Source organism: Cnephaeus nilssonii, assembly GCF_951640355.1.
Source record: "Cnephaeus nilssonii genome assembly, chromosome: 2".
NCBI classification, from domain to species: Eukaryota; Metazoa; Chordata; class Mammalia; order Chiroptera; family Vespertilionidae; genus Cnephaeus; species Cnephaeus nilssonii.
Window position 1 is genome coordinate 81,551,158 of NC_137073.1, and position 276,877 is coordinate 81,828,034.

The 276,877-nt window shown below is 38.6% G+C and overlaps 3 protein-coding genes and 1 pseudogene across 4 annotated transcripts; 1 reads left to right on the forward strand and 3 right to left on the reverse strand.

The window, feature by feature from the left end:
- Positions 1-9,395: 9,395 nt before the first annotated feature.
- Positions 9,396-177,240, reverse strand: CWC27 (CWC27 spliceosome associated cyclophilin). Its single transcript, XM_079784692.1, has 14 exons — positions 177,009-177,240; positions 171,601-171,697; positions 164,344-164,456; positions 162,021-162,164; positions 160,507-160,605; positions 159,281-159,384; positions 157,181-157,250; positions 150,161-150,240; positions 149,130-149,163; positions 146,757-146,914; positions 83,135-83,238; positions 38,711-38,820; positions 33,957-34,060; positions 9,396-11,604 (listed from the first exon to the last, which is right to left on the reverse strand). Exons 1-14 carry the CDS (start codon positions 177,048-177,050, stop codon positions 11,442-11,444), a joined length of 1,422 nt encoding a protein of 473 aa, XP_079640818.1. The 5' UTR covers positions 177,051-177,240; the 3' UTR covers positions 9,396-11,441.
- Positions 177,241-177,515: 275 nt separating this feature from the next.
- On the forward strand, positions 177,516-215,170 carry SREK1IP1 (SREK1 interacting protein 1). Its single transcript, XM_079794014.1, has 5 exons — positions 177,516-177,682; positions 186,997-187,044; positions 193,118-193,261; positions 205,619-205,691; positions 210,426-215,170. Exons 1-5 carry the CDS (start codon positions 177,670-177,672, stop codon positions 210,613-210,615), a joined length of 468 nt encoding a protein of 155 aa, XP_079650140.1. The 5' UTR covers positions 177,516-177,669; the 3' UTR covers positions 210,616-215,170.
- Positions 215,171-217,150: 1,980 nt separating this feature from the next.
- Positions 217,151-236,875, reverse strand: SHISAL2B (shisa like 2B; the record flags this gene model as incomplete). The annotated part of the gene is made up of 3 exons (XM_079798663.1): positions 217,151-217,287; positions 229,550-229,707; positions 236,685-236,875. The coding sequence occupies 3 exons, from the start codon at positions 236,873-236,875 to the stop codon at positions 217,151-217,153; spliced, it is 486 nt and encodes a 161-aa protein (XP_079654789.1).
- Positions 234,648-235,593, reverse strand: LOC307109921 (COMM domain-containing protein 8-like; annotated as a pseudogene). Its single transcript has 2 exons — positions 235,400-235,593; positions 234,648-234,967 (listed from the first exon to the last, which is right to left on the reverse strand). The product of its transcript is annotated as a COMM domain-containing protein 8-like (transcript).
- Positions 236,876-276,877: the final 40,002 nt, after the last annotated feature.

Genomic DNA, 276,877 nt, shown 5'->3' on the forward strand with positions numbered 1-276,877 from the left:
ATTGACTCACACTAGGGCAAGAGACCATTTCTGGTGGTTGCCAGATGGGATTTGAAAGTGGCAGGAGAATGGTTAAGTGGGAAGGAATCACTACTCAAGCCCAAACCACTAGGCTTACATGTGAAATTCTTGATGTGTTTCCAAAGCATCATTCAAAGTCCATTGAAAGTCCATTTGTCTTTCAATAGTGTCACCTTAAGTCATGAAGGGCCTCAATAAAACACTTCCAAGCTATTTCCTTTCCTATGTCCTTGGGAAAAGATTTAGAATAAGTTGAGTTTAAGGCAAATGGAACCACAGTACCAGAAAAAAAAAAAAAAAGCTATTCATCTGTCTTGTAGTATAGTTTGTGCTGCCAAAAAAAAAAAAAAAAAAAAAAAAAGACACCCAAAAGATTATGTGTAAAGAACAAAGACTCTAATCTTGATGCTATGATTGGGGACATTTCACTGATTAACTTTTTGAATAACTAGTTTGCTATCTACTTACTCACTTTGAGGTATTTCTTATAAAAATGCTGGCTGTGGGAAGGTTATATTTAAACACCTGGATAAATCACCCATTGTTTTAGTGAACCCAACTGTTTTTTTCCTATCTGATAAATAAGTGACTCACTTAGCCTTGGAGAACCAGAAAGACTTACAAAGATCATTAATTACATTTCCCCATCATGCAAACACTGTGTTCAGGAAGGGCTACAGGGAGCAGAGCTATGAGTTGAGGACGGACAGGCTGTCCTACTTGTCTTCTGGGTTTTTCAGCTTGATTGCAAAGGTGTACACGACTTTATGCAGTTTCTGCGAAAAATTCTGCCTTTTAAAGGTCATTGTGAATTTACCTAATATCTTATTACATAAAGGAATAATTAAGGGATGTGATTCTTGGGTAACAACAAAAAAATTTAAAGCTATTTTACCATTTTAGATTTTGTATGTCCAATAGATGTTTTTCACTCTCTAGTATTTTGCTTCAGGGCAGCATTTGCCTAAGTTTGGTTTTCAGAAAATAGGCATCAAAATTAGTTGAAGGAGCTTGTTAAAAATAAAACAAAAACAACAGATTTGTGGGCTCCCACTCCAGATCGATGGACTTGTCATTTCTGAGGCCTGGGAAACTGATTTGAACATGTTTCTGACCCTGCCACTTTCCCATGGTGATTTTGAAACACATAAATATATTTATGATCTCACATTCTGTGTTCCTCCTCTGGTGGGGTGAGGGGGAAGGAGGAAGAGACAGAGAGACTGATTCTCAATTTTGCACCAAACCACGAACAAAGAGAGGTAAAACTGTTGAAGTTCTTTCTCTGAACAAGGACGTCATTGGAGAAAACCTGGTCTGTTTGTAAAGCGCACACAGCTGGCTGTGTGGGCTGAAAACATTTGAAACTGCAGATTTGTAAAACCATGAATTGCATGGATATTTAGAGTATATTTTTAAAATATACAACTATCATAGTTTGAATCCTAATGAATTCCAACTATAAAGATAAGCTTGACTCTTATCAAATATGATATTTGGAATTTTTAAAAAATCCTGCAAAATATCTACATCAAGGGTTAGCATTCCAAGGTTTCATAAACTAAGGATTTAAAATATCCTATATAATAAAGGTGTAATATGCAAATGGTCGTTACACTGTGAAGCATAACGACCGGATCACAGATCAGCAGGAGGATGGGGCAGCGGGCGGAGAGCTACTGGAGGGTGGCAGCAAGCTACTGGCGAGCTACTGGTGCACGGATTTGTGTGCAGGGCTACTAGTATATAATAAATTCTTGGATTTGGCCATCAGTTTTTGCATTAACAGGCTTTTAGAATGCTAATCTGTCAAGTATTATAGGTATTGTGTAGTTTCTTGTAATCTCATTTCATCTAATTCACTCATACCCCTGTACATCTGTTTGCATTATATGCTGTATAAAAGCAAATGTCATTAAAATATTTATTTTGCCTCTTTAGACTGTTCACTAAAGTTATGTATACCTGACCATCTGAATCTAGTATTCTCAATCCTTTCATGAAACCAGACTTGAAGGGAAATCAAGTTAGGTGCCTCTACAATGGTTAGAGAACCTTAGCATGAGAGCTGTGTTTGTGGTCTCCAGGTTCCCTCCGCTGTGGGCCTGGCTGTGGCCTCTGGATCCGAGGCTGAGAGGAGGTGTCCCTTGGGGATCCCGTCTCGGTGTCCTACCGTGGTGAGGCTGACGGCAGCTGCTTTCCCAGGCCCGCACCCTTCCAACCTTGGGGTGATGTGCAGTTTCACTCCCTTGTCCAGCCCATCGTGGCTTCCTGTCCTTTTTCTATAATGTTTTTCAGATCCGCTCCTTCCTGCTGCTTTCCCAAGCCTGACTCTGGTCTGGGCTCTAATTACCTCACACACACCTGCACTCTCCTAACATCCTCTTTCCTGTCTACAACTTTTCCTCTCACCACTTTTTCCCCTTCAGTTGTTAGAATCCTCTTCCTTAAGCATCATTTACACCACACGCCTCCTCCAGCAGCTCCCAATTGCATCAAATCCAAGCCCCAGTCCTCTGCTCCCAACCCGCCCCCCCCGCCCCCCCTCGTTGCTGAGCCGTTATCTCCTCTACAGCTGGATTCTACTCGGGCCAAGTGAACGTCCTGACACAGTGTCTATGCAACGCTATAACATCTGGTTAATCCAGTCAACGATGTCAAATCTTCAGTTAATCATCTGGATGTTTTGTCTACAAGACGCCAAACATCTGGATTGACTGAAGAAATTCACTACATTGATGGAGGGTTTTTTAAAAACGGAATTGACCAGATGTTTTGGCATCACGTAGACACATGGCTGTCTCCTACATTTGTCTTAATAGCTTGTCTGCACAACGTTCTCTCCACCTGGAACGTGGCCTGTCTCCTTAATGCCACATTCTCCCTTCCTTCCAAATTATGCTCAAAATTCCCTCTGCCACGAGGCAGATTAATCCCACTAAACCGGTCTCTTGGTTTACTCTAGCATTCATTTAGTTTTCACATATATAATTCTTTTCAACTGAAATCCCTGTTTTGTGTTTTTTGGGGGTGCTGTCACCCCCTCGACTCCACTAGATTATAAACGCTGTAGGTAAATGTAAGCTGTCCCATGAAACAATCTGGCTCGTGGAGTGAGAATGGCATGGTGGCCTCTGAGGTCAAGGGCAGAAACTCAGAAAGTCACAAATCCCAGCTCCTCTACTTACTGTGTGACCTGGACAAATTACTTTACTTCTCTGAGCCTAAAGTCTCCATCTCATTTGTAAAATGGAGCTAATAATAGAGCCTACCCCAGAGAGTTGTTTATATGGATTAAAAGAGTTAGATAGTTTAATAGATTAAGTGCTTAGAAGAGGGTCTGGCATAAAGGAAGTATCCATCAAATGTTAGCTCTTATCATTACATGCTTTGTAAAAGCTTGGTTTTCTGGTCTATTCTTTCTTTGGACTGTGATGGCTAGGTAGGTAAGGCAGCTGCTGTGACTCCCACGCCAGTGAGGAGAAAGATATTAACTCAGTTGGAGGCCTAAAGCCTGATAGCCTTGCTTTCTACACATTACATGTTGGCCCTGAGTTCTTCCTAGGCTCAAGAATTAGAATATTGCTGTTTATAATGAGCATGTATTTAAGGAAGTGATATAGGTAGAAATGTGTTTTCCCACAAGCAGGCAGTTCCCCAGAACTGGTCTATGGGTTTGTGCCCATCTGTGACACAGTGTCTTATGTTAAAATGAGAAAAAGTAATGTAGTGAGGTTTTTCTAAAGTTAAATTTATTCAAATGTTAGAGCTGTCCCAGAACTGATGTTCTATTCTCCTTTCATTTTTTTTTTTTTTAGTGTACAAATGTCCCAATTTCTTGAAATGATGGTGATATTATATTATAAAACATGGAATACCTTCTATTGGGTATCATTTTTTTTTATGCACTGGTTTGTTTATTCAACAAATATTTATGAAGTGTCTACTATTTGTTAGGCATGGTTCTAGGCCCTGGAACAATAATAAGCAAAATTGGCAAAAATCTTTGTCCTCATGGAGGACACTGGAGATGGATGGTAAACAATAAAGAAGTAATTAACCTCCCCCTAACCAGTTTGGCTCAGTGGATAGAGCGTCGGCCTGCAGACACAAGGGTCCCAGGTTCGATTCCAGTCAATGGCATGTACCTTGGTTGCTGGCACATCCCCAGTAGGGGGTGTGCAGGAGGCAGCTGATTGATGTTTCTCTCTCATCAATATTTCTAACTCTCTATCCCTCTCCCTTCCTCTCTGTAAAAAATCAATAAAATATATTTTTTTTAAAAAAGAAGTAATTAACCTCTCTAAGGCTGCTTCCTCCTCTATAAAATGATGACAAGAGCCCCTATTGCCTGATTGTTTGCTAGAGTGAAGAAGGCAAAGTGCTTAGGTGTTTATAGTGCTGTTGAATATAACCAGAGAGGGAGGTTGAGAGGGATTGAGCATGTTGGGAGCAGGGAGGGGGGGGGTTGCAATAATAAAGGAGAGAGGTTATTGTAGGCCTCATTGAGCTGAGGAAGCCCGCCATTCGGATGAGGGTTCCAGGTGAGGGACAGTCCAGTGTGAAGCACTTGAGATGGACCACACCTGGCTCATCTGATGGAGTGCAGGAAGGAGGGATGGGGTGAGCGACGGGGAGGGTAGTAGGGAGGAGGTCAGGGATTGGAGCTGGGGGATAGTGGTTATCTAGATAGAGCCTTCTAGGCTATTGCATGGGTGTGGGCTTTTATTCTGAATAAAATGGGGAGCCCCTTAAGTGTTTTGAGCAGAGGAGTATAGCAGTGTGGCTTATTTTTAAAAGGTTTTGCTTGGCTGTTGAGTTGGTAATAAAAAATAGGGAAACAAGGGTGAAAGCAGGAAGACTGGCGATGCTGCTGCCACGGTCCACATGAAAGTTGATGGTCCCTTTGACCAGGGTGATAGCAGTGGGTAGTGGTAAATAATGGTGAAATTCTAGATATATTTTGAAGGTAGAGCCAACAGAATATCATAACAGACTGGATGTGGGGTGTGAGATAAAGACAGGAATCCAAACTATTTGGCCTGAGCTACTGGAAAACGGCATTGCCAGTAATAGAGTTGGGGAAAAGTGCCGATGAAGCAAGTCTGGTGGAGGCAGTGCTGGGAAGTGTAGGATTGATGGGACATGGTATGCACATGATGAGCATTATTTAATTTCACTCTGAAATGGACCTCATATAATATCATATCTAACTTTAAATTAAACTATCACTTGTTGAATTCTTTAATTGCTTGGGAAGATAGTATCCATTCTTGGTCATTTACACCAACAATATAGTATAATTTTAGAACACAGATAAAATGATCACATTCCTCTTATCCTATATAATAAAAGCCTACTATGCAAATTGTCCCCTTGACCAGGAGTTTGATTGGGAGTTCAACTGCTCGTTATGATGTATGCTCGTTATGATGTATACCATCAGGGGCGGTGCAGAACATGGCAGGCGATGACTCAGGCAGAGGGGGGAGCGTGGGGACCCAGAGGCCCAGGTGCTGCCCAGGGCCCAGAGGTCAGCTGGGACCTGCCCTTCCACATCAGATGCGCGCGCTTCCATCGCCAGCCAGGCCTAGGGACTGCACTGTGCACGAATTTCATGCACTGGGCCTCTAGTCCTAAGTAAAATGTTTCCTCAAAAATGGCAACTTTTCCCGGCCAGTGTGGCTCAATGGTTGAGCATCGACCTATGAACCAGGTCACAGTTAGAATCCAGGTCAGGGCACATGCCTGGGTTGCAGGCTTAATCCCCAGTGGGGGGCATGCAGGAGGAAGCCTATCAATGATTCTCTCTCATCATTGATGCTTCTATTTCTCCCTCTCCCTTCCTTTCTGAAATCAATAAAAATATATTTAAAAAATTGCAACTTAGCCCTGGCTGGGTGGCTCAGTTGGTTGGAGCGTCCTCCTGCACACCAAAGAGTTGTGGGTTTGATTCCAGGTCAGGGCACATACTTAGGTTGAGGGTTTGAGCCTCAGTCAGGGCACTTATGGGAGGCAACCAATCAATGTTTCTCTTTCACATAGATGTTTCTCTCTCTCCCGTTCTTCCTAAAAATCAATAAAAAGCATATCCTTGGGTGAGGATACAAAAATTGCAGATTAAAGAATGATTTATACATATCACACAAACAAGAGGAAATTCACAAATTGTTAAGATTCCTCATAACTGTTGAGAACTAACCATGGACTATATATTACTTTAAAGTAGTCATTAACTTTCTATATATGATACCCTTCATTTCAAATACATTGTTATTATTAGATACAGAGAACAAACTGATGGTTGCAAGTGGGGAGTTGGGTGAAAAGGGTGAAGGAATTAAGCACAAATTGGCAGTTACAAAATAGTCATGGGGATGTAAGTACAGCACAATAGTCAATAATATTGTAATAACATGTATAGTGTCAGGTGGGCACTAGATTTGGGGGGTATCACTTCATAAGTTATATAAATGTCTAACCACTATGCTGTACACCTAAAACTAACATAATATTGAATATCAACTGTAATTGAAAATCATTAAAAACTTTAAAAGACAAATATATTGTTACTCAACTGTTTGAATATTACAATAAAACTCCAACCAGATTTATTCTGAAAATACTAGTAAACGGGAAAGTCACCTAAGAGTTTTCTGCTCTCAAAATCATCTTGATTATTAAAAAGTGTGAAAACTTTAGCAACAATATCATTTTTGGCATATAAGGATGAAAAAAATTCTAAAGAAACAAGAACACCTTTTTTTTGACTAGTGCTGTGAAGAAAGCCTCCAAAAGATGTTCTTACTGATCAAGTAACATGAATATTAATACATTAAGGAAAAACTTCCCAGCAGATGGGAAGAAAAAAAAAAAAAGCCTGCATTTCATTTAGAAGTCAGTCTTCTCTCCAGGTAAGACTCTCCATTCCTCACCCCAAGTACCTTTAAAGAAAAAAACACGTAAATGATGAATTTGCACATTATATTTCAAGGAACTATAATTACATTTCTTGCCTTCCTCCCCCCTCCTTTTTTTTGTTTCCTATGAGATTTGCTTGCTTCTTGAGTTGGACATATGACCAAAGCAGAAAAGACTAGCAGAGAGAAAAATTCATGTGAGCCAGTAGCTTTGAAAATGGCATCAACAGAGAATCTGAAGATACAAATTAGTCTATAAACATAGGGTGCAGATGTTGCCAGAACTTGACCAAATTGTGTGAAGTATTCACAAAAAGTGGAAATATATGTGAAGATTGTGGTCTTGGATCAAGGTTAAAATCCTCTGTGAGCTCTTTAGTGAGCACAGAAGTCACTATGTAAGCTTTAGCTAAGCAACGAAACCCCAGGAAATAACCAGTTGCATACTGGGGCTTCCTTGGGTGGCTTGAAATCAGCCATGGTGAGTATTTACACCACGGAAATTGGCAAATGCTGCAAATCAGGGCTCCCCTCTTTTTTTTTAGGGGGCTAATTTACAATTTAACTACTGAAAACAGCTCTCCATGGGGGTTAACAAAACCCTGAGCACCTGTGACATATTCATATAGCTTTGGTGAGGAGGGCTTTGGAGAATAAATGATTATTCTTTCAAAAGCAGGGGACTTCTAATCCTCATCTTAGTCAGACTCAGTGTTTTATTATTTCTCTTGGATTTCAAATATCTTCAAATCCTTATTAGAAAGGATTTCTCTAAAAAATGGTCCCTGCCTCACTTCTCTTCATTAAAAGCCGAAAGAAGAAAGAGGTAAAATATATAGGGGACAGGAAACCTGCTTTCTAGGAAGCAGAGTGATGTCACCTGATAAACTATGTGAAGTCCCTGAACCTGGGTCAAAGCCATGGAGAAACCAGACCTGCTTTGTGTGTGTGTGTGTGTGTGTGTGTGTGTGTGTGTGTGTGAATGACAGTGTTAAAGAATGTAACCCCTCTTAACTTCTCTACACCCCGTACATACAAATTGCTTATACTGATACAACCCTTAGTGGCAACTCACTTCACACCTCCATTTTCTCCCTCGCTATCACCAAGATTAAGCAGCATGTTTGGGCAATATTCTGCATTTATCTGACCTTTTCCATACAGGCCACACTGACACAACAGACACAACACAACAGGTTTATGTACCTCACACGTTGGATCCTATCAAGAAACGTGGTCGTGACAGTTTGATAAGAACACCATAGCTTATTGAACTTGTTCTAAAAACAACAGCAGCAAACCACTCATCTCCTCACACTTTTTAATGACCTTGTTCTATGATGTCCCCATTTTTAGCTGCAGCAGATGCATTGCTGTGTGGCCTCAGAGCATACTGGGAGCTGAGGGCATGTGACAATATGTGTTTTGATATTACACCATTAAAAATTCTAGAGAGATCCGCATTCACTTCAGTTACCTGATGAGAAAAGAGGTCTAGTGTTGCCAACAGGTTCAACCAAAGTGAAAAAATGGCTTGTCAGAAAATGAGAAAAAAAATTTCCAGGAGTTGTCCTGGCTGGGTGGCTTAGTCTGTTGGACTGTTGTCCCATACACCAAAAGGTTGTGGGTTTGATTCCCAGTCAGAGCACATACCTAGGTTGCAGGTTCAATCCCCAGTCAGGGTGCATGTACAGGAGGCAATTGATCAATGTTTCTCTCTCACATATATGTTTCTCTTTTTCTCCCCCGTTCCTCTCTCTCTCTCTCAAAAAAAAAAATTAATAGAAAACATATCCTCAGGTGAGGATTTAAAAAAAAAAGTTGCAGGAGTTGATTTTTTCTGCTCTCCAGAATGTCTAGCATTGCCACAGACAATGAACAAGAATGCTAACAGACTTCACTGTTTCAGGAAAACACCATATGGCAAGACAGAAAAGAAAAATAAGCCCAAATAAATGTAAAATTAGAATGAACTTAAAAAGGCTAACTTCTTACATGTTTTCATGCTTGTTTTTTGTCTTTGAACTGATTTTTTTGTTTTGTTTTGTTTTTTTGCAATTCATATGGCCCAAACACGCTGCTGTGACATTTCCAAAGACTTTACTATAAGCACATTTAATATCATACAGGGTGGGGCAAAAGTAGGTTTATAGTTGTTGGTATGGAAAACAATACTATAATTAATAAACAATAATACAAGAATAAATTGCATTTCGCATACGCACAACTACCTTTGCCTAGACCTACCTTTGCCCCACCTTGTATTTAACAGATAATTAATTATATTCTTAAAAAATTGTTATTGCTATAATTCAGTTAAGTTTAAAGTGAATTTTATTATCATGGTGAAATTCTGCTGATCAGATTCTAATATCTGTGGAATTTCAGAACTTTCTGGTCTTTGTGAATAAATCAGGATAAGACACACTTAACCAACCTGCGGGTTTAATTCGTCTATTCTTGGGACAATCCCACACTGGTTATGGTGGTGGACACATTTGAGGAAGAATGACACAGAAACTTGTAGGTACTTCAATATAAACAAATCAAGTGGTAAATACATTTAATAATAACTGACAGAGACTTAGATAAGTTTAGAAAACGAAGTTTTGCTTTGTGAATACCTGTAATAACCAAGGTTACAACTTTGTGATGAGAAGACAGGTCACACTTCTAAACACTGGCTTACTGTTTGGTGGCTTTGAGATTAGTCGCCCCACATTTAAGAGGGCTGGCATTTCCCACTACCCTGTCCCCCTCCTCCTCTTTGAAACTTTCTGCTTCCTGAAGAGAACAAAGGGTTCTTGTTAGTATTGGGAGTCCTGTCTTCTCACCTCAGGTTCTAGATATGATCAAAAAGAAAAAAAAAGAAATATTTCAGGCATACCAACATGTATAGAGAACACTACAATGAGGACTGAGTACCCACCCTCTACCTTAAGAAATAAAACACTACAGACACAAGCAAGGCTCTCTGTATATTCCTTCTGCCTCCTCAGAGGTAACCACTATTTCCATACCTGGTTTATATTTCTGCTACACATGTGTATATCCATAAACAATATATAATGGTGTGTTGTTTTAAATTTTTGTACAGATGGTCTCCTTTTTTTCATATTATGTTTAAGATAAGCTAATACATATAGCTGGTTTATTGATCTTCATCACTACAAAGTATTTGATAGTATGGATATACAACAATTCATTTATCAATTCTTTGGTTGATGCTTCAGTGTATACTCAGTACAGGTCTCCTTGAGCAATGCGTGGGGATTTCTTTAAGGCACAGACCTAGGATTAAATTTTTTGAATCACGGGTAGGCACAGCTTTAAGGTTAGTAGGTACTGCCAATTCCAAGGACTGAATCACCTGCAGTGAGGCCAGGAGTCTCTTTAACAAGCCCTCTGGGTTCAAAGTTTCGGCTTCCTTCCTCTGGAAGTGGGGAGGAGCGGGGGAAGGGCAGTGCAGCAAGAATCTGCATCTCTAACATGTCCCCATGTGATGCTGCTGCTGCTGTAATGTCTGGGACTGTATTTTGGGAACTAGTGTTCTTAGAAAAAGCCTATTGGATGACATTTTGAGAGAGAGCTGATGAGACACTATCTGAAAAGATGTTGCTGGTGAGGTTTTATGAGGTAATTGAAAGTTAGCCTGTGGTATAATTTTAGCATTCCGATTCTAGGAATAAAAACCTGACTAAATATAGATAATACGTAGTAAATAACCCATGTGAGTGATTGCCATCAAAGGCTAAATTCTCAATGAGCTGCTCTGCCAGAATGGGGCCCCTGCATGTCTCCTGCAGCTGCTGTGTGAGAAGGGCGAGTGGGCAGGTGGCCCGGGTCAGGCCGCCCAGGGTCAGGCCAGGGTGTGCAGTGAGCTGGGCTGACAGTAGCCGGTATCTTGACTGCATCAATAAAACCCAGGCGTTAGCCTCAATGCAGATGTGAATATTCATGTGGGTGTTCCTCATAATTTAAGGTATGGGCTACTGAGTCCTACTGATTTGGCTATTTTGAGATATTTATGTGGAAAAAAAAATCAATCTTTATAATATATATATATATATTTTTTATTATAGTTCAAAGTTAGTATCCTGATGACAGAAAGCCAAAGAGGTTTTCCTCAAATATTCTTTTTGCAGGAATTTCTTAGAAAAAAATCTCGAAAATGAAGCCTTCACATATTTTAGGGTGAAAAAGCACAAGTAGGCTTGCACGGTCTGCAAATGGTTAACATGAAAACTGGAAGGAAAGTGATTTCCTTTCACATTTAACAATATAAAAGGTCAATGCAGAGTAAAAGTGTGTTCCAGTAACCCGGAGCATGTGTTTGTGTCAGTCCACAATTGACATAACAAGATAACTGGTTTTCAAAACCAGACAGAGTTTCAAAAAGACTTCTTTCCGTGCCTAGTGGTGCTGCTGGGAGCAATGACTGCCAGGAGGCCATGCACTGCAGGCACACTTTCACTTGTTCTGGTTGCCAGTCCTCTCCTTCTATCTTCTTTCCTTTTTCTCTCTCATCAGCTTTTTGCTTTCTTCCCTTCTTCTTTTATTCACTGGATTCCGAGGATCATAGATTTCAAACGTGTCTGAGTCCTGCATGCTTGCATCTTTCACTTTTCTGCTTTTATCCTCAAACTGAAGCACATGTGACATCCTAAAGAGGGAGAGAGATGGTTCAGTGATTGTAGCGTGGAAATTGAAAGTAGAAATTCTATACTTCCCCATCCTTGGCAAAATGAACTATAAGGGTACAGAACACAAAGATGGGTTTATTGTTTATTAGTGCTTGTGCCACACGGAAACCAACTTCTCAGAAAACACTTGAATTTGAAAACCATGTGTGGAGTTTGTTCTGCTGGCTTGTATTTCTAGTAGTGATGCCTCAGTTTTCACTTGAGGTTCTTTTCCTGATGGGAGGTTAAAGACTTCTACACACAGTGTTCCTTAAACTAAACTCCCAGAACATTCTGCCAGCTGCCTTTAAAGAGCTTACTTTCTTAGCTAGAGAGAGCCTGGCTGCAGAGCAAAACTCCTAACTCCTGACAATAAGCCACTCCTATCTGATTTTTGTTTCATTTTGTTTTGAGTAGTTAAATGGATCAAGAGTAGGTAATGTGTTAAGAAAGTTCTGGTTCAAATGGCATTATGACTCCCTTTTCTGTGGATAGCTGAGTTAAAGAAATATACATATTTTTCATACAAACAGAAACTAAGCTTTTGGCACAGCTCCGTGGACTAATTTCCTCCTCCTACTGTTGATTATAACAAATCTAACCACCCTGCTTTCCTACTTTATCAAATGCTTACTGGTCTTAAGGTATCAACATGTGCTTGACTCATAAGTGGTCATAAGCAGGCTATCCTTAGCAGCAGGGAAACATGTAAGCGATTAGCTCTGTCCCCATTAGGAGGTGTCAGGAATAAATGGGGAAGTCAAAAGACTAGGTTTCAGGGCAGTTGAAGGAATTTGGAAAGAGGAAAGTTCAATTTTTATATATAAACAAAACTACTAAGGCTTTCCCACTAGTTAGTTAAGCAATTTTTAAAATAGGCAGACAAAGCACTTTCCTTTATCATAGAAGATAGGGCCAAATTGCCTATAGGATTAACACTCTGCATACACCAGCTGAAACTTTCAGATGAAACCCAAATATGACATTAGCTTCTTTCCCCCTGCAGTAGCACACATGCTGAGTGAAGTTTACTTATGTGACAAACTCCTAAGGATATACCCAGATTTTAAAGAATCCTAACAAGATTTTGGGAGGAAAGTAAAAGGTTACAGTAGTAGTGATGCTACAATTACTCAGGATTCAGTAGCTACAGTTCACCAGGGCTGACATGTGGGGTCTTACTACCATTCCCACCCCTTTCCACCCAGATAAAGCTGACTGGAATGCAGGTGAGGATGTGTAATAATAATGACTTAGAGTTTCCTTTATCTTACTAACTGAGGTAACTCACATTTCTATAATTTATTATTAAAATACATTATTTGCATCAAATTCATAATTGATCTCAATAATATAGGGTGTCCCCAAAATGTACACATACTTTGAATAAAGGCAGTGCTTATTAAAATACATTCCATTTTCAAAACTGAGCTATTAGCGGTTAAAGTGCATACATTTTGAGGAGCTCCCTGTATATGAACACGCCATCTCACATGGGAGAACTCCTGAGTTTTTATACTTCCTGTTGCTTTAGCAAGCACCTGATTTAGAAAAACGCATCATAGGGTCATTGCTTATTTAGAGGGTTTCCTCAGAGTCTGATTTTCTTGTGTCTTCAATTTCTTACAGTTTAAGCATTAGCTTATGAGAATAAAATAATCTCCAACTCCTAGAAAAAGGCTAGTTGTTCCACAATGACCACTAGAACCTATTTGAAACATAATTACACCGGATTTAATCAATTAATGATGACTTGCCTAGGCCTAAATGCACCGCGGTAAATACTTCAGTAAACACTCCTCCGAAAGCCAACTAATCAGTGACAGCCCAATGCTTCTGAAAGCTGGCCAATCAGTGGCGGACTCACTCCAGTGAACATGCTTCAGAAAGCCAGCCAATCACGGACAATCTCTCCTGAATAAGAGCTTCTGAGGCTGATGTCCACTCCTAAACAATCCCCAACCCAAAAATCTATATAAGGATTTGCAACCAGCTTTTCTCAGAGAGACTGTACCTCAAAGCACAGCTCTTTCTTGCTTCAGTAAGTAGTAAACTCAGCCCTTTGTTTCACTATTAAGAGGTGGTCTTTTCCTCTGACACTTCTTACAATCTGTGCTGCATTCCCCACAAAGCGCACTGTTGAGGACCAGGTTTAGGAGAGTGGCAAGATGGTCCTATTAAAGGTCCCTGACCACGCGTCAGGGGAACCCAGCCCACATTGCATTTCTGGAAGTGGTGAGCGCTTTCCAAATGACTCTTGTGCAGACGCCTAAGCCACCACCAGGAAGTAGCTGGAATCATATGCCCTTTAAAATATTTTATTCAATACTCCTCTCCTATATAATAAAGAGGTAATATGCAAATTGACCCTTACAACCTCACAAGATGGCCGCCCCACGTCGTAACAAGATGGCTTCCCCCACATTGTCACAAGATGGCCAGCAGGGGAGGGCAGTTGGGGGGGACCAGGCCTGCAGGGGAGGGCAGTTGGGGGGGACCAGGCCTGCAGGGGAGGGCAGTTGGGGGCAACCAGGCCTGCAGGGGAGGGCAGTTGGGGGCAATCGGGCCAGCAGGGGAGGGCAATTGGGGGTGATCGGGCCGACAGGGGAGCGGTTAGGGGACAATCAGGCTGGTAGGAAGAAGTGGTTAGGTGCAATCAGGCAGGCAGGCAGGCAAGCGGTTAGGAGCCAGCAGTCCTGGATTGTGAGAGGGATGTCGACTGCTGGTTTAGGCCCGATCCCTCAGGGACATCCCCCAAGGGGTCCCAGATTGGAGAGGGTGCAGGCTGGGCTGAGGGACACCCCCTTCCAGTGCACGAATTTCGTGCACCAGGCCCCTAGTATTGATATAAAACATCAAAAGCCACTGTCTTAGTTAACTTATTAATACCTCTCCATATATGCATTCTTCTATTTAAAAAATTATCGCTTTTTCTGCTCCCCAATACATATGGGTTTTGTGTAATATCCACTTCTAGTAGGGACTGTCCATGTTTCAAAAATGACTTTGCCAGAATTTGTCAATTAAAACCAAAATAAGGCACCTTCCTCCTTTCTATGCCATAAGAGAATCGTGCAACTATTGGACTGCGTTGGCTCTGGTCTAAGAAATGACATCTAGACATGAGAACACAGCACAAAGCCCAGACAGAGAAACAGATTTGCCTACAAATCTGGAAAAACAGAAAGCCGTAAATTAAAGTAGCTGTCTTTTTCAACTGTTTGTTTCAGACACCACTGCACTAAACAGGTCCAACGTTTTGATTAATAACAAACCTAAACCCAGAGGAAAGAAGGGGCTATCGGCTTACACACTACTTCAGCTTTAATATCATAATACTTAGCAGGGCTGGTTACTCAGCAATAATATTTAATCTTTAATAGAAATAAAAGCATAATCAAAAATGTTTCACCCATTTATCTTTCAACATGCTTCAATCACTTGATTCTCGAGAGCAAACAAAACAGTTATTATGATTTTCAGCATAATAAACTCCTGACCTGTGTGCCTCCATAAATCACAGACTGCACGGACTGAAAGCATGCCCACATTTTACAGCCTCCGGTGAGAATACACATGCAGACTTATAACACAGACCCAATTCCAGTGCATAGGGTCTGGTAGTTTACAGTCTTGTATGTATCGACAACTCAATACTATCCACTCTGTGGCTGGTCATGGCATTGGCCCAACAAGAGCAGTGAGTTTATTGGAATTACACACTGATCATTTACATATGAAAATTTTAAAACTTGTTCACTTGAAGGCAAAGACAGAAATTTAGTTCTTATTAATAAAAAGTTTTACATAAGCTCAGATTCTCAATAAGAACACTGACTTGAGTGTGTTATAGAAATATGGAGGGTTACCATTGTCACAGAGGCTGTGTTGAACAGGTAAGTATTTTTGGTCAGAGACTGTGTGGGCTTACAGACAAAAATTAAACAGCTGATTCTCTTAAAAGAACCCAGACCTTTACTAACCTCAGGAATTTGACAACCAGTTTTTAAACTTCTCACATAGTTGTGAAATAGATTAAGATATTACAGCAATTAATAATGGGAAATGCATTCTCAGATGTATAGTAAATCATTCAAAATAGAATTCCAATATTAACAATTCACTTCTGACTGAAATGTATTTAAATTATTTATGCTTCTATAATGAAAACGGCTATGTTTTTCACTGGGAAGTCTATAAACCACTCCTTTCCATTTCCAAGTCTCCCTAATTTAGGAACTTAGCACCCAACCCTTAAGAGTGTTGCAGGTGTCCTAACTGTTCTGCATCTGCACTATTTCTCCTTTTTATCATCTTCCAAAGGTTCCAAAATAACCTTTCCTACACGTTTCTTTTACAGTGTTCTTTTGAGCAGGAATTATTAGCTATCGTATTGACTGAAATCTCAGCCTGACCCTTAAAACCTTCTAACAATGGGATCTTCCTGTCTCACCAACCTCTTTTCCTTTCTTTCATCAGCTCTCACCGTTCTGTTATTGCCTGTTTACTTAATTTTGAACAGACTGTCAGTTATTCGAGACACTCTGAATCTTGTTCACAGCTGTATTCCCAGTGCCAAGAATGGTGATTGGTGTGAATCAAAGCCTTCAGAACCTTTGTGTCGGCCAGGCCTGCTGGCTGGTACTCACTGGTTTGCTAAACTAACACCTGACCCTCCTTTTGTGGGCAGAGACTGTCTTTTATTTCTCTGACACACTTCTAAAATGTCTCACAGGCTCTGCAGAAAGTCCCATGCGCAGCACAAGCCCACCTTTCCATGATTTAATCCCAGCTCAGCACACAGACTGCTGCTTTCCCAATGCACCCCATTAGTGAGTGCTGGTTTTTATTCCCTGAAGACTGAAGTGGGAACAGGCCTTACGTCTTTTCCATTTCCTAGGGCACTAATGTAGAACTAGGTAGGCAATTTCTTTAAAGCAATGTTTCGCAAAGTCTAATCTTAGAGCCCTCCCTACCTCAATGCAGGTTGTACATTGGAATCAACTGGATGCCAGGCCTGGCCTTCACCTCCAGAGGTACTGAATCAATTGTTGTGGTTGGGATGGGGACCCAAGCATCAGTAATTGAAAATGTTTTCCTGGTGATTTTAAAATACAGCCAAAGTTAAGATCGCAGCACTAGGGTTTAAGAACCTTTACACTTTCAGCCCAGCTGGCATGGCTCAATGGTTGAGCGTCGACCTATGAACCAGGAGGTCACGGTTTGATTCCTCGCCAGGGCGCATGCCCAGGTTGCAGGCTCAATCCCCAGTGTGGGGTGTGCAGGAGGCAGCCAATCAATGATTCTCTCTCATCATTGATGTTTCTATCTCTCCCTTCCTCTCTGAAATCAATATATATTTAATTGAAAGAACCATTATACTTTCAGAATGATAGATTTCATCAGCCAGTGGTCTGGACCCTTCAGAGATGAGAACAGATGCTTCCCAGTGACAAACTGCTCACCTACTTTTAGAAGTTACATGGCCTCTGAGCCTATTACTTTAACTGAAGATATCAAGTGTATTTCCAGGTCTTATAAATGGTTTGAGGATAAGGCAAGGAGCTAGATTCAATTATTCATTCAACAAACACCAGAGTGCTGTTTATGTGTGAGACCCAATGTCAGACTCCAGGGACACAAAGCCAAATATGACCCAAGCCCTGCTCTCCTGAAGTGAACAGTCTATTAGGGGATGAACACACAGAAAGACTCCAGGACAAATGCATATTTTGGAACTGCCTGCCAAGTGTGAGGCAATAACAGTGAAAGCATCCACTGACATAGTACTGCACATGCTGTCTGGTATTATCTTCAAAAAAGCTATACGGGGTAGACAGGAAAGATGTTATTATCACCCTCACTTCACACGCAATTTGTGAGGTTCATGGTCAAGAAACTTATAGCTGGCTGGTAATGTCTTCAGAGGTAAACTTTCATCTTGTGAAATGGATTTAACTTTAGGAATAAATTAGTGTTAACTTTAGGAATAAATTAGTGTTAACTCAGTGCTAAATCCTAATGAGAAGGATAAATAAGTCAGATTGGGTAGTTGGTGCTTATTTTAGGATACAAAAATTTAAAAATGCAACTATAGAGACTAGAATGATTATTTGTGTGGCTCCCAAGCTGGTATTTAAAGGAATTCCAAAAAAGCAGTTCCAAAAATGCCTTGAGCAGTGTGGAAGCATCTTTTAGAAAAAGGTGCCTCTCTTTAATTATTTTTTAAAAAATACATTTTTATTGATTTCAGAGAGGAAGGGAGAGGGAGCGAGGGATCGAAACATCAATGATGAGAGAGAACCATTAATTGGCTGCCTCCTGCATGCCCTCGACTTGGGATCAAGCCAGCAACCCGGGCATGTATCCTGACCAGGAATCCAACCATGACCTCCTGGTTCATAGGCCAACGCTCAACCACTGAGCCACACTGGCCAGCAGGAGCCTCTCTTTTAGGTGGACACTTGCTTAAAAACAGGGAAGCATTAATTTTCACTGTAAATATTTTATCCCTCACTGCCTTTAATTTTTGCTCTCTGAAATCTCAGTCCCAGTTTCTCCTAACCTTTCTAAAATGGGGGTACTAGGTAGGGACACCCATTCAGCTGGAGGTCTCAGTGGGGCAGAGCCAAGGCCCATGGCCTGGACCCGTAAGGGTGGAAGTCTGGCAATCTCTCTCAGGCATCAAATTACTAAGGAGTGCCTTGCAGTTAATGATGATATCCAGGTCTTTTTTATTGTATATATCTATTTCAAAAATGCAAATCTAGCCATGAAAACTGTCCTGTTTTAAATCCTTCAGTGTTTCCTCATTGTCTACATAATGAAACTCAAGTTGCTTATGTGGCCTCTATGATTTGGCTTTTGATCCCCTCTTTAAGCTCCCATTGTCACCTTCCCCCATCACTTTTCATGCATTAGACCAGCGGTCGCCAACCGGTGGTCCGTGGACCACTGGTGGTCCGTGAGGTCCGAAAGGTTGGCGACCGCTGCTCTACACATCCTGAACGATTTGTAGTTTCCTGAACAAAACCTGCTCTCCTGCCTCCTGGCTGCCTCTTCAGGGTGATACACTTCTCTTCCTATTAGCTGAGGTTGTCATCCCCTCTGGGAACCAGTCTCTTTCCTCTCCTGGCCTGGCCTGCTCTTTTTCCTGCTCTTTTTCCAGGGTCAGGGCACTCTTCTGTCAGCTCTCTTTCTCCCTCACTAGATTGCAGTTGGCTCTGTTTCACTGGCCTTTGTACCAGTCCTGGTCACAATGCTGGGCAAGAAAAATGCCCTCAATAAATGTTGGCTGAATAAACAGATGTTTCTGGGTAGCCAGTCACCTCTACAACCTTTGGCTAGAATCCTGGTTTTGTTCATCTTTCTCCTTGGTAGTATTAATACATAATTCCAAATTATTTAGCAGTAATGTTTGAGTTTTCCAGGTTAGTAACTCTCCTTTTAAACTCTACAGCAGAGAAAAGTTAATACTGTACTCAAAACACTAAAACAAAGCATTTTCACCACCGCTAACTTATGCTATGAAAATCTAACACTTAACTTTCTCAAATGTGCCAGTTAAACTGCCTAATGATTGACATTTGTGATTGACGTTTGCCTTCTGTACACTAACTCCCTGTGAGGGATGAGGCGGGGGAGAAACACACACATTGTCCTCAGCCTTCCTCTACACGGTTTGTAAGGCCTTGCCATTCTTTATGAAACTGGCATCCACATAATTTGTGTTTAGTGTACTGTTCTGATAGCTTCTCACTTCTCTATTCAGTTAGAATTCTTAAGAAACCAAATGAAATAACTCCTGCCTATTACTTAAGTTTATCGTTCTATGGGACTATGGGTTAGAAACTTAAATGATCTGATTTAATTATTTTTTTGGGGGGGTGGAGCTTGGAAGGAGACATATTTTAGAAGCAAAACAGTCCTTTTTGTTTTTTAAAAAAATTCAGCAAGACAAAACAATTTTCAGTTTTGCCCACATTTGACTCTGAAGGACCGCACCTGCTCTGTACCAGAGATGGGCTGCAGTACACTCTGGTGCTTCTGTCCTTATCATAGAGTAAGTACATAAGAACTTACTCTATGATAAAGGACACATTTAGTATTTCTTTGTTATTCCTCATGCTACTTATTTTCCACATGTGATCTTTTCCACCTCCTTCCCATGGTCTGTGTCCCCTCTCCATTCAGAGCCTAGGTTAATTTCCACTTTCTCCTGACTGCCCTGGGCCTCAGGACCTGCTCTCGCCTTTGATACTATGGAAACTTTTGTGGACTGCAGTCAGAAGGCCTGGGTTTGTGGTACAACTCAGCCGCTAAGTGTTTCCGTAGGAGAGTCACACTGCTTTTCAGGCTTCTCTGCCTCCTTATCTGTGATGAGGGGATGGTAATAGGCACCCTATTTACCTCACAGAGTGAGGTTCAAACATCATGCCTGAAAAAGTGTGGTCCAAACACTGACTATCATTTCAGCTCATTTTGCACTTTGTGTGAGTGCGTATTACATATAAACTATGCTTGTATAACTATTGATCATCTTTATAATACTCTACTAATTGCATTGCCTTTTTCAAAGTGTTTTCATGTACATCATCATACACACATGACATACTTCATCCTACCTAACTTTTGAGGCTTATACCTATATTTTAAAATATGTCCCATCTATACTAGACCATAAACCATAGTGCAGAAACTGTTTATAGTATCAAAGAATTATAAAAATTTTATTTTTCCAACTTTACTAGTATTGTATAACATATTCACTGTTGTGGAAACTTTTTCTTTGTGCAAAATACAACAATCCTGAGAGGCAAAAACATAAAACAACAACAACAAAATTACTTGAAACTCCATAGCTCATCAATAACTAACTACCATAAACATATAGACACATCACTTCATGCACGTTTTCCTATGTATGTCTATGTATATATACAAATACACACATGTATTTGTATATATATATATTTTTTTGAAGGCATCATGATGTATATATTTTATAATTGTTTTCCACACACCACAAACATCTTTTACATGAATAACTATACTTCAACATTGCTTTATCCACTGTGTAGTATTTGATCCTATAATTTACAATCAGCCCCATATTATAATTCTTGGGCACAGGACAGAGATGACTGAGAAACAGAAGAGGCTAAAGAGAAGAAAGAAACTAAGGAGGAAAAGTAAAGAAGAAATAAGACTCAAGATAGAAAACAGAAACAGTTTCTTAAAGGAAGCAAACAAAAAAATAAAAAATAGCAGACAAAAATGGCGAAAACTCAGAAGAAATATTTAAAATTTACAAGAAAAATAGGAACAAATTTTAAAAATATTTGAACAAACAGAAATAAGTATAGGGATATAGAGCATTAGGTAAACCAAACAGAAAGGAAAATGGCCACTGGCCTTTGAAAGAACAGAAGATGAAAACTGGAAGATTTTCACCATTCACAAGGGAAAACCTCCTTGGTTCTGAACTTTGAACAAATGTTAGTATTTTCCTCTCAGTTTGGGGTTTTGAAAAGCAAACTCTTCAAAATGACTTGTTTTCCTCAGTTAAAAAGAAAAAAGAAGCCCTCCTATTATAGAGTGTCTTTAATAAATGCTGAGTATTGTTGGAGTAAATGTGAAAGATGAAATTTTCAAAATATCTTCAGCAACATGGGAATGCAGTTTCTCTGCTTTCTTGCCTATCTAACATACTGACAGTCAGCAGGACACAGTTGGAAAGGCTTAAGAGCCTTTCCAGAATAAACGAGCAATATGCATTCTTACACCTGCCCTTGGTTTAAACAACTGCTCAGCCAATAACATAAGCTATGGCCAGTGCACTAACAAAAGCACATAGGGAAGGTAGGGTGCCCAATCAAACAGGCCTGGTAAGCAGCAGGGGGACATGGCTACCTGCCTGTCTCTGAAACAAATCCCCTAATGTAACAGAAACTTATTTCAGGGCACACTAAATGAAAGCAGAGTCAATACAGAAGAGTTTTCTTCATCCAGAAGAAAAATGGCAGAAAAAGAGGCAACGTCAGGGATTGAATGGAGGGCTTAGAATAAAAATAATCACCTTTCCAGGATCAGCAACTCTGACAAGATTTACTTATGAAAGAACCACATTGGTCTTCCGCAGCATTTTATACTCCTTTATAAAATGAACACACCAACTAGGATATCTGGTAGATAATCACATGCCTTCTTGCTTCATTTTATCACTACCTTAGTACTTGGCTCAGAGAGAGGAATAGAAGTAAAACATAGATATTATGCTGAGCTTATAATTCTATGCTCTTCGAAGTAATATTATTTTGCTTTCTATTTAAATTATATTTACAATTGATGTCTACACCCCTTTTCATTTAGTTCTAGCTTCAAGAAAAAAAAACAACAACCAATTTCAATAATGAGGAATTACTGTTCACTGTAAAAGTCTCAAATCTCAAATTTATTATATTTCAGAATGTTAGGAATTATGATAGAAACTTAGGTTAACCATTGCAAGGTATTATGGGTTAATTATGAAAAGGTAAAAAACAAACAAAAACAAACAAAACAAAAACAATTATAGAAATAGTGGAAACTCATCACTGTGATGGAGCTACTGATAGTAGTCAAATCCAGAGGAATAAATTCTTAAAAATATCAATGACAACCTTGTAGACAAGAACAACAAAACACTGAGCACTGATTGTTCCAGACACTCTGCTAAATCCTTTAAAAATAGCATCTCATTTAATCCACAAACTAACCCAGCAGGGAGGTACTATTATTATCCCCAGTTTACAAATTAATGAGCAGGGTTAGAAAGGTTATATAATTTGCCTGAGATCACACAAGACAGTAAATTTCCAAGCTGGGATTCAGATTCAGGCCTGACTCCAAATCCCATACTCATAACTACTCTACTATTTATATTACTATGAAAAATGATGGGTAAATGTGGCAGGAACTTCTTGTTCAAGTTAAGCAAACTTTTAATAACTTTTATTTTTATTCTTCAAATAATACAAGGATTATAATATTAGGGATATAGACTTAACATCTTCCATGATTTAAAGAGGGCTAGACAATTTTTTACCAAGAGTTTGACCAAGTCCTGAAGTCACTTGTCTGGCATTATTAAAAACAACAACACTACTTTATTTGAAAATATGAAAAATATACAGGCTAGCTCAGGTAGAGAAACTGGTGCAATATAAAATCACAAGCGATAATGTCGTCAAAAACAAACAGAATTAAACTGTTCAGCCAAGAATAATTGACTATTTCTGAATTCTACAACTTCCTAGCTATGAGGCCATGACCTTAACCTTTAGTTACTTAACATTTCTGTGACTCAGATTCTTCCCATATCATTTGGGCATCAGAACAATATCTAGCTTATAGTTTAAAAAAGATTAATTGGTGTTTCTTAAATGTTCCCTAAAAGTTGGCTTCTTACTATAACTTTTATTTCTACTAAAAAAAGCGCTCAAGCCCAATATTTTACCTATCATAATCAACTGACTTATCTGCACATAAGGAATAGAACAATATTATTACATGTCATGTATTATCTGCATTAATACAGGAAGGAGAAGGGATAATAACAATTCAAAATAGCGGGCAGTAGAAAGATTATTAATGAATGTCTTTGGAAAAGGATTTTGTGGTTTGTATTTATATGTGGCCATCCTAGGTGTCCTGGAATCCACACCATAAAACATAAAAGTTAAGAGGTTGCCTTTACTCTACGACTTTGTTAATCCTTTGTGTTTTGGTTCAGTACCAGAGAGAAGGGGAAAAAAATCTGATCAAATGACTCATAAAAACATTTATATACCTCTAGCCGAAATGGCAATCAAATCCTAGATTTTGTTCTTTGTTATTCCTCATGCTACTTATTTTCCACATGTGATCTTTTCCATCACTTTGAAGGTAGGGCATTTGTCTAAAGAGTGATTATTTCCTTTTTGGCACTAGGGCTGTAATTCAGGTAGTGGCCACCTGTTCAATAATGGGGCCTTTTTATTGATTCCATGGTCAATTGTCTAAGCTTTTTCCAGGTGTGGTTAACTAACACAAAATAATTATAGCACATTATTCAGCCAATTAAGTTTTTAAAGTAAAAATATGTGTTGAACAATAAAGGTCCAACTTGCTCACCAGATATTATGTAGTATTATATTGCTACAATAATTTAGCAGTGAGGTATTGACACAGGGATAGACAGAAGAATTCATGTAGGGTAATAAAACTGAGAAATATACATAAGAACTTACTCTATGATAAAGGACACATTTAGTATCAGTGGGGAAACTCAAGATTATTCAATTATGGTTGTTAGCGATTTAGAAAAAATAGAGTTATAATATTAATCTAATGTAATAACACCAAATCAATTCCATGTGGATTAAAAATGTCAAAATAAAGTAAAAACAAAACCATAAAAATACTAGAGAATACTATAGGTATTTACATAATTCTGGGATTAAGAAGAGGTAGAGAATGGCACTGGGCAGAAAACATGAAGAAAAAGATTGCCAGATTTGGCAATGCAGATTTAAAATTCCATGTTAAACACAAAACAAAACAATAACCTCTATAAAGAAATTGTAAGGCAATGACAAACTTGTAAAAATATTAAAAAAAGATATCCTTAATATTTAAGCTTTTATAAATCAAGAGATATATAATCACATTAGACTATACAATTAACAATCACAACAATAATAAAATATAAATCGTCAATTAAAACATTTTTAAAGTTCAACTTTACTGGTAAACAAAGCAATACAAAATGATATATGGTAGAAGCTGGCAAAGATTAGTATATCTATATCGGTTATCTGTGATATGACACATACATGCTCACATAATACCTAGAGTAAGGAGAAATCAGTAACTTCATTTGTTGCTGGTACAGGTAAAAGGGATTCAACTTCTGGAATGCAATCTAGCAAAAATGTCATCAAAAGCATACTTGAGGTAACAGAGGTTGGAGTGGCTGAGGGAGGGGGCTAGCTGAAGGGAACCCTCTGGGTGATGAAGAAGTTCTAGATCTTGGTTTGGTGGTGTTTACATGGGTATATATAATTGTCAAAACTCATCAAGATAAACAGGTACAAATTATGTATTTTCTTTTTTGTTTTTAAATATATTTTTATTGATTTCAGAGAGGAAGGGAGAGAGAAACATTAATGATGAGAATCATTGGTCTGCCTCCTGCACGCCCCCTACTGGGGATCGAGCCCACAACCTGGGCATGTGCCCTTGACTGGAATCGAACCCATGACCCTTCAGTCCACAGGCCAACGCTCTATCCACTGAGCCAAACCAGCTAGGGCCAAACTATGTATTTTCTTATAATTAAGTTATACTTAAAAAACAAAAACAAAAATGAGCACACACTTGACTCAGCAGTTTTACTTTCTTTAGCCTAAGGAAATAATAGTGAATCTGCAAAAATATATAACTAATGGATTATTCACTGATGAAGGCTTGTAATAAAAAATTGGATAAATTTTTCCATTCTTGGAAAAAGTGTAAATATAAATATATGACGATGGATTAAAAAAACATTAATCATGATTATGTGTGGTATATAAAATTACTAGTGATTTTTTCCTGTCCCTTTATGTTTTATATATTGAACATGTATTATGAACACAACTTAGGTTATTTGAAAAATCAATATGACATTTAGTATTAATTTCATCTAATAATTCTATAAAAGAAAATGATACATTGTTTAAAACTGCCTTTAGCCCAGCCAGTGTGGCTCAGTCGTTCAGCGTCAACCTACGAACCAGGAAGTCATAGCTTCATTTCAGGTCAGGGCACATGCCTGGGTTCTGGGCTCTATCCCCAGTAGGGGACGTGCAGGGGGCAGTCGATCAATGATTCTCTCTAATCATTGATGTTTCTCTCTCTCTCCCCCTCTCCCCTTCCTCTCTGAAATCAATAAAAGTGTACTTAAACAAACAAACAAAAAACTGCCTTTAAAGAGATACAAATAACTGCATAGAAGTTATGCATCTCTGTTCACTAAATTTCACCTGGAATCTTACTACTTTGTTTTCTATCATGTTTGAAGCATCAATTAACTTGCGGAGATGGTTAAAGTGCCAGAGTGCTTATTGATAACATCTTAATTGCCTGTGCACAATGGCAACTTCCATCCTGTACTTACAGGCTTTGCTGTTATCTGGAACAATCATTGTGAAACGACTTTTACTATATCGTGCTAATCCCCAGAACCCTTGCTCTTTAAACTTTCTTTCCAATAGAAATAAACCACTTATGCCTAGGTAGCTTTTATCTGTTCCAAAAATGATTGCTAAATTTATATTCACTAAACTCTGAGCCTCAGCATTTTATTATCTCAATTCAGCTAAACATCATGCCTTACTTTACTTTTCTCTTTTTCTCAACAGATTTTAAAATAGAACCATCGAGCCCTAGCAAATTTAATGAATATACTTACATTCCTTCTAGGTCACAGATAACCTTATCTGAATTAACATTCACCTTTTCTTTATGTATTTTTCTTTGAGGTTTTTACAAGAGGACTGTATAACAATTTAATTTAGAATGTTTAGTTTGTGTTGCTTGAGTAATTTGTCAAGCCTTAATACTACCCTAGTCCCACACACCCACCTCCCTCTCTCACACCTAATATTTCCTGAGCATTTCCTTAGAGTCAGGCACTATGTTGACTACATTACATGAATTATCTCACTTAGTTCTAATAATAATTCTGATATAGGTGTTGTTATCTCCACTTTACAGGTGAAGAAATGGAATCTTACAAGAGAGGTTGCTTGCTCAGGTCATTCAGCAATCATTGTCGGAGCAGGGATTTGAACCCAGGAAGTCTGGTTTGCCAGCCCACTTTATAATTAGGAGATAATTCAGTATGTGGGATTACAGAGAGCCCCCAGGATAGTGCATTTCTTTAAAGGAATGTGGAAAGTATCCCAGAGATAAGAACGGTGATATATTCTGTAACCAGTTCCAGAAGATAGATATTGTTTAGAATTAAAGGTCTCTAAAAGTCAAGTTGAGTTTTTCTTCTTATCTCATTGATTATTACTTCATAGTGAAATACTGTTGGTAGAGCTGGTGTTCTGGAAGCAGCATGAGCTCTTGAGTGTGACCCATAATCACCACTTACTATTGTGTAGTCTTAGGCAAGTAACCTAATTTATTTGAGCCTCAGTTTCCTCATTTATAGCATGGGAATAATACTAACTATCTGATGGAGTTGTAAGAAACAAATCTACCACAACTGGTCCCTACCCTATGAGCCCCATGAGGCTCTTAGGAGGGTTAATGAGAGAAGATAGCATAAAGGTCCTAGCAGATGCCCGCAATACAGTTGACCCTTGGACAATACTGAGGGGGGTGGTCAGGGGTGCCAACACCACACAGTTCAAAATCTGTATAACTTCTGGTTCCCCCTAAAACTTAACTGCAGTTGGTCCCTTGCACCTGAGAATTCAACCAACCTCAGAGCAAAAGCAGTATTTTTGATTCATGGTTGAGAAACTGTGGTTTGCAATGCAAAAATACTGACTGATTGAATCTGAGGATGCGGATGAAAAGGGCCGACTGTATTTATTTTTTAAAAATCTGTGTATAAGTGGACTCTTGCAGTTCAAACCCAAGTTGTTCAAAGGTCAACTGTATAGCATATGCAAATATTTGCTTCAAGAATGAATTGGTGGGATTCAGAACCACCTTCATCTCCTATGCCAGTAGAAGAATAAGAGTAAAAGAGGCATAAAAGAATGAATATTTAAAGTATGAGTGACTTCTACTCACTTATTTTATATAATTTTATTAATAATATGAATAACTTATAATTGGCTAAAAATATACTTAACCAGTGGTTTTAAAAGAAACAATGAGAAATCACATTAAAGTACCTCTGTAGACATGTCCAAACAAAAAATTCTGTGAAAATAGAAATGTTTCCCAAATAAAATAAATTAAACTAGACAAAGTCCTAAGACCCTTCAGAAAATTAGCTTAAAGTGGATCATAGACCTAAATGTAAAATGCAAAAGTATAAAGTTGCTAGAAGATAACATAAGAGAAAAGCTACATGACTGCATGATGATGACTTTTTTGATAACATCAAAGGGGTGATCCATGAATGAAATAATGGATAAGCTGAACTTCATTAAAATTAAAAATTTCTGCTCTGTGAAAAACAATGCTAGAGGCGAGGAGGGATGTTAAGGGACTAGGTGAAAAGGTGAAGGGATTAATTGGGGGGGGTGGAAAGAGTGGCCGGGGAGGGGCCGATGGGGGAAAAAGGAGACATATGTACATATGTAATACTTTAAACAATAATAAAAAAAGAAGTACAAATTGATAGTTACAAAATAGTCTTGGGGATGTAAAGTACAGCATAGGGAATATAGTCAATAATATTGTAATAACTATCTATGGTGCCAGGTGGGTACTGGAAATATCGGGGGGGGGGGGGGATATTTTGTAAAGTCTAACCACTAAGCTGTACATCTGAAACTAAAACAAAGTAATTTTGAAAAAAATAATAAATCAAGAATAAAAAAATAAGAAAAAGAAAGAAAGAAAAAACAATGTCAAGAGAATAAGATGATCAACATCAGAGGTCACCAGGAAACTGCAAATTAAAACAACAATAAGATACCATTACACATCTAGTAATAGATTACTTGAAGGGCTGAAATCCATAACACTGACAACACCAAATGCCAGTGAGGATGTGGAGCAACAGGGACTCTCATTCATTGCTGATGGAGATATAAAATAGTATAGCTATTCTGGAAGGCAGTTCGGTAGTTTCTTACAAAACTAAACATATGATACAACAATCATGCTCCTTGGTATTTATAAAAAAACTTATGTCCACACAAAAAACTACATATGGATGTTCATAGCAGCTTTATTCACAATTGCCAAAACTTGGAGGCAACCAAGATATCCTTCAGTAGGCACATGGATAAACTCTGGTGCACCTAGACGAGGGAATATTATTCAGTGTTAGAAAGAAATGAGCTACGAAGTCATGAGAAGACATCCAAAACTTAAATGCTTATTATTAAAAGAAAGAGGACAATCTTAAGAGGCTACAAAGTATATGATTCCAACTACATGACATTCTGGAAAAGGCAAAACTATAGACACAGTGAAAAGATCAGTGGTTGCCAGGGTTAGGGGGAGAAGGAGGGATGAATAGTCAGAGCATAGAGAAACTTTAGGGTGGTGAAACTATTCTGTATAGTACTGTAATGGTGGATAATCTCATTTTATATTTGTCCAAACCCACAGAATATTCAACACCAAGAGTGAAGTCTAGTGTGTGGACTTTGAGTGATAATGATGTGCAAATGCAGGTTCATCAATTGGAACAAACATACCTCTCTGGTGAAGGAAGTTGATAGTTGGGATGACTGTGGGGGTGGAGGGAGGGGAAGGGAGAATATGAGAACTCCCTGTATTTTCTCTCAATTTTGCTGTGAACCTAAAACTGCACTAAAAATATAAAAGTCTATTAAAATTTTTCTGAAAAAGTAATCTCCATATTCATCTGGTTTCACTGGCAAATTGCACCAAATATTTAAAGAAGAAATAACACCAATTTTATGTAATCTTTTTTCAGAAAATAGAAGAGGAGGAAACATTTTTCTCATTTTATGAGGCCAGTATTACCCCGATACCCCTACCAGACAAAAACAGCAGAAAAGTATAGAGCAGTATTCCTCATGAACACAGACACAGACATCATCAACAATGTATTAGTAAGTTTGATTCAGCAAATTAAAAAGGGAAACACATCATGACCAAGTGTGGTTTATTACATGACTGCAAGGCCATTTATGATTTGAAAATCAATGAGTGTAATTTATTCTATTAATAGTCAAACAAGAAAAACCCCATGATCATATCAATTAATACACAAAAATATTTGACAAAATTCAACATCATTCATGTTAAAAACTCTCAGCATATTAGAAGTTGAAGGGAACTTCCTCAGTATAATGAAAGGCACCTACAAAAAACCTGTAGGATTATCTTAGAAGGAGAGTTTTTCAGAACCAAGAACAAGATTATTCAGAGCTAAGTATCTCAAGAAGCTAAGTACATTGAAATTTGTACCAGCTTTTTTTTTGTACCAGAAGGAAATTAGACTTTGTATTTTTAAAAAGTTTTCAAAGGCAAAGCATTTCTCTGAAAATATTACTCTTTCACTAAGCACTGCAAAGTACCTTACTTAAGTCTTGAGAAACTAACAGCCCTAAAAGCAAGTCATAGAAATGATATTTACTTGGGAATACTCATTGGAATGTCATTTTGGGAGGGCCATTTGAAAATACTTTGCAGAAGCCTAACATGCATACTCACTAAGAATTTCAGTTTTAGAAATTTATCCTGAAGAAATTGGCAATGACAAAGATAGGAGGATGTTTATTACAATGTTGTGTACAATAAAAAAAGAAAAAAACTGGAAAGAGCCTAAATATCCAACAACATGAAGCTGATCAAGCAAATTGTGGTTCATCATATTTTGGAATACTAGATGGCCATAAAAACAAAATATTAAAATTATATCATAAAATTATATATGGCAAGGAAAAGTATTCACTATATATTGCTGAGGGGAAAAGCAAGTTATAAAGTTGTAGTATTATATGATCACGTTTCTGCTTAAAATATGTCTCCGCATAAAAATATCTGGAGGGGTATATACATGTATAAATTAAAGGTATTTATTATTGAGTTTTACATCACATGTGACTTTTGTTTACTTTTTTGGGGGAGGAGTCTGGTTTTTCTACAGTAAACATATTTTCCTTATATAATAAAAAGATTAAAATGTTTACTGGAGGCAACCATGCAATTGATTGTTAGTGCTTTTCTGACTCTTACAATGCTGAATACTATAGATGCTATGGGAAAGTGGTGAGGGCAGATGGAGAAAGAGGAGGCAGACAGACCTCCCTTGTGCATTGTTTTTCATGTCCATTTGTTGTAAAGCTTTAGGTTACTCTTAGACTTAACTATCTGGAAAGAATTTTTAATGGAACATAGTAGTGAGTAGTTAAGACTCACAGGATCCCAATATCCTCTCATAGATTTAATTTTTCTCCTCTTCCTGGAATGCTGATTTTGTTGCGTAAGGAGCAGGTGGCTTTCTTTTTTATAAGTCTCTTGACTGCCTTGTCAGACACAGCTCTCTCAAAACTTTTTTGGGAGCTGACCAAGCTTTATCTAAACAAACCCAAAATGACATATGGACCTCATCCACATGGTCATATGAATCCTTTGGCTGATGACTCCAGACATGTATCTAATCGGTTTTATAAAATCCATGCTTGGAGAAGGATTCTATATGAAAGTGCAACACCGTGAGGAGAAGGAATGTAGTGGCAAACAGGCCCTTGCTGCTACCCTGGTATCTGGTGCCCATCACTGCCACCAAGTATTGGCAATATATATCCCAACAAAGAGAAGCATCCTAATAATTTTGAGTGAAAACTTTCTATCATGCATTTCAGCTTAGTTCTACTAATAACACTTCTTTAAATGCCTTGCTAGACAGTGAAATCTGGGAATAATTATCAAACACCATATATAGTGTTTACAATAGAATCATATTTCTTTTCTTTCTCTCCCTCTCCTACTTTTTTTTTTTTTTCATAAAAAATAGAATGCTGCTGAATGGTACCCAAATGTCTGTTGTATACTATGCCAATACAGCAGCCCAGCCAAAAATGCAAATAGAACAGTTTGCCAAGTAAAAGAAAACATAACAAATTGGTAATGGTTTCTATCTTGACAGAAAATGAAAATGATCCCTCAATGTGTGGTCACTCATGCGGACACATAAAAATGTCTCAGAAGCAATCATTTTACCTCAGATAACAGACCCTGACAGTGCTACAGCACTGGCTGACTTTCACTTCTGAGAAAAGCGGCAACCGTGACCTACAAAATACTCTGGGAGCTGTGTAATTTATGCATAACACACAGGCACATGCCATATACTCCTAATATTTGCTATAAATCACTGTGAATACAAGACTTCTTTTCTGAGTGCAATATACTTTACGAGAGATGATCTAAATCACCAGAGACTTGATAAAGCCGAACTGGTTTATTTATGAACAGAAATGATGTTGTTGCTTATCAGGCTACAAAATTTCAATAGTCTATATTTCAATAAGAGGGCATTATATAGGGGACCCAGGCATTATATATGATTCCGTATAGTGCCTTGAATACTAAAGGCATTTTATTCAATATTAGAGAAAGCAAATACAAAAAAAAAAATGTGCAGGTACATAGTGCACAGTACTGATTTTCTGTTTAGGAGGCTGCAATTATAAGCATAAATGAACCCCGGAAGACATGGTAATGGCTCCTTTAACATGTTTGCTTTCCCTTTGCCACTTATTTTTGTTCTCTGAGAACTGGCCAACATCATTGACCAGTGATTTCCCCCTATCTAGTGAAGTTTCCCCATTTGTTTAATTTTCTAATGAGCATGTTAGAACAGTGGTTGTATTGTGAAAGCACATAAAAAACAATAATGACACTTAAAAACACTAATTGATATCTGAGGCTAATGAGGAATTAAAAATGAGAAAATACTGCACCAAAGGGGCGAGGGAGAACCTTGGGAAGTTAAATGGTCTTGCCAAGTTGAAAGTAAATTTGAATCCTGTGGGTTATGAGTTTCAAATGGAACTTCTGGGTTTAAATTTGTTGGTGACTTTCCTGTTCAATAAAAAAGGACTTAAATGGCTTATAAAAAGTTTTAAAAAAACTTATTGGGCATCAAACTGCTCTTACAAAACACCCTCTTGATGAGTTAAGTGTAAATGAATCAGAAACACATGGATCATATTTCCTTAAAAAATGCATATGGATTCAAAAATAAGGGGAAGAGGACTTGGCAAAAACATTTTTTGTGTGTGGTGACTGAACCCAAAACATTTGAAAGATATTTTGAGACATTCATGGAATCCAAAATAGAACTAAACCTGTCCAGTCATATAAAGAACAGAAAGTTCTACGCTATGCAATGTGCATTTATCTCTATGGGTTAATCAACACTCATTGAACCCTCGCCTCTGGCACAGAATTATGGGAGGAGCCAGCTTCTGTCTTTAAGCAACTTAGAATTTAAGTATAAACAAATATGTAAGTAATACAAACCTATTAAGAGAGACCTAGGGCTTAAAAAAAAAATTTGGCACCACAACTCAGATCATACAGAAACCATATATAGAGAAATACACAAGTACTTTCAGGGTCGTGGGGTAGCTAGGATTCATTGCATTCAAATCATCATCCCCTCAGCCCTTTTGACTCAAGTTATATATAGCTGCTGAGTCTTATTTGCTTAAATGTTTTCTTAATGAGTGTTTTTATGTCTTTTTTAATGTGTGTCCCAGCCTCTTTCCTCCACCCTCTAGATTTGTGAGTGCGCCACAAATCTTGCTGACTGGTTTCCTGGAGGATGGGAGTGCTGAACAGAGTTTTGAAATAGGGGAGAGATGCTGTTTGGCAGAGAGGAGTGTGGCTACGATTCTGGGTTGGGGTAATGGCACATGTGACAGTTCAGAGGCTCCAGCGATGAATCATGTGTGGGGGTGACCTGCTGGCTTGCACGCAGCAAATGTGCCTGAGCCAGGGTGCAGTGGGAGATGGAGGCAGTAGGTGTGGGGAGGCTAATATACTACATGTGAAGTCAACTGAAGGGCAGAGGAGTGTGATAAGGGAAAACACAATTCTTATTCTTTTTTTTCTTTCTTTTTGCCAGTATAGGATAAAGTGCTAAGCATAGGACGCATATAAGTCATTAATTCCTTTATTTCTTATCAGTGTCTTAAACAGCTGAAAAATATCCAAAGAAAAAAATAAGTTAACTATGCATGTATTGCTAGGATTCTGTAGGCAATAAATTAAGAGGAACTTGTAGGATTATGAAATGGATTAGTGATTTCTAAAATGTTTGTGGGAAAGTGTAAAAACATTAATGATTTAGAATCTTCTAAGGCTGTTTTTTTAGTTGTTTAACGTGAGTCTTATCAATAGTAGATAATGTAGGGCAGGGATAGGGTCCTATACATCTTGTGTATTTTGCACTGGTTAGCACAAAGCTGGGACCACAGCAGGCACTCAATAAATGCTTAGCAAAGTGAAATGAAGTAAAGGGTGATGAAGCCCTACAACAATGAGGGTATGATTAAAGGCAAAGTCTGAAAGCAAAGGGATGATGTAGTGGAAGTGTCTCTGCTCTGAGCCTCTTTGTTCCTGGTGAACAAAAAGAAATCAAAGCCCTTACCATCCTTCATCATCTTCTACTTCCATTTCAGAAACGTCGTTTTCAGGAGTTTCAGCAATTGCTTGCGTGAGTTTAGATTTAAACTGGTTTAGCAGCGCAAGGGTCTGAAATAAGAATACATTTTTTGATAAGAATAAATATGACTTCAGAAAAGACTCATATTTGTTAGAAAAAATATCCTACCAGGATGTAAACTTTACTTTTGAAGGAAAATAACAAAACTGCCTTCCTGCTGCAACAGTGATTGATATTCACAATCCCTGACATTACCCTATTTGCATCTGCACTGACATTTTACCTCAGATACATGATTATTTTCTTACTTGGAGAACATAAATTTGCTTATATAGAAGATACTTAAATTTTCACATGCATGCTTATTACTAATAGTTAACTTTTTACTGTCCACAAGACAGGTAGGTACTTCATTAACATATCTATAATAATAAAAGTGTAATATGCTAATTAGACCGGACAGCCGGACATCCTTCCGGACGACATTCTGGACAACCTCCTGGACAAAGCTGGGGCTGCGAGGGCCAAGGCAAGTCGCTGTGGCTGCGAGGTCCAAGCCCCTTGCACGAATTTTATGCACCGGGCCTCTAGTGTAAAATAATAAACAAAACACTAACAAATAGTATTTTTCATTGAACAATTTCCTAAAAATGTAAAAAAAAGTACCAATACTGGAGAAGGTGAAATAAACGGACACATTAACTTTGGGAAGATGGATACACTGGAGATATCTTTAGAAACTATTGTTATGTACTAGAAACTTTAAGATGATCATTCCCTTTGATTTAATAATTCCAACCCTGAGAATACATGGAGAAAAAATACTCTGAGACACAGAAAATAGCTTATGTGAAGGATGTGCATTCCAGCAACAGTCACCCAAGTGGGAAAATGGAAATTTTAAATGTCTATCAATAAAGAACTAGATAAATTTGGTAAAAAGCAATGACTATGCTATTAAATTCTATACATGAAGCATTTCATTCTATTGTTAAGTGAAAGAAGTAGGATACAAATATCACGTGTAGTATGATTTTTTAAAAAAGGGATCATTCCTTTGATTATCGTTTGGCTCCCTTGCCCTTTGTGGATGAGCAGAAATAAGTGCTTACAATTTGATAATTCCATTGTCTCCGGGCTGTACTTTAACAGTCTACTCCAGAATTTGAGCAGAGAAAAGAAGTTAGGAAAAAGTTTTTTATTCCACAGTTTAAAAAAGAATATAATTAGAAAACAGGATAAAGTGTTATCCATATTAAAAAATCAAGTATCTAATTAAAATATTGATACATGGAATTCAGTACCAAAATACATTTCATAAGGAAAAAGTTATATGATAGTTCAATATGTGAATAACAGGTATAGTAAGGAGTCACAGTAAATTGTAAGGCTCCAGAATTTATCTGCCAAATATCACCAACACCACAGTTCATGAAAAAATTAAATTGGTTTTACTGATCTAGAATCTAAGCTTAATGAAGACAGGTGGTGACAAAATAAAAGCAAAGGCAGTATTGCTAAAAAATGATAGTGAAATGTGCTTTATATGTTTCACAAAATTTAATGCTCACATAAACAACAGCTGAAAATATACACATCACCATCATTGCTGAATGACATGATTTTGAGAGAAAAACTATAAAGTCCTGTAGAATAGCCTCATGGGCATTCTGAGGGCTGCCTGGTGGGTTAGGGTTTAGATATTTTATCCATCTCTAGAGTAATAATTATAGGACTAAGCTCTTTTTAAAAAAATATATTTTTATTGATTTCAGAGAAGAAGGGAGAGGTGAGAGAGATAGAAACATAAATGACGAAAATCATTGATTGGCTGCCTCCTGTATGCCCCCTACTGGGGATCAAGCCCACAACCCAGGCATGTGCCCTTGGCCGAAATAGAACCTGGGACCCTTCAGTCCGCAGGCCGACGCCTTATCTCCTGAGACAAACCAGCTAGGCAGGACTAAATTCTTCAAACGTTAACAGATAAAGAAAGCATCCCTTGTTTTTAAACCTTATTTATTAAAATAAATCTACTTTTGTTGTATTTTGTTTACTGTAAAAATGTTAGAAAATAAAGAGTAGCAAAACAAAAATATTATACAAGTACTCAGAATAACCACTGCTGACATTTTGGTATACATTCTTCAAGGCTTTTTATGTGTTTCTGTGGGTATATGTGCTTAAATACCTATATCTATCTATACTAATAAAAGGGTAATATGCAAATTGGTCAGGATGCCCTCACAGTAATGACCAAACAACAGGCTGTGTGGGGCGACCAGGCTGGCAGGGGGGTTAGTGAGGGATGACTAAATGACCAAACAGCAGGCTGCATGGGGTGACCAGGCCAGCTGGGGGGACAGGCCGGCAGAGGGGGGCAGTGAGGCTGCATGGGGCGATGGAAAAGCAGGCTCCGTGGGGTGACCAGGCCAGCTGAGGGGTGACCAGGCCGGTAGAGGGGGGCAGTTAGGGGTGACCCGGCCAGCATGGGGGGCCATGAGGGGCAACCAGGCTGGTGGGGAGGGGCAGTTGGGGGCAACCAGGCCAGCAGGGGGGGCAGTTGGGGGTGACCAGGCCAGCAGGGGGGGCAGTTGGGGGCGACTAGGCCAGCATAAAGGGGCAGTGAGGGGCGACCAGGCTGGCAGGGGGGGGCAGTAAGGGGTGACCAGGCTGGTTGGGGGGCAGTTGGGGGCGATCAGGCAGGCAGGCAGGTGAACAGTTAGGAGCCAGCAGTCCCAGATTGTGAGAGGGATGTCCAACTGCCGGTTTAGGCCCAATCCCCGGGATCAGGCCTAAATTGGCAGTCAGACATCCCCTGAAGGGTCCCGGATTGGAGAGGGTGCCGGCTGGGCTGAGGGAACCCTCCCCCTGCACAAATTTCATGCACTGGGCCTCTAGTATTATATAAATATCTATCTTCATGTCTATCTATCTATCTATCTATCTATCTATCTATCTACCTACCTACCTACCTACCTATCTATCTGTCTATCATCAATCACTTATAAAGTAAATCCCATCAATTTGTAATGGTGGACGTTTGTACACTTGGGAAAGGCTTTTCTGAGGGCATAAAGAAACATGAAAACAAAGAATACTTCTTAGTGAAATGAAATTTTAAAACTCCATAGCAAATTACACTAGACCTGGATCTTTTTCCTTGAGTCGAAAGTGGCAAGGCAGTCTGTTTTCAGAGCCAGTTAATGTGCTACTGGCATTTCCTCAAAGAAGGGGGACTATGACCAACAAAAAACATCCTCTTGGCCTGGCTTAGCTTCCCCTATTTAAGACTGGGCTTTCTCTAGCTGCATTCTAAATGCAAGAGAAGACACTAGGCAGAAAAGCAAACATCACAAAAGTAACAGGGTACAACATAGGGTGAAGAAGATAGGATCTGCATGGAGGTATTTCTGTTTGCTATCTACAGGGGAACTGGTCTGGCTTTTGCCAAAGGATGAATGGTCAACCACCTGCAGCACAGCTAGAGCCTTCCCAGCACAGAGAAACTGCTCTGAAAGGTCCCCGCCTTGGGGAACTGTGCATGCATATCTACACATAAGGTCACTCAGCTGGCCTCTGTGTCTCCAGTCCTGCCCCGGTTCAGTCTATTCTCCTTACTACAGCCAGGGTGAAGTGATCTTTCCAAACTGCAAATGAAATCATAATACTTCCTCCATTTGATGGCTACCCATTGCCCTTGGGGTAAATCTAAACTCCTTATTAAGGCTCAAAAATACCTTCCTTGAATGAGCTGGCTTCTGCTTACCTCTCCAGTATCATCTCTCTCCTTCTCATTTATGTTCCAGTCATACTTATTAGTTATTTGCAATTATAATTTCCTATACTTCTTGTTAAACTTTTCCTACGATTATTTTCATGCTAAGTAATGATGCATGCTCCTTCGTTATTGGGAATTAGGTGTCATTTATAGCATAGTTCCTGATAGATTTATCTATCCAAATAGTCTTGAGCTTTTTAATTTACTTTTATTTTGCCTATTTTATTTATACACCTGAAATGGTGTGTTCTCACATACATATATATGGCAGCATCAAAAAGAAAAGATTTTCGTCTGCCCCTTAGCTTTTCAACATGAAGGGCTGCTGAGGGAGATTTATTTTACTGAGGGACAAGTGCTGCATGGTGTGTATGGTGGACTCCCAAATTGTTGAGCTGATTTCCTATCTCTTTTTATTCTGACTTCTGGCAATCTTCCTATATTACTAGTTAAAGAAACAGGAATACTCGCAATGAGCAGAATTTTGCAATACTACTTACAGTAGAAGTCAACTAGTAGAACAAATGCCTTCTTTGCAGGCAACCTGCAGTTTCAAGTGGATCTGGCTAGTGAGCTTATAAGATGCTGGGCCCGAAGAGCCCTTCATCGTTTATAGTCACCACTTCTCTACTTTATAATAAGTCACTTAGCCAGAGGTTCCACCCGAGAAACTGGTAATACGTGGCTTTATGAGGTTCCTGTGCTTGATATGGGAGTACAGATTTAAAACTTGAAAGTTTAGGCTTTGCATCTACAATGTGTGGAAAGAACTCTATCCTCTGGACTTTCGCATGAGGGGCCAAGGTCCTTGTCACCCCACCCTGTATAAACACGTGCTTTTTCACTGCTAAGAGATAGTGCTTCCCCTGATGTATAATCAAATTAGGTTCCATTAACAATACTTGAAGACAGTTAAAAGGCAATACATTACGAAAAAAAATTTAGTTTGTGAAATTACCTGGTCTTCCCGGGAAGTTCCCTTCTTGGGCTGCTGCTTCCTCAGAGCTTCATACTTTTGCTTTTCTCTTCTGTATTCTGCAACAGCACCACCTAGGGCAGCCTCATCCTCTGCAGAATAATAGACTATTCTTAGAATAAACCGAAAAAAGGCTCTGTGGATTCATATTAAATCTATGTTCTTATCACTGAAGAGGAGGTCAGAACCTGGGGCTGGTGTTCCTCCATTTAATTAAAAAACCAAACCAATACATTCCACTAGCTCAACAACTATTTCCTAGATTAGAAAACGACTGATGTTAATTTACCAACCAATTTTGTACACATCTTTATTATATACTGTACTATTGCAGTTGTTCTCTATTATATTTGAGTATAAAATCACCTATCTCATTTTTAGAATAATTAAGATTTTCCTGAAATTCAGTAATACTATTTTATAATATTCCCTTGCCTTATAAGATACGCTCTTTCAAAATTGGTTGATTTTTTCCAATTACCTGCTACTTTTTTCCCCGCAGTGAAAAACAATAATAATAAGAATAATAGCAACAAACAACTTCACTTTGATGGCATTATAATATGTAAATATATCTAGCAAATAAGTCAGTTAGGACAATTACCAAAAGCAGGCAAAAATAATTTTTACTAAATTACAAATTAGAAAACAAATGTATGCATTTGATCCTGCAATAATTCCACATGAAGATTAGTTAACATCCAGAGTTATAGAATACAGTTTTGTTTCAAAGAAACAAGTACTGTACTAACATTTTTTTTAAAATGTTTTTACTGATTTCAGAGAGAAAAGCAGAGGGAGAGAGAGACAGAAACATCAATGATTAGAGAGAATCATTAATTGGCTGCCTCCTGCACACCCCCTATTAGAGATCCAACCGGCAACCCGGGCATGTACCCTTGATCAGAATCGAACCTGGGACCCTTTAGTCCGCAGGCCGACGCTCTATCCACTGAGCCAAACCAGCTAGGGCTGTACTAACATTTACAATACTTTACATGTATACATATTAATGAAAATTTGTGACTGAAAAAACAACAACAACCTGTCTCTTGTCTTGGTAAACCAAGAGGAGCCAGATGTAATCAAGAATGCTACTGGTCCTGGCTGGGTAGCTCAGGTGGTTAGATCATTGTTCTGATACACCAAGGTTGCAGTTTGTTCTCTAGTCGGGGCACATACAAGAAGCAATCAATGAACTTATCAGTAAGTGGAACAACAAATCAGTGTTTCTTTCTTTCTCCCTTCCCCCCTCTCTCAAATCAATTAAAAAAAAAAAGAATACCAGTAGAATCTTTCTACTCAAGCCTGGGTTTGTTTGCCTCTTTGTTACCCATTTTAAAGAGTATTATTAATGTGCACTGTATTAACAATGAGTCATTTTGTTCAAGAGATTTTCTAGTTAAAAAAAATGTGTAAACCAAGAAACACATTTTAATGGTCACCTACTAGGATTTTGATGTTGGTCAAAGGGTACAAAGGTGTAATTATGTGTGATAGATAAGTTCTGGAGATTTAATGTACAGCATGGTGACTATAGATAATAATACAGTATTATATAGTTGAAATTTGCTAACAGAGTTGATGTTAAGTCTTCTCATCATATACACATGCACACACACACAAACAAATTGTAACTACATGAGGTGATATATTAATTAGCTTGATTGTGGTGATCATTTCACAATGGCTTCTCTAGTTCTTGGTCTTCTGAGATACTGTATTTAATTGCCTGGCTTAAGGATATCTTTTCCCACCTCCTCTTTTAATTTCTAGCCCAAAAGTACAGGCAAACAGCTTGACAAAAGTTGTAAGGTTGTTGGTCTTTTATTATACACGTTTGTGGTGCTAGGATTAAGCCTGCTAAGGTTCCACATGGACTTCATCGAAACTAACCCAAACACTTTTACACAGCACACACAGCCAAATGAAATAATATATGTTGCACAAATCCTAGTGTGTGAAAAATCTGGTCCATTCTTCTATTTTTTAATGGATCTATCATACTAATATAAAGTCCTTCTATTTATAATGTGATCAACTATAAATGATCATAATACATTCACTTTTCATGTTTCGCTTTCTCAGCAGTATACTCTGAGCTAATTTCCTTAGTTCTATATTTCAGTTCACTAACTCTCTGTTTACTTGTATCTAACCAGTTTTTGAAACACAAACTAAGTCTTTGATAGTGATAATTATGTTTTATTAAATTTTTAGATATTCTATTTGATTCTTTTTAAAATTCACCTACTCTTTTTGATAGCCTTAGTCTTTTAATATAATTTTTATTCCTTAAAAATCTCTATTTGAAACACACTTGTTAAGTTATATCTTTCATGTTGTTCTTGGGGATCCTTCTGTTATGACTTCTGACTCTCTCCCTAGAGTAGACATTTCTCTATATGTTTTCTAATTTTTAATTGTGAGTTTATCTTCAGCTAGAGCTGCATCTGCACATGCTCCATAGGAATCCTAGGCACCCAGGACTGTGTAAAAATTTCTACAGAGAACTTTTGCATTTGTTTCTACCAGGCAATTAAGGGGTTCCACTGGTTCAGAACCATTTTTTTTCTAAGTTAATTTCTTGGCTTAGGATTCTTGTACCATATAGGTAGTGTACAGTAAGACTTTATAGCCACGGCTGGTAGAAGTTTAGAGTTTTGATTTTGATTTTTTATGACAGACTTTTCCCCCCTTCCCCACACAAAACTCTGAAAAATGGCAAGCTTCTCTGTGGCCTTCCTGACCAGGTGGGCAGTTTTTGTAGTTTCCACCTCTCTTGACCCAAGGCCACATCTCTGCCAAGTGTGAGATTAAAACCCCAGCTTCTAGCTATTAGAGCCTATATCTGGTTCCAATAGACCCCTGGGCAACTCTAGTGTCAGCTTGTCCACTCAAGCTCTGGTTATGCTTCCCCTTTTTTGGTACCTAGGACTTCCCTGTCCCCTTTCTCCTTTTCTCTCCTCCCTCCCTCCCTCCCTCCCTCCCTCCCTCCCTCCCTCCCTCCCTCCCTCCCTCCCTCCCTTACAATCTCTCTCTCTTTCTCTCTGTAGCTTAGCTAAGTATTTAAATTGGGCTGAATCATATTTTATCCAGCATTTCTATATATCTGTAGGAGAAGGAAGTTCTGTGTTAACTCAGTCCATGTTGCCAGAACAGGATGTAGCATATTTATTTCTTATGTACTTGAATCCCCCTGAATAAACAAGAATTGAATAAGCAACTAGATTTTAGTAACATAAAAGTGGCTAATAAAATACACAAGGAGTCGGAAAAATTCAGTTTCTCTAAGTACATCGTGCTCTCAATATACAATGGATAATTTATAAATAATAATGATGCAGCATGATGACTATTTGTCATTATCTGAAATTTCTATAAAACATATGCTAAATAAATACCAATGAAGAATCGTGAAAAAATTTACCAAGGACCTAGTATATGTTAGGCACCAGGCAAAGGTGCTTTTATTATCCATGAAGAAAGGATCTATAAATCTATTTTACAAATGAAGAAACAGAATCTATACTAATAAAAGGATAATATGCTAATTAGACTTAATAAACCGAACATCTTCCAGACGTCATTCCAGTTGTCCTTCCTGACAAAGCCATGGGCGTGGCCAACTTGCAAACTGCCCATGGCCCCTTGCCCCAGCCGGCCCCGACCCACAGCAGGGACCCCCACCCCAATTGGGGTGTGGCCGGCCTGCAAACTGCCAGCAGCCTCTCGCCAAGGCTGGCCCCACCCCTCAGTAGGCACCCCCCTACCCCAATCCGGGGGCCCCTTCAGGGCAGGCCAGCTGGCCCCCACCTGTGCACCAGGCCTCTATCCTATATAAGAAAAGGGTAATATGCAAATTGACCCTAATGGCAGAATGACCGCTGGACCAGTCACTATGAGGTGCACTGACCACCTCTTGGTCCCTTCCCCTGGCTGTCAGGCACCAATCACCTGATGGCGAACGGGGAACTGGGGGTGGATGGTGGCGGGGGGCAGGGCCAGCTGCGGGCACCTGGGGAAGATGGCCTTGATCGCAGGCTAGGCCTAGGGACCGTACCTGTGCATGAATTTCACGTGCTGGGCCTCTAGTTGGATCATAATTAGAATATAGTAAAGTTGGGATTTCGGCCCAGGTCTGTATGGTATTAAAGACTCACACTGTTTCTTACTGTCTTCAATTACAACTTCAATTCAGATAGCAAAATTTACTAAGTGTTCCCCATATGCCTGGCACTCCAAGAAATGCTATGAAAGATAGCTAAAACATTTTTAAAACCCTTTGCACTCGCTTGCTTTTTTCTCGATTCCTTTATTCTAATGCTAACCGTGTCGAGTCACACTCGACATCCGAGTACAAAAGGTTAATATTGGCTTTTTATTCTAGAAATTAATCTAAAGGGTAAAATGAACATAACATACGTGAACATAGTTAAGAAATCAGCCATTGATTGTAAGTGTCAAATTGTGGATTAATGGGTAGAATACCAGCCTTCTAGGGGCTTGAAGCTTCCCTACATTTTAGTACTGGAATACAAGTTTAAAAATATCTTGGCTTTTTTTGAGATAAAATTAGGTGATATATATAAAAAGGCCCAATGAAGACAATGTTCAACATCACTACACCATTAATTCACTACTAGAGTGTCAGTTTACTAGAGCACCGGAGCTAAAAATTATTTTGAGGATCTTCTAATCTAACTTCTCAATTTATAGGTAAGCTAGCCAAAGAGTAAATGAGGTTACTTAGCTAGTGTCCCATGTGGATTAGAAGCAGCACTTGGGATAAAACATGTGTTCTGATTCTTACTTTAGGAGATAATCTGTAGCAAATATTCAGGACTGCACTTTTAGCCCTGCATGTTATAAAGAATGTCTCTAACCCTCCCCTAAGAGCTAGTCGGAAACTTAACATTGGCCCCACTTGAATCTCTTCATTCTGCAACCTTTTTGTCCTGAGCATAAAGGGGTGATGACTACTCAATTATTGTTACTTAGTTAATAACCAATGGTTTCCATCTACAAGTCTCACTTCATAGATAAAAGGGCTTATACCCTCTACTGTCTCAGTACAAGAGCACAAGAAGCTAACAAGTCCAAGTAGCTACACATTTATTCATTTTTAAGAAAAAGGTTGTTGAGTGATTATTATGTATCAGAAACTGTTAGTAAGGCTGCTCATAAATGATTTTATAAAAATCTGGAATCACTATTTCAAGGAATTTTTTTAAAAATTCCCATAATAAATGAAAACTTTTATATAAATAAAAGTGATGTGTTACTGATGAAAGTAAACAGCATTTGAAAGCAAAAGGGATAGACTTTAAAGGATATAGAAAACTATCTAGTCGTATCTCATCATCCTTTCTGGAAGCTACAAAGTATGCTTTTATGAAATTTTATATACATGAGATCTTAAATTAATTCCAGGAAAAGTACCAGATTTGAAAATAGCTAACATGCTACCTAACATTTCAAATACTCACTATGTGCCAGATACTAGCACCTTCATTACTTGTTTAATCCTCATAAGCAACAACCCTATGAGGAATGCATATTACTAGCCCCATTTTGCATTAGAAACTAAGGCAGTAGAGGTTAAATAATTTATCTCAGGGATTATAAACATGGGACTATAAACCCGTGCAGTCTGGTTCAAAAGTATAATCTTTTAACCAGCTTGGTTTTTTCTTCTTCATGTCTGAGTCGCAAGAAAACTCAGAAGTAAATATTCAAATTTGACATAAAAAGGCATCAGGTCACCAACTGGATGTATCCTGATGAAATAATACCCTAACAAAAAAGGTCCAAAATTCCTCCCAGACCATAATAAACGGGAAGTTCAGTCTGCCAAACCGTGGATTTACATGAACAATTTCCACCTAGGAAGAATCCTTTATGCTTTTTCTTGATTCTCCTTAATTATGCACATTTTCCCCTTATTTGAACCTTTAAACACTCTAGCTCCTAAGCACACTACATTATAACTGCCTCTTTGTCTGTACTGCCTCCTATGCTATAAACTCATACAGCAGGGACTGGCCCCTGTTTGTGGCCAAGCATATGCCTTCCATATAGTGTATACTCGATAAACAGTAGCTGAATGGACAAATGATAAGACTGATCATTTTTGGGGTCTTAGATTACAGTAATATCCACAGTGCCTTACTGTGCTTGCTAGATGGAGTGGCTTCTTGAGGATTTAACAGGGGTTTCAGGCCTCTAGCATACAAATACGTTTTCAATTGATAGTTGCCTAATTAAGTTGAATTGTAAGGAATTAAATAATTTCTGGCACTTATTAAATAGAGGTGAGAGAAGTAGGAGAAGTCAACTTTAAGGCAGTGGCCCCTGATTAAAGCCCCTGAGCACTGAGCTTTCGGGGTGGAGTTCCTGTAAGAGTGGCAGCCATTCACTGAGGCGTTACCTCTCCTTGAGGAGCTTCTGGGGGGAAACTTCATATCCTGTTCACTGGTTTGTTTTATTAAGAAAACACTTTATGGAAATGATAATAATGAGAATATCCTGTGACACTGAAATGAGGGCCTTCATGGAATATACTCTTTACTATCATTCCTTTGTAATTATAATCAATTATATTTAATGAGTGACTAGAGGTTGAATCTGTACTAATTATGTTTTAAAGATAATTGAAAGTTGCTTAGATGATATCTTTAAAAAGTAGAAAGAAGAAAACCGGTCTCTCGAGCCAATGAAAGAGTCAAAATGCAAGCTTATTCATAATAAAGAAATTACTTAATGAAGGTGTCTCTATGACATTTACAAAGACTATGCAGAAATTTAGGCAAAGACTAGGCTACATTTTTTTTTCTGTACTATGAACTAAAATAAGAACTCTACAATTTATTCATTTTATTTCATCAATTTCTATTTTCAGCATAATTTTTATTCTACAAATTGAATAATACTGGCTCCATCTGGTGGTCAAAATAAGCCTCTAGATTCATGAAAATTAGTCAAAAGTGGTTAAATGATTTAGAGACTACCTGAAACATGCTTGCACACTAAACATTAAATATTAGAGTATGCTCAACACTCACATTGATTAGATGGAATTCAGTCTACATTTACATGAAGTTTTTATTATTCTTTCCCTGTTGTTCATCCTAGCTTCAATACTTTTAGGGCTTAAAAATTCTCAAAATAAGGTAGCAGAACATTTTCCTCTGTCTTTCTCTACTAGCTGATTTGAAAATGTGAAGGTAACAAGTTATAATACAATTAAATTTATCCATATTTTCAAATTGTATTCCATTTTGGAATATAAACTATAAAAATACTCACTGATTTTCAGCTGTATTTTCTGTGACACTTCCAGAGAGGTGGCTTGGGACTATATGAGAGTTCATATCTAAGAGTTTTGTATATTTATAGTCTACTAATTACTTAATCTTAATTTTTAAATTCAGTGTAAAAAAAGTATGTCCAGAATCACAACACAGAATATTAGTCTAAGAAGTTATTAGGCAGCAATGACCTGCTATTTTACAGATGAAAAAACAGGTTCAGAGATGCTAGATGATTGTGCTAAGCTGGGAATATAGGAACCCAGATTTTCTGACGACCCAATATTGTTTCCTCTCTACATGCACTATTATGTGTACCTTCTCTTTGTAGTGCATAATCACTACAGGTATATTTCATTACAATCTAATAATCACTTTGAAGTTATATAGATTTATAGTATAGTGTGACTATTTATAAAATGGCAATGAAGCCCCAATATAGATTTAATTCTCTAATTAGGAATTTTCTTAATTTTTACTTTTGTTATTTTTCCTTAAGATATAAGAAATTTTAAAAAAACGTTTTAAAAGTTTTTAAAGTCCCACTCCTATCTAAATACAAAACTTTTATCTTTTTTTCAGAGTTATATTGTTTTGTTGAGTTTATTATTCAAATAGCAGTCATGTTGGTAATATCTTACTGTCATAAAAGCACATAAGTCAGTTACCACAAAGTATTATACTAAAAACTAATTCAAATGAATTTAAGTGAACTTATCAAAAAAATTGAGAGATGAAGAGAACTTAGATCAGTAAAGACAGGTTCTGAATACTAAACATTAAATTGGTTTAAATTAGGATCCTCTTATCTTTTAATATAATATTTATCTATATAATAAATTACGTAGACTCTATTCGCTAAGCTTTTGGTAACATACTTCTCTATTCGGCTTAACAGTGATTATGAAAAATAATTACAATATATAAATGATTATTACAGATTATTACGGGACACGAGTAGCTTTTCTTCTTGGGGACCCCGCTTCCACCTGTCAGCTGCAGTGTGTCGCTCCATTCAAATGTACCTCATGCTTCCTCACAGACCTCAGCACCAGCACAAAGGCTGATTGATGTTGCCCTCAGGTCCTCCACAGAGCACACTCTGTACTTCTCCAGATGGTGTGACCCACAGTGCTTGGAGTTTGATGGGCACTTTGACAACACCCCTATGCTGTCCTGTCATTCTAAATGTGACAACTACAAATTATATACTCTGTGTTGTAGCAATAAGAAAAGAAATATAAAATTCATCAAGATAAAAAGATTTCATAAAACCAATATGGGAAAATATTAAAGAAATAACTGCTACCTAAAATTGCCAATGGCTATGATAACTCTAGCAAATTTTAAACACTGCAGAATATCTGCCATCCTAATAGTACTAAGGTGGGTTCTACTGTTTTGTGGTAAACTCATAGGTGCTTTTCTTACAAACTGGTTCAAAACAGTTCTTATATATTTACATGTGTGGTATGGCAGAGTATTCTTTATGTCTCCTATATGGCTGAGGAAAGTAAAGCAATACAGTGGCTTTACTTTTATAAATGGTCACACTATACTATAAATCTATATAATTTCAAAGTGATTATTAGAAGTAAAAGTATGACCACTACTACCAGCACCAGCACCACTTTCCAGAACCTAGATAAGAACTCTACCTGCTTTCTCACTAAATTTTGTCAGGACAGAAGGGGTATTGTCATCTCTGCATTATGAATGAGAAAACAGAGGTTCAGAGAGGTTAAGTATCTTGCCCAAGGTTATATGGCTAATAAATGATAGAGCAAGGACTTGAAATCAAGCTGTCAGACTTCAAAGCCCATGCCATTTCTATTCTGTTCCACTGCAAACAGTCATGAAGGAGAGGGGCTCTATTATGTATGGCAGCGAGGAAAACAGACAGTTCCCAACGTAAAGGAGCGTAATGGCTGGAAAAGCGTTAAGGCATACTCTTTAACCATGTGGTGGTACAACTAACATAAGAGAGGCCCTGATAAAGAACTTATGAAACTCACACAGAGGAAGGAGAGGGAAAGCTGGGTGGAGGTAGTGGCAGTAAGTATAACTGGGCCTTGATGGGGAAAAATTTAGCCATAACAGTAGGAGAGACAGTATAACTAACCAAAGCTTGGAGGCAACGAAGTGCAGGATGCACGTGAGGGAGGAAAACTGTTTTGTGAAAATGAAGGGTGAGTAAGTAAGATGGGAGATAAGGAAAATAAGATAAAATCTGATTGTGAAAATCCCCGAGGGCCAGATCAAGGAATTTGAACTTTATTTTGGGAAGCAATGAGCAGCCACAATTTATATCTTAGACTTTTATAAAACTAAATGAAGTGAGTTGAACCAACCTAGACTGTTGTCTTGTTTGAATTCATTTCTTAAGAATTTTTTAAAAGGGTATTTTCTCATGGTACTAGCTGGAGTTAATTGATAAAACAGGGGATAAAGTTCCATGTTTCCTGATGCGCACACTTCTCTCAATGCAAACAGTACATGCCTAAGTTCAGTGAACAAGAGAGCACAGGTGGGTAGGAAAAGAGAGACAGAGAGTGAGTCTGAGTCCCCAAATCTTGTTGAGATTTTCCCAGTTACTTTAGGATGAAACTGAAAAATACCCTGGTAAATTATTTTTCCACATCTAACAGAATATTCTAATTTAAAGGTGAAAAAATACGCAATTATTTGAAAGCACCATGTCTGTTTTTTTCCTGGTCTGTTCACCATCTCAGAATTTTTTACCTGCCTAGATCATGTTCTCTATTATAGGTACAAAAATTCGGGCTCACCCCTCTTCCCCAACCTCATATTTAATGATATCTCTAGCAAGCTAAATTCTGAGATGATGTGAAGGTAGGGAAAAAAGTCATCAAACCATGCTTTATCTGGAGTTGACCTGTGTTCAAATGTGTTTTGGGAGCCTGGGGTTGGAGGGCGAGTTGGATGGGTGTTACGTACTCAATCTTAGTGGTGTTGCTGAAGATTGCAGGCCAGAATCTGTCTGCTGATTCTGGCTTGCAGCTAACAGGTCATATTGCTTGTGGCTTATTTTATTTTATTTTTTAAGGAAACAATGGTTTGCAGTTTTATAGTGGAAAGAATATTGGACAGAAGAACTGATTCCTCAAATCTACTGTGTAAGTTAGTGTGAGAACTAAGTATCTTTAATGCTTTGGTTTCTTCATTTGCAAAATGGAAACTATAATACTTGTTTAATCTACTTCTCAGGACTGTTATAGAAGTAACTGTAATGAGGCATGTGACAGGACTTTGTAAGTTGTTCATGTTATATAAATATGAGGTATTATTATTTGGCAGTGACTACAGTGCACCGTATTTTATGTCTGTAAGCTACTTTATAGTCATGGTTCCTTCAGATGATTAAATCTCATCTGAAGAAGCAAGTAGATATAATATTTTCATTTTATTAACATACTTGTTTGGATAAAAATTATTTCTGTATATTAAATCATGTTTTCAAAGCACCAATAAAACTTGTCATTGGAATGTAGAAAATACTTTTTTGAAGTGAACTTTCAAAATTTAACTTATATTTCTATATATCTGGATATTCAAATGTAGCATTGTTATCATAAAGCTTAGCTATAATTCAGAACTTGCTTAAGAAGAAGCAGTATCTGCTGGCATACTGATAGGATAGAAAAGGCTTTGCTATCCTGTCTGTTGCTCATAGCTGACCCTGGTACAGTGCTTTCTATATGCCAGTAAGCATTCTAACTGTCTTATGCATAGTGACTCATTTAAATACTCCAAATAATAAGAGTGTGAATAACAGAAAAATAAGCAAGTCAACATTGAGAAATATTTCTGAGAAACTGATTGGATTTTATCCCAAAGTCTGTCTAGCATCTTCACAAGATACCAAGACTAGTAACGTCTTTGGCTATAGTAGAGTAAATATTGTATTTGGAAATCTATCCTTTTGGAAAAAGCTGAAAACAAAACAAAAATATATCTGATGAGTGAATGTGAGCGAGCTCTGGTGAGAAGGCACCAAAGTTGGACACAAGAATGTGAGTTCCTTGCGGGCAGGGACTTTTCTGCTTTATTTGCCATTTTATATCCAGAACCTAGAATAGTATTTGAATGAATTAATTTTTTTAAAAGGAAAGTGATTTTGTTCAGAGGAAAACATTCCTAGAGAAATTAATTGAAAAAGAGGGAGAAATGGTAGGGATAAAGCAGAACAGGCTAAATAATTGGCCTTCCTTGCCCCAAACCTTGAAGAACTGCAATCATCAGGTGCCATCTTAGTCTTAATGTCTCTGAAGTGTTACACAGCCAAACAGGATAGGAAACAACACAAATACAATACTTGTCAAAGGGATTTATGAACTAACGTCTCTGAACTCTATATCACAAAAACACATTTGCTGAGGAAAGTAAAAATAATTATTTTTAAAGAGTCTCAGTTTTGAAATGACATGAACTAATCCTTTAATGAAGAAGGAGGTTATTTGGGTTTGTTTGAATAATTTCATAAACTGAAATTGTTACTAAAGCAATCTTGCACTTTTTTCTTGGTGAAGTGGAAAATTTCTCACCCTCTTATTTTGGATTAGAACATAATTACAGACACATTCTTACTGATTAATTTTTGAAAAATCTTTGGCTTGGTCACAAAACAAAGTCAACACATTGAATGGCCTGGTTTCAATATTTCGAATTAGCAACTTCAAATCTATTCCCAGCTCTGTCATTCACGGGAGTAAAGGCTTATGAGGTCGACCCCACAAATGCTATGTTTCTGTTTTCTTAGATGGTAAATTCAGTGCTAATTACTACCACCTTTAAGGTATGTAATGGAGTAAATGAATGTGTGATATACTGTTAAAAATACCCAGAATAACAAGAGTGTGAATAACAGAAAAATAAGCAAGCCGATATTGAGAAATATTTCTGAGAAACTGATTGGATTTTATCCCAAAGTCTGCCTAGCATCTTCACACGATACCAAGACTAGTAACATCTTTGGCTGTAGTAGAGTAAATATTATGACCACTGTCTCTTCAACCACAACCAAATTGGTAAGAATAAACATTACTATTCTTCTATACAAGCCTCACATGGAAAGTCAGCACAATATACACTGAGTGGCCAGATTATTATGACTACCCCATCAATACTTCGTTGGGCCACCTTTTGCCTTAAATACTGCGGCGATTCTTCTTGGCATTGACTCCACGAGATGTTGAAAGGTGATGCGAGGAATCTGACACCATGCCTGATGAATAGCACTGTGCAGTTCTGTGAGATTTGATGGTTGTGGAACCAGCTGCCTGATGGCTCTTTTAACTTCGTCCCACAAATGCTCAATTGGATTGAGATCTGGTGATTGTAGGGGCCACCTAAGCAAGGTAAAGTCTCCCTCATGTTCTTGAAACCACTCCTGCACAATACAAGCACCGTGGCATGGGCATTGTCTTGTTGGAAGAAGCCATCTCCATTGGGATACGCCACCAACATGATAGGATGAACTTGATCAGCAATGATACTTATGTATGTTGTGCTATTCAGACATTGTTCCACACGAATTAAAGGGCCCAAATCATGCCAGGAAAACATGCCCCAAACCATAACACTGCCCTCATCAGCTTGAAGGGTTGTACTCATGCATGTGGGGTGCATGCTTTCATGCTGTTTCCGCGAAATTCTCACTCTGCCATGTGCATGATGCAACTGGAAACGTGATTCATCGGACCACAGGACTTTTTTCCAATGCTCGACTGTCCAATCCTTGTGTTCTGTGTGAACTGGAGACGTTTTATCTTGGTAACTGCAGACAGCAAAGGTGTTCGAACAGGCCTTCGGCTTCCATATCCCATATGATGCAGTGTATGGCTAATTTGCCTACAAATGTCAGGTGGTCATAATAATCTGGCCACTCAGTGTAGAATAAAGTGTAAGGGACTTCTCCATCGGTTTTGTAGAAGGAAAAGTACAAAGGACTCATTTTTGATGTTGATTTTCTACAGCAGAGAGCCACTTTCCTTAACGTCACAGACAACACTGCAATAAAATGTTTAGAAGTAAACCAGAAAAGAGTGCTATGAGGAAATTAAAGCTGCTAATCTCGGTTGGGATTATTTGAAAGAAGCCCAAACTGTAAGGTTGTTTCCAGAGAGAAAGGTTTAGCAATACAGTGTCTAATATACACTGCCAAATAATAATAGTAAATCTATAGAATTGAGGGAGAGGATATAATGACTGTATGAAAAATTCCACATCCCTTTCACTCTGTGTTCCAGACACACAACTTGCAAGATAAAAAAAGGTATCATGCTTTCTCTTATCTCCATGCATTTGCATACATTGTATCCTTTGTCCAGAATACCTTTATTCAACTAACTTACTCACCTAAACAACTAACATAAAAAATCTGTAAAAGTGAGAGATGTCTAGAGTACAAAGTGACCCATTGAGAGGTGAAAAGAGAATGCTAGATTCCTACTTATATTTTGTTGTAGCTTTGAAACTATTTTTTTTGGGGGGGGATGTGTGTTATAAATAGTATACAATACATTTGTTCAGTAGTACCTATGCATGAATTATAAACACATTTTAAAAATACATATGGCCCTAGCTGGTTTGGCTCAGGGGATACAGCGTCGGCCTGTGGACTGAAGGGTCCCAGGTTTGGTTCCGTTCAAAGGCACCAAAGAAAAATCATTGATCGGCTGCCTCCTGCACGCCCTTCCTGGGGATCGAGCCCCAGGAAGGGCGTGCAGGAGGCAGCCGATCAATGATTCTCTCTCAATCATTGATGTTTCTATCTCTTTCTCCCTTTCCCTTCATCTCTGCAATCAATATATATACACACACACATATGTTGGAAGTGTTCACAATTTATTTTACAACCCAAATGTCCATCAACTAATAACAAAATGTGGTATAGCCATAAAATGAAATAGTATTGAACTATAAAGGGGAATGAGCACTTGATATATCCTACAACATAGAGGAGCCTTAAAAACATTATGCTAAGTGAAAGAAGCCATACACAAAGGCCACATGTTACATGATTCTGTCCAGATGAAATATCTAGCACAGAGAAATCTACAGAGTCAGGAAGTGGATGAGTGGTTGTCTAGGGCTGGGGGAGGGGAGGTTGAGGCTGCAGTAGGAGATGGTAAAGGGTACAGGGTTTCTTTTTGAGATCATGAAACTTTTCTAAAATTTACTGTGGTGATGGTTGAAGATACCTATAATATACTAAAAACCACTGAACTGCACACTATAAATGGGTGAACTGTATGATATATGAATTATATCTCAATAAAACCATTAAAAATAAGATAAAAAACAAAAGCTTCATTCTAGAGGTATAATAAAACATATTTGGAGACTATCCATTTCTATAACAGATGATTCCATTTGGGTTGTGTATCTAGAAATGTATGTTGCTATCTAGATTTAATTGCCTTTCCTTTGCTCCCTCAAACCTTCATGAGAATACACACCATGCTGTATTAATACCTGGTAGTTTGCCTCTTTCATCTGCTAAACTACAAACCTTATATCCTCACCCACATCATAGATTAAAATAATTATCATGTGGCTTACACAATTAAAAGTACAATAATAATAAAATAACTTGAGGAAGATATCGATGAATGTCTGAACCATCTTGGCTAGATACCTGGGAAGCTTCAAAAAGTACTGACACCTGGATCTCACTTTCTGAGCTTTGGAATTTCCAAGAGATTCTAATATACAGAAAAGTTTGAGACCCATTGGTCTAGTGCTGAGGGAGAGGTCAGGAATGAGATCTTAGAGAAATGATCTCAAACAACAACTTGAATATCGAGGCAGTATTCATTACATACAGAAGCATCCCAGGAAGAGGGAGTTGTGCCACGAAAGGCTGAGATGGGAAACAGGCTGGTGTGTAGAAAAATTTAGCCGTCATGGAGCATACGATCCATAGTGAGAGATGATACTAGTGAGGCAGGTAAAGTTCAGGCCCTATAGGGCCCCGTATGGCATGCAGAGGATTTTATCCTGTAGGAAATGAGACGCCATTAAAGAATTTTATGAAGGGGATTGACACATGATCAAGTTTGTGTTTAAGAAAAGCCACACACAGAATGTATTGGCAGGATCTAAGATTAGGAACAGAGATCTGTTGGCAGCCTGTTAGCAGGTTGTTAAAACAGCCCAACAGAAAAAAATTGTGGCTAAAATGGTCACGGTAGTACATTAGGCACAAACTAGAAACCTGTACGGAAGGGGTGGAGTTTGCGAGAGAAATGTACAAAGAACAGATTTGTTTTGAGGATATTGCAGGACTTTGAAATCTGAATCTAATTCTATTCATTAAAAATATATGCAAATGCTAATCCCTCATTGACACATGATGAATTATGTTTTTCTCTTAAAATACCTCTATGTATCTGCACAATAACTTTACAAAATAATTATCCTGGAGGTCTTGGATTTCACATTCATTTTAAGAAAGATTAACTTTTTAAGTAAAATAATAAATTTCCTTAAGGTTATAATTTTCCACATTTCCCAGGGTTCTTAAAAGAAAAATCAAATCTAAAAAGATCCCCCAAAATACCAACTAAGTAAAATTAAAGCTGTCTTGTAAGGTGCCATAAACTCTAACATGAGATTTCAAAAGTCTTCCAAAACAATAGGTTCTTGACCACATTAAAATTAGTGCTTTTCAAAGTAAAACTGTTTTCTGATCCTAATTCATCAAAAGAATGTATTATTAATGATTTCTTCCCTATATAAGCTACTCGTTCTATGGAATCAAGGTTCTGTAAACTGTTGAGCTCATGTTTCAGAAATGTCCATGTTTCAGACCCATTTCTTCATACCTCCCTTGACGAGGAAGCTTTTCTTCACTAAAGGAGTTCTCACTGCTCTGAATATCATGTTCATCTGCACACAAAATGCAGCACTTGAAATGTCTACTGATTGTGAAAATGGTTTTATTCTGACTGTTGATTATTAATACTGGTTGATTATCCTACCTAATAAAAGAGTAATATGCAAATTGACCCTAACTCCACTACACCCACAAGCCACACCCACCAGCCATGCCCCCCAGCCAATCAGGAGCAAATATGCAAATAAACCCAACCAAGATGGCTACAACCACAGAGAGCAGGAGGGAGGCTTGGGTTTCCCCGGTAACAAAGGAAGCCAAACTTTCTGCCTGCCATTGCTGGCCTAAGCCTCCACTCCAGGCTACAAAGTTTCAATTATAGAAGGTACACAAACCCCAAAAGAAATGGCTGCCGGCCACAGAGTGAGCAGGAGGCTTGGCTCCTCTCCAGGCTACAAAGTTTCAATTGTAGAAGATACATAAATCCCAGATACCAGGGCCTCTGCTTGGGTCACCAGGGGGCGTGGCCGGCCTGCAAACCACCACAGGTCTTTTACCCAGGCTGCTCCACACCTCAAGGGAACACCCACCCTTGAGTGCCCTGATCCAGGATACCCTTCAGGGCAAACCAGCTGGCCCCCACCCATGCACCAGGCCTCTATCCTATCTAATAAAAGAGTGATAGGCAGATTGACCATCACTCCAACACACAAGATGGCTGCCCCCATGTGGTCAAAGATCCTGCCCCCATGTGGACCCATGATAGCCGGCACAAGATGGCCAGCAGGGGAGGGCACTTAGGAGGGACCAGGCCTGCAAGGGAGGGCAGTTGGGGGCAATCAAGCCTGCAGGGGAGGGCAGTTGGGGGGGACCCAGGCCAGCAGAGGAGGGAAGTTGGGGGTGACCGGGTCTGCAAGGAAGGGCAGTTGGGTGGGACCCAGGCCTGCAGGGGAGAGAAGCTGGGGGGGACCAGGCCTGCAGGGGAGGGCAGTTAGGGGTGACCAGGACTAAAGGGGAGGGCAGTTAGGGGCAAACACGCTGGCAGGGGAGCAGTTAGGCATCAATCAGGCTGGCAGGCAGAGGCGGTTAGGAGCAATCAGTAAGGCAGGCAGGCAAGCAGTTGGGAGCCAACAGTCCTGGATTGTGAGAGGGATGTCCGTCTGCCCGTTTAGGCCCGATCCCACCAGGATCGGGCCTAAACGGGCAGTCGGACATCCCTCGAGGAGTCCCAGATTGGAGAGGGTGCAGGCTGGCCTGAGGGACACCCTCCACCCCCCCACCCCCCACCCTCCCACCCCTGTGCACAAATTTCGTGCACCGGGCCTCTAGTTAATTATAAAATATCTGTTTCCCAAAATTAGTCTTGTTCTATGCAGTTGAGGCTAGCTACTTTAGCAGTAGGGGGAAGTGTTCTGTGGGAATTTTCTGAGTTTAGCACATGCTATTAGACATTTATTCTAACCTAGTGGCTTCTGAGCTCTTTGGATCATAATCTATTGTAAAGAGTATATATTTTCATCTGAACTCTATACATATATTTGTTTGACATATAGCTAATAAATAAAACTATATATAAGATTGAAATTACAGACATTCCTTCTATTGTTTTGTTTATCTACAATACAGCAGTTTCATATTGCTCAACCAAATATAATAAAATCAAAATTTCATAAAACACTCTTTACTCTTACTACACATGATACACTCTGATGTTTTCTTGTCTACGCCATTCCAGTCAATAAAAAATATTTACCTCCATTATTGACTTCATAATCCACCAGTGAATTACTGGCTACAATTTGGAAAACCCCACTCTAGCCTCTAATTTATGATCTAGGCTTGCCTCTAGGGGAACCCAATAAGAGGATTCTGAGAGACTCACAAGTGGACCACGACAGCAGGGTAAAGATGAAGCAAGTAATAAAGGTGGCATAATTGTCTAAAAACTCTCTGTACACTTTTCAGTGGCAAGGATATACTAAATGAAAAGAATTCTGATACTGGATTCTGACTAAATCTTTTCTGAATTGAGACTGAACTGATCACATAGGATAGAATGTGACTCAGTGTGGTCGACTGACTGGTTGACTGGTAATGTTCAAAATGAGGGTCATCCCTTGGGACACACTGATATGTTTTATAAGGCTCTCTGCAAAGTCCTTTCTGATTCTAAAAAACTCTACATACAATGCCAGATTGCTTTCCATAAAGAGGGGAAGCCTACAGGGGATATATCTGTCTGACAGTTCTTGTCTTGCTTTCTAGAAGATCATTAGGCTACATGAACTGTATAACATTTCCATGCTGTCTAACATTTTCTAAAAGTGGAACTTACACAGTTCTGTTAATAACTAGTGAAACAGTACAGGTGAGAACAGATACAGAAGTACTTCTTACCTTCTGATTGGACTTTTAGCTTGTTAAAAATGATGTTTATATAAAGATCTTGTACAGATGCTTAATTATTAACCATTGTGTCAATGAAAACCAGTAAACACAAGTTCTTATCCAAGTGACTCAGCTGTTATCAGACAGATGCTGATTACCCATGGGTGAGTGCCACTATTAGCCCCGAGGCACAGCCAAATTAGAGGAAGGAGGCTTCAAGCAAGAACACAGGCACACAGGCTGCATGGGAGCAGGGAGAGCGCGGGTAGCCCGCTCACTGGGGCTTACATCACGTGTATGCATACCACCGCCTCGCATCCTTCATGTTCCAGCAGTTTTATCTGATGGAACAGTGTTGACAGAACTTGAACTGGTGCCAGCTCTACTGATGAGGAACAAGGTGGAACACTTGCTGGCTGGAGGGAATGTTTCCTTTTTAGGAAGTAGCAGTGAGATGATATATAAAAAGCTGGTTGGAATGGACTGTCACAGGTTGCTGATATAAGAAATGTTGTTAGTTTTTAGAAAACTGTAGATCAAAGACAGTCAAGTAAATGGCTCATATATACAAGAAGGCACTCAGACACTGAGACGAAAAAAATAATTACAACTTAGTATCTGGCCTTACAGATATGCATACTAGCAACTGAACTGAGTTTTAGTTGATGCAAGATTATGTTTGGCCTTTTACATCAGCAGGTTAAGCATGAGAAGAATAGCAATGCAGGAATGATGAGTCCTAGCAGCTGAGAGGCCCGACTACTCACCATTCCAACCCAAAATGACAGATAACTTATGATGCCGATATAAAAATGAAATGGAAAAGAAATTTCTTGTGTAACTGCAGGAAAGAAATAAAACTTGAGTCAGGTTAAGTTTTGTAACTGTAAAAGCTAGTAACGGCAAAGGACAACAATAGTTTTATTAATAAACTAGAAGCCCGGTGCACGAAATTCGTGCACGGCGGGGGGTTGTCCCTCAGACCAGCCTGTACCCTCTCCAATCTGGGACATCCCTCTCACAATCCAGGACTGCTGGCTCCCAACTGCTTACCTGCCTGCCTTCCTGATTTCCCCTAACCGCTTCTGCCTGTCAGCCTGATCACCCCCTAACCACTCCTCTGCCAGCCTGGTTGATGCTTAACTGCTCCCCTGCCAGCCTGTTTGCCCCCAACTTCCCTCCTCTGCCAGCCTGGTCAGCCCTAACTGCCCTCTCCTGCAGGGTTGATCACCTCCAACTGCCCTCCCTTGCAAGCCTGGTCCCTCTCAACTGCCCTCCCTTGCAGGCCGGGTGCCTCACAACTGCCTTCTCCTGCTGGCCATCTTGTGGTGGCCATCTTGTGTCCATATGGGGGCAGGATCTTTGACCACATGGGGGCAGCTATATTGTGTGTTGCAGTGATGATCAATCTGTATATTACTCTTTTATTAGATAGGATAGAGGCCTGGTGCACGGGTGGGGCCAGCTGGTTTGCCCTGAAGGGTGTCCCGGATCAGGGTGGGGTTCCCTTGGGTCGTGGGGCAGCCTGAGCGAGGGGCCTGTGGTGGTTTGCAGGCCGGCCACGCCCCCTGGCAACCCAAGGGGAGGCCCTGGTATCTGGAATTTATTTTCCTTCTACAATTGAAACTTTGTAGCCTGGAGCGGAGCCAAGCCTGCTGCTCCCTCCGGGGCGGCAGCCATTTCTGTGGCAGTTAATTCACCTTCTACAATTGAAACTTTGTAGCCTTAAGCGGGTGAGCCCGGCCAGGGTGTGCGGAAAGCTTTGCTTCCCCTGTTGCCGGCGGCAACCCTGGCCTGCTCTCTCAAGCTCCATTCTGCCACCATTTGTTTGAATTTGTTTACCTTCTATAATTGAAACTTTGTAGCTTGAGTGGAGGCTTAGGCCTGCAACGGCTATGGAAAGCTTGGCTTGCTCTGTTACCTGGGAAACCTTGCCCACTGTGGCTGTAGCCATCTTGGATTGGGGTTAATTTGCATACTCACCCTGATTGGCTGGTGGGCGTGGCTTATGTAGCGGAGTGATGGTTAATTTGCATATTACCATTTTATTAGAGAGGATATCTTCCTTACACTTAGCATAGAGGTATTCATTCTCAAGTCCAACACTAATATAGGCCATTGCCTTCATCTGCTCCATCATCTAATCTCATTTTAAAACATAAGGGCAGTCACTGTGTCTTCTTCGCTGAATAGCGAACCTGAATGTTCTTCACTCCATTCTCCACATTTTGTGAAACTGAATATTTGTTTATCCACAATGCAAATGATAAATGATTTCCCTGATACCTACCAAAAAAAGCCACAAAATCCAGAAATGCATTTTGAAATGTGAAAGAGGAAATAAATCATATTCAAGATAGTTTCAGTGCTATATATTTTATCATATGCATTACACATGTACACATTTATGGTATGTGTCTACATAAATACATTTATACTAGTAGACAGCTAGTATACTAGTACTAGTACCTAAGCATGCTTGAATATCTCAAATAATTCCTTCTAGGTAAAAGAGTTTACACTTATCTTTTTTTCTACCTGTCACAGAAACAGGTGACAACTATGTTTGCTCACTTACTTGACTGATTGAAAATAACAATTTTATGTAGCATTTGGAATATTGTTACTGTGGTTCTGGAAGCTATAATTTCTTGTTGAGAAGACTGGAAATGATGTGGGTCAAATATGGAGGAATGTGATGACAAATCAACATATTTTGCATTCCGTTGTGTAAAAAGTACATCATGGCTGTAAACAAGATATTGGTAACTAATTTATCAATTATTATGAAAGTACTTTCATCCAAGATATATGAAATAGAATCTTAAATATGCAGTGTTTCCTTTTTCATTTTGAGATGCCAGGCAAAAACAAACAAACAAACAAACAAACAAACAACCAGCAGATTCATAATCACTTTTTTGGAGCTGAAGGCTCTCATAGCTCACATGGAGAGTTATATAGTATCCCACAAAATACTGTACTAGACACTATGAAAAAGAGGACTGCCGTTGCTATTAGGAAATGTCAGCCCAACTAGCTGTGTTGATGCTCTTCGGGGCGAAAAAAAAATCAATTAATTTATCTGAGCCACAATTTCCTTGTGTAAAATACCACCTGTTCTGCCTTCCAATGATAGGTTAAGGAAAGTCTGATGTGGTAGTGGTTTCTGGGAAAGATTTTATTTCCTATAAAGAGAAAGGTCCAAGAGGAGAAAGACCTTTTGCAACCATTTTCCTTCCTGCTTTGGATGCTATTCTATGAAGAAGACATGAAGCTCACAGCTGCTGTAGACATCTTATGACCAAGAGGGAAATCTATAATATTCCAGTAAGTTTGCAAATATGGGTGGAATGTAAGGTCCATTAGGATAGAAGTGTTTTTCCCCCCAGTTTTATTGAGCTTTAATTGACAAGTTGTAAGCTATTTCAAGTGTACATTTAATGACTTGAAATACGTATACATTGTGAAAGGATTCAGAAGTCTTTATTTTGTTCCCTGGTATACCCAAAGTGTCCAAAGAGTGGCTGGAACATAGTGTATTCTCAGTAAATAATCCTGGAATAAATGAACTATGATCAGAATGGGCCATGTTTTTAAAATACGTTTATAGTTGTGCGTATGTGAAACAGAGTTTATTCTTGTATTATTATTTATTAATTACAGTATTATTTTCCATATGAACAACTGTAAACCTACTTTTGCTCCACCCTCTATACACGAGCAAATCAAGAGATAATTACACTTCCATGCTCCAAGTGTGCTAAGAAGCTGAGGCAGGATTAGCTAATCTTGACTCAGAAATGAAATGGACTTCTTCATGGACCGTGAAAATCAGCTCATCACTGTTTGAATGTAAACTCTAAAATGATTTTTGTGTGTGTGTGTGTCCCATATCAATATTTTCTTGCAAGTTCTTCAATTTTTTATAAAAATAAATATATTTTACATAATCCTTATATTTTTCCCTGGTAAGACAAAATACGACCATGATCTTGGATAACATTTGTTTTATTCATTAACTTCATTTCCCCCTCTTGTCTCCATCTTTTTTTGACCTAGGATTACACTAATACTGATGAAACATTTTACCACAGCTATCACCAGTTTTTATTGAAAAGTATACAGGATGCCCTGTTTTAGACATTTAAGAGTTTCAATGTCTGTTATTTTCTTTAGAAGAGTTACATTTCTGTGTTCCATGCCAGCATGCATTTTCTTCTTTTCATTTTAGCAGATACCATTATCTTTTTTCCCCCCCGGGATCATTTTTGTATACCTGAGTACAATGAGTTCCTTCACTATACAACAGGAGATAAAGTATTTACAATTTTATTATAAGAGCACACATGTGGCATTCTATGCACAGGAATAAAATCAAAGCTGAAGTATCCAATGCCTGGTCTAAAACCATATTTATGTTGCTGAAGGCAAGAAAAATTATTTAGTCTACAGTAACAAGTAAGTAGCAGCAAAACAAATATTTGGTTGACTGTGGAAAGTCAATGCTTTCATTACTCGTTATGAGCATATAAGCTAAAAACAGGCTAACCAAGCACATGCTGACAGTAAATAACACATCTATTTATCAATCTTTTGGTGTATATAAAACTGTGATTCTTAATTTATGGATTTATATGTAAAGGGTATAAACAACTCTGCCTTAAATATATCATAAGCTATTACGAATATGCTGGTACATTCATATTGTCCATTTATTTTAAAAAGCACACTTGTAAACTTTTTCTTTAGTAGTATAAGATTCAATACTCCCTGCCCTTTAAAGTGCTTTAATCTAGTGTAATATACTCAGCATACTAACAAACTTATTAATGAACTATTTGTCTACACATGTAAATAAGTGCTTTGGTAATGTGCAGAATGGTTAATGTGCTGAATGCTTCCTAAACTAAGAGGTCTGTGATTGGTGATATATATATATTATTTAGTATCTTACATCAAATTTATTTATTATTACTCTGATCTTACAGATAAGGAAACTGAGGCTCAGAAATGATTTGTCCAAGATTGCCCATCCCCCACTCAGAGTGAGTAATGAAGCCTACATCTGTCTGACATAATGTCTATAAAATCATACTCCTGACAGTGTGGCAGAGAAGCTAAAATGTTTCACAAAGGTAAGATTTTTTTATTTAGCTATTTAATTGTCAATCCTATTTTTAAAATGAAATTATAAATATATATTATCTCTTTATTTATATACATATTTGTACAGGAAAAGAGAATAGAAATGTATATTGCAGTGGCTATTTCTGGGTGAGAAATATGGTGATTTCATTTTCTTTGTTTTGTTTTATGGTAGAAATTTTCTGCAATAAATATTTTAAATAGCATATTTAAAATACTTAAATAGTATATCCGCCTAGCAAAGAAACAAAGATTCTTGCTCCTGAAGAACATGGTTACAAATATGGCAGAGTGGGAAGACAAGAATATACCCTGTGGTGTGGGACTGTAATTAGATTATCAGAATATCTCCCAAGTCTATTAGCTAAGAGAGCCTAGAAGCAACAGGACCCCAGCACCCAGTATTGATTTCTAAATATTCTTCTCCACTACAAGAAACCAGAGCACCTTAGGAAAAAGAATGATTTCAGGATGGGGCAAGGGAAGTATAAGTCTAGAACATCTTGTTCAGTCAGAAAATAAAGAAGTGCTCAAATAATGGGAAAACATCAAACAGGAGCTAGTTTGAAGGCACTACCACTGACTAAATCAAAATAAAAAATATTTATTTTGAGCATCAAAAGCAGTAACGATTAAAAACATACTATAACCCGTGAAATGAGATTCTACAAGTTTATATTGATATGCATAAGTAAACGGGGAAGAAAGGACAGCTCTTTTATAATGGAATGCAAACTATAAATATAAAAGGTATGATGGAGTTAGAAAATCACCAGTGAATACTAAAACTAATGGTGAAAGTTTGATAATTTCACTACAGCTAAATATTATTGATGCATTATCTTGGATTGGTTCCTGGACTGGGGGTGGTTGTGGAGAACAGCTCTAAAGGACATTATTAGGACAAATGACAAAATATTAACTTTGACTGCAAATTAGACACTACTTAAGGTTTGTGAGCAAAGAAATAATAAGTATTACACCAATATTAAATTTTCTGATTTTGATAATTATATTGCTTATATAAAAGTCCTTGTTTTGTCTTAGTCAGTTTGGCTCAGTGGATAAAGAGCATTGGCCCAGAGACTGAAGGGTCCTGGGTTCGATTCTGGTCAAGGGCACGAACCTCGGTTGCAGGCTCGATCCCTGGTCCTGGTCAGGGAGTGTGCTGGGGGCAACCAATCGATGGGTCTCTCTCACATTGATGTTTCTCTCTCTCTGTCTCTTCCCCTTCCTTCCACTCTCTCTAAAAATCAATGGAAAAATACCCTCGGGTGAGGATTAACAAAAAAATTAAAAATAAAAGTCCTTGTTTTTAGGAAACAGATTCTTAACTATTTAGAGGAAAGACCTGACATCACTAAAGTACACTCAAATAGTTCAAGAAAAACACATTATCTAGATACACAGACATTGCATACATGAAGCACTTGCAAATGTAAAAAAAGATGTAAACCACTGGCAAATCAAGGTGAAAGCTATATGTTGTTCATTCATTGCACTGTTCTTGTAAGTTTTCTGTAAGTTAAAACTATTTTCAACACAAGTAACCATCTCTTATGATTTGAATGCTTAGTCCCTGGGACCTAAGGAAAATCAGCTTGTCTAGGCCTTAAGAAAGACATTCCATTCTGTTCAACATTGAGACACCATGCCAGGCCCTACAGACTAGCTAGAGGAGTGGCTCTGAGTGTGGTGCCCAGACTGCACCTGTAGCACCAGCTTCACCTGAAAACTTGATAGAAATGCAAATTCTCCAGCTCATCCCAGACCTATCCATGCCATACTGATAGAACATAGCACAGTAAGAGGGTGTAAGATAGTAAATCACTTGAAAACAAGATTATGGAGAACAATGATAGATGATTTCTATAGTTAATATGGTATACAATAAGACACTACTAAAGGTTTGTGAGCAAAGGGATAATATAATAATTATATTAAGAAGATCACTCTAGTAGTAGTATGTAAAATGGATTTCTGGGAGATTTTAGAGGAAAAAAAACAGTTTACGTTTCCTTAGAGTAGTGCTAAGAAAAATATGTTAAGAACCTGAAGTAGCCTAGGGAAGTAGAACAGGACAGATAAGAGATTCCACAATGGATGGTACAGGCACAGGGATAAGAACATGGGAAGAGGTGAAGAAGAGACAAAAGCAATAAAGGTTACTGAGAATTCCAGGCTGGGTGGTTGAGAGAACAATTTGAATTCAGGTTAATTCAAGAGGACTTCCTATAGCTGGGCCTTTTAAAGGCTCAGGATCCCAGCCTTGTAATCCTATAAAAGCATGTTCTTCTAAACAGTGTCAAGTAAGGAAGCAGTAATTCCGGCCTTATGATTCTATAAAGCATGTTCGTCTAAACAGTGTCATGAAAGGAAGTGGTTTTCAGACTTGCAGACTTTGGAGACCTGTAAACATTCCAAACAAACTTTAATAGATGAGATGCTTTTTAATTTTGTAAATTGAGAACTTTAAAAAACACTTCTATTAGCTGTTGAGAGGATAAATTGGTAAAACTACTTTGGAAAAAAATGGCATTATCTCGAGGAGCTGAAAGTGTACCTACTCCACAGAATATGGGTTTTGCATAGTGTAGTTGCTAAGAACACATCAGTTGAATCAGGGCTCTGATGCTGCCGACCTGATGGATTTTGGACAAATTACTTACCCACTCAACTTCTTGATCTGTGAAATGTGGGTAATAATAGTATCTACTATAGTTCTGAGGATTAAATAAACATACAGGGTACTTAGAAGAGCTCCTGGCACATAGAAGTGGTAAACATCACCTACCATATGATCATGATGATGACGGCAATGTGCACCCAGCAATGCCATTTCAAGACAAGCCCTAGAGAAACTCTTGCTAATGTACACAGGAGAAATGTACAAGGATGCTGTCCCCAAATGCTTAAAATAAAACCTATATGGAAAGAATCGCAAAGTCTGTGAACAGGAGAAAAATAAACTGGCATAAGCATTCAGTGACTATATCATTTAAAAGGAATAAACATGTACTGCACATAAAAACATGGGTAAGTGGGGAAAGAATAATGTTAAGCGAAAAAACAAGGTGCAACTGGATGCATACTATTTGATGCTACTTATATGAAGTGGCATACCAACAATATTATTACTTTTAATGGCTACATACAAGCACACGATGTAGTAAAAGGTTAAAAACATGCACAGGAGGGAAACACATTCACTTCTTAGTAGTGGCTAATTTTGGGGAGGAGAGGAATAAAACTGAAGTGTATATGGAGGACGTAAATGGCGTTTGAAAAGCTTATATTTGAGAAAAAGAATCTAAAACAAATATGAAAAAAATTATGATTAGTTGGGTAAAAAATCAGTTAAATCCTTGTACTTTTCTGTATGTTTAAAATACCTTACAAAGTAAAAAAAGGAAAAAATGAGTCCATCAATTTGGGTATATTTTTAAAATAGACTACATTTTAATATTTTTAGTTTGAAATAATTTTAAACTTACAGAAAAGTGGAAGAGTAATATAAAATTCATATATTTTATGCAAAATCACCAATTTTTAACATTTTGCCACACGTCTTTTCCTCTCTCTGTTTAGTTTATTTTGGTATATAAAAATAACTACTATTTATTGAGCGCTGTGCTAAGTGCTTCACATAAAATTGCTATAGATGCCAATCATTACCAGCTTGTCCATAGCCACTTCTAATAGAATCTTTCTTGGCTACAACTGCTGCTCTCTCTATTAGCCTCAGAAGCTGGGGCCAGGAGTGATATGAACCATGCATGCTCATGAGGGTTTATGACTTATGTAGCTAATCAAAATATCACTTAGACCAATCAGATTCCTTTTTTGGAAATATGGTGAGACTGAGCCTTTTGGTGCTATGTAAAAAGATGTGCACATTCAGAGTGAGGGTGGTTATTTGAGACCATGTGTAATACAAAGAAGTTCTAAAGGAGAATAAAAGATATTGCACAGAAAGAAGAGGACAGGGCAGATGTAGAAAGAGAAGCAGAGATACAGGGAGAAGCAGATCACACAGCTCTGGAAGGAAAACAGCCTCAGTTTCTGATCACATTCTCTATCTACTCTTTGGTTCTGTCTTTGGGTCCTCACGAGATTCCACTGTATGCTTACAAAAATCTCCTTTACTAGCTAGCTAAATGGTTCTTGGACAATGACCCAATAAAGTACAGACTAGAACAATACATCATCTTAGTGGGTTACTACAGTGAATTAACCCATGAGATAGTTATCTTCAAGAAGAAGTAACTGAGAAATGGAGAGTTTAAGTAAATTTCCTAAGGAAAACGACATAAGGTGAAACTAAGATTAAAGCCCATATGTCAACTCTGCAACTCTAGGACTAACTGGAATGAGGAACACCAGAGATAAGGAAAACAATTAGGAATTAGCTATGCTATTTTAGGAGGAGGTAGTGAGAGACACACCTAGAGGAATGAATGAGGTAACAGACAGGAAATGACAAGTGAAAAATGTATAGGGTTGTCTATGGGGTTAGGGATAACGGGTGGGTAAAGAAGCAAAAGAAGCCAAACGTGATACCAAACTATTTTAGCTTGGCTCATTGGAAGAACCATGGTGCCATTAATAATAGCAGTAGGAAAATTAGGTCTGGGGCATGTTTTTGTGGGTGAAAAATACACTTAATTTTGGTCACCATTAGTTTTAAGTAAACTTACTTAAAAGGGAGTTGGAAATGTGGGCCTGAAGCTTAGAGGTAGAAAAAGGATTTGGGAATTATTTTAAATAAGTGACTTCACTGAAGTTTTTATAAAACTCACAAATTCACTAATATATACAGGGGTAATTCCAGTATTGCACAAGTTACAAAGCTTTAAATTAAGAAAAAAAAGATTATTTTTAATTCTAAAAAGAGACTGCTTTAGATTTCTAATTTTATACTAACCAGTATTTATGGTAACAAATTTACTGGACTTAAATGATAAAATGAAGCAACAAAATCTATTTATTTAGTTCTATTCAGTTAGCGACACACACACACACACACACACACACAAACTCTTATATCTTTAAAGGATATTATAATGCGTTGAGTTGTATAGCAAAAATACATGCATATAACACATAAAAGGACTTGTTTTTATGCCCTGCATTTCTCCATGGAACTTAAAATTCTTTAACAGACATTATCTCATTGTTTTAAGAACTGTTATGAAACAATCTGACATTTATATAACACCATTCATTTTCAATAATCCCAAAGGGCTTTCCAAACCCTGGAAGAATGACTTTGCTAATGTTCAACATGCAACCACTGAGGGATGGAGGTGGGCTGGGTGGGCAGAGAGGTGAACAGGACTGTGGTAGATATTCTGTGGAACACAGCAGTAACATTATACAACCATTTACAAAAGGAAGTGGAAGACATTAAACTGAAACCATGAAGAAACAAGCAGAAAAGATCCAAGGTAAGCTTGCATTACGCTTGTTAAATTTGAGAAAAATATTAATACCATGGGGCTTATTCCCATTCTTGTGGTTTATTCAAATAATATGTAGATACTTTCAAGATTTAAAAACAGTATCATTTGCTAAATCAAGAATTCCATTTTCTATTGTGTTTTTTGTGTGGGTAGTGGTCTGTTTTGCAACTGTCAACCACATTCAGGATGCTGAATTATTACTAATTATGTCAACTGGGAAAATTAAATTTTTGTGTGTTCTGTTTTGTCCTTAACTTATTGGGTGTATTAGTCAGGGTTCTCCAGAGAATCAGGACGAATAGATGCATATATAAGCAGAAAGAGATTTATGAAAATACTCTATACTTTACATGCTTAAACCTTACAACAAACAAATAAACATACCCATTTCACAGATGAGAAAACTGAAGCCAAATGTTGTAGGTATGTTTTTGTCTGCGTAGTGTGCTTTTTGATGCATTCTTCTGGTAACAAATCCTGTCTCTATGCCAAAGTGATATATGGTCAGTCAATGAGTTGTCTGTCTCCTGGGAGCTGGGTGCTCAAGGCTAGAAAGACGCTAGGGTGAGTGTCTGATGATAGATCCTAGAAAGAGTCCAAGAGCTTCTGCACCCAAGACTCTGTAGTGGCCTCTGGTCTTCCTGCCCTTCTGAAGCTTAGCTATTCGGTGCTTTGTTCCATTTTGTGGGCTATCTCAGTATCCTATCCTGTGGCTTAAATTGTAGTTGGTTGCAACCAAGAACCTTAAGAAATATATAGATACATTATATAATACACAGAAGCAGAGAGATATCAATAAAGATACAAACGTAGATTTTTCTGACTTCAAAGGCTGTGTTCTTAACCATGACATCTCAATGGTTTTTGAAAACTGGGATCCTGCAACGTTATCTGCCATCAAAAGAAATGATAATGTTCTCCTGATTTTATATCTTGGCCTCTTAGTAAACTGTTTGAAAGTAGTTAAGCTAACATGGAAAATCTTGTAAAATTAATCTATAAATATAACTTCTTGGTTGAAAGGGAAAACCTTTATTGGGCATATCTGATATTTGGATATTATATAAAAAGGACTGCCAAAGGTATACGAAAATGACACTCGAGCTGCACTCTTTCTCAGTCAGTGAGAGGAAAGGAGACAATGCCTTCGGAGAAGAGGCTGGAGAGTGAGAAGAGCACTGACTTTCTGTCGCAGGTTAATACAATGGAAAGACCCACACACTGAGATTCTTCTAGCTCCACAGTTGTGTGAAATGGGCTCAATAAACTCTCTGGGTTTCCGTTTCCCTCTCTGTAAAATGGGGACGGTAATGTCTATCTCCATATGATCACGGTGAGAATTAAATCGCAGTCGGTCCTCCATATCTGCGGGTTTCACGCCTGCAGATTTAACTAACTGCGGATTGAAGATACTTAAGAAAAAACCCTCAGAGAGTTCCAGAAGGCAAAATTTGAATTTGCCATGCACTGAGCACTACGCTGAATCCACGTGAATGAAGTAATGTGTACGCATACCCTGGTGCAGCCTTCATGCAAATATAGGTTCTGTGCAAATACTATCATCCTATCTAATAAAGAAGGAATATGCTAATTGACCCTCATACCGTCACAAGGATGGCGGTGCCCACAGCCAATAAGGAGGGAATATGCTAATTGACTGCCATACCCTCAAAGATGGTGGCGCCCACAGCCACAAGATGGTGGCGCCCAGTCCCCTCAGCCCTGCCGGAGCAGCAGGCATGTGGCAAGGCTGGGCCCACTTGCCGCGTGCCTGCCTCAAGAGTCACCCAGTCCTCTAAGCCCCCCAGACGCCCAGGGCCATCCCAAGGTGCAGACAAGCCTTGGATAGCAGCTGCCCAGCTGCCCAGGGCCGTCCGAGGCTCAGGTAACCAGGGCCGGCCGAGGCTTGCGCGGCCGGCAGTGGCAGCAGCAGAGGTGTGATGGGGTGTCGCCTTCCACTGATCGCCAGATTGCCTCCCGCCCCTGAGGGCTCCCGGACTGTGAGAGGGGGTAGGTTGGGCTAAGGGAACCCCCTCCAGTGCATGAATTTTCATGCACCGGGCCTCTAGTGTTTTATATAAGGAACTTGAGCATCCACAGATTTTGGTATTTGTGGGGGTCCTGGAACAAATCCCCTACTGATACCAAGAAAAGGCTGTAAATAACAAATATAAAGCTTATAGTATAGATCCTGGCACATAGTAAGCATTTATGAAATGGTAGTTGCTGTTATTGTTATAGTCATTCAACTGAGTCCGGTAACAATGGTTGACAGGAGAAGGCTGCTGAGAAGAGTCTGGGAATACACAAAATTGGAAACTCAAAGGATAAAAGTATCTAATGGATAGATATTTTTAATTTTTGTTAGGATCTCCACCTGTGTGTGTGTGTGTGTGTGTGTGTGTGTGTGTGTGTGTGTGTGTGTGTTTAATCTTGTATTTACTGTGACAGGTAATACACACACTGAAAAAGTGCACAGATTTAAAATGTAGAGCTCAAGGATTTAGCACAAAGTGAACACCCGTCAGGAGGTCAAACCCTGCTGGCTCTGCAGAAGCACTCCTGTTGCTCACCCCAGCTACTGATGAGTCTCTCTCTCCCCTGCAAAAGCAATCCCTACCCGCCCTTTGTGATGATCACATCCTTTCTTCATAATTTTACCACTTTAGCATGTGTTCCTAAACACTAAATTGTGCCTATTTTTCCCCATTTTATATAAATGGAATCACATCACCTGTTTCTTGTGTCTAGCGTCTTTGGCTCAACACTGTATTTGTGAGATTTATCCATATTGCTGTGTATAGCTATAGGTCATTGATTTTCATTGGTATATAGTATTCTATTGTATGAATCTACCACAGTTTTTAACCATCCCATTGGTGATGGATGTTTGTGCTGTTTCTTCTTTTTGGTTGTTACAGATAATGCAATCATGAAAATCTTGTATGTGTGCATACATTTCTGATGATTATATACCTAACAGTAGAATCAGTGAATCACAGAGTATGTATAATTTTAACTTTGGCAAAAAATGCCTATTGTTTTGCGAAATGGTTGTATCAATTTACACTCCCAATTCCAGAGGACAAGAGTCCCAATATCCCACATTCTCAGTAGCAATTAATATTCTCACTCTTCTGGTGGGTGTGTAGTATTGGCTTCAATTTGCGTTTTCCTGGAAATTTTCTTAGGATTATTGGATATTGAATATATTCCTCTGTGAAATAGCTATTAGTTTTTTCCCCCCATTTTTCTTTGAGTCATCTTTCTCATCAATTAAAAATAGTTCTTTAGTATTCTGGCTATGTTGTAAATATCCACTATTCTGTAGTGTGTCTTTTCACTTACTTCAGGGTCTTTTGATGAACAGAGGATTTTAATATAGGAAAACTTAGCAAACAATTTTTTTATAATTAGTTCTTTTTGTGTTCTAGTCCTTAAATCTCTACATCAAGGTCATAATGACATTCTCCAAAAATGTTTTCCAGAAGTTTTATTACTATGTCTTTCATATTAAATCTATAGTCTACCTGGAATTGATTTTCATGTATGGTGTGAGTTAGGGGTCAAATATTTTTCTGTCCTCAAGTTAATCACCTAATAGTTCTAGCCTCATCACTTGAAAAGACTCCCTTTTTCCCCATTGATTTTCAGGGCCACCTTCGTAGGCTCCCTGTTCTATTGGATATATCTATCTGTCCGTCACTGTGCCAGTCACACACTATTATAATTACTTAACTTTATAATAATATCAGATAGAATGATTACTGTATTCATCCCCTTTATGAGTGTCTTAGCTACTTGGATTTCCATATAAATTTTAAAATCAGCTCATCAGATTCTACAAAAGTGTTAAATTTAATTAAAACTGCATTGAAACTTAAAGAAAAGTCTAGGAAAATCAGCATAGTACAGTTCTGAATTATCCAATCCATAAATTTGGTACATCTCTCCACTTCTTAAGATAATTTTTAATGTCATTCTGTGAAGTTTTCTGTGTCTTGCAAATCTGTGTGATATTTTTTCCAATGTCTCTCACATTTTCTTATGCTAATGTAGATGGGATCTCTTTTTAAATTTCATTTTCTAAATTTTGTTGCTATGACAATGCAGTTGGTTTTTGTATACTATATTTATATACAGTTATCTTGTAAACTCACTTATTAATTTTAATAATTTACCCATAGATTTCTTTGGATCGTGTATGCAGATAATTGTACCAGAGATAAAAAACAGTTCTTTGTTTTTTTAAACTGTTTAATTTCGAATTCTTGCCTTGTTCAGCAGCTAGGACCTACAGTACATCTTTTCAAATGTAATAATGTTGAATAAAAGAGATTATAGTGTGCATCATTCACTCATTCTGGATATCACCACACCATGTGCATGTTATCTGCTGTCTGTTTCCTATGGTACCCTTTACAACAGTTCAGGCCTATTTCTAGTGTGCTAGAATGTTTTACTAAAATCATGAACACATGTTGAATTTTATTAAATGCTCTTTCTCCTTCTATCAAAATGATAAAATGGTTTTTCTCTTCATTCTAATACTGTGGTAAATTATATTGGTTGCTTTTGCATATAAAGCCAAACTTGCATTCTTGAAATAAATCCAAATTTGTCAGGATGTATTATGTATTGAAAATATTGCCTCACTTGATATATTAGTATTTTGTTTAGAATTTAAGGAGGTTGGTTTATGATTTTCTTTTCTTGCAATGTCTTTACCAGGTTTTATTATCAAGGTTATACTGGCTTCATAAATCGAAGAGTAAAAGTGTTCCCTCTTTTTATATTCTCTGGAAGAGTTTCTTTAAGATTGGTGTTATTTGTGTAAGTCTTAAGTTACAGATATGATTTCTCTAATAAGAGTGATATTCAGAATCCTACTTCTTCCTAGATTAGTCTTGGTAAGGTGCAATATTTTTTAGTTGCACACGGTTTTTATAATATCATCTTGAAAACATTTTAGTGTTGGTAGGATCTGTAATTATGTCTTTTTAAAAATCGTTGGTGATTATTTACACTTTCTTTTTCATACAGTTTCACTAAAATTTTATCAATGTGATTTAATCTTTTAAAAGAATTGGTCTCTGTAATTCTTATACTTTATGTATGTTTTCTAGTACATTAATTTCTGCTCTTATTTTTAATTATCTCCTTCTTTCTTTGGATTTAATTTGCTGTTCTCTTTTCCAACTTCTTAGGATTGTCTTTGAATTTCAAGAACAAAGTACGGATATTTATTTTAAAGACTGTTTCTGATCATTTCAATATCTGGAGTCCCTCTAGGACTCTATTTGTTGTTTCTGCTGGGTTTTAGTTGCTGATAATATCTCTTTGTGTGCCTGGCTATTTTTTATTGTATGCCAGGTCATCTATTTGCTAAATTGTTTGTAAAAAAGTAACATTTAAAATGGTATTTTCCTCCACTGATGATTTACACTGGCTTCTGCCAGTGCCCAAAGGCTCTAGCAATTCAGGATCACCTTAATCTACTTCAGGCACCGCGAAGATTAGAAGCTGTACCTACACAGGCCTGTCCACTTCCAGCTGACCTGCACTAATAGAGAAAAGCCTTGAGGCAGCCAGACCCAACGCGAGAGGTAGTCACAAACATCTACTTCCAGGCCCGGCACCCATTTCCCCAACCCTTCCCCTAAGAGGCTGCTAAAAGCACGGCACTGCCTTTCAGCCCCACCCCTGTAGCCCATGAATTCAGCAAATTTTCCTAAGGGGAAGAGTTGCCCAAAACCCCGGACCTCCATTCTTCACTGGCTCTTAGCCTTGAAATTCTTCACTTCCTTTTAGTTCTCCAATGTCTTAAAAGATTTTTCAAAAAGATTTCTAATGCTCTTTTTAGCAGTCTAATTTGCTATAAAACCTATTGAGTTTTTAATATCAACTATTATTTTTTATTTCTAAATTTCCTTTGTTTTAAAATCTGCTTGTTCTTTTTATTTTTAAATATATTTCTTGAAATATATTATACATACTTTTTTTAAGATTCAAGTGTCTAAATAAAATCTTGAGAACGTGTGCATCTGATTTTGTAGTCTGTTGCTTCTAATAGTTTTTGTCAGGGTGTCTAAACTGAATGTGTGTGTGTGTGTGTGTGTGTGTGTGTGTGCGCGCGCGCGCTCATTCTGAGCTACTCATTTTCTTTTGTACTTTCTTCAAGGACAGGGAATAAAAGTGGGTTCCTCCTGAAAGGATTTATGTTTCCTTGTATCAGACTTCTGGGGGCACTAAGAATCCAGGATCATTTCCAACTAAATTCTTGGCTGGAGAATTTTGAGGCCACCCAGGCTCAGTGAATTGGGGCTCCAAACTGATGGGAAGGCTGCCTTGTGGCTACAGTCCCTAGGACATGCTCTTGCCCTAAAATATTCTGTGCCATAATTCAAGATAGGCAGTTTTCCTGCAGTCCTCTGATGACAGTGAGGTGGCTGCTAATTGCTAATTCTCCCTGCCACTAAGAGTGAAATCTCTGGGTCCCCAACTAAATAGGAGAGTCTTTTATTAGACAACTACTACCTTGGGAAGCCTTAGGCTTTATATTCCCTCATTGTGAGACTTCAAAAAAGTGCCCCAGTTCACCCAGTTTATCAATTGTCATTAGAGTTAAAGCTACATCTAGTCCTCCACTTACTTCTCTTCCTTCATATATTTACTTATTCCCTGGTCTGAGTATTCCTTGTTTTGTTTTTATTTTTATTTCAAGTTCATAGGAACATATGAGAAGATATTTTCATGTTATATCCAACATTTTTAGTTGTTTTCAGTGGGAGGATCGGTTTGGACTCTTAGGCTGTCATGTTGCCAGAAAATGATTTTCTATAACATTTAAATTTTGTCATCCATTCCAAAATTATGTTTAGTTTTTGAAAAGGCACAATAAGCATGATAATATTGTGCTCTTTAAAGGACTTTAGGTTTACTAAGGGGTTTCAAAAACAAGTATTCTCACCAAAACCAAAGTGAAGTTTAATAAATACCAATTAAAACTTTATAAACTGTATCTACTTGAGGTTGGATCAGATTGAGGAATGGAGTCATGGAAGATCACTGGACTGGAAGCCAGGGGACCTGAGTTCTAGTCCTAGTAATCTGCTGTGTGCTTCTGGGTAAGTCCCTTCATTGGCTGGCCTTTGGTTTCCCATGTATACAATCGAAGGGAAGGGCTGGATGTTCCACTTAGAACCCACACTGTAACAACTGCACAGAAGTATTCAATGTAAATAGAGCATACTCAAGATCCGAGTTTTGATGCACAAGGTATTTCTTAAAGCGAGCCTACTTTCACATTTTAAACATACTGCAGCACAGTATTTTAAATAAGCTTACACTTGGGTGTGGCCACTTTAAAAAAACAATATAAACTACTTTTGTACTTCCAAATAGATGTTTAATGATTCTTAATATTTTGACATCATCTTAGTTCTGAGAAATCTATTATTCTCTTTGTTCTTTCTGGCATTTCAAATTCTTTAATGTAGCTATTAGTATAATTTAGGGATTATCTGCCTTTTGCATGAGAAATTACTAATATTCAAGAGCTGCATCTGTACCATGTGCCAGGAGTTGATGTGAAGAATTCTAAAACTATAACCATCTAAAACTGTCAGCATATTGCATTAATCATTTAAAAAAATCAATCTAATGCCACACAGATTAACCTGTCCAAAGTAAGTTTTAATGCAACATATTCACAGGTTTACACTATAAAGCTGTGAAAAGAGTATCTTTTTCAAATTTGATTAAGTGCTGCAAGATGCTGAAGAAAGTCAGCACTCAAATGAATTATATGTTTGATGTCATTTTTGGCAAAACCTCAGAAAATGTCACATAAAAGAAAAACATCATACTTAAAATAAGGTCTTGACAGCAGTCTGGAATAGTTAAGAACTCCATTCCTAAATGGGAATGCTGGTTGTAATCAAACTTTTAATGACGAGAGTAGTCCCCTTGCTATGAGACAATTTAAATACCAAGACAAAATAAAAAACACCACATGCTCTCTCTCTCTCTCTCTCTCTCTCTCTCTCTCTCTCTCTCTCTCTCTCTCTCTCACACACACACACACACAGCCCTCACCTCATTTACTTTCTAAAATGGACAAATTTGTAATTATGTCAGTTCAGGCTCCAAATATCTAATGCAATTTATAAAATTTCCTTGCAGATTTATCAGTGGCCACTTGAGATGTGAGGAGGTGGCAAGCTACCAGGCAGTGTCAGCAGGTTTCTTTTTTTTTTTTTTTTTTAAATATATTTTATTGATTTTTTACAGAGAGGAAGAGAGAGGGATAGAGAGTTAGAAACATCGATCAGCCGCCTCCTGCACACCCCCCACTGGGGATGTGCCCGCAACCAAGGTACATGCCCCTGACCGGAATCGAACCCGGGACCCTTGAGTCCGCAGGCCGACGCTCTATCCACTGAGCCAAACCGGTTTCGGCAGTGTCAGCAGGTTTCTGCTTGTTGTTTTGTTTTAATTTATGAGCATTCTAAATAACTCCCATCGTAATGAGATGAAGTCCCTGGGTGCCAGTACCCTCACATCTTCTAAACCTAGAGCTGAAGATGGTAGGAATTTTTCATCTCTTCACCACATTCATGTCTTCTCTATCTTACTCTGTCTGATATGATAGAATTAAGAGGAACAAATACCCCTAAAAGCAGGTTATACGGTACATTTAAGAATTACTGGCCAATTTCACTTGAAAGTTTTTTTAAAAAAAGGTGTATGACAAACAAGATTATAATAAAATATTATGGCAAAGAATACAAATGTATATTTCTGGCATAAAGATTAAAAAGCCAAGAAAAATAAATATCACAAAGTTAACTGGCCGTCTTTGGAAGAAGTATTACAAGATGATCTTTCTTTTTATCTATATGCTTTTCTATATTTCTGATACTTTTTGCAAAGGACATATGTTACTTTCATAATTGGAAGAAATAATATAGCTTTTATTAACAATTACCACCAAATATTAATGCTTAGCTGTATCAATGAGCAAACTTAATTTTACTAGATTAGGAATGGCATCGATATTAATAATAAGACAAACTAGAGTTATGACAAATATAGCTAAAGGCTCTTGTTAAATTTCCTACATTGGAATTACGTCAATCACCAGGCAGAAAGAATGCTAATTAAAAAAAACTATATAGAGATAGTGAAGGGCTGCAGAGAGATACCCTTAACATAGGTTCCTAGAGATGAGTCCTAAGTTACCATTAGGAGGTCTGCAGGATGGTATAGAATTCAAGAAATAGAAAAATATATAAACTAGTTAGAGTTTATTTTTCAATGCACATAAAAATTAAATATGCTCATAATGTATGGTTCTAAAATAAATTTCAACAAGACTTGCTCTTGATGTCTAGATATCCAAAAAAGAACAAAGTGCTTTATGGACTCTCAAATTAAAGATGATCATCTCATATTCACTATACCAAGAGATTAGATTCTTTGTCTAATTGTGAGGCTATGTGCATCTTTACACTAGCTATATACCTTTAAAAGTCTTTATTATTTAAATAATTATATGACTGTAAGACATATGGCTAGAAATGTGCTTTTTGGCTCATGAAGGTAATAACATGTATGCATTAAAATTTCACCGGGGAGACTGGTGGTCCTGACTACAAAGGGAAGCTTTATTTTTCAAAGACTTCCAGGGAATAGGATGCTCTGCACAACTGAATATTTCAGATAAGAGAATCTTATCTTTAATTTGCTAAAATGACTATTTTTTTTGTCAATTAGGTTAGAATCATTGCCCATTCTCTATCTTATTAAGCAATAATAAATACCAGCTAAACTTTTCTTAATGAATCAAGATTATTATAATGAGCATCTGACATGTTCTCTAAGAATAAATGAAGTATCATCTACAGCAAAGGTTTCCATAATAATCCACTCCTATGCTCCTGTGTTTCCTTACTTACCTAGTGTCAGGTGGTCAGCTTCCACCTCTTGCTGCCATCAAAATAGATGTCCTTACCTATGTCTTTCTCTCTCACTTTTTTAGCCCAGTAATATAGTTGGCTAGAGAGATCCACAGGCCAGTCCCTGCCCTTGCTTTTCTTTTGCTTGTTCATTTATTTACTAGAGGCCCGGTGCATGAAATTCATGCACTGGGGGGGGGGGGGGGGGGCGAAGAACCTCAGCCCAGGCCTAAGCTGGCAGGTGGATATCCCTCTTGCAGTCTGGGAGCCCTCGCTCCTTACCACCCCCCTGCTCACTGCTCCTTACCGCTCGGCTTGCTGCTCCTTAGCACTGCTGTGGAGGTGGGAGAGGCTTCCGCCATCACCGCTGCGCTCACCAGCTGTGAGCCTGGATTCTGGCTGAGCGGTGCTCCCCCTGTGGGAGCGCACTGACCACCAGGGGGCAGCTCCTGCGTTGAGCGTCTGCCCCCTGGTGATCAGTGTGCATCATAGTGACTGGTGGTTCTGGTTGTTCCACTGTAATGGTTGCTTAGGTTTTTATTATATAGATTGTTTAATTCTTAAGATATATAGCTAATATAGTTATAAATTTTATGAATTTGCCCTCTTAAAGGGTACTCTCCCTGACTTTTATTATTCTTTAGTCTATTTTGAACTTAGAACCAGATAATCAATTTGTTAGCACCCTGACCAAAGTAAGAAACAAAGAGTATTACTGTTGGTAATACTGGTCCAAGAGGCTTTCTACGAATCAAGGGCATATACTTTCACTTTTCTACATAAATGACATTAAAAGTTAGTACATAGATTAAAAGTAGACTATAGTAAAAATAGGTCTCATACTTCTGGACCCCAATAAAAATAATTCAAGAGTACCTGAAGAAAGTGAACTACTTAGAAAAAAGGATTTTTGCTTAGTTTGCTCAAAAAGAGGAATTAATTCTACACGGTATCAGACACAGCACAAAGCTAACATTCCAAAGGAATTTCTGTTTCTTATAAAAACCAAGATTAAGCTAGTTTAACATTATAGGTTAGATAGATGAAAAGTAGTAAAAAACTATAGATACACTTTCACAACCTATCAAACCTGAGGGGCCCTAGTCTGACTTAATCCAGAATTAAAAAGTTAGTTTGAAGAAACCTGAAATGGACCAGTGCAATTTGAGAGGAACTAAGCACCTCAGGGATGTGCTTCATGAAGAGGCTTTAAAATTCTTTCTTGATTTACAAGCTCCGGTTGCCCCTTCCTCCTCCAATTTCTGGCACTAGCCATAGAGCAGGTATTGTGTGCTTAGAACTTTGAAAAGAGGATCTGACACCTTATCTCCCTAAAGCTGATTAGAGAATATGTCCAAACCTATATCTCTAAGTGACTATGTGCAGTTTGGTACTAGTTTGATATGATGAAAATTAAAAAAACCTGGGAAGTACTTAGAAACACAATTTAATGAAAAGGATTATATAGTTTATTAAAGTACTAGACAGAGCCAACACAGGAAACTAACTCTGTCTCCAATTAACTACCAATCTTATTTAAAATTTATTACCCCCCACAAACGTCCTTTACAGGCCTGGGTGATTTACAGGGGGACTAACGAGACTCCTGGGCTGCAAACAGAACTGTCCTGCAGCACATCTCTCCTGACAATGCTGTCTCTAAGTAAAACTTCTTATTTACCCACATTGGGGTGTTACAGCCTACTGCAACTCTGCATTCAACAAAGATATGTAACTCCTTAGAATTTTAAGTTCAATTTCATGCTACTATAAAAATTCTAATTATCTACACTAATAAAAAAGTAAGATGCAAATTGACCATACCTTCGTGATGCCCACCAGCCAATCAGGAGTGAGTATGCAAATTAATCCAACAAAGATGGTGGGTTAATTTGCATATGCAGGCACCGAGTGGCTGGGGGCGGGGTGGGACCCTTGTGTCGTCGCCATGGTGCTGACGCAGGTGTTCCGCCCCGCCCCTGGCTGCTCCGGGCCTCTGGGCAGCGTGGGAAGGCGGAATGGCAGCTCTAGGCCAGAGCGAAAAGGCGGGTCCGGCTGGAGTGAAGGTGGTGCCGGCAGCCAGGGGAAGGAAGGCCCATTCTTACACAAATCTTTGTGCATCGGGCCTCTAGTATGACTATAATAATGATTTTATCCCTTGACATTCTGTTTCTTTCATTTACTAAAGACTTCTTTTATAGATTATCTAAAGCTTTTAAAAAGTAAATAGATGGCAAACCAATGGCAAAAGTGAACAGGTTATGTTTAGATAATGCTCTTCTTATACAGATATATAATTATATCCATTATTTGACAATATCCTCATGATATAAGGAATATCAGATCTTGAGCTTTACTAGGAAGACTGAAAATGCATGGTCTTAGTACTTTCCTGTTTATTTTTTTAATTTAAATTCTTTATTGTTTAAAGTATTACATCTCCTTTTCCCCCCATTGACCTCTCCCCAGCTGCCCCCAACCCCCAGCATATGCTCTCACCCCCCTATTGTCTGTGTCCATTGGTTATGCCTATATGCTTGCATACAAGTCCTTTGGTTAATCTCTTACCTCCCCCTCCCCCCCCCCCCCCCCCCCCCCCGCCCACACACACACCTTCCCCTTCCTTCCCTCTGAGGTTTGACGGTCTGTTCGATGCTTCTGTGTCTCTGGATCTATTTTTGTTCATCAGTTTATGTTGGTCATTATATTTCACAAATGAGTGAGATCACGTGATATTTACCTTTCTCCGACTGGATTATTTCACTTAGCACAGTTTGCCGCTCTGTCGACTGAGTTTGCCGACCACTGTCATATACTACCCTTTACCTCTTTGCACACAACATGCCACAATTGCCTAATCCTCACAGCTTCCAATTACATGGTAACATTTAGTCTAGCAGTGGTTGGCAAACTCATTAGTCAACAGAGTGACAAATGGCGGCTGCAGTTTGCTGACCACTGGCTTAGCATAATGCTCTCCAGGTCCATCCATGTTGTTGCAAAATGGTAAGAGTTCTTTCTTTTTTACATCAGCACAGTATTCTATTGTGTAGATGTCTCACAGTTTTTTAATCTACTCATCTGCTGATGGGCACTTAGGCTGTTTCCAAATCTTGGTTATTGCAAATTGTGGTGCTATGAACATAGGGTGCATATATCCTTTCTGACTGGTGTTTCTGATTTCCTGGGATATATTCCTAGAAGTGGGATTACTGGGTCAAGTGGGAGTTTTATTTCCTGTTTATTTTTTGAGAAATAATAATATTCCAAAGAATTCTTATAATTATTAGTGTTACATATAATGAGCACTGAATGTTACTGTCAAAATTACTATGAAAAATAAAATTAATGTATTTTTAGTCCCTTCAGATTAGGAGATGTAGTCTATGCATCCAGATAAAAATTCCTGGGAAAGGTAGGTCTATCTTACACAATTTACTACACACCAAAATATCTACATGGTTCTTTTTAAATATTGATTATCTACTTCTAAGATAGTTGGCAAATTAAATTGCTAGATATAAACAAACAAACAGGAAAGTACTAATTCAAGGCATTTTCAGTCTTTTCATATCATGTTCAAAAGACCAAATCATACAGAGTTGCTATAATACTAAAATAATTTAGTCTTGGACTAAAAGGAAGTGGCTTACAAAAGCCTGATATGTAGCCATATAGCTCAAACAAGAAATCTTTCCTGAATGTATTCAGGAGGGTATTCAGCTCAACTGATGCATGACGTTATAAAGTCATGGTCAAATAACACTTTCCTACTTCTTTTTATGTGATAATCTTACCATGCAAATGCATATGAGAACCTCTGGATCTGTTCCCAGAGTTTACATAGTCCTAAACTTGGAGCATCTGTTGGCTGGGAAGATAGGTTAAGTTCTACATACGTTCAAGGATGCCTAAAATTCTACTTTGTTTCCACAATGCTTTGCAGTGAGATGGCTCATGGTATCATTTTCAATCCTGGGGAAGAAAGACTACTAGACTTAAAAACTGCTAAGAAACATGTATATATCAAATAAAATATAATGTTTACTGAAATTCATAAATCTTTCGTACTAAATAATTTTCTATCATCTTATCAGCAACACTTGTCAATTTTAAAAGATCAAAATAAGTTTAGAGGAAATATAATCCTAAGAAAAAAGTAATCCATAATGTATTACAGATAGGGGCTAAATATGAATTTTGTTAAGCATTCTAAGAAGATAGTGACAATACAGTATTGCTCCTAGTAACACTCTTAAAAATAATAGAATCAAAATAAAATGACCAACTTAGTGTTCACATTTTGTTTTCTAAATACAAACTCCAGTAAGAGAAACTGGAGTTCCTTGGAGAAGTGCTTGAGTCCAGGTGTGCAGAAGGCAAAACACAAGATCAATCAGGAGCATCTTGTCAGAAAGTAAGAAAGAACGCAAAGGATGGGGGCAGGATGAAAGGACAGAGGCCAGCCAGAAAGGGGCGAATGCTGGTATTATTTGAACAACAAAATAAATAATGACAGTTTGGGATTAAAACACAGAATAAAATAAATGCGTATAAGCCATACGGACATAAATAAGTAAATAAATAAATAACAGAAGAGAGACCTCTCTCTTACAGAAGAATTCCAAGTAATAAAAGTAACAGGGACCAGGGACATACAAACTCACCATTACAACACCACAGTAATAACTGTTGTCTACAGACAACACCCACCCATGGAGGCTAAAATTAGTGGGGGAAGCTTGAAAAGAAACCGAATATTTATATAGTCTTAAAGTATCTTCCCCAAATACTTATAATCTCAAAGGGAAAAAGAGTAATTTTATAGTGTAGCAGCTCAGCAAACACCACTTTAACCATGTGATCATGGTAATATCACCAGTAAAAAGACAACAGACATCCTGTTACCTCTGATATAATGCACTGGGAAGGACATATCACTTACGTGGCAATCTTGCCCCCAAATGCATAATCTCAATATTAACATGAGAAAACACCCGACAAACGCAAGGTGAGACATTCTACAAAATATCTAAGTGAGAATCAGGAGACATGATGGAACTCTGGATGTAATCATAAAACAAAAATGACATTAATGGGAAAACTGTGAATTCCAATTCTAATAAGGTAATTCTAATAAGGTTTACAGTTAGTTACTAGTGCTGTATCAACATTAATTGCTTGGTTTTGACCATTGTAGTATGATTATACAAGACCTTAACAGTGAAGGTATAAGGAAAGAAGAAGTACCAAGTTAAAATATAAGCAAATACCCTTACCTTCACTTGATTTTTCTGCTTGTTTTGCTGCATTTTCTACTTTTTTTTGTTTTGCTGCTAAGAGTTCCCGCTTTAATTGTCTTGCTTCTTTTCTGAGTTCTTCACTATAAAGCAAAAACAATCATATAAGTATAAAATATACTGAGAGAAAGTTGTTTAGCAAAAACAAGTAATTCATTAAATCTCTAAAAAACACACAACTTGTAATGTAATTCATTTTGTTTATGTGTATGTGTACTTGTGATACGTAAATATACTTAAAGGATATTTTTAAGTTATGATAGCAATCGATCTATATATATATATATAAAAGGCTAAGCAACCAGCTGACCGGCGACTGGCTGACCGGCTGGTAGGTATGACGTGCACTGACCACCAGGGGGCAGACGCTCAACATAGGAGCTGCCAAGCGACAGCAACTTTGCAGAGTGCCCTCTCGCACTCCAGGACCCTTTGGAGTATGTCGGACTGCTGGTTTCGGCCTGATTCCCGCAGGCCAGGCTGAGGGACCCCACCTGCTGGAGGGACCCCGCTCACTCTGCAGATACTCTTCGAGCCCCGGTGCCACCCCAGGTGTGGCCTGCCGGGGAGGGACCTCAGGAGGTTGGCTCCAGGGCATGACCGGCCGTCTTGCCCAGTCCTGCTCCGCCAGCCACCTTCTAATGAATTTCCTTTCAATGTGCACTAATCCGTGCACTGGGCCTCTAGTATAATATGAATTATTATAAAATATACCCCCTTTCAAGTATATCAAACAGAATTAGGTAAGTGACAAATGACCCATTGTTTTCCCTCTAATTTACTTGCAAATTTAACATCCTAGTTTCAGTTTAATAATTTGTGGAGAGCCAAATCAAAGTAAAATTTTTAATATAAGTACTATTAACTAAACCTGGGCATACCCAAAAAGACTTGGCTATAAAACTTACTGAATTCCTGAACTGGCACAAATAACTACCATTTATTAAGCAATTATTACAAGTTAGCTGCAGTGCTAAAATTTTTATAAACTCAATAAAAATTTTAATACCTTTTAATACCCACTTAATACCACAATTTGGCAAATAATTTCCTCTTCTGTGAAAACTACCAGACCAGTGTATTCTGATGATGAATACAATCATATATTAAAGGCAAAATGAAATGTAAATGGTGACTTCACTGTAAGCCACTAGTTAAATGACTAGTTTCAACAAGCCAGTTTTAGTACAGGAGATTCAAATTCATGCCTTGGAAAAACTTATTAACTTGTGATGAACCCTTAGGGTCACTTATGAATAATCAAAACTATGCATTTTATATCTGTGAATGTTAAACATCCACTCTATTTTCAACTAAAGCTACAGTGGATCACAAAGACTGAGACAGACACCCATGCGAAGGTTTAGTGGAATCTTAAGTCTGAATAATTCTATACTGATTCAACCTTTATTTCTTCTTCCTAATCTCTAAATCTAACATATATATTTTACCACTGTCCTATAATAGTTACCAAACTGATGGGTCTTACAATGTCAGTGACTCAGTTCTCTTTTTACCTCTTTCCCACATCAGACACACACAGCCATATTGTGTATCTGCTTGGCCTCCAAGATCCTGAATTCTGAAACTTCCCTTCTGATTAACATCTATTAGTGTATGTGTATATATATATATATATATATATATATATATATATATATATATATATATTATTGATTTTTTACAGAGAGGAAGGGAGAGGGATAGAGAGTTAGAAACATCGATGAGAGAGAAACATCGATCAGCTGCCTCCTGCACACCCCATACTGGGGATGTGCCTGCAACCAAGGTACATGCCCTTGACTGGAATCGAACCTGGGACCCTTGAGTCCGCAGGCCGACACTCTATCCACTGAGCCAAACTGGTTAGGGCTCTATTAGCTTTTTTTTAAAAAAAAATTTCTTATTGACTTCAGAAAGGAAGGGAGAGGGAGTGATAGAAATATCAATGATCAGAGAGAATCACTGACTAGCTGCCTCCAGCATGAGCCCTACTGGGGATCAAGCCCACAGCCCAGCATGTGCCCTGACCAGGAACCAAACCTGTGACCTCCTGGTTCACGAGTTGATGCTCAACCACTGAGCCATGCTGACAGGGCAACCTTTTTAGCTTTCTTGGTCGTTCATTTGTCTGAACCTGTGCTTACTCTTCTAATAACAAAAGCCAAATCCTTAACAGTAGTTCATGGTCTACTGGTCTTATCCTAAGCCCAATTGACTCTCCATCCATTCTGGATGATTTGTTCAGCCATTTCACTGATGTGCTCAATTGCACCTTTAATTTTCTTAACTTGTTTGTCCTTATGGATACATCATAATCACCTAGAAAAGCTTGTTAAAACAACTCCCAGAAGACAAACCTCTAGAGAATATGATCTCTTTAGATATTGGATGTTGCCTGGGAATTTGCTTTTGTGACAAGGTCCCCAGGTGATTCCATTATGCACACAGGTTTGGGACCCAATGCATTAGGACCTTACTATAGAAATTATCTCTCTTTCTTACAACTTCAAGCACTCCTACTTCAAAGATCCTTTTATTCAGCCAACAAACATGATCACATTTCCTTGGACTGCGCTCCAATCAAGTGATTATTATCTTCCCAAGTGGATTCCTTGCCTGAAAGAATAGTTTGTATACACAGCCTACTGCATCAACCTCTAACTTCTTAATCTCTTGCAATCAATCCTTTTTATACTCTATTGAAACTGCTTCTGTATCAACCAAATTCAATGGCCTTTGTTCAATCCTCCTCTTCCTCTTTGGCCTATCATGCAATGATATTAACCACTCCTTCCTTCTTGAAATTCTATCCTAATCAGACTTATCTACCACTTAAGAGTCTTGATTCGCCAATTCTCCTTCTCCTAGTTACTCTTTCTCTTCTCATCCTATAATTGTTGGCATTTTTCCCATTTCCATACCCTGTACACTGGCATTTTTATCTAATCATCACATAACATCAAGTATCACCTTTACATAGGTTATTTCCAAATCTAAATGTTTTGCCCTGATTTTGGTCCTGCATTTGTAACTATCTATTACAAATCTCCATGTATATTAGTACTGTCCAACAGAAATGTAAGATACATACATTTCCTAGCAGCCACATTAAACAAATGGTAAAACAACAACAACAACAAAAACAGGTTAAATTAATATCCAAAATATTTTTCAACATGTAACCAATATAAAAATATTACTTTGATATTTTACATTCTTTTTTAGTGCTATATCTCCTAAATCTGGTGTATACTTTATACATCTCAATTCAAATTAGCCACATTTCAAGGGTCCAGATCTAGAGGAATAGCAGAGGCTACATGTCACAATAATTACAGAAGCTGTATGTCCAAACTTGAAGTCATCTCCTTCCTGCCCTAACCTGTTCCTTCTTCTGAAGTCCCTAGTTGATTGTGGAAGCACTTTCTGTTATGACCAGACTTTAAACTTCCACTGGGACTGTCCCTGCTCCCTTCCCCTGAATCACTGTTGAAGTAAGTCATTTTCCAACCTCTCTCACATATAAATTCTCTTCTTGACTTTCACCATCAATGCCTAGTTTAGGCTCTCATTATGTATTTCTTAGATAGATGTAATTACTTCCTATTTCTTGAAGTTATATAAACACAGGGAATAGCAACCACATCTTTGCTCTGTCCACTAAATACCCTTATCTTTTTATTATAATGATTTAAAATATTTTCACTTTGGTAAGTAATTCAGAAATGTAGATAATGTTTTCTGATGACTAAGATTATTCTGCAGGTTAAAGAGGAAATGCTGCATGGTGGGTGAATAAACATTATAAGAGTAATTTGAAGTATGCAGAGAATGAGAGGCAATGAAAGCATATACCTTAGTACTATTATAGAAGCAGTAGAGCACAGGGGATTCAGAAAATCCCTTCCTCTCTGAAAAACTCAAAAAAGACAAAGTGAGATAAAAAAGTAAGTCTATAGAGATTATTAAAATATGCTTCATTATGCTGAATTTTTCATGTGATGTGTTTACAATATTGTCACAATCTTTCAGACTATTCAAACAACACCATTTGTTAGTACTTGTGGGATCCATGATTCTTAGAATGAAGTGCAAATTTCTAGTCTAGTCTTTAGATTTCAGTCTGATATTAGGGTTCCCAATCTTTTTTTTTTTTTTAATTTCTTTATTGATTAAGGGTTCCTAATCTTATATTCTCTGGACTATAAGCCTATCCTTGGGCACTAGAATATATTGAAATCTGATATAATGGGAATGAAAATTGTAAGCCTGGAGAATACTGCTTACAAAGCAAGCACATAAACTATAGGCTGGCTTTTGAGTCCAGACAGCATTTATTTGGCTCCCTCAGAGCCTAATTTCTGCTTGTATGGCAAAAGAAATGGCTTCTATATTGGGTGGGGGTAAGGGGAAGAGATCAACCAAAGGACTGTATGCATGCATATAAACCTAACCAATGGACACAGACAACGGGGAGGGGGGGTGAGGGAATGAGTGGGGGGTTAGGAGGGTAAGGGGGGGATGAGGACACATATGTAATACCTTAATCAATAAAGAAATTTAAAAAAAGAAATGGCTTCTATAAACTATTAACTCTAAGCTAATTAATTTTTTTTCTAATAGTGTGTTTCTAATTTGAATTCATTTGAATTTTAATGTGATTTGTATGACATCACCATTATCCACCAAATAATTCTGCATTGTATATATACATATAAATTTTGGAAAATACAAAAGAGTATTAAAATGAACTAAAAGAGTTCACAAGTTCACAGATTTATTTTGGAGCTTATAAAGAAGTGAACATCTTACCCAACACTCTAGCCCCATTTCCTAGAGGTAATTACTATCAATAGTGTGTGAGGATAACATTCTAAATTATGTTTACGAAAACACACATACATGCATACATAAACATTTATACATATACGCATATATTATTAAACTTTTTTTTCAACAAAAACAAAACCATGCTATTTAATTTTCTATAACATGCTTTTACTCTCTTAATATATTTGGGGCCCAGCCAGTATAGCTCAGTGGTTGAGTGATGACCTATGAACCAGGAGGTCACGGTTCGATTCCCAGTCAGGGCACATGCCCAGGTTGCGGGCTCAATCCCCAATAGGGGGTGTGCAGGAGGCTGCCAATCAATGATTCTCTCTCATCATTGATATTGCTATCCACCTCTCCCTTCCTCTCTGAAATCAATAAAAATATAAAATGTATACATATTTGTGGACATACACTCAAAATCAGTATATACAGATCTCTTATTTCTTTAGTGAACATGCCTTAATTTATTTAACCCATGCCAATATTGATGAACATTTAGGTTTCTTGTGATTTTTTGCTATTACAATGAGCTTGCTGAAAGCATTTTGAACATTAGTTTTGACTCATGCTCTTATACTGTAGGGTAGCTCTTGGGATTATAAGTACTTTATATTAGGGTATACTAGTATGCAGCTTATTACTAGATGGAGAGTCCAGATTACGCTTCAAGAAGGTTGAACCTATTTACTCTCTAACAACAACAGAATGTATCTTTCATATCTATCTTTCGCTTTGCACTCATAATTTCTATTTCCTTGAGGTTTTCCTATTTATGTGATAATTCTTCCTCTGAGCTTCAAGATACTTAATTCAGTTTTCAACAATGTTTTTGAGTTCCAAAATCTCTTTATTTTTCTGATTGCTTTTTAGTAATGATTTCTCTAGTCTCCCTATGAATTTACATTATTTTCTTTTAGAGATATTTTTATTTCTTCCTTTAAGGATACAAGAGTCATCCGTTCTGATTGTTGTTTTATAATTTTTTTTAATCTGATAAATATTTTTAATGTAATATGCTCTGCTCCAAGGACAGAAAAAATTCCTTTTAAAAATCAGTCCAATAAAATATCAGCAGTCTAGAAATTATAGTAGCTTTTATACATTTAATAATAACAAAGAAACTACTAATTCATTCAACAATTTCTGAAGCATTTCATATTCATTTGGTACCATTCTGAGTGATAGCACAGAAATCAAGATGAATATGGAGGGGAAGAAACCTAACTTCAATAGATTGTTTAAACCCGTTTCTTCCCTCACCACTTACTCTTCTTAATAACCTGTGATCTAAGCATTTTAAGGGTAAGAAGGCTGAGGCTTACAGAGATTAAATACTTAGCCTGAAGTCACACAATCAGTAAAGGGTAGAGTTAGAAACTAAAAATGAGATTGACTGATTTCTATGCTCTTTCCATTATAGTACACTGATACTTTGAGAAAGTCTCCAAGGGAGTCTAAATTCCAAGGAGGGACAGACATAGGCCAAATACATAAAGAATAACAACAGTACATAATAAAAAGCGGTAACTGCCATGACAAAGAAATGACTAAAGCATTTTGAAATTCAGAGAAGGGAAGATTAGCACAGGCTAAATAAGGGATGGCTTCGCAGAGTAGGCATGTGAACTGGGCTGTGAGAGATGAGTAGGCGTGAGTCATATGGAGATCCAGTGAAGAAGATCCAGTGTGCCAAAACCAAGACAGAGAGGTGGGAAAACGCAGGTGCATGTTAGAACATTATGCTAAAGCATAAATGTTTTAAAGGAGTTAGGGGGATGGTAACAAAAGATAGAGCTAGGATGAGAATCTGGGGCAAAGTCTAAATACTAAGCATTTGTGAGTGGCCAGGTGAGAATATTTTCCTTCAATTTTTCCACAACTTTGAGCTTCCATATATATATGTTTTACAACCAGTTTCTTAACGGCTCTTTTTGTCTTCATTTTACCCACTCTCCACCTATTTTAATACCTTACTATAACCCATACACTCCTTAGATTGCTGTCTTCTAAGAAGTAACTTACGACCTCCTAATCAAAAATTTCAACAGCTTCCCTTTAGTGGTAACGTAGACCTTAAGAGAATCTGACTTTGTTGACCATCTTACCTCAGACCCTTTGCTATCCCCAGAGATACCAGATCTCCTCGTCCCCTGTTGATATTCTTTCTGTTTCCAGTGGTTTTACTCTTCTATCTCCTGCTCCTCAAATTTAGGTGCTTCTCAGTTGCCTAGTCTTAACCCTCTTCTTTTTCTTTTCTCTCTTCTTTAGAAATTTCATCCACGTTTAGTACTTCAATTCCATCTATCTCAATGCAGTCATTGTATAAAATCAAGATCGTCGGCCTGATGTTCTTGACACATTTCACTTTTAAGCTTAAGTTCATACTTCTAAATGCCAGATGGATACCTCTATTTAGATATCCCATAAATGCATCAATTTTATCATTTTAAAAGTCAGATTGATCATTTCAGCTCTTCAAAACCCACCACCTTATTTCTATCTTTCCGATTTTTTATAAAATCACCAGAATGCTGGCTGTGAGGCCCACCTTCGGGTACTCCCTTACTTTCTACAGCTGATAAGTAATCACCCTTCTTCCTTTACAAAGTCTCTTCTTTTCTGTGATTAGTGACAGCGGTCTGGGCTTTCATGACCTAACTATTACAGTGTTTCCTATTTGGTCTACGTGCTTCTGTTCTGATGTTTCTTCCATTCATTTTGCACATTTATGCCAAGTCCTAGTCCTACAATTCTACTCCTCTGATCTTCAGATCTCCCTAAATCCTGCTGAATTTTGCACTAATTACTTTTCCGAGCATTTAATTCCCTCTCATGAGCTACCTTCAAACTACTTTTTCAACTTTATCTCTCACATATCTTATATAGTTATAATAAATTTCAGCCAAAATATACTAGTCATAATTACTTTGGCAAACTTTAGGCTTCAGCACACCTTGGCAAACTCTGAACTAGAGCACACATACCCCTTTGTTCATACCATTTCCATGACCTAAAATGGTCTTTCTTCCTATTTCTGCCTACTAAAATCTTCCTCATCTTTCAAGGTTTCCTGGAGAACGTGGCACTAAAGCATAGCCTTCGAGCAAAGTTGCCAATCTCATTGGGTGTCAGTTCTTTCATCTATAAATTGTGGCTATATTCACTACATGTATTATAGTAAGACTAATGCAAATATTAAGGATTAATATTAGTAAGAACACTATCTGGTGCTTAGGAGGCGGTTTTTTAATGATAAAATACAACCAACTCATAACTGTAAAATTACAAAAGCAACCCTATGTAATAAAGAGGGAATATGATAATTGACCAGCACATCCTTACAAAGATGGTGGCACCCACAGCCAATAAGGAGGGAATATGCTAATTGACTGCCACGCCCTCAAATATGGCGGTGCGTACAGCCACAAGATGGTGGTGCCCAGTCTCCTCAGCCACGCCAAGCGGCAGATGCGTGGTACGGCTGGGCCCACCCCAGCTGCTCTGCGTACCTGCCTCCGGAGTCCCGCAGTCCCCTCAGCCCCCCAGCCACCCAAGGCACAGGCAAGCCTTGGATGTTGGCTGCCCAGCCACCCAGGGCCGCCTGAGGTGCAGGCAAGCCTCAGATGGCAGCTGCCCAGCTGCCCAGGGCCGCCCAAGGCTCAGGTAACCAGGGCCGGCCGAGGCTTGCACTGACAGCAGTGGCAGCAGCAGAGGTGTGATGGGGGCGTCACCATCCCGCCCCTGAGGGTTCCTGGACTGTGAGAGGGGGCAGGCCGGGCTCAGGGACCCCCCTCCAGTGCATGAATTTTCATGCACCGGGCCTCTAGTTAAATAAATAAAAATGATTTCAAGTAAAAATTGATGATAGAATGATACTAATTACTAATGCACTGAAGATGTCTACTCTAATGTTATTGATCGATTTTGTTTTCTTTTAAAAACATCCATTACAAAATATTAAACAAAACATTTGGGTAAAAAAAAAAATGTTGCCCGCCTGGTGTGGCTTAATGGTTGAGCATTGCCCCAAGAACCAGGAGGTCACTGGTTTGATTCCCGGTCAGGGCACATGCCCGGTTGTGGGCTCAATCCCCAGTATGGGGTATGCAGGAGGCAGCTGATCAATGATTCTCTCTCATCATTGCTATTTCTATCTCTCTCTTCCTTCCTGAAATCAATAAAAAAAATATAAAAAATCCTGGGGATCTTTAACATCCCATAAAAAAAGAGATGTTAATGAGAAGATCTACACCCAGCATCATTATGTGGCCATAAAAAAGCAATTAATCCTTCTTTGCCTCTGTTTTATCATCAACTAAGAAGAGTCTGAGGAAGGTGTAAATTAATATTTCTGAAATGCATAATCATAATCTACACTAATGAGAGAAAGATTCGAATTGACCGTACCTCCGCAACGCCCACCAGCCAATCAGGAGTGAGTATGCAAATTAACCTCATCGCCTCTGTGGAGACTGACAGCAGGGAGGAGGCAGCTCCCAGCACGGCCTGCTTGGCTGTTGCTGCAGCAACCCGGGAGCAAGGAAGGGCGGCCCACAGGCGGCTCCCAGCACGACCTGCTTGGTCGTTGCTGTGGCGACCCGGGAGCAGGCAAGCGTGGCCCACAGGCAGCTCCCAGCACGGCCTGCTTGGCCATCGCCGTGGCAACCTGGGAGCAGGCAAGTTGGTCCGCAGGCAGCTCCCAGCACAGCCTCAGCGACCCAGGAGCAGTGAAGTGCAGCCTGCAGGCAGCACCCAGCACAGCCTGCTTGGCAGTCACCGCAGTGTGGAGCAGGCAGGCCCCGCAGAGAGCAGAGAACCACAGGGAGCAGGCCTAAGCCATCAGTAGGACATCCCCTGAAAGCTCCTGGATTGGAGAGGATGCAGATCAGGCTGAGGGACACCCTCTGTCCCATGCACGAATTTCGTGCACTGGGCCTCTAGTTATAATATAAATGTGAAAAGTGATTATACTCTGTAGATCATTTTATTTCAATTACTTTGGATTTAGGATCTTAAAGTCCATTATCTTAGGAAATGGTGAGATGTAGAATATAGTTATCTTCATCTTAGATACAAAGAAGTAGAGTGTAGAGATAGTGAGAGATTTTTTTCAATATTGCTCACATCAGTAATGGAACGGTGAACCTGATACAGACCTCCTAATTCATTATGCAGTTTTTCACTTAATCTGCTAACTACCCACTGAGAGAAAAGTATATTTAAACTTGAGTACCTTATTTTTAAGCTAAATATTTTTTATGCAACAGAAGACACTATGAATAAGTGACTACATGGAAAAGTTTTTATAACTACAGTATGTTTATAATTTATCAGACTATTTATATTACTTTATAAAAGAGTTTGATAATCTTGCAATTTTTTTTAATCATGCAGCTTTTCAATTTGAAATTGAAGACTTAAAATGACAATGGCATAATTTTCAGTCTGTTGTTATTTTTTCCCAGGTGTTTTTCTAATTTTCTTTAGTTTCTAGGAATGTGCCTTAGGAAAATTTTGAGTTATATCTGTTCTTTGTTCTTATGTCATAAGAAATATCTTAATATAAGGGTGGTAAGCTCAAATACTGACCTTCTCTAACATACACCTTAAAAAGAAAAGGTAAAGTTGTCAAGACTTAGCGTTTGATAAGTTTTTGAAGAGAACTTTAATCTACAAAAATGAATGAAATGTGTATAAATTTCTTTTATAAGACAGTAAACGAATTTGCTTAGAGACCTTGTTAAGCAAGCTGACAGATAAACACATGTCCATTACACTGTTTTTTGGATCATGGATGTAACACTTGCAGTTAGCTTAAGCTTGCAATTTCCCAACATCTGATAATAATTCATAACACATGAAAATGATTGAAAACCAAACAGTACGCCCTTCCTGGTTTTTAGTCTATTGCTTTAATAACAAAGGTATCAAATCTGTTTTTAATGAAACAACAATTTGGCTGCTGATGAAATAATGAAATAGCCGTAAAAAAGGCCATTATAGGTATTAGAACTATAGATGTAAGACATAACTTTTAGACTTTGGTATCATCAGCAGTAGCAGAAATGCATATTTACCATATATCAGAAAGTACCAGAATATGCTATAGTTTCTACATAAATTTTGAAAATATATACACATATCCAGGAAATATCTAACCAAATTAAATCAGGGAACTCCCTGTGTGTCCAAAGCTCTGTTCTACGTATTATTGGCAGTATGGCTTTAGACAACTAAGTTAATCAATGTTAAGTCTCAGTTTTCTTATCTGGAAATGAAAATAAGAGTAAGGCTGGAAGAAAACAATATGATTCCATGGAAATAACTTAGCATTTTTAATATGGTGCTTGGCCCAGAATATATACTTAACATCTGTTAGCTTCTATTATTACCATTATTGTTCTCACTTCTACCATCAACACTACTTTTATTCTTACTGTTTAAAAACTCAGTTACCAACAAAATGAGACCTCAGGCTAATTAAAGAGATTAAAAAGGCAAATCCTTCTATTTTTCTCATGGGTGCATAGATTTAAAAGCTTACTGATAGGTTTCTGCCATTGATGTACTGCTTGGATTAAAAACCATATGCTATGAAAATGGGAAATGTAACATTTAAAAAAATTAAAAATTATAAAATTCTCATATCCTAATTCTGGTCAGTAACACTTGGAACTGAATTGCTTATATTATTTCATTATGATCTATTTGAAAGATAAAAATTAAACATGACAACAAAGAAATCTTTCTCTATATATATTTACATATATATGTTCACTAATTCTATGAGAGAGGCTAACAGAACCTACATTATTTTATTCTAAGTGATCCTGGAAAGCTTCTATCAGAAGATAGCATTTAATCTGAGAGATAATGTTCTACAGGCCCTTTGTAATCTGTTAGACCAATATGTAGGAATTGAAAAACTACATACCTATCAGTAAGTACACTGCAATTTGGAAAGGAGAAATCTAACTGTACCCATATAACACCTGTAGACTTATAATCTTATTCCTTTCATTTGAAAGATCACATTTTTTTAAATAAAAAGTTTGACATCAGATGTAGATTGTCATTAATCTTTGTAAGATCTCTTTCAAATCTTAACAAATGGTATCATCTTTTCCAAAACAGACTAAACATTGCATAAAATCATAAAATGTCCATGACAATAGTAGATGATACTGTTATTCTGTCTAAATACCAAGTAAGGAGTTCAGAATCAAACATATTATTTCACAGCAAGAACTTGGTTTAGCCCATATTTCACAGAAGTGGAGCAAATTTGTGGTGGCAGAAATTCGGTCTTTATCCATGTGTCTGCTCCTCAATCCAACTTTACAAATGATATTAACTCAATAGGAAAAACAAATGAGATTTCCATTTCCAGTAAGGCAGCATACTAGTAACCTGAAAACTCTCTTGCCATCAAATACCTAGAAATGTTGAATAAGTACATTAAAAAATACCTTTAAATGCATATCTTACTTAGCTCACTAAAAACGAAGGTGTTGAAAAATAAGGAAAGGACTGCAAACCAGAGTGAAAGCATCAGACCTGTTATTGGTACACTATGAGTTACTAGTCTCAGTAACCTAGGAAGGCTGAGTTTTAACGTGGGGTTTTAACAATCAGGATACAATTGCTATTCCTACACACAAAGTAAGGATTTTTCACTCATTGGAAGGATGGGAATAAACACATGTACTAAAAAAGCTTGTCTGTCTCAGGTTCATGCAGGTAAGCAGGCTTTCAAGCTAATGAATATTCTCACGATACTATATAAGGAATATTTTTCATTAAAATCACCAGTGATAGTACTCTAATGCACCCCCTAGAACCAAAGGTAAATGCTATCTGAAGGAAGGAATTCCCAATCCAGATTTTACAAACTCTAAAGAGTTCTAAAATAAAATAGCTCCTATAAAAAATATTTCATAATATACAATGAAACAGGGGAACAACAGATAACAGAGCCTGACCCTCAAATCTTCAGACAATGAGCATGCTTATTATATGGAGAGAATTAAAGAAAATAAAAAATTGAATGTAAGTCTACAACAATAACTGGAAAAAGAATCAAAACAATTTTTAGAAGGGATAAATAGAATAACTAAAATTAAACTCAATGAAAAGTTGAATAGCTGAAAAAGAGAGAGTGAATTAAGAGATATATGGAAAGCATGCATAACTTTGAGTGAAAAAAATCAACTCTAGGTTAAAAGATATGGAAGACAGAGTGAGAAGTCCACTACATGTATAAGTGGAACTGCAGAAAGAGAAAATAAAGAGGCTAAGAGTGAGACAATAATATCTGAGAATTATCAAAAATTGATGAAAAACTTCAGTCTTCAGGTTCAGTAAGCTCAATGAATTCAAGCAGGATAAATAAAAAGAAAATTCAAATGTAAGCATATCATAGTCAAGATGCAGAACACATAGACAAAGTGATCTTAAAACAATCAGCATAAATCAATAAAGATAAATCATGTAAAATGAAGTTTACTTTTTTCTTTGACATGATGTAGACTGACATATCACGAGAAGAAAGCAGTTATGGACTTATGCAACATAAGACATAAATGATGTCTTTCATTACAGCCATTAAAGTGAAGAACAAATAATGGCTGGATGCTTAAACAAAAATGATTACAAATTAATCCTAACTAGCTTAACTATTCCAAGAGGTCAAAGTTAAGCTTTATCAGTGACATTTACTGTGAGAACCTCATTGAGCTCTGCAAGGTAAATCTCAATATTGTTGACGCCCCCCTGTGACTCGGTTCCCCCTGGAGTTTTAACTCTCAGATCTGTCCACACTGTGCCTCCAGCAATTCATCAGTTACAGTTCAAATTTTCTATCCCAACGCAGTTCCCATGGTGGGTTCACTTGTGCTCAGGTATGCTGCAACTCTGTGTATTTGTCTGCTTCTCTCCAAACTAGAGGGCAGGGATATGCCCAGTGTCCTCATCTCCCTTAGTGAGCCAAGAAGAGGAAAAAGCAAGGTTAAATAATTTTATTAAAGAGCATATTATATTTTATTTTATTTGAATGTAACATAAAATTATTAATTGGAAGTGAGACTAAAGAAATTTGTAAATTGTATGTAAATGTTTCTTTGTCTCAAAGAGATTTCCTACGAAATTCTTCCATTTCATAACATTTCAAAAGATGTTATGAAAATGTTAAGAAATTGGAGTTGTTAAAAAATTTTCATGATTCAATTTTATGCTGTACTGATTAACTTCCTGCCCTAAAGGTTGAGGAAATTAGTATATGTAACATTCCCCCCCCCCCCCACATTTTCCAATTTGGTTAGTTATATTATTATTTTGTTCATAGCATTTATTTGCAGGATTTTCAGAGCTGTATAGTCTTACTTTTTTATTTAAGTGGATAATTGTTTATCACTATCTCCCCAGCCCCGCACCTCTAGTCCTGAGTTCAAGCGCCATCTGGAATGATGCTCACTTACTGTCAATGACAGTTATTTCTGGATGTTTTTAGGTGTGTTGTTTTAGGTTTCCTATTTTATTCTCTCTCTGATACATTGCCTTAATTTTTTATGAGTAGGCATCATTTTTACAAGAAACTAAAGTCACTTAGAAAAAAATATTTAATGAGCTACATTCATCACAGTATCTAACACAGTGATTCAATATGTAGTACATGTTAAATAAGTACAGGCATAAACTAAAGGAGAAATGGTATCAGAACACCAATCCTGTAAAGCATCAGAGGTATGGGGGCTAGGGAAGAATTTTATGAGAAGATAGACATCTCAAACGTTAGCACACAGAATAAAAATCACTAAGAAACTGATTTGTCTAACTAAAAAGGATGAGGTCATTTTTGTGAAGGTCATACTTGCTTGGTGACAGCATTATGTAAATTATCTATGAAAGATTTCCCATTTCCCACAGTGTCCTTGGCTTACTAAGTTTGCTTTCCTGACATCAAAATGCTTTCAACGTTATATAAAAGATTGAAAATGTGAACAAATAAATTTTTTAATCCTCACCCAAGGATATATATTTTTTAAATTATTGATTTTAGAGAGAGGAGAAGGGAGTGAGAGAGAAAGAGAGAAACATCAATGTGAGAGAGAAACATTGATTGGTTGCCTCCTGTACACACCCCAACTGCAGATCCAACCAGCAACCCTTCAGTGTATGGTAGACACTCCAACCAACTGAGCCACACAAACCAGGGCTAAACAAGTACCGGTAATTTTTAAATACAATATATGGTATGGATTGAATAGGGGGAAAATGAGGCAGAAGTTTTTCTGGCATTCAGCTAGACTTTCGTCAGTGTAAATTAGGATTATACAAATTGGCTTCTAGAAGATCATAAAGTTTTACCAGTATTACGCCCAAGAATGAGTCACTGTTTTGGGTCTATATTTAAGAATACCTAAGTGTAGTCTTTCTCATAATAGCTACAAGAGGATGATGGTGATGATAATAATAATATTATTATACCTTGTTTTTCTAATTCTAATTTTAGATGAGAGTGGGTGGATAGGTAGCAGTTCCCATGTCCCCTGGGAAATAGTTTTCTTGCCTTTCAAGAAGAGCCCTGAGATAAATGGTGCTTTTGCTTACCTGACTTTGAAAATTGCCCTTCCTTACTGCTTTGTCTAATTAAGCTTGGACTCTTGGTACAGATGCCTTCCCAAATCAAGTTTGCCACAAATGTTTGACCTTGGGACTCTGTGATTTGCTTGCCTTCAAGTTACTCCTCAAATTAGAAGTAGGGTAATTTTTTTAAGCTCAAATTTGATCTCATTGCTTCATTATTACAGCACCCTTAATTCTCTGAATCCATACTCAGGAACTCGACTACAAGGTTCTCCATGGTCTCAGCTCTACTTTATTCTCTAGCTCTGTCTCCGGTGGGTGCCTCACCCCTCGCATGCATTCCACACATTCTAAAATCATATTAATTCTCAGAATGCATCATAACCTCTGACACCTAATCCTCATGGCCTAAAACACGCCTCTCTTCTCCTCATAAATCACACTTATTCTTCAGATCTTGGCTTCCAGGCCACTTTCTCTAAAAGACTTCTGAATTTCCGATACTGGTATACAAACTCTCTATATTTATCCTTACGGTCATACTTACCCTATCATATTTTAACTGCCTGTTACTTCTTTGTAATTTCCATTAGTCCAATAAAACTGAGTCATTTTACTTTTGCAACCCTCATAACTAGCATGGACTCTGACACATAAGCAGTACTCAGCACTCAGTAAATATATCAAATCAAACTAAACTGCTGGTAGCAATTTTTCTTTTAGACTGCTTAGTGTGGCAACTTTTCATCATTTTGGTAGGTAAAAGAGTACATTTAACACTAAAAAAAATAATTCATTTCTCTTAAGCACTGACAAAATGCCTCAATGCTAAAAAGTGTATCCTTCAACTCAGCAATTCCAGGCATGCATCCTAAGGACTTGGAGGTGTGCAACTACCTGGACAAATGCAAGTGAAGAATGTTCTGGCTGTTCATTACAACATTGTTTATAACGGGAAGTGTCTTTTTAAAATAATCAGATTACATAATATAGATTACATATAGACACAAAGTATTATTTGACTTAAATAAAATCATGTTTATGAGTGTGTATGTATGCCAACATACAAAAAAATAGAGAAAGATCTGAAAGGTCTATCAAAATAAAAACTAGTTAGTTCTGTAGAGTGCAATACCATGTGACAACTTTATAAAGTCATAATTTCCATTATAAAGATAAATCTACTTCTGTTTAGAAAGAGAACAGTTTCTTTTCTAGGTGGAATATTTCAAATTATTTTCCCTGAATATCTGCAGTAGGTATTATGATTCATTGTTCCTTCTGAGCCCTTCTCTAAAATTAAAAAAAAAGAACTACAACTAAGAAGTTAAATCCAATCAACTGAACATAATCTAATGTCCAGGACACTTATTTGCATCATTTTTACCAATTTAAGAATCTAGTTGTTAAAATTTTTTTATTTCCACAATGTTCTCACTGCATAACCTCAAATACTTTAGACTATTTTTCTTTAACAGAGTGATTAAGTTGAGAAGGGTGTGGCATAATTGAATGAGTGCTTATACAATGCTCATATTTTTCTATTTATAAGACAAATTAATTTTATCATAGGGTATATTCGAATTTGTTACTAATTAATAAGTCTGTTACTATAATGACAGTATTGAAACTTTAAGCAAGTTTCTAAAAATTTCCATTGTAATTGTATTATCCATCACTATGGATACATAAATTCACGGTATGACTTTGATAAAATTACAAGCCCAAGTCGCTCAAAAAACATGTTCAAATTTGATCTCACATCTCAAAACAACACATTTTGGGAACTATGCTGATATATGCTTCTGTTGTATGGCCACTATGCCACTAGAAGGTGTTTTGGAGAGTGAATAAAACCTTTACACTTTTTAAAGCTCTTTCCTATTCTAAGAGCCATGGGGGGCAGGAGATAAGGGGAAGACTTCAGCAAGTATACAAGGCAGTAAGAAGAGAAAAGAATAAAAGAAAGATTTTACCTTTTTTTTTCAACAGTAAACAGTAAAGCTCCACAACATACAGAATACAGTAAAAAAGTATTATGGACACAATAGGCTCTAAGCCACAGCAGGGGCCATGAAGTGTGCATCCTGACTTTTGTAAAAAATTTTACTTACCAGTACATTGTGGTTTAAAGATATGCTCTAAATTAATCTGTAGATTCTCTACTGCTAGAACTCTGGCTGGCTTTTAGCTAAAAACAAGTTGCATCCTCAGAGACATTGGTGACTGGATGCAGAGCTGACTAATGCCCAGGCTATTGCTGTAGGGAAGGCCAGTTTTTCTTTTCCGTAAGTCTATGCAGACTTAACCTTTCTGTGGGCTTCCTATTCTGTTACCACCTGGCAGACCAACAGGACCAAGAATTTTGCTTGAACTGTGCTAACCAACCCTTCAAGAAAATAAGGACAAGATGTGAGCCAGGAAAAGCACTTTGGAAACTACTTGCACCTAATAAAAACATATTTTTAATTTAGCTAATGTGAAATCCAAACTAGTTCAGTCCAATTGGAAAAGATGCTTTATTTATATTTATATGAGTTCTTAATTTAGGCTTGATTCATGCTTCATGAACAAGAGCTACCATTTCATAGAATAAGGTGCTCATTTGGCCTTCATGAACTTCTACTGCTTTTTTGTTGATATGTGACAAGATTCAATATTTGCCCTTCATTCTGTCAATAAACTAAAATTTTCTTTAATGGAGTAAATTCATTAAAAAATTATTATCAATAAAGTAATATGACTGGAATTTCACAAGGTTACTTTTTATCTTTTTCTCTATTCAAGAAAATGTTCCAAGTACTGTGCTTTTAAGCACATCTCTATATGTTATCTCATTTTGTCCTCACAACAAACTTTAAAAGGTTTTTATTTTTATAAGTGGGGATTGGACAGAGGAAATGGCATATGCAAATATAATGGCACAAGAAACAGCAAAGCACATGAGGTAACACTTTAGCTTACCTGGTGGGTAGTGTACAATAACTAGAACTGCAAAGTATAAACCCAGGAGAATAAAATTGATGTATTTTACACATACTACACCCTCAGCACCAAAACAAAAGAGTTTAACTGGACATATGAACTTAAAGACCCCTTAGAAAACAGTGAAAAGTGTTTTCAATGGAATATAGTTTAAACAGTAGTTCTAAAACTTGAGCACATATCACAATCACCAGAGAGCTTGAAAAAACACAAATTGCCATGCAAAAACTTTTAGTTTGATAAATTCCTATTTGCTTAAAATTTCTTTTGTTTCCTTTGCCTGGGGAGACATACCCAAAAAATATTGCTAAGAGTGATGTCAAATAGTTTACTTCCTAGTTTGCTTCTAGGAGTTATATGGTTTCAGGTCTTACAATTAAGTCTTTAATCCATTTTGAGTTTATAGGTATAAGATAGTGGTCTAGTTTCATTTCTTTTTTGCATGTATCTATCTGTTCAGTTTTCCAACACCATTTATTAAAGACTGTCTTTATCCCACTGTACATTCTTGTCTCTTTTGTCAAAGATTAGTTGGCCACATAGCTGTGAGTTTATGTTTGGGCTCTCTACTGTTTTCTATTGATCTATGGGTCCATTTTTGTGCCAGTACCATCTTGTTTTGATTACTGTAGCCTTTTGTATAGTTTGATATCAGGTAGCGTGATACCCCAACTTATGTTATTCTTTCTCAATATTGCTTTGGCTGTCCTGGGTCTCTTGTAGTTTCATTTAACTTTCATGATTATTGATTCTAATTCTGTAAAAATTTGATAGAAATTCCATGAAATCTGTAGAATGCATACAAAACTCTAATTTGAAAAGATAGATGCATCCCTATGTTCATTGAAGCATTATTTACAATAGCCAAGATATGAAAGCAACCTAAGTATTCACTGATAGATTAATGGATAAAGATATATATATATATATATATGATATATAGCTGATATATATCATATATCTGATATATATATGTATAGTGGATATATTACTCAGTCATAAAAATAATGAAATCTTACCATTCACGACAACACTATAGGATGAACCTAGAGAGTATTATGCTAAGAAAACTAAGTCAGACAGAATAAAACAAATACCATATGATTTCACATATATGTGGAATCTAAAAAAGAAGTAAATAAACAAAACAAAAACAGATTCATAGATATAGAGAACAAATTGGTGGCTGATAGATGGAAGGGATTTTAGGGGGGTGGGTGAAAAAGGTGAAAGGAATTAAGAAGTACAAATTGCCAGCTATTAAAAAAGTCACAGGGATATAAAGTAGAGCACAGGAAATATAGTCAATAACATTGTAATAACTATGTATGGTGTCAGAAGGGTACTAGACTTCTTGGGATTATCACTTTGTAAGGTATATAAATGAAACTAATATAATATTGTATGTGGAATGTAATAAAAAAGAAATTAAAAAACATTTTAAATAAAATAAAACATACTGTTATATATTTTAAATACCCACTCAAAATTTTTATGGGAAATTTTAAGCCAGAAAAGATTAATGCTGTTATATTAACAACATTAAAAACCAAAACATCCCAATGAGCTGTGTTGAACAGCTATCCATCATAAAACAGTCAAAACACCTAAAGAAAAATGTGAAAATCAAGCCTGATGACATCTGTCATAGAGGGTGGTATGCTTTGAAATCACATGTAGGGAAGTTCATGGGTTATAAAGGACTTGGCTCAGCAGCCTAGGCAGACAAAAGCTATTGTTACACAGATGTAGATTTTTGATGTTTTATTTACTACATATGCTAAGACTTCTGCATTTTATTCACATTAAAGGTTTAAATAAATTTTAAAATCTAGTGTCATCATGTTAAATATTCTAATTCTTCTAGGCACCCGGGATCCAGGCTTCCCTCACAGCCCCAGCTTCGTCCGGAAGGTCGTCCAGAAGGACGTCCAGTCTAATTAGCATATTATGCTTTTATTATTATAGACTAGGGGCTCAGTGCACGAATTTGTGCACCTTGGAAAAAACTGTGGGTCGTGAGGCTGTGGTAGGCACAGGGGCAGGTCTCGGCCCATCCTCTGCACCCCTGACCGGACCCTCCCGCCGCGGCCCCCATCCCATCTGCCGGCAGCCCCGCTCCTGCTGCTCCCACATGCTGATGGCGCCAGCCCCACTCGCACCCGCTGAAGGTGCGGAGAGATTGGGGCTGGTGTCAGCAGCGGTGCGAGTGGGGCCAGCACCATCAGTGGGTGAGAGTGGCAGCTGCTGCCCCGATTGCCCCTCAGGAGCAGGGGGAGGTGGAGAAGCCCTCACGGGTGTCAGGCTTCTTTCCCTCGCACCCACCCCCGCTGACAGCACTGAGCAATTGGGACCGGCATCAGGCACTTGCAGCGGGTGCGAGCGGTGGCTCCGGTGCTGGCTGCAGGTGTGACCGGGGCCAACGCTGGCAGTGGGTACAAGCGGTGGCTCCAGCGCCAAAAGTGGGTGGGAGCGGGGCTGTTGCTGGCAGCGAGTACGAGCAGTGGCTGTTGGCCCCGATCTCCCCTCAGGAGCAGGGGGAGGTGGAGAAGCCCTGAGGGGCAATCGGGGCCAGCAGCCGCCGCTCACACCCACTGAGAGCGCCGAGAGATCGCCAGCAGTGGGTGTGAGTGGCGGCTCTGGCACCAGCAGTGGGTGTGAGCAGGGCTGGCGCCAGCAGCAGGTACAAGCGCCAGGCGGCACTGCGGTGCGTGGGAGCAAAGAATTTTCAGTTACCACCAGAGGCTTGTCCCAATGACAGCGACCGGCACCCCGCCTTGGTCTGGCGTCCCCGCTCACCTGCTCCACCATCCCACTGCGGCTGACGCCTGCCATGTTCCACACACACGCCCTGGTGGTCAATGCATGTCATAGCGACCGGTTGTTCGGTTGTTCCGCCATTTGGTCTATTTGCATATTAGCCTTTTATTATATAGGATTATTTGTACATTTTTACTTTAACAACAATAAAATGCTGGTATTACAGTTCAAAAGTCAAAATAAATGAACAATCACATTTTAAATTTTCACACTCTATGGAAAAGGTCTCACTAAGAATAAGAAAATCAACATAAAGGACTCAGTACAGTCCCTGGGACATAATAAATGCTCATAATCCTACCTAATAAAATGGTAATATGTAAATTACCATCACTCCGCTACGCCCACGATTGGGCCAGTGGCGGCGCGAGCTCAGCGGCTGCGCCATGGCTGTGCTGCGGAACAGAAGGGGCCTCTGGGGCAGCGAGCTCACGTCCCGGCGCGGACCATCAAAAGCGGGGGAGCTGGGTGCCTGTCTGCTCTGGCACCAGGCCTTTCAGAAGTCTCCGCCGAGCCTGGTGTACCAGTGGACAGGCACCCAGCTCCACCGCGAGCGAAAGCGAAAGTGTGTAGGGGACCCTACACATGCATGATTGAATCATGCACTGGGCCTCTAGTAATAATAGAATCTTACTAGAAAAAGATAAGAAATCATCTGATTCTACTTCCAGAATGTTGCCTTCTTAATGTTTGTATACACAGTACTTTCCTTAGAAAAACTTTTATATAAATGGTCAATTTTCTTTTTAACAATATTCTCAAACCACTCTAGTAATTTTACCATTCCCGATAGGCCTACTTCCTAGTAATGTTTGCCATTCTCCTCTGAATTCTAATCAGGTCTTCCTATATTTTAAGTTTTTCTTTCTTTTCTTGAAGATACACTGCAATTTAGATGCAACTTAAGTATAACTTATGTGTAAATGAGTTTTGACAGATGTATACGCCTGTGTACCCCAAACTCCTAGAATGTTTCCATCATCTCAGAAAGTTCCTTGTACTCCTTTGCACATCATCTCTGCCATGCCTGCCACCTCCCCATACCCTGCCCACAAACTGTTCTGTTTTCTCTCACTGTAGATTAGGTCTGCATGCTTTAACAATTCATATTGAATGGAATCAGACAGTATGTTCTCTTTGGTGTCAGGCTTCTTTCCCTCAGCACAAAGTGTTTTTCAAGACCCACAGAAAGTACTATAGTATCAGTAGTTGTTTCTTTTTATTGCTGACTACTATTCTATAATATGGATACATTGGATGTCCCAAAAAATGGATACACACACTTGAAATCATTATAAAGTGTTTATTAATATACATTTCATTTTCAAAATTCAGCTATTAGCTATTTTTCTACCAATCTGTGGCCACCTATTTACTTTTATAAATGATGTCTTTTAATAAGCTGAAAATTTTACTTTTGTAAAAGTCCTTATTATCCCTTTAAGGTACAATTGACACTGAAATGATGTAAAGTGCAATCAAAATTCTAATAATCATTTATCAAGCCCAGAAGAACACACGATGAGGCCCAAATGAGTTTTCAATGAAGACCTAGATCTGTCACTGACTTCTGATGCAGAGTTTCTTCCTCTTCTGATTCATATGACCTGACTAAATGACTTTCCATTTTTAAGTCTTCCCCCGACCCCTGACTTTTAAGACCATTTTGAATGATTCCTTGACTTGTAGTATTTCAGTAATGCCATCTTATCTATGCAACTACATTGAGTATTATCTTGACTCCTCTTTCAAAGTCAACAAATTGGGTATTAACATGGAACAGGCACTTAATATACCCTCCAGGGTGCCAAAAGGTGCTAACAGGTCCTTTGTGGATACGATTCTTAACTTTCTAACAGTAGGTCTTTGTCAGAGGTTCTACTTTTATAGGCCTGCATTACTGGATTTCTGAAACCTGGTAGCCATCAGTTACAATCCTGACTGAGCATATTCTGCCCACACATAAGCATCAGTCTTTGTCTATTTTTTGGATCGTGGTGGAACACCAGTCAGTGAGTAAATGTGGTGGAAAGGAAGTACAGTCTTTATTAGGCAGTGATAAATGAACTGAATACTGAAATTTAAACCGGTAATAAATGGTGCTGCCTAGACTTTATTATTTAAAACAATACATCGCCCAGCTGTTAACTTACTCAAACCTTAAATCAAGCAGGAGCTTACAACATCTTTAAAATGGTACCTTCTCAGGGAGAACAGACTGGAAAATGCATTGTCAACTGACACTTTCCTCTCTGCTACTAAAATACCACTGATCTTTATGGGATTCTACACACCTATAGATTTTTATCAACATACTTATATTTTCAAACTGGGCTAGCAACATCTGGCTCCTCACAGTGTTATTCTATGAAGATCACTTACAGAAATAATAAAACTTAATGTAGATTTGATTTTCAGAATTATAAGAAGTGGAATTTATTATACAGAAAGGCTGTGAAAAGACAACTAAGAATAATTCAATTCTATTGCCTCTAAATATTCCTTCTAATGCTTATTTTGAACTCAATTTCTATTCCTTAAAATTACGACCTATTTAACATGATCTTCTTTTCTTCTAATGGACATGATATTCTAGAATGATCCAAGTCCCCAAATTTTTCCTGGGATTACTTTTTGCAACTAGAGCAATAAGAGAACTTCAAAAATTTCTTATCCCAAGTGTTACCAATAAAAAACAAAAACGTTTTGAAAAGCTTAACAATTAAAAGTTTAGATTAAAATCTAGGAATCTCTCATATATATCCCAAATTTCTTTAAGATAAGCATGGAAGTGGCATAACAGCTCTCAAAATATACAGAACATAGTTTTGAGAAAAATTTTAAAAAACGAACTATATCAGTTCTACAGTAAATGCTTTATAAGGTTTCTGCTAATTAGAAAAAGTATTTGCATTCACTTTTGAAAATATATTCTAAGCTTTGTGCAGTGGCAGTATCGTAGCCACTGACGTTTATCTGAGGCGCAATTATTGCTAATATATATATACTAGAGGCCCAGTGCATGATTAAATCATGCACGTGTAGGGTCCCCTACACGTTTTCGCTTTCGATTGCGGGGGAGCTGGGTGCCTGTCCGCTGGTGCACCAGGCCTTTCGGAAGCCTCCGGCAGCTCCCACGCTTTCGCTTTCGATCGCGGGGGAGCTGGGTGCCTGTCCACTGGTGCATCAGGCCTTTCAGAAGCCTCCGCCGAGCCAGAGGCTTCTGAAAGGCCTGGTGCCGGAGCAGACAGGCACCCAGCTCCCCGGCTTTTGATGGTCCGCGGCGGGACGTGAGCTCGCTGCCCCAGAGGCCCCTTCTGTTCCGCAGCACAGCCATGGCTCAGCGTCCTGCCGGCCCAATCAGCTACCCCGGCCACCCCAAGTCCCGCCCCCTGCGCCTCCCTCTGGCCCAATCGTGGGCATAGCGGAGTGATGGTAATTTACATATTACCATTTTATTAGGTAGGATATGTGTATATATATATATTCTATAAAAGCTTTGATTAAAGCATAAATATTTTAATATTTTCAAAACTGAGACAATTAGAACAAATCAATTGTGTCCATAAGTATTTACGTGGTGAGTGCTAGATATGGGATTGGTCCACCAAAGGACCCTTTTCTTTCTTTTTTACAAGAATGTGAGGTATCTGCTAAAAAGAATCATTAATGTTGAAGATTCCAGTTATCTTAAAAAAAAAAAAAAGCACAAAATTTGCATCCAAAAGAATGATCTATAAGCTTTTGGAGTAAAGAGGATAGTGACATTAATAATTCCTCCTAAGCCAGTCTTCCTTTTGATAGCTGAATTTACGTTCGACCGGCCCCTATTATAGATTTTTTTACAAACAGCTATTTTCTTTCTTTGCTTATCCCTCGGAGGCCTAAAGCAAGACTGCATTAAATCAAGAAAGAGTTATATTTTATAAAAGCAAGTGTCTAAAGTGTCAGGAAAAATGTCTGAATAAAAAAGGTTACTTCCATGTGTTCAATCTGATAGCTATTCATGTTTCCATACCCTCATCTGTCTTGTCCTATTAAGTAAAAAGGCAAACCTGAAGAAGCTTTCTTTTTGTATTCAACCAAATATTATTTGTGAAATGGTCATGATGGGGCATAATTTAAGTAGGTGTAGTGTTAACAGATTATGCCTAACTGCTCACTGTGCAGGTTTGCCTTGGTCATCTATTATAATAAATGCATAATATGCTAATTAGACCAGACATCCTTCTGGACGTTCTTCTGGACGACCTTCTGGACGAAGCCAGGGCTGCAAGGGAAGCCCGGGTACCAGATGCCTGCTGGCAGCTGGAGGGAAGCCCAGGTCCCAGGTGCCAGAGGGAAGCTGGTGCCGGCAGCCGGAGGAAGGAGGGACTACTCTTGCATGAATTTCGTGCATCAGGCCTCTAGTCCTATATAATAAAAGCCTAATATGCAAACTGTTCTACCGGGAGTTCGACTGCTCGCTATGACGTGCGCTGAACACCAGGAGGCGGTGTGGAACATTGCGGGCATTGGCGATGCAGCACTGGCAGCAGGCAGCAATGGAGGCGCTGCCGGCCCCAATGAGAGCAGGACCACGGCGGGATGGTGGAGCAGGTGAGTGGGCAGTGCCAGGCCAAGGCAGGTGCAAGTGGGGGCCTGATCACTCCGCTGATCGCCCTGCAGATGGCAACCAGCGGTGGCGGCGAGGGGCAAGGTTGCCACTTGGCTCCCAGGTGCTGAGGGAGCTGAGCAAAGAGTCCGGCCCTGGTCAATTGCCCTGCAGGCGGGATGGTAGAGCAGGTGAGGGGGCGGCACCAGGCCACAGCAAGGTGACAGGTAGGGCTGTGAGGCGGGGGTTGTGAGCTGGAGCCCGATCCCCACAGGCCAGCCCAAGGGACCCCACCTGTGCAAGAATTTATGCACTGAGCCTCTAGTTATTTAATAAACACTTATCTCTGTAAGATTAAAAGGTGTTTTACTTGTTTGAGCCTCATAGCATTTGGTTTTTGCTCATAAACAGAGTATAATTATACCTTACACATTTATTATATTGCTCTCAAAGAAGCATTAAATTAATTGAAACCTCATTTTAAACACAGAAGGGAGCTCTGCTCTATATCAACACTAGACAAAGTGAAACAGCTACAAAGCACCTGCAGTTACACCAACATGTTCAGAGGCAGATCTATATTATCAAGTTGTAAGCACAAAGTCTCTGAGAATGTTGATTTCTCTCATAGCTAATAAAAAACTACTTAAAACATAATTACTTAGGAGTGAAAACTTTCTGCTCTTACTTTCTTATTTATTCCTAGTTCATTTTTTCCAAATATGACAACAATAAATCTCTTTTCCAAAGGCCAAGAATTACTAATTGTTAGACCATTAATATTAAAGTTACCAAGCATTTAGTCAAGATACCAAAAATTTAAACATGTCCACACTAACTATAAACTTGGCTCAGAGCACCAGTGATCTCATATCAGCCTGTAGGCACCGCAGGGGAGAAAAGGAGAAGAGAAAGACTAAACATTACAACTCTAAATGTAGTAAACTAGATTCTATTTTGACAAGATTCTTAAAAACAAAACAAAACAACCCCCCCCCCCCAAGGTACACTACATAGTTTAATTCCTAGGTACACTACCTAGTTTTCTTATAGAGGAATCAGCAAGTTTCTCTTTCACAAGTGTTATACAAATTGCTGGAATTGAAGAGAGAAGCACACTATGAAAGCCATGGATAGTTTATGACCCTAAGCTAGGACAGTGATGGGTATTTATGAGAATAGCGCATAAAAGTCAGCATTGGTGCTGAAAATTGGAATATTAATAGAGCAACAACCATAAGAAGAGCTATTTCTAAATTGTGTCTTTATTTTATCCTAAAGCACAGAACATTGACTCCGTTAAGAATCTTTATCCAAGATCAACTTTATAAGGCAAACACTGTATGAAATATAACGTAAAGTTGTAGGGCATCTCCACCACAAGGTCTATAAATCAGCTGCTATGCGTAGGGTTTGTACAAGGCACTAGAGTCAAAATTATGTCAGTACTCCTCACACCCACTCTGATGGCTACTAGCAAAACAAGCAAACAAACAGAAAAGAGCAAGTGTTAGCAAGGATGCAGAGAAATCAGCACCCTGTGCACTATTGGTGGGAATGTAAAATGGTGCAGCTCTATAAAAAATGGTATGCAGTTCCTCAAAAAATTAAAAGTAGAATTACCTTATGGCCTAGTAATGCCATTTGTGGGTAACTGTCCCAAAGAACTGAACAGGATCTCAAAGAGATATTTGCACCCTCCTGTTCATAACAGCATTATTCACAATAGCTAAAGGTGGAAATAACCCAAGTGTCCATCAATGAATGAATGGATAAACAAAATATGGTACATAAATATGATAAAATATCACTTTTCTTAAAAAAAGAAGGAAACTTTGACACACACTATAACATGGATGAACCCTAAGGCATGATACTAAATGAAATAAACAAAATACTGTATGATTCTCCTTATATAAAGTATCTAGAGTAATCCGATTTGTAAGAAACACAAAGAATAGTGGTTGCTTAGAATTTGAAAAGAAGGAAAAATGGGGAGCTGTTTAAAGGGTGTAAAGTTTCAGATTTGCAAAATTAAAAAGTTCTGAAGACTGGTTGTACAACATGAGTATACCTAATACTACTGACATATAATTAAAATGGTTAGGATAATACATTTTGTGTTATTTGTACTTTACCACTATTAAAATTTTTAAAAATTTATGAAGTGAAATCTGGGTGCAGGGGAAGGAAGCAGAAAGTATGTTACAATTTTGCATATGAGAGTACTCAATACATATTAAATAAACTAAGTTCTTGATGATATGCTGAAAAAAGGTCCAGAAGTTTTACACAGCTCCCTTAGAGAAAAGCAGGGGTTCATCGTTCAAGTCGAAAGGAGCCTGCCCCGCTGGTGTGGCTCACTGGTTGAGCACCGACCTATGAACCAGGAGGTCATGATTTGATTCCCAGTCGGGCACATGCCCGGGTTGTGGGCTTGATCCCCAGTAGGGGGAGGTGCAGGAGGCAGCTGATTAATGATTCTCTCTCATCACTGGTGTTTCTATCCCTCTCTCCCTCTCCCTTCCTCCCTGAAATCAATAAAAATATATTTAAATTCAAAAAAAGAAAAGGAGGCTTAAAGTTAATTTCTTATAATCCTATATAATAAAAGGCTAATATGCAAATTGACTGAACGGTGGAACGACCGGTTGCTATGACACACTGACCACCAGGGGGCAGATGTTTAACACAGGAGCTGCCCCCTGGTGGTCAGTGGGCTCCCACAGGGGGAGCACTGCTCAGCCAGAAGCCAGGCTCACAGCTGTGAGTGAAGCGGCGGTGATGGGAGCCTTTCCTGCCTCCGCGGCAGTGCTAAGGATGTCTGACTGCCAGCTTGGGCCTAAGCCGTCTGTCTGACATCCCCTGAGGGCTCCTGGACTGTGAGAGGGTGCAGGCTGGGCTGAGGGACCCCCCCCCCCCTCGAGTGCACTAATTTCATGCACCGGGCCTCTAGCCAGAAATAAAAAGCCCACTCTCTTAGCACCTCAGGCCAAGGGCCACTAATTCATTGAACATTTGTACTTCTTAGTAAAGTAGATTTGTACTCCTTCCATTTTGGGCCTGGCCTACCTGTCAGAAAGTTTTTCCTTATTGTAGAACCCAAAGATGCCTCCTAGTAATTTTCATTCATTGATCCAAGTTCTGCCCTTAGGAGCTCAGAGAGGACAGACATAACCTAGCACTTCTTTCATATGAATGCCTTTCAGTATAAAGGGGTTAAGGGGACAATGTCATGATACCATAGTCTCTGGTTTCTTTGCCAGCAACTCTAATTCATTGCCCTGAAGGATGGGCAATAGGACCCATATAATTTTAAGTCATTTTCTCTTAAAATACAGTTTAAAATGTTCTGATTGGAAGTTTTCAAAGGAATGATAATTCATTTAAAAATCACTTATAATTTTAAGTTTTCTTTCTATTTGAAAATGCAAGACTTCAACTTAATAACTGAAAGGGTTTTACTTCTTGAATCACTGCAGCCAGATGCTGAAATTCCATTTGGCTCTTTTGCCCTTTCCCCCAAGTAGCTCTCAGACATCTAATAAATGCAATTAGCATGTATCTTATTAGCTCTTCATTTCATTTTAATTAGTGTTGGAAATTTTAGCTGTTCAGCACTTACACAATCTAAAGCAATTAAAATGTTTTTAGTCACTGTGATCACTGCATTCACTTGAGCACATATAAACATGAACTAGTAGTAGGCATTAGTTAGCAGCAGAAACAAAATTACTGAAGCACTCTATGTTTTCATATCTAGGGGTATCTCTTGTGCATAAGTATTGGTGAAATATTATTTCAGAAAATAAGGAAAGTAATTTAGGTAGCAATATCAAGTTTTAAAAATTATACCATTAGGCTATGCTCTCTAAATTATATTGATAGGCTATGTTCTACATTGAAATAATTGTAAACTTTTTTGAAAAGTCTGGTTTCAAGTATTGAATTGAAATATTTATTAGCTTCTAAAAGAGTTGGCATTCACCTGAAAAGGGAAAAAAATGAGTAAGGTAAATTAAATGTGCGCAAGTTTTCGATAAAATATAAACTAAATGAGTATCTAACTGCCTTACACTTAGTAAGTGTTCAATAAATCCAGAATTGAAATGAGCAAATATTTTTTTTATCTCTGTATCTTTTGTTTAGCATTCAAATGAAATCATACAACTAAGTTTGATATTTCTCAAAAAAATTCCAGTACATTTTTTATTTTTATTAGATTCAGTTATGCAATTATTTTTACCTCAATTTAACAGATCAGCAATAATTAAGGTGCCTTTAAGGGATTTTTTTTATCATTAACATTCAATGATTTTTTTTAAACAAAAAGAGGAACACTTATTTAACATTTCCCCCAGCGTTTAGAAAAGGTAAATATTATTCCTCAAATACAGCTATAGTATTTAAACAGATGTTCATTTTTGGTATTAGGTAAACTGCAATGTAGTAGAATTACCATTAACCTTTTAGTTTGTTTCTTTTAGTTTTGCATGATTTTCATTTTATTTTTTATTGAATTCGTTGGTGTGGCATTGGTTAATAAAATTATATGTTTCAGGTGTAAATTCTATAATACATCATCTATATATACTATTGTGTGTCCACCACTCCAAGTCAATTCTCCTTCCATAACCATTTCCCAGTACATTATATTTAAAAAAAGAAAAATCTATGTAGCTACTTGAATGGCTACAACTACATTTCCATTTAGATTTATCAATACTATAAAATGTTACTTTTCAGAAAGAGATAAAGTACCTGTTGATCTTCACCAAATTGATCTATCAATTCCTTTCACTTTCAAACTAGAAAATAAGGTTCTTTTTCTGTTAGAGTTATCCTTTCTATCATATGCAATACAACCAAACATTTACATAGCACTAAGTTTTATAGGGAAGGAGGGTGATTTCTGGATACTGTCAATCTCTCCTGGGAATTGTCATTAATGAAGTTTGTTTGAGATTAAACTTGCAAATGAAATGCCTTAACACTATAGATATATATTATTTAATTGGAATTGGGATGCTAAAATGAATACTCTCTCATATATGTTTTGATTCTATTCTCTCTTACATAGAAAACTATCTTTAACTTTTCCATTGTAGTGAATATTTAAGTCCATATAAGACTCTTTGAGTTCATGATAATGTACAGTAATGGTCTTTTCAGAATCACAAAATAAAGGAAAATAGCAGAAGTGTTAAAATCTTAGCAAGCCTCAGAGTTCTTGCTGAACAAGTAAAGCTAATATCTGGCAATAATATTTACTCTCTTCCTTTTTATTAACATATACAACTGACAACAAATGGCCAGGGTTTTCCAAGAAATCACTCATAAAATTACAGATTTATCAGAGAATCCCTATACCACACCTTGAAAAACTAAACTTCATAATATGTTTAAACATTAAATGGAGGTTGCACTTATGTAAATAATCCCTTTAAGTGAGCCATTTGTAGACTGAAGAAGAATTGGGATTTGAAAAACTACACTAGAATACATCACCTGTAATAAATGCTAAGTAGTTGTAGATTAAATTCTGTTGGCTGTTGGGAATTATCAAAGAAATATGAGTAAGGGGGATGAACATGAACAGACAGTGTTTTAGGAAAATCACTCCATCAACATAGTAAAGGCCAGATTGAGAACAGAAAGAGGGGAAACCAATTATATTACAACATTATAAGCAAGATTTCTATAGAGGACAATATGGTAAATATTTAGGCTTTGTAGGCACATGGTCAGGATCACAACTACTCAACTCTACCACTTTGGTATAAAAACAATAGACAAAATGTAAACAAATGAGCTTTGCTAAGTTCTATTGAAACTTTCACAAATAGGTGATTCCAAAAACAGGGGCAGGATGGATTTGGTCTATAGATTGTAGTTCACCAACCCACAGGTCAAAATGAAAACCAGAACTTGGCAACTATAGAGACATTGAAGATACAAAGAAATTGATCTTAAAGTTTCAAGTAAAAGATATGGTAGGTTTGGTGACTGACTAGATGGAGAGGTACTTACGTAAGAAATAACAGTCTAGGTTGACTTGCAAATTTCTAGCTTGCGCAACTAAGTGGGCAAGAACATAGGCCCTGAGAGCGGGAATTTAGGATGGGGAGTAATTTTGGTAAGAATGTTGGTAATTTCTGTTTTGGACATGTTGAATCTGAAGTTCCTGTGGGGCATCTAATTGAGATAGTTTTAAAGTGAGGGGATGTAATAAAGCAGAAACAGGAAAGAATAGCATGCTTCTCCATCTCCCTACCTTTTCAAGCACTACATCCTGCTAATTTTTCTTTATAAAACTCTCAAATTCCTTCCCTTCTTCCCAATGCCTTGGTTAGCCCCTTATGACGTGGGCATCAAGCCTTGGGCCCTCTAATACATCGTCTACACAATAGCCAAATGAACCATTCCAAAGTGTAACTCTGATCATGCCCCCACCCCACCCCAGGCATAAAACTCTCCAACAGCTCTCTAACAACACATAAGCCCTTTTATGATCTAACTTCTACTTGCTGTTGACAAGTAGTAACGAGCAATCATAGTAGGTCTCTTTCACCTTTACTACATGGTGCACACGGTTACCTTCAGCTGAAAAATCCTGCTTCAGAGAAAAACTTGTAGAAACTATACCAAAATATTAACAGCTCTATATAGGCTGTGAAGACTTTTCTCCCCCACTTTTTACCTGTCTTCTAGAATGTCCTTAATGAGTACGTATTACTTTTTCTGAATGAAAAGGGAGATAATTAAAACACACAGAAGAACAACAAGCTCCTTTTTCTGCCAACTCCTCTGATCAGTTCTTGGGAAGGCTTTGTCCTTATCTCTATTATCCCTTGAGGACACTACTTGGGTGCAGCAGTCACTCTCCTCTGACTGAGCAACTTGCAGAGCTCACTTCTCTGCCTGACACACTTAGCCACTTGCTCCCACCACAATGACTCCCAGACACAGAGCTGGAGGTTTGGCTATGTCCCTGGCAGGGAGCTCATCTGCAGTAGTTTCCTCCCAAAGAGAGCCCTGAAAATTAGGTCTAAGGGAGTTTATAATTTGCAGTCTTCTGGCTATAGATGGTCTTGCTTAGGCAGTTAGCATGCTCCTTATAAGAAGTGTCAGGAATCCTCTCCGATTCCACCTTCTTTGGACACTCAATCAAGTTGCCATTTTTTCTTTCACAACCAACTTTCCCCCATCTTCTCTTTTCCATGTTCTTTTCAAGTGCTTTAATCTCTCCCTGTATAACTGCCCCAGATTCCTAACTGATCTTCCTCCATTGTAATCCATCTTATTAATGGGGTTCTCACGAACCTTAAATAGATCTCGGAAGAAAGCTGTAACGGTCTGCCTCAAGATCCCCACACTCCAGCCCAACAGTTCTTTTCCCAGTATTTGCCTATGGAGATAGTTGGGCCTTTCCCAGTTCTCTCACCAGGTCTTACGTTTTCTGGTGTCTAGGTAGTTTTTCAAATTCTTTTCAAATTCTGCCTGTCTTTATCCCACTCAGTTTTTAAGGCCTACCTTAAATGCTGCCTACTCTGTCAAGCTTTCCTTGTTCATAAAAGTCAACTTGAATTCCTTTAACAGTGCCTATGTCATATATACATGCTCCTCAATTTCTGTCCCCTACCCCATCCCATGATTCCCTGTATTACAGCTTTTGTACCATCATTTCATCATTATTGGAATCTTCACAGAGACCACCGTAATTCAATGTACAGCAGGTGAATACTGAATAAATGTTTCTTCTGAACACAAATATTTTAAAAAGCAAGACTATTCTCATATCTCTGGGCACCTAATATATTTAAGGGCCTAATGAAACTAGTTAATATATACAAGTACTTTACTTATTACTAGTTAATACATACAAGTACTTTACTTATTACTCACATAATAAACATTTCTTGAGCACCTAGTATATGTCAGGCACAGAAGTTAGGAATTCACAAAGAGGGCTGAATTAAAATTATAAAAATGGTCTGCGACATAAGAAAAAAAAAAAAAGGTCTATGCCCCTGGTTCCTGACACAGAGCTTCTAAAATCCTAGTAAGTTCCTGAATTATGGGGTGATAGGAGCACCTTACACATAGCTCCTAAATCCCTTGGAATATCCTGGGTGGTAGAAGCATCTTCTGTTCTAATGAGGCGATTCTTGGTGGGCTAAACAGCTTCAGAATGGAGGCTGGTCACCAGAGGACCAAGCGATGGAGAAGCTTGGAACTTTCAGGCCCTCCCCCCATTCTCTGGGCGTGAGAGGAGCTGGAGACTGGGTTACTAATCAACCATGACTATGTAATGAAGCCTCCATGGAAATCCCTAAACTATGGGGTTTGAGAGCTTCTGGGTGGTGAAACATCCATGTGCTGGGTAGATGGTGTACCCTAAACTCCAAGGGGAAAGGAGCTCCAGTGCTTGGCATCCTTGCAGATCTAATGCTATGTACCTTGTCATCATCATATGGTTATTCATTTGTATCCCTTATAAATTTATTTAAAATAAACCAGTAAACAAAAGTGTTTCCCTGAGTTCCTGAGCCGTTATGGCAAATTATTGAAACTGAGAGGGGGGTTGTAGGAATCCCAGATTTGTAGCCGAGTTGGATACAAGTGTGGGTAACCTGGGACCCCCCTACATACTTGCAATTGGCATGTGAAGTGAGGGGACAGTCTTGTGGGACTTCAGGGTGAAAAAGCTACAGTATAGGAAGTATGGGATCAGGCAGGGGATAGAAGTTAGGGAGTAAATTATGTATGAAACCTATGAGGTGTGCACTAACTCTAGGTAGTAAGTATCAGATTTAAATTAAATTGCACAACACCTGGTTGTGTCCGTGCAGAATGGCTTGGTTTAGAAAACCCACACATTTGTTGTCAAAAGTGTTGTGAGTAGACAAATATTTTTTTCTTTTATGGCCAGCCAGAAAGGTTTTGAAAGATTCTTTTCCTATTAAAGAAGAGATAGACTAGATAGCTTCTCAGTTCCTCTCGAGTCAATATGACTCATTATTTTTCACAAATACCCTAAGCTTATATGACCACATTCAAACCCGAGTATAAAAATCATTCTAAATCCAAACATCATAAACAATTTTACAAATTTGGTCAATTTAGATTACCATACTTCTGTTCCTTTTTTTTTTTTTAAGGCAAAAACCAAGAGCTTACTTGGTTATTTTAAGATTCAAAGTTATAGACGACAGCTTTAATACTTATGGGGAAATGGGCTTTCCAGACCACTTGCAAGCTAAGAGGCAGAGGACACCTGGGGATTAACTCTGCTTTCTCCCTCTGGATGAGAAAGTGTCCTTGCTGACACTGAGTTGGGTTTAAGAACCAGAAAAGTCTAGTAATTATAAACATTCCCGTAAAAGGAAGCCCACAGATTGTTACTCCACATTCTTCTGGAATAGTTATGAAAATTGAATAGCCCACGGATTGTTATTTCTTTTAAAAGATTGAAGTAAAAGGGTGGTGACATGGCAAGAAATAAACTTTCCTGATTCAGGGACCCTATCGTGCATGCATATTATTATTAGCAACTGCTGATCCCCACTAGGGACCACGGTGGCTAAGAAAAGCTATGCTGAGATTATAGTGTATCTGTGTCCGCCCTGAATTCACTTCTTTTTTTTTTTTTTTTAATGTTTTTATTGATTTTAGAGAGGAGAGAGAGATAGAAACATCAGTGATGAGAGAGAATTGGTTGCCTCCTGCACACCCCCTACTGGGGATCAAGCCCGCAACCCAGGCATGTGCCCAGACCAGGAATCGAATCACAACCTCCTGGTTCATAGGTCAACACTCAACCACTGAGCCACACCGGCTGGACCTGGCTTTACTTCTAATAAAACACTGGATCTTTGGTTAATGAAACTGGAAACTAAAGCTAAAAGGCACACATGTGTATGTATGTATGTTTTTATGTTCTCCTCTTGTCATTCTATCAGGCAGCCAAAACAGTGTACTTGACTTAGAGAAAAACTAAGATAGCAGAGGCAATCTAAACACTTTAAGTAATTCTAATTACTGAAGAATAAGTTGATTGTGTGATCAATACTATTTGTGCAGAATGCTCATTTGATTAATCGAAGTCACTCTTAAGTAAGGAGAGGTCTTGATCAGGAAGCAATATTTAGATAATTCAAGAATCTCTAGGAAAAATGCAGTGTTAGTAAGGTGCTTTTAAGAGATACTTCAACATTTTAGAAATGATAATTCAAAAGACAGAAAAGGTTAAATCACACGCTAAATGAATGGTTTGTAAAATTGTAGAACTCTAAATAATAAAGATCCATGAGAGCTGTTTTTGTTCTGTTTGTTTGCTTGCTTTTTAAGTCAAAAAGAAAAGAAAAGAAAAGAAAAAAGTGGTAAGAGGGATTTCATTAAACCTGGACTTCTTGCTGGCTTAAGGACAAACCATTTTGCCATTTAATTAGAGATAACACTAATCCTAAATACTAAACACTACCTTCACTGAAATCTTTCTGGTTGCCTTATGAGAGAGACTGATTTAACTTCTCATGAGTTTTGACACCAAATTTAGCACTTTAGTAGCCAAAGTAAGCAATGGAGTCACATTAAAAATGTATCAGTGTACAAAGGTCTTTTTAAAAGTCAACTAGCATAAAGTAAGCTATTAAAGATTTTAACATCTTTAAGTCCCAATCCCCAAAACCAAAAATGTAGTTACATATGATAAAGGTTACAATAGTGCCATTTCACACCAAAGGTGTTAGAATTCCTATCTGAAATAAAGTGAGCCTCTCATCTATCTACTTTTAGGCAAAACATAAATTTGTAAACCTTAAAAGCTACACCTCATTCCAGAAATGCAGAAAGAGGGCTAATCTTCTGAGGGTTTCCCATGAGTACCTGGAAAACTCCTGAGCTTGAGGACTTGTGAAGCACAGTTACGCACATCCACAAATGGGCTACTGCAGACATGAGTATTTGTTTGTAACATTTGGTGGGTTTGAAGTGGCAAGCACAAAAGCCATCCTTTTGAAACTTTTCCTGGTGTATGGAAAATCTTAGTTTCTCATTTATGTAAACCAGTCCTGTAACTCAGATAAATACAACATTTTTAGAATAGAAACATTACAGCAGCCTTGCTTTTCCTCAGCTACACTTAGAGCGTTCAATGATGGGCACCCTTTCTGGGCCCCACCTTCTGCAAACAAATTTAAAAGTGCTGAAAAGCAACCAAGGCTTTACATCACAGAATAACAGATTTAGGAATGAAGACTGGAGAAATGTTACAAACAGTACTGTTACCCTGTTAGGTGATTTAAACAGTAAGATTTATTGTCTACTCTGGTCTAAATTTTAAACCATGGATTCTGTCAAAGGTTAGTACTAACTCACATCAAATTAAGCTTGATGTGAATGGGCCAACGCACTCCTAACCACATACTAAAAGTAGGAAAATGATTTGCCTTTTTTTTCTTTAAAGGTCACATGCCTGGGACCTCAGCAAACAGCATCATTATTAAAAGGAAAAACTCCATGTGGTTCCTAGAATGGCAAAAACATCTTCACAGAGGAAATTCTTGATTAGTAATTGAATGAAAGTAAAAACGTAACAGTTAAGTGAAATCTAAAAATAGAACATATCACATAAGGTTCTGAAAAGTCACAGCAAATACTCAGTGCTATTGGTGCCCGATTTCTTGAAATTCATCTCTTCTCTTTCCTGTTCATTGTCTTCTAGAAGCAAGGAATGAATAGGACTTAGAAACACTTGGAAAAAGTGGGGCCTCAGCAGTATTGGAATCTAACTGCAAGCCATTTGCTGAAGGTTCATTAGATACCATTATTATTTATAAACTAGAGGCCCATTGCATGATTAAATCATGCATGTGTAGGGTCCCCTACACGCTTTCGCTTTCGATCACGGGGGAGCTGGGTGCCTGTCCGCTGGTGCACCAGCAGACAGGCACCCAGCTCCCTCGCTTTTGATGGTCCGCGGCGGGACATGAGCTCGCTGCCCCAGAGGCCCCTTCTGTGCCGCAGCTCAGCATCCCGCCAGCCCAATCAGCCACCCCGGCCACCCGAGTCCCGCCCTCCCGTGCCTCCTGGCCAATCGTTGGCATAGCGAAGGTACGGTCAATTTGCATATTTGTCTATTATTAGGTAGGATTGACTAGTGACCAAGTGCATGGATTCACGCACATTGAAAGGAAATTAATTAGAAGGTGGCCAGCGGGGCAGGACTGGGCGAGAAGGGCCAGACATGCCCTGGAGCCAACCTCCTGTGGTCCCTCCCCCACGTCTGTGGAGTGAGCAGGGTTCCCCTGTAAGGTGGGGTCCCTTGGCCTGGCCTGTGGGTATTGGGCTGAAACCAGCTCTCCAACATCCCCCAAGGGGTCCCGGAGTGCGAGAGGGCACTCTGCAAAGTTGCTGTCGTATAGGGTGTGGAACACAAACACAAGTGTGCAGTAAGCCAGATTGGGGGCTGACAATGCCTCAGCAACAACATAACCCACTGCCAAAGGTGGAATCACAAGGCCCCATGAGAAATCGGGCTCCCTCCTCTCTGGTTTCGGAATGCATCACCCTAGAACCACCACTGCCAAGTTAGTGCAGTTCGGCAGTTCCTGCGTTGAGCATCTGCCCCTTGGTGGTCAGTGAGTGTCATAGCGACCGGTTGGATGGTCGGACACTTAGCATATTAGCCTTTTATATATATATATAGAATACATATAGATAAGAATAACATAGTCTCAGCCAAGTGCCTTAAGTGTGATAATTAAATACTTATTGGAATAGAGTATTTAAATATTTGTTAAACTGGATGTGGGATAAAATTTGAAGAGTAGTTTACTTCTTAATTAAATATTTTATTTTTAGTTAAGCAACTGAATGTCTATTTTATCATTAAAATTACACTAGGAAGTTTTAAATCTTTGTTTGGGCTTGACTGCCCACATTTCAACAGTCCCCCAAATTAAGATGGGCTCACAAAGAAACAAGAGATATGGAAGCAACATATATCATGGCAGAACAAGTCTTGTTTCCTTTGGCAAGGAAAAAGAGGTCTCCCTCATAAAGATAAACAAACAAAAAACCCTCATAATATAAATATATCCTATTAAAACAAGTCACCAGAGAAGTCTGATTAATTTTGCTGCAGGCTATAACTCCATGGGTCTTGAGAGAAAAAGATTATTGGAAGATACTGGATCTTCCAGACAATGAAAACATATTAATATAAAATGTAAGTTACACAAAAATTTGACTATCAATTCGTGGCATATTATTCCTTTTAACAGAAACGAATCGGCATTACCTGTATTTAGCAAGATATCATAGAGAAATATACAGCTATTTCCACTACTAATTTATATAATGGAAAGTGGAAAGTTTGCTGTTTCCACATCCCAAGCCAAAGCATATAATTATTTTGGCCAAATGCTCAGCAATCTACAGTTTGAATGCGTGAGATATCCACGGGCAGGACTGCCTTCTGTTCTATGGATGTGCATGTAATGGGAATGAGGAACACAGATTTAGCCTATAACCCTCTAAACATGCAATTTAGACTTTCACTTTACAGAGAAAGTAATTGTTCATTTATTTAGTAACTTCTGAAAAGAAATTTTCCAGGTATAATGTTGGGAGATGTTTACTATTTAAAGACTATTTTAATACATAGAAGAAGTTGAGATATCCTATTGTTAGAAAAGTTACTAATATGTGCCTGAAAGTGTAGCTTTTTATTTATCAAATAAAATTATGCTTATGAACCTAAAAACCACAAGAAAAGTACACATTTATTATAATGTTCCCCACTTCTGTCTGTTAATCCAGATTTTAAAAGACATGTCTCTGTACTCTTAGGCGGGGGACATTTGCAGGCTCCAGAAACCTTCAGTTATTTTGGAGGTGGAAGCCAGGGAACTCCCAGCATTGCAAACTCTTTTCCTGTTCTATAACTGAATCCAAGGACAATCTTTAGAAACAATTCTTGCTTCACCAAATATGAAACTTTCTTTTGGAGATGGCTCAGGGGAAAGGATTAAGAGCTTAGGTGTACACAAGTCTAAACAGCACAATAGAAGCACATGAATGGGAAACTTTTGGGCCCTAGGTAGAGAATACATATGTGTCCTTGGAGTTTACAAAGAAACACTTTAGTTTCAATCAAAACAAACAGCAGAAAATACAAGGAAAGAGATACATCAGTAAAAATAAAGTTAAGATAAATGTGTGGAAATCTTCATCTTTCTTGTGAGTGTGTCACTGAACTGACCATTACCTTTTGGCCAGGCTGAGAAGAGTGATTAACATCTAGTCTAATTTAGAGTGAAAGGCATTTCATAGAGCTCCAAAAACCCAATTATAAACATGAAGTTTAAACAAAATATGAAATTATTCCAGATCTTTGTAGGGTCCTAGCAAATTACATTAAAGTTCTCTTTGTTAAAAAAAGGAAAAAAAAAAGCAAGCTCCTTTTTTGCTTAAGCTATGTAGAAGAATACTGACTTAGCATGAGGAGACAGGGAAGAGTTCACTTAAAGTTCGAATCAGAAAAGAGCAGAGTTTGTTGCTTGTTACAAAGATGACAATAAGAATTTTCCATATTAACTTTTTATGTGAACATATGTAATTCAATAAATGTTGAAATTTTTCAAAGAATTAATTTGGTTTTACTTTCTTTAGAATGTACAATTTGAATATTAATGATGCAACATGATTTATTTTTTTCAAAGAGGGGGCAAATTTTGAGGATGCTTCAAAAAAATTCACAATTGTTTTCCCCATCTCATGTTTAGTAATACTGTACAATTCGAGGTAATTGTTATTTACTATTCTAACAGAATAATTTTATTCAATGTGATTGATCAATAGCATAAAGGCTCCTGTTGGCCCCCAAAGTACAGTTAAGCTACTTTTACTTTCAATCAAAAGTTCTGGCAACTTTATTCAAAAAAGATAGAAGTTATCAATAGCTTGTGTGTTTGGGATAAATGATGGATTTACTCACTTTCCTCCTACACTTCGTGGGCAAAGATGGTAACTAACCTCTTAGAACAAAGCTCTGGACGAAGACCATAGGAAAAAGAGAATCAAAATTAGAGTTTATCACAGAGCTAACAACTTTCAAGTAAATCCAGGTTGCAAAGAACATATGAACTGAAAGCAATTTATCCACAGAAAGCAATACCAAGACTAGACAAGTTGTGCCATCATTCACCACCAAATCAATCCAACAACCCCTTAACACTGAAAACATCTCTCAAGGCCATTTAAACTGCAGAAGGAATCATCATAAAAGCACACACGGTCACTAAGAGAATCCAGTTGTAGAACTAGAGGGAAGCATCACTGCTGGCAAAGCAATTCAAAGTGCACTCTGAAACCCTAAAGTGGTGTAAACAAGGTATTGTATACAAAAGCTATCTCTGAGAATCTTCACAACTGAAATGTGTCAGCTATTTGGTCTTGTGTAAATATGAGCTGATTTGAAAGTGGTGAGATGAACTTGAATGGAGTTTTCAAATATCCAGAATTAATCTGTATAGTACAAAATAATCTGCAAACAGATAAGCTTACTCTATGGGAGGTACAGGTCTAAGAGGTTACCTAGTGTAACTCATACCCTCACATGAATCTTATATACAGTACTGTTATATGCTCAGTACACAAAGAAAGCTGAAGGAATTAGACTCTAGATCTCACAACCAGGCAGAGCCAGATCATTTAGTTGTAGAGGTTGTGATATCTGCTCTTAAATCACTGCACAAGCAGATCCCAAAGTTCTATGCTTGGTGGACCCTGGAGGACCCTGAAACCATTTCAAGAGAGTCCATGAGGTGAACACAATTTTAGCAATAATATTAAGATGAGATTTCCTCTTTTCACTGTTTACACATTTTATACTGATGGTAGAGAGCAACAGCCGGTAAAACTGTAGCAGAGGCAGCACTCTGTGCTAGAAGTCATTGTATTTGTACTGCCAGGCGCTCACAGTAGAGAGAAAAAAATTTAAAGCAAGTTTCACTTAATAATACCCTTGATGAAGCAGTAAAAACTATTAATTTTATGAAATTTCAACCCTGAGCACAATATTTTTGTTACAAAATAGCCCCTGGCTGCTCCCACAGTTATTACCCATCTTTTGGAGCTCGGCTTGCTTCTGACGTGGGATTCCCTGTTTCCCTATTAAGAAGGGCATATACTGACACAGATGTGAAAATTAGCTTGGCAATTATAATTCTATAATGCAAGAACCTGGTATTTAGCATCTTTTAAAACTATTATTTTGACTAAGCGGAAAATAATAAAAAATTAGAAAGCTCTGAGGATCAAATGACCAGCAAACCTATTTGAGTACTCCTGAATGTTTGAAGAACACAAAAGTAAATGTATGATTCACAAACAGATAGTATTTAAAATATAAAGCAAATACTGATATAAGCACAAGATAATATAATATATACCATCCATTTAAATCTTATTCATCCTTAAAAGATCCAGTTGAGACAGAAACTTCTTAAAATATGCCATAATCACACAGCAGATGCTCAATAAATGTTCACTGTTAACTAGAAAACTGAGTGAATAGACTGATTTAAATGATTTTCCTTCCTCAGACTTGTCATTGAAAATATTGTTAGGATAACTTCTATAATAATGCAAGTGTGACCTATGTGTGGTTCTAATGGTATTCCATAGATTTATACACATGCACACATACTTTTGTGTATGTATACAAATATAGGTTACATATTTATTTCTTGATACCATTTTTTTTCCTAGTGGTGTTCCAATAGATCCCAAATTAAATTTCCCAAACTGGGAAAAAAGCAATTATCAAATACAGCCTATTTCCATAGGAAAATTTTCTTCCATTTTAAATAACATACAAATAAAATTACAAATATGATCCATTTATACTATGAGTCAGTAAGTGCCCTGACATTGAGCCAATAATGCTAAAATTGGAAACTGACTAAATTTCCTGGTCCTAACACATAATCTAACAATAAAATAATAAAACATATGAGTCTTAAAAGGTATAGATAAGGCCTGATTTCAGAAAGCCCAAATCAAGAAAAATCATTTTATGAGAACTGACATTCATAGCCTAATTACTCTTTTGTAATCAAATTTGTCTTAAATAAATGGAAAAATACTAAAAATCACACTTTCATTTTGCACAATCACTGGCATAATTATTTGTATGAATCATAGATTCAACATTCACTCACTCATTCCTCTCACAATGGTTGGGTATTTACCATATATCAGATGACCATTGGCTAGACAGCTTCCTGGCCTTTTACTTGCACATATCCTTTTTATTAACTATTTAGTGAGTAGAGGAAAAGTAATGTGAAGTTAATAGCTACTTACATAATTTAATATGTTATTATAAACTGACGAATGTTAGAAGGAAGTATAGGAAAAAGTATGCCAGATTCACATTCAGACTCAATGAAACTACCTAGGTTGACGGTAACAAGATGATTTTGATCAAGTCACTTAACCTCTAAAAGTTCTGTCTGTAAAATGAAGAAACTGAGACACAGTTTATATGAATTGTCTAACTTTATACTTTCATAATTCTATTTAGCTGCTGTGAATATTTGGCATAGGAAGATTAAGTAGGGCAGAAGATTAAATGCTACTTGATGGGGAAATGAAAGTAATCTAAATGACTCATCCTAGATGTTTAAAAAATGTATTATAGGCCCTGGCCAGGTAGCTTAGTTGGTTAGAGCACTGACCCTGTACACCAAGACTGCAGGTTCGACTGTAGTGTTGGCACATACAAAGAAGCAACCAATGAATGCATAAATCAGTGGAACAACAAATCAATGTCTCTACCCCCCAACCCCACCTCTCTCTAAAATCAATCAATAACATTTGTAATGTATTATACATTAATTATTTTTCTTAAATTAAGAAACTCAAAGAGTAAAGTAAACAGTATTCAGAAAGAATCCCTTGAAAGATTCTGAAAATATGTTAGAGAATAATATTATAAGTACATAGTATCTTGAAAACAGAAAAAAGAAAATGTAACTGATGAGATTTTAATAACTATGATTTATGGAATGATACTAACTCATCATACAATAATCTGATAAAATAAGTATTTTTATTCTTATTTTTAAATGAAGAAGCCAAGGCGCAGATTAAATAATTCATCCAAAGGCCTTAAATTTAAAAATGGCACAGCTGGTATTCCAAACTGGGTCTATTTGACTCCAAAGCGATACTTTTTCTACTATCACAACACAATACATTTTTATTCTTACAAATGAGTTTTCTTTTTTACTGTCAAGTTTCAATTACTAAGGGTAATGGGAAAAGGAACAACACGGAAAAATAAATCCCAGACAAAGATGGTATAACAGCTTATAACATGGAATAAATTCCAGGAAAATGAGTTCTGGGACTTGGTGAGATTCTATCTTAGATTGCTTCTCAGGCACCATCCAAGTCTCAAATGTAAGGAATATTCTCAATTCATTAAAGCTTAAACAGGTCATCTAATCTATTTCCCACTCATTATAGAAATTTATAGCATATATTACATAAATTATAGACTACTCACAAATAATAAGCATATGATTTAAAGGAATAATGTGGGGAGTCTTCTAAGAAAAGGATCCAAAGACTTGCCTTTATTTACTTGCTGTTCTTTCACTGGGTTTAAAAAAACACACAACACACTTTGAAAATTCAAAAGGCCATTTTAACCCTGACTAATAATGCTTTCTTAGAGATGGGAAAAACTTATTCCAAAGAAGAATATACTGATTTGATTTTTCATTTCCTTGTACTTTATCTATTCTTAGGCCGAGAAAACAAAACAAAAGTGCCACACAGATCCATGCAAAGTTTTCTGAAAAAAATTAAGTAGGACACATCCAAAAAGTTTACAACTAAAAATTTATTCTTGGATAATCAGCAGAAAACTGAGAAACATTTCTAAGTATTATATAGGATAAAACTAAAAGCAAAAGACATGAACTAACAGTTGTCATATACTATATGACCTATTGCAAATAACCAAATAGCAAGAAAAGAATTAAAAATAACTGTTAACTTACTAATTGAAATAATTAATCAAGTCAGAGCTTACTGCTTGGTCTTTTAGATATTCAGAAGTGAGTTCATTTCAAAAAATCAGATCAATCAAGGAAATGTGTAAGCTACCAGGTACAATTTAAGCATTAAAATGCAAGTCTAAGGTGCCATAAAAAATATTGGGGTCATTTTTAGAACATTCCAAACAACCACAGCAGAATACACATTCTTTTCAAATGCACATGGAACATGCACCAAGATAAGCCACATCCTGGGCCAAAAAACAAGTCTCAATAAATGTAAAATAACTGAAATCATACAGAATATGTCCTCTGACCACAATAAAATTAATTTAGACATCAGTAACAGAAAAATATCTGGGAAATTCCCCAATATTTGGAAAATAAACAGCATAATTCTAAATGACCCAAGGGTCAAAAAAGAAGACACAAGGGAAACTTACAATATAACCCCATTTCTATCAGTCCAGGTTCAACCAGAGAAACAGGACTAGTAGAATATATATATATAACCAGTAAATAGTAAATCCCAAAGATCTGGACCAAGAATTTGCGCATGTGGGACATCAAGAAGGGCAAGCTGGAAGTCTCCCCCATAGCACAACTTCAAACTGCTGTGGATGACTGTGACTGGAATTTCTTCTTCAGGGAAGCCTCAGCTCTGCTTCTCGGTCTTTTAACTGATGGAATCAGACCCTAGATTCTAGGGCCTAGAATATCTTAGATAATCTCCTTTAAATAAAGTCACTGATTATGGGCTTTAATCACATCTATAGAATATCTTCAGAGCAACAACTATATTAGTGTTTGACTGAACAACTAGGGTCTATAGCTTAGGCATATGACACATAAAATAGACTGTTATACAACACTAGAGGCCCAGTGCATGAAATTCGTACACGGGGGCAGGGGGGTGGCCCTCAGCCCAGCCTGCACCCTCTCCAATCCGGGCCCCTCGGGGGATGTCCGACTGCCAGTATGGGGCCTAAACTGGCAGTCGGACATCCCTCTCACAAACCCGGACCGCTGGCTCCTAATCGCTCACCTGCCTGCCTGCCTGGTTGCCCCTCACCTGCCTGCCTGCCTGATTGCCCCCCCCCAGCCTGATTGCCCCCAACTGCCCCCCCTGCCAGCCTGGTCACCCCCAACTGCTCCCCCCCCCCCCCCGCTGCTGGCCTGGTTGCCCCTCACAGCCCCCCTGCTGGCCTGGTCGCCCCACTCAGCCTGCTGTTTAGTCGTTTGGTCATCCCTCACTAACCCCCCTGCCGGCCTGGTCTCCCCACACAGCCTGCTTGTTCAGTCGTTTGGTTGTCCCTCACTAACCCCCCTGCTGGCCTGGTTATAGGCAGCCATCTTGTGAGGGTGTGAGGGTCAATTTGCATATTACCTCTTTATTATATAGGATATTAAAATTGGTTAAATGCAGAGAAAGCAGTGCTCAGAGAGAAATTTAGAGCTTTAAATGCTTCTAGTAGAAAAGAAGAAAGTCTAGAATCAACTATCTAAGCTTCCAACAAAAGAAGCTAAAAAATAAAACAACAGTACCAACAAATCAGACTAGAAGAAGAGGGAGAAGAGGAGAAGGAGAAGAGGCAAATTAAACAGAAAGTAAGTAGACAGAAGGACTACTTGATTTCAAGACTTACTATTATAGATCACTTAAATAGAAATCTCAAGGTCTTTTAATGACATGAAAGATGTGCTATTTTGGAAAATTTCCAGCTGCAACTTCTCGCTGCTTACCATGCTCTGGATAAAATTTCCCATACAAGTTGTGCTGGATGTAACCTTAAAGGTGGAAGGTAGTTCAAACCTTTCATTTTCAAAAAAGAACACCCAAGGCCGAACAGCTGGGAAAATAAACCTGTACAAGGACTAGAACCCTGGCTTTTAAAACCCCTTCCCAGAGCTCTTCCTACTGCAATACATTGTCTCTAAGTTGTCTTATGTCACTAAAACCTGCCACACCTAGGCCTTTGTGCCACAGTAACCACTGACAAACAGACCACCATATCTACCTGCTCATTATCTTTTACTTCTAAATTTATCCACAGGCTTAGCACATGAAGTGCCTTTATGTGAACTAGAAAACGGCACCCCCTCTGTGGGAAACTCCAAGAATATAAATACATTTTTTCTTGGCTGAAAGATTAGAAAAAGGCACCCATTCCTTGAGGCTAATGAGGCCCTTCACCAACACATTTGGCTTGGAGTGGAACTACAGGTCACACTTTCTGGCTAAGCCCCCTTTTTCTGGTCATAATCTACACAACTGTTTTCAGTAGCCTTGTTCATCAATCATCTCATCAAATGCAGAAAATCAACTCATGTCAATCCATAAAACTACTCCGTTTATCGAGTAAACTTTGGGGGGAAAAAAAACCTTTAAAAAAACCTATCTTAAAACACTTAAGCTGTATCTCAAAACTCTTGGCATACCAAAATTCTAATATTGTAAATATTCAAGCAGAATCACAATGCTAAGAGTAGACAGGAAAACTTTATTACTAGTACTTCATTTTAAAAAGTGACATTTTATGTTTGTTTTGTTTAGTAAGATTTTAAGTGCTATATTAAAAAAACACATAGAAGGAAAAAATAAAACAACATGCTTTCCTAAGCAATAAATGTCATCAGTGAATTTTCAGCAGGACATTTATCTTTCTAAAATAAAACAGTTGCCTACACTAGCTAAAGTTAGAAATTTATCTTTTAAATTTGTTTCCTTAAATGAGCATGTCCATAATCACATTTGTAGACACATGCTATTTTTGTTTTATGAAGTTATGTTTTTGTTATAAACAGGATGTTCCAAAAAATAATGTTTCCATTTTTATAAATATTCAAAATGAAATAAAAAGCTAATTAACAATTTAATTAAAATACAACAAATTAGCATACCTATTAATTTAGAAAAGACCATTTCTTTTACTAGCAAAATCTCTTGTAATCTACTTATTCCACTTGAGGTTCTGGCTGTTGGCAGAATAAACCTGCCTTAACACACACCTTCAGGAATACCAATTAACCTCATTTGACTTAACAACATTTTACTTGGAATTTCCTATGTATTTAGAGTACTCAGTCTGTCTATGCCATTTGGAACTTTTTAATGTATTACTGTCTTAAGTAATTTCATGTGTTCATGTTTTATAGGAGCATGATTTTAGCAATATTCACATCTATACAAAGCACGTTCTCTGTATTCAAGAGAGGGATGTAGGAGGTGAGAGAACCAGAATGTTTATGAAGGACAGCAGTGACTACTTTTCTTTCTAGGTGAGTTTGGCTCATCTCCAAAATGTCCCTATGTATGGAGTTCATCTCTTCTGCTTCAATGGTATCATATCCCTTAAATACATACATCCCCTTAAAGACTACTCTGGTTGCCATAAATCCTATTGATAATAATTATTGTCAATTTCCTGACAAATTAATTTTTCATTTTATTTTGAAATTAGAGGCCCGGTGCACAGATTTGTGCACATTGAAAAGAAATTAATTAGAAGGTGGCTGGTGGGGCGGGACTGGGAGAGATGAGCCGGACACGCCCTGGAGCCAACCTCCCTCGGTCCCTCTCTGGCTGGCTGCACCTGGGGCAGCGCCAGGGCTTGAAGGGCGTCTGCGGAGTGAGCGGGGTCCCTCTGGCAGGTGGGGTCCCTTGGCCTGGCCTGCAGGGATTGGGTCGAAACTGGCTCTCCAACATCCCCTGAGGGGTCCCGGGGTGGGAGAGGACACTGCAAAGTTGCTGTAGCTCGGCAGCTCCTGAGTTGAGCATCTGTCCTCTGGTGGTCATTGCTCAGTCATAGCTACTGGCTGGTCGGCTGGTCACTTAGGCTTGTATATATATAGATATGCCATTGTTGAAAGGGAGTATCAAAAAGTGAGTTCGTCTATGGTTGTTAGAGGGTTGCATTGTGCAGCATCAAAGGTTTTAAACTCTATAATCATAGGCCATCAATGGCATCATGTTTTAAAAGTAGTCTCACATACATTATGGTATTTCATTTAGCCTGACCACATCCCTATTGAGACGAGGAAACAGGTTCAGAAACGCTGATTTGTTCAGATCTCATTTAGAGTAAATGATGCTGGGATCAGAATCTAAGTCTTCATAGATCACAGTTGTCATTAAATTTGAGTAAGATTCATTACACAGCCTGGCTGGAGTGGCTCAGTGGTTGAGTGTCGACCTATGAACCAGGAGGACCAGGATTCTGGGTCAGGGCACATGCCCGGGTTATGGGCTCAATCCCCAGTAGGAAGCGTGCTGGAGAAAGTTGATCAATGACTTTCTCTCATCATTGATGTTTCTACCTCTCTCTCTCTCTCTCTCTCCCTTCTTCTCAGAAGTAAATAAAAATATATTTTTTAAATGATTCATTATACAAATAACACTTTCAGCATAGTGCTAGAAATAAAATTTGTTTTCATCTTGCCACTAGGTAGATTCATTCCTCTCCCTAAACTACCACCTTATTTACTATAGGGATTTGGTATTCATTTTCAAATGATAAAAAGTAAAATAAACATAATCATCTAATATAGTAATCTCACCAAACCTTTCTACTTGTATTACTCCCCTCCAAAAATGTAGAAATACAATATTCACACAACCTTGAATCTTTCAAATTTACTCTAATTGAAAAAAGCAGTTGATCTATGTTTAGCTGTACACTTGAATTAACACATAAATCAAGCAAAATGAGTTATATTTGCCTTCAGTATTCTGATAGGTACCTCATGATCTGGTTCCAGCTTTATTTCCAACTATATCCTCTCTTCTGGTCATAACAGATTGTTCTTCAAATACACGCTGCACTTTTCTCAGTTTCCTCTACTGGAAATTCCCTTTCCCACCCATTTCCTCTTATTTAAACTCTAACTCTTCTTCAAGGCCTAGTACTAATGCTATCTAGTATGCATACATGCAGACTTCCTGATCCCTAAATTCAAAATTAATCTCTCTCTCCTCCAGAAGTTGCTATATTTTCTCTGAACCTCCATTCTATATAGAGTTCATTGTGAATACAGATGGCTATCTGCCTCAGCTGAGAGCTTTTTTGTGGGCAAGAGTAGTATCTTTCTTTATCTCTATACTAGAGGCCCGGTGCACGAATTCATGCATGGGTGGGGTCCGGCCAGCCAGCCCCGATTGGGCCGATCAGCCTGGTCAGCCAGGGGGAGGGGCCGTGGGCGGTTGGCCAACCAGCCCCGCCCCCTGGTTGAACTACCGGTCGAACTCCTGGTCAAGGGAACAATTTGCATATTAGCCTTTTATTATGTAGGATTTACTACATGCATATTGTAGATGTTTGAAAAAAAGTGTTTTCTGAATGCAAATTACCCAAGAAACAAAACACTGTCTTAATAGAGGCTTTCATCGTATCTTGTTTGGACTTGGACCATTAAAGCAATCTCCTAGTTAGTCTCCTCAACCTATAGTCTTGGCTACCTCCAATTTATTTTCCACATTACTACCACAGTGAGCCCTCTTAGACAAAAACCTAATCATGTCACTTTCCAATTTTAAACCTTTATATTGTTCTCCACCATCTGAACGTCAAAGTCCAGTTTCTCAATATGCCAATCCAAGGCCCATCTTGATCTGGCCCCAGTCTACTTTTCTAATATTTCATATCATAATTCCTACAAATGTGTGTCCATATGTACACAAGTTTCCTCAGGATATCAAACTCTCACCTATCTGCATCCTTGGTCTATTATTCTAATATCTCATTCTTTACGCCGCATCTCAGGGGAGGTATAATATGGCAGGTAAGTCAAATGTATCTGAGCTTAAATCTTAGACTGTCCATTACTTGAAGAGTAATCCTGAGTAAGTCAAACTTTGCAAGTACAATTAAGGGAAGACTGGAACGCTCTCTAGCTTCACCATTCTTCCCTTACTCTTGCAATGCTACTCTTCTCCTATGCTTTAGTAGGCAACTTCAGGATTTTATGTAAAATACAAAACTAAGAGCCAGCATTAGAAACTAAGCTCTATGTTCCCTACATGTAGAAATAATTAAATTACAGATTTAAAAAGAAATAAGGTTTTACTTTTTTTTCTCTAGCTCCTTATTCACTACATGTATTGTGAAGTAACAACACAAAGAAATTTTTAAGTCCCTTTTTGCTTATAATAGTCATCCATCTCAGAATATACATATAAAATATTTTCATATATTGTTTGCCTTATATATACCTTTGGTGAAATACATGTTCAGATCTTTTGTCTAATTTTTTTTAAATATATTTTTTATTGATTTCAGAGAGGAAGGGAGAGGGAGAGAGAAACATCAATAATGAGAATCATTGATTGGCTGCCTCCTGCATGCCCCTTCCTGGGGATCCAGCCAGCAACCCGGGTATGTGCTCTTGACCGGAATCCAACCCAGGACCCTTCAGTCCACAAGCTGATGATCTTTCCACTAAGCCAAACCAGCTAGGGCCTTTTGTCCAATTTTTAAACTGGTTTGTTTGTTATATTGCTAAGTTTTAAACAATAGAGTCCTTTATATATTCTGGGTACAAGTTTTTTATCAGATGTGTGATTGGCAAATAACGCTTCCGAGTCTACAGCTTGTCTTTTCATCCCTTTAACAGCATCTTTTGCAGAGCCAAAGTTTTTCAATTTTTTTTTTTTTAATCCTCACTGGAGGAGATGTTTCTATTGATTTTTAGAAAGCGAGAAAGGGAGAAGGAAAGAAGCATCAATCAGTTGCCACCCATGCGTGCCTGATGGGAATTGAACCTCAACCTAAGTATTGCCCTGACCAGGAATTGAACCCACAACCTTGTTTGTGTACAGACGATGCTCTAACCAACTGAGCCACCAGGCCAGGGCAAAATTTTGATGAAGTCCAATTTACCAGTGACTTTCATTTTGTGTGTGTGTGTGTATCTACAAATTCTATAAAACATTGGTCCATACAGATTTTCTCATGTGTTTTCTTTCAGAAGCTTAGTAGTTTTTGACTTAATTTTTGTATAAAGTCAGAGGTATGTGTTAAGGTTCATTTTGTTGTGTTTTTTTGTTTTTTGCATAAAGACCTCCAATTGTTCTAGCACCATTTTTTAAGTGAGTATCATTTCTCAATCAAATTGTGTTTTCACTTTTATCAAAAATTAGCTGATGATATTTGTGTGATTCTATTTCTGGGCTCTGTATTCTGTTCCATTATCTCTATTCTTTAGCCATCTTTTTTTTTTCTGTTTAAGATTTAATAAGCATGTAATCTCTAGATTTTGGTAAACAATATATACTTAAATAACCCCTCTAGTTGAAGGTATCATACATACCATAGAAGGGTATGTAACAACAGAAAGGTTAACTTAAGCAGAACTTGGCTAATGTGAAGCATGCAATAATACACTAAGGCGAGGCGACTGCTCTGCCAGGGAACTGGGAGCTTTTCACCTTAAAGAGCCAGATGAGGTGAATACCTTTGGTATACTCTACTTCCAAGTCAGATTTATAGCTTCATAGGAGGTTTTAATGTTTGCATTTTGTTTTAACCTGGTTAAGGTGCCAGGTGTTGATTAATACTAAACCTCAGCAGTTACAGTGTTTTTAAAAAGAATAATTCAAAGATAACATACAATATACAATATGAACTTACATTCTTAAAATGTTTTTAAAACTTTTAAAAAGAACAAGCAAATTAATTTTCTCACACACAAGTGATTTTTATGCTTTTTTGTTGGAATAAACAGTATTTAATCAGTGTTTTATGGAAAGTACTTTGATGAGTAGGAGCTCCTGGACATCATAAAAGGCTCCATCTAATTCCATGAATTAAGGTAGTTCAAACCTCCTTCCATATTATGGCCATAACATAAAAAACTCAAAACAGTGAAGCTGCAATTCAACCATCCTTAGGCTATTAACCCATCTCAGGGTCATAGGTGCTTAATTTTTGTTGCAGGCTGTGCTTAAGTACTATAACAAGTGTTAAGTGAAAGTCCCTTTCTTCCTACTGAAAATTGTTGGCTAGTGTGGCCAAGAGAAGGGACCCTCTCACTTGACTTCCCTAGAGTAGGGTAACCACTGTCTTCTGCAACAATTAAGTAATGGGTATTTTCATCACTAATTAATTTGCTACTAAAACTATGTGCAAAGGCCTTTCGATATCTACTAAAATGCAAACACATGTTGTTCCAACATTCTTTCTATCCTACATAGCATAGTATAAAACAATAAAAGAAATAAAACATGTTTTTTAAAACTTCACTGGCATACTGATAAATCCTGATAATAATGAGCATAAAGCCAAATAATTAAGGGTGGTGAATAACTTTGCTATGTTATCCGAGCCTTCAATCTCTAGGCTCCTCTCCAGCAGCATCAGGGTTAGACATTCCCACCTCCTATCACACCAAATGTACTCTCACAGGTCAGCCACAAATCTCTCTTTCTGGGGACCGGGCAAGTACATACAACCTGCACCTAAAACGGGTTTTACCGAATAGCAGCAGGATATAAAATACAACTGCAACACTCGTCTTTGATGCCTACAAGATATCTTTCTAAACTGTTTGAAGCCAAGCCAAGGGTTTTCTTTTTAACGCCCTTAAACAACCCTCTCTTTAAGGAATTTCAAGTTACTGTCAATATTGTGAACAAATAAGCATATCTGAAAATTTTCTATTAATTTGTAATGATTAATAAAACTAAAAAGATAAAATCTGAAAAGAAGAAATTGCCATGAAGTCATTATGTAACTTACAAAGTTAAGAAAACATTCTTTTTCATAGAATCAAGAAAATCAAATATACATTAGAGAATAATTCTAACTTCCTATTTGTTGAGTACATATATACCTTTGATCTAATGAATTTCTAGAACAAATTGAAAATACAAATTAAAAAAAAATTCAGTACTTAAACTCATATGCCAATTAATATCTGCCTTTGACCATAAGAAAAATGCTTTTCAGTAGGCACAGAAACCTACCCATTATATAATAAATATGAGACTGTTTAAACAAGACAGTTCTTTAAAGAAGCAGCTAAATCAATATCATAAAATTTAAAACAGAAATCAGAGTAAGTTGCCGTAACAACATTGGTAATTAGCAGTACCAGGAAAATGTATTAAGGATCTTTTTTTTAAAAAAAATTAAGTGAGTAGAAGAAAATTAAATATAAAATTACATTAAAAGTCTAGGAAGCTAAGGATATACTTCAAAGTATAATGGAAATCGTATTTAAGACTTAACACTCTCGTAAGTGTAATTAAATAGTAAACACATTGAAATCAATATAAATGTAAAATATATTGAATAAATCGATATACATGATATAGCTAAATAATAAAGACTAAGGAGTGAGAAGAGATCAAATATTACTAACATATCAAAATTCGCAAAAAGGTAGGAAAGAACTTTAATGAATTCTATGAGATTCCTCTTCAAAGTAAGTCATTACTGAATAGTTTATATATTGTGTCCACTTTTTAAAAGACAAGCTTAAATAAAGACAAAGATTCAGTAAGGCTAACAAAATAGAACAAAAGCACATAAACTGATGAACAAAAATAGACCAAGAGACATAGAAGCATCAAACAGACTGTCAAGCCTCAGAGGGAAGGCAGGGGAGGGGTGGGAGGGGGGTAAGGGTGGGCAGAAATCAACCAGTGAACTCATATGCATATATGCATAACCCATGGACACAGACAATAGGGTGGTGAAGGCCTAGGGAGGGGGGCAGGGGCAGGGTGGGAGAGGTCAAATGGAGAAAAAGGGGACATATGTAATACTTCCAACAATAAAGATTTAAAAACTAAGTTAAAAAATAAAAAATAAAATAAAATGAGAATATTACCCCCCCTACAAAAAGCCACTCATTTAGAAGATTAATCTTGATAATCTAGATCCAAACTTGCTTTTTAACCTTGTTTCCCTCTATTCACTTACGTTCCCAATATATAAGAAAAAGTTAAATAACGTAATTTTATCACTAATTAATTTGCTACAAAAAAAATGAGCAAATCACATGTTAGACATACTAAATGAGATTTTTTTTTGTTTGTTTGTCTGAGGGGAATGGGTCCTAAGATATGCATTTTGTAAAAGTCAAACAAAATTTTTCAATCTGTCTCTAGGTCATTTGGATAGTTCTTGTTTTATAGAGTGTGGCCTGTGTAATTTCATGTGCTTTTAACTTAGTGCTAAACAAAGAACTTTGTGCCTTGGGTGGCCCTTCTCTTCTTCATTTTATCCAACATATACCTGCTCATTTAATCTACAGGTGAATTAATTCATTAGGAAGTCTAGGAAGGCAGAAAAGCAATGAACATTTCAAAACATTCCAACGTGATTATATATGTTCCAGGGTAGAGAGAAAACACTTCCTCAAATGCTGAATATTTAAATAATGTTTTTCTGCACATAATCTCAATACTGCATGTCAAAGGTACAATTCCATTTCCTATAAACAAATGATACTGAAGGGTAACACAAATCAACACATTCTAAAGAGATGCAAGTACCCCTTTTCACTGGGACAGGAGAATCTCCCCACATGTGCATTTCACTACATCCTGTCTGCCCTACAAAATCTAATTGGAAAAACAGTAGGGTTGTCATATTTCTGAAGCATACACAGTAACTGAAATTCAAGAATTTTTTTGTTTTGTTTTATTTTGAAGGTGATTCCTTGGATATGGATTAAGGTTCTCAATGAATTAACTGGACATTTTTAAAGTGGTATTTTATTTCAAACAGCCTAAGGCATGGTTTTGTCCAGAGTATCCAAAATTCTTGCTATGAAGATCCAAACAGAAGGAAATGAGAGCTTGCCAGAAATGCCAAATGATGGTATGGTTTATATTATAATAGCTACTATTCCAAAATTTTACACATAACAGGTAAAAGTAATAAAACAACCATTAATCTATATTTGGAGATTATGCAACATTAAAGGATTTAATTTAATGCTAAAATGTTATTTCTTTTAAAGAGTGGCTCCAAAAAAAGTGTTTATCTTACTAGCATTGGGGTGAAACTTACAAAATTGCTGATATTTTACTTTTTTTGACCTACAAAAATGGCAATTTTATATTCAACCTGGTATTTTGAGTTTTTCCTGAAATATATATTGTCTACTTAGATTCCATAATTCTTTGCACACATTTTGAATTGTAGTTAATTGTTTATTAGTTCTTACTCTTACACTGTATTATGAAAGTTTGCAGACAGAAGCCCTTTCTCCTTTATTTTCATGTCCCTGGAGCCTAGTACTGTCTGGCACACAGCAGTTCCTGCACAATGACTCACAACAAGAGTAACATATGTTTGAGAATAGAATGATTGGACAGGAAAGAACATATGAAAACTGAAAACCAAGTTCTACTAAGTACAAGTTTGATTAAAATTAGGACTGCTCCAAAGCTTCAGATCTACTGTTAAACCCAAATATGTCATGAAAATACAACATCTGGACCACTACTACTCCATACCAAAGGAATAATTAATGCAATTTTCTTTATTCAGAGACCAATCACCTAGTATGTAGATTGCTGTTTCTTTTCCTTACTCCCCTTTACTGTTTGCTTAAGTACACCTGAGGCAAAGAAGGCGAAAGAAAGCAGAAATGCTCTAGCTGTTCAATTTCACTCCTTGTGAATGTTCTGATGAGATGAAGAGGGGGACTTCTTAGAGATAAAGATTCCAATGGTTTTAATAGGGTTGTTAGAATGTTTGTGGATTTCCATCCTGGTTATCATAATCTTTTAGAATTTTTAAAATTCTTTATTGTTTAAAGTATTACATGAGTCTCCTTTTTCCCCCCATTGACCTCTCCCCCACTACCTCCTCCCTCAAGAACAAGCCCTCACCCCCCTACTGTCTGTGTCCATTGGTTCTTTTAGAATTTTTACTATCATTATAAAATGTGTACTATCTTTAAATTTCTGAAATTTAAATGTTGTACTATCTTTTTGAATTTGCTAAAGCAAACAGAGTTTATGTACAAAGACAACTCTGTACTTCCTAAGTCTAATCATTAAGTAAGAGAAACCAGAACACGAAGTATATTAAAACTCAAAAATTCCCAAAAGCAAAGAGATAGGTTATTAATGTTTTTGAGAAGGCTAGAAATACTGGGGGGAAGCGGCGGGGGGGGGGGGGGGGGGGGCGGGGGGGTTGTTGTCACAGTTCCATAAGAAATCCTAACAAATGGAGATGTGAGAGACTAAAATTAGCAACAGCTCATCTGGGTGTTCACCCAGGCCTCTGGAGGTATTTATGACTCTTAGCCCTCGCTCCATAATTTAAAGTTCACTCCAACTCATTAGATCTTCAACCTCAACTGAAATATTCATATCTAAATTCCTGATGCTTTCATTACAGTAAGATATTTCATATTCAGTCAACCTAATACAGCTCATGAGTAAAACATAAATTCTACTTAACTTTACCAAATAAGAGAGCTGGTTTATGAAAAAGGAATAGTGCCACAGTAACTGTTTCAACTCTAAAACTAATACCACTCTAATTAGCCCTGAACAATTACTATCAAATCTTTAATAACTGAGATATGATGGTATGTGTCAAGATTTCTTTGATTTATATTTCAATTTGATGAAAATAATTTATAAGAGAAATCACAATAAAATTACCAATGACAGAAATAATACAATAAAAGAGAATTTCCATAATGACTGTAAAAATCACAACAAACCACTGATTTCTGACTGTCTGGTCCCTTGCTACATCTGATTTCACTGGTCATTTATTTTATTTTTAAAAATATATTCTTATTGATTTCAGAGAAGAAGGGAGAGGGAGAGAGAGAGAGAAACATCAATGATGAGATGTTTCTCCCCACCTGGTCCAGCACACAACCCAGGCATGTGCCCTGACCAGGAATCAAACCGTGACCTGGTTCATAGGTCGATGCTCAACCACCTGAGCCATGCCAGCCAGGCTCACTGGCCAATTATTATGAATCAATACACAGATGCAAAAAACAAGTAGGGCAGACAATTCAATTTGGTTTACATGATTAACTTGCAGCAGCTGAGCTCCACCTACAGGCAAGAAAAGGATTCTTTATACTAAGTTTAAAATAGGACTTTCCAAATCTTAGCTATGGTAAATTGTGCCGCTATGAACATAGGGGTGCATATATCCTTTCTCATTGGTGTTTCTAGTTTCTAGGGATAAGACACCAGGGGAGTGAGGGCATGAATGGGGGTGGGGGGCGCAGTGAGGGGATAAGGACACATATGTAGTAAGTTAATCGATAAAAAAATATGAAAAAAATAGGACTTTCCAAATACAAACTCTAATTTCCCTCAACTTTCAATTAACCTAGAGTGCACATCAGAATAACTTGAGTTCTTTTTAAAAAGTCTATGATCCCACACCAAAAATTCTGATCACTTGTTCTCAAGTAATCCAAATATACAGAAAAGGTTCAAGGAGACTGATTTAAATCCTTACCAGTACACACCTTTTAAAAACATTAGGAATACTCAAATATCATATTTTCCTTCTTCTAAAGTTACTTAATTTCCACTATACTGACCCTTATCTTTTTCAAAGATCGAAACTCACTTTAGTTGATATAAATGTCTTATCCTTGTTAGACTACAAAAACGATCTGAGGTAACACTAGAATTTTTAAAATCTCCTTCTATGTTATTCTATGCCTCAGAAATAACCAAGGGAGTGTGTGTTTGGTAGGGACTAGGTTTCTAACTGTGGGTACACAGTAGACTATCTGGAGTGCTTTTATAAAGAATTATTGTCCTAAATTAATGTATGTTTTTAGAAGTTAGAAAAGTGTTTACTATTAGAATATGAGGGAGGAAGTAACCAGAACAGAGCAAGAGTGAGACTTCCAGGTAATAGCAGTTTTGCTTCTTGATCTGGGTGGGTATATGGGTGTATTTGGCTTATAAAAATTCAGCAAGCTGTATAAGCTTATGATATATGCACTATGAAATATAATTTATACAGATATATTCCGTATGTATACGATACTTCAATTAAAAGTTAAAAAGTAAAAAAAAAAAAAAAAAAGATGTGCCCAGGCTTCACTGCAGATAAAATGGCAGAATCTGTGCGAGTGAGGCCAGGCATCCAATGTGAACCTAATATGAATCTAATGTCCAGTCAGGAGTGAAATCTAGTGAATCTAATGTGCAGTGGACAGTGAAGACCATTCCTCTAATGAATCACAACTATATTCATTCATTTGCATCCACTCATTACACACAATTTAATGACCAATTACTATATGCACATGACTCAGAGGATGTAAAGATAAATAAGACTCTTTGAAGGAGCTCAGTCTCAGCCAAGGGATAGGCAAACCAACAAATCCCATGTGATAAATACATGCAAGTTACTTACAAGATCTGGAGGAGAAACTGATTTGTCAATAAAGGATTCACTCATGTTTTGTTCATTCATTCATACAAATATTTAGGTACCTATGATGTTTGACCACAGAGATAAAACATAAAGGGACACAAGCGCTGCCTTCAAGAAAATTCAGTACAGGTACAGAAAGAGGGAGGAAATGTAAACTAATGTCATACTAACTATCACAGAAGTGGAGAAAGGTGCAATAGAGATGCCCTGGGAGTCAGAGAATGTGCCTACAAGTTGCTGACCTTGGAGTCAAGATTTTATAAACTTGAATCAGTCTAGTAGTCTAGTAGCAGCAGGTATAAAAATTAGTGTTAGAGGAGTGCTCTCAAACTTTAATAGACACACAAGGGGATCCTGTTAAAATGCAAATTCTGATTTGGAAAGTGTGGGCTGGGGCCTGTGACTCAACATTTCTAAAATCTCCCCAAGTGATATTAATACTATTGGCCCACAGATTACATTTTAAGAATCCGGTTCTTGAGGAAGATTGGTTTTGAGAGGACAGATTTAAAAATGTCAAATCCACAGCACAGACACCAAGAAAAACGAAAACTGGAAAGTAGCCATTACATTTGTCAGATAGGTGGCCTTAGTGAGAGGAGTTTTAGTGGAGTGATGAGGGGAATGCTCGATGATATGTATTTAGAAATAAGTGCAAAGTAAGGAGGTGGGAACAGGACATAAAATGGAATGGTTTTGTTTTTACTCTTGAATGCTGGAAGTTGCTTAATCACAAGCCTAAGGAAAGGAACCAGGGAAGAGAGAAAACTGAAGCCAAAGGAAAGAGAATGGGATCATTTTGAAAGGATAAAGGGATTCCTCTCCCTTTAAAGCGTAAAGTCTGAAAAGCATAAGGGTTTTAAGAGAAAAGAATAAGAGTTGAAGAAGGTACTCCTAGTTCACAGAACAGGCTGCCAGGTGACCTGATGAGAGTGAGACTGGGGTTGAAGTAAACACCATGGGAAGTGGGGAATAAAGAGGCATTGCAAGCACAGCTAAGGCTGGGCTTGTACTTGGCTGTGTGATTTTGCTCATCAACATCCAGTACTCAAGATATAGGCTTAGAGAAGGTGGGCTGAATAAGAAAGAGAGTGAGACTGATGCATTTAGAAAAGGGAGGAGGCAAGGGACCAAAATCCTAAAGAAGTCAGAATAAATATAATGAGAAAAAAGAAAGGAGAGAAGATAGAAAGAGCTTTGGACTTATTTCTCTTGAACTCCTGAGTACTTTTCAATGGAACAACTGGAGACATTGCTGAGAATAGATTATTAAGGAAAGATTGTACTCTATATAAATTTGTTGAAAACTATCTTCTTAAGTACCATTCCCCAGCTTAAATACTTAAGTACTTAGGTACTCAGCAAACTTGCTGTAGGTTTAACATACAAAGTGATAAGCAGCTTTAACAGATTCCAGATGTTTCTTTACCAGTAAAAGCAATACCAAGTGGCTCCTTGCCGAAAGCGCTGGTAGATTAGTCTAGTCCCTGGTCCCTCCTGCTTGAAAAAGAAACTGACCAAAGGATAATGGACTACTTCAGGCACATCCAGATGGAAAGTGTGTATATAGCAAAATCACTGAGTTTTAAATCTAGCTTATCTAATAAAGAGGGAATATGCTAATTGACCCTCACGCCGTCGCAAAAGATGTTGGCGTCCACGGCCAATAAGGAGTGAATATGCTAATTGACTGTCCTGCCCTCAAAGATGGTGGCACCCACAGCCAATAAGGAGGGAATATGCTAATTGACTGCCCCACCTAAAAGATGGTGGCATCCACAGCCAATAGGAGGGAATATGTTAATTGACTGTCTGGCCCTCAAAGATGGTGGCGCCACAGACAATAAGAAGGGAATATGCTAATTGACTACCCCACCCTCAAAGATGGTGGCGCCCATAGCCAATAAGGAATATGCTAATTGACTGTCATGCCCTCAAAGATGGCGGCACCCACAGCCCCGCCACATGCCTGCCTCCAGAGTCCCCCAGTCCTCTCAGCCCCACAGCCGCCCAGGGCCAGCCCAAGGTGCAGGCAAGCCTCAGATGGCAGCTGCCCAGCCACCCAGGGCCGCCCAAGGCTCAGGTAACCAGGGCCGGCCAAGGCTTGCACTGCCGGCAGTGGCAGCAGCAGAGGTGTGATGGGGCGTCGCCTTCCCCTAATCGCCGGGTCGCCACCTGCCCCTAAGGGCTCCCAGACTGTGAGAAGGGGCAGGCCAGGTTGAGGGACCCCCCCCACTCCAGTGCATGAATTTTCATGCACCGGGCCCCTAGTCTATATATATATATAAAAGCCCAGCAACCGAATGGCGAAACGACCAGAACAACCAGTCAACCAGTCACTATGACGCGCACTGACCACTAGGGGGCATATGCTCAACGCAGGAGCTGCCCCCTGGTGGTCAGTGCACTCCCACAGTGGGAGTGCTGCTCGGCTGACTGGGATGAGCAATGCTCCCACAGAGGCTGATCCCCACAGGTCACGCCCCCCCACCAGTGCGTGAATCCGTGCACCAGGCATCTAGTAGATAATAATTTTACACTAATGTCCTAGCTGGCTGGCAGCTATTTCCATTAAAATTCAACTTAGACTGAACAGTGATTTTCCTTTAAATAAAAATATCCTTTTCACCACCTTACAATTTTTTAAGATTCTTAAAGGTTTCCTGTTTTTTTAACATAAAACTCACTTGAGACTTAAACTATAGTGAAGCTAGTATAACTGACCAAAAGCAGTAATCATTTTGGAAATTTTTTGTTCTTAAAATAAATGGCAATTAGACACTCATGGAAACATTTATAAATAAGAGTGAAAAACTGTGTTTTCCCTAAGAAGTTAGTACATTCTCCTGATCTTATTTTTCTTTTATTTTCCTTTGTAGGTGGGAGAGAAACAGATGAAGGAGAGAGAGAAAAAGATATGAATATTGAAAATTTTGGAAAGAGAACACTTACAAATAGATGTTTGGTGTTTATTAAGGCCAATTTTGCTAAATAAGCTTTCTTTAGTTCTTACAGAAACTTCAACTTTGCTAAATTATAAGTTCTATTAATTAGAGGGTACATAAGTATTTGACATTGTATTAAGGCCAACAAGATAAAGTTGAGGACTTAAGGAAACATTTAAACAGAAAATATGTTTTATTTATTAAAATTAAAAATGTATTTTTTCACATTATAAACCTAGCTCATAGTTCTTAAAATGCAGAAAATCTGTTTTGAATGAGAGAGAAAAGAAGGATTCTTCACTATATTCATGATTTGACTAAGAGTTAGAAAGGTGATGAGAGGCTCATCAACTCCATTTATGAATAAGCATATACATAATCACCAAAATCTTCACTTACTAGTGGCCCAAAGTTAATATACTATATTAAATTACTCAACAGTGATTACCTGTCAGGTGAATGTTGCTGGAAAAAGAAAAGATATTTAAAGTAACTTCTAAGTACCATTTTTGGATGCAAAAGGTTATAACATCAGTGAAAATTTTTGAAAATTACTTTTCTAGTTACACAAAGGAAAAAATTAAGGGAGCTAAGCAATGACAACATGGGAATATTTTTTAAAGTTTTTTTTTTATAAGAGGTTGAGAAACAACAGCAAAAAATGTTGTTCATATGTAGTTAAATCTATCTTATCCCCAAATGTAAGCCATCCAAAGAAAACAAATAGTATTATTTTTTAAAGCAACATTATTTAAAACACATACCATGAATTTATAATAATACAATCACAAAGGAGAATTTTTCAATTAAGTTGAATTTCAGGGGAATAAAATGTTGAGTCACAAAGTTCAACAACTCTTTATCAGGCATTTGCTGAAATTTCTTTTATAGTACCATTGAGATTAGGAGGGGTATATGGTATAAATCAAACTTGAAAAGGTATTTAAAAATGCTTTCATGCCCACACATTTTCTTTAACCAGTTTTGACAAATTTTACTCACCTGAATCTGAAGACATCTCTTTTCATTCTACACAATTATTCTGCTGCTCTCATTGATATTAAACAAACACAACCTTCCCCATCTAGCTAATATATTGCTTGCTCATATATAACAAATTATATAGAGGATTTTAAAGATGAGATCAGAGAAAAATGAAGTGGAATTTGATTCATTGCTGTAATTACTTTAAAACTGGCCTATTTTCTTTTAGGTTTCCAAATGGGCTAATTTAGCACAACTAGTACATATACCAAGCATTATGAAAATAGTATTTTAAACAGTAAGTTGAACAGAGGACTCAATCTTAATTTAAAATGAAGTATAAAAAGACAAATACTCTGATACCTAGAAGCACAATAAGCAACTTACCTGCGGCTAACTGATTTCTTCTCCCCTTCTCCCTCTCCAGCTGATTTAACACTTGCACTTGGGTCCTTTTTTAACTTTTTTGCAATTCTTTCTCTCATCAGGTTCTTCTCATCACCATCAATGCTTTCATCATTCTCTGCACCTTCAAATTCTTCATCCTGTAGAAATTGAAATGGAGTATGTGCTGGGCATTCCATCTCCCCTTTCACTTCCAGACTCCTCATTGCATCTTAAGCCAGGTTTGTTTTTCTTTTTGTTGGGTTTTGAATTAGCAAAGGCTGAATGAAGAATCTGCTACAGGGGGGAATACCCCTGAGGTCTGCTCTGGGTGAACTATGTAAGTGTGAGATAACCCAGTCAGGGCTGTTTGCTCAATTCACACCCAGCCCCTCTGTGCAGTAAACTGTGCTCCTGTATCACCAGCATGCTGACCTCAACCAGGAATCAAGTAGAAGAGGTGGAGATGGGACAGCTGAGATTTCTTCCTATAATCTGTCACAGCAATTACTCCTCTTCTCACAACCCTTCAGTGGATCTCCAACTCACTCAAGACCCTACTCAATCTGTACCTCCCTGACATGATGTCACACAGCTCCACCTCAGCAACACTAGCCAACTATGGAGTTGTTATTCTCTCCGGCCTGAAACATTCTTATTCCATTTATCCGCATTGCTTGCTCTTTCATCTCAGATCTCTGCTCATATGTTACCCTCTCGGTGACACTTATTTTGGTCACCCTATTAAAATGGAAGAATCACCCACCCACCTCCAGCACTCTATTCTCCTTCCCTGTTTTCCCCCCAAAGCATTTATCACCCATCTGACCTATATTTTAATTAGTTATGTGTTTATTGTCTTGCTCCCATAATTAGAGGAAGCATTCCATGAGAGCTAATATTCTGGACCATTTTGCCTACTGCTGTATATTCAACTGCTAGAATAGTTCCCAGCACCAACAGAGAGAGGAGTGGAGAGAAAAAGGAGGAGGAAGGGAGGGAGGGGAGAAGGGAGGCTAAGAAAGATGCTATTTCAAGGGGATCTTTTTCTATTCTGTCTTTGACCAGCTGAGTCACAGTGAGGCAAGATTCTTAACTTGAGGTTGTGGACCCTTAGAGCAATGGTCCTCAAAGTTTGGTCCTCAGACCACACAACCTGGATTGTTTGTTAAAAAATATAAAATCCTAGCCCTTACCCCAGTCTTTCCAAACCAAATCTTGAAGAACAGAAATTGTGAATGTTTTCAGTAAGATGTTTAAGACATTCTTTAGCCCTAAAAGTTGATAACCATTGACCGAGGTCTTCCATACCAAACTCTCTCCTGCTTCAGAGCCTTTTGTATGTGTAGTTTCTTCTACCTTCAACACTCTTCCTCCCTACTCCTTACATAAGGCCAGTTCTTTCTCAAACTTTAACCTCAGCTTCTGCTTCCTATATAAGATATAATCTCTCCTTGTCACCGGGCTTTAGCATATGCTATTCTCCGAGCGAGAGGAACCTTCACCACCTTTTTTGATCTAGTTAACTCCTAATTCTTCTATAAGACACAACACAATCATCTCTTCCAGGAAGATTTTCTTGAACAGGTTAGATATTCATTCTTTCTCTTCCCTCCATAATCAGAAAGAACCCTCTTTTTTGACTGTGGCAATAGTATTCATGCATAGAAAGCTATGTACTTCCTACTGAATTATACGATGCACAGATCAATGGGTTTTACATAAAGTGACAAATAGATGACTTGAAAAACTTGATCTCTTATATATAAAGGAAACTGCCTTCTCTTTTATCAGCTTTAAGCAGTATAACTAAAAAGGTAACTACAGTCATGAAATAGAATCTTCTGAAATGTGTGTATAAAGAAGGAATACTACTATAAATAACTGATCCAAGTATTTCCCATACATCATATAAGATACCCATGCATCAACATTTCAACTTTTAACATAATAAAATAAAATAACATCTGAATTTTGATTATTCAAGTAATGTTATATCATAGGGAGAAAAAACAGGCTAGAAATTAATATATAAGATTCCACACACGTAGACATACACTTGGAAGAAAATATTATAATAGCAAAAATACTATATATTTTTAAATCTTTCATATTTTTTCAAAATTTGATATGCATAATTATAAAAGTAATATACAGAGTGTCCCCAGAAATATATACACATTTTAAATAATTATTAGTTCTAATGGGTTAAATCTGAAAAGTAAGGAACATCAATTGAGCTATCAGTTGTTAAAGTGTGTATACATTTGTTTTGGACACCCTGTATATAACCGTTTAAGAAAAACAATTAAATTTTTTTAAAATTTTTGAATTTTCTGTAAATTGTTCAAACTATATTTATACTAAAATACTCACATCATCTAAATCTCCTGCTGCATCATCCTTTTCACTACAAAAAAATAAGGAAAACAAGTAAATTTTAGCTTCAAAATGGAAGTAATAAAATTATTCAATAACCCAAAAATTTAGAATATTTTGTTGGATTAATACTTCAAAAACTTATTTCAACATAGAAATTTCAGAATGGCATTCTAGAGTAAGTGGAAACATCCTAAAAATGAGTCATTTTTTAATAAATAGAATAAGAGGTATGCTCCATCAGCACATACACAAAATCAATAGAATTAAAAGAAAAATTGCAAAGAAAAAATCAACAATGCTATTTTTATGAACAAAGAGCTGCAGAAAACAATTTCTTCCATTGGCTTGATGTATTCTGGTTCATGAAATCAAATCTTTCAAATACAATGATATTAAGAAAAGACTGTTTTGAAGCAGAATTTTTGAAACTCAGCTAAACTTGGTATAGTAGTATTTTAGTCCCCCTTTAAGACACTGGCCCAATATTTCACATGCAATTATATGTAACAGTAATATATCTTCCCTTCTCAAAGAGAAGCAACAAAGATAGTAAGATAATTTTCTGTTAACTCCTTTAATATATAAGAAATAATACTCAATGGATTGGCCCCAAATGTGGTGACTTTCACAAAACTCTTCAATTCTGATTTTTTTACCCAACATACCAACTGAGACAAAAATGCTCCAAGGAAAAAGTTAGCAAAGCAAATTTGAATTAAACATAAAAATGTTAAAGCAAACAGTTTCCCTAGTCTTCAAACTATCCCAAGATTTAAAAGTTTAACAATTTTAAATTTAATGAGTTCAACTGAAGTAGATAGCAAGAAGAGTGAAAGTGACTACAGTGCTTCTCTCCATATGTTAGAAGCTCTACTACCTCCATTGTCAAAATGCTTTAGCTTTTTGGATGGGTTGAAAAAAATTTGACATATGAGGAACAACTGCTTACTCACGAAGGAAGCTATAAATTATCTACTAGTAAGCCAGAAAATGAGAACTTAGAATCACACTAGCACCATACCAACCTCTCGACAACTGGAACAGAACTGAGGTGTGGATCATCCTTAAGCAAGTCGTGACTACTTTTGCTTTTCCCCTTCATGCTCTAGAAAGGAATGCATGATAAAATCATGAGTGGGGGGGGAAAGAGTCTTCCAAAAGGACAAGTGAACAAATTTACATAAAATCTAGTACATTAGCAAAAGAAATGTGTTCCTGAAAATTTCAGTATAAACTCAAGCTTTATAAATGAGAACCTTACTGAATTGGCTGAAAATATTATTTTAGAAACATCTTTTCTTTCAAAAGGTGACGTATCCTTGAAAATAAGTTTATTCATTATTATTTCCAAACACTGAACCCTCTTAAGATTTACATACAGCTAAACTAATTAATTTGACCCCGATATTAAAACTTAGAAGATAAATCATGAGTAATTTGAAATAAATGTACACTATTATCCTCCAAATGCATTCTTTACATTGCACAGAATCACTTTTTAAATGTGCCCAAGCAACCAGATGAGTGCACCTATGAGATGCTATTCACAAGCAGAAAACACAGAAGGGAAGAGCCTCTCAAGTATGACAACATTCATCAATGACCAAATGCTTAATAAATGCTTTACTTTCAAAGCTCATGTGCTCAGTAAATTTGTATTTTAGTAGAGAAACAAGTCATAGGAAGATATAAGTACAACTGTAAAATAGCAACTACTCCTACTACTAAGTATATACTTTGTGCCAGGCACTGTGCTACAGTACACTATTCCTACTCCTCGTTTCCTCCCCTCCCTTCTGAAAGATATTTCGCTATCAATATAACTTTTTCTGGGTGAGAAAAAAAAAAAAGCCTTTTTACAACTGCATTTAGAGTAAAATGTGAACATCTTGAAGTAAAAGAAGTATTATATGTATCACTATTGTAAATGTGGTACAATTTAATCACTATTTTAAAATCTAGTTATTGAGATTCTTTTATAATGAAATCTATCATTTAACTTGCCTCATAAAAACTACTTGGCTGATTATAACCTTTCATGTGAAAATATTTTATGACATTTGAATTTAAATTTTACACAAAGATTCAAGAATAAACTTTAAACCAATACAGACAACTGAATAAAGCTATTATTTAAGAAAGCAATAAGAAGGGAGGGATCTGCCAAAAACCTTTCAAATATGTGAAGCCTAGGATTACATTTTCACTTAGTTTTTACTTCTCCAAAGTCTATCGCATTCCTCAAGCAGTCCCTATGTGAGATGGGTTCTGGTATTATCCCCATCCTCCTCACAACCCTCCCAGCCTCTGGATGCAGCTAGTTTGTCAATATCCTTCTTAAATGTGTTCAGAACTGAACAAAATGCTGCAAATGTGAGCAAAAATGCAAAGAATGTTAATTTCCTTATTCCAGAGACCTTACTCTCTTAATAATTCAACCAGGGCTTACAGGCTATTAAGTCTTATACCTATTCAGCTGATTTCATTAAACTCAAGTATAGAATTTACATGTGCTCCTATTACATTTCAACTGACTAGTTCAAATAATCAGGCACAGATTGACAACAAAGCACTCTTTGGGCAGAAGTATTCAATCAGCTATAAATCCATCTAACTGTACTATCTCCCGGATCACATTTCCTCATGCTGTCCACAAGAATATGAGAGACTCTGACAATGTGCTTTCCTGAACTCAAGATGTGTCATTATGGCACCCCCCCTATCATGCAATCCTATCAAAAAGGAAATGAGTCAGTCTGGAAAGTCATTTAACCAGAGTCTTAGTTTCCCCATCTATAAAGAAAGGAAGTTGGACTAGATCCCTTTGAGCTATAAAATTCTATTATTCTAAAAGAGATTTTTATCAGGTAGTAGAAAGATACTGAAATAAATAATGAAGGAAAGTGAACCCACGTGGGAGAGGCGCCTTGTCACGAATAAATGAGTGGGGTGAAGCGGTGTCTGTAATCCCACACTGATAATCCATAAACCAGGGGGGACTCTATCTTATTTCTCCTTTCACATAAAGTAAAGCCTCAGTTCAGACTTCACCAATTATTAACTTGTGATGTTAGACTGGTTCTGGAATAAAGCTTAACACTGTGGAGTCACTGACAAAAGAAACTTGATAAGCAAATGAATAATGAAACAATTATTTTCAAGTCCTCTAGAAATATTTAATTTCATGCAACTACTAAAACTGCACATTGTTCTTAGTCATTGTAAAAGACACTTGACTCTGTTTCTGGTTATTATATACATTTTAAAACAGTAAGGCTAAATTTTAAAATATAGGTATTCTATAGGTCATTCAACATTCAAGCTAGCCTCCTCTCCCCCCCCCCCTTTTTTTCCTAAGGGTTCATTTTACCCATAAGGTAAAATGTATTTGAATGGTGCTCATAGTCTAAAGAATAGTTCAAAAGCAAAATAAACCAAATACACTTCCATTTTGAATCTCTTTTGAATTTATCTCGTGCCCTGTAGAGAAATTTTCTTTCCTCTATGCCAGTAAATTTCAACAATTTTTGTTGTTGTTCTATTTTCTCAAGATGAATTTAACAAAGACTCCATCATATAAACAGACAAAACAGCTGAATTCTGTAGGCCAAAGACTCTGCACAGCATGCCAAGACACACTTCCATGTGGAGAACAGGCTGTGGGTGGGTCATGCTGTACAGGTGTCCACTTGTGCTCTCCAGGCTGCTCAAGCTAGTGTCCAGGACCCTCTGGGAGGGCTCTGGAAGGGCACTAGGCTAGTTATACCCCGCATATGGCTTCCTACCCCAGAAAGCTGAACTGCTGGGGAAGTTTCTCCCCACCCTCTAGATTGCTTGAGCATGAGGGTGGCAGCTTCTGCGTAACAGTTATGGTCATATTAGAGATTGTTTAATAATTTTTAGCTCTCTGAGAATAAAATACAAATTATAACAGAGTATATTGTTTAAGACATTTAACATTCAAAAACATTTCCAAGATTGTATAATATATCAATGTAAGGATATACATAGCCTAATTTCACTACTCTAAATGGTACATATTATTTCCATGTTACAAAGAGAAAAATTGAGGCTCAGAGAGACTGTTATCCAAGATCACCAAGTACCGGTGGAAAGTGAAGTGCCAACGTAAGTTTGTATGACCTCAAATCCATGCTATTTCTACTCCAACACACTCTCACTCAAAGATGACACAAAGTTTACCATCAAGGAGCTCACAGCCTGGAACTCCACACAATAAGGCAGAAAGAAAAGGGGAAAATGTTTCAGTAGTATACAATGAGAACAAAGTCAGGGTTCTTATACAATAAAGCAAAAAGAATATTTTTAAAAAGAAAACGTAAGGATCACAAGGCAAAGGTTAGACCAGAAAAAGAAAAGACATTTAGAAAAGACGGTATTTTAGGTTATGAAAATAAATATGACTTTGATACCCAGAAGGGGGATAGGACACTTCAGGCAGGGAGAAGAACACAAAGACACAAACACAAAAGGGAAAATACCAGGCATTTATGTAAAACTAGAAGCCCGATGCACGAAAATCATGCAAGAGGCTCGGTCCCTGCGACCGCCTCTGCCTCAGCCCTCACGTCCGGTCTAACTAGCATATTAGGCTTTTATTATATAGGATAGCAAACAGTTCAGATCTGCTGATGCAGTGTTTCCTACATTTCCCTGATAAGAATTACAGGGAATTAACAAAAGTACAGCTTCCCAGGCCTCTCCTCCCTTGTTGATTCTGATTCAGTAGGTCTGAGATCTAGGAATCTACTTTTTAAAAAAGTACTATCAGTGATTTTTACCAGCAGGGAAATTTAAGAAGTATGAGGCTAAAAGACAGAGTTGGCAAAGAGGAGTCAGGAACGCAGAGGCTTGAAGTAACAGGCCAAAGAATTTGGCCTTATTTCTACAGTCAGCAGAGAGCAACTATACATTTTAATGAGGCTTCAGAAAAAATATTCTGAGAGTAATGAATGGAAGGGGAAGAAGAGAAGGGAGATGGGAGACCAGTCTGTAGACTACGTAGCAGCTGAGGCTAGAGATAATGAAGGCCTAAAAAAAGGTAGCAGCAATATAAATTAAAAGGAAAAAATAGATTTGAGATACAGTATGAATGAAAAACTGGTAAAACAATACAACTGGTTATGCAGAGTAAAATTAAGAAAAAAGTCAAAACTGAATCTAAAATGTTTTAGAGGACACCAATGCCAGGGAATAGAAAGAAAAGTCACAGGACACAGAGAAGTTTGAGAAGAAAATATAACAAATTAAGCCTTGGCTAGGACTTGGATAACTAGCAGGATATTCAAATAGGGAGATATCCAGTAGGCAGCTAAAGGAAAAAAGAGTAAGCCAGCTGAGAGATATAGATTTGAAAGTCAAAAATAAAAATGTGATAATTTTATCACATAGCCCAACCTATTTAAGAGTCAGATGAGAGAAATATGATGACACAATGCTACAGTTATACTACTCATTTGCTAATGGACTGTAGGTTGCAATTTTCTTGACAAAGAGGAAAGCATTTACCTAGTCTTTCTAATGTTTGAAGTATTTTTCAGATTTAAGGACAAACATAAAGAACCAGCTGACATTATCTATGGTGGTATCCCTCCACATAACAACCTCGTAGCAAGCTCAAAGTGCTTTTGGAATATCAAATTTACTATATTCAGTATAAGTTAAACATTTAACATATGCTGCTGTTACAAATAGAAAAACTTTAAACTAATTTCCTAGTAAAGTCAATCTCCCAGTAACTGTGAACAAAACTTACTTTTAACCAGATATTTAACTCAACAAAATTAAATATTTAATTCAAGATTGTCAGGAAAAACTCCTTTGTCCTACTCTTGATCTCCAAAGGCTGCTCAACCTAGAATCCAGGACCCTACGGGAGATAGGGAACGGCACAAGCAAATTGCACTAGGCTGCCTTCCATCCCAGAATGCTGTGCTCCCAGTGAAATTTCTGGCCAGCCTTTTAAATGGCTTATGTTTGAACTAGGCAGCTTCTGCAGCATTCAAAATCATATTAGAGACTTAAATAGCTACAGAAACCTAACTTCAAATTTCTGATTCCACCATCTTGTAATTACACAGTTTTGGAAAAGCTACATATCCTGAGTATTGGTTTCTTCATTCACAAAATTTACATGATATATGGTTGTGATAAAGATTATATAAAATAAGTATTTGGCACAGTCAAATATTTATTAAATCAATACAATGCAGTATAATAGGTGCTTCGGAAGGCCAGAGGCAGGTTACCACTGAAAGAAATTAAGTTCAGCCTGGGCAGGAGTTGGGTAGGGGAGGGAGGTAGAGGTAGTCAGGAGTTGATAGTGGAGCTAAATCTTAAAGAAAAAACAACAATTAGCCACATAAAGGAGAGAGCATGCTTCGAGCAAAAGGGAAAATGGGTAGGAAGACTGTGGGGAAGGCATGAGTATACAAGGAAACTTAACATCTTTAGACAACATCAATGAAAGGGAATCCTGGCAATTCCTAGATCTAACATTTGTGGTTTTGTCCATTTACAAATATACCCATAGGATCATGACATAATAAATCTTTCATGTTAATGAGACACACATTTGAATCACGAATAGTGCAAGACTAGTGCACTGACATCTAATGAAGATGATTTTATTGGGGTGACAGACATATCAGTGATATTGATAAGAAATGGGGAAAGGAAGTTCTCATGTAAAGAGGAATTTAATTTTGACACCTGAAGTAGAGATGCTTCCTCAAGGCACTCAGAATGAGGAAGAGCCAGAAGAAATATTCAGTCTTATCTCCTTGTTCAGAATATTAGTTTATAGGTGATAATTGAATCACAGTAGCAAATAGATCACTCAAGAATACTGTAGTGAGAGAAAAAATTATGACCAAAATATTTCTAATATGTGCCCACGTTAATTCAGTTTTAACGCAAGGGGTATAAGCAGTGTGCTTACTGTATGCTCAATATTAGCCCACCAAAACTATGCTCAATGGTTAGGGGAGCAAATACATGGATAAAGAAGTAAAGACCAGGGTAACAATAATGTGCTTTTAAGTCAATGCTAGTGTTAGTGTTGGTAAGAAATAGGTGACTAAGTTAAGCAAGTAAGGCAGTGTTAGGTTATAGAGTTTTAATTACTACAGTAAAGACTTTGAACCTAATCCTTAGATCTCAGTGTTCGCGAACTTTCCAAAAAGGAAGACATATCAGAATATCTGGGAGTGAAAACACTTTAGATGATTTTCTTGAAGTGTACTTATTAGAATCACTGCTCTGAACAATGGCAGGGCACTGTAAGGAGTACTGTGGGGAAAGTGAGACTGAGGAACACCACACTAGAAGGCATATGGGACGTATTGTGAGGTAAAAGGCCCACAGGCGATATATAATCCAAAGACATGGATTTTATAGTGAGATAGATGTAGGTTCAAATCCCAGGTCTTGATAACTTACTGCTTCTGTGACTTTGAGCAAATTATAACCTATCTATACCTTAATAGAATCATGGGTAAAATGGGGATATTAATAATACCTATCTTAAAGGGCTGTGATGAGAACTGATAAAATGAATAAATATATATAAATATTTAAATGAATATAAGAGTTTTTGGTCTATCACTGTTTATAATACTAACAATAATCATTATCATCTAGCAAACCCATTAAACAAATAGCAATTAAAATCTGAATCATAAAGTTCTTTAACTTTAGTTCTAACTGACTGGAAAAATAATCCCAGGTTTAAAAAAACTGTCAATTATTTTCTTTTTTTCCATCACCATTTATCCCCCCATACCTTCTTCCACCTCCCCCACCTGCCCCATGCTATCACCACTGTTGTCCGTGTCCATGAGTTCTTTTTAAGAGGGCAAATCTTCTCAGAAGATGCAAATATTACTGACCATAAATCATTTTACAAATTAGTTCCATGAACGTTTACTGAATGTGCTCTGTGTACAGCAGGAAATACAAAAATGAGTAAGATATAATCCTTAATTTTTTTACAATTCAGAAAAAAGGGCAAATTACGGTTTTACCTGACTAACTCGATTTACTTCCTCCTCTTCTTCCTCAGCTTCCTCTCCAAATGAAAGCAAACTAAAATTTCTAATTAAAAAAAGGGAAAAAGAATGAAAGAAAATTAGAAAGAAAAAGTTAAACAAAACTTATAAATATCCTATTCCCCCCCGCCAAAAAAAGAGTAGAACTTACAAGAAGAAACACTTTCTGTTTAACAGTAGACAATATTACTTAATATTCAGTAGAAATATACTAACGACCTATATTTTCAGCATAATGTTATGGTTTTAGCCTCAGACCACATATGATTCATATACTAGACTAAACTAATGACCAAAAATCCATTCTGAGCACTACCATTAAATATACTAAGTCAAACAGGACAGAAATAATTAAGCTTTTTATATTTATCAAAATTGGTTATCAATTGAGAATTCTGAAAAACTAATAAATATATAGACCTGAGAGCACTACAAATGGGAAGCAATTAATCTAGTGTCTGCCAAAATATGGCTTAATATTTTAAAATTAATAAGTTAAACAAAACTGTCAAATAAAATAGTCTATGGGGAGAAAAATAAATAAATCTCTTCTTTGAGCCTTCAAACCAAAGATTTCCCAAGAAAAATAAATAATTTGTTATTAAAACTCTTCTTCAAGCCCTAGCTGATTTGGCTCAATGGATAGAGTGTCGGCCTGCAGACTGAAGGGATCCAGGTTCAATTCCAGTCAAGGGCACATGCCTGGGTTGTAGGCTCAATCCCCAGTAGGGGGAGTGCAGGAGGTAGCTGATCAATGATTCATTCTCATCATTGATGTTTCTATCTCTCTCTCCCTCTCCCTTCCTCTCTGAAATCAATAAAAAATAAATAAATAAGTAAAAAAAAAAACTCTTCCTCAAATATTATAAAAATAAAAGATTTGGTAACAAAAGAGAAACTTTTATTTCAAAACCTAGATGCAATCAATGAATACCACATAATTCCCAATATATTTACTATGAATTAAAAACAAAAATAAAAACACCCAACTTCAGAGCTTGTTGTCAAGATAAACTATAGAAAAAAAAATATTGTATCAGAACACAGTGAGAGTGACCTTTCACCCAAAGATAAATTAGTCAAACTAAATAAATAAAAAAGTAAAAGGAAACTAAATACAAAGCTCTATATGAAGTTATTTTGCCATAAGACATCAACTGCTTATTAAAATGTCTGCCTCATATATGAGAGTTTAAACAACTTACCTTACTTATATTATAGGTTATCAAGGAAAGAAATGAATATGTATTAAATGCCTGTACTACTGGGCATTTTCAAATTCCCCTTCTCATTTAATCTTCATAACAACCAGGTGTTGTATTTATTATAATCTCCATTTTATAAGATGGGGAAACTAAAGGCCAAAAAGATTAATAAAGTTTGGTTTTTTATTTACTGGGTTAGGCAGGATTATATTTAGAACTGTTTGAACCTAACACTTTAAGTACAATAAAATCCCTAATATGGATTCCATAATTCAATAAAAGAATGAACTGAAATCTAACTCTCAGATATCTATTTTAATAAAACAGACTAATAATGTAAAGAATACTGTTCAAAAAATACTGGAACTTATTAAAAAAATAAATTTCTATTTTTTGAAAACTATTCTAAGGAAATATCTAGAATACAGAAACAGCTTTATACTTAAAAATATTTATAAACACCAAAAAAGGAGTGAAAAGTTATATAAACATTGTCATATACTTCATATTCTACTTTCCAAGTTCTTTATACTGAGCATATATTAATTGAAAAACAAGTAAAAAACAGAATTCTCAATAACTCATTTATATAAGTAATTGCTATAGTAATCCCTACTTATTTATATTAACACAGATTTTATATGGACATCGGAGGCAATACTTCTTTAGCTTAAGTTTAAGTTATATACTGTCTTTGAATACAAGAAATGCCCATGCAGAATAGAACACACACGCTCGTAATTCAGTTATCTCCCTGGTCCAAACTGGCCTACCTCTCACTAGTAAACTGTGTTTACAAAAGGAAATGAAGTGAACTATATGAATCAGTGTTGCTTTTCAAGCTGAAGAAAAATCTTACTACTATGATTACTTTGTGCCTTTGGGTTTCAATGTCTTTACTTTCTCCTCTGGTTTCTCTTTTTTCAGCTTTTTAATTTCCCTTGGAATGATGTCATCAAAAGGATTAAACAAAACCTATGAAAAGAAACATTTTTAAAATTAAAAACAATTTTTAATTGTATTGACATTAGTGTCTATAATTTTTCCTCACAAAAACATTGTAAGTATAGTGAAACATATACTACATGTTGCTTCCACTTACATGGCCTCAATATATTCTCCCAAAAATCCTATGTGCTATTAAGTAAAGGATAGCTTATTCTTATTTTACAAAGGGAAAAAATATTCAAGAAAACTTAATATATAGTATGAGAAACAAAATCAGGTCTCTTCTGATTTTGACTCCAAATCAAATGTTCTTAAAGATCACCCTCAATGGCTCCCTCAATGAAGGATCACTCTTAAGTTACCAATGAAGTCACTTCATTGGATTAAATAAACCTAATTCCTCTAACTTTCCATTCTACTTTGAGCTTTTCATTCATTAGATTATCATCTAAAATTTCATCTTAGAATTCAAAACTTTCAATTTAAAAAAAGTCTTAATCAGAAATTGTTCCTAGCCCTGATCATGTTATTCAATGGTTAATGCTGATCCACACACCACTGAAGGGTCTCGGATTTGATTCCCAGTCAAATATCTGGGTTGCAGGTTTGACCCCTGGCCCTGTCAGAGAACATGCAGGAGGCAACCAATTGATGTGTCTCTCTTACATTGATGTTTCTCTCTCTTCTCTCTCTCTACTTTCTTTCCCCTCCCCTCTCCCTTCCACTCTTTCTGAAAATCAATGGAAAAAATATCCTCGAGCGAGGATTAAAGAAAAAATAAAAAAAAGAAAATGTACCTAAATTACACAAATAAAATCTGAGTTGTGACTTAATTTAGTATAAAGACTTCATCTGATAGTTTAAAAATAGTAACAATCAGCCCTGGCTGGTGTAGCTCAGTTGGTTGCCAAAAGGTTGCCAGTTCGATTCCCAGTCAGAGCGCACATGCCAGGGTTGTAGGTTTGACCCCAGTAGGGGGCATGCTGGAGGAAGCCGATTGATGTTAGGCTCTCACATCGATTGTTTCTCTCTCCCTCTCCCTGCCTCTCTCTTTAAAAAACAATCAATAAACTATTCTCTTTTAAAAAAAACTGACAATTTCTTATATGACCATTTAAGTGCTATATCTTATACTAATCATGCTCCTACCTCACAACTTTTTATTCTGTGTGGATTAAGTGGTCTTTCTTCATTATCAGTGTCTACTTCTGCCAGTCGCAGCATGTTATATATTGTATCCCCTGTAATCTATTAAATAAAAACAAAAATTTAATTGCAAATTATTACATTCATTCTTTGAAATAAGGGAACACTTTTGAAAATAAATTTTAAATAATTAAAAGGGAATTTCATATTATTATATAAGAGTACATGCATTAAATAATGCAAACAAAGCAACTTCATCTTAAGAGGAAAAAGCATAGATGAAGGAAACCCCTCAATAAAATTTTTGTGAAATTTCCAATATATAATTTTATTAAAAACTAAAATATGATGCCAAATAACTGAATGACAACTTTTCATTCAAACATCAGAAACAAATGTAGACTTTATAATAGGGTAGAACAAGCAAATAACAATGTGGTAATTGCTTTGCAGTTATTATCTCATTTAATCCTCACAAATATCCTAAAAGTAGCTACTAATATTATCTTCCTTCTCCAGATAAGAAAACCGAAGTTCAAAGAAGTTATAGAGCCCACGGTGATGGCCTTTCAGAATTCTAACCATTGTTAGTTATATTATGTGTAGATTATATAACATCAACTGTAAACAATGGTGCAGAATGGCAACCTAAATCTCATCTTATTAAACACTTTTTATTTTTTTAAATAGTAGAAATAAAATCTATGAACATCAGCAACCTGTGTCAGAGTGGCTCAACTGTGCCAACGTATACTTCTTAACCCACGTTAAGTATTAAGCAACAATATTGTATTGCATGTTTTTAACGGGACTCCTTTCATTCAACATTTATCATGTTTTAAAATAATACCAATTTTATATTTGTGCTAAGTTTGTTTTTTCCCTTTCATCCTCCCAACATCCAGTTTTGCCTAGGATATGGAGAAACCATTCTTACCAAACCAGTAGAGGGAGCTGATACACTAGTGATGTCTATCATGCCTAAGACAAAACATATAGGAATGTAGTATTTATGAGAAGGGAGAAGAGTAAGAAAAGAAAACCTTCAGAAACCTTTTTAAGGGAAACTGTTAAAAATTCTATGGAAATGACATTCCCTGATATGATGCTGATTGTGTGCAGGATTAAATAGTTATTACTGAAAGTAGTATTTCAGGTAAACACTTTTAATGTTTATATAACTTCCACTTTAAACTTATGGGAATTCATCATTAACAAAATAAACATTAAACTGCTAGTAAGTTTTATTTCCTAGGTATCTTTCAAAAAACATAAAAAATGGTATCAGCTGAATGGCATAGTAGCTAATACGGTTAGTATGATTTTAGAAAAAGAAAGTTTAAAGTCACAACCAATGTCTTATTTGAAACACACACAAAACTTCATAGTTCATTATAACAGGAATATAGTCCATCATTTTTGAAAATAAATAAATATCCCAGGGAATAATTTATGAAGGCAGCTCATAGATAAGTTGATCATATGTATCACAGAAGCCTAATATAATGGACACAAACCTTTCCAAAGATGGTGTGCTTATTGTTAAGTTCATCTGCTCGACCCAGTGTAAAAAAAAACTGGCTGCCATTATCATGAGGACCAGCATTTGCCATGGCAACCAGTCCTCGCCGATTAAAACGCAACCGTGAGTGGAATTCATCCTGAAGCATAAAAAGAAAAGATTTAGTGAATGACCTCAGTGATAAGGCCCTTCATATTCAGCTAACCAACAAAGTTCCATAAAGCTTCTAATAAAAAATGCTGAAGTTGTATTTAACTGTTTTTCAAGTATAATCATATCCAATATTTACTATTCCTTCAATGCTATTAAACTTGACTTCAGTAGCCTGTATCTTCTGAATATAATCAGCTACAAATTTAGCCTATTTCGTGGAAATCTGCCTGCCTACCTACACAGAGAAAGGGTACTTGAAGAGGAATGGATTTCTAAGAGTCATTCCCCTATTTTCCCATCCTTCAAAGTCATCTAAGCTTTTAGAACCTTCTATTTTTTTTTCACAAGAAAATTACCTTTGAATTACTGCAGAGTCTTCAACTATTGACCCCCTTCCACAACCCATTCTAAGCCAGGAAACAATTGCTTTCTCCTTGTTTTTTAATTCAAGAAATCTACTATGATTATGTTATGTGCTTTACTGTGTTTTTTAGAGTCCTAAATTGAATTTTTAAAAGGGCAGTAGCAAGCCTTTTTAAGGTGGTTTCCTTGCCATGGTCAGGCTACATAACATAAACATTAGTCTCTTAGTTAATAGAATTTCTGTCCAGGCCCCATTCTAGACTCATTTATAATATAGTTGTTATATAATCAATACTTTTCAGAAAGGAGGTTATTTTCCCTTAACGAATAATTTTCAAGAGATTTAAACTCAAAGGATCATAACTCTACATACTGTATTAAAAATGACGTAATTGAAAAACTTACCAAGATAACTCATTAACTGAACATGATTAGCAAAAAATCTCAATTTATAAATAAACTGTCAAAAAGAGCTATTCTGTTTCACAAGATAATAAAGAAATGATTCTTACTAGGTCGAGGCTGTTAAACTGTAAGATATCTCAATTTGGTAAAATATAAATATGTGAGAAACTTTTATAACCATCCCACATTTTCTAAAAATATCATCATCTGGAAATTAAAGCAAACAAAAATAGTTCAAGTATTTTTTGCAAGAATCACACAGTGACCCAGTTAAATATTAAAGGAAACTCCAGGTACTCTATCCCATTTGTATAAAGACAAAGTCTTCAAAAACACCCATATTTTAAGAGCTGTTAAAGTTTACTCATTCAAAGAACATGATATTGGTACTATCAGATTAACAAATAACTTAACTTTCAGCTTTTACCTGAACCCATGTTATTCTTAAGAATAACATCAACTCTTTTTTCTTTTTAGATCTATGTTGGTAATTAACAAACGACTGACCTATTCTTTATTAATACTCACTCCTTTTGCTAACAATTTTATGTTTCTTCTTTCTTCTTTTCCACTGAGTTCCTGTTATGGCATGTGTTTTGTGCTACAGAGTTCTATCTATTGTATAAAATTTAGAATTACATCTGTTATGGACTGAATTGTGCTCCCCCAAATTCCTGTTTTGAATCTCTAACCCCAATGTGACTATATCTGACATAGGGCCTGTGAAGAAGATCCTAAGGGTTAAAGGAGGTCATAAGAATGAAGCCCAAATCCAGTAGGGCTGGTGCCCTTATAAGAAGAGGAGAGACACCAGAGCTAGCGTGCGCACGTTCTCTCTCTCTCTCTCTCTCTCTCTCTCTCTCTCTCTCTCTCTCTCTCCAGGGAGAGAACCTTCACCAGGAACCCACATCGTGATCTTGGACTTCCTAGCTTCAAGAATTGTAGAAAATAAATTGCTGTTGTTTAAGACATCCAGTCAATGGTACTTTGTTATAGAGGTCCAAGCAGATTGATACAAAGTTCATATAGTATTAAATAAAATGTTTCAAAATGGAATAGCATATGCAATGTTCTAAAAATGTTTTACATTTACAGAGTTGCAGAATCAAATATAGGCAAATATCAGGAAATATGTTATATCAGGTTTTTCTATTTTTCACTCACCGTTATCTCCACCTGAATTCAATCTAGCATAAAAGTTTGTGATAAGACAACTTAGAAAGAATTCTTGATAGGGTAAGTGCTGTTATTATACCTGTGTAATTATAATTATGTGATAGACACCTGATTTTGTGCACTAATGTGAAATACATTCTCTTCTTGTGGGGCATAATTCTTTTCAATTAAGAAATCCAAGCTGATTTGCAAATAAGTAGTAATAATAAATTAGGTCTCACCTTGAATGGGGCTCCATAGATAGACTCTCCACCAGTTCCTGTGCCAGTAGGATCTCCCCCTTGGACTATAAAACCAGGTACAACTCTATGAAAAATGGTCTTGTCATAATATGCTGAAAGAAAGAAAAAATAATTTATCAAAGTCTAAAACCAAGCGTACCTGGTATCTGTAGTTACCAGAATTACTACAACTAGAGTCATAAGGTTCCCCCTCCCCTGAATGTTAAGTAGGTTCCTAAACCAAAACCTTTTCTTCCCTACTTATTATAAAACTAGAGGCCCGGTGCACAAAATTCATGCATGGGGAGGTGGGGTGGGGGGGAGTTCCCTCAGCCCAGCCTGCACCCTCTCCAATCGGGGACCCCTTGGGGGATGTCCGACTGCCGGGGTTTAGGTCACAACTGGGACCGCTGGCTCCTAATTGCTCACCTGCCTGTCTGCCTGATTGCCCCTAACCACTCTGTCTGCCTGCCTGATTGGCCCTAACCCCTCTGCCTGCCTGACTGATGGCCCCTAACCTCTCTGCCTGCCTGCCTGCCTGATCACACCTAACTGCCCCCAACTGCCCCCTCCTGCAGGCTTGATCGACCCTAACTGCCCTCCCCTGCCGGCCTGATTGCCCCTAACCCTGTGCTAGCCTGATCTCACTCCCAACTGCCCTCTCCTGCAGGCCTGATCACCCCTAGCTGCCTCTACCTCGGCCCCCACCACCATGGCTTTGTCCAGAAGGAAGTCAGACGTCCGGAAGATGGTCGGTCAACCAGGTCTAATTAGCATATTACCCTTATAGTAGTATAGATTATATAGGATAGGATTGCTTAAATGGGGGTGGGGAGCCTTTTTCAGCAGGAGGAGATGCTCTTGGCAGACAAAAATATGTAATCCCTATATCTGGACTGATAGCCAGGCATATGCACTATACTGCCAAACCGGTCATTAAAAAATTGAACCGCTTTCTTACACCTTACACCAAACAGCGTTGCCCTTAAAACCCCTCCTCAGCCCCCACCTTAGGTTCTGCCTTCGCAGTTCACCCAGATTAGGTTCTGATTGGTCGGTTTCTATGCCAGTCAGTGTCAAAAGCTCCTAGGCAGCCATTGGCTCCTCGCAGTTCACCCAGATTTGGTTCTGATTGGTCAGTTTCTATGCCAGTCAGCATCTCTGGGCCTCTCCCCGGGCCTGATCTGCAGCCATCGTGCCCACCTCGACCACCCGGCTGCCGGCCGCCAGCCTTGCTGTGATAGGAGCCTGTGGGCCACGGGGGAGGGACCAAGAGGTGCTCCATGCAGTTCCTGGTGACCAGTCGTATGCCTGGTTGTTTAGGTCGTGACGGCCCCTGGCCTTTTATAATGTATATACTTCTCAAAACAGCACAATTTCCACAGAAACCATGGTGGTGGTGGTTTTTTAAAAATTATTTTAAGAATTCTCTCAAACTCTGGATTACAGTTTTCAAAATAAAAATTTGAGAGTTTTGGTATAGATCCATGGTTCTCAGCTGGGGGAGGGTGTGCTAAGAAAAAAAGCCCCACACAATTTTGTTCCCTAGGGGATATTTGTCAATATCTAGAAGTATATGATTGTCACATGTGGGAGATGCTACTGGCATTTAGTGGGTAGAGGCCAGGAATACTCATAAACATCCTATAAAACACAGGACGTCACCAAATAATTACTGGCCCAAAATGTCAACAGTGCTGAGATTCAGAAATCGTAGTGGAGATCAATGCCTTCTTTCTTACTCTCCCCCTAGAAAATTAATTTACACAAACAATATACAAACCCAAAATATATCAAAAGTACTCACTGATTATAGGTCTACTATCAATGCACCACCCCCACCCCCAGAGAAGTTTTCAATAATCAACACAATATATAACTGAGTCCAATTAAATTCTCAATAAGCTTGCTAAATGATTGAAAGAAATTATTAATATATAACTAGTATATGTATATATATTATTTGGAAGCCATCAACATACAAGATGATCATATATGATCTCCTAAAAGTTACTATCTGGAACCTAGGATCATTTTGGAGACTTACTTCACAGAGGAGAAAGAATATGGCAGAATCATGACAGCTAAATGAGGTAAAGCATAAGCAAAGAATCTGGTGGGGGTGGAAAGGAAAGAATTAGGGCTTGACTGAATCATAGAATTTATATTAGTAAGTAGCAACAAGGGCCAATATGCATAAGAAAAAATTCTCAACATCTTTAGTCATTAGTCAATGCATAGCAAAACTACAGAGAAATACTACTTTATACCCACTAGAATGGCTATCAATAAAAAAAAAAAAAAGGGAAAACAAGTGTTAATGAGGAGATAGAGAAACTGGAACCCTCTTACATTGCTAGTTGGGTTGTAAAATGGTATAGTTACTATGGAAGAATGGAACTGACATAATTACACAGATTTAATTACTGATATATGTAATAGGTACTTTGTGATACTTTATGGGTTAAAACATGACTATGGTCTATCATAATTCATAAAGTACTATGATATAGGGGCTGGCTTGCTGACTTACATTTATAAGTTACCAATGGATATAAAATCCGTATTTCAAAAAATGTATTCTGTAATCTAACTACTTTATCCAGTACATAGGATGGATTTGAAGAAGTTGAAAGAAAGACCACTAACTTTTTTCAATCCCTTCTCCCAGTGAAGAGCTGTTGGGCTATATTCACAAGAGCTCCCCAGTAGAGACAAGTTCTCCCTAGTAATAAATAGAAACTGTAAAAACCAAGAGGGGTAAAAGTATCTCTCCTGTATCCCTAAGTAACCATTTACTTGGACGAACACTGTATGCAGAAGTCAGGAATTCCTGAGTTTTGCTTCCAATTCAGGTATACAACATAATGATTGGAAACTTATTCAACATTGTGAAATGATCCTTAATGACAATGTCTAGTTAACATCTGTCACATAGTTACATTTTTTTTTCTTGTGATGAGAATTTTTAAGATCTATTCTTTAGCAACTTCCAAAAATTCAATATCGTATTATCTATAGTCACCATGCTGTACATGTAATGTTCTCATTATAAAACTAAAAACATAGATGAACTCACATAGTTGCTCTAAACATTAAATAAGGTAATATAGAGGCAACCTATAAGCTTTCAAGTTCAACACAAATATGATGTCAAACTTTAATACTTTTACAAAAATATTCTACAAATTCCTTTTCAAATCTGAATATAAAACAAACCCCAGTCTATATCAGAAAATGAAAATAATCCCTCAGGGCAGAGGAAGGGAGGGGAGTAAGAGAAAGAGGGAGAGAAAAAAAACTACTGTTGTCCTAAGAGTCAAAACATTCTTGAAATGAACAGACCCAAGAATTCTCTGGGAAGCAGATTGTTAAGACTCAGAGAGATTTATTAGATGTAAGGGAAGGGGGACATGAAAGAGGTCTTTGTTAATTATGCTTTCAAATTTTAAAATTACCTATCCTTTTCTTTTCTATTTCTTACGAAGCCTTTCAGAGATGTTGCTTTTTACTTTATGCTTTTCTTTTTTACTTTCCCTAATTATATTATTGTTGAATGACTAAAACTACACACACATTGAGTAGGAATTTTCCAGTTTCTCTACACCATAATCTTGTATTCATGGCTAGAATTTCAAATTTCCACAAAATTTTCATGTCCACCATTTTTATTTCCTTGCAATTTATTAATGACTAGCGGTCCGGTGCATGAATTCGTGCACCAATGGGGTCCCTTGGCCTGGCCTGTGGGATTGGGCCAAAACTGGCTCTCCGACATCCCCTGAGGGGTCCCGGATTGCAAGAGGGCACAGGCCAGGCCAAGGGACCACACTGGTGCACGATCGGGGCATGATCAGGGCCGGGGAGGGACGCAGGAGGTTGGCCAGCTGCGGAGGGACTGCAGGAGGGCTCTAGGGCATGTCTGGCCCATCTTGCTCAGTCCCAAGGCAAGGCCGGACCCCAGCAGCAAGCTAACCTACCAGAGCATTGGCCCCCAGGTTGTCAGTACATGTCATAGCAAGTGGTGGAGTGACCTTAGCATATCATTAGCATACTAGAAGCCCGATGCATGAAAATTCATGCACTGGAGGGGGGTCCCTCAGCCCGTCCTGCCCCCTCTCACAGTCCAGGAGCCCTCAGGGGCGGGAGGCGACCCGGCGATCAGGGGAAGGCAACACTCCATCACACCTCTGCTGCTGCCACTGCCAGCAGTGCAATTCTCGGCCAGCCCTGGTTACCTGAGCCTCGCGCCGGCCCTGGGTAGCTGGGTAGCCACCATCCGAGGCTTGCATGCACCTCGGGCCGGTCCTGGGCGGCTGGGCAGCCGACATCCGAGGCTTGCCTGCGCTTTGGGCCGGCCCTGGGCGGCTGGGGGGCTGAGGGAACTGGGATACTCTGAAGGCAGGCACGCGTAGCGGCCGGGCTCACCTCGGGGATGAGCCCAGCTTTACCACGCACCTGCTGCCCTGGCGGGGCTGAGGGGACTTGGAACCGCCATCTTTAAGGGTGTGGCAGTCAATTAGCATATTCCCTCCTTATTGGCTGTGGGCGTTGCCATATTTGAGGTTGGGGCAGTCAATTAGCATATTCCCTCCTTATTGGCTGTGGGTGTCACCATCTTTGCGACAGTGTGAGGGTCAATTAGCATATTCCCTCTTTATTAGATAGGATTACGCTTTGGTTGAACGGCTAACCAGACAACCGGACACTTAGCATATTAGGCTTTTATTATATAGAATCACTGTTGAACTATGCATTTCTAGCTGAGGCTGTGCTTCCCCTTCCTCGTTTTCATTCATTTACTTCTAATTATGGAAACCATGTTTAAAATATATATATAAGAACATTACAAGGTCTAGAAATATGATGACTTGTTAATAAATCATAAATAAATAAATCACGGAAAGAGAATTAAAATGGGGTTCTCGCCCAGCTGGCGTGGCTCAGTGGTTGACTGTCCACCTAAGAACCAGGAGGTCAGGGTTTGATTCCCGGTCAGGGCACATGCCTGGGTTGCGGGCTTGTTCCCCGGTAGGCGGTGTGCAGGAGGCAGCCAATCGATGATTCTCTCATTGATGTTTCTCTCGCTCTCTCTTCTTCTCCCTTCCTCTCTGAAATCAATAAAAATATATTTAAAAAAAAATTTTTAAATGGTGTTCTCTGAATCATATTTTTAAAACCCTGACTTTATTCATTTATGAGTATCTTCATTTAAATTAGTCTGCTCGGGTTTCTTGTTATCCTTTGCAATGATAATTCTATCTCTCATCTGTTCAATTAAGATAACTGCTCTAGTTATTTTTTCTATTCTTTCTTTCTTCTTATACTCTTAGAAATAGAGGAATGAGTTCTTATTGTTGCAATTAAGTTTCATCATTACCTAACTTAAGTAACTTCTTTCTTCTTCATTGTCATATTATATCCAGATGTTCCCTGCTTCTTTCATTTGCCTGATCATAGACTGTAATCTACTATTCATTCTTTCTAATGTTTTTCTACTGTAAAATTTGAGCTTTCAATTCTTCAAAACTTCTTTCCAGAAACAAGTCTGACTCTTCTACTGTGTTGACTATGTTGACAGTTATTTGATGCTTCTCTAACTGAACTACCTGTCTGACTCAATTTCCTTCCTGCCTGCCATAGCAATTATTAATAATGGCCTTTGCAGGCGTCTTTTTTTCTATCTTTCTTTCTTTCTTTTTTTGGTCTGAGTATGTTTATTCCTTAGATCTTCCCTGGTATTATCTATTGTTCTAATTATCTATTGAAAGAGCTCTGTCTGTGCCCTCCTATTGGATATTTTGGATTCTCTTTCACACCTTGCTCTGGACTCAAAATGCTGTTTTCTGAACCTTGATTAACCTTGTCTGTCTCTAAAAATCCGATATAACTTAGGACAATGATTTATAATAACTGGAGATATTCAAATCCATATGCAATGTATTCTAAATGCCAAGAAGTTACCAAAATGTATGAAATATTTTAGTTCTGTAAGGAAATATTCTGAAGGGGTAAACACTCAAGTGAATGTATAATTCTGTAAAGTTTGTTAAAAAGAAAAATATTGCCTGGCTCTCGGGTGGTTGGAGTTTCATCCCATGCACCAAAATGGTTGCAAGTTTGATCACTGGTTGGGGCGAGTATGGGAGGCAACTGATTGATGTTTTTCTCTCATACCAATGTTTCTCTCTCTCTCTCTCTCTCTCTCTCTCTCTCTCTCTCTCAAATCAATAAACATATCCTTGGGTGAGGATTAAACAGAAAAAGAAAAATAGTCACTTTATGACTCAAATCTAAAAAAATACTACAGGCATTGAATGCTAAATGGAAAGCTTCATAGAGAAAGTGGAATTTTGAACAGACATTAAAAAGTAGGTTGACTTAAGCAGAAAAAAAGGAAGAGAAAGTATTCCAAAAAGGAAACTGAAGATATGAAGAAACTGAGGATTTGAAGCAGGTATGCATCTATGGTCATACCACCCTGAATGTGCCCGATCTCATCTTGTCTGAATGAGGTCTGAGGATATGTGTGAAAGTGGGAATGAGAATAAACTGCTTCAGGAGGTAAAGATGATCAACTAACACCATGGGGTTATTGAGTGCAATAAAAATAAAGTTGAAAAGCTAGGAAGCCATGCTGCCTGAAGATTCAACTACCAGACGAATAAAGAAGAGGGTAAAGATACTAAAGGTGAGTTGGAGGAAGACCAGGTAAAAGGCAATTACAATCATATAGGTGAAAGTCAAGGCAGACTGGGGAAGAACCTGGTAAATTTGGTTTTACACTGGTTTTAGTTATAATTGACACTGGAAGATTTGAAGACAAAAGTCCACTCGGCAATTTGATACGTAAATTAGCACTAAGACGAGAAGAAATGGCTGGAATTCTAAATTTAATAGTCATTTGGATGAAGTAGCAACTCAAGAGTAAAGGCAATAGAGAACTAGAGGCAATCTTAGGGAATGCCCATATTTAGAGGATGAAAGAAAGAAATGGAAAATAGCCACGGACACCAAAAAGTATCAAAGTATCGTATGGTGAGTAAATTTCTCTGTTAAAGATGCAGAGATTTATTTATTAATTTTTATCTCCTCTATTTCCTGAAACATAGCTCAACACCTTATCACTTCTTTTAACTCCTATCATTCATTACTATTTAACACCAGTCTTCAATGTTGTAGAAAAACACACTGCAGTTTATTTGTGTATTTTTACAAAATTTATCCTACAGAATAAAGCTCAAGAATTATGATTACCTTCCAAACAAAGCTGAATGAAATTTCTGCAAGCTTTAGGTGCTTCTTTTGACCACAACTCTATATCAATATCTCCAGCTGTAGTTTTCAATAAAACCTGTAGAAAGAATAGAACCTCATTATATCAAATTATCATTTTGCTTGATAACCAGTTGAATGACCTATCAACTTTGAAGCATTCTCTAATGAGTTTTCAGTTTTAAAATAAAAATTAGAAACTTTGCTTGGCTTGTGTTGTTATACTCATAAAAATTTCAACTATTCATACAAGTCACTGTACATTTGTAGCTTTCAAATATCATTTCCAGAACTAGTTTAGGATTTAAGAAAAATAGCATACACCTTGTTCAATCAAAGAAAAAAGCTCATTCACTTAAAAATCAATAATTTAAACTTATTTTAATCAGGACAGTTTCCCACAGCATTTCTTCTAATAAAATTGGTGTAGCAAATTAAGAAATTAAAGAACTATAAACACATGAAATTGTGAAACTATAAGACAATTTTACAATTACCCTTTTACATATAAACACTCTACTTTCTCATTCAAACTCATGAATGAGAAAGTTTATAAAGGAATAGTCTTAATCTTATTCTGGGTTGTATATTATTAAAATGCTATGCCTAAAAATCACCATCTACAGTAAATGGAATCTTTTGATAACCTCCTTTCTAACAACTCATAAAGGCAGTTATTCCTTGGTGCAACCAGCCATCTTTTAACAATCAGAACCCCTACTGACCCCAGAGGAAGAAACAGCTGTTAACCATTTTATTAATAAACTAGAGGCCCGGTGCACAAAATTCATGCATGGGGAGGGGGGGTCCCTCAGCACGGCCTGCCCCCTCTCACAGTCCAGGAGCCCTCAGGGGATGTCCTACTGATGGCTTAGGCCCGCTCCCCGGCAGTCTGGCCTCCCTCTGCAGGAGACGACTGAACAATCAGGGGAAGGCACTGGCCCCATCACCCCGCCACTGCTGCCGCTTTCAGCTGCCGTGGTTGCCTGCCCACGGCCCTCACAGCCGGCGCAGCTTTGTCCAGAAGGACATCTGGAAGGACGTTTGGCTGTCTGGTCTAATTAGCATATTATGTTTTTATTATTATAGAGGATAACCAAAAAGAAGGTCAGACTCTAAATTTGACTATTGTGGCACATTGGGAATCCAACTTCTCTAGGATCACTTTTTCTCCCCCAATGTACCAATATAGATCAGTATCAATCAATGACCAATGGTCAATGATTTGTGACCAGCACCAACATTTAGAATGTTTTTACAAATAAAGCGCATGCAGTGTGATTATGTATTTAAAAACATGAAACTGATTTCTCACGGGATGTCAGTATCAATGAGATCAGTCATACTTTTTATTTTCTAAAACTCCTTTACTAATTTCCACAAATTTTTTTAAACTGGAAAGAATTTAGAAGTCATTCAGCTAAGCCCCACCACCCAATCCATTATACAGATGCCTCAAAGAAACTGTAAATTGCCCAGAATCTGAGAGCTTGTTAATAGCAAAGCAGGAATAGCATTTCTCTCACTCCTTCCTCATCCAGTGTATTTTCGCTCAGTTGTCTTTCAATTTGTTTCAGAAGTCCAGATATTACCATAATTTATATGACATTAATGATTTTATTATATGCTTTTGGGCCTTTACTAGCTTCATAGTTCTTTTATACATATTCTTTAATGACCATGGGGGTGGAGAGGTGGAAATATCTATATTACTAGAAGCCCGGTGCACGAAATTCGTGCACGGCGGGGGGTTGTCCCTCAGCCCAGCCTGTACCCTCTCCAATCTGGGACTCCTGGAGGGATGTCCGACTGCCCGTTTAGGCCCGATCCTGGGATCGGGCCTAAACGGGCAGTCGGACATACCTCTCACAATCCAGGACTGCTGGCTCCCAACTGCTTGCCTGCCTGCCTTGCTGATTGCCCCTAACCGCTTCTGCCTGCCAGCCTGATCACCCCCTAACCACTCCGCTGCCAGCCTGTTTGCCCCCAACTTCCCTCTTCTGCCGGGCTGGTCACCCCTAACTGCCCTCTCCTGCAGGGTTGATCACCTCCAACTGCCCTCCCTTGCAAGCCTGGTCCCTCTCAACTGCCCTCCCTTGCAGGCCTGGTCCCTCACAACTTCCCTCCCTTGCAGGCCGGGTGCCTCCCAACTGCTCTCTCCTGCTGGCCATCTTGTAGTGGCCATCTTGTGTCCACATGGGGGCAGGATCTTTGATCACATGGGGGCAGCTATATTGTGTGTTGCAGTGATGATCAATCTGTATATTACTCTTTTATTAGATAGGATAGAGGCCTGGTGCACAGGTGTGGGCCAGCTGGTTTGCCCTGAAGGGTGTCACAGATAAGGGTCGGGGTTCCCTTGGGGTGTGGGGCGGCCAGAGCGAGGGGCCTGTGGTGGTTTGCAGGCCAGCCACGCCCCCTGGCAACCCAAGGGGAGGCCCTGGTATCTGGAATTTATTTTCCTTCTACAATTAAAACTTTGTAGCCTGGGGTGGCAGCCATTTCTGGGGCAGTTAATTCACCTTCTACAATTGAAACTTTGTAGCCTTAAGCGGGTGAGCCGGGCCAGGGTGTACGGAAACCTTTGCTTCCCCTGTTGCCGCCGGCAACCCTGGCCTGCTCTCTCAAGCTCCATTCTGCCGCCATTTGTTTGAATTTGTTTACCTTCTATAATTGAAACTTTGTAGCTTGAGTGGAGGCTTAGGCCTGCAACAGCTATGGAAAGCTTGGCTTTCTCTGTTGCCTGGGAAACCTTGCTCTCTGTGGCTGTAGCCATCTTGGATTGGGGTTAATTTGCATACTTGCCCTGATTGGCTGGTGGGCGTGGCTTGACTGGTGGGTGTGGCTTATGTAGCGGAGTGATGGTTAATTTGCATATTACCATTTTATTAGAGAGGATGGTAGTTTTTATTTTAAAAATATATTATTATATTATTATATTATTGATTTCAGAGAAGAAAGGAGAGGGAGAGAGATAGAAACATCAATGATGAGAGAGAATCATCGATCAGATGCCTCCTTACACACCCCAACTGGGGAGAGAACCCACAACCTTTTGGTGCACAGGACAATGCTCAAAAACTGACCCACACTGGCCAGGGTGAGTAAGTGACCTTATATGTTCCTTTTATATATTAAATACTGCATTTAAACAAGTAAAGGACAAAATAAATATGAAGAGAAGTATGTCGATTTTCTCCCTGTATCTCATGGATGATTTTCCACACCCCTGGAGTGTGTACTCACTGGTTTAGAACCCACTGCTCTAAAAAACAATCTAATGCACATCACCCCCATCCCTTTACAGGCTCGAGTCAGGCTGCCCAAATTCAAATACTGACCCATGCACTGATAAAGGGTAAGGTAGCTTCCTTACCTTGGGCATGATGTCTAACATTCCTGTGACTCAATTTCCTAATCTAAAACTAAGAATAAGAATAATCTCGTAGCTTTGTTGTGATGACGAAATGAGTTATTATACATAGACTGCTTAGAACAGCACCTGACAAAATAGTAAATGCTCAAAAAATGGTAGCTATTATTGTTGTCATTATTTTCATACAATTTTTTTTGACACATACCACTTACATCTTGTAAAAAGAATGCATAAAAGTAAGGTTGGGTCACCTTGCTTACCAGGGTTTCTTAATCTTCACTGATAAGCTACTGAATTAAAAAAGAAGACACCTGGCTCCCTCCTCCTTTGGCCATACATACATTCCTATTGGCCATTACATTTTGTCAGGCATCAGTAGCTTCCTTTCTTTTTTGTTAATATTCACATGAGAATACTTTTTCCATTGCTTTTTTTAGAGAGAATGAAAGGGAAGGGGAAGGAGAGAAACATCAATGTGAGAGGGACACCTGCAAGGTTTCCTCTCTCATGTGTCCCAATCAGGGTGGGGAACAAACCTGAAACCCAGGTTTGGATCGGGCCAAAACCAGCTCTTCGACATCTCCCGAGGGGTCCCGGATTGTGAGAGGGTGCAGGCCAGGCCGAGGGACCCCACTGATGCACGAATCAGTGCACCGGGCCTCTAGTAAACAATAGAAAAAACCACAAAGGTTAAGGGGACCAGGGAATGCTGGGATGCAGAACATAAATGAGGTTTGCTATTTTATAAAAGAGTAGATAGGAAAGGCCTCTGTTAAAGTGACATTTGCCCAGGCTAAAGAGTATACTACTATTAGAGAAAGGAACCACAAGTGTAAAGACCCTGCCTAGCAGTATAGGCAATGTATTCAATCCCTACCAGTATTTATCAACTGGGGAGGATTATCACCCTAAAAAAAGAAAAACATTTGGAAATAAAAAGAGGTAGCTATTCTGGGTTTTCACAGTGATATGGGGGAGGGGTGAAGAGTAAAGAAAAGTTCAAACACCCAAGAATTAAAATAATTGCTTTGCCCAAAATACCTACTAAAATTTTTGCTGGGGCTATCAGTTACAAAACTTCCATTTTCAAATTGCCCTCATTATATTACCAAATGTCAATCAACAAAAGATTGCATAAGTAACATGATATAGACATGCAACAGAATTATATCTGATATAAATTTAGTTCACCCTAATTCAGTCCCATTGTTTTCTACATTTTGCCGTTTCATATGTGATGATAAAGACTAGGTCTTAGATCAGGTGATATTTATTACTTTACTGACTCCTCTACTTCATACTGCATATGAACACCTTGGAAGAGAACTGAGACCCCTTGACTCGCAAATCAATCAGAAAATTATTCCCCCATTCCAATGTGGGAACATTTCCCATGCCCCCCTTTCTATGACTGACAATGATCTCATGTTTTAAGACCAGCAATACCTCATCCATGAAGCTTTCCCCTACTTTCCCAGTTGCTCACTTCTCAGTACTACCATAAGCAACATGCTTCTCTCTCATAAGCATGCCTACTAGACATGTCCTAAGATTTTTCTTTACCTGTCTGCCTCCAAACTAAACCATAAGCTCGTCCAGGGCAACAACTAGACCTTATCCATCCGTCTTTGTATCCCCAGCACCTAGTTCAGTATCAGGTGCCTAGTTCAATGGTTGTAGAATGAATGGAGAAAGAGCAAGTGAGTAAGAAAAAAACAAAAAACAGTAAGTCAAATGTGTTAATGTATTTAGGTTTTTACCCAAGACCCTCGCCTGCATGAGTTAGGCTGAAGCAAGAAACAGGACCACAGGCTGGTAGATGGAGAAATCTCCACCTGGGGACTTTTTCGAAGTGTGCCTATGCTGGGAGGTGCCAATAGGTGGTTTTCGATGCCATCCTGATCAGAGGCCGGAGGAAGGACAAGCCTCCTGGTGATCCTTTCCAACCCTAGAACTACCTTAATCGGTGAGGTATCACTTTGGGGGACCCAGGTATCCTAGGTGGGGATCTCACCTTCCCGTTCGTGGGAGGCTCCTGAATGTAGATATTGCTCATGCTGGTCAATGCTCAGGACTCTGCTCCTAATTGAGGAGGAGCGCGGGTGGCCGGTCACTAAAGTTATCCACGTATCACGCTTCCTTTCGTCGTTCGGTCGCGGAAAGCTCCAGTCTGTCAATATCCCGAAAGAAAACGTCAACAAACACTATCTTTGCCCGTAGCTAGCCTCTCACGGACGCCGCCATGTTGCTCCGGGATTCGAGCACCGCTAATCCTGAGAAGGGGGGATTCTAATGTCCTCCAGGGGAAGAGAAAAAGCATTAAGCTCCTATATAGATAACTTTAATTTTTATTACAACTTTTTAAATACCTATTCCTAATTCTTGGTGGAGTTTACTTCTCTACATGTGTAGGCAGGTATCCTTGCTTCCCCGAAACTGGCAGGAATGGTACGGCCCGTGTGCCCTGCAATAGGACTCCCCCGGAAACCGCACCGGCGGCTACTTGGTTCCTCTCTGCTAGAGTCTTAGAGGGCCTCCCCGGACTGTCGCCGAGGCGCCGCGGCGCGGGGGCAAAGAAGCCGCCACCCGTGCAGCGCGTTGTCCTCGCAGCCGGCGGCGGGAAGCGAGCGTGCCCTCCGAAGCCTAGGGCTCCTGCGATCCCTTTCACCCGCGCCATGGCAGTCCCAGGTGAAGAGCGAACAGCAGGCCCCCTGGGTTTGAGGGTGGGGGGAAGGAAGCGGGGAGGGTAGGTTGGGGTGCGCAGGGTGGGGAGTAGCGCCCATGGGGCTTTAGGCGGAGGCTTTCAAATGAGCAGGTTCGTTTGGCTTACGTGAAAAAGTTTACCCTCCAAAAATAAACTCAGATGGAAAGTAGGAAAGAAAGAAACTGTCTACCCCGCCCCAGCCAAGCTCCAAGTGCATTGGATGGTCCCAGGGAAAGGCGGGGGCGGGGGGGGGGAGGCAGTCCGTAGGCCTGGCTGGCGGGTGGCCCAGAGGAGCTGACCTTCCTCTGTTGTGGCTTGAAAATAAAACCTATGGGGTGGGGACGCTTGGCGTGCCCCGCTAGCCGGAGGCATTGTCGGTGGTGGAAGTCGCAGGGACAGGGACGGAACGGGCGTCGGGGGTTCTGCTCTTCCTGTTTGTGGTGCGTAGTGGCTCGGTGGCCGCGCACCAGTCGCTTTGCCCTAATGGGCCTCCGTTTCTGCACCTGTAGATCTATGTCTGTGCTTACCAACAGCCCTCAGATTCTGGGTCCAGTGGGTGCCGACCCCAACACAGCGAACGCTGCGAAATAAGTGCTTCAGAGACTTCCCGTCCACAACTACCAACTTACTTGGACGTTCTAGTAGGGGAGGCATCTCCCGAACCCAGCTTTGCCAGGATGTTTTTAGGGAACACTGCTGGCAGGAGATACTGATACTTTGAAAAACGTACTCCCCTTTCTCCCTGCCTCCCCCCCCCTCTAACCACACCCCCCCCACACACACACACACCACACACACACACACACACACACACACGTGCACACACACACACGGGGACCTTGGAGATTGGCAGTGCACTTTAGCATAGAAAAGCCTGGGAAATAATGTGGTTCAAAAGTTACAACTTTGTTTCAACCTACCCTTCCCAGTATTGTGTGACCACGTTTGTTCTGCACCTTATTTTACGGAGAGCTGCTATGGGAGAGTTGTGCTTGTCCACCAACTGTAGTTTGGGGAAGAACGCAGAGGGGACTGTGAGAGAGGAAAAGTACCCTCATTCATACACATAATTTTTTCTTAAGTGCCTACTGCGTGCTAGGCGCTGTCTTTGCCAAGCATTGGGAATACAATGGTGAGCAAGACAGTTATTCTTCTAACTGAACTTACTAAATAGCTGTAAAGAGTGAAAAGGTAGCAGAAACTCAGACCAGTGTATGGCAGGGGATATACAGAACCTCCAGGAGCACATAGTCAGGCCACCTAACAGGAGCCAGGAGGAGCCAGAAGGCCTTTCCAGAGGATGTGGCACCTGGGATGAGACCTGAAGAGGTGCGGGAGCGGGTGGGGTGGTGGGAGGGGCAGTTGCAGTCAGAGGGACTGGGTTAGGGAACACAGAAGAGGAAATGTGTGAGAGGAGGAAATGAAAGATGTTCACTATGGATGGGGCTCAATATAAATGGAAGAGAATTGAGAAATTAACTAGAGAGATAACAGCAGCTAGTGTTTATGACGCTTTTGCTACGCGTCAGACACTGTGTCACACATCGGGTTTTATCTCGTTTTAACATTCACACAGTGAAATAGATATTAGCATTTCCACTTTACATATGAGGACACCGAGGGACAGAGAAATCAAGTAACTTGCCTATTTTGAGTCAGCTAGTGAGTGACAGGTCAGTCTGGCTCCTGAGACCCTGTGTGCTTTATACATTTTGCCATGTTACAGTATAAATTACACGGTAGTTTCCAGCTCTGAAAGGGTCTTGTACGCGTGACAGAGTTTGAATGTTAACCTGAGGAGGATAGGAAGCCTTTTAAAGGTTTAAAACAGATGCACATTTTGGAAAGATCATTCTGACTGCATATTGGATTGGAGGGGAGCCATTTTGAAAGCAAAGTCACCAGTTAGAAGTAATTCTGGTATGTTATGATGATGCCTCAGGTGTGGTCTCAGTAGGAAAGGAGAGAAGCAGATAGATTAGAGATATACTTTTGGTAGTAGAATTACTGGGAATTACCAACGCAGGTGTGTAAGAGAAGAAATGAGGTATACCTGAGTTTCCCTGTTAGGTAATTGGGAGGGCATAGTTACTAAAATAGACAACCCCGGAGAAGGAGCAGGTTTTGGGGTATGATGATGACCAGTTTGGAGCCTTTGCTGAGGTGTCGTCAGCCATAGGAATGGCAATATCTAATAACTGATAAAATTTGTAGCTTAGGAAAGAAGCCAGAGTCAACAATAATGTCATCCACACGTGTAATAACTAAGGCCAAGCAAGTGGATGCCTTTGCTCAGGTGGAGAGTGGAGAGTGCGAAGGGAAGGTCTGTAGCTGAAGCCTGGAGAAGATCAACATGCGAGGGGCCATCAGAGAGAAGCCAGTGTGCATAGTAGATTACCTAAGCATCCTGGCAGGCCAAGTCAGCCCTGGGCATCTTTGCATCACAGAGCTGCATCCAAAGTTGGCCTGCTGTCACTGTCCGTTTCATTACTTAAGCAAATATTTTGAGCACCTACATGGTATAGGCACTCTAAGGGACAGTGTCACAGTCTCTGCCCTCATAAAACTTACCTAGTAATGAAAATATACTGCTTAAGGAAGAGGACAGAAGTGATTTTTTTTTAAGTCCTTATTGAAATTCCCTTTAACCTAGACCACAGGTATAGATATGTTAACTTTCTTTCAATTCAAAATAATAGGTTAAAGTGTAATAATCTTAAATGGTGCCATTAAGCTAGATCAGTGGTCAGCAAACTCATTAGTCAACAGAGCCAAATATCAACAGTACAACGATTGAAATTTCTTTTGAGAACCAAATTTTTTAAACTTAAACTTCTTCTAACACCACTTCTTCAAAATAGACTCGCCCAGGCCGTGGTATTTTGTGGAAGAGCCACACTCAAGGGGCCAAAGAGCCGCATGTGGCTCATGAGCCGCAGTTTGCCGACCACTGAGCTAGATGGTAAGACAGATAAACTGTTTAAACCAAGCAAGTCAAACTCGTGGCCCATAATGAATATTTTTGGGGCCCAGCCAATATAACGGTATGTAAGAAACGTTTTAATAAAAATTTTGTAACTTAATTTTTACAATATCCTGTTATACATAATTATTAATAACGAACTACAATGTTCGCTAATGACTGATTACTATAATCGTGTTGCATTCATTTCCCTTATGCGCCTTATGCACAGGTGCACCATTTCTCTCCACTAATACTAGCAGCGAATATTTTAGCAGCCGATGGCCATGTCATTAGTCTTGGACTGACTTGGTTGGTGTGCGCAACAGGAAATATTTCGCTTTCGGAGAACAAAAAAAATAGGTTTATTTGCATTATGCTTATTAATTTATGCAGTTATTCAGTGTCTGGCAAGTTAATGTTCAAGAAAAAATATTAATTTTTATTTAAATGTTCTATTATTTTATGTTAATGATTACTCATTTATTTCAGTCCTTTGTATTCAGCATGTCTCTATTGAAATAAACCTATGTTTCTATGAAAATTGAAGCTTTTTTTTTTGTGGCCCACATAAACTTAAACCTTGTTTATTTGGCCTGTTTTAGCCTTTTGAGTTTGACATGCTTCGTTTAAACCCAGAAAAAAAAAAAAAGATAATAGGCATGACAGCACTGCAGGAATATAATGCAAGTGCCATTAGAAAATATAGACACAGAAAATGGTAAGATAATTTCTTGATCGATCCAGATAGTGTATTAAAGGAAATAGGGCTCCGTCAGAAACATTTTGAGATAATCATCAAGAAGGACAAGTATTGTTATGCCTTTTATTTGTAGGTGTAATGATCCTATGGATTCAGCATGGCGTGGCCTGGGTGGTTGTACTAGTGATTATTACAAGGCATGACTATAAAGTAATGAGGCTGCTTCCACAATGAAAATCAGCCTCGCCTATTTTATGGTCACCTGCTTCAGCTGTTTTTCCACAGCATTGTGTATAAGCTTACCCCATTATGTAACTAACAATGAAGTATGTACTCTCTTGGTAAGGGAAATCATAGGCTCTTAGTGGTTATTAAAGAAATTACATTTAAACATGGGTTTCAGTGAAGTTTACTTTCTTCTACAAACTGCTTGAATTTAGTTCTGACACTCATTTTAATGAGTCTCCATTCCCCATGAAGAGGTGACCTGGCACAATTGGCATCTATGTTACTGATGTGGTTGACACAAAAACTCTATTTGTTTCTCTCCTTCAGGGAAATCTATATAGCCAAGGTAGGGTTTTCTGTAGCCAAATTAACGTTACATCTGATATGTCAAATGAGTAAAATTCTTAAAACACATTACTAGAGCATCTTAGTCATAGAAGAATTCTGAATCACACTACATCCAGTCTTCTCACTCAGAAGTCATTTCTTTTCTCTCAAGTCTATGCTGCACATTGCTGCTGAAATAATTTTCCTAAATCATATATCTGATCCTGTCATTGACTCGTACTTGTGAGTTTAGTGTTTCTCTTCATGTGACTTACCCTTTCTGAGGCTCCATTTCCTTATCTCTGTAATGGAGGCGTTGTAATCAATTCTTGTAATGCCAAAGCTCCCATCTCTGCGAGAATGAAGTGCTTGCTCCTGCTACGCTGTCCTCCCATCTCTCCTCTCGTGCATTCCACAGTCTAGAGGCACGGCCAGCTATGCCTGGAACCTCTCCTGTGCTTTTCTATGTACAAACTTGGTTCTCACTGTCCCTCCTCTACTGTGCTAGGTACCTGTGGGAAACTTGCCTGATCCCTCAGCTGAGAGTCTTGCCTGCCAGTTCTTCCTGCTTGTTAATAGAACTACGTGTCTTATACTGGCACATGCTAGCATGTATTACAGCTCTGGGTGCATTATCCTAACCTAGTATATTATAGTTTCCTTTACTGTAGGAACTTTATTCATCTTTATGGCTTCTCTAACATCATTTCAGAGTCTATCCATAGTAGGTAAATAATGTTTAGGGGGTTAATCATTAGAATTGCTGCTGAGTGGAATCTAGTACTCAAATAAACAGACTAAACCTGACAGCAATCTTGATTCTGTTTCATTAGATAACTAGAGGCCCTGTGCATGAAAATTCATGCACTGGAGGGGGGTCCCTCAGCCTGGCCTGCCCCCTCTCACAGTCCAGAAGCCCTCAGGGGCGGGAAGCGACCCAGCGATCAGGGGAAGGTGACACCCCATCACACCTCTGATGCTGCCACTGCCGGCAGCGCAAGCCTCGGTCGGCCCTGGTTACCTGAGCCTCGGGCAGCCCTAGGTGGCTGGGCAGCTGCCATCCGAGGCTTGCCTGTGTCGGAAGTGAAGGGACTGGGGGACTCCAGAGACAGGCGCATGGAGCTGAGGGGACGGGGCACAGCCATCTTGTGGCTGTGGCGCCACCATCTGTGAGGGTGTGGCAGTCAATTAGCATATTCCCTCCTTATTGGCTGTGGGCACTGCCATCTTTGTGAGGGCATGATGGTCAATTAGCAGATTCCCTCTTTATTAGATAGGATAAACATCTCCATGTCTCTTCTTAGCCTAAAGTGGTACTACCTATAGCTTTTTTTTCTTCACAAGTTATTTGTATTTTCTGAGGCAAGTGAATGAAAGCATTTTATGCATTTAATTTTCTTTAAGGGTCCCCAAATTACGATAAATGAAACTATAATGGAGTAGCCAAGTATAAAATTTCAAGTGTTACAAACAGAAAAGGAATCTAATCGAATCAAATCAAATTAAAAAGGAAAAGAATGGACAGAGGTGATTGCAATTACCAACTGCTTAATAGAAAGAAAACTTATTTACTTAAGCTGTTTAATTTTAAATTTAAATGATTACAGAAGGTATTTTCATATAAAGAAAACTTTGACAGCCTTTCCCAAAGTCAGAAGTAGTAAGAGAGAAATATTCAGTTTCAAGTGTCACTGTTAACTTTCCAATGACTAATTTGTTGACTTTGGAAACATTAGGTGGTAGGAAATTTCAAGAAAATAAATTTAGATCAATATGATGGCTTGCCATACCTTTGGGAGCCACTGAACAACCTGAGGCAACTGTGAGGGGTATTCTATCCCTTTCTCTCACATTTACTCATTCCTTTAATCATTGTTCCTCCTTCTTGGTTGGTCTTCTCTAACCTTTATCTTTTCTCTTCTTCCTTCTTTGCCCAACTTATTTTTTCCCTTTTATGCTAACTACTTTACTGAGGTATAATTTACATGTTTAAACACACAAATCACAAATGGACAGCTTGAAAAATTATATGTATATGTTTATTTATTTTTTCTACCTATCACCCAGATCAAGATTTTGACTATTTCTATCACCTCAAAAAGTTGCCATGTACCTACTTCTGTCTTTCCTCCCTTCCCCTGCCCAGCAATTGTTATTTTGATTTCTATTTTCCTTCTTTCTTTTATTCCTTTTCCTCTAGTGCCTATCATGCCTCAGATAGGCCAGTGACACTACAGACACTATCTAGTTCCATAGCTGGCAACTCGGAGCTACAGAAGTTACCTGTTCCCCGGTGCTGAAGTATTTTCTTAATTTTAAACCTCAAGGCAACAAATATTTGTTGAAGACTTCATAAGAACTCTACACTATGCTAAGCACTGAGTTGTATACAACATTATCTGGCATGGTCCAGAATTTTGAGAAACTGATCATTTCCCTTTAAGTTACTGGGAGGTAAAGGACTATCACCATTACCTGTGCTCTTCCCTACCACTCAAGTTGTGTAATAGAATTCTAGATTCAGAGGAAGCCTTTTCTACCCTTAACAAACACATGAGGTAAAAACCTCTAAACTTTGTTCCTGAAACTATCAGTTAATCAAATTGTATTGAAAATCTGCAGTGTAACTTCTCTGAGATATTTACAGCTGCAATCATTGCCTTTGGTCACAGAATGTTCGCATGACAGCAGCTCTTTTTAGTGTAGGGATTTGGTTTGAGTGAGGTTTTTTGGTTGGGTTTTTGAGAAGGCAGTTTATTCACACGTTTCAAATTTTAAAGGACCCAAAAGGTGTATAGTGACATGTCTCCCACCCTTTCTTCCCCAGGACCCAGTTCTCCATTCTTCAGGTAACCAGTGTCTATCCTTATAAAGATTTTTTATAACTTTATCCTTAAATATAATCTTATATAATCTATATTATATATATTAAATCTGTTCTACATGTCGCTCTTTTCTCTTTATATTTTAAAAGTTATTTCCCATTATTAAAGACCATCCTTATTCTTTCATACCATAATTTGTCTAAATTATTTCTACTCTTTTACTATTACAAAAAATGCTGTGGTGAATAACTTTGTACATAAGTCAGTATGCGTTTGTGCACGTATATTGAGAGGATGAATTCCAGATGTGGAAGTGCTGGGTTACAGGAGCATGCACGTGGAGAGTTCTGGTAAATTTTGATAGCTTGCTTTCCATAGAGATGGCACTGATTTACTCTCCCACCAACAGTATTTGGGGTATGTTCCCCCAAACCCTCTTCTGCCCTTTCAATCTTTCCTATTCTGGTAAGTGAAAATAGAATCCTAGTATAGATTTTAATGTACACTTTACTTAGTATGAATAAGGCTGAGCATCTCTTCATATGTTTCAAAGTTGTTTCTGTTTCCTTTTCTGTGAACTTTCTGTTCAGTTTCTTTGTCCATTTTTCCCCTTTTGGTTATCGGTCTTTTTCTTAATGATTTGGTGGAACTTATATAGTAGGGATAATATCTTTTGTTGGCTCTATGATTTGCAAATATTTTTTACAAGTGTTCATGTGTCTTTTGAGTTTATTTTTGGTCGTCTTTGTCATTCAGATTTTTTATGCAGTCAAATTTATAAGTTTTTATTCAAAGGCTTTTTTGGGATTATGGGTCATGATTATAAAGGAACATTTTGAGTAGGAGCCTCACAATGTAGTCTTGCTATTCAATTTGAGGTGGATTTTGAGTATGTACAATTGTATTGCTCACAGGCTCTACACAAAGGCTGGAAAATACTAGTAATACTAGTAAGGCTCAGAAAATTGATAAGACCAAGGGAACCCAGAGCCAGGATCCCTCACAGGCCTATACCAGGTTAGGGCTGCTGCATCCAGTACCATCACTGCCACTAAGCACTGCCCCTACTTCATTGTCATTCGTCTCACATGTATCAGTTGCATCAAATTCTAAGTTTCAGGCACAAGCATTTCATTGGCCAGGCAGTCATGCAAAGTATAGACAAATGAAGCTTGAAATCTTAATTACCAACATTTTATGAGGAAATAGACATATGGAGTTACTTTATTTAGAGTTCTTGTTATATTTTCCTTTCTTGTAAAATTTATAACTTTGTTAAATATGACCTGCTCTGAAAAAGTTTTATATTTCATTTATTCGACAAATATGAGATACTTGGATGATATGAGTTTTATCAATGTCTTTAGTCATAAATGAGTTAATTTCTTTTCTTTTTTTTTTTTTTTTTAGTTTCTAATACAACCTCAGATGAGGTCATTTCGGATCTGTCATTATAACATTTTTAGTTTTTTATAAGAATGGTAATGGTGCATTTAGCACAGTTTTATTCAGTATTATTCAGCATCTATGGTTTCTATGGATACATACTTCATATTGACCTGGATTCTCTGAGCTTTTTTTTCAACGTGCAATTATTTCATATTGAAAGAGCCTCAGATTTTATTATTAATCCAATTTTATTCCACAGTTCTGCTATAAGCACAGCATATGTGTTCCTACTCTATGCAATAAGAACCATAACATTTATGAGAAAAACATGAGATTGGGCACAATACTCAAAAACTTCATCCCTGATACATAAAAAAAGTAATAGGAACCTGATGAAAATAGTAGTATAATTTTGCACATGTTAATTGGTTAAAAGATACATAAAAACTGCAATAAATAGGGCACTATACCTTTAAAAGACCTGAAGTTTGCAGCTTGTGCGTTGTTTTGAAGTAATGGTAGGAAGGTGATGATATGAAATCAGATGGAAAGTTGTCACACCTGATGTGTATGGGCACTGCTCACAAGACACACAGTGCAGCATATGTTGATGCTGCATTTGTTGAATTAGAGAAAAATATGTTCTTAAAGTATTTGTTAAAAAAAATAATTTGAGTAAACTGACTTTTTCAATAATTTCTAATAAACATAATAATGGAGTAATGTTATTAAGCTAGGTTGAGATGATTTTTTTTTTTTTTTTAGAAATAAATTCTTCAAGTGTTTTTTTAGGTTTTTTAAGTGATAAAATTTTTATGTTTTTACTTTATATGTCTCCTAAAATGTTATCCATTTGTATTTTAGGTTGCAACAAGGATAGTGTTCGAGCAGGGTGTAAAAAATGTGGCTACCGTAAGTACATTAAAAAATAACATTCTGTATGGTGAATCACTACTTCATTGGACAGTGTGATTTAGCATCCAGATTTCAGGGCCCTGTGCATAGTCCTTCAGTCCTGTTATTTAGTGCACATTTGCAGATGACTTAGAAATGTATCTGTCAGACTAAGTGAAAACTATTAATGAAACATTTTCTATTTGTTGAACTTACTCTTCTTTATAAGGGTGAAAAGGGACCCAGAATTTCTGCTCACTGTCAAAATTTGGTTTATATGGTCCACTAATCTCTATTATGATTAATGGAATGGAAAAGTAAGCTTTAACAAGTGTCATTATATACTCAGAATTTGTCATTATGTATTATAAACAGCTATTTGTCTAGTTAAATGTAGCAATCCCTAAGGCTTTGATAAAGCTGTAATAATATTTGCTGTTTTTTAAGTTGTTTGGAGACCATGCAAATGAGCCTGGATTGTTGTTAATGTCATAAATTATTTTTTAACAAAATAAAGGTCATTTTAAAAAAAGATTTCCATGCAAGAACACATGATAAAAATGCAACCTAGTCATTGATATTATTCATCAGAAGGATTCAGAATAAAAGCACACTAGGAGAACCAACTCGCATGCCTCCAGTCAAAGGCTGGGATCTGGATCAAAGGAAGCTTGCTCAATTAACAAAGTGGGTACATAAGTATACGTATTCTTCATATAAATAAAAACTTTTGAAGAATGTACTTGCATGTAAAGAATGAGTGCAGTGAAACCTTTTCTGTTGTTTAAATTTGTTTATATTTATTTCTACTTTGTTTATTTTCTTCCAATCCTTGCTAATTTCCATGTCTCATTTTTTTATTCAAGATTTAAGAACCTACTATATATATTGTATTTACTTCAAATCCAGAATAAATTGCCAGTCTGTATACTATCAGTTTATCTACTTGGACTTCTTTTAACTTAAGACCTGTAAGGAAACAATTAAAATCTTTTTTTGTTGTTGTTGTTTTTTTTGGAAATAGAATATTTGTTGATCTAGTCTCTTCATTGCTATTTTATTTTAGACATTAATAGAAGCATCTGTAGTAATTAGACATTTAAAAAAATATTTTTATTGATTTTCAGAGACAGAGGGAGAGAGAGAGAAAGGAGAGGAGAGAGGAGAGAGAGAGCGATTGAGATGAGAAACATTGATCTGCTTCCTGCCTGCCCCCCTACCGGGGATTGAGCTCACAACCTGGGTATGCACCCTTACTGGGAATCCAACCAGCACCCTGTCGGTGCATGGGATGATGCCCAATCAACTGAGCCACATTGGCTAGGGCAGAATTTTTTTTAGAGAAGCCTAGTAAGGAAATAGTGCTGACAGTCTTCCAAGTTGAGTTCTGCTTGATTTTTCAGATCATTGATTTTAGTAATTAAGTTATTAAACACCTTCTAATTTGTCTCCTGTGGAAAAGTTTAGTAATATTTTCCTCTGGGTTAAACTTACATCTTACAGCTGTTAGAGGTTAAGGGTCTTTTTCATTTACAGATCTTTTTGGTAGAAACTAAATTTTTTAAAATGTTCTGTTATATGGAGGCCAGAACATTTGTATTGCTTATGGAGGTAAGAGAAAGGCAACAAAACCCTTTGAATGTTTTTAATGGCTGAAAATGTAGCTATTCATCAGTCAGTTACAAAAGAGTATTAATCTCTTTTTATTGTTGTGAAAACAGGGGTTTGATTTTATAATATTAAATATATTAATATTTGATTTAAAAATTTTTCAGCCTTATCTGGGTAGCTCAGTTGGTTCGAGTGTCATCCCCATACACCATGGTTGAAGGTTTGATACCCAGTCAGGGTGCATACAAGAAGCAACCAATGAATGCATAAATGAGTGGAACAACAAATATATGGGTTTTTTTCTCTTTCTCTCTTCCCTCCTCCCTCTGTTCCTCTCTCCCCCTTTACTCTCTTCCTCCCTCCCTTCCTCTCTCTGTCTCTAAGTTCAATAAATAAAAACTAAAAAGAAAAATAGAATAATGTTTTGTCAATATTTCAATAGTAGTTATACTGTTTTTAAAACTTTCAAGTTAAGGATGAGTGTGCTACTAAATAACATGGATCTCTTTTTTTTTTCATGGCAGAATTTCTTCAGTAACTTTAGAAGAATGGTTATTTCTATAATTAGTTTTATTTTTTTTTAATTGACAGTTTCTGAAAATTGAAAAGCTACAAGGACACTAAGCCTTTGTCCATGGAAGACATTATTTGAGACATGTATTCCATTGACAAAGGCTTAGTGTCCTTGTAGACTCTAGCTGAGCATTTGATTACAGAAGCAGGAAATAAAAACATACCTGAATACCCTAACAATTTATATAACTTAAAATCCTAATCTACTGATATATAGTCATAACCTTTTGTCTGTGGATCTGCTAATTGGTGTTACACCGTCTTTTGAGTGCAAATCATATCTGAAATGCATTTTCCACTTTTATTGTTGTTTCTTCAAAGGTAGAGAAACAGTTAAGATACTTGTAAAGAAATCTGAGTGCAAAATTCTTCTATCATTAGTTCTCAACTCAGGGTGATAAAGCCTTCCAGAAATCTGGAGTTTTTGTTGTTGTCCATAGGGGTGGGGAGCAATATGACATTTTTAGTATGTAGGGCCCAGGGACTATAAACGACCTGCAATGTGTAGGACATTCCTAAACAATGAAGAATTGCTTGGCCTAAAATACTAATGGCATCCCCTTTCAGAAATAGGCCATTTTTTCATTGTTTTAGATCCCCCCAATCCCCATCTTGTACAATTTTCTTGCCAAAGCCTATTTTGAAAACTGCTTTTTAAAAACAATTCATCTAAATCAAGTCTTTCTAAAAGTACATCTTTGTTTCATAGAAATTGCCACTCATTATTTTTTCCACACTTACATTTTTTGGCCTGCATGATGTTATATAAGCAAATTTTGAAACAGTCAGTAACCGACTCTTGGGGGGAGTATGATATCAGCATATGGAGTAAAATGTATAGGTGTGAGCTGAGGGAAGGGTGAGCAGGAAAGTACATGGCCGGGGGGAGCAGGAGAGGGCAGCCGCACATCAACCAAAGAAGCACAGATCTTTTTGAAATTGCGGGGCGTTGTCAGGTGTAACAGATAAGGTCAGTAAGAAGTGGACTGAGAGATGTTCATTGGATTTGCCAGGTAGGATGCTTGCTGGCCTTAGTAAGATTAGCTTAAGTTGATTTGTAGATTATAAAACAAACTATATAGATACAGGCCTGAATAGTGAGGAATAAGAAATATGGAGAGAGTCTGTGATGTCTCTGTTTTCCAGAGATTTACATGAGGAAAGTATGGAATTGCCTCAGTGCATGTGAGCTGTTATACAGAATACTACAGGCCAGGCAGCTTATAAACAGATAAATGTATTGCTCACAGATCCAGAGGCTACAAGTCCAAGATCAGGGTGCCAACGTGGTCTGGTGAAGGCCCTCTCCAAGTCACCGGCTTTTTGTTTCATCCTCACGTAGGGGGAGGGGCTAACGATCCCTTTGGAGTCCCTTTTATAAGGAAGGCATTGATCCCCTTTATGAGGGTACCACCCAGTGAGGCAGAAACTGTTTTCCCAAGCTAAAAAAATTAACATTAAAAATTGGTATCACATTTCATTAAAAAACTTAATTCCATCTACATGTCAGTATTAAAAGTATGTAGAAAACTAAAAACTACTTAGAAAATTTCAAAATAAAGAGGTGGGGCAAACATAAATATTAGGTTGAATCTTGTTGATATTCAGCGGTTTCACTCATAGAAATTGTTACTTCATATGATTAAACAATAATAACCAAAAAACACTAGTGGAGCAATTTTAATATCAGACTTTTGAAGCAAGAGCAGTACTAGGGATAAAGAGAGATTTAAGAACAGTCAACCAAGAAGATAAATTAATAATGTTCTTGAATTTGCTTACTAATATAATCTCAAAATATGTGCAGCAAAAGCTTTCACAAAGAGAAATGGATAAATCTGATAGAGGTACGTAAAATTTAACTATTTTCAGAAGTTATTAGATAAAACTATAAGGTAAAGAAGACTTGAACAATAAAATAGACAAAGAACCATATTCATCAAATACTGATGTATATCCTTTTAAAATATATAAATGTACTATATGGAAGAACACAAAAGAAATCTCAGCAAATACCAAAGAACTGATATCATACAGATCCCATTCTCTCATAGCAGTGTAATAAATTTAGAAATCATCAAAAGCATAGTCTGAAAACACCCTGTGTTTGGAAACTATTTATAATAGCAAAAGACTGGAAGCAACCTAACATTCTGTCAGTAGCAGAAAGTATAAATAAATACTGTTTTTATACAATGGAACTTTATTCATCAGGTAAAATTACATCTACTTATGTTAACACAGATAAAGCACAAAATGTAATATTAAGTGTCAGAAATAAGTTACAGAATGATTGGTAAGTATAATTGAGTTTATGTGGGGGTTTTTATTCTTTTTGAAAGCTGTAACATTTTTTCTAATTTTAGAGAGGTAGGAAGAAAGAGAAACATTGATCAGTTGCCTCCCATACATGTCCGACTAGGTATGTGCCCTGACCTAGGTATGTGCCCTGACCGGAAATCAAAACCAGACCTTCCAGTGCACAGGATGATACTCAAACCAACCTAACTACGCTAGCCAGGGCTTGAGTTTATGTTTTAAAAAATAATAATACAATATGCTGTTTCATTAAGGTAGACACCAACTTCAGTATATCAACTACTGAAGACACAAATAATGGGATGGACTGAAGTCAGGCTTCCAAAGGATAGGGCAGCTCTCCAACTTTGTGTGTGTGTGCACAGGCATGCAAACATTTCCCTTACAAAAATTTTAGGTGAATATGACAAAATGTTAACGTGTGGGTGATTGGCACTTGGGTATTGGTTATATTATTCCCTGTAGTTTTCTGGTGTTTGTAATTTGTAATAATTGATTTTTAAAAAATTGTATCATGCTATAAGTAGACAACTGCTGTAGTTTTCTTATAGAAAGAACCTTTAGGAGGTGAATGATGTCAGAATTAAATTTTAGGTGTTTTTCAAAAAAGCACATTCCATTAGGTTATTATGGTACCTTTCATTATGAAAGCTGTTTAATTGCATGAGTATAGTAGTAAGCTGAGAAGAAAAAGGTATGGGAAAGGAATTAAATATCCTAAATATGAGAATATTTTCTTTAATATCCTATATAATAAAAGCCTAATATGCTAACTGTCCAACCGTTTGTTAGACCGTTTGACCAGTCCTTGTGACGCACACTGACCACCAGGGGGTAGACGCTCTGACCAGTAGGTTAGCTTGCTGCTGGGGTCCGGCTGATCAAGACTGGGTGAGATGGGCCGAACACGCCCTGGAGTCAACCTCCTGCAGTCCCTCCCTGGCCAGCCAATCTCCTGCAGTCCCTCCCCAGCCTCTAAACATTTCTTCTAATTAATTTCCTTTCAATGTGCATGAATCCATGCACCAGCCCTGTAGTCTATATATATATAAAAGCCTAAGTGGCCATTACGGTGGAACGACCAGAACAACCAGTCGCTATGACGCACACTGAGCAGGCAGGCAGCTGAGTGGTTAGGAGTGAGCAGGCAGGCAGGCGAGCAGTTAGGGGCAAGCGGTCCCAGATTGTGAGAGGGATGTCGGACTGCAGGGATTGGGCCTAAACCGGCAGTTGGACATCCCCCAAGGGATCCCGGATTGCGAGAGGGCACAGGCTGGGCTAAGGCCCATCCCCCCCCCATGCACGAATTTCATGCACCGGGCCTCTAGTATTTTAAAAAAATGGAAAACTATAGTGATTCGGTACCCAGAAAAAAGTGCTTATTGAATTAGAAGCCCTGATGAAGAAAGGAAAAGTTCTTTCTCTGAGTGTTGCATTCAGGGAAAGCAAACCACCACCCACTGAGTAAACGTTAAAACTAAACATTATATTATTAAAATTGCAGCTTGTTGCTTACAAGGAGGCAACAAAGCAATAATTGTGTAACGTATCTCTTATTTTGTCATTCACATTTTTTCGTTTTACTTAGCTGGTCACCTGACTTTTGAATGCCGCAATTTCCTCCGAGTAGACCCCAAGAGGGACATAGTCTTGGATGTCAGCAGCACAAGCAGTGAAGAGAGTGACGAAGAGAATGAGGAACTGAATAAATTGCAGGCACTACAAGAAAAAAGTAAGCGATGCCTTTTTTCTCTTCATTTTTTATAAATGTTTGGAAATGTAACATTAACAGCTGTAATAATATTGGAAATGTGTCTATTGTGTCATGCTTATCTATTGTTCTATTGCATTTATCACTAAGATACCTTTTCTGTTTAATGTAAGAGATACTGCAGAGGTAAGGAAATAGGCTTTGAATGTTGTAAATAATTCTCCCAAAATCAAACAGCTGATCAGTTGCAGAACCAGGAGGCAAGTCAGTTTTTGATTCTAGAACCCAGGTTTTGTTGTTATTCGTGTTATTCCATCACCCTAGCAGGTGTCAGTGGGACAGAGCGTCTGATTTAAGACTTGGTTTCTGGCCCTATTGGGCCATTTTTTAGCACGTGACTTTCAACAAGTCACTTAACCAGTCTGAACGTAATTTCCTTGTGGGAAGCACAAAAGATTGGGTTGTCAAATCACACTTTCAAATCAGTGATCTTAGCCAACATCAAGCTTTGCTAATGATGGGAGTATATCAATGATCCTGAGGCAGAGGCGGAGCAGCCCGAGCTCTGGGCTGGCCAGTACAGCTCCCAGGTATTTTCTTTCTACTTCAGCACCCACTCTAGCTGGGGTCAACATAAGACGTTTCTAAGTACTTACACAAAAGGAAGTCATTTTATCATGAAACACCTGTATTTTTTAAGGAACCATGCCCCATAAATCCATAGGTTCCAGATTATTAATCATAACCCTAGCAAAGCCAGTACATCCTGCTACAAGCAGTCTGTTAATAAGGATTCTCTTGCTAACAGCTTGAGCATGGACTTTTAGCTTTCAGAACTGTGAGAAAATAAGTTACTGTTATTTAAGTCACTCCCTTCTCCCTAAAAGGGTTCTCTTGCTAGCAAGTACCATTCATTTGTTCCCAGGAGGTCTATAATTAGCATGTGTGTAATTTCTTTCCTGGGGACATCCTCGCCCCCCTCAAAGAGAAGAGAGATTACAGACCTACTGTTTAACCATTTCTCTCCCATCTTGTCTATAAAATGGCCTCTCCTTGCACTGAGGTTTTTAGGAATAAAATGTTGTATGTGAGAATGCTTTGTGAAATATGATAGCAAAATGCAATTTATTTGAATATGGATTTAGGCATGGGATGAGAGAAATTCAAAAAGTTAAACTCATTTTAGATCATCAGATAACAATAAACACTTTAAAAATTTTTCAGCTTTCCATATTACTAGTATATCCAATGAAAGTAAGTGAAGATATCAAATGCACCAGGGTAGTAGGGCAAGTGAGAAGGCAAAGAGGGCAAATGAGAGGGACATTACATATGAGTATGTACAGCTGCAGGGTAAAGACAGCCTTTGAATACACACACGTACATTTGTTCCCTACTGAAGCATCACTGAAATGATAGTAAAGGAATTTTTTTAAAAGACATAAATTGACAAGGGCAAAGAAAATGGGATAGGAAGCAGTAGTAACAAAATTTTGCTGAAAAGCAGGTGTATTAGTGATGACCGACTGTTTACTTGAGAAAGATATAACCTGTAACAGTGTGGAAAGCTGAGAAGTAAGCTGACACACACTTCAAATCCCCCCAAAGACTTGCTAATGAGGTACCTTTGTAACTGAGGAATTATATAAGGCTAAAAATAGAGGGTTGGTTAAAAATCTGAAGCAGTTAGATACTCAATTCCCTTCCCTGCTCTGTGAAGCTGGATGGCTTGCTTTCCTCCATCACCTCACAGACTATTGTAGGTTTGTTTTCTAGACAGCATTAGACAAAGGGTCCTTAAACAGGGGTAGCCCAAACACAGAGGGAAACATAAGCTATGGGTTAGATACTGAATGGTGAGAATCTCTCAGCCATCTTCACCTGTTTGGTTCCCAGACATAAGATTTGAAGATTCTTCCCTGGGAACTCTGCCTAATCTAAGAGGAAAGTAATAAAGATACTGACACATCTAGGATTCTTCAAGGACGTGGCCCTAGCCAGATTACCAGGAAATCCAGGTTTCCAAGCTTTGCTTGCTGAAAGCTTCCAGTCAGCTTTTTAGATAATCAAGGAGCACTACATTTCTGAGGAAAGACTCCAGCATAAAATAAAAATACTAAATCCAACGAACAAAAACATCAACTTGAAGAATCCATTCTATGAAGGGAGAAGAAAACCTAACAGGAATAATTAATATCCAGTTTCATGGACAAAAACAACCAAAGAACTTTTAGAAATTGAAAAAGAAGCAGGCATAAAAATGTGATAAAGTGGGAAGATAAAGATGATGTAATCTTAAAAGAGCCAAACGAGAGAAAAAAAATAAGACAACTGAAGGATATGTCTAGGAAATACTTTATTCACATGAGTCCCAGAAAGAGAAAACAGAAAATATTTCCAAGAACTGAAGGACATTAGTTTCCAGACGAAAAGATTCAATAAGTACCAAACACAGTATTAAAAATAGACCCACACAGAGGCATACCATTGTGAAACTTACACCATAAGAAACAAGGATAACATAATTCAAACTTTTTGGAGCCAGGGCCAAAACTGGTCATAGGTAAAGGATCAGGAATCAGAATAGCTTTGTACTTCTCTAAAGCAATACTTGTAAGCTAGTAGATGTAGATAATGCTTTCATATTTTTGAAGGAAAATTATATCCATATTAGACTGATACACTAACCAAATTATCAACCAAGTATAAAAGTAGAGTAAAGGTATTGTCAGACATTCAAAGTTTCAAAAAAATATGCCTCTCACATACCCTTATTCCAGAGGTTATCTGTCAAAATAAGGGAGTAGACCCAAAAAAGGAAGACATGGAACATGGGAAATAGAAGAGAGAAGAAGGGAATACCTGGGATGTTGGTACAGGGAGATCCCAGGCACAGAGAGCAGCCAAATCACCTAGGAGCAGAACAGAAGCTTCTAGGAGAGAAAGCCTAAGCTTGTCCATTCCTTAAGGACAGTTTCTACCCCATCTGTCTACACCAAGCATGTCAGACTTGTGGCCCGCGGACCCCAGGCCTAGTTTATTTGGCCCGTGTTAGCCTTTGAGTTTGACATGCTTGATCTACACTGCCCTATTTTTTAAAAAACAAATGCATAAAATTTTAGAATTAGGAAGGATCTTAGAGAACACATAGGGTAAACACCTAGTTTTAAATAAAAATAAATTAAGAACAAGTAACTTCTCCAAATCACTAACTGGTCACAGTAAAGCCAGAACCATGATCCAGGTTTCCTGACTACTAGCCCTGTACTCTTTTCATTCTAACATGCTGCTCTCCAAACTTAAAAAATCATCCAGGTTCTTGATTCTTGACCATTTTTTCCCTCATCACATCAGTCTAGAAGGATAAAGAACATAAATAGTGGGGTGATTTACTCTAGAGGTGATTGTTTAATCAGAAGACCTTGGACAAATCCACCCTAGGAGGAAGGGGAAGGAATTAACATATTACCTCCAGGATAAGAAGTAGTTGGTAAATCTTCCTTATTAGAATCAGCTTTCCTCCAACCTCACATTGAGAATGATGGACTCCATGTAGCTTTTTTTTTTTTTCTCCTTAAAAAGATGCTTGCCTGTGGTTGCTTAAAGGCTCAGAACTTGTTTCCAAGTCTCGTCACTTCCGCTCAGAACAGTGCTCATTTCAGTACTAGTATATCATGCAGATTCCAATAATAAAGTACTATTAAAGGGATCCATATTTATTTCATGGTCACCTAATACTAGCCCAGTGACCCACCCCTACCCAAACAAACAATAGGTTGGTTCCTGAGTACATGGAGGAAGAGGGTGTACAGATCGTGGTGCTTAGTTCCATTGATAACTTTCTGATATGGCTCAGATCTCTAAAGTGGTGAGGGTGAAACATGGACTTGTTGAGGGTGAGTTCTCATCCCACATCACCCTTCCTTTGGTCCTTGGAGGTAGAGGTGTCTTGTACCAACTATCTTGAATATGGTAAGGTTTTTGTGTGTTTATTTGTTTTAATAAGAGAATAAAAATAGTGAGCCAGGAGAAAGCAAAGAGTTCTTAGTGTACTTATGTAAATAGTTGTTCTGCTTTTATGAAATAGTCATGAAAGGGAAGAGAGAGAAATGTCACCTAAAAAACAAGACTCAAAACTTACTTTTATATAAATTCTACTTTCTATTTTGCCTCTCTAGATATATACTAGAGGCCCAATGCACAAAATTCGTGCAAGGGGCTCGGCCCTCACAGCCCCAGCTTCATCCGGAGGGTCATCCAGCTGTCCAGTCTAATTAGCATATTACACTTTTATTATTATCATTATTTTATTATTTGCTTCTATTTTAGTGCATATTTTCCAATGCATTTAATATCTTAATATCTTTCATTTAAAACAAATATAATTCTAAATGACAAATACAGTTTTTGATGGAATTAAAGAATGTGAGAGTAGGACTTGGATTTTCCATACTCTGTTTAACCTAGTGCTATTTAATATTAATCAGCAGTTTGCCTAATATTAGGAAATAGTTCTCTTCTCATATTTCATCCCTTAATATTTTTTATATTCTTTTGTTTAGTCCAGAAAAGTAATGTTGTATTTTGACAAATTTTGGTTTGGGGCCTTTTTTGGTTTTGTTTTGTTTGTTTTAAGAGAGTTTTATGTTAAATTTATACTTGATTTTATTTAAAGATGGTTGACATTGAAAACTACATAGGTATTTGCATTTTGCCATAATTGTCTCTCTCCTTTCCTGCTGAAATCAGATTCAGGTGAATAACTTACAACAGTGGCTTCAAGCTTTATAAAGATAGGGCTTAAATGAATTCACACAGTAATTGGAGTAAAGCCTATATTTAGTTCAGCTCTAAAAGATAGTTGTTAAGTAATTAGAAGATACAAGAGGGAATGAGAAATTTAGATTAATGGGTCTAGGTTTGGAACTGCCTACTCAGGTATTTAAAAGTAGCTGGTGACAGATATACAAACAAAGATCTAGTAGCTGAGCCAGCTTGTACTACTAGGATGGATCTTCCATTCTATCCCAAGTATATGTGTAAGCACTGGATCCTAACCTCCGACTCCTGTATGTTACATAAGAGGCCACCACTGTTGCTGATCATTACAAAATTTAGTGGTAAAGTACACAAGGCCTTCTTGCCTTCTATTTTGTATTCCAAAGGTTGGTTGTATCATTTTCTAAGAAATTATTATTATGCAAAACCTTAAATTTTCCCCCTGCTACACTTGTGTACATTTTGACATTCTGTCTCAGAAAGAACCTCAATAAATAGATGTGGAAAAGTTTTAAGAGTGGTGGTATAGAAACACTGAACTCTCTAAAATAAACTTTTGTCTTCAGTGCTTGGATTCTCATATCCTATTGTCAGTACTGGTTGTTCCTAAGGGTAGATGGCTCTGCAGAAGTATTTATTGAATTCTAGGATTGTTTTATTTCTATTAGAACTAATTTCTCTATATAATCTAGTCAGTAGGCTAGTTATTCATCATTCCTAAATGGCTGAGGTAATTATCCCCATAACTATTGTTTTATTTGCTTAGTTATTCAATCTTTTTGCAGGGGAGGTGTTGGGGGCATTTTTACAATTAATTATTCTGAACTTATTGTAACTACAAAAAAAAAAAAGAGACAGCTATTCAAGAAACAGCTAAAGTGACTATTAAATGTCAAATCAAGCAGATTTCAAACAAAAGAATATTACTATGGATAAAGATAGTTTTTTTTTTCGTAATGATAAAAGGGTCAGTTAATCAAGAGGACATAAAAATACTGTTTATGCACCTAATAACAAAATTTAAAATATATGAAGCAAACCCCTGCTAGAATTCCCAGGGAAAATTTGTGTGGATACACAAATCCACAATTATAGTTGGAGATTTCAACACACCTTTCTCAATAATTGATGGAACAAGTAGGCATTAAATCAGAAAATATATAAAAGATGAATAACACTGTCAACCAACTTGACCTGTTTAACGTTTATAGAAAATCTTACCAAACAACAGTAGAATATCTTTTTTCTTTAAGTGCGTGCAGAACATCTACCAAGATGGACCTTATTCTGTGCTATAAATCAAGTCTCAATAATTTTAAATGATTCAAGTTATGCAAAGCATATTCTCTATCCACAAGAAAATTAAATTAGAAATCAATAACAGATAGCTTCTTGGAAATTTTCCAAATATTTGTAATTTAATACTCTTCTAAATAACCCACAGGTCAAAGCAAAAAAGGCAAAAGGAAATTAGAAAATATTTTGAAATGAATTAAAATATAAATACAACATACAATTTATTGGATGCCCCTAACGCTGTAATTAGAGACAAATTTTAGCACTAATTGCCTGTGATAGAAAAGAAGAAGCGCCTCAAAGTTATGACTTTCAGCTTCTACTGTAACACACAAGAAAAGGAGAGTCAATGGAACCCAGAAACAGACAGAAGAAAGGAAATAAGAGAGATGAAATAGGAAATGGAAAGTAGAAAAACAGTAGAGAAAATTAGTGAATCAAAAAGCTGGTTCTTTGAGAAGATTTATAAAATTGAAAAATTATTATTCAAACACATCAGATTTAAAAAAGTCATATGCCTGGCTCGCGTGGCTCAGTGGTTGAGCATCAGCCTATGAACCAGGAGGTCACAGTTTGATTCCTGGTCAGGGCACATGCCAGTGTTGCAGGCTGGATCCCCAGTGGGATTCCCTCTCATCATTGATGTTTCTCTCCCTCTCCCTTCCTCTCTGAAATCAATAAAAATATATTTTTAAAAAGGCTTAAATTACCAATATCAGAAATTAAAGAAATGAAAATACTACAGATTATACAGATACTAAGGGAATTTTAATAACTAAATTCAACAACTTAGGTAAAATGGACATGTGAAAGATACAAAGCACCGAAACTTTCAAAAAGAAACTGAGTGGCTGCATTTATTAAAGTAGTTAAATGTTCAGTGTTAGAACTTTCAGCAAAGAAATCCCGATAGCCAATTGGCTTCTTTCATGAATTTACCAAGCATTTAAAGGAAAAAAAAATACAATTTCTACATCAAATATTTTAAAAATTAAAGAGAAGGGAATACTTTCCAACTCAATTTTTAAGTCCAGCATTACCCTGATAGCAAAACCAGATAGAGGCACTACAAGAAAAGTAGACTCTCATAAATACAGACACAGAGGATTTTTAAGAAATTAAAAGAATTTTAACAAATTGAATTCAACAATATGTAAAAGTGATGTTATGAACAAGTATCATGTATCCCAGGAATATGAGATTTAGTCTCAAATAAAAATCAGTCAATGCAATTTGCCATTTTTAACAGACGGAAAAAAGAACACCTATATGATAACTACAATATTTTCAGAAATTATTTGAGGAAGTCCATTGTATATTACTGATAAAAATAATTCTTAGCAAACTAGGGAATTTCATCATCCTAATAAAGAATGTCTTTTAAAAAAACTGAAAGATTATATCATACTTAAAGATAAAAGACTGAATGTTTACATAATGTAAGGAGCAAACCAAAGATGTCACTCCTACCACTTCTATTCAACATTGTAGTGGAGATTGTAGTGATGCAATAAGGAGATATAGACATGAATTTTACTTGCTAATATTTTCTTAAGGATGTTTGCATTATATGCATGGGGGATGTTGGTCTGTAGTTTTCTTATTGTATGCTATTTTAGTCTGATTATGGTATCAGTAACATTCGTTTCTTAAAATAGTAAGGAGAGTTTTCTTCTCTTTTATATTTTGGATAAGATTGTGTAAAATTGGTGTTATTTCTTTTTTAAATGTTTGGTAGACTTCTTCAGTGAGGTTATCTGGGCCTGGAGATTTTCTTTTTGGGAGTTTTTTGTTACAATTTCAAGTTCCTTAATAGTTAAAAGGTTATTGAAATTACCTACTTCATCTTAGACTAGTGGCAATTTGTGTTTTTTTAAAAAGGGGTTTATTTTGTCTTAAGTTGTCAAATTTATGTTTGTAGAGTTGTTAACAGTATTTACTTACACTTTTGATTTTTGTAGTGTCTAGTGATGTCCCCTGTTTTACTCCTGATATTGGTAATTTGTGTCTTCTCATTTTTTTCTTGTTTTTAATTTCATTAATTCCTGTTCTTTGTTATTTTCTTCTACTGGCTTTGGGTTTATTTAGTTTTTCCCCCCTAAGTTTTTGAGATGGAAACTTAGAATATCAATTTGAGACTTTTCTCCTTTTCTTTTGTAAGCATTTAGTGGTATAAATTTCCCTCTTATCCCTGGATTGCACAAATTTTGATATATTATATTTCAGTTTAACTTGGTTCAATGTATTTTCTTATTTTTCTTGAGATTTTTCTCTTTGCCCGATGGATTATTTATGTTCTTTTTTTTCCAAGTATTTGGAGATTTTTCTGTTATCTTTGTTACTGATTTCTCATTTGAATCCACTGTGTAAGACATATTCTGTGTGATTTCAGTTCTTTTAAGTTTGGTGAGGTTTGCTTTATGGCCCAGGATATATTCTATCTTGGTCTATGTTCTATAGGCACTTGGAAAAAAATGTGTATTTTACTCTTACCAGGTGGAATGTTTTTTAAAGATGGTTTAGATTCTGGTAATAGCTGGTGTTGTTGAGTTCTTCTGTATCTTGGACTTTTTGTAGGGTTTCTATCAATTGTTGAGAGAGGGGTGTTGAAGTCTCCAACTACCATTGTGGATTTGTCTTTCTCCTTTCAAGTCTATCATGTTTTCTTCATGTATTTTTCAGCTCTGTTGTTTGATCCGTATTAATTTAGGATTGCTCATAGGTGAGTTGAAACTTTTATCATTATGTAATGTCTCTCTCTCACACTGGTGATTTTCTTTGCTCTGAAGTCAATTTTATCTGATATTAATAAAACCACTTTAGCTTCCCTTTGGGAATGTTTGTGTGGCATATACATTTCTATTCTTTCACTTTCAATGTACTTATGTTATCTATATATATAAAAGCCTAAGCAACTAGCCAACCGGCTGGTAGCTATGACACGCAATGACCACCAGGGGGCAGACTCTCAATGCAGGAGCTGCCGAGCTGCGGTGACTTGGCAGCTGTGGTTCTTGGGTGATGCACCTGGAACCAGAGAGGAGGGAGCCCTATTACAGTGTGCATCACCCAAGAACCGCCCTCTCGCAATCTGGGACCCCTCGGGGGAAATCGGAGAGCCGGTTTTGGCCTGATCCCCACAGGCCAGGCTGAGGGACCCCACCAGTGCACAAATCTATGCACCGGGCCTCTAGTTATATATAAAAGGCTAATATGCTAAGTGTCCCCCCACCCATCTGACCGGTCGCTATGATGCGCAGTGACCACCAGGGGGAAGATGCTCAACGCAGGAGCTGCCGTGACGCACACTGGCCATTTACAGAGAAACAGCACCGCAGACCTGACGCCAACAAAGCAACACTTGGCTTCCCCCAAGTGGGACACAGGCCCCGCCACCACCCTGGAGTGACAGCCCACCAAATAGCAGCTGATGCTGCCATGGTGCAAAATGCAGCCCACAGCCCAGCCCAACCCGGAAACGGTGGCTGAGGACACTGGGTAATGATGTCACATAGCAACGCCCGGCTTCCTCTCCCTAGCGACAGGCCATCCTATATAATAAAGTGGTAATATACAAATTGACCATCACTCAAACACACAAGATGGCCGCCCCTATGTGGTCAAAGATGGCCGCCCCCATGAGGACACAAGAAGGCTGCCACAAGATGGCTGGCAGTAGAGGGCAGTTGTGGGCAATCAGGCCTGTAGGGGAGGGCTGTTGGGGGAGGACAAGGCCTGCAAGGGAGGGCAGTTAGGGGTGACCGGGCCAGCAGAGGGGGGCAGTTGGGGGCGACCAGGCCTGCAGGGGAGGACAGTTGGGGGGACCCAGGTCTGCAGGGGAGGGCAATTGGGAGCGACCAGGCCAGCAGGGGAGAACAGTTAGGGGTGACCAGGCTGGCAGGGGAGGACAGTTAGGGGTGACCAGGCCGGCTGGGGAGGGCAGTTAGGGGAAATTGGGCTGGCAGGGGAGCAGTTAGGCGTAGATCAGGCTGGCAGCAGAGTGGTTAGGGGGTGATCAGGCTGGCAGGCAGAAGTGATTAGGGGCAATCAGGCAGGCAGGCAGGTGAGCAGTTGGGAGCCCACAGTCCCAGATTGTGAGAGGGATCCCAGATTGGAGAGAGTGCAGGCTGGGCTGAGGGACACACCCCCTGTGCATAAATTTCGTGCACCGGGCCTCTAGTCTATATATAAAAGGCTAATATGCTAGTGTCCATCCAGGTAATGACATCACCTAGCAAGGCCTGGCTTCCTCTCCCTAGTGACAACTAGCCTCCTTGCAGTTTCTTCAGCCCAGGAACACAACTTGCTTTATAGCCTGGTGCAAACATTTCACAATTTAACCAAATGTCTGTGAAGCATCTTCACATGCCTCATCTCATTTGATCCTCACAGAAGTCCTGGAGTAGGTAGATAGGAGACTCGGTGGAATCCTATTTTCTTTTCATTAGCCAGAAAAATGGAGATTTAGAAAGTTTATAAACTTGACCCGACTGAAAAGAAGTAAGAAATGGTGGACCTTGAAAATGACTTCAGGTTTTCTCACTACGTCAAACACTGCTGCAGTTAAATATTTTACCCTTTGTTCTCCCTGTGTGATCTATAATAATAATCTGCTTCGTGTTGATATTTACTGCTGTGTTGCTGAAAATTACCTGAAAGAGAAGTTGGGGTGCTTCACTGGGCTGTAAATAGTTTAGCTACATCAGAAAGCAGGTCTAATTAAGCAAGTTTATTTTATATCTATAAAAGGCTAAGTTGACTCACGCATGCACAATACATATAAAGCTCTCGCTAGCACCAATCGCATGCATGTGTTTCCATCTGTCATTGTCGATCATGAATTTGGTTGACACTTCTATTATAGAGTGATATTTAAGGGCAAATAGTGATATTTAAGTATTTTTTCTAATTAATTTCCTTTCAATGGGCACAAATTTGTGCACTGAGCCACTAGTGTTATTATATTGTAGGTGAAAGTCTTATAGAAATTATGCAGATGGGTCATATTTTTCAATTCACTCTGTCAGTTTCTTTTAACTGGTATCCTTTTTAAAATTTAATGTAATTATTTATATGTTAGGGATAATTGTTATTTTATTATTTGTTCTCTGCCTGTTCTGTTTTGCATTTTTGTTTTATTTTCCCTGCCTTCCTGAGGGTTACTTGAACATTTTTTAGAATTATCTATAGTGCTTTGATTTATCTAGTATCACTTGAACACTTATAGAATTCCATATTGATTCATCTAGTGTCCTTGAATATATCATGGTGTTTTTAAGTTTTTCTGTGGTATTTTGTATAGCATTTTTAGTGGTTACTCCAGGTATTGGATATAGGTAATTTATCAGTCTACTTGTATTGTCACTTTTCCAGTTCAAGTAAAATGTGGAAACCTTACCTTCCTTTCTGTCCCTGTACTCTCTCCTAGCAGTATGTATTCTATCCATCTAGAATACCAATTGCATAAATATTAAATCTACTGTTATTGTCCCATGATCCTAGGATCCCACAATCCCAATTTTGTTTGTAAAAAAAATTTTTTAACTATACTTAATTATATCATTTGTTTTTTAAGGCCTGGAATGGTGCCCACCAAAAATTGATTTGCTATAGGAATTAACATTAAAATACTAAAATTTGTTACTCAATATACATAATAATATTTGAAATGTTTATAAAAAGCATATAATAAAAATAATCAATGCAGGCATTATGATAAGCAAAATAAGTCAGAGAGAGAAATACCAATACAGTATGATCTCACTTGTATGTGTAATATAAAGGGGAAAAAAGCTAAGCTCATAGATAGAGAGAACAGATTGATGATTGCCAGAGGCAGGGTTGGGGGTGGGGGCAAAATAGGTGAAGGGGGTCAAAAGGTACAAATTTCCAGTTATGGAATAAGTAAGTCATGGGGATGTAATATACAGCATAGTGACTCTAGTTTATTACTGTATTGTACATTTGAAAATTGGTAAGAGATTAGATCTTAAATGTTTTCATCAAAGAAAAATACTATTTTTGTAATTATATATGGTGACAGATGTGAGCTAGATTTATTGTGGTGATTGTTTTGCAATATACTAAATTATTGAATCAGCATGTTGTACACCTGAAGGTAACATAGTGTTATGTCTATTATACTTCAATTTTAAAAAATTAAGAAGGGGGAAATTGTTACAAGAAAAGTGCAATATCCTAACCAGTGAAAATTATCTACCAACAACCAAAATTTTAAAATATGTACATAATATATTAGTATTTGGACCCATAGTGACCTGATTCTTTTCCCTCAACACACAGGAATAAATGAAGAAGAGGAGAAGAAAAAAGCAAAAAGCAAAGAGAAAATCAAGTTGAAAAAAAAAAGGAAAAGGTATTTTTTAACATCATTTTTTTAAAGTAGGACTGAATCCAGAATTGATTATAGATTTTTTTCCTGTATAGTCCAGTTTATTTATCATTTTTTTCTTAGTAGAAGTTAGATACTCAATTGTCTCGATGAAATAACAAAAGTCCTTCATTTCAGGAATCAAAAATAAAGTCAGCACTTAGCCACCTTAAATATTCTTCTTGGAGCAAATCCTATCTAATAAAGAGTGAATATGCTAATTGACCCTCACACTGTCACAAAGATGGCACATGCCCACAGCCAATAAGGAGGGAATATGCTAATTGACTGTCACACCCTCAAATATGGTGGCACCCACAACCAATAAGGAGGGAATATGCTAATTGACTACCACACCGTCAAAGATGCTGCCCACAGCCCCAAGATGGCGGCGCCCAGTCCCCTCAGTTCAGCTGGAGATGGTAGCTGCCCAGCTGCCCAGGGCCTGCCCGAGGTGCAGGCAAGCCTCGGATGGCGGCTGCCCCACCGCCCAGGGCTGCCCAAGGCTCAGGTAACCATTCTGACCAAAGCTAGCGCTGCTGGCAGTGGCAGCAGCAGAGGTGTGATGGGGGCGTCACCTTCCTCTGATCGCTGGGTTGCCTCCCGTCTCTGAGGGCTCCTGGACTGTGAGAGGTGGCAGGCTGGGCTGAGGGACCCCCCCCACTCCAATGCATGAATTTTCATGCACCGGGCCTCTAGTCAAGGTATAAATAATGAACACCCCTCCCCTTCTTTTATATATTATAGTTTTAGAACATCAGCTAATCTTTTAAAGGAATATAAGTCTGACTTATTCACATATATATTTTCCCCTCATTTGTATGAATTGGGAGCTTATATTTATATAAATATTTTTATTTTCAAAATATCATTTGAAATTTATATTTATATAAATATTTGTATTTTCAAAATATCATTGCCATGCCTAGAAGTTAATTTATTAATAGAACTTATATACTCATTTGTCATGCTAAAAATTCCTTCAAGTCTTTCAAAACCTTCATCAGCCACCTATGAATTTTTATAGCAACTCTTTTAACAATTAACTGGTTAAAGAAATAGATTAAAAGAATTAAGTGGCAAAACTTTCTCCATGGTTAATGAGTACAGTTTCATTTATACTAGAACAAACATGTGCATACAGACATTTTTTAAAACACTCAGCAATAGTAATTGGACTTTGACAGTAGATTCTGCAAATTAGGTGTTGTCATTTTGTAGTTTTTATAGAGCATTTAATATATACATTTTAACACCTCAGCTATTTTATAAATTGGAATAGTTAGTTATTAGGAGTTAAATAACAATCTATACTAATAAAATGGTAATATGCTAATTAGACTGGGAGACCTTCCAGATGTTCTTCTGGACAAAGCCATGGTGGCGGGGGCCGAGGTAGAGGTAGTTAGGAGCCAAGAGGGGAGGGCTGTTGTGGGTGCTCAGGTCAGGATGGGACGGCAGTTGTGGGTGATTAGGCCAGCAGGGGGAGGGGGCAGTTGGGGGCGAGCAGGCCAGCAGGCAGAGTGGTTAGCAGCAATCAGGCAGGCAAGCAGGTGAGCGGTTAGGAGCCAGCAGTCCCGGCTTGCAAGAGGGATGTTCCAGATTGGAGAGGGTGCAGGCCGGGCTGAGAGACACCCCCATCCCCACCCCCCATGCATGAATTTCATGCACCAGGCCACTAGTATTTAATATAAAAACTAATAGGAAGGTAGATCTCAAGTGTATTGTGTAGTCTGATTAGTATATTGTTGAATTATTGCATTGCCACAGCAATGTGGTTTGCTTATAGGAAAAGTTAGGTTATTTTCTTCCAAATCTAATATACTTGTTTTATTGTAACAGATTATTTATTCAATCTTTTCTATCTTGGGCCTCATAAACCTCAGACAGAGGTGAAATCATATGAACTTTTCTAGGCACCCTTAGCAGAGATAATACCACCTAATAGAGTTGCTGTACCAAGAAGGAGAACATCTGTAATAGTGTCAACAATAAAATAAAATGAGAATCCAGAACCAAAAAGACAAAAACTGCAGGCTGAGAAGAAGCTCTCAGCAGAATCCAAAGGTCAAGTAGGCTCTTTAAAACAGGAAGACAAGGAAGAGTTGAGAATGATAGAGTTGAAGAGGGAATAAGAGAATGCATGTAAAAAGGCTCAGGAAATGGCCAGAAGTCTTAAGTAAGTAGATGAGGAGAAACGAATACAACCTCACAGAATCAGGGAAACTCCTGGTCCCTAAACAAGGCAGGCAGTCAGGGAGTTCACACAAGTCAATCTGCAGGAACAGCCTTGTAGTCTCATGTGTTTACTTTTCTCCTTTTTAAATGTCTGGAGTTTTTTTAGTTTGGGTTTTAACTTCTAATGTCTAGATCCCTGAACTATCTCTTGAGCTGCCTATTTTAAATTGACACAATTCCTGTATAGTCATACATATTTGGGGTTTGGGTAAGGGTGGGTTGTTGCACACTTCATATAAGGTCTTAAGAGATGTCTTCTCTGCTTTCTGTTTTCTTTTTTTTTCTTTTTTTAATATTAGAGGAAGGATTCTATAGTTTTTTTTCCCCAATTTAGTATTACAGTAATATTAGAAAAATAAAGTATAATAATAAATCATTATAATTAATTTATATAGAATATTCATTTAAAAGCATCTTTTCTGTAACTCATGAAAATTATTTTGAAATAAAAATGTGTATCTGTTATCACTGCATCTAGAAAAATCAAGTACTTTAACTTGAAAAATCAAAAGAATTAACCCTGAAGGGATTGAGCAAAAAGAAAAAAAAGAACTCATGGACATGGACAACAGTGCAGTGACTGCTGGGGGGATGTGAGTGGGTGGAAGTGGAAGAGGGTATATGGGGGATAATGGTAAAGGAAAAAAATAATAATAAAGGGAGAAAAAAGAAAGAACAAAAGTGCTTTTATCCATTTATACTGCATTATATAATTATAACCCTTTTTATATAATCACATTCTTTGTGGCTCTTTTAAAAGAATATGCCAACTATTTTCTACTGGAGTGCCACAAGAATTTTTAAAACATGCAACATCTGACTATATAGTCAGAGGCACTGACCTTTTTTCACTTAGATTGTCAATTAAAAAAATGACAACAGTCAACACAACAATAGCCATCTGGTGTGAATGAATCAAAATTATACCTATTTTTTTTTTGTCAGATCGGCAAAAGTAATATATATTTTTGGTGTGCTGCAGAATTTTACAAATTAGTATTTTTGCCATGATATGAAAAAGGTTGAAGATTGATGGACTATGCTAACAAGTTATTGCAATACAAGTGAGTTATCCTATATAATAAAAGCCTAATATGCAAATTGTTCCCTCAACCACTTGCTATGACATGCGCTGACCACCAGGGGGTGGCATGGAACTTGGTGGGCGTCAGCAACGCAGCGCTGGCAGCAGGCAGCAGTGGAGGCACTGTCGGCCCCAGTGGGCCCCAACGAGAGCGGGACTGTGGTAGGATGGTGGAGCAGGTGAGCGGGCGGTGCCAGGTCAAGGCGGGTGCGAGCAGGGCCCAATCGCCCCACCGATCACCCCGCAGATGGCGACCAGTGGCAGCAGTGTGGGGCAGGGCCACCGCCAGGCTCCCAGGCACTGAGGGAGCCAGGCAGGGGCCCAATGACTCAGGGGGAGGGGGACACATACGGGTGTGGGGGCCCAGGTGCTGCCCACGGCCCAGAGGTCAGCTGGGACCTGCCCTTCCACACCAGACACTTGCACTTCGATCGCCGGCCAGGCTTAGGGACCACACCCATGCCCAAGTTTTGTGCACCGAGCCTCTAGTGTATATAATAAGGCTTGATAAATGCAACTTTGCCTTATAAGATTTTGAAGGGTACGATAGGATGAAAAACTGAAAATCAGAAAAATAGTTTTCATGCTCACCAAATTTATAATTTATAAAACTGTAACTATGTAACTATATAAAACTATATATAATTACTAGAGGCCCGGTGCACAAATTCATGCCTGCGGGATCGGGCTGAAACTGGCTCTCCGACATCCCCCAAGGGGTCCCAGATTGCAAGACGGCACAGGCCAGGCCGAGGAACCCCACTAGTGCACAGTCAGGGCCGGTGAGGGATGCAGGAGGTTGGCCAGCCAGGGAGGGACCACGGGAGGGCTCCAGGGCGTGTCTGGACCATCTCACTCAGTCCTGATCAGCCGCACCCCAGCAGCAAGCTAACCTACCAGTCAGAGCATCTGCCCCTTCGTGGTCAGTGCACATCATAGCAACTAGTCAACCGGTCGACTATCTGCCCCCTGGTGGTCAGTGCACATCATAGTGACTGGTCGACCAGTCGACTGTCTGCCCCCTGGTGGTCAGGACACATCATAGCGAGTGGTTGAGCGGCCTTAGCATATCATTAGCATATTACGCTTTGATTGTTTGAACGGCCAACTAGACGACCAGACACTTAGCATATTAGGCTTTTATTATATAGGATATGAAACTTATATAACTAGAGTTGAGCAGAATAGAGCTATTTGTTTTGTCAGTTTCAGTGACCAAGTAGCAAAACTTCTAAATTCAGCATTTTAAGAGGACCCAAGTATATACAGCACATTTTGAGTTCTTTGTTTATACTCCCACCTTGCTCCAAGAAGGATTTAAGGCAGATAAAATCCCATTTAAATTTACCTACCAGCTATAAATGCAGTTAACAGTCAGTATACATTATTGCCCATAGGTCTTATTCATCCAGTTCTGCTGAAGAGGACACCTCAAAACCAAAGAAACAAAAATATCAGAAGAAAGAAAAGAAAAAAGAAAAAAAGAATAAGTCAAAAAAGGGGAAACATCACAAAAAGGAAAAAAAGAAGAGGAAAAAGGAAAAGCATTCTTCCACCCCTACTATTTCTGAAATCTCCAAAAAGTAACAGACTATGGCTTAAGCCATTAAATTTAAAATTTTGGTTTTGAGAATGATTTCACCTTCCTTGGAATTTGCTATATAATTATGCTTTGCAATAAATCACAGGCTTGTTCATATGGACATTTTTTTCACATATGGGACCATTATCCTCTGGCAATATATTTTTAATGTACTATGATTATAAAGTATGAATCAGTCTTATTACTTGATAGCCGTGCCCCAATATGAATATCTGTACATACAAACACATCAGTTTTGGTATCCGTGTTTCTGTATGTTTGACTAGTATTTTTACTTCGTAAGTTGATTGTACTACAGTCAACACAGGTAATCTACCAGGCAGTTAATAAGTATTGCCGAATCAAGTGTCTGCCTTCCAGTGATACAGTGAGATAGGGGATAATGCTTTGCTCTTGACACTGATAAATTTAATAGCTTTTTATATCCTATGATAATGTATGAAGATAGTAATATTCTTCATTGTTGTTTTTTAATCTCTGGGTTTTTTTTGGATGTCATAGAAGATGAAGCTGATTTATTGATCTTGACTAGAACTTTTTAAATGAATGGAAGAGGATAATGAAAATATTTATAACAAAGTTTCATTGTGTTATGACATGCAGCATGTCTAGTACCTGCCTCCTTATTTTTGTAACTATTAAAATATTTCTTCCTGTTTAAAAACACAAGCCTAGTTCAGCCTATTAGTCTCATAGAGATAATGTTGTGTTGGGCAGGATTTTTAGAATAGACTCCTGGGTTGTTTTACAAATGTGCCATATTGGCATGTCTCAGAGTGATACCTCAAGAACAGAACTTTTTATTTAGGAGATGACAGCAAAATCTTCATTAGAACTGATTTTTATTGTTTTCAGTATGTAAATTTTATGAAACTTGTTTCTATGTGGAAAATTTTTATAAATGTGAACATATATATTTATTTGTCTGAAATAATTTGTAGTTTTGAAGCAGGTTTCACACTGAATTTATGGTTTCATAAATGACCAGTTTGGGGTGTTTCTTTCTTTTACTTCAGTCATAAACCTCAGGAGCAGTGATAAAAATTTAGGATTAAGAATTTTATTCTGTACTTTTTAAAATTTAAGAACCAGGGAATTGCATCATGAAAGTCTTTATATAATGGAAATTTTATAAGGGTAAGCATTTTCAAACAATATTAGTAGATATAAGTGTTTCTTACATTTTAACTGTCACAATGATCAGTGTTAGTGACTTTGCTTAACATTTGGGTACCCCTTATGCCCAATAACTTACTTTTATTGTAGCAGCATCAGGAGTCAATCCATTACCAATGCACAGCACCAAAGACTGCAGGTACCTCACTGCAGTGCAGTTACAAGTTTTAAAATTGGTAACCTACAGACATGGCTACAGATGAACTCATTATGGGGAAATCAGGTAAGTACACGTAACCTCACAGGCTGGAGAGGTGTACTGATTCTTTCTTCACCATACACCCCTACCTGGCATGGCCTCAGTAAGCCTGGGAGCCTCACAACTCCTGTTAACATATGCTGACCATGCTCAACTTCTGGGGATGCTGCACCCACATCCCTGTCCTATCGCTTTATAGCCATGGAAGCTCTCACACTGACAGCTTTTCCATACCTAATTAGTCATATGGCCATGAAAAGAAATTTTCTTGTTTAAATTAAGTTCAGTCGGTTGTTTGGAGAGAAACACAGAGTTATTAGGTTTTTAAGGGCTTGTTTTGCCTTGGCTGTACTTTATGTATTTTTGAAAACTGTATTTTCTGAAAATATAGTTATTTGGCTATCAAAATGACCAAATAAGTAAAAAAAAAAATCTTTTTTAAATGATTGGAAAGTGCCGTATGCAAAAGGATGGTCTCATCCTCTTGAGTGTGTAATGTGGTTAAATAAGATAATTTTAGTGAATAGAGTTAATTTAGTTATTCGTAAGTTAAATTCTGTTAATTGTAAAGATTATAATTTGGCTCATTAAATTTGTTTCTGCATGGTGATATGATTAATAATGGTTCAGAGAGTTACATAAAATTTAGCTCTCATTAACTCTGGTATACAAATTAAAAGATTTTAATAGTTGGTAATTATTTTCCCCCAGAAACAATCTTGGAATTATTAAGTAAATTTTCTATCATATGAGAATAGTTTATGAAACACCTCCGCTGAATTAAATAAATTTATTTTTACTAAAGTAATTTTCTTCTAAAGTGATATTATTATTATTGGTCTTTGATGCAAATTTCAGTAGTATATTTTAAGGGGAAAAAATAGTGAAATTTCTTCTCCAGCAGTATTAGCAGGCAGAAAGTCAATTTTATAGTAAAAATCCTAAAAGTCCTGGACTTTCTAACTACCTATGTGACCTTCAGCAGAGTCATTTAGTTTCTCTCGGCCTTGGCGTTTTTCATCTATAAAACATTGTACCAAATTATCTCTAAGACCCCTTCCAGTCCTTAATGTATGAATATTGATATTTTAGTAAAATCCAAGTGATACTGTTCATTTTAGAAATTATTACAGATGAGCAGGTAGCAGTCTGCCATGATAAAGGTCAAATTTATTAATACTACTGTTAAGCACATTTAGCTTCTGTAAGCAGAAAATTGATATTTGGTTCTCATCCTCACCATCCAATGTGCACCATTTTTGCTAGATGCAGACAGAATTTTTGTTTAGACCTGTATCAGTAATCACATTATCTGAACATTTTGAGGCTACTGCTTTTGGGGTGATGGACCCACTCCCCACACAATTCCCTATTTTCTCTGGATCATCTGTTGAATAAAATCTCTCAGAGGACTCCCCAGTGCTTCACACTTAATACTCACCTGATTTTGGATCTCCGAGACCAAAACATGAGCAAATGACTGTACGCATCTATTCTTACCACTCTCAAATTATAGAACCCTATGTCACCTTCAGTTAAACTAGGTTGAAGAGTTATTAATAGTGTTCATAAAAATGCCATCGTGGCCTTTCTTCAACAAACATTTATTGCATGCCTAGCACGGCAAACACTCTACTAAGCACTGGGGATACACAGATTAAAAAGACTCATTTGCTTCCCTGAAGACGTTCGTCATTCAGTTGGTAGGAGAAACACATCACTTTAGTGCTGTAATTGACTGGAACGTGGGTTTAGAGAAACACATAGGGGTACTTCACCTGCTCTGGAGAAGTTGGAAGAGGCTCCTTAGGGAAAGTAGTGCTTGAAGTGCATTTTGATTGAGGATGAGGGTGGCAGTTATGGTAGTTCCTGACCAGTGGGCACTGTGAACAAAGACCACAATGGAGGCTGGGGGGTCTGTGTGTCAGAATTAACAAGCAGTATGTGAGGCAGGAAGAGGTAAGATTTCAGACTCCCATTCTAGGTTCTCAGGAACAAAAGGAGGCGGTCTTAGGTTCCATTTTTAGGGAGTTTGGACTCAAATGTGTAAGCAGTGAGGCACCATGACAGAATTTTAAGGAAAGAAATGACTTACTGGGGTTTGGTTTCATTTATTTCGTAATTCCTCCAGTTTTAAAAGATGAAATTGCTCTCACTAGAAGGTCCCATAAAAATGATTAGAATCTTTATGTCCTATTATTTGTACTCTTCTAGTCCCACTTTTCTAAGATCTGGTTATTACCGAAAATCATACAGTGACTTGTCTCCTAAAAACACATAAAGTTACAGTATTCTTTATCAGACCTGTCCCCAGAATTACATGCATATGTACGTACTATGAAATGTGTTTTGTTTTTAATTTTATTTTAGATTATTTTTGACTGACAAATTCTGTTACTATGCTAGTATTTGTTATGTCCAAATAAATCATTTAAAATGTACTTTTCAATGTACCGGCTGTGCTGTAATTTGATAAGCCTTCTTGCTTTTTAAAAAAAAAAAAAAACGTACTGATGTGACATTGTTTCACAAAACCATACATGTTTCAAGTGTACAACACAACAAAACATCATCACACTGCAACGAATGGCCTCCACCCCAAGCAAAGTCTGTTTCCGTTCCCATTCTCCCCCTTTGCCCACCTCCAGATACCTCCATCCTTTCCCTCTGGCCATCACCACACTGTCATCTGTAAGGCTTCTTGCCTTTAATATTTTGTCTCAATCTATGAAGCACAACTGCTTCAAAGTGACAGAGACAACCTGCTGGTTCACTGGGTGAGCTCTGTGGCGCCCCCTCAGGTTACCTGGCTAGACAGGGAGTGCTTCAGGAACTCTGTCTGGTCCTAGTGCTGGGATTCAAGCCTCTTGGGCAGTCGGCATTCAAGAACAGGTTTCGTAGGCCTGCATAACACTAATCCCACTTGTGAAGCTCAGGGTCTTCTGACCTCATCTGTCTTCTCCCAACTCCTCTGAAAATATGCAGTGCTCGAGACTGAGATGTGTCTCCCAGAGCACACCCATGAGGCATCCAGCCCAGCCCATGCCTGTCCCACAGGTCAGTTGTCAGGGGACCATGAGCATTTTGCTGACCCTGAGTCTTAAGTTTTCTACTTCTTATTTCATTTATGGCCTGTGTCCTTCCCCTTGAACTGTACTAGTGCCTTAACTAAACTTAATCTACATTTATTTTCACCAGAGGCAATATCTAATTAGTAATATAATTATTAACGTGTGTATTAAAGTAGCTGATTTTCTGGGATTTTTTTTTTTAATCAAGCTAGATAAAAGATCAAGAAGTACCACAAATGCTATACATGCTTTCACAAAAAGAAATGAAAATTCTGGGCTTTTGTGACCACATGAGAACTTTTATAATGTAGTGTTTTAACTTCCAAACTTCCCATTCACTCTAAGCAATCTTAATATCTAAACATTGACCGCCCTAACCGGTTTGGCTCAGTGGATAGAGCATCAGCCTGCAGACTGAAGGGTCCCAGGTTCGATTCCAGTCAAGGGCATGTACCTTGGTTGCGGGCACATCCCAGTAGGGGGTGTGCAGGAGGCAGCTGATCAATGTTTTTCTCTCGTCGATGTTTCTAACTCTCCCTCTCCCTTCTTCTCTGTAAAAAAATCAATAAAATATTTTTAAAAATAAAATAAAAAATAAACATTGACCAAACTGTGATTTTTTTGGAACGTAAAATGTAACAGGCAGTAGATGTTACATCTGGAACTATGATGTCAGTATAACCACATGTGGCTATATAATTTAAATTAACTAAAAAATAAAAATGTGCTCTATTTCATTGGTCACATTTCAAGTGCTCAGTAGCCACATTGTGTAGAGTGGCTACTCTGCCATACCATGCACATATAGAAAGGACATTCACATCTTCTCAGAAACGTTCACTGGACAGCACTCGTTTAGAAGATACCCCCAGTTCTTGGTAGAAATTTTGGCCACCTAATGATCAAAAGTTCTATCCCTGAGAGCAATAAGTCATTCGTTTTTTTCCTATCAGAACACAGAAGCTGTATTCATCACTTTTGAAGAAGACTAGTCTTCCAACTGCAGAGACTTTATGCAACACAGAGATATATATGTTCAGCAGAGCCAGCTTAAAACGATTCCTTTTCCCTATTGAATTCTATTACAAAAACAAGTCTGTGTTCTTACAATAGAAATCACACGTAAGGAAAAAAATCTTTTAAGACAATGATAATTTACAGAAACTGTAGTTTTATTTCTAGCTAAGTGGTATTAAGTAGATCCAGGAACTTTCTCAGTGAAGGATTTTTGTCATGGTTATCCTTCAGTATGCAGAAAACATGTATTAGGCAGATTATACATTGTAATATATTTTGTTTTTGAATGTTAGCTTTTATAAAGGCAATAAATATATGGTGAGTGTGCCAGCAAGTCCTCTAAAAAAGGCATGGATTAACTTTTAAGAGACTTAAGAGCATACCACCTCTAGATTATAAGGTCATTCTCCCAAAATCTACCTATCTGTACCATCTCTTAAAAAAAAAATGATTGCCTCTAAGTACCAAAAAATCTTGAAATGCTGATAATATTTCTTGTTGTTCCTCACTGAGACAGGCTTGCTTATCTGTGTTATTGATAAATTATTTAACTTTGCCTAAAGTATTAGCATAATCTATACTAATAAAAGGGTAATATGCTAATTAGACCAGATAGACTGGATGTCTTCTGGAGGTCCTTCCAGACAAAGCCACAGCAGTGGCAAGGGCCAAGGGCCAGCAGCGTGGGAGGGACAGCGCTGTGGGGAGCAGGGGAGCAGGCCTAAGCCGTCGGTAGGACATCCCCTGAGAGCTCCCAGACTTTGAGAGGTGGCAGGCCGGGCTGAGGACCCCTTCACCCCCACAGTGCATGAATTTTCATGCACCGGGCCTCTAGTTTTGTATAATGTACACTTTAGTTAGCAAATAAAAGTAAACTTATATACATGAAAATCTATCAAAACCTTAGTGGGTGTTTAATAAAAAGATTGATAACAAATGCAGCTATGTTTTGCTTTGTGAGTGGCGAATTCTTGAAAAGTACTATTATGAAGTATTTAAAATGCACTTTATTTTTACTGTTCCATCTCTCCTGTGAGCTTTTATAACACAGGATTTTTAATAATACACGATGTTGATTTGTGTTGTATCCATTGTTTTTCCCTCAATTATATCATCAGCTTCATAGATTGTTTCGTTCGTTGAATTTGATGCTGCGTTTGAATTAGGGGTTTTGATTTTCCTATTTGAGTTGCCTGCAAATACACAAAACAAAATGAAATAATTAATGTGAAATTATGTCATGAAACTTGACTTTGCAACATTTTTGCTTAACAACATACATTGTGTAGCAATATGGAAAATACGATGTCCTGAAAACACCATGTGGATAAGTGAGAATTGAATCCCTTCAAAGTTGTTTTTGAGCGTTTTCTCCTGAAAGTCAAATAAGGGAAATGTTCAGTAGCGGAAGTCAGGTTTTATTTCCATGCTTACCTTTCTCCACGCTTCCTTGGAGATAACTACACACTTGAAGAGAAGGTAACGATTTCTGAGTTGTCGAACAAAAGTGTGACTATCCCTGTTCATGAAGTGAACAAAACTGTACGGAAGCCAATCATCATAATTTGCAGCACTTTAAGGCTTTGCCATCATAGTCGATTTAGATGTAATTTTAAAAAAGAACACATTTGTGCCACAGTCTCATTCACTCATGTAAGTATGAGTCCAGAGTGTACAAGAATAGAGAACTTTTTGGTGGCAAAACAATGTTCTACTTCTAAACATCCAGGCAGAGTGTTTCAACCGTTTGATTTGTAAAAGCTAATTTGTTGAAGGCACATTTTCTGACTTGGCAAGTAGCCCTCTGCCCTAACAAGCAAGTAAAGCTGTTTAAAGTAAACATAGGAGGGAAAGCTGGCATGAAAATTGGGTGAAATGATAAGTTCTTGATGGTTATTTGCAAAGTAGACTTTAAAAATATATTTGCTTCAAATTTAAATACTATTAAAATACTTAAGTAATAGAATATATTCTACACGAGGGCCCTTGAAATTATTTTCCTCATATAACATATGAAAAACAATGTTTGTGGTTTACTTTTCAATTGTCTAGTACTATTTTTACTCTTCTGTATCATAGCAGGTAAAGGTAAAAGATCAAAGTTTCATATTATCTGCATAGCATTTGTACTTATGTAAGCATGTCTTTAGACATCTAAAATTTGAATATTTTATTGGAATTCCAGGAAATCTGAAAACTAATGTGAATTCAAGTCCTTCATATTTCCGAAGCTTTTCACTTAATTAAATTCATAATATTTTAATCAGGGTTGCAAGGTTTTTGTTTACCTTATCACATACCGTTTTGTGTTTTTTTTCTCTTTTTAAGATGAATACATTCAGGAAGTTATTTCCCAGCTTAGTTTGAGGTTCTCTCTAAGTCATCAACATTCTGACATCTCTAGTTTCCATTGTGTTTTTTTCTGGCAACAACTCAAGGACTTTATCTAACCTGTCTACTGCCCTCTGAGACCTAGAGGTTCACAAAGTGCCTTTCAGTTACTATAGATTTTTTTCAGCAAGGACTTGTGAAGTCCCCTTCCTCCAGCCCTGACTCCCTGTTTCCTTGGCTACTGACTGGATTCCTCTAACCAGTGTACGTACAGAGATCTTTTCTTAGATTGGCCTCTTAAGGTAAGGTAGTTCCCCTAACAACCAATTTGCTCCACAAACAAGAAAATATTTGTTATAAACATCATACTGACCAAGGAGCTTTGATGAACATGTTACCATCCCCAATGTTCTCTTCCTGCAGCTGATTTCATCCTTTTGGAAGAATTTTGTTTTTCATATATTTTTATTGATTTCAGAGAGGAAGGGAGAGGGAGAGAGAGACAGAAACATCAATGATGAGAGAGGATCATTGATTGGCTGCCTTCTGCACTCCCCACACTGGGGATCGAGCCCCCAACCCAGGGATATGCCCTGACCAGGAATCGAACTGTGACCTCCTGGTTCATATGTTGAAGTTCAACCACTGAGCCATTCTGGCCAGGCCCCTTTAGGAGAATTTTAAAAAAGAAAGAAGGAACTGTCTCAACCACCTCACCTTTTCCTAGTTTTGCTTTAAGAAACAGAAGCTAATTTTTAACCAACAAAATAGGGGTAAAACCAGCTGCCTCTTTTGGGTCAAAAAATTACAATATGAATTTGATTTAAAGTAAGAAATCTGTAATTCCATTGAGCTTCCAAGGGATTTGTTACACATAAAGCATTTTTTCTTATCTAATGCCTCTTTTTTTTAACCTGAGTACAGATTGCAAAAAAAAAAAAAAATCATGTTCTTTCCTGGGTTGACATTAGTTGCTTTCTGCTGCTGGCATCCCCCCCCCCCACCCCTTTTTTTTCTTTTTAAAATAAAATCTGGTCATCATATGTAAATCTCAATCTTCCTTTAATCCTATACTTCTGAGACTGGCGTTTAAATTAAAAATTTAATCTTTACCAACATTTAAATTAATTTAATCAAACTAATAGAATTCACTTAAATTCATCAATCTACTTACCCTCATCACAGTCTAGGGCCTATATATCTACAGGCCAATATATTTTTCTGATAAGATTTAAATTTTGTATTCATTTTCAGAACCATTCCTCAGGGATCCACTTATCCTATAAACTCTTCTATGAACGCTGCTTACTAAACTTAAATATATTGGGGTAACCATTGGTCAATAACATTATATAAATTTTCAGGTATACAATTCTATAATACACCTTCTATACATTGCATTGTGTTCTCACCACCCAAAGTCTAGCCCTTTCTGTCACCTTATATTTGACCATCTTTACCCCGCCCACCTTCCCCTCTGGTAACACCATACTGTTGTCTGTGTCTATGAGTTTATTGCTTTCTGTTTTATATCCCACATATGAGTGAAACCATATTGTTCTTATCCTTTTCAATGTGACTTATTTAACTTAGCATGATACTTGAGAGTTCAGGATCCATCTATGTTGTCCCATGTGACAGTGCTTCATCCTTTCTTATGGCTGAGTAGTATTCCATTTTATACTAGTATATGTACCACATCTTCATATCAATCATCCATCGAAGGGCACTTAGGTTGTTTCCATGTCTTGCCTACCATGAATAATGCTGCAGTGAACATAGGGGTACATATCCTATATCTTCACAAATAAATATTTTCAAATTTTGGGGGTAGATATTCAGAAGAGGGGTTGCTAAGTCATATGGTAACTTTATTCTTAATTTTTTTTTTTTGAGGAACCTCCATACTGTTTTCCATAATGGCTGTACCAATTTACATTGCCACCAGCAGTGTATAAGGTTCCTTTTTCTCTACAGCCTCCCCAACATATCTTATTGATAATAGCCATTCTAATAAGTGTGAGTTAATATCTCATGGTTTTGACTTGTGTTTCCCTTATAGGTAGTGAAGTTGAGCATTTTAAAATATATCTGTTGGTCATCTGTATGTCTTCATGGGAAAAGTGTCTTTCTGGTTCTCGGCCCATTTTTTAATTGGTTTGTTTTATTGTTGCTGAGTTGTATGAGTTCTTTATATATTTTGGATATTAGACCTTTATTGGAGGTATCACTTGCAAATATCTTCTCCCACTCAGTTGGTTGCCTTTATGTTTCGTTGATGATTTCTTTTGCTGCGCGGAAGCTCTTTAGTTTGGTGTAGTCTCATTCATTTATTTTTGCTTTTACTTTCCTTGCCTTTAGCAGCAAGTTCACATAAACCTCTCTGAGACCAAGGTCCATAAGTTTAGTACCTATGTTCTCCTGTATGTATTTTTTCCTTTTTCTATTAACCCTCACACAAGAATATTTTTTCCTTTGGTTTTTAGAGAGAGTGGGAGGGAGTGACTGAGAGAGGGGAAGAGAGAGAGAAAGAGAAATATTGATGTGAAAGAGGCACATCAATTGGTTGCCTCCTGTACGCACCACAACCAGGGCTGGGGATCAAACCTGCAACCCAGGTATGTGCCCTTGATGGGGAATCATACCATGACCCTTCAGTTTGCATGCTGATGCTCTAACCACTGAGAACATGGCCAGGACTCCTCTATGTATTTTATTATTTATGAACAATTCTCTTGCCTGCCATTTCAAAATAAAAATAAAACAATGCTGGGACCTCTGCCAGTCTTCATCTCCTGGCTCTCTAGCAGAATTTTAATTAAACTTTTCTGCCATTGTCTGCCTAGCTCTTAGCTTCTGTGTACCATTCTACAGGCTCACAACAGCTTCTAACTACTAGTCAGCTGGCTCAATTTACTAGTATTATTTAATAGAAAATCTACATATCCCACTCATACCACAGTACCTTCTAGTGGAAATAAGCAATCTTAGATTTTCACCTAAGAGGGTTTTTTTATTTGCAAGAAGACATTTTCCTCTCAAGTTTAACATGATGCACAGGGCTGGATCTGAAGTAAATGGTGAAGAGCAAAATTATAGACCTCTCCCCTCTTGCTCCCCTGCCTTCCCTTAAGGATATGTAGGTTATCTCATATGAAGTATACTTCAAAATTCATTGTGAAAGTTTAAATCCTAGTCTTGCCTTTTTGCTTTGTCTATTTGTCAATGAGTAAAGACAATTCTATCCAGAAATGTTTTCCTACCCTATTTTTTTCCACAGTTGGTCTTCGTTTTTCTTTACATTTTGTGCATTGTTAATTTTTTGCATCCATTGATGACTAACGTAACTAACAAAGGAATTTAACTGATACTTTAAGTCCTTTCAATGAATTTTCACACTGAGAGACTGGCTTCTATTTTGCTTATTGTTTCCAACATCAACCAGGATTGCCTAACACTGTGCCCCGAGGAGGACTCAGAGATGCTAAATGTAACCATAGACTGCTGAGCAATTTGGTTTTCTACATTTGAGGAACAAAAACAGCCATAGGAAATTCCAGGCTCATTATTTTAAGTAGAAAATTCTCTTTAGGAGACACAAGTGGCCTCTTCTGTCATTGCATTCAAATTAGTCCATCCTCTACTAAGATCTCTGTGAATTCTTAAAGCCCTTCTAAATAGAATAGTATTATTAAATAATCTAGCAGCCTAATTAACGAGTTCTAAGCAGTGTTTTGTTGGAGTGGTGTTAAACCTACTAAGAAAAATAGCTCCCCAAATTATCTATACATTGAGAGAAAAAAACATCAAAATACCACTTGATTTTTAAAATCTTCACTGTGTGATTCCTAAATTTATTTGGAAATCTGACCCTTACAAGAGTAGCCAGGAAATTTTGAAAAAGAAGCATAATGGAGAGAAGAGAAAGTCTTGCCTAATCAGATATTAAACTATAGAGCTATAATAATTTTAAAAGTATATTACTGGCTTAAGAATAAACAGACTGATAAATTTGATGCAACAGAAAATCTGAAAACAAATCCCTGTGTATATAAAAATTTAGTTTATGACAAAGATGATATATTAAATTGGCAAAAGAAATATGGCTTTTTTAAACATTGGCTCATTATTTGCAAAATAAAAATGAAGGCAGATCCCTACCTCACACTTTACACCAAAGTTAAAAATTCCTGGCTTATTGAAGATTTAAATGTTAAAAAGAAATGAATAAATGTATTATATGAAACTAAAGGGAGAAATCACAAAAGGTGAAACAAATTAAAAAATTGTCACTTACAAAATTAAAAAGGAAATAACTATAAAAATATTTGCAATATATATGAAAAAGACTTTATTTGTTGTAAGGGAAGTTCTTATAAAATAATGAAAAAAGAATACTGCCATGGAAAAATGTGTATTAGCAACAACATGCCACAAAAAAATAATGACAAATAAACATTAGAGTATACACTCTCCTAATTAGATAAAATCAAAACACTACATTATTTCTCTCAATGAAATTAGTAGAACGTATGTCTTTTGAAATAATACCCATGAAATAGTAATTTTCTGGTGGGCCATTAGCAGCTTGTATCCAAAGCCTTTAATATGTGCCCCTCCTTTTGGTCAGCAACTTCACTCCCAGGGATCTGTGCTAAGAAAACGCTTAAATGTTCATTGTATGTACTAGTATGTAATAGGGGGGGGGGGATGGAAGCTAGTTCAAAATAAATAATTTAATAAAATATTCTATACCCAGACTTTGGTTTCTAAACACCATTCGCAACTAAAATGCACCAGGTTTCTTGGAGAAATGTCAAGTTCATGGGATGGAACAGGGAAAGTACAGGACACCTTGGAACATCTTGTGACAGGAGGCAAAAAAGGCTTTAAAAAGAATAAACATTTTCAAGAGGACACCGGACCTTGTATAAAGTGACTCCCCTGGGTCAAATCTGAAACAATTCAAGGATCAAAATAAATAACGGTAGTAGTAGAATATATTAGGATAAGGAATCTGAGTTCATACTGATCTTAATAAATGAATAGGTAAATAAATAGGGGAGAATGGAAAGTAGAATTCCTGTAATTAAATAACAGCTAATAGATGTATTGTAGAAGGAATGATGAAGTTAGAAAATCACCATTTTACACCGATCATAATAATAATCCTGAAATTATTCTGAATGAAAAAATTACAACTAACAACAATTAATGGGTGGGTTGTCAGTTTGAGGAGGAACAGGACATTTTCATAATTTCAAAGTACCTGCCAACGAACTACTTAGTAATGACAAAGGCAAAAATAGTGACCTTACAATGGATTAATCTAGCAAATCCAGCCTTAACCAAAGAATCCAAGTTAACATCACCAGTAATGGAACAAACCAACCTAGTATGTGCTTCCTGTTATGGTGCCCTGAGCATATTAACATCTATGGTATTCTTGTCAAAATGTATAATCTCTCTCCAATCATGAGAAAACATCAGACAAATTTAAATTGAGGGACACTGTACAAAATAACTGGCTTTTTCTTTTCAAAAATGTCAAGGCCATGAAAGACGAAGAAAGACTGAAGATTGAAGGAAACTAAAGAAATATGACATCTAATTACAAGGTGTAATTCTGAGACAAGAAAAAAATAGCTATTAAGTATATTGGCAAATTTTGAATATGAACTACGGATTTGATAATATTCCTGTATCAATGTTACATTCCCTGGCTTTGATAAATTTACTGTAATTATGTAAAAATACAGTTTGTTCTTAGGAAGTTCACACTGAAATATTTATGGTTAAAAGACAGGATATCTGAAAATTATTTTCAAATTGTTCAGAAAATATATATCAAGAGAAAGTCAAAAATGAAAACAATGAGGCAAAATATTAAGTTAGTAAATCTAAGAAAAGGTATACAACTTTCTCTATAATTTTTTGGTAACTTTTCTGGAATGTGAAATTATATCAAAATAAAAGAATATCCTGGCCGGTGTGGCTCAATGGTTGTGCATCGACCCAAAAACCAAGAGTTCACTGGTTCAATTCCTGGTCAGGGCACATGCCTGGGTTGTGGGCTTGATCCCCAGTAGGGAGCGTGCAGGAGGCATCCAATCAATGATTCTCTTTCACCATTGATGTTTTTTATCTCTCTCTCTTTCCCTTCCTCTCTGAAATCAATAGAAAAAATAAATACTCATAGCACTCCATCATGGTAATACAATGTAACCATTAAAAATTATAGCAAAGGTATTTATTTATTGGTAAACAAAGATATCGGTATTATTCAGTGAAAAAAAAAAGCATGTTATTATAAGACTCACCCTCTCCCCATTTTGTTATATATGTCTGTAGATGCAAAGAAAAAAATCCATGGATATTCACCATGGTTTAATATCTATTATCTTTGTATGGTGGGATCATGGATGACATTTATTTGTTTGTTTCTCTATATTTTCTAATTTTCCTACAATTAAAGTGAAGTGAGTTGTTGCTTTCGTTTTTGTTTTTAACTCAGGAGTAAGGGTGTCTTCTAAAAAGAAAAAAGAGATCATTCTGAGCCAGTCTAAGTCCTATTTTGCTCACAGACAGAATAAATGATTATATGATCTTCAATTTGCTTTCTTTCTCGGTACTCCAGATGTAATTTATGTTTTTCTCCTAGACAACTGTGTCTTACTGCTGATTTGTTTATCCTTTTTCATTTGCATCACCTGCCTTTACAAAAGAAATCACCAAATACAGGCCTGGAGTTGTCTATTATTCCCATACAATTGTATTATTTATGTGTACCAGGCAACCCTGCTAATATCTGCCTTCTAATTTTCATAAAAAATTCTGCTCCTAAGAATGCCTCTCCTCTATCCTCCACCCCTTTCCACAGCTGCAGGGTGTCAATGGGCACTCAAAATCACAGGGTGAATATGCTGTCAGTCCTGGAGCATCAGTTTTACTCATATCTGAAAATAAGGTGTTATTGGAGTAAAGCCAGCCATTACATTATGCAGTCAAATAGAACATTCCCATAAATTAAAAAAGAAAGTGGGTAACTTCAAACAATTGAAAGCTCATAAGGCTTAAGCAGGCCTTTCCACTCTAGCCCTTGTGATTCTGGAGGCATAAGTGCCTCTCTTATTGACCTTCAAGGATTCACCAATGGAAAAGCTTGAGAAGCAGGGATCTAAGACTCGTTGCTCCTCTACTAGCTATTAATTCTTCCATATGTTTTCTTTTCTTTTTGGAGCATTTTCTTTATTTTTTAAAAAAGTTTTATTGTTTAAGGTTTTACAAATAGTAGTACATATGTCTCTTCCCTCCCCCCACTGACCTCCCCCTCCCCCCGCCCCGCCTCCCCGACCCACCCACCCCCGCACTTGCCCTCATCCCCCCTCCCCCCACCCCCAGTGTCTTGCATCTGTTGGTTGTGCTTATATGCATGCATACTAGTCCTTCCGTTGATCTCTTACCTCCCCCACCAACCCTCCCCTACCTTCCCGCAGTAGTTTGACAGTCTGTTCGATGCTTCTTTTGCCTCTGTCTATTTTTGTTCAACCGTTTGTAATGTTCTTTATTATCCATAAATGAGTGAGATCATGTGGTATTTATCTTTCACTGACTGGCTTCTTTCACTTTGCATAATGCTCTCTAGATCCATCCATGCTGTTGCAAATGGTAAGAATTCCTTCTTTTTCATGTTTTCAAATGAGCCTTCACCCTCAGGAGTGTCTACTCAGAAAGATGCCCGTCACACAGCCATCTTCTGCTCAGAACTGTACATCTTTACAGTATGATTTACAAGCTGTGCTGTTCTTTCAAAAGTTGGCATTTGAAACGTGTGTAACTCAAAATACAAAAGTTAAAAAGGAAGAAATGGTTATGGCACACAATTAAAGGCCAATCAATTGCTTAGAAATAGGATCTCTACACAGAGTGAGCCCTGGAGGTAGCCCAATTAAACGCTACAGTCACTGCCAGAGACCAGCTTCTTTCAGGATCAATTCAAAATGTATAAAGCCTTAAACTATACACATTGAAAAAAAATGAAACCCAATAGAATAAAGATATAGAAAGAAAAAGTCTTGGCAAAATTATTTAAGATTTGACTATTTTAAACTTACTGTCATTTATAGAGACAAAATAAAAAATAAATAAAAATCCAGTGCCCTAAGTCAGTTTTAGTGTGTACACAAAAAATACATTTCCCTTAAGGCCATGCAAATTGCTTGTAATGAAAACAGTCTCAATTATAAAAATTAATTAAAAATAATGGGAGAGATTAACCAAAGAACATATATGAATATATACATAACCTATGGACACAGACAACAATGTAAGGAAGGCCTGGGGTGCGGTGAGGGCTGGATAGTGGGGGGCTAAAAGGATGGGAATGGGGGACATCTGTAATACTTTCAACAATTAAATAAATAAATAAATAAATAAGTAAATAAATAAATAAATAAATAAAGGGAGGTTGGAGATCCAAGATGGTGATGAATTAGGAGGATGCTACACTCACCTCCCAGGACCAAACTGGAATTACAACTAAAGTATAGAAAGATCATCCTGAATAACCAACTGAAGGCTAGCTGGAGAGAAACCTATAACCAAGGACTTGCAGAGGAGGCCACATCAAGGCTAGTAGGAAGTGTGGAGGACAAGAGGGCTGGCCAGACTCCCAGGGATGGCAACTGAAGTTCTGGAGGAATAGCTCAGCTGTGGGGGATTCCCCCTGAGAAGCCTGGGGTCTAAACCCCAACGCAGGTTCCCCAGCCCAAAGCACCAGAACTGGGAAAGGTGCCTACATAATATCTGACTGTGAAAAGCATTGGGGTTTCTGTCTGCCTCTTAAAGGGCCAACACACAAAATTTTGTTTGCAGCCATTCACCCTGGGCTTCAGGACTAGAGCTACATGAGGAGTGTCTGGGGTTGGTGGCTCTGGGGAGAGAGCTGAGAGGTCAGCCACCAGTATCCCTGTGCTGAGTCATTCCCCTATACTGCAGAAGCCACCTTTCTCAACAGCATTAGAAAGGACCAGTCCTGCCTGGCCAGCGTGGGCAGTAGACAGCATGGGAGCAAGGATAAGAAAAGGGGCTACTTGTTTTAAAGTTTGTAGTTTTTACAAGCTCCCTATGTGATTCTCATGCATCGTAAAACTTAAGAACTGGTACCTTACATTATCTAAGCAGTTGAGACAAAAATTGATTATTTGATCCGGTTATTTCATAATCACTAATCCACTGCTTCATTTTGCGTGTGGAAAAAACAAGGGTTTAACCCATAAAAACCTGTCAAGTCTTCCATACAATCTCCAAACTTCAGAAATTGCTTTAGAAGAGGACTGTAACGAGATACCCCTGAGAGAGCTCCCCACAGAGAAGGCAAGGAGAGCTAATGCAATCACGTAGCCGCAGTGGATTGAAAGGTCACAGAGCATGTGCTCCATACATATAAGCCTCAGGATTCAGCTAAAATAGAGCAGAGAATTTTCTAATTTTTAAAAAATAACTCTTAAAATTTTCTTTTTAAATGGTAGTCAGCATGTGTGTCATGTTTTAAATATATATACGTATATTCTAAATTTTTATTAAAATTATATATATATATATATATATATATATATATATATATATCAAAATACAATTTATGATTACTACTTTTTTAAAAATTCTTACCCAAGGATATGTTTTTATTGATTTAGAGAGGAAGGGAGAGGGAAAAGGAGAAACATCGATATGAGAGAGAAACATCAATTGGTTGCCTCCTGTATGCACCCCAAACAGGACCGAACCCGCATCCTGGGTATATGCCCTGACCGGGAATTGAGCCTGTGATCCTTTGGTGCACAGGACAATGCTCTAACCTACTAAGCAACTCTGGCTAGGACCATAATTACTACTTTTTAAATACACTTATAGAAATTTATATTCACAAAATATTAACAATTCTTTCTGAGTTTCTTAATAATAACAATTAGCATTTGTGTAGCACGTCTTAACTGAGGTAACAGTGAAACTCAGTTCCATGAACCACACATAAAAATGTCTTCCTACTTTATAGTCACACTAAACACATCACTATGTGTTAACTAGTTCATAATCTATTCAAGAACAGACAGAGACAGTAAAGCAACAAACAGACTTTCAAATTACAGGGGGAAAGTTAGGGAGAGGTGGGGGAGATAAGAAATCAAACGAAGGACTTGTATGCATGCATATAAGCATAAACAATGGACGCAAAACTCTGGGGGGTGAGGGCATGTATGGGTGTGGGGTGGGGGGGGCAATGGTAAGATATGTACACATATAATACCTCAATAAAAAAAAAAAAGAACAGGACTATCTTCTATTTTTCTGTTTCTTTTACATGCTTCTGAATTATTTTACACACCTCCTCCGAATTCACCATAGGTGCAAAAGGTGAATGCTTAATTGGCCATTGACTAACCCAGTAGTCGGCAAAACGTGGCTCGGCATTAGAACCACTTCTTCAAAATAGACTCGTCCAGGCCGAAAACCGACTTCTGCGCATGGGCCACGAAGTTTCAATTGCACTGTACGTGCGCGCCCACATGTGGTATTTTGTGGAAGAGCCACACTCAAGGGGCCAAAGAGCCACATGTGGCTCGTGAGCTGTGGTTTGCCGACCACTGGACTAACCAATCTAGAGTAACGCAACACTGAGAATTCATTATCAGGTATGTCGTTTCTTTATGTGACTTCTGTGGCTACATCAAAAACAAAATTTAGGCTGGGGGTGGGGGAGGAGGTCAATTGGGGAAAAAGAAGACATATGTAAACTTTAGACAATAAAAAAAACCCCACAAAATGTAAAAATTCCAAAAAGATAAAACCTTTGTAACTGAGTCATACATATCTTAAAGTGGATTTATTGGATCTATGTATTATTTTTCACAAGGACATCTACATCCTGCTGCTATTTTTCCCCGGGCACAATTTCTCTAAGGTATTTCATCATTAAGGCCTAATTTAGCATGTATTTCTACAAAGAAACATAATGAATTGAATTTTTAAAAAGCACTCATTAACAGTATCATCTGTTACCCAGGTACAGGTTATTCTTTTCAACAGAGTACAGGTAATTGGCTACAAATAATGGGCACTGATTACCTTCTTGAGTGGAAGAAGCCTCTAGGTGTTGAAGTTTAAGGCCAGTGTCTAATCTTTGAGGCTTTGTATGCAGAAATAGATAGCAAAGGACACAGACACTGATGACAAAGGCAAGTAAAACAAGGGCAGCAATTCCCAATCCAATCAGGGCACCGATGCTGAGGAAAACAGAGAAAACATTGTGAGTGTCACACAGACCAGTTTGCATAAGAACTAAAGGAGGTTTAAATACTGTTAGTTCTTGCTTCAGTTACTCATAATCAAATTATATTTTAGGACAATAGTATATGATTGCAATCTACAGCTCTCCTTTTTCTACCATGAAATTCTTACTATATTTTTTCTATACATTTATATGTTAATATTAGTATAGAATATCATGTGAATTCATATGATAGTAAAAGGTTACATGATTCTCTAGAGATAGTTAAAAAAAAATCTCAATCACGACTCTGTTATTAATATACTAGAGGCCCGGTGCATGAAATTCATGCGCTGGGGGTGGGGGGTGTCCCTCAATCCAGCCTGCACCCTCTCCAATCTGGGACACTGTGGGGGATGTCTGACTACCTAAATGGGCAGTCGAACATCCCTCTCACAATCTGGGACTGCTTGCTCCCAACAGCTCATCTGCCTGCCTGCCTGATTGCCCCTAACCTCTTCTACCTACCAGCCTGATCACCTCCTAACCACTCCCCTGCTGGCCTGATCGCCCCTAACTGCCCTCCCCTGCCAGCCATCTTGTGGTGGCCATCTTGTGACCACATGGGGGCGGCCATCTTGTGCAAGGGTGTGATGGTCAATTTGCATACTACCTCTTTATTATATAGGACTCCAGAAGCAAAGACCAGGTTCAGCAATAAAAGATGACTATAAAAACATTTACCTCCACAAAAGTAGTGAAGTAAATGATTATCAGAAATGCAGAACTTTTTTTCTTTTGGAGATATGTGTGGGAGATATTGTTTACTATTATACAAAACCACAACTATCACAAAAGAGGAGAAGGTTTAATTAAAGGAAAGCAATAGTTATGAGATTTACATAAAGTTCCTGTTCAGTGTGAGTTTTTCCTTTCTAAAAGAGCATAATATCAATGACTTACAGCATTAAGGAAGAAACCCTTGTACTTTTCTCTAAAAATAAAGTGTATATCTGATATTATTTGCTCTGCACTAAATTTGTAATAATTCCTTCTGATACAATTGTCTATACAACTAATCAGATGAGAACTAACATAGTTTACATAAACCTGTGAACTTACTGCTTTTAAATGGGAGATGGAGCTTGAAAAAAAAGGATTACTTTGAAAAACTAATGCAAATATATGTACCTTCATGAGCCATATGTATGTGTGGGTGTGTAAATATGTAATTAGGTTTTAAGCTGCTCAAGGGCAGATACTTCTGTTGACTTTCCTATGGTGTTTTGCATAATTATTAAACGTGTTTACAGAATCCGTAGCTTGTAATAAATGTTCCATAAGTGGAAGTAAATGATAATTTACTGGTGATGGGTCTACTTGTAGTAATTAAAAAGTCATCATTATTGAAAAGTAATGACCTTTTCCTTCATTATCTTCCTGGCTTGCCTGTAGGCTCCTGCTATTTCCTAGAGTTAGGGCCTTGACAAGTTTGACATCTACCAAAAGGGAGGGAAGGGAGAATTTGAGTAGCGATGCCTTGGGAGTAAGGATAACAGAATTAAAAGTAAGGGGCTAAGCTCATCTAATTTAACCTTGTTTTTAGGAGATAAATCATCCCTGCAAGTTAGAGGTTGCCTCCTGAGCCACAGACATGGAAATTCTTATTCTGGATTTATTAATATCAGCCCACTTCCCCTAGCCTTGTACACAAGTGAAGACTGGGTAATTCTGTGGCTAGAATGAGTATATAGTTATACTTGGTGCACTCCAAGGGGTAGACTCCTGGCTTTGACAACTCCTCTGTCCTGCTTGTTTGCCCCAAAGATGACTTTTGTGTATTGTACAGGTCAAGGAGGGTGAGGACTCTACACAGATACATGGGAACATAACCCATTTCATTAATATTATCTGCTGCACAAGGCAGCTGAGAGACCAGACATCTGGCAAGATTCCTGAAGTGAGAGCCTGGTTATTAAAAAAATGAAATCTAAAAAACAAACAAACAAAAAAAACAAACCCACATAATTTAGTCAATTTAAAAGTAAAATTGTCAAATTAGTTGAATTCAACATACATATAGTGGGCTTTTAATGTACACAATTTAATAAACCAGTCCACATGATTTAAAGAAAAACAAAAACAGAGCATGCTGTTTCTGCTTTCTGTTTTTTTTTTTTTTTTTTAATATATTTTTATTGATTTCAGAGAGGAAGGAAGAGTGAGAGAGAGATAGAAGCATCAATGATGAGAGAGAATCATTGATTGGCTGCCTTCTGCATGCCCCACACTGGGGATCGAGCCCACAACCCTGGCATATGCCCTACTGAGCCAGGCTGGACGGGCTCTGTTTTCTGTTTTAAAAGGAGGTCTTCCCAATCTTGACAAACTATTTCAATGTCACAGTTCCACTTTTTAGAAATACTAGAGGCCCAATGCACGAAATTCGTGCATGGGGTGAGACGGGCTGTCCCTCAGCCTGGCTTGTGCACTCTCACAATCCAGGAGCCATCAGTTAGATATCCTTAGCACTGCTGTGGAGGCGGGAGAGGCTCCTGCCACCGCCACTGCGCTTGCCAGCTGTAAGCCCAGCTCAGGGCTTCTGGCTGAGCAGCGCACCCCCTGTGGGAGCACACTGACCACCAGGGGGCAGCTCCTGTGTTGAGCATCTGCTCCCTGGTGGTCAGTGTGCATCATAGCGACCAGTCGTTCCACTGTTCGGTCAATTTGCATATTAGCCTTTTATTATATAGGATTGCTCTATGCATGCGAACCTAGATGGAGCTCTGGGAATCTCCTAAGATATTCATTTCAACACATACTTATTGAATTCATGCATAGCCCTGTGCAATAGGCATTATTTTCCTAGGTCCTGAAGAAGACTACCAAAGAGGTTAGGGATCTATAAGAGGAGAAAAGATGGAAGTGGGCTAGACACAGAAAAGAAAGAATTATTCTTCCTCACAGCACCATCTGGCAGTCCCTGAGAGAAGGTCTGCAGCTGTCATCATGTTAATGAGCAATTCTCCTACTCAGCAACTTTACTTAGCTGGTAGTAGCTATACCTGTGCCTTTCTCCAGCAGCTGCAGAATCTCAGAACAAATGGTAGTGACTTCTGGAATATTTTTCGCAATTGAACTCTTTTAAATTAGGGGTGGAGCTCCCCAGTGTGTCCTCAGAGCTCAATAACTAACAAGTTCCTCAGGTTTAACATTGTCAACTGAGGCCATCAGCTGAGAACATGTTTATAATTCCCAGGAACTGAGGTGCACTGTCCACTTTGTCAGTGCTGAACGAAGACCCCAGCAAACTGTTCAATCCTTTGTGCCCTCATAAACCTTAGGACAGGTTTCAACCTCTGCTGCCTGTCACTTTGCAGTAAGCTAGACACTTTGGGGATTTAAGTCAAACAATTGAGTTTGCGTTATGGCTTGCCGTCTCTATTGGTGGCACTGCTACCTTTATTAACATCTCCAAAGTCTCAGAGCTGGGTTATTACATTATTTTCCAAAAGGCCAAATAATATGCCAGTGCAACATACAATGCTTCTCCAAATAATAAGGATAAGCTGTCATTATATTTTTGAGATTTTGCCCCACTCTGACACATCACAATTTTGCTAGTTGAACTCATTGGTAAGTGGGCACTCCTTTGGAGATTTTTTGAGGCTTGCAATACATTAAAAAATTATTGTACTGCTTCAGGAAATAACATTTAAAGTCATTTGCTGTAGATTTGGCATGCCTGCCAAATTCTGGATCCTCCTAGGAGATTGGGAGAAATAATACAGGGTGGGGCAAAAGTAGGTTTACAGTTGTTTGTATGGAAAATAATACAACAATTAATAAATAATAATACAAGAATATTCAAAACTGTCAACATATTTTTACTGAAATAAAATTGTACTTTTATGTTCAGAATGCTTACCTTTAAACTTAACTGAAAGTTAAAATTATCTGTTTGCCAATAAAGTTAACATTCAAAACTGTTAAATTCAATATTAAGAGTTTATAACAAAAATGTGGTCTTAGCTGATGTTTGAATAGTACTATATACACTGTGCAATGGCACATATTTTTTGATCAGTTCATACTCTCCCAAGACCTTGAAATACAAATGTAACCATTGCATTTTTTCCTATGTTCCAGTACAAGATTTTAGTTTCTAGAATTCATAAATTCAAAATTATTTACACAGATTTAGGGGTTTTTTTTCTTGTTCATGTCTGAAAAGCTTCTTTCTCTAAGAAAATTTACATTTTATAATCTTTCCCTTGAAATGGAATTTCCTGAGTTATATATGCAGCTTATACATTCTTTAAAAGTTATTTTAAAATATCATAAATCAGTCATATACATATAACCATAACACACATCCTTGATATTCACATCCTTTTTTTTTTCTTAATCCTCACCTGAGAATATGTTTTCATTGATTTTAGAGAAAAGGAGAGAGAGAGAGATGTAAGAGAGAAACATCGATGGGTTGCCTCCCATATACTCCCCGGCCGGGGATCGCATCCGCGACCTTCTGGTGTACAGGATGATGCTCCAACCAACTGAACCCCCTGGCCAGAGCCACATACTTCTTAAAGCAAGATTCCAGTTTATTTGTGCTTTGTATGTTTGCATTACTTTAGCGCCTATTGTTAATTTTCAGTAAAACTCTCTATAAAGATTTCTCAGATATTTAATAAATGAAGCAGGACAGTCATTATGAAAATATAGACTGCTATTATAGCTTTTTATCTTTAATGTGTATGTGTTTTCTGTGAACCATGTAATTTCCTGTCCTTTCAGAAGTTGATAAATTTTTATCTTTGTAATCTCAACACTGCTGATTTCCCAGCTTGGCATAACAGTGTGTCACAGGTTTTCTGAACACACAGTGTTCACTCTGTGATAGCAGCGATGGCAGTGGAATCTGATAATGCTGGTGATAGTCATCATTTCCAGTTATTTCAAAGGCAGGATGACCTTATTAGTTGCTGCCAAGACATTTCCAGGTTCTGCAGCTCTTCTTCACTCCTTCCAACAGAATACGGTTTGACTCCACCGTTTTCTTTTACATGTAGATGAAGGTTGAAAAGTGGCATTTGTAATGTAGCAATTTTGTCTATAGAAAGCACAAGCTTTAACTGCCAATCAAAATCCTGTAGCTGTGCAGAGGAAATACCAACTATTTCCTCTGACGGGGCCTGTTTAATTTCATCTTTCCTGGTTTTCAAGCATTTCATGATCGCTTCTTGATGAAATGAATTCAACTTATTCAATTGCTGAGATTTTTTTTATCACATAAACTTTTATCAACTGCAGCTCTTTTTTTTTTTTTTTGGCTAGACTGAGATCATCTATTAAAACTATTGAAATACATGCATAAACTATGCCTAACTTGCTACCAAGATATACATGCAGTTCTACTTCTGTTTTGTAAAAGAAGTAAGTAAATGTGCAGCAGTAATGGTACACATTTTCTACACAAGTTCCAAATGCTCAGACACGTGACCCGTGACATGACACAAAGTTGGATACTGTGAATCCCAGGTAGCCAATACACATCAGACATGGAATGCAAACAAAATATTTCAGTGAATCCCTGTGAAAGGATGCACAGGCCCACACTTAGCCCTAAAACTTAGCGGTCCTGCTGGTCAGGTGATACAAAAGATAGAAGATAGTCATCTGAAGTCTCCCGGGGCCTCTCATACAACGACAGCTTTGAAAACTTCGGTAATATCTTCCAGAATCTAGAACATGCATCCATGCTGTGGAGTCCCAAACACTGATAATCCTACTAGAGAGGGTCAGTTGGGCCACAAATGCCATCAATTATTTTGTGAGGAAGCTGCAGGCCCAGAAGCTTCTGCAGTGACCACAAGGGTGTCCCCTCTTCCAGCTCCATCCTTGGCTGTAAACCTGCTTCTCCCCCTTCTCCCCCCCCCCCCCCCCGCCTCATTCATTCTCTCTCTCTCTCTCTCTCTCTCTCTCTCTCTCTCTCTCTCTCTCTCTCCTCTCTCTCTCTCTCCAGTTTAAGGTGGGTTTGAGTTCTTTCCTATAATCCTGACACCCCATTCATTCTCCAGGCAAAAGGAAGGAAACAAGTGCAAAGTGTGCAACCTTTGGAGTGGAAGGGGGGGAAAAGCGCTTCATAATTTAAAATATCCGCGTAAATACTAGTTGGAATAAGTACAATTCCCATCATCGGAAAAAGAGGCAAGAAAGACCCCACCCGAGAAAGCCTCTTCAGCAATGGCCACCCCATTTAGAAAGGGGGTGTCCTGGAAAGGTTCTACAGAGTGTGAAATCATAACACCTCAAACTGTACCTCTGTGGGTCTCCAGTTCGGTTCGGGGTGTATCAGATTAAAGCCCAGTTGCTTGCTCGCGAGCGCACATACACACCCCGACCTTTTTGATCGTTTCAAGAATACAGCCAATTCCTTCTTACCTCCAAAGAGACTTAAACTACTCTGATCCTCAGTTAATGCCTTAAAATTGGCTCCATAGGAGCCCCTTTCTATTTAAATGCGCCAAATAAAAAAGAATTAAAATCTCCTTAAGTTATGTGCGTGTCTTGTCTGCCAGGCAGAAGAGTCGCCCGCCTGGGTCTGGACCCTGGGGAGAGTGAAGAGCAATCCGCTCCCGCGAGGCTGGCGGGGAACTGAGCCTGGCCCGCCGGGCTGGCTGGGTGCGCCCCGGGCGCAGAGCCCGCGCTCCTCCCGCGCGCGCCTCGCCTGGGGTCCCAGAGCGGATTCACACCTCTGGCGGCCGGAGTCCGACCCTCGCCCGAGGAGTCCCGGCTCCCGGGGCATCTCCGAGCCGGCAGGGGGTTTCTCTGCAGAGCCCTTACGGTCTAGGAGGCTCCGGGTCCTGCCGGAGGGACCGCCCTGAGCGGGTCGTGGGGACGCGGGCGCCTTCCCTCCTCCCGAGGCGGCACTGCCCTTGGCCGTCGCCTCCCCGCCTCCCCGGCCCGCCAGCCGCCTGCCCTGCCCACCTGAGGCTCCACATGTAGCTGTGCTTGTAGGGGAAGTAGCTGCCCGGCTCGCTGCAGCAGTACTTGAGGTCTGCGAAGCCGCAGCAGTAGCGGAGCGCGGCCGCCTCCCCGCGCCGGGGGCACGGGAAGGGCTCCACGAAGCTGTGGTTGAGGCTGTAGTAGCCGGAGCACACCCGGCTCGCCTCCCCCATCGCCGCCGCCGGCGTGCAGGGCCACGCCAGGTCCCCGATCTGCCCTCGGACAGCACGCGCCCCGCACCACCAGCGCCCGGCTCCCCTCTTCGGATCTGGAGTCTGGCTGCCGGGGGTTCAGCCTTCGCGCGCCTCCTCTGCTCTCTCTCCTCCCCCTGCGCACATGGTGTCTGGCCGCTGGACTCGCGCTTCTCCCTCTCGCTACAGAGCGGTCGGTCCTTCCATCGGCGAGGTTCCAGCCCTGTGCCGCCTGTCCCGCGCTCTTCCTCTGCTTTCTTCGCGCTCCCCAGACACCCCTCCAACTTCCCCTCACTTCCCCAACAGCCTGCCCCCACTCCATGCCAGGAAGACTTCACCGGAGGAAAACGTGGAGGTGCAGGACACGTTTGCCCAGTACACAGATGCGCCCACGTTGCAGTTCTGTTTGCCCAAGCACAGGGCAGGTGGGTTCCAGGCAAACCGAGCAGGGCTGGGGGAGCCCTCGCCCACCACGGGCCATCGCCCCGAGGAGTGGGGGCGTGGGCCGAACAAAAGGCACTGAACCACCTGCCGGCGAGGGGGTGTCGAGAAGTACCCCTTCTTTGAGGAGTACATGTGAAACATTAAAATCTGCCCAGGCCATGGTTTCACTCATATGTGGGATACAAAACTGAAACTCAGGAACACAAACAGTATGTGGTGGTTGCCCGAGGGAAGGAGGTGGGGGGCAGCGGGAGCCTAATAAAAGGTGACAGGAGAAGAGTTGACTTTGGGTGGTGGGCACGCGGTGCAATAGACAGATTTTGTGACATAGAAACCCACACCTGAAACCTATATGATCATAGTAACCAATGTCACCCCAATAAATTTAATAAAAAGGGGGGGAAACATTAAAAAAATAAAATAAAATCTGCCCATGTAAAAATCAGAAAAGGAACAAAATTTTCTCCGGAAACCAGCCATGCATTGGGTTCAATTAAACATCCTGGAAAGACAAGGAAAGCGGAGAGACTCGGTTAAGAGAGGGAGGGCTCTCTGGAGAGGCGGGCAGCCAGGGAAACCGCGAGGAAGAGGCCTAGGCCGGTTTTAAAACGCCGCACAAACTTCCGTGTCTCCTCTGTGTTTGGCATTCTCATTTTTCTAATTTGTTCACAAAGCCTTTTTAAATAACAACAGTCATGGAGGCTTCTTGTAATAAGTCAAACAATAGTTTGGTTTGTGAAGAAGAAAACACTAATAGCCTTGTGATGGGAGAGGAGGCAACAATAACAGCCACAGCATTTCTGACAGATTGAGCAGAGTTCCTTCCCTTTCGTTTTCTGCTTCTTTGTTGATTGGATGCCAGCATCCTGAGTTTTACCTGGGCGGAGGGGGGGGGGGGGGTGTATTTTTGTGTTCCTATAAGTAATCTTGAACTTTGTTCTGGGACACAGTGAAGATACTTGAACACAGTTGGATTCTCTCAGGTTTACTTCTAAGGTCTGTTAGGCAGGACCAGAGCAGGCTTGAGAACTAAATGTTTCCTGACAATCTGAGAATTCCACTGGATACCTTGTCAATTACAAGACTTACCCCGTGGTCTGACTGGTGGAAACAAACCGTGTCAGGCCCTGTGACAGCTCCATTTAGGTGGCCCTTTTCCTGCCTTCCAGCGGTTTCTTTACAGGGATGTACTGGTCAGTATTCAGCTGAAGACTCAGTGAGATCTTCCCCCCCTCCCCCTTCTTTCCAGTTCTCTTCTCTGGTATTCTGTCCTGCTACTTCTAGCCACCATGTCTTGCTCAGACTCCCAGCTCTGTTTTCTCAACTCAGGGAGACTACGGGGCTCCTCTCGGGTTCCCCCACCTGTGCTGCAGCCTGGAAACTCTCCAGGCAGCAAGTCGAGGCAACCATAAGGCTCACCTCCTCTGTTTCCTCTTTCGAGGATCACTGTCCTGCACCTCCTGGTATCCATGTTCAAAACCCAGTGCTTCTATATTTTGTGGAGTTACTTGTTTCAGGCAGCAGGGTAAATCTGGTCCCTGTTAAGCTATTTTAGCTGGACTTGCCAGCAAACTGAACCTGATCCAAGCTAGTCAAGTGAGGTTCTTGCTCCTGGAGCTGGGCTTCTGCCTTGAGGATATGAAGCCACAGGAAGTGAGTGTACAAAATGGAGCCAATAAGAGGAGCAGAAAAGAAGGGTGGAAAGAGTGCTGATGGCTTCACAGTTCATGGTCAGATCCTTTCCTGACACCATGGCATTCCGACCATTGGGTTTCTTGAGACGTCCTGGATTCCTTAGAACAGCGGTCGGCAAACTCATTAGTCAACAGAGCCAAATATCAACAGTACGACGATTGAAATTTCTTTTGAGAGCCAAATTTTTTAAACTTAAACTTCTTCTAATGCCACTTCTTCAAAATAGACTCGCCCAGGCTGTGGTATTTTGTGGAAGAGCCACACTCAAGGGGCCAAAGAGCCGCATGTGGCTCGCGAGCCGCAGTTTGCTGACCACTGCCTTAGAATAAAATCCCCTTTTCTGGCTAAAGTACATTGCAGTTGTACTCTACGCCTTGCAACTGAAGGGTGCTGACTCATCGCGCACATCTTCAGGCAAAGGTGGGGGGAGAAGGCAGTTGAAAGGGAAAGACTGAAGCTCTTTAATCTATGGAGCAGGTTCCCTTGGAAGGGGGAGAAACAGGCAGTACAGGCAACAAAGGACATTGCTTCCTCTTGTGCAAGAGGAAAAGAAATGTTGAGGGGAGAAGGCGGGAAGTCCTTCAGGACAATGATGGCGGTAAAAGGTACAAAAGTCTTCTACAGAGCATGACCACAAGGCGGAATTTGACTGCTTGAAGAGAATGGAAGGTTGAGAGTAAGCACAGCCGGGAGCATGCCTGGGTGACAGCAGAGAGGAGCAAAGGTTTGAGTGCACTGTTCGGGTCCCAGTGATAGTTAGAGATCATGGCTTTCTGGTGGAACCAACTTGTTGGTTCATGTGATCTTCTCCAACAATGAATGGTCAATAGTCCAGGAACAGGGGCAGGGAAATGAACAATAGGATTAGTCAGGATGCTTCTCTGTGGCTGTGCACGGGCTCACACCTGTCTCGGTAATCACAGCAGCACTCTTAGCAACACCCATGAACACACAGAGAGAAAGGCAGGCCCACAGCTGCTAGTCAGTACCAAACTTCAAATACCTTGAGGCCTCTGAAGTCTAAGCACACAAAGGAGCCCTTTCTGCACTGAGGCTTAAGGTCAATGTCAAGACTGGCTTTCAACAGTACCAGTTCAGAAGATGTATACCACTTGCTTGACTTGCCTACTCTGTGGTCCCATGTCACCTAGTCCCCAGGTCTCTGTCTCCAGGCAGGAGTGGTTCTGGCAGGGAGTAGGAGTAGGGCTGGACCAATACCCATAACCCAAAAGTTAACCATAAATTGCCTCTTTTATTTCCTTGTGCCTCACTGGTTCTCAACAAAAGTGGTACTCCCCTTTAGGGAACACTTAGGGAATATTTTGGAAATGAGGGAACATTATTGGTTGTCATGATGATTTAGATGGGTACTAAACATCCTGATATCCTGCAACATGTACAGAAAAAATGAAGAACTGCTGTGACTTTCAAATGTTCCATGGGACATTTATGTAGTTGAAAAACCTATTTGTAATTATCTGCACATAGCACCTGTTCCTGTGTTACAATAAATACAACGTAGTTCTTGAATTTTCCAGGAATGTAACTACCATTTAAATTGAGGGAAGATTGTTGCTTGTCTCCTTTGGCATTTTACCAAGAGTTTTTCATTCTTTCAGAAAATGATGTACCAATAGTAATGCTGCTCGAGGTTTTGTACCTGAGTTGCCAATACTGCAAGCCATCTGTGTCAGCCTGCATTTGAACTTTCACTCCACAGTGATTTCTAGCTGGTTGCACGCACAGTAGTGGTGTAAATGTTTGGTATAGATGTGCTTGAGCATTTACAAGTAGAAAAACATATTTTATTGTAAATCACATTCCATTTATTTCTTCTTTACATTATAGAAAAGTCATTTGTATCTATCATTAGTGTACTACTTTGCTAGGGCTGCCATAACCTCAGGCTGGGAGGCTTAAACAACAGAGATTTACTTTCTCATAGTAATGTAAGCTACGAGTCTGAGATCAAGATGTCTACTGTTTCCTTCTGAGGGCTGTGAAGGACGAATCTGCTCCAGGCCTTTCTTTGTGACTTACAGTCGGCTGTCTTCTCCCTGGGTCTTCACATTGTCTTTCCTCCCTTCGTGTTTTTTCCCAAATTTCCTCTTCTTGTGAGGGACAGTCATAATGGTTCAGGGCCCACCCATATGACCTCATTTTAACTTAATTACCTCTGTAAACATCTTATCTCCAAATACAGATATATTCTAAGGTACTAGGGTGAAGACTTCATCATACGGATTTGAGGGGACACAGTTCATCTATTATAATTATGTATGAAGATCCATCATATTGCAGGCAAATTTTATTCAAGATAGTAAAAGAAGAATTACAGAAATCGTTCTCATAAAATGAACATTGAGTCTGATGGGTTTGAGAATTGCTGATCTAACTTAACCATAGGACAATGGCCAGTGTTGTGTCTCAAAGGTAAGTGCTGTTCCTTCCTTCTCATCACTAGCCCACCAGGCTCACCCAAAACTGGCATGAATAGAACAAATGGGGAGCAATTAGCAACAAGAAATATCTGCTATTGGGTAAAAGCAAGATAAGAGTTCAAACAAAGTTGACGTGGATATAGAAATAATGAAGAGGCCGGATGAGTGATTTGCTCAAAAGCCTTCAATAGACCCTTATTTCCCAAACTTCTATAATCAGTGCCACTCGACTTTCCAATGTTATTGCTCTCTTGATCATCTCTAGCACGCTCTCCTGCTCTGGCTAATCAGTCTTCTTTCTGCCCCAGAAACATCTTCATGTTATGTTTTTCTATCCAAAAATTACCATGACTTTCTTTTTTCTCTCCAAGGCTTTGTCAGTTTTCAAAGCCTAGCCATAGGATTTTCTCACCATGTAGCTCCCTGAAACTGATAGAACTGAGCAATTACTGGGTAGAGGAGAATCTGAAAAGACACACATAGGGAGACCATGAGGAAGCAGAGGTCATGAGGAAGCTGAAATCATGGTTTACACGCTATAAGGCAGCAGAACATATGCATAAACATATGGAAGACCAAAAGGAGTGAAATGGCTTGTTGGCAATAAAAGGAGGTGAGAAGCAGAGAGGAGACTTACTGAGTGAACCTAATGGTGGTGGTTGGGTATTAATGAGCTCGTGCTGCTGAAGGGTTGATAACAAACCCTGTCCCTGGGGTTGATAACAAACCATGAGTTGTGCTGTATTCTTCAGGTAAAAGTCTCCAGGAGAGCTGGATATTCCTGGAGTCCTGTGAGTGCCCCATTGCTGGGATCAAAGTCCTTAATATATTCCACATGACAACTGACACTTACTCTTTGGGAACACATAGCTAAGGTCAGAGGACCTCCAGATGCATAACCTTTCACAATTTCCAAACCACATCATGCCTATAATGGATATTTGTTGCTGCATCCACCCATTCCTCCCTTCTTTCTAAGGTTATCCTATATTAGTTTTTCCACACAGCCCCTGAACTTCAGAAGTGGCTTCCCTCCCCCCCTACCCCAACACCAGGGACAGCCCCCAGCTGATTGGCTGCAATCATTGGTTCCAGGGTTAAGCATAGGCCCTAAGTATGTCAAACCTGGGTGAGTTTCAAACTCCTGCTTGAATGCTAGGACAAGCCGTCTGTCTCCTCCTGGCAGTAGGAAAGCGCAGCTGGCAGTCAGCCATCCAGAACCACGATGGGAGTCTGCCTTGGGGTGAAGAGGGCACTGCAGGTGCCCGGCGGAGAGGCAGAAGGAAACTGAGTCTTTTCCCCACACTGAGTCATGGGATCAGCCAACCCCATGAGGTTGTTGTTACATGAGGCCATTCATTGCCTTTATTGTTTAAACCTCTTTGAGTGGGTTTTCTGCTATAACCAGAAGTAGCCTAACAAACACTGTGCCCTCTTTGACATTCCTTCTTGGATAAGCCGCAGGAAGAGGAGGAACAGGACACCATTTGGGGCAGTTGGTGTGTAAGTACCCTGCTCTCTGGCCAGAGGGTGGTTTAGAGGCTGATTCTTGTGCTGTAAATTCCAGAGCAGCTTCCACTGCAAATGCCTACAGCGAACAGCAGTGCCTTTACTAAACCACACATTAGATTAAAGCCATGGGACTAACTTTCTAGCTGGCACACAGAATCAGCGACAGCAGCATTGTCAGACAGCCGGCTATGGAGCCTCATTCATATGCACAGTGGCAATGGGGACGCCTGCAAATCCCAAAGGCGCTGGGTGGGGGGAGATCAGCGACATGGCTAGGGAAGTCGTCCAACACTTATTGTCCTTATTTCCAGGTGTGGCCTTACAACACCCCCTCATTACCAGAGTAAAGCAGAGTGGCTCCCTTTTCCTTCCCACCAAAGGATCCCAACCACATACAGACGAACTGAATGCTAACAGTTACCATTGATTGATCATTCTTTATGTACCACCAAGTGCTGCCAGGCACACTTCACATATATTGTCTCACTTAATTCTCATGTTGTACTTGGAAGTAGGAACTATGGGTATCTCCTCTTCAGAGGTTAGGAAACTGAGGCACAGAGAGGTTAAGGTCTGATGGCTTTACGTAAGAGACAGAGTAGGAATTTCACCACTGCAATGTGACTCTGGTTTCTGAACCCCTACACTACACACCATACTTCCTTTTCTGCTCCCGGACTCCTCTAGTAATTTGTGGAAGGATATTCATCTTTATAGTTTTAAATTATGTATTTTGTATGTGCACATATACTGTCCATGTATACTTTATCTGTATAAAATTACACATTATTTACTTTTTATATTTATATTATTGTTGTTTTTTTAATCTAAATCCCCAGAGTGCCCCCTCCCCTAAGAGGCTGGGATCCACCCTGGGACCGTCAGCATCCTGGTGGAGGAAGGGTGCCTGGCCCAAGAGTAGGCTCCCCTCCTGCAGGGTAGAAACAGCTGGCAAACTCAGAATTCACAGTCTGGTGTGGAAAGAAGTGTCCGATTCCATCCAAGACCTGAATGTACCTGGTGAACATTCTGGCCAGTGAATTAGCTAAAAGGGCTCAGGACTCATGGCCCAGCAGACACAGCTGATTGCACCCTTCTCCTTTGGATGAGTATCACTGTGTCTAGACGTTGGCAGAGTTGGTGCTCACCTATGAGAACATGGCTGACCATGGTAGAGTTGAGGGATCTAGCCAATGACTGTGAAGACAAATAGCACTTTACTGGAAAGTGGTGGCTATCACCAACAAATGATACAAATGTCCCATGGAAAGCACATCACACTATGTAAAATTCATGACTTGAGCTGAGAAAAGGGTCTTTCCCAACTCTTAAGGGCCTCAGTCTTTCTTCCTTTAGTCGCTGGGGTGGGGCAGAAATGAGACAAGGTTACTGTATTATAACACAACCAAGCGACTGATTTCCGACCCTCCTCTTTCCCTGGACATCTCAGGATATGGGGAGAGGGAAAAAAGTCTCTTCTTCATTTGAGGAGGCAGTTTAATTAGCATTCCATTTGTCAGTGTACTACTTTCTAAAGCATTTTCTCTTACAGCAGTAACCTACACTTAGTCATTATTAACCTACTTTTATAGTCACTGTTTGAGTTATCCTTTCCACTCCCAAGAAACTGAAAAGGCACTCCTTCAGTTAGCATTCACTATGAATCAGGTATAATGATAAAGAGTAACTCATCTTCCCTTCTTTTCGCAGATTAAAGTGAAACTTGTTTGTGTTCTTGGAGTTTGGTATAAGGATGGCAGGGGTACTGTCCTGATTGAGGCTGTTACATATGGTGAGAATGGGTGGTCCACAGCAGTGAGTCCCATAGAGTGATAGAAGTGGGGTAGCCTAATACATCTAGATCTTTAGCTTTGGTCCATGGAACCAGCTGTCCCCAAGGACAAATTGCTAGTCAATTTACCAAGGTTCTGTTTGACATGTATGGCTGAGAAACAAATCTAAACCAGCATTTACTCAAAGATTCTGCCTCTCTCTCTCTCTCTCTGCTAGATTATGAAGGTCTGAGAATCAAGGACTGGGGATGGGCTCCGCTGGTCTGAAAGTTTGGGTACCTTGGGGAGCAGGGATGCTCCTGCCAGGAGAAATGATCTTGGTTCCTATACTCTGGGAACGGAGGCTGCTTCTTGGCCATCTCAGATTCTTCATGCCTCCTGGGGAACTGTCTTTCCTTGTTTTCTTCCTGCCCATCCTCTTAGCTTTGGAAATAATTTCAAGTGCTGCTACCAATATTCAAATGAGTTGTAGGGTCAAGTCTAAGCCGGGACACTGCACCAGTACTGGCTACGGCAACAGCAATGACAGCAACAGCTTTGTGGAGGCGACATGAGTGTGCTCAGTGGAAGCAAAGGGCCATTGTGGCAGCATAGGTGGCCTTAGAAGGCTCTAAAGCTTTTGGGGAGGGGAGAGGCAGTAGAGATCTCTGAGCTGATGAAAGCCACAAAGTTTATCTGCAAAATTTAGCTACCCCGCTGAATTCAGCTATATATAAGTGCAGGTAATTGGGAGGTAGAAAGTGACTGGAAGTGCTGAGACAGTGGGTGGAGCTGAGTCAAAGAAATGCTTTTAGTTACTATTTATATGACATCACTTTACTTCTAGAACGGTGCAACCTGGGAAAACACAGTCTGAACAATTTTTAAGCCTGGAACACTTTTAATGACTACCAACTTGGAGAGGAAAAATATAAAAGTTTGTGTTTGTGGTTTTTTTTGTTTGTTTGTTTTTTACCATACCTATATAAGATTTTCTGGTAATAGAATTATTTAGAAAAACATTGTTCCTAATTCTGTGATTGATTTAGTTTATACATTTTTGAAAATTTGACCACCTCTTCCCATATTTTGTCAGGAAAAAAATACACCCAAGGATGCTTAGATATTTTTAAAAATATATATTTTTATTGATTTCTGAGAGGAAGAGAGAGATAGAAACATCAATGATGAGAAAGAATCATTGATTTCCTGCCTCCTGCATGCCTCCTACTAGGGATCGAGCCTGCAACCTGGGCATGTGCCATTGACTGGAATCAAACCCAGGACCCTTTAGTCCACAGGCTGATGCTCTATCCATTGAGCCAAACCAGGTAGGGCTGTTTAGATATTTTTATTTAGAAAAATAAAATGTTTAATCATATACTATATTACTTATATAAGTTATGCTATGGCCATATTTATTATATTATAGTATTACCAGAGGCCCAGTGCATGAAATTCATGCACGGAGGGGGGAGGGGAGGTCCCTCAGCCCGGCCTGCACCCTCTCCAATCCCGGACCCCTCTCACAATCTGGGACCACTGGCTCCTAACCACTCTGCCTGCCTGCCTGCCTGATTGCCCCTAACTGCTCTGCCCTGCCAGCCTGATTGCCCCTAACCACCTTTGCCTCAGCCCCGGCCACCGTGTCTTTGTCTGGAAGGACAACCGGAAGATGTCCTGTCGACCCGGTCTAATTAGCATATTACCCTTTTATTAGTATAGAGTAGTCAGCTCAGACGGCCATAACAAAATATCATAAATTTGTGTGGCTTAAACAACAGAAATGTGTTTTTCTCACAGTTCTGGAGGCTGGAATTTGGGGTCAGGGTACCAACATAGCATCTTCCCATACACCAAAAAGTGGTGAATCAATTGCCAGTCAGGGCACATGCCCAGGTTGCAGATTCAATACCCAGTCCAGTGAGTGCAGGAAACAACAGAATAATGTTTCTCTCTCTCTCCCTTCTTCTCTCTGAGATCAGTTAAAATGAATAATAAATAAATAATTTCTCTAAGTATGGTTTTAACAGGAAAGACATTAGTGATTTATGAAGTGAAAAACTCATTATAACACATATTTACAGCATGACCCCATTTAAAAAATATTTATTGATTTCAGAGGAAGGGAGAAGGAGAGATAGATAGAAAGATTAATTATGAGAATCATTAATCAGCTGCCTCCTGCACGCCCCTACTGAAGATCAAGCCCGAAATTTGACCAGGAATCATATCATGACCTCCTGGTTCATAGACTGATGCTCAACCACTGAGCCCCACCAGCTGGGCCCCATTTTTATCAATACCAGGCACATGAGGTACATTGACAAGATATTACTCCTAGACAAAAGTCTGAAATTGCCCAAACTCCTTTGCAGCTAGGTTTCTGGATATGAATTCGTTTCTGCCAATTGGATGCACTTGCACAATATTTTGAAGGCAGAAGTGGGGCAGAGGCATCTTCCCGCAGTTTGGGCTGTTTGCTGCTGGTGATCATGTTTGCAGAGATGTGTGAGGTTTTCTGCAGCAGAATCCAGGCTGTGCACAGGCAGTTGTGGCAGAGGCAGTGCCCAGTGACCTGTTTTGTGGGAGCTGGAGGGCACTTGTGGGGGCAGCAGTTTCCTGATCCCTGGGTCACAGCTGTGCCAGAGTGTCCTAGAATTCAGTTGTGGCTGAGGGGGCAGCTCCTCCCACTGGGCAGGGAGTCTTTCCTGGCGGCCCAGCCTAAAACCCACTCCTCCAGCTTTCCAGTGATTTCCCAAGCACCAATTCCCTGTGCTAGATTCTTTTCTGCCTAAAATAGCAAAGATCTAAAAACGTTTTGGATCCTCTACTTTCAATGAAAACAATGCTGCACAGGGTCAGGTCTGAGAAGTGGGTGAGGTATTGTGGAAGGCTCCCTTCTTTGAGTCTCAGCTTCCTCTTCTGTAGAACAGAGACCAAAGATTATCTCTTCATAGTTACTGAAGACTGTGGCAGCTGTGTTTCCCGAAGATGGCCACAACATTTCCTATCCCTCCTGTGGCCTTGCCACGTTCCACCACATCCTCTCTCTTGAAGTGGGGCTGACCTCTGAATTCCAAGGCCAAGGCCAAAAAGGTGCAGGGCTGCAGCCCCGCCCACCCCACCAGGGTTTCCAGCTCTGGCCCCTGCCATGCCGCTCAGGGCTCTGGTGCGGGGCCTTGCCCTCCTGGCTCGCTTCTCCTCCCATCTGAGGCCCAGTGCCTCGCTGCACATCATGGCCCACCTGCTGGTAAGAGCCACTTCGGGGTAAGAGCCACTTCGGGCCTCGCACCTCCTGGCTCCCGTGTGCCGCTGCCCCCTACGCCCCCTGGCCCCTATTCCTGCCACGGTTCTGACGAGGACCAGATGCCCAGGTAGTGTGCAAGGCCCACAGGGAGTGCTGTGACCACCAGGAAAGCCTTCCCACTCCATCCCCGACTTCAGCGCCCTGACCCCAGGCCCACTTCCGCCAAAGGAGAGCTTTGCCTGTGCAGCTGCCCTGAGACTGAGACCTAGCATCTCCAAGGTCCCCGGACCCCAAATTTCTGCCAGCCAAGGTGGTTGGCTTGCTGACCCCACCCTGATCGGGGTGTTGGGGGCGATCCGGCCCGGATCAGGCTGGTTTGCTGGCCGCAGTGGGTGTCATAGCGACCGGTCGTTAGGTTGTTATGGTTGTGACGGCATTATGGTCTCTGGATTTTTATATATATAGATAACTGATACAAATTTACCTTACAACACACAAGTGAAAATCATTCCTTAAAATCAAATGAAATCTGATGCAAGCAGCAGTGTAACTGGTGGGGAATTTAAGCTCAGTTATACTTTGGGAGGCCTTTTGCTATTCCCCTAGCACAGCAAGTGTCCTGGAAAGATTATGCAATTTCAAATAATTTGTAAGTACCACGAGTGGATGGTAGGAACAGTCTGCCCGGGTACAGGCAATAGGGGGTGCATTTTTGTAAGTAATTACGTACAATAATAATGCTGATTAAAAAGTTGTTCTGCTTTTTATTATCACCACACACTGGCAATTTTAAACAGTGATAGATATTCCACTGTGAAAAACAAATTTTATGGGTATAAATATTCAACATTTGCTGTGAATATTGTTGAGTTTTAATAATATATGTAAACCACATTGGCACTTTTTCTTAAATATCCTTTAAAAATATTTTATTCTACATGGACTCCAGTTAGAAAACCCATTAGTTATTCAGTTCTTACCCGCTCATCACCTCCATCTCTGCCAGGGACCCATCATCATACACATTTGTTTAGCTATGAGTTCCTGAAGATTAGGAATCATTTGAAGGAAGCCCTGTGTGCTACATATTCCTGCATCTAAACAGTAGATTCAATTCAAAACAAGTAAAGATAACACACTCATTATAAAGATGAAACAATAGGACTTCAGTTTTCCTTATATGACAACTCATAATTTTGTATTTAAAATTTAAAGCAATGAATTAAAATGAAAATTGCAGATAATATTTTTGTTTGATTAGTGCCTTTTAGTTCCTAAATGAAATATCCTACTTAGTTTGCATAAGTTTTAAGTTAGAAATTTATATTCTATATTACTAACTCTTTTACAACTAAGAAATAAATCAAGAAAATAGTTATTATTATGTGGTTAATTTTTTAAGAAGTCTGGCCGATGGAGATAAGGATGTCAAAATAATGATTCGCTACTGGTGTCAAATGTGCTAGCTATGCCCCTGCTCTGTTGTTCACCCCAATGCAGGTGCCACTGTTCTGGGCAGTAGGTCTATTTAAAGGTGGCAGATCTGCCTGCCCAGTCACTGGGGCAGTCTCAATGGCTCCTGGGCATTCATGTACTACCTATCAATAAAATAGCCACTGTTTGCCTTGTTGTAGGCAATGTGGGGCCATTGGTAACTGTCACTCGTTCCTTAGTCTGGTGTTGGGTCAGGCCACCCTTTTCCTCTCCACGCTTCATACCTTACCCTTCCTGGACAATTATGCTTGTTGCTAAGGTTTTCAGAAACCAAATTCTCCTAACATAGCCCTCCTGCAGAGAGAGCTCAATTTTCCTCTTTGTGTATATCATTAAAAGGAGATAGGTCAGGATGGGGTCAGGGAATTTGGAGGAATATATCTCGTTGTTTTGTCTTGAGACTGGAGAAACATGAAACACAGTCAAATTTTCCCTTGGGTTATCTTGCCACATTAGTCAAGAGTACCATGAAATTTTATTGAAGCAGACATTGTTGTGAGTACTATCAATTTAGAGAAATAAAAACTATTGCATTTGTAGTGCTCTTAAATCACACATGCTTAGAAATATTATATTCCACTCGAGTCACTGAGTTTGTTAATTACAATTTGGCTTCATTTTTGTGGGACATGGCAGTGTCCATCACCGATTATATTATTGTTCTGTAGTCTTGTTAGTATAACGTGTTATTGTGTATCACAGGGGTGATGGTGTTTCTTTGAAGCTGACAGAGATCCCGGTTGTGTAAGAGAGGGTTCATCAATTAAACCATGACGTATTAACTGAGCTCTCAATTGTGCATAATATTATGCCAGGTGCTTCATGGACCTTGCGGACTGTTGGGGGTTCTGTCTCAGGATGCTGCCTTCCTCAGCACTAACCACTGGTTTGCTTTGCAACACTGTGGCTATTCAAACTAGGTGCATATGGAAAACAACAAGTTACTAATCCTCAGAGGTTATCCACGGAGGTTCTCTTAGGTCTGCTACCACTCAGCAAGAGAAGAAAAACCATTTTTAGTGATAGGACTGAGGTCCCTGGGGTCCCTGGGTAGGCATCCCAAACAGCCAAGGTATGTCCTTGGAGTCTGGCTCCTAATTAATCATCACAAACAAATTATTCCTCCTACTGACTATATCACCCGTTCCTAAGCCATCGTCTGGGTTTCTCTGCAGCCTCTGTGTAATCTCCTGTTTAGCACGTACACTCTGGTGAAACATTAGTTCCCTTCTTCTCCCTTCCCTTTACCCCTTCACTGAATGATTGAACACATGATTTAATTCTTCTCTGCTGCATGCCAGTTTTCTCTGATCCGTGGCCACATGGCAGAACATGCCAACACGTAGTCCCTGAAGTTTTGTATTTTACATCCAGGTATACCCAGAGTGCCTCAAACCTCCCAATCTTAAAATCCAGTTCCTGGGAGGAAGCAAGGCCCTTCATTTGACTGGAATGACATGCCTATGGATACGGGTAGGGAGCAGGGAACAATTTCTTCAAAGGAGATTCTGGGCACAATCTGCATAGGTTTTTAGCACTCCTGGTACCTCCTTTCTGTATAATGTTGGTTCGGTCCCAGATTTGTCCTGTCCCGGATTTGATACAAATCCCCCTGTCAACATCTTGGGCCATGTTAGTTCCCCGTCTCTCTATCAATGGTATTGACAGCCCAGAAATGAGGGTTCTCAACAGACAGTTTCTCTTTCCCTGCTTCTCCATCAGCTGAGCTCCCCACTCCCCAGCTTCTGTGCCAATAGCTGAGGTCAATGTGCTTCTAGCCCTTTTATTCCTTCTCCAGCTGCAATAAACTCTTCTTATTCCAGTGCCTTTCTGACGCCACCTGCCCTCATTAGTAGGCAATGAAGTTCCTGCTGCAGCTCAGGGACTTGGGCCTGGAAGTGCTCGTTAGAACCCAAATTCCATTTCTCCACAGAAACAGTTTTTGTCAGAGCTGAACTAATGCTTGGGGGCAGTACCTCTCATGGCTGGTGCCTATCGTATCAAGTAGGCTTTTTATAGGCTGACATGAGAGCCCAGCTACAATTAAATGTCAATTCTGAAATGTTTGTTCCTGTAGCTCAATTGTTGTCTTAGGAATAGAGTTTTCTGGGGAACAAAACCTATTTGTAAATTAGAAACCCTCTGATACGTCACAAACAGTCTGGGCCATGTACTCGAGCCTGTGCCTAAAGCACAGTGTGGGCCTCAATGTTCAGAACAAAAGTTCAAACGAAGGACATCAAAGCAAGGCACAAATGGATAGTCACGTCTTACCTCAGGATTTATCAGAGAGACATGGACGCCAGAACTTGGGGTGTATGTGGGGGAACGGATTGTAGTTAGAAGGGGGAATGAGGGCCCTGGCCTGATATTAGACCCCACTATCCAGGCAGGGCAAAAACTGGGATGGGACCCAGGAAGGAGCTGGGAAATGGTTATTGCCAGTCATGGAGAATACAGGAAGCCCCCAACAGACGTTGGACTCAGTTGTGTTGGAGCTGGGACAGGTGATAATAGCTAGAAGGTACAATTGTCATTATCAAGGCATCTGTCACAGGCTGGGGCTAAGATTGAAGACCCTAAGTAGGATCTCAAGAATGAAACAGGATCTCCAACTGGGAACAGTTGGAACTAAAATGTATCAGGAGAAGAAAGGAGAATGTACGTCTACTGGGCACGGCAGCCGCATTATCAGAATGAGCATCTGGGGAGGGAATGAATGGTGACCATCAAGCTAGGGCCTCAGAGAGAAGCCCAGATGCGAGTGCTGAATCTCCACATTTTCAGCTTACCCTGCACCTGCACTTTAAATGGTCCCCTGAGGACAAGAAATGATTGGCAGGTCTTCTTTATTCCTAGTGCACTGCCAAAACCCAAACACAAGGCATCCTGCTTGCGTTTCTGTTGCTTAGCAACAACCACCTCCTTGATTACCAGAGTTTTTCTGAGCTGTCTACTCAGAAACTGGGTACATGGGGCTACAATGAAGAAGGCAAAGGCCTGCTTGTTCAATCAAATACAAGTTCACTTGAAAGTACCAGCAAGTGCATTCCCAGTACAAGCTCCAAGTGGGAACAACAGACTGATGTCATGCTGAACCCAAATACAGATGGGAGGGGAGTGGGGGTGAGAGGGAGAGGAAATTCTAATGTTCTATAAATCCTGGAATTCTCAGAAATGGGAAGAAGGAGAGAGAGAAGTAAATAAATAAAATGTCAGATGAAGTTATTTTAAATATTAGATGATATGTTTTAAATATATATTAAAATCAAATTTCATCATTCTCTTTCTAGTATAGAGATTAATTAATTCTGTCAAACATGAAGAAAAGCAAGTACCTTGACATTCAAAGAGCTTCAAACTTCCAAGATTAAAATGGTCATAAATGTTCCTCAGGAATTGCAGAAATGAAATGCTAACATATTAAATTGCTGGGAAATTCTGTTCTCTACAAGGTAGAACAAGGACCGAGTCATCAAAGAGATGACATAATGCCACAGAGAGTTTTGAAAAGTCAAGGGTAAAGATCTGAAGGTTCTATTCCCACCTGGAAGACCATCAGATGGAAAACCTTCTACCTCCAGAGGTCACATTTGAATCTGGAGGCACTGTACTTAGGAGGAGAGCAGCGAGTCGAGAGTCTCTGTGTCTGTCCGTTAAAGCCTTAAGCTATGTGTCTATCAGTCATAGCCTGATGGAAAACACGCCTGTGCATTTCTCTTCTTGGAAATTAGGGATGTAGAATATTCTATTATGATTAGGTATCGCTGACACTCCCACCCAAATCAACATTCTCAAGCAAGTTAAAAAATGTACGTAGTCCTTTTGGTCTTTGTGGACTTAAAAAATCATTTTTGTTTAAAAAGAAGATTTTGCCATTTCACTCATCACTTATTTATTCATTGAGGTATACCTAAAAAGAGAAATCTTTCAGGTCATATTATGGCAAGTGCTGTTAAAAGTTGTAGTAGGAGAGAGGAGAGAAGGGACAGGAGGAAGAAAGGGGGCAGGAAGGAAGGTAGAGAAGGTGGAAGGGGGTAAGGAACTAGGACTGTGAGGGGTAGAGGTAACCTGGCTCTCACATCCTCTAGGCCAGTGGTCAGCAAACTCATTAGTCAACAGAGCCAAATATCATCAGTACAACGATTGAAATTTCTTTTGAGAGCCGAAAACCGACTTCTGCGCATGGGCCACGAAATTTCAATCTCACTGTACGTGTGCGCCCGCACGTGGTATTTTGTGGGCCAAAGAGCCGCATGTGGCTCGCAAGCCACGGTTTGCCAACCACTGGTATAGATGATTTAGCTTTTTTCATATATATTCCTCTATTTCTTTTTTCCCCTCCCAATATAGTTATATCACCTTATTTAGCTCTGTGAGTTGTGTGGGCTTGCCAAATTTGTATTGGGAAACCGCTAACTATAATTTGTGGAAGCCCTTTTTTTCTGGAGCGTTCAGTTTTTTTCTGGAAAAGAAATTGCTAATTTCCTGTCCGTGTGTGTGTGTGTGTGTGTGTGTGTGTGTGTGTGTGTGGCTGTGTGTGATCTTGGCTGCTGGTATTATTGCTGGGAGTGGGTTGGGTGAAGGAGGCTGCCTATCCTACTGTTCAGTGTACAGATCGTCACTTAATTGTTTTTAGACCCTTGGGTCTCCTTCAGGTGCTGGCTACGTGAGTGCTGAGTCAGCCTGTGTCAGGCTCCTGGGTGCCGTGCCTGCAGTGAGTGCTGTGCGGTCTGAGAGGAGAGTGTCTCCCTCACCTCTGGTTGGTGACCCCTCTGCAAACCCCAGGTTCTAGCTTCTTTAGATTCTTCTCCAAATCTCCATGCAATTTCCATTGCAATGACCGTGTTTCATGGGGAGTCTTACTTAAGAAATTAATCATGAATGAAAAACACAATCCAAAGCCATTGAAATATACACTTTAGTGGGTTAATTGTATGGTATGTGAATTGTATCTCAGCTGTAAAAAAATTATCCTCACATCAAAACAGCGTACAAACAAGGGAACACTACTTTTCTAATGAAATAAACTGGGTAGGTCTATGTGTGTACATAAAATAATTCAAATTTACTTTTCATATTGGAGATGAAAAATAAATAGTAAAAAGGCTACGAATAACAGTCAACTTGGTAGCAATAAATAAAATAATGTAAATAATAGAAACTGTCAAATTTGAACTAACTTCCTAATTGTTATGTAAATTATAGGAAAATCTGAGAAATAATATGGACATATGCAGCAGAGAAAACAAATCTCTGTAAATGTTCCATTTTCTATAGAAGTTACTCACATAGGAATAATTCCCAAAGAAAACAAACAAAAAACACACACAAAACACCCCCATAATAGAAAAACATAAAAGGCAACTTCTATAATAAATGGTGTTTGTGGCATGCACACACACTGAAATAAACAACACTGCCACATTTACATTTCCAATTTAATAAATAATCATAGAAAACACACTGTACAAAGAAACCATTCATACAAAAATGTAATAAGAAATGAAATTTTGGATGCAGTATAATGAAAATTGTAAGCCGAGGAACATGGTTTGAAAAAAGTCTATCTCTCAAAACATGTATGATTAAAATAAAGTTTAAAAGTGTCTTCTATCCAATCCTACAAATAAACCTAGAAAATCAACAGGGACTTTTTAAATCTTCAATAACATTAATTAGAAGAACAGACGGACCAAAGAAGATAAGTAGCTAAAGAATACTAAAATAAGAGGAACTCATACGTCTTAATGGACAAAACCACAAGATTTCTTTTGTGAAACAATCACCCCAATACCTATATTATACATAAGGACTTGTTTACTGTTGAAGGCTGATCTTAGGTAATGAAGATAGAAATGGTTAATCTTACAATTTTAAAAATAGGTAGATGGGGTGCACTCTTGCTCTGTAGAGCATGCCCGCCTGAATCTTCCTTTGGAGTGTACTTCGCTTTCTTCCTCTTAAGATTCCAGGGCCCTTCTTTTGCCCGTCACTGCTTTCCTGAGCCCATGCCCAACTGGCTCACTTTTCCTACTTCTGTGACTTTCTAAATAAAAAGGAATCGACAGATGGAAACCTCTGCTTTTCTTACCGTTGCTCTTTCAGAGGTAATGGCTTTATCTCCTTCCAGAATACCTTAAGCATATTATTTAGATACAGGCAGATTAGGTACCCCAATCAAACTACTCACAGCTCTGCTCTTTTAGTTTTGAGGAAATAAATGATGGAGAGCTATGTCAGTTTCCTGTGGGTGCTGTAACAAAATGACCACAAATTGACATCTTAGTTCACAGAAGTTTATCTCTCATAGTGGGCTGAATTCAAGGTGCCAGCAGACCAAATATTAGAACAAGAGATGCCCCTAGTGTTCTTATCATTTAGAAAATTGTAAGGATTTTTTAAAAATATATTTTTATTGATTTCAGAGAGGAAGGGAAAGGGAGAGAGAGAAACATCAATGACGAGAGAGAATTATTGATCGGCCGCCTACTACACATCCCCCACTGGGGATTGAGCCCACAACCTGGGCATATGCCCTGACTGGTAATTGAACCGTGACCTCCTGGTTCATAGGTTGACGCTCAACCACTGAGCCACACTGGTCAGGCAAGAAAATTGTAAGGATTTTAAGAGCTCTGTGTGGAGCTGGGGCAGGGACCAATATATACAGTTTATAGTATTTCACATATACCAAAACAAGTTTCAAGTCAGAAGTCATTTTGCTGGGGAGGTCCGTCTTCTTCTATTAAGGCCTTCAACTGATTAAGTGAAGCCCGTCCACATTATGGAGGAGAGTCATTTTCCTCAAAGTCTGCTGATTTGAATGTTCATCTCATCTAAAAAAATACCTTCACAGAACATCCAGAATAATATTTGGCCAAATATCTGGGCACTGTGGTCTCGCTAAATTGACACTTAAAATTAACCATCACAGTGATCTTTGCTTCAGAGCTAGCTCCCCATTGGTTCGGCTGACATGATTGGGTCTGCATTGCAATCCGAGAGTCTTCCTAACAATTCTGATTCTCTCCCCACCCCTTTCTTTTCACAGAATCATGGTCCAAGAACTCTTCCTGCCCATTCCTGCTTCCTTCTCCTGTTTCTCTTCAAGGTGTTGCACTGCCCCTCCCCCACCTCTTACCTGTTACACTCCTAACTGCCTCAGTGTGCTTCCTGAAGACCTACGCGGACACACCCTCAGAGAAGAGTTTTGGAATAAATACTTGCAGGCCTCTTTTTTTAACCCCTTCCTCCCATTGGATTTCCTGGGAGATGGGAGCGTCTTCTGTTCTAATAGGCAACTCTTGGTGGGCTAACTAGTCAGGATGGGAGTTGGTCAACAGAAAGACAAAACCATATTTAGAAGTTTGGAACTTTTCACCCCATCCTCCATCCTCTGGGAAGGAGAGAGGGAATGGTGAATGAGTTATTGATAAATCACAACTAGATGATACAACCTCCATAAAAATCCCCAATATTTGGGGTCAGAGAGCTTCCAGGTTGGTAAAGATATGAAGGTCCTGGGAGAGCAGTGTCCCTGGAGGGAACATGGCAGCTCCGAGTCCTTCCCACACACCTTGCCCTGTGTGTCTCCTCATCTGGTTGTTCATCTGTATCCTTCATTGTATTCTTTATGATAGATCTGTGTGTTTCCCTGAGTTCTGTGAGCCACCCTAGTAAATTATCAAACTCAAGGAGGGGATAAAGGAACCCCAATCTATGGCTGATTGGTTGGAAGTACAGGTGACAATCTGGAACTTGTGGTTGGCATCTGAATGGGGCAAGTAAGGCACTGAACCCATGTGGGATGCACTAAGTCTAGATAGATAGTGTCAGAATTTAATTGAATTACAGGTCACCCCCCCAGCCCCGGTGCTGCAGAGAACTGTGCCATGTATGTAAAACCCACACATCTGGTGCCAGAGTACTATCTATATATATAAAAGCCTAAGTGACCATCACAACCAAAACAACGGAACGGACAATCGAACAGGCTGCATGGGGCAACCAGGCTGGCAGGGGGGTTAGTGAGGGACAACCAAATGACTGAGCAGCAGGCTGCATGGGATGACCAGGCTGGCAGGGGGGTTAGTGAGGGCTGACCAAATGACTGAGCAGCAGGCTGTGTGGGGTGACCAGGCTGGCAGGGGGGGCAGTTGGGGGCGACCAAACGACTGAACAGCAGGCTGCGTGGGGCGACCAGGCTGGCAGGGGGGGCAGTTGGGGGCGACCAGGCTGGCAGGCAGGTGAGCAGTTAGGAGCCAGCGGTCCAGGATTGTGAGAGGGATGACCAACTGCCGGTTTAGGCCCGATTCCCAAGGATCGGGCCTAAACCGGCAGTTGGACATCCCCCGAGGGGTCCCGGATTGGAAAGGGTGCAGGCTTGGCTGAAGGGACCCTCCCCCTCCCGTGCACAAATTTCATGCACCAGGCCTCTAGTGAGTAAAGAAAAACACAGGGGTATTTCTTCTAAACAGAGTTATCAGGTTGAGCCCGCACTCAAGGAAAGGGGATTGATTACACAGGGTGTAAGACCCTGGAGGCAAGGATCACTGGGGCCATTTTAGAGGTGGCCTACCATCTATGCTAAAGTAAGTCAGCTTTACTATTCATGTTTTCAGATGGTAAGGAAAGACCACACCGTATCACATTGTGATAATGGTTTTAAAATTGGTATTTATGTTCCAATAGCACTGACAAACATTTCTGCCAGAGCCCAAGCCCTGAGGAGAAAAGGGTGTTAACTTTTAGAGAAATGGAATGGTGGAACATACACCTTTTCTCATTTGTCCTCTGCCTACTCTTGTCATGCTTATATGTTGCCTCCTCACTCGCCTTAGGCTTGGCCATCTGACTTGTTCTGACCGAAGGGACGTGAGGTGAAGGAACACAGTGCCAGTTCTGAATGGAACTTTAAGAGGCATTGTGTGTTCCCACTTACCTTCTTGCACTCCTGCCTGCCAGAATGAAAACACACAGAATGAGAGACACAGGACACAGACCCCACCCGAAGTCAGGTCTAAGCCAGCTGAGCCACCGTCACCTGCAGACCTGAAAGCAAGGAGCGTGTCCTTGTTGTGGACAGCCTTGACAGTTTGTGGTATATTAATGCTGTGGCAAAAGTTGATTGGGGACAGCGGGGATAGAGCCAACTTCCCAAAGAGTATCTAGTTCTGTCAGTATTCTGTTTCCAAATCCCACTGAGACTGATTGAGCCCAGAGGATACTGTGTTTTAGGAGCTTTGATCCCCATGGCCTGCTGTATGACTCTAGAAAAATTCACAGTGCTGCCTGGCCAATGTGGCTCACATCGACCTACGAACTAGAAGGTCACGGTTCGATTTCTGGTCAGGGCACATGCCTGGGTTGCGGGCTTTATCCCCAGTGTGGAGCGTGCAGGTATCAGCCAATCAATGATTCTCTCTCATCATTGATGTTTCTCCCTGTACCTCTCTCTTCCTCTCTGAAATCAATAAAATATTTCATTTAAAAAAATTCTCAGTGCCTTCAGTAAAGACTTTGGCAAGAAAGGAATTTTTTTTTTAAAAAAAAAACACTGATGACAAGCTATTGTCTTTAAAACTTAGGGAATGTTCAGTTTCTAAAATTTCAGGTACCATATTTTACCTCTGTCCAAAACTTTTCAATTTGGTTTACTTTTTAACTGAGATAATTGCCATTGAATCCAAATAGTGGAAAAGGAACTCCTAAAATGAAATAGTGAGTGGGCTGACTATTATTGACTCAGTAGGACAGCTGTTTAGATGGCTATTTAATTGTGCTACATCTCTGAACATAGAGGAAAAACCTGAAAGGGATTTGGTAAACAACATATTGCCTCTCAACATCTCTGGGAACACTGATGTAAATGAAGCAATTATATTTCTTATCTGAAAAAGAGCAAAGCAAAACAAAACACTGAACAATGTGGGAGACATTCATTATAGAGTTTAATTTTTTAAACATTTTTTTAACATTTATTTGTTTCTTAATCCTTTGCCTGCATAGTCAAAGAAAAGCCAAGGTTGCAAAATTGTTTAATGCTATGAGGATCAGAAATCATCTTGAATATAGTATTTGGGTTATTCTGGAATATCGTGTGTGTGTGTGTGTGTGTGTGTGTGTGTGTGTGTGTGTTAGCTTTGGTATTTTTTAAATGCTCTCCAGGAGATTGTAATCCAGATAAACTCTAAATTTGCAATCCTCTGGTGAACTCTTAAGTTCCAACTGTAAGACAGGCTCTACCTGGTTCATACCTTCCATTAGCCCCAAGCCAGCTAGCATTTCATTCTGATTCCATGTTTACTGAGCAATTCCCTGCTCACTGGAGATCGGCTATAGAAGGAATTCACACTCATCAACTTCTTGTGATGATTCTCTTGCACATTCTAAAAGAGCTTCTTGTCATGATTTTCCAATTCAAGATGGAAAGAATACGTTCCATTTCTTGACATGAGAATTTTCATTCTGTGGGACATTATACTTCTCACAGTAAATAAACGAATTGGAATTCCTGTGTTCATTCTAGTCTCCTGTGGATTTTAATTATCATGGTCTATCTTTCACTCCTTAGTGCAAACAAGGTCCTTGCCTGGGGACTTCAAAGTAGAAGGCAAGATTTAGCAGGTTTTTCCTACAGACCCAGCTACCCTGCTTTCACCTGCTCCTAGTGTCTACATCTGCAGCTAAATTAAATCTCTCTAAAATGCAGTTTTGGTCCTGTTACAATTCTGCTTAAAAATCTTTCAGGTCTGGCCGGCATGGCTCAGTGGTTGAGCGTAGACCTATGAACCAGGAGGTCTTAGTTTGAATCCTGGCCAGGGCACATGCCTGGGTTGTGGGCTCTATCACCAGTGTGGGGTGTGCAAGAGGCAGCAGATCAATGATTCTCTCTCATCATTGATGTTTCTATCTCTCTCTCTCCCATTCTCTCTGAAATCAATAAAAATATTTTTTAAAATAAATCTTTCAGGACTTCTTCATTGCCTCTGGCCCCAACCTACTTTTCTTCACTCAGTGTTTTCCTTGAGAACCCACTCCTATGCTCCAGGCAAACTGAACTGTGTAAGCTCCACATTTGCCTGCCCATTAAATTTAAGCTGAAACTGGTTCCTTCATCTGACACACTCTCACTTCCACCCTCTTATCAATCCTTCCATATTACCTGGCTAATTCAATTTACCTTTAGATGTGATCTCAGTCTTGCTGCCTTCCCCCATCACCCTAGCCATCAGCGAACTATTCCTTGTAGGCATTCCTTTATCAATACCATCCCAATGTGTTTTCTTAGTGTAAATCTTTCTCCATGCCCTCCTACTAGCTGGTCCCCTTCTACATTTTATTCATGTCTGAACTTAAATCTTTTCCTTGTGGAGGCTTTTTGTGACTCCTAAGCCTCAGTGGGATTCCTAATATATGTCCCATAATGCTCTTTACTAGTACTTCCTCTGTTGCGACAATCATCACATTGCAATTACTTGCCCAGAATCCGTGATCCCTGATGGTCTGTGAGTTTCATGAACATAAGGATAAGTCTATTTTATTCATTGCTGAATATCAAGCCTCTGAGCACAGTGCCTGGCACATAGTAGATACTAAATATATATTTGTCAAATGGATGTTGAATGAATTCAATTTCAATTCAAAAAATTTCATTAAGCACCTTCAACATCCCAGACAGTGTTCTAGGTGTTTGAGAGTTTTATCAGTGAATAAAGAGAAGATGAAATACTGCCATTTGCAACAACATGGATAGACCTTGAGGATATTATGCTAAGCGAAATAAGTTATTCAGAATAAGCTAAGGATCATCTGATTTCACCCATATGTGGGATATAAAACTGAAACTCATAGACATGAACAGTAGTACAGTGGTTATCAGAGGGAAGGGTGTGGGGAGTAGTAAAGGGTAAAGAGGGCCAAATATATGGTGACAAAAGATTATTTGACTTTGTGGTGGGCACACAGTGAAATATACAGGTTGTGTATTATTGAAATGTACCCTTGAAACCTATATAATCTTATTAACCAATGTAACTCGAATAAATTTAATTTAAAAATAAAGAAAAGAAAGATCCCTTCCTTCATGGAGCTCAGCAGGGAGAGGCAAACAATACACATGATAGTAAGAAAATTATATATGTTAGAAAGTGATAACTGCTATGGAAAAATGACAAGGTAAGGTAAAATGAAAATGAAAAACTGAAGTATAAAGAAAAAATGGAGGTGCATAACCTGCAGCATTAAATAAGGTGGTCAGGCGGGTCCAATTGCAATGGTGGCTTTTGAGCCAAGACTTAAAGGAGCAGAAGGAGTTAGTCATGCAGGCATCTGGGCTAGGGGTAGAGTGGTTAGGAGGGATGACCCATGCAGAGGCCCTGAGGATTCCTGGTGTGTTGGGGAAATAGCAGGAGGCAGTGTGTCAAGAGCAAGTAAGCAAGGAGAAGGAGAAGAGTAACATCATTGGCGGCCTTTTGGCCATTTGTCAAGACTTCGGCTTTCATGATAAGTTGAAAAGAGAAGCTATTGTGGCGTTTTGGACATGATTTGAGTTATCTGACTTAAGTTTTTCAAGAATTACTCTGGCAGCCAGGTTAATAATAGTCTAAGGTAGGAAGGTAAAGGTTGAAGTAGAGAGATCAGTTAGAATGTAAGAAAACCTAACAGGACCAGGTTACTTAGAACACAGTGGTAGCTTTGAAGATGGTGAGAAATGATAAAGTTTTAGACTTTTTTAAAAAGGTAGAGCCAACAAGAGTTCCAAAAATATTTGCATATGAGATGTGAGAGAGAGAGGAACCACAGATGACTCCAAGGTTTTAAGCCTGAGTGAATAGAAGAATAGAGTTGTCATAAACGGAGAAAGGGAAAAATTGTGGGTTAAGTAGATTTGGCGGAATGGGGGGATAGAGATCAGAAGTTCAGTTTTGGATAGGTTGGACATGAGATGTTTATTAGATGTTCAAGTTTGGGTATCAAGAACCCAGTTGGATATATGAATCTCAAGTTCAGAAAGAAGGTCTAGGTTGGAGCTATAAATTTGGGAGTTATCAGCAAGAAGGTGGTATTTAGAGTCATAAGCCTAGATGAGATCCTCAAGGGGGTGACTGTAGACAGAGAGCAGAAGAGGACAACAATCAAGTTCTGGAACATGTCAGCATAAAAAAATATGAGAGAAGCTGATGAACTAACAAAGGATTCAAAAAGAGACAGAAGAGAGAGGATGAAACCAAGAGTGCATGTTTTGGAAGCCAAGAGAAGACTATTTCAGGGAGAATGCTGGGTTGTGACAAATACTGCTAATAAGTGAGATAAGAACTGAGAACTGGCCATTACATTTAACATTTGATCATGGGTGACCTTTCTGAAAGCAGTTTTGGAGGAGTAGTGGGGGTAAGAACCTTTTTAGAGCGGACTTAAGAGAAAATGGAGGAGAGGAATTCCAGGATGAATGAATGCACAGCCTTGATCTCATTCTACCTTCTGTTAACATCATTGTCTTCACCTTTTCTCCTCTTCTAGATTATACAATCCTTGAAGACAGGAAGAAGCTGTGTCTTTGACCCCTGTACAGCATGGAAGTGGCACAGCACCAGCATACAGCAGGCATGCAATAAATGTTGGTTGACTGACTGATGGGCTGCATGAACATTAAGGGTGAAATTATCCTTATTTCTTATCTGTTTTGCCTTCTCCTGTTTCCCTTATAATTTTCCTTCCCTTCTCCTCTCCCATCTAGACAGATGCCCATTGTCCTCCTGCCCCAGCTTTCCCCATCCTCCCTGCACCCCTAATCGACTTGACATTTTAGCCACATTGAACCTAGTCCCTCAGGAAGGCCAAGGGGGTAAAAACAAGATAGCTAATCTAATAAAAAAAATGCCAACGTGGGGATCTAGCATTTTATAGGGGCTTGTAATGGGTAAAATCCACCTAAGAAATGTATTCTAAGGCTGGGTAGTAAAGGAGCCAGATCTCAGAATACAAGAAAAAGAGCTTAAAATATGAAAGTGTAGTTTTTTTTCCTTCCTTTAATATGAATTACACACAACTAACAGGAATGTTAATCAGCTGTTTCTAATAGAGTCAGAAAACAAACCAAATTGCCTTCTCATGGTATTAGCTTTTAAAGTTGTAAAAGAGAATTACATTTTTAAAATGAGTCTTGGGCGCATCTGTCTAATGATTTAATGTGCTTTCTTCAAATTCATCACTGTAATGGGTTGGTTTTAGGCTGCCATATAGTCTTTAATTAATTCTGGAATATAGTACTTAAATTTCTGGATTTTGTTAATTCATTTATTTAAGGGATATTTATATATGTGAGACACTGTGGTTTAACAACAACAACAATAAAAATATATTTAAATCAAAGGCCAGATAATATCAGTTTAAGAATTAGCAGCCACTGTTGCCCATTAGTGTTTGTAGGCTAAAACTAAAAGTTTTCCTGTTACCTTCCTATCCCCTCCTTTGCAATTATGATACACAATTCAACGATGAACCTCAAACATTTAAAAATATATTTTGAACAACTGAATCCTCAACAGATAGAAGCTATTTGCTGTTGGAAATGAAAACATTACGGTACAAAGAAAGAAATGAACTTAGTTCAATTATTTGACAACCAACGAGAAAATGAGCTCAAGAATTACCCAGGTGTGAAGTCTGAAAGCAGCTTGATAAATACCGTCCACCAGCCTGAAGGTAAGAACGGTATTAATTCAATAAACCAAATTATTTCCACAGGGAGAAAGCCACAGGAAGGGCACCGAGAACATTTCTGTCATCTGGGTCTCTTATATTTCCAGGCAATCAGCAAAAAGTGACCATGATTTTCCCTTGTTTACAAAGACTGCCTGGAAGCCAAAGATCAGCATGTGGGGTGAACAGACAGGTCTCAGGAAAGTGAAAGGAGCTGAGTGCAACGTGTAAACAATGTGGTCATTAAAGAACATAAGTGCATAGATTATAAATTCATTAGATTTTAATCAAAGGAAAACAGAAAATGATGAAGAAGTAAATCCTAACTGCTGAGTTTATTCAGGAAATAAAAGGATTATCTGCTCAGGAAAGTGTAATAGTCATGTTTCAGCTAATCCCTGAACCTCCCTAGTCTAGGTGGTCCAGGCGAGGCTGCACCAGCTGTAGCCATTCAAGCTTGTTCTTGTATTATTCAGGCAATTTTGTAATAAGATCGAGTTAAAATCAGCTAGTTTTTTGCAATTCTTTTTGCAGCCCTCCCCCAACAATCAAGCTATCAGAACAACAAAATAAAACCAAAACAGTCTCTCAGTAAGAACATTTTATGAGTTTCTTCTCTATCATTATTCTTTTTGGCTGAGCTCTCCTTTTTTTTGACATGCGTATTTATCTTCTTTGCAATGCCTGGATTCATAGTCTTCTTCCATCCACTGTAGTCATAATTTAGCTGGATAAAAGGTAAAGAGCAAGTTCATTTTGAAAGTCAATTTGTCATTTTTTGCATTTTAAACTATTTTTGTTCATTCTCAAAATCCATTTCAGATACATGTAAGAGTTATACTAATAAAATACTAACATTTAGAAATCAGAGTAAAATATAATTAACAGCTATAAAAATTGTGAAGAGATATCTTTATAATTATAAGTTTAGAAACAATAGATATAATAGTAAAGAAATATTGCTAAATTTGAATGCGTACAAAGAACAGCCTTTGCACATAAAAAACAAAAAGAAATTACAGTATTTTAAGAGCTATTGAAGAAGAATGAATTAATCTCTGCAGTGTCATCAGATCTTCTATTATTGCTTTTTCTATAACAAAGGCCTTTTATAATATACTTCTAAAAATCCTCAAAGTCATAATACATCATAAACCATAGAAAATTGAATAAATGAGAAAAGAATACTAAGCCTTAAAAACATAAGTGAGCAAATTCTACAAACAGTCTAATTCTCACAAGAAGAAATCCATGGACTCAATATACATATTAGAAAAAAGTTCAAATTCTTTAGTGAAAAAAGAAATGAAAACCAATCAATGAGGTGTACTTCTCTCCCCACCCCACTTAATTAGAAAATCATATAATTATACACATTTCTTGTGAAGGTACAAAACAGTGGCTATACAAATTGCTTCAAAATTTTTGGACCCAATGTTGTGTCCAAAATGTTGGATCTACTATAGATCAAGAGCTATAAAAATGTCTAAGTTTCTGCTCTCTGCCAACGTGAGAGACTAGCCTGAGTGCCAGTCTCCAACACTCAAAGCTCTGGTGTAACTATGTAACTATAGAAGTGAGAGAGTGGCATGGATCCCAGGAACCAACATCACCAACAATAGTAATCATTGAAAAATTCACTGAGGATCCTTGTTTTGATCAACTATTATGTTGAGAGTTGCAAAATGTTCGTTTCCTCCTCCTACCATTTCATCTACATTTATTAGTTGCATTCTTTTATAAAAAAGAACTTTCAGTTTTTTCTTTTAAATGTAACTATGGACTTTTGGAGGTTATAATTAATTGTCATCATTATTCCAAATTTAACCAGTGGAAGTCTCTATGTCCCTTTGATATGACCCAATTAGTTTTCGAGCACTTCTTTCTTTGAAAATCTTTATTGTTGAAAGTATTACGTATGTCCCCTTTTTCCCACCACCCCCCATCCCCCGACCCAGTTGAGCATTTCTTTGGTTTGTGAGACAAGATGTTCGGGGCTCACATTGAACTTTTCCTGCCCTTGACCTGGAATCAGCCATTTTCCAAGATGTGCTATTCCTTTTCGTGGGGAATGGTATTTAGAAACTCATCTGGGCTTAGATGAATCTTTAATGATGAGATTTCCGGCATTGCTATTATTATTTATTTATTTTTTATTTTTGCAAGGGATCTGTTGGAGTAGTCATGCCCTTCTGAAAGCTTCTCCAAGCACACTGTGTATAATACTGTTTATAACATTTGTCATTTGAACGCATAAGGCTGGCCTGTGAGTCAGACACCTTCCTGGAGCTTCAGAAAGCTGAATGAGACTGAGAAGGGGTGATTAGAGCAGAATCTACCATCTTAGTTTCAACTTCAGTGTCATAGAACAAAAATAACTTTAGGAAGAATTATGTTTTTTCCCCACTGACATTTCTACTTCGTTTGGGTCATTGAATAGACAGAAATAATCCAAAGCTAAAACTTCTTCCAGATGTATTCTTTATGTCCTCATTTATTTCACCCACAGAATTCAGTCTATTCTAAGGTGATTTTAGTCTATTCTAAGGCTTTATTTGTCTCCAGGCCGTAGGCCTATACCAGAATAAACTTTCTTCTGGCCTTAACAGGAGAATGTGGAATACCCAATTACTGAATATGAACATGTGTGGTCTGTGTAAATTCTTTGTAGCATAGCCCGGTTGGTGTGGCTCAGTGGTTGAGCATTGATCTATGAACCAAGAGGTCACTGTCCAATTCCCAGTCATGGGAACATGCCCAAGTTGCAGGCTCAATCCCCAGTAGGTGACATGCAGGAGGCAGCTGATCAATGATTCTCTCTCATCGTTGATGTTTCTATCCCTCTTCCCCTCTCCTTTCCTCTCTGAAATCAATAAAAATATAATTTAAAAATGTATTTATATCAAAAATACCAATGTATCATTCATACCCAATTTAATTTTCTAGTTTTAAACTCTCTTGCTCTAGCCATGCTGAGTGGACAGTAGGTGATCCTGTTAAGAGATAGTCACCACACTCAATCAGATTCCTTTTCTCAAGGATTTGAACCAAGAGACCTAGAGGGAGGGTTCAATCATTGGTGGTCTAATGTGGAGTTGGGCCAATGGCCCAATATAAGATGAGGAGGTAAAGAAAAATGATTGAGGTGATGACAGTTGGAGTAGACTGTAGAAAGAATCAGAGATGAAGGAGACCACACCACCACTAAGACAGAGAGCTTCTGATAGTCCAGCCCTCTGTCTCATTGTCTTGGAGTCTGTGAAGTTTATGTAGCCTTGAAATTAACTTATTTCTTTAGTAGGATTAATTTAATTGCTCTTTGCAACTGACAAATCTTGGCTCTAATATTATACTATCCTAGAGGCTCAGTGTATGAAATTCGTACAAGGGTGGGGGGATCCCTCAGCCTGGCCTGCACCCTCTCGCAATCCGGGACATCCCCCTCACAATCTGGGACTGCTGGCTCCTGATGGCTCACCTGCCTGCTTGCCTGATCACCACTAACCACTCTGCCTGCCTGCCTGCCTGACTGCCCCTGACCACTCACTTGCCTGCCTGAATACCCCTAACTGCCTCTGCCTGCCTGCCTCATCACCCCTAACCCCTCTGCCTGCCTGCCTCATCGCCCCTAACCACTCACTTGCCTGCCTGATTGCCCCTAACCCCCTCTGCCTCGGCCCCCCCACTGCCACAGCTTTGTCTGGAAGGACATCCGGAATGACATCCAGAAGGTCGTTCGGCTGTCCGGTCTATTTAGATATTATGCTTTTATTATTATAGATAATGGTGCATACTTTATTTCAATTCTTTTTTGTTATAAGCAACCATTGTGTTTTGGGTTATTTTTATCTGTAGTTATCAGATAAAAAGACATTGTCAAATATTTGCTTAGAACAAACTGCTCTATAAAATATTAAATGAATATGACATCTTGTTTTGTAAGAGCAATCAAATATTTGTGAATCTTTGCCTCTCTAGCTAAGATTTGGATCAATCAATCTACAGTTGACCCTGAATAATGGGTTTGAACTGCATGTGTCCACTTATCTGTGGATTTTTTTCCATCTTGTAAATAAACTATGTAAACTTATAGTATTGATAAATATAGTATAGTACTGTAAATGTATTTTCTCTTCTTTTCAACTTTCTTAATAACATTTTATTTTCTCTAGCTTACTTTATTGTAAGACTATAGTATATGATATATAATATATATATATATATATATATATATATATATATATATATATACACACACACACACTGAGTGGCCAGATTATTATGATCTCTGAATGCATAATAATCTGGCCACTCAGTGTACTTCTCTTGAGTACCTCATTTATTTGATATCAAAGATACTATAAATAGTGCACCTGATCAGTTTTCCCCTTTGCATTGGCTGATAGAAATCTCAGGGCAAATAAGTGGTTGATCTCCAGCAAAAGTCTAGAATACTTTTGGTACCCATCTGAGATACAAATACACTGAGTGGCCAGATTATTATGCGTTCAGAGATCATAATAATCTGGCCACTCAGTGTATACAAAATATGTATTAATCAACTTTATGTTATTGGTAAGGCTTCCAGTCAATAGTAGGCTATTAGTAGTTAAGTTTAAAAGTTATACATGGGTTTTTGACTGTATAAGAGTTGGCACCCTTAACTCCAACATTGTTCAAGGGTCAACGGTAACCCAACCAATCAGAAGGCAGTAATACCTCGATCCTTTATAAGCCTCATACATATGTCCAGCTATGCTATCTAACAGAATTTGGTAGCTCAACTATAGTGGTGCCCATTGTGGAGCCAATCAAAATTCATCAGAACATAAATGTTTATGGTTAGCGAGTCAACAAAATAAAATATAAAGATATAAAAGGGGTAGAAATTTTAAATTGGAGAAGATAAAAATGCAACACAAAGTGACTGGCGGAATGCAGTTTGATGTATATTTGATCTCCGGGGTCTGGCCAGTTCCAGAGCTGCCTAATTGGCTCCAGGCCTGGCCCCCTTGTCTTGAGTCAGGATAACTCTCTGGTATTATTCTTGCTGCAGAGTTCCCTGTGGGGTCAAGCTAGGGCTCATATTGATTGAACCCACATCTTTACCTGGCTTTTCCCCTGACCTCATCCTGCTTTCCCCATTCCTACAGGCTTTCCCTGCAGGCATTTTCTCAATGAAACAACTTGCACAGTAATTTGCATCTCAGTTCCATTTCTAGGGAATCCAACTTAAGACAGTCATCTAACATTTGACCTGACTAAGCAAAGATGGTCTTCCACTTTGCTGCTGTCTGTGGATTTGTTAGCACATCAGTGGAGGGATAACTATCCAGGGTGATCCTTTCATATTCAGTTGCAGGCACATTTCATATGATTGCACTTTCTTTATTGCACTTCACAGATACTGAGTTTTTTATGAATTTCAGAAGGCAAGGCCTTCCACCAGCAAAATGATTACGACTTGCTTTATTGTGACACTGGCTTTACTGCCACTGTCTGGAACCCACAGTATCTCAGAGGCATGATTGTACAGTTTTCCTCTGTGAAAATTCTTCTCCATCTCATCACATGTTTACCATTTAGCACCTGGTGCCAGAACTCTCTTCAGAGTTGTCTTCATGTCTTTATTTGGAAAATGCCTTGATGAGCTGTCTGAGGATGAAAGGAAAGACCTGGAGGCATGTATTTAAAGAGAATGATAAAACTAAAAGATAGATAAGTTATTTGCATAAGAATAAACAGAGTTTATATTGGAGTGAATCTAAAAGGACAGAGGATTCAGAGAGGAGAGGGAGATTTGGCAATAAGACCAGGAAGAAAATTTCCAATAGTAGAGTAGTGTAGGGAGCGGCTATAGGGTTAAGCCTCGGACTGACCTGTTGGCAAAGCCACAAAAAAAGTCCCAGCTTAGAGGGCACAGCCCTCTTAGCATAAATAAGCTTGACCTGATGATACTTCCTAGATCTTATCTGGGTAGCTAATGGGCTATGCGAGGTGCAGCAAGTGCTGCCAAAACCAGTGAAACTCAAAAGAACATTTAACTATGGTGACCACTACTTTGTTTACCTCTGGCTATAAAATAAAGGCTCAGCTAGCCGTCTGGATCTTGCTTTGTGGCCTTAGCCAGGCATAGAAGATCCACCTAGACCCAGCTTATTCTCTTTGTCTGTCTTTTCTTCAATCCTTCGCTGCACACACACCCCCCCCCCCCGCCCCCCGCAACCCCTCAGGCTCACCAAACCCTTGGCTGGGCTGGGCTGGCACAGATTAGCTGGAAGACATTTAAGACTAAGGACATCTAATAGTCCATTTTAAGTTGTGTTGTTATGAAGTAAACTTCCTATAACTAAATATTCAGTGTAAATTAAATTTGTCAGAACAGCCTTGTGATGGGGTAAAGAAAAAGTCAGGGCAGTAAAAATGCCAGCCCTTTGCTGACACCTACAATTAGTAGTAACAACATGCTTTCACTGGGACAATGGGCCAAGTGTCCTGGCAGCAACTAGCAGTAAAGTGAATGATGGCCCTGGGGACCCTAACAGAGACAGAGAGGTGCAGCTGTGGCAAGAAACTGATTTAGGAAAGGTATGAAACAAATCCTCTTTTCCCCTGAAAAAAAAAAAAGACAGAATGGGGAGAGAAGGCTGGAATCTGGATCACACACACACACACACACACACACACACACACACACACACGCAAGCAGTTGGTACTTCCTAACTATTGTAAACTCACAGACTTTAATGAAATTCTGCCACAGTGGAACACAAAGACTTTAAATGTGTTATGTAACCTTTACTTGTCTTTCTCCTCAACCCCACACAATAGACAACATCAGAGACTATTAGTGTTGTCCTTGGGCGGATGAAGTGCTTTTGGAAAGTGTACCCCGGAATAAACAAAAGACAAGCACAATTTGGGAAAGAGTACCTTTCCTTTCCTCCTCCTCTAAGTCCTACTGATTATTTTATGTTCTGTCTCAAATACCCACCTTTGTAAAGGGCCTTCTGACCTGTTCTCAATCAGCAATGACCTCTTCCTGCTTTGAGTACTCTGAAGCTTAGAGTTTGAAGAGTTCTTATAAAACATTTACCTGACAGAACATTAAGAGTTTTTCTGGCCACATGGAATTCTTCACACCAAGAAAGTCAATCCAGACAAGCCATGTCTAATTCAGAGACAGGGTTTTAGAATCTATACTAATCAAAGGGTAATATGCTAATTAGACCAGATAGACAGCTGTCTTCCGGATGTCCTTCGGGACAAAGCCGCAGCAGCTGCAAAGGCCAAGGAAGGCTGGTAGCCAGCAGTGGCAGGAGCAGCAGGGTGATGGGGGCGGTGCCTTCCTCTGATCAGCCCGGTCGCCTCCCGCAGAGGGAGGCCAGACTGTGGCTTAGGCCCGCTCCCCATGGGCTCCCGGACTATGAGAGGGGGCAGGCCAGGCTGAGGGACCCCCCACCCCAGTGCACAAATTTTCATGCACCAGGCCTCTAGTATCTTTATAAGCTCCAAAAATACAAGAACAATGGGTATATAGCATGTGCTGCGTATAAACGCTTTGCTCATACTGACTCATCTAATTCTCATTGTGATCCTATGAGATAAGTACAGCTCTTACTCTCATTTTATAGGTAAGATAAATGAAAAACAGAAATGCTAACCAGCTTCTCTAAGGAAATAGCAAAGCTAAGATTGAACCTAAGCAGTCTGATCTAAACTGGTAAGCCACGGTGCCTGTTGAATAAATTTTAAAATCCTGGTTCACAGATTCTATTCTTCTTCCAACAAAACACTGTAAGAGCTCCCATGACAAAGCTCAGGAGGGCAGACAAAAGTGAACAGGATCAGGAAAACAGATTCCCCCCGCCCCCCCTCTGTTCTGGGAAATCACCAACTGTAAATCCTGAACTCTTGGTATTCTTCACTTTTTACCAAAAAGATTATGCATCATAAATATTAGTGGATCTGGGCCTTTGCTATATATCTTATTGCCCCATGTCAGCCTTCAAAGGTCATAAACGTATATCAGATAGGTGCTGGAGTGAGTCCCAGGTCCAGAAACATGTATATTAAGGTAACTATTCTGCCTTGTTCTTACACAAGATAAGGCAGATATGTGCCCACTCAGTCACTAGCCCTTGAAGAGCTTTTTTTTTTTTTTTCAATAGGTAACAGAGCAAATTTGAACATTGTCTGCCTTCTCTGAGTTTACCAATTATTCTATTTTAATATTTATCTATAATGAATAAAATTGATCTGTATGTTGATTATGTAATTATTTGGGGTTTTTTCAAAATATATTTTTATTGACCTCATAGAGGTAGAGAGAGAGAGAGGGAGAGAGAGAGAGAAAGAAAGAAACATCATTGATTGGCTGCCTCCCATCTCCCCCCCTACCCCTCGACTTGGAATGGAGTCCACAACCTGGGCATGTGCCCTGGCTGGGAATCGAACCGTGACCTCCTGGATAATAGGTCAATGCTCAACCACTGAGCCATGCCAGCTGGGCTACTATGTAATTATTTGTATGTCTTCTCATTTTTCCTCACTGGATTGAAAAACTAAAAGGCAAGACTGAATCTTTGTTTCCCCTGTATTACCTTGTACAATGCCTTGCACCCTAAAGACTCATTGAATTGGACTACTAGTAAGTATATTACGTATGTGTTGAATCTGACAAGGTTTGAGCAGGAAATAGGAGAGAAATCAGGAAGACAATGAATCAAAAGAGAAATAGAAGGAGTTTAAAGAAGGGACTCTTTACGAAGAGGTGGGTTAAGGGAAGGTGGAGAAGCATATAGGGGCTAGAAAGAGCAGAGAGCTTTCTCCTTCTCAGGGTCTGAAGGGACAAGGAGAGGGTGTGGCTGCTGGAATCTGGCAAGATCTGAAGCTGTAGGAGAAAGGCTGCCTAGCAAGAGCTGTGAACTTGGGTGGGGGAACACAGACACTGCCAAACAGTGACCTAGCAGAGACAGAGAGAAGGGGACAGAGGAAGAGCTGATGGAGCAAATACCTGGACCTCTTTCTCTTCCCATAATCAGATCTCCTGGAGGGGCCTCCCAATGGCCCAGTCAACTGGAAGCCAACAGACAGCGTGGGTGCAGTTAGATATAGAGCAAGGTCCGTTTATTCATTCAATACCTGTTGATTACTTAGTATGTGCAAAGCACGGGACTCAGTAATGTGAAAGAAACAAATATAAAAATGGCACAATTGCTATTTACATTTTGAAAATGATTCATAATGGATTGCACCAATTACCTGTTTAAAACCTGAAGAGTGCAGTGCGGGTGGGAGTCATTCATACCAGAGGAGCCGAGGGGTGCTGGGACCAAGGGCTAGGAGTGCCACCACCCCACTCCTTTCCTCTCCCCTCGTGGCGCACACCAAGCTTTGAAGCTGTAAGTGTTCCCAGTAGGCTTGAATGCAAAGTGACAATTTGCTCTTCTCAACTCCTCACCATCACTCCTTCTTAGAGAAAAAAAAAATCTGTTTAATTCTGGTGACAATCTCTAAAAATATGCTTATACTGACATTTTGATTGATCAACTGTAGACACTATTAACTGATTTCAGAAAAATAGCCACAGAGAAAAGACCTTCATTTAATAACAATCACAGATGCCTGGTCCCCAAGGCCTACCCATCACCCAGAGTGAAGGTCAGTAGCTGCCCAGCTCCACCCAGGCCTTGCAGAACCTCCAGTTGGCTCCTCAGTATCTCACACTTTTTAAAAAAAATTAACTTTAGTTTTTTCAAAGTAATACATAAATAGCTTTTTAAAACCCATTAGTATTACAAAACTTACAATGAAAATAACCTAGACCCTGTTCCCTATCCTAGTCCGTCTCCATTTTTCTTTCCACAGAGGAACTATTTTCAAATCTTTTAGTTGTTTCTTCTGGTATTTTCCCCTATATTTCTAAATATATAATGGTAACATTTTGACTTTTATACACATCAAAAATATTCACAGTAGTTATATAGGTAACATCATGCTCACAAAATCTTTAACCTTTGCTTTTTTGGGGTCTCTATTTCATTCGCTTTTTTATTTCAATTTCTCCACACCTCTGGATGAGATTCCCAACTGAAAATTCCAGACCTTAAAGATTAATAAATTGCAATGGAACGTAAAGAATATATCTTAATGCCCACAAGTATTTAATACATTTATTCTTGAGATATGCATGAACTACATTAATAAACGATTTTAAGTTCATTTAAGGAAACTTTAAGAAACTTTTGTCAAAAATTATTTTGTTTTCCAATCCCTGTTCATTAGTATTATATGCCTTCTTCATCCTCTCCAATGTCATATTTACTCTAAAAATATTCTTACATTCCATTTATGACCTAATGTGACATGAAGGTAATTTCTTTCTCTATTTCTTTGTCTTGCATTTTGTAAGGTTTTTCTCTATTAAGTGAATTGCTCAGTCTCTATTATCTCATTTGGATCCTAAATTATTTCCCTCCCCCTGCAGACATATCTGTATATGCTAGACCTGTACGCTTTGTTCAACAAATTTTTAAGATTATTATGTTGCAAAGTTGTTTTTCAAAGAACCAATTCAGTTCTATTTCTGAATACCATCATTTCCCATCATTATAAAATCTTTCCAAAAGCATTCTTTCTCCTAAGTGATTTGATATGGTGTCTATTTTGAACATATGAGCAAGCAGAATTATTTCTAAATCATAGCAAAGTGTTGAAATTACAGCTGAAAGTTTTATTCAATTCTGGAAGCCTTTATTAGAGTGGATGTGGATGTCCTCATCGCAGAACAAGATGTGAAAATATCAGATACAACACCTGAATTCAGGAAGTTTTGGTGTTTGGAGTGATGCATACATGAAAGAAGTAAAACATAACATGTATGGAGTTTAAAAACCCAAAGTGAATGATGCAGGTAAGCAGTGCTTATAGGGTCTCCAAGAAATGAAGAGATCAGTGTGGGCTGTGGTAGTCAATGGAAGGTTTTGTGTGGTTATTGAGATCGGAAAGCTTTAAAAACGGAGCAGGGCATAGGCAGGGGGGACAGTGCAGAACAAGAGACAGTGCTGTGGCGGAAATGACCTGTGGTATCTGGGAGACATTGAAGGCCCTGACTTGCTTGCACTGAGCTGGAGCTGAGAGCTAAAATGGAACCTATCAGACAGCAAGAGCTTCCTTCCACATTGTGGAGTATGACATTGGGATACTTTTTATGGTAAGGGTGTCTTATTACAGATGTGCTGGGGACACTTGAGTCTCAACTTATGCAAAGTAGACCTTAGAAAAAAATGTTGCATACTATGCACCAACAAAGTGCATAAGAAAGAATTCTGTGTGGTATGAAACTGCAAAGTGGTTTGAAGTGGGGAAGATTATCTCCAAGAAGCACAAAACGTGCATTTTCAGGCATTAGTGCAGGTTGCTTCAGGGTTATTTGTATCATTCCACCTCCTCTCTCCCTCCTCCCACCTTTCCTCTTTTGCATTCTGATCATGCCTGGGAGGATTCTGCTAAGGCTGGACCTGTATTAAGAGAGCCACTCACACCAGATTCATGACTAGTCATGCATGGTTCATTAGATTTTATGTTCATGCCAAAATGGTGAAGCTTTGGGTGCTAATATGGAAGCAATATAAATGTTTCTTAAAGTGTTTTCAACTAGTGCAAAATTTGAGTGGCTAAAATAGTACAGAGTCAAAATAAATATCATGGAAGTAGGGATTCTTTGCATTTTCTTACCAGGAGTGCAAAACAGATCAATTCACTGTTTATCAAAAGATCAGTTTTCTAAAACACCAATTTGCTGAGTACCAGTTCATGATTTATGATCGAGTGATTAGCTGATTGATTGCTTCATCAAAAGACCTGCTTGCTGAATTATCAATACACTTAAAACTTTATTCCATTAGCCACTACAGCAAAATGGCATATTTACTCATTCTATCCATAAAAATGCAAAGAAAATTGTGGCTTTTTATTTTTCAACAATTAATTCAATCTCCCTTATGAGCATTCCCTTCAGTCCCCACACTCCTTCCCTATTTGTTAGTGTGGGCCAGGGAAACTTAAATTAAGGGTATATTATTATATTCTGGTTTCAAATGTCTCCTTTTAGTCTATGCCTTTTAAATGCTTGTTCTTTCCCAGTTTTTCACTCTCCGCCTTGTCCCTGACAAAGATGGCTTCTGGGATCATGCTCTTATGTGTCCTTGTGGCAGTGATGGGGGGAGGGGGGTGCTCTGATCTGTGAGTGGATCCTTACGATTTTGTGGAAAGAATGTCACCTGTCCATCTTGTCCCTGCTCTCCCCACTGGCTCACATAGCTGAAGCCTGGTAAGGTTACTGGAGAGCTTGTGCTCTAGTTTCTCTCAGACTAGTCTAGTTTGTTAACTCAGACTCCCCTCAGCTGTTAGGGATGCTGTATATTCCCCCTAAGATCTGGCTGTGAATCCTTTTTGCTTCTTGCCCTGGGTCATGACCCTGGAGACATGGCTCTCACTGCAGAATGACCCTGAAAAGCTTATCAGCCAGCAATATCCACTCCTGTGTGCTCTACTACTGCCACATGGTAGCTATGAGTAATTTTCCGTATCACCAGAAGCTGAGGAAGATTAGGCAGCCTCCAAGACCATGCAATCTCATAACCCTTGCAACTTTACTCTAAAGCAG

What these genes read in the sequence shown, in the direction of transcription:
- CWC27 (XM_079784692.1), bottom strand. Translation starts at nt 177,050, where the DNA reads ATGAGCAATATCTACATTCAGGAGCCTCCCACGAACGGGAAG. An exon ending in CATTCAGCTTTGTTTGGAAG is followed by an intron (nt 164,457 to 171,600) that starts GTAATCATAATT and finishes TCTTTCTTTCAG; the next exon opens with CATATTATGACAAGACCATT. An exon ending in CAGCAGGAGATTTAGATGAT is followed by an intron (nt 146,915 to 149,129) that starts GTGAGTATTTTA and finishes CAATTTCTACAG; the next exon opens with GATGAAGAATTTGAAGGTGC.
- SREK1IP1 (XM_079794014.1), top strand. An exon ending in GTGTAAAAAATGTGGCTACC is followed by an intron (nt 187,045 to 193,117) that starts GTAAGTACATTA and finishes CGTTTTACTTAG; the next exon opens with CTGGTCACCTGACTTTTGAA. An exon ending in GCAGGCACTACAAGAAAAAA is followed by an intron (nt 193,262 to 205,618) that starts GTAAGCGATGCC and finishes CTCAACACACAG; the next exon opens with GAATAAATGAAGAAGAGGAG.